At 42.5% G+C, this 231,527-nt stretch overlaps 1 protein-coding gene and 1 long non-coding RNA gene across 8 annotated transcripts; one reads left to right on the forward strand and one right to left on the reverse strand.

Annotated features, from left to right (window-relative positions):
• Positions 1–34,694: 34,694 nt before the first annotated feature.
• On the reverse strand, positions 34,695–213,971 carry mlip (muscular LMNA-interacting protein). 7 transcript variants are annotated; one of them, XM_072251100.1, is made up of 20 exons: positions 213,769–213,971; positions 209,884–210,123; positions 200,343–200,432; positions 188,054–188,131; positions 177,766–178,014; positions 174,967–175,059; positions 141,618–141,668; positions 111,781–111,933; positions 105,731–106,114; positions 97,099–97,167; positions 87,743–87,814; positions 87,566–87,652; positions 87,401–87,460; positions 78,073–78,117; positions 71,599–71,643; positions 70,169–70,297; positions 64,486–64,716; positions 57,291–57,344; positions 53,893–54,051; positions 34,695–37,248 (listed from the first exon to the last, which is right to left on the reverse strand). In XM_072251100.1, the coding sequence occupies exons 1-19, from the start codon at positions 213,907–213,909 to the stop codon at positions 53,902–53,904; spliced, it is 2,421 nt and encodes an 806-aa protein (XP_072107201.1). In that variant the 5' UTR covers positions 213,910–213,971; the 3' UTR covers positions 34,695–37,248; positions 53,893–53,901. The 7 variants fall into 7 exon arrangements, with proteins under 7 accessions (XP_072107201.1, XP_072107195.1, XP_072107196.1 ...); XM_072251094.1 differs by lacking the exons at positions 174,967–175,059; positions 177,766–178,014; positions 188,054–188,131; ... (1 more) ...; positions 209,884–210,123; positions 213,769–213,971 and adding exons at positions 100,633–102,345; positions 154,049–154,213; XM_072251095.1 differs by lacking the exons at positions 174,967–175,059; positions 177,766–178,014; positions 188,054–188,131; ... (1 more) ...; positions 209,884–210,123; positions 213,769–213,971 and adding exons at positions 100,633–102,345; positions 153,842–153,915.
• On the forward strand, positions 175,239–214,022 carry LOC140193925 (uncharacterized). Its single transcript, XR_011884999.1, has 3 exons — positions 175,239–175,412; positions 177,747–177,981; positions 213,810–214,022. It is a non-coding gene; the product is annotated as an uncharacterized lncRNA (long non-coding RNA).
• Positions 214,023–231,527: the final 17,505 nt, after the last annotated feature.

Below are 231,527 nucleotides of genomic sequence, written 5' to 3' on the forward strand. Positions count from 1 at the left end.
ATTATTCTGAATAGTCTGAAATTTTAATACTGTAGCAAATGACCCTGGGAATTTAACAAAGGAAAAATGGAATATGAATCAATTGACAGACATAAAAACATGCTGTAAGTCTTTCTAGATCTATAAAAAGAAAAGGGTTATCAAAAATTGCTATGAGACCCTCGTGGGATGAGGGAAGAATAATCATGCTAAAGAAATGATGGAGGTATTAAACAAATATAACGTCAGAGTCATACAGCACACCATAACACATAGGAGCAGAATTGGGCCATTCGGCCCATCAAGTCTGCCCTGCCATTCCATCATTGCTGATTTACTATCCTTCTTGTCCCCATCCTCCTATCTTCTCCCTGCAACCATTGATACCCTTAATATACTCTGAACAGCTTTTAGGAACAGCTTTTCCCCTCTGTCATCAGATTTCTGAATGGACAATGAATGCTAACAGTAGTTTTTCTCTCTTTTTACACTGCTTAATTTTAGATATATTTACTGCTACTGCAAAACAACAAATTTGATGACATATGTGTAACACTCAGGCTCCCCCAGCTCGCCTTCGTCTAGGGGAATCTGCCTTCGGCCCTGCCAAACTGGGTAATCACATTTGTGTGGATGCTGTGTAATGTACCCCCAGTTACAACCCACAACACAAAATATCAGACAGTATACTATATACAATTAAATGATAGACTTTATGACTCTTAATCTGAATATAGAGTTAGTAATGAAAATAAACAAAAAAAAGGGCCCAAATCAAAGTCGAAGTTCCAGTTCGAGCTCACTCAGTAGTCATCCTTTCACTATCGATCTCCTCCAAACATCGCCGACCTTCGGACCCTCAGATCCCAGAACACTCCTCCGGTATTCTACCAGCTTTCTCCACTCGCGTCTTCCCTCCTCATCTCTCCTCAACAAAAGACCGTGAAAACCCAGCTCCCAGACACACAAGAAAGAACAACATGTCGTTATTGGCTAACAGCTGCATACCAACCCTGTTATCTTCTAGCCATAACCCAAACATTTCTGCTACAGAGAAACTGTTACATCAGCAGTGAACGTTACAGAGAAGCCATTACATTATCATTAGCAGTGAAACATTACAAAGAAGCCATTACATATGTTAGTGGCAATAAAAATGTTTCTGATTCAGAAAAGTGAACCATACCTAATTTACTTGACAACAACACAACATAAAATAGTTCACAATGATCAGAACTGAAGAAACCTATAAATAAGGTTCTGAACTCTGCCGCACAGGAGAACTGACCTCTTCAATAATGAGGTTACAAACAGTGTTACCAAGAATGAAGGCAGCACAGGTTTGAATTTTAAATTAAAAATTCAATTGGGACAAGAAAATCCAATGAGAAATAAAAGAGAAGGATAATTATTTAGTTTATGATTGTTTTTGGCAATACAGCACATTATAAAACTCCGCACAAGGTGGCTTTGTGTCTATGTAGCAATGTGCAATATTAACTTCGTGAGTTTAATATCAAATAAGCTTTTGGATTAAGGTTACATAAGAGTATTGGACTAATCCCTTGATTAAAGTCAAAATTTCAAGTAAACAAAACCAGTCTTCAAATGAAGTGCAAATAAAATTGAATAATGTAGAGGCAAAACCATGCAACAACCTCTTGAGCTAATATTTTTCCTTGTAGTTAATGGGGAGGCACTATAATATCTTCACACTTAAAACATTAATAATGCTCCATATTGAAAAACGGCAAACATATTTTCACTAAATTCTTCAAAACTAGTTATATTTACATTCAGGAATTTACTGTGTAAGATTGCAACATGTTCACAATTGTACTTGCAACTGGTCACTAACACTATTCAGCATCTGTAAAGTTTTTTGTGTCCAACGTACATTCATAACAAATTAAATATTACCCAGTTGGGGAATTGTACTGGACATTGCTGTGGCCAAATTTGAAGTATTGTGTTCAGTTCTGGTTACCTACCTATGGAAGTACATCAACAAGATAGAAAGGGGTGTACCATCAGGCACAAGGTAGATCCTACTTTTATAAGAAATGACACCCCAGTACAATAACATGAACTCTTGACTATAATCAACCTCATTATGATCTTGCATCTAAATGCCTACATGCATTGCACTTTCTATATAGCTGTTACGCTTTATTCTGTATTCTATTATTGTTTTACCTTGTCCCACCTCAGTGCACTGTGCAATGATTTAATCTGTATAAACAATATGCAAATCAAGCTTTTCACGGTATGACAATAATGAACCAATAACAATTCCTGATTGTACTTCCTAACATTCCTGTATTTTCCTGCACTTCCTTACAATGTGAGATCTTTCTTTACAGCCAAATTCCTATTGGTCTCCTGATATTCCAGCTTTCATGCTTGTCTCTCTGCTAATTCTCATCTAAAAGGACATTTTGTCCTTCACTCAATTCCGTTTGCAACTTCTCTGCCATTTCTTGAAGATCACTTCTGGCTCTAACCATGATTTGACTTTAAGAGTGAAAACTTTCAGTCCCTCTGTGTATTTTCTGTAACTTCTAAAAAGGAGAAAGATTGAAAATCTGGTCGAATAGTGCCACAAAAATATCCTCTCACTCTACATCAGCAAAACCAAAGAGTTGATCATTGATGAAAGGAAGAAGTTGTAAGTCCATGACTGGTTGCATCATGGCCTGGTGTGGAAATGCCAATGTCGAGGAATGTAAAATTCTACAGTGATGATCCAGGCACAGTCTATCACAGGTAAAGCTCTCCCCACCATGGAGCATACCTACAAGGAATGCTACCACAAGAAAGCAACATCTATCATCCAGAATTAGAATCAGGTTTAATATCACTGGTATATGTCGTGAAATTTGTTGTTTTGCAACAATAGTAGATTGCAATACATAATAAAAAACTATAAACTACAGTAAGGACTATACAGAATATAAAAAATTAAATTAAATAGCAAACATGAGAGGAAAAAATCGTAAGGTAGTAAGACTTTAAAAATCTCTGCTTCTTTCTCAATAAAAGAACCAAGCAGTTCTCCTCCACCACCACCCTCCTCCATCTGGCAGAACTGGTTCTCATCCTCAACAATTTTTCCTTCAGCTCCTCCCACTTTTTCCAGACTTGAGAAGTAGTGATGGGCACCCACTACCACAGCTGCGAAGATTCCTGAAGCACCCAGTGACGCTGTGATCTCTGTCTCGGGGCCAACATCAGACTGTCTTTCAAGAGGTTGAATTCTCACAAGGCAACAAGTCCCGATGGTGTATCTGGTAAGGATCTGTAAACCTGTGCAAACCAACTGACCGTTGTGTTCAAAGACATTTTCAATCTCTCATTGCTATAGTTGAAACTTCCTACCTGCTTCAAAAGGGCAACAATCGTACCAGTGCCCAAGAAGAACAAGTTGAGCTGCCTTAAGGACTATTGTCCAGTAGCATTCACATCTACAGTGATGAAGTGCTTTGAGTGGTTGCTGATGGATAGGATTTACTCCTGTCTCAACAAGGACCTGGGCCAACTTTAATTTGCCTATCACCACAAAAGGTCTATGGCAGATATGATCTTGTTGGCTCTTCATGCAGCCTTGGATCATTTGGACAATACAAATATCTATGTTAGGATGTTGTTTATTGAATGCAGCTCAGCATTTAACACAATCATTCCTACTGTCCTGACCAAAACGCTTCAAAACTGGGCCTCTGTACCTCCCTCTGCAACTAGATTCTCAACTACCTAAGCAGAAGACCACAATCTGTGCGGATCAGAAATAACATCTCCACCTCGCTAACAATCAACATTGGCACACCACAGGAATGTGTGCTTAGCCCACAGCTCTACTCTGTCTACACCCATGACTGTGTAGCTAGGCACAGCTGAAATCCCATCTATAAATTTGCTGATGACACAACTGCTGTTGGCAGAATTTCAGCTGGTGATGAGAGGGTGTACAGGAGCAAGATATATCAGCTAGTTGAGTGGTGTCACAACAACAACCTTGCACTTAACGTCGGCAAAACCAAAGACCTAATTGTGGACTTCACAAAGAGTAAGACAAGGGAACACACAACAGTCCCCATAGAGGGATCAGAAGTGGAAAGAGTGAGAAATTTCAAGTTGCTGGGTATCAATATCTCTGAGGATCTATTCTGGCCCAACATATTAATGCAGGCATGACAATATCCAGATTTCATTCAGAGTTTGAGTAAATTTGGTATGTCACCAAAGGCATTCACAACTTTCTACGAATATAGTGTAGAGAGCATTCTAACTGCATCACTGCTGGGTATGGGGCACAGGACTGAAATAAGTTGCAAAGAATTATAAACCTAGTCAGCTTCATCATGGGCACTAGCTTCTGCAGTATCCAGGATATCTTCAAGAAGCAATGCCTCAAAAGGTGACGTTCATCATTCAGGACCCCCATCACCCAGGACATGCCCTGCTCTCATTGCTACCCTCAGGAAGGAGGTACAGGAGACTGAAGGCACACAGTCATCGATTCCAGAACAGTCATCCGATTTCTGAATGGACATTAAGCCCATGAACACTACTTCACTAATCTTTTTATTTTTAGTTTTGCACTAATTTAATTTAACTGTTTAATATATACATACTCACTGTAATTCATGTTTTTCTATTATCTATTGCATTGTACTGCTGCTGCAAAGACAACAAATTCATCACATATGCCAGTGATATTAAACCTGATTCTGATTCTGATTCAAATGATGAGAGTTGCACAAGACTGGCTAGCCTTGAGATTTACAAGATGAAAAATAATAATAGACAAGCAACATGGCTTATGTCAAAAGTGAATGGCAAAATAACTAAAATGGAGTTGGACACTGGTTTGGTTGTTTCGGTCATTCTACAAAATGAATTTGAACAGCATTTCAAAGATACTGAACTGAAGGCTACAGATATCCAGCTAAGAACTTATACGAGAAAAAAGATAACTCCTGTTGGAATGACATTCATAACAGTGAAATATGATAACTAACAAGCCACATTGTGCTTGTATGTGGTAAAAACAGGAGGGTCAGCATTGTGAGGCTACAATTAACTGAGACAACTACAAATTGTTTGAAGATCCATCCCCAATTTTCATACCACATCCCCTGCAATGAAGCCATCTGAAAGCAAATTATGATAGATACTGGATGATGCCACATCTGTTTCCATGCTGATCACCAAGAACTGTTCCCTAACAGAGGGTAAACAGGTGTTGGTGCCAACCTCTGTGCCTCTGGACAAAAAGCATATCGGGCCAAGGAAGAACCATGCTGTTCAGAGGAATTGTGAAGGTGATGAAAGCAGTGGTCCGTCTACAACAGTTTTTGTAGGCAACACATCTGAGAAAGCTTCCGATATGCTTATCAGGCAGTTACTTGAGAAATGTGGTTTGGTTTTAAGCTGGAAGAGAGTTATAGAGCTTCAGGAAAGTTGCAAGCATTTGGCTTTTGTGGGTATAAAGAACCAGAATCTACTCTGTGTGCATGAACTTCAAATGGGACTCAAAAATCTGTTTATAGAAGTAGATGCAAAAACCAAAGCCCAGCTGGATGAATGAAACACCAAAAAGAAAACAGTCAATAGAGATTTGAAAACAGGGGATTTATCAGATGATGTTGTGGATGAGGAAACCAAGAAGGGAGAGCAGATCGTAAAGGGAGCTGTCGGGACACTGGAGCAGGGACCCAATCGCAGACCAAGTACTGTGCACACTGTGATATTTATTGAGTAACAAATCCAGAGGTGCAAACAAAGTCAGCATCAAAGTTCAGGCAGAGATAAAAACATCCAGAGAAATCCAAATCAGGAAAACTTACTGGCACAATTTGGCAACTAACAGGTGAAAACACAGGACTGAAATACACTGAGCAATAAACAGAGAGGCAGATGATAGGTGGAGCACAATGAGACACAGGTGGCAGCAAAACAGGTACTATTGTAATGGGAAACAGATGAGGGCAGAGTAGTCAGTGATACAGGGGCTGGAGTAGAGCAGGGGTGGGGACAGGAGCATAGCTGGGGGAAACACACAAAGAGTCAGAGTTCAGCTGGAGGTACTGACAGGAGCAATAGAAGAACTAATAAGAAAATACTCCAGTGAACTAAATACACCTTCCCAAGTTCAAGATGTACAAACAAAAAAAAGAAGAAAAAGGAAGAAAAGAAGTGTTTAAAACTGTCAGAACCACTTTCTGCAGTCTCAGATTCAGCTCCTACAACCACCACGAAGAAGGCCCCAGAACCTGAGATCGTTTCACAGCCACAACTTTCACCTGCCAAGCGGAGTGATCCTCCTTGTTAGGAAAATCATTATACCATAAGAGTAAGAAATCCTCCACAGTGGTTAAATCTTTAGAACTGAATAGGACAATTTAAATTTTACTATGCTGTGGATGTTAGTATAATATATAGTAGTTGTATTACATAGTAAACTGTGTATATAGTTGAGGTGAATTCTATATTGAGTTGGTTTATAGCTAAGCAGGGAGATGTTTTGTGTGTTTACTATTTCAGTAGTATTTAAGTAATATTGTAAACGTAGTATTTGAGCAAGCATTCTTGTTCTTTAAATAATTCTGTACAGTTATATGTATAAATATGTGAATTGCATACATTATCACACTACCACATAATACGTGTGCATCTCACTTAAAGTAAGCATAAAGTTAGGCTCACACTTTGGACTCCCGTGTCCTCCTTTGAATTAGTTTGATGTTTTGAACTTAGAAAACCTAACAAAAAGCATCCTAACAAGCTGCATCGCTGTATGGTACAGAAACTGCACTGCAGTGAACCGGAACAGCCCAATGCAACACTGGTGCCAGCCTACCCACCAGCAGGGATATATATACAGAAAGGGGCCAGTTACATCATGAAGGATCCCACCCACTCTGTTCCTAGACTGTCTGTCTCACTCCCATCAGAGAGGACAGTATTTAGCATCCATGCCAGGACCACCAGACTCAAAAACATTTACTTTCACTAAGCAGTAAGTCTGATCAACACCTCCATCCACTAACTCCACCACTACTCTATTATTTCCCATCAGTCACCTTGTGTACAGTCTTACATCACTTTATTGGCATACCATCAATCTATGAATATAAGCTCTCTTACGTATTTATATTCATTGTGCTTTTTAAATACTATTACTGTGCTCTTTACCTTTTTTGTTTTTTTTGTGCTGCACCGGGTCCAGAGTATTAATTATTTTGCTCTCCTTATACTTGTGTACTGAAAGTGACATTAAACAATCTTGAATCTTGTAAGATCAGGGTTCAATTCCCACCGCTGTCTGTAAGGAGCTTGTATGTTCTCCCTTGTATGTGACCACGTGGGTTTCTCTGGGTGCTCCAGTTTTCTCCCACATTCAAAAGAAGTACAGATTGGGGTTAGTAAGCTATGGACATCTCCTTCGGCCTGCTCTCTGCACATTTATTTGGCCCTTCTGGCCCTTTGAGCCACACTGTCCAGCAACCCCCGACAACTCCAGTTTAACCACAACCTAATCAATGGACAATTTACAATGACCTATGAACCTACCCGGTACATCTTTGGACTGTGCGAGGAAACCAGAGAACCCAGAGAAAATCCACGCATTGCAAAGGGAGGACATGCATTGGCTCCCTACAGAGGATGCTGAGATTGGACTCTGAACTCCAACACCCTGAGTTGTAATACCATCACACTAACTGCTACACTACTGTGGCACCCTATTCTCAATGCAAATGATGCACTTGCATGCACTCACTGTATGCTTCAATATGTATGTGACAAATAAAGCTGATATCTTTGAAGCTCTGCACTTAAGAAGTATAAAACTGAGAAGGAGATAGAGGGAGAAGGGGAGACAAAAGGAAAGGGAGAGAGACAGATGGACAGGGAGAGCAGTAGACAGATGGAAGGAGAGGAGAAGGTGCGGAAAAGGGGGAGGGAGAAAGGGAGAGGAAAAAGTGGGAGAAGAGTGGAAATGGGAAAGCAGTCAGACAGGATAATTCTTTAGGCATGGAAGATATATACAGATCCTGAATAAATGTAGACCCTTTTGTGAACACTAGTGTTATACAGTAGATGGCCTGTTAAACCCTGTCTATCGTAAGAGCTTGCTTAAAGTGATTTTGCTGTAATATTGCAGACTTGTCTTTGATTCAATGAAATCAGATATTAACCAGGATGTACATCAAACCCTGAACTAAGTGTAATTCTATTGGTTACTCAAGTCAGTGAGTCCATAGGTTGTGTAATAAAGATAATAATAATAAAGATTAGCTTTATTTGTCATATGTACATTAAAACATACAATGAACTGTGTCATTTGCATCAACAATCAACACAATCCAATCTCTGAAGGGAGAGTATCCCATATGGGGAAAGAAAGCTATCGGAAGATAAAGAGAAGATTCAGGGTCCACTTTATTTGAACATGTACAAGGTACTCCACTGACAAATGATTTCTCCCATTTGTGACTGTGTTATGTGGATAGATTTTCTGTCTTCATCTGAAATGCGTTGATTGAATTTTCTGTGAAGTCTCATTAAACAAGTGCATTGGTGAGAAAATAAGGCTATTTAACATGATTCAAGAACTTCACTTGAAACATCAGCTTAACACACTAAAGGCACTAAAACCACTTTGGCTTTTGGCTTTTCACATGTACATCGGAACATCAAAATATACAGCAAAATGCATCATTTGCATCAAAAACCAACAGAGTCGAAAGATGTACAGGGGCAGGCTGCAAGGGTCGCCATGCTTCTGCTGCCAACATAGCATGCTCACAACTCTCTGCCCTAATCGTACATCTCTCAAATGTGAGCAGAAACTGTAGCACCCAGAGGAAAACTATATCCATACAAACTCCTTACAGACAGTGGCAGAAGTTGAACTCTGACCTTACAGCTGGCGTTATAGTAGCGTCATGCTAGTGGGTACTGTACCGTACCACCCATCAATGGGTCCACATTTACTCTGTACTTATTACTGAATGACAAATGAATTATCTGGCTTCTTGGCAATAATCCAATACCTGTCAAGAGAAGGCTCCACGTTCCACTTAGCTATTTTTCAAACATTTTATTGTTGCAAATCTCAGTGGAGAATTTGATTCAGAAATGGAGACTTTCATCCTGTGCAAAAGCCAAAAGCCAAAAACCAAGGTGGTTTTAGTGCCTTTACTGTGTTAAGTTGATGTTTCAAGTGAAGTGCTTATGAATCATGTTAAATAGCCTTATTTTCTCACCAATGCACTTGTTTAATAAGACTTCACAGAAAATTCAATCAATGCATTTCAGATGAAGACAGAAAATCTATCCACATAACACAGTCACAAATGGGAGAAATCATTTGTCAGTAGAGTACCTTGTACAATTCCTAATAATTATCATCTTAACAGAGTGACAAATGGGAAAAATCATTTGTCAGCGGGAGTATCTCATATAATTCCAATAATTGCCTTCAGGCTTAAAAAATTATGACCTTTCTCATCAGAGACGTGGGAACTGTTAACTCTGAACCACTTGATTCAAACGTAGTGAAAGTATATCGATGGACTTTAAGTCCATCAAGTCCATTGGTCTAAGACAAATGGTGCAAGTGATGCAGCTAGTGGAGATGCTGCTTCACATCTCCAGTAATCTAGATTCAAACCTGATCCTGGGTACCATCCATGTTCTCCCGAGAAGCTTCCACCCACTTCTCAAAGCATGCGGGTTGGTAGACTAACTGGCCACTGTTAATTGCCACTTCTGTGTTGTGGTGAGCTGTCCAATCGGAACCAGGTTTATTATCACTGACTTGTGCTCACCCTCAAGGACTCTGCAACACATGGCCTCAGAGTTATTTATTTATTTATTGTTTGTGTTTTTATTATTTACTTGCACAATTTGTCGTCTTTTGCACATTAGTTTTGCACCTCCTCAGTGGTGGGGAAGGATGGAGTTTGCCTCTTTCGATCTTGCATACTGGAGACCCGGAGCAGGCAGTAATGCAAGCAATCAGAATGCTCTCCACAATGCACCTATAGAAATATGGGGACAGCTGATGGGAAAGTAGGGAGAATTAAATAGGATTAGTTCAGGATTAGTGCCAATGGGTGTTTGAAAGCTGATGCACTGTTTGCTGAAGGGCCAGATTCTGTGCCATATGACTCTACAACTCTGAGGCAAACAAATTATTCTGATGAAAGGCCATCAGTCTGAAACATTAACCCTTTCTCTTTCCGCAGATGATTTTCTCTTTCCTTGACCTGCCAACTACCACCAGTTAAATTCCCAGCATCTGCATTATTTGTAATTTACAAACTTAAACTATTCTTGTGGGATCTATTGTGTACTACTGCTTGCAAGGTGATTGAACATATTTGATGGCCATTGCATATTAACAGCAGTTATCCTTATACTGTAGAACATAGATCATAAAACATAGAACAGTAGAACAGTACAGAACAGTGCAGGCCTTTCATCCTATGATGTTGTGCTGACCCTTTAATTTACTCCAATGCCAATCTAATCCTTCCCTCCCACATACCCTCAAGTTTTATCCTGCTATTGAACAGCTTATTGAAATGCTTGGCCTCACAATCTACCTTGTTATAACCTTACATCTTATCAAAAAAGGAACCAGTGCTTTCCCAGTGTATATGATGAATAAACTCTCGTCAGGCTTCCAGCCGGGTACAGGAATAGGGGATTATGTCTGAGCATTTCTAGTTCGATGGCATTTATACCCCTGTAGTTCATAAGACCATAAGAGATAGGAGCAGAAGTAGGCCATTCCGCCTATTGAGTTTGCTCCGCCATTCAATCATGGGCTGAGCCAATTCTTCCAGTCATCCCCACCCACCTGCTTTCACCCCATACCCTTTGATGCCCTGGCTAATCAAGAACCTATCTATCTCTGCCTTAAATACACCCAATAACCTGGCCTCCACAGCCACTTGTGGCACAAATTCCACAGATTTACCACCCTCTGACTAAAGTAATTTCTCTGCATCTCAGTTCTAAAAGGACGTCCTTCAATCCTGAAATCATGCCCTCTTGTTCTAGAATCCCCTACCATGGAAAATAACTTTGCTATATCTAATCTGTTCAGGTCTTTTAACATTCTGAATGTTTCTATGAGATCCCCCCTCATTCTCCTGAACTCCAGGGAATACAGCCCAAGAGCTGCCAGATGTTCCTCATACAGTAACCCTTTCATTCCTGGATTCATTCTCATGAATCTTCTCTGAACCCTCTCCAATGTCAGTATATCCTTTCTGAAATAAGGAGCCCAAAACTGCATACAATACTCCAAGTGTGGTCTCACGAGTGCCTAATAGAGCCTCAACATCACATCCCTGCCTTACATTCTATACCTCTAGAAATGAATGCCAACATTACATTCGCCTTCTTCACAACCAGCTCAACCTAGAGGTTAACCTTTAGGATATCTTGCACAAGGACCCCCAAGTCCCTTTGCACCTCTGCATTTTGAATTCTCACCCCATCTTAGTCTGCCCATTTATTTCTTCCACCAAAGTGCATGACCATACACTTTCCAACATTGTATTTCATTTGCCATTTCTTTGCCCGTTCCCCTAAGCTATCAAAGTCTCTCTGCGGGCTCTCTGTTTCCTCAACACTAATCGCTCCTCCACCTATCTTTGCATCATTGGCAAATTTAGCCACAAATCCATTAACTGTAGTCCAAATCATTGACATACATCGTAAAAAGCAGCAGTCCCAACACTGACCCCTGTGGAACTCCACTGGTAACCAGCAGCCAATCAGAATAGGATCCCTTTATTCCCATTCTCTGTTTTCTGCCGAGCGGCCAATGCTCCACCCACGCTAGTAACCGCCTTGTAATTCCATGGGCTCTTATCTTGCTGAGCAGCCCCATGTGCAATACCTTGTCAAAGGCCTTCTAAAAATCCAAGTACACCACGTCTACTACATCTTGTTTGTCTACCCTGCTTGTAACTTCCTCAAAGAATTGCAGCAGGTTTGTCAGGCAGGAGTTTCCTTTCAGGAAACCATCCTGACTTTGGCCTATCTTGTCATGTGCTCTAGGTAATCCATAATCTCATACCTAACAATCAATTCCAACAACTTCCCAACCACTAAAGTCAGGCTAACAGGTCTATAGTTTCCTTTCTGCTGCCTCCCACCCTTCATAAATAGCAAAGTAACATTTGTAATTTTCCAGTCATCTGGTACAATGCCAGGATCTATCGATTCTTGAAGGATCATTGTTAATGCCTCCGCAATCTCTCCAGCTACTTCCTTCAGAATCCAAGGGTATATACCATCAGGTCCAGGAGATTTATCCACCCTCTGACCATTATACTTCCTGAGCACCTTCTCAATTGTAATTTTCACTGCACAAACTTCACTTCCCTGACACTCTTGAATGTCCGGCATACTGCAGGTGTCTTCCACTGTGAAGACTGATGCAAAATATGCATTCAGTTCCTCTGCTATCTCTGTATCTCTCATTACAATATCTCCAGCGTCATTTTGTTTTGGTCCTATATCTACCCTCTTTTACCTTTTATATACTTTAAAAAAAGCTTTTAGAATCTTCTTTGATATTAGCCATCAGCTTCCTCTCATAATTCATCAATACTTTGCTCCTGATTGGTTATTCCTCATCCAATTAGGTTTTACTCTCCCACCGTGTTTACAATCGAATTCCAGTTCTTAAATAGAGTGAAACTTTCGTCTTTATTAAAATTCTTTTTCTCTAGTTTCATTTCAATAGCTTCTTTTAGCAGGCTGTCCCGAAAGTCATTGGCATACCATAGAAGTTTTATGTTGAATGCAATGTTCTGCTACCGCTGATTTCTCCAGGTAACCCAAACGGATACACCTCCTGTGCTCCTTATTGTGAGTTTCCACTGTGTATCCCATCTGGCCGATATATGCAGCTCCATGTTCACAAGGAATGCTGTAAATCCAGCTGACCTGAGTCCCAGATCATCTTCGACCTGCATAAGTTGTGACTTGAGCTTTCTTATAGGTTTGTGGATGGTATTAATCTGGTATTTCTTCAGGATCCTGGTGACTCTTCTAGAAACCAAGAAGATATAGGGAAAACTGGCAGAAGCAATGGGTACCTCCTCGTTGTTAGGTTTCCTGGTTTTTCCATTGGCCCTTTTAAGGGCCCGATTGATTACCTTCACCTTATAGCCATTCTGTTGGAATGTCATGCGTAATCATCTTATTTTCTTGGGAAGACTCTCTGGGTCCAAAGTAGTTTTTAGAAGGTTAATTGAAGTAGAAAGAACCACTCTTTGTTGGGAGGTGTGATGGTGGCTGTTATTGTTGAGGGATAAGGCCGTGTGATTGGGTTTCCAATAGATGATATATCCAAGGCTACTGTCTGGTTCCATCATATTAGAATGTCCAGGGACAGGAGGCAACCATTCTTGTCCATCTCTATCATAAATTGAATGTTTGGATGTTTACTGTTCAGGTGGTCATGGAACTGTCAGAAGTGGGCTGAGAAGTGGCAGATGGAGTTCAACCCGGAGAAGTGTGAGGTGGTACACTTTGGAAGGACAAACTCCAAGGCAGAGTACAAAGTTAATGGCAGGATACTTGGTAGTGTGGAGGAGCAGAGGGATCTCGGGGTACATGTCCACAGATTCCTGAAAGTTGCCTCACAGGTGGATAGGGTAGTTAAGAAAGATTATGGGGTGTTAGCTTTCATAAGTCGAGGGATAGAGTTTAAGAGTCGCGATGTAATGATGCAGCTCTATAAAACTCTGGTTAGGCCACACTTGGAGTACTGTGTCCAGTTCTGGTCACCTCACTATAGGAAGGATGTGGAAGCATTGGAAAGGGTACAGAGGAGATTTACCAGGATGCTGCCTGGTTTAGAAAGTATGCATTTTGATCAGAGATTAAGGGAGCTAGGGCTTTACTCTTTGGAGAGAAGGAGGATGAGAGGAGACATGATAGAGGTGTACAAGATAATAAGAGGAATAGATAGAGTGGATAGCCAGCGCCTCTTCCCCAGGGCACCACTGCTCAATACAAGAGGACATGGCTTTAAGGTAAGGGGTGGGAAGTTCAAGGGGGATATTAGAGGAAGGTTTTTCACTCAGAGAGTGGTTGGTGCGTGGAACGCACTGCCTGAGTCAGTGGTGGAGGCAGATACACTAGTGAAGTTTAAGAGACTACTAGACAGGTATATCGAGGGCTCTAAGGTGGGGGCTTATATGGGAGGCAGGGTTTGAGGATCGGCACAACATTGTGGGCCGAAGGGCCTGTACTGTGCTGTACTATTCTATGTTCTATGCTCTATGTGCCTGGAATCCATGAGACCACACGACAAAGGTGTCATTGACATATCTGAAGGAACATTTGGGGTGTAAGGTGGATGAACTCAGAGCCCTCTCTTCAAAGTCCTTGATGTAAAAATTAGTAATAGCCAGTTACAAGGATGATACCGTGGCCACTCCGTCCGTTTGTTCATAGTAGTTCCCCTTATAGAGGGAGTACATCAATGTAAGGGGATGTTCAGAGAGACTAATGGTACCCTTATCCAACTTGACCACAGGAGGACCAAGCTGTCCTTAATGGTAACTCTCGTGAGCAGGGACACCACGTTGAAACTGACCATTATGTCCTGAGTTCAGCTGGATGTTGGTTATCATTTTAACAAAGCCGAGATATGATGTCCACAGCCCCCAATATAGTTTATACTTTATACTTCATTGTCGCCAAACAATAAAGGGAAATATCATGGCCGTTAAATACTCAGCAAGGTAGTAAGTCAAAGAATCTATCCCACTGATTCTAACCCATCTTGTGTATCTTAGGGAGCCTGTAAACTCTTGATGGTACTGGTGCCTGAATCTGAAGTGTCTTGCATATGTCTGCTGGCAGTCTGGATTTCTTCAGTAAAGTGGAGGTCATCCTCGCAATCGAATCCTTGGGATCCCACTATAGGCAGGATCATACAGAATCTGTTGTACTTTCTTGTGATATTCCTTCAAGAACATCAGGACCATTATATTTTCTTTGTCCACTGGTAAGATCCCGATGGCTGGATTTCGCAGTAATGTTTGGTTTGGGGAAAATGGCCCTTTTGAGGGCCATGCAGACTTCTATCCTTACCTCTTCCACAGCATCCAGCGGGAGCTTTTAAATTGCTTGCTCCACTCTGCCAATGTAGTCGTGATAAGGTACAACTCTGGAGACTGGAGCAAAGTTTAGCCCCTTGCGATGACTGATCCAGTCATTTCATCAATGCTTTTGCCCGGTCTGATTGATGACATCCTTTCCTGGTCCAATGGTGCACTTTGTTTGGAAAGTTTGTTGTATTTCCTGACCTGCCTTATGGTGTTCCTTTGTGAAACTAGTTCACCTTGGGCAGTGGTGGGCCTGTCGATGTAGTCCCAATCACTAGGAGACAAGAGGGCTGAAAATTCCAGGTGAAGAGACACTTGTCTGTTGGTGTTGATGTCCAGAGAGGATCTAATGTAATGGATACCCTCCCTAATGAACATACATCCAAACATTCAATTTTGACAGAGATGGAGAGGAATATTTGCCTTCCATTCCGGACATTCTAAAATTATAGAAACCAAACGATAGTGTTGTGGATATTGTAGAGGATTGTCAAAGATTACAGAGAGATATTGATAAGATGCAGAAGTGGGATGAGAAGTGGCAGACGGAGTACAACCCGGAGAAGTGTGAGGTGGTACACTTTGGAAGGACAAACTCCAAGGCAGAGTACAAAGTAAATGGCAGGATACTTGGTAGTGTGAAAGTTGCCTCACAGGTAGATAGGGTAGTTAAGAAAGCTTATGGGGTATTAGCTTTCATAAGTCGAGGGATAGAGTTTAAGAGTTGCGAGGTAATGATGCAGCTCTATAAAACTCTGGTTTGGCCACATTTGGAGAACTGTGTCCAGTTCTGGTCTCCTCACTATAGGAAGGATGTGGAAGCATTGGAAAGGGTACAGAGGAGATTTACCAGGATGCTGGCTGGTTTAGAGAGTATGCATTATGATCAGAGATTAAGGGAGCTAGGGCTTTACTCCTCAGAGATAAGGGGGATGAGATGAGACATGATAGAGATGTACAAGATATTAAGAGGAATAGATAGAGTGGACAGCTGACATTTTTTCCCCAGGACACCACTGCTCAATACAAGAGGACATGGCTTTAAGGTAAAGGGTGGGAAGTTCAAGGGGGATAGTAGAGCAGGGTTTTTTACTCAGAGAGTGGTTGGTGTGTGGAATGCACTGTCTGAGTCAGTGGTGGAGGCAGGTACACTAGTGAAGTTTAAGAGACTACTAGACAGGTATATGGAGGAATTTAAGGTGGTGGGGTTATATGGGAGGCCGGGTTATAAGAGTCGGCACAACATTGTGGGCCAAAGGGCCTGTACTGTGCTGTACTATTCTATGTTCTATGTTCAGGTAGCCTTGGACATGGTGTCACAAAACTACAGTGCCACACCAGGTCGCCTTAAACCAACCCACCAGGATTTGGAGTATTCGGCGGTCTAACATGATGACATCGTTATGTAAAAATTTTTAGCATACTTTCATGTTTAGGTTTTGGAGCTCAATAAAATGTGTTATAGGTTTCATTAAACATAAAACACTTGACTTTGTTTTATTTGCAAAAATCTACACAACTATTAGATGTGCCATGGTCTTATAACATGACAGGATAGGTTTGAAAAGCAGAATGGTGTATTCCTGCACTAATTTATATTCCTGTCTGCACTGCTGTTGGCAGAATCTCATCGTACTCAGTGTCAGCAAATCAAAATAATTGACTGTGGACTTCAGACAGGGGAAGTTGAGAGAAACATACTAGTCCTCATTGATGGGTTGGGGTGAACAATGGAAAATTCCTGGCTGTCAGCATCGCAGAGCATCTATCCTGGCCCTACACACAGATGCAGTCAGAAAGGAGGAATGCCAGCAGCTATATTTCATTCGCAGTTTGAGGTGATTCAGTATGTTGCCAAAGACCCTTACAGATTTCTAAGTATAAATGATGAAAAGCATTCTGGCTGGTTGCCTCACCACCTGGTATGGAGCCTTCAATGCATCAGTTGGCAAGAGGCTGCAGAGGCTTGTAGACTCAACCAGCTCCATCACGAGCACAACCCTTCTCACTATCGAGGACATCTTCAAGAGACAGTAACTCAAGAAGAGGCATCCATCACTAAGGACCCTCACCATCTAGTACATGACTGCTTCTCGCTCCTACCCTCTGGGAGGAGATACAGGAGCCAAACTGTGTCTTTTACTCCACCATCAGGTTCCTGAACAGCCCTTGAAAACTACCTCAGTATTCCTCTTTTTCACTTTTATCTTATCACTTGTCATAACTTTTATGTCTTGCACTGTACTGCTGCTGCAAAGCTGCAAAATTCAAAACATATCAAAGTTCAAAGTAAATGTATCATCAAAGTATATATATATGCCACCATATACAACACTGAGATTCATTTTCTAGCAGGCATACTCAATAAATTCATAATAGAAAAATAACCATATAGAATAATAACCATATAGAATAATAAATTCATCATAGAATAATAACCATAATAGAATTAATGAAAGACTGCACCAACTTGAACATTTAACCAGTGTGCAAAAGACAGCAAACTGTGCAAAAAATAATAATAATAATAAATAAATAAGCAATAAATATTGAGAACATGAGATGAAGAGTCCTTAGAAGTGACTCCACAGGTTGTGGGAACATTTCAGTGATGGGACAAGTGAAGTTGAGTGAAGTTCAAGAACCCCTTGGTTCAAGAACCTGATCGTTAAGGGGTAGTAACTGGTCCTGAACCCAGTGGTGTGAGTTCTGAGGCTCCTATACCTTATTCCTGATGGCAGCAAAGAGAAGAAAGCGTGGCCTAGGTGACTGGTGTCCCTGATGGTCAATGCTGCTTTCCTGCGAAAGTGCTCTGTTCAGATATGCTCAATGATGGGGAAGGCTTTACCCATGATCGATTGGGCTGAATCCACTTCTTTTTGCAGGATCTTCCATTCAAGGGCATTGGTGTTTAAATACCAAGCTCTGATTCAGCCACTCAATATACTCTTCAACACACACATATAGAAATTTGTCACATTTTTTGATATCTTAACAGATCTTTGCAAACTGCTAAGTAGAAGTGCTGCCATGGTTCCTTTGTAATTGCACTTGTGTGCTGGGACCAGGGCAGGTCCTCTGAAATGATAACACTGAGGAATTTAAAGTTGCTGACCCTCTCCACCTTCGGTTCTCCGATGAGGACTGTCTCATGGTTTCCTCCTCCTAAAGTCAATAATCAGTTCCTTGGTCTCGCTGACATTGAGTAAAAGGTTGTTGCTGTGGCACCACTCAGGCAGATTTTCAATTTCCCTCATATATGCTCATTCATCACCACCTTTGATTCAGCCTATGATGTAGTGTCATCAGCAAACTTGAATATCATATTGAAGTTGTGCTTAGTCGCACAATCATAAGTGTAAAATGAGTAGAACAAGGGGCTAAGCACACTGCCTTGTGATGCTCCTGCGTTGATGGAGACCAGGTTGCCAACCTGAATTGACTGGGGTCTGCAAATGAGGAAATCGAGGATCCAGGGAGGTACTGAGGCCTTGAAGCTTATTGAATAATTTTGAGGAGATGATGGCATTGAATGCTGATCAGTACTTTATAAAGAGCAGCCTGATGTATGTATCTTTGCTGTTGAAATTTTCCAGGGTTGAGTGAAGAGCCAAAGAGATGGCAAAGCTGTGGACCTGTTGTGCTGGTAGACAAATTGTAGTGGATCCAAGTCACTTCTCAGGCAGGAGTTAACATATTTCATCATCAACCTCTCAAAACACTTCATCACTGTGGATGTAAGTGCTGCTGGACGATATTCATTGACCCAGATTACCACATTCTTCTGAGGCACTGGTATAAGTGAAGCCTCTGACTGCCAAAGGGTGAGGTTAAATATCTCAGTGAACACTCCAGCCAGTCGATCAGCACAGGTTTTTAATATTTGGCCAGGTATCCTGTCTGGACTGGATGCTTTTCACGGGTTCACCCTCCTGAAGACTGTTTGCATGTCAACCTCAGAGACTGAAATCACAAGATCGTCAGAAGCTGTGGAAGTTTGTGATGATTTGACAGTCTATGTGAACATAGGAGGCACTGTGCTCATCTGGAAGGGAAGCTCCATTGTCACCTATGTCGCTTGATTTGACCTTATAAGAGGTGATAGTATTCAAGCCCTGGCACAACTGTCAAGCATCCTTCATTGATTCAAGTTTAGTTTGGAATTGCCACTTCGCCCATGAGATGACTTTCCGGAGATTGCAATCTCTTGTAACTTTCTTGGTCACCAGACTTGGATGTCTCTGATCTGGCCCTCAGCAGATTGAAGATCTCATGGTTCATCCAGGGTTCTGGTTGGGGAAGACTCTGAATGATTTGTGGGAGCACACTCATCAACAACTGTTTAATAAAGTCTACGAGAACTACTGTGTATTCATTTAGATCCACAGATGACAGATTAAAAGCAAGCAGTCCAGTAGTCACTCCTCTGCCTCCCCTGACCACCTCTTTATTGTCCTTACATCTGGAGATTTGCTCTTTAGCTTCCGCCTGTATGCAAGCAGAAGGGTAGTCAAGTGGTCAGATTTCCCAAAATGCAGTCTGGGCATGGAATGGTAGACATTCCTTATCTTAGTGTAACAGTAGTCTAGTGTGTTGGGACCTTTGGTGCTACAGTTAGATGCTAATGGTAATTGGGCAGGGATTTCTTCAAACAAGCCTGATTGAAATCCTCGAATATGATTTGAAATGCATCGGGATGGACTGATATTTGTAGATGGCATCAGTCAGTATTTCAAGTGCTTGATTATAGTCAGCCAATAGTGTCATGTAAACTGTGGTTAGGATCATGGATGAGAACCTCCTAGGTAAACAAAACAGACAGCATTTTATCATTAGGTGTTCAAGGTTGGGGGAATGCGAGTTCAACAAAATCACCACATCAGAGCACCACCGAGAGTTCATCACGAAGCACAGATCTCACCTTTTGCCTTATGTGTGTGATAATAAATCTGATTGTTATTCTGATTACCTCTGGGTTTGGCAGATTGAGGAGCCTATCTGCTTCAAGCAGGCTTCAATTATACTAGTGCCTCAGAAGAACGTGGTATCCTGCCTCAATTACTATCGTCCAGTAGCTCTTACTGTGATGATGTGCTTTGAGAAGTTGATGATAAAACACATCAACTTCTGCCTAAGAAGTGACTTAGATCTGCTCCCATTTGCCTAGTGTCACAACAGGTCCACAGAAGATGCCATTTCATTGGCTCTTCACTCAATCCTGGAACATCTGGACAGCAAAGATGCATTCATTAGGATGGTCTTCATCAACTACACCTCAGCAATCAACATTATCATAAAAACTAATCGCTAAGCTGCAAGATTTTGACCTCAATATCTCCTTGTGCAATTGGATCTTCAATTTCCTCACTTGCAGACTCAAGTCAGTCCATACTGGCAAAAATAGCTCCTCCACAATCTCCATCAGCACTGGTACACCAAAAGGTTGTGCACTTTGCCCCTGCTCTATTCGCTTTACACTTATGACTGTGTGGCTAAGTACAGCTCCAATGCCATATTCAATTGGTTCACGAAATGCCTGTTCTGGGTTTAAGAATTGTCAGGACTGGCCGGGTGGGTTAGCGGTTTGCCAGGGCCAGTTTGAGGAAATTCAATAAAGCATGGGTAACTGGCGGGAGTAATACTGTCATTGGCTGAATCAAAGGTGTTGATGAATCAGCATGTAGGAGGGATATTGAAAATATGGCTGATTGGTGCCACAACAGCAACCTCTCTCTCAATGTCAGCAAGACCAAGATTGGATTATTGACTTCAGGAAGAGGAAACCATAGGTCCATTGGTCATTCCTCACTGGGGCATCAGAGGTGGAGAGGGCCAGAAACTTCAAATTCCTCAGTGTTATCATTTCAGAGGATCTGTCCTGGGTCCAGCATGTAAGTTCCATTATGAAGAAAGCATAACAGCAACTTAAAAGTTTACATAGATTCCGAATGACATCTAAAACTTCTGTAGATGTATGGTGAAGAGTATATTGTTTACATCACACACTGGTATGAAAACTGCAATGCCTATGAACAAAAAAGCCTACAAGCTGCAGTGTATACAGCCCAATCCATCACGAACAAAGCTCTCCCCACCGCTGAGTGCATCTACATGGAACATTGTCGCAGGAAAGCAGCAACCATCGTCAAGGACCCCTACTATCCAGGTCATGCTCTCTTCTCACTGCTGCCATCTGGAAGAAGGTACAAGAGCTTCAGGACCCCCACCACCAGATTCAGGAGCAGTTATTACCCCTCAACCATCAGGCACTTGAACCAAAGTTTCACTTAACATCCTTTGTTCCATTGCTGAACTGTTCCCACTGTGGACACACTTTCAAGGACTTTGCAACTTATTTTCTCGATATTTATCTCTTATTTATTTATTATTATTATTATTATTTTGGGTTTTTTTCTCATTTTGTATTTGCAGTTTGTTGTCTTTAGCACATTGGATTTCTGTCTGTCCTTTTGGGGCATCTTTCATTGATTCTATTGGAGTCTCTTTTATTTCCTGTGAATGCCTATAAGGAAATGAATCTTGGGGTTGTATATGGTGACATATATGTGCTTTGATAGTAAATTTACTTTGAACATTGAACTTTGATTCCCATCCCTCTTCTCTATTACCCAACAAAGATTTCAGTCATTGGGATCTAACAGCTGAAATCCAGTGACACCCACCATCTCATGACACTGTATCCATTCCATATTTGGACATCATCTCCAATACTTTGGTTTGGCAAGCTATTGCTTCCACTCACACCTCACAACCCCCATCCCCAGTGTTCCCTCCTTTGTCAGTATGCTTTGTTATGCCAGGCAAGTGCAGCCTCCTGCTATCTTGTTATGCTTTATCACATCAGAGATACCGTACAGACATAAACAAGACTGAAAATAGCATGCAGCGATTAGTCACAGCACCAACATAGATCTGAAAGAAACAAATGAGGGACAATTACATTTTTAAAAAAAGGCCAATAGCTCTCAAATTAGGTTTGGCCAATTTTGTGAAGCAGATAGTTTTTCGGTTTCTGTAACCAAAAAACTATGTTGCATAACTTCAATGATGCAGCATGCTTTACCGCCATTTAAAAGAGAATAATGGATTATTTTGCATCCAATTCCTCACTGGTGCCTAGAATTATTTGGCTTTGTTTCAAGGTTTCCACTGTGATTTTCATATTGTTTACCTCGAGTGCTGTACTAATCTCATTTCCAGGCAAACTTTCCACAGCCTGATTAACAAATGCAAAGCAAAACAAATCCCTGTCTGCTTGATCAAAAGCACCTGTGGATATATTATGCAGCAGTCCAGAAAGCAAAGAAGAAGTCTTAATGAAGAGAGCAGCAGGAGATATAGTTTGCTGTGTACACTTAGTGGCCACTTTATTAGGAACACGTGCACACTTGCTTATTAATTTATTTATTTGTTGAGACTCAGCCTGGAATAGGCTCTTCTGGGCCTTCAAGCTGCACCACCCAGCAATCCCGCGATTTAATCGGAGCTTAATCACAGGACAATTTTCAATGACCAATTAACCTACCAACCAATGCAAATATTCAATCAGCCAATCATGTGGAAGCAACTCAATGCATAAAAGCATGCAGACATGGTCAAGAGGTTCAGTTTATGCGACTTCTGCTCAGTTGAAGAGGGAGGAGTGATGGTTGGTGGCACTGGCTGTGAATGGTGTGGGGATGTTGGGAAATAGTGTAGGTTCAGGTAGGGGGGAGGATCTGGAAAATGAACCGCAAATGGAGGGTTCAGGTGAGGGTGGGTTGGCAGGAGGAGGTTGGAAGGAAGTTGAATCCAGATCTGGAAAACGGAAAAAGAAACATAATATTGGAATGATTTCAAGTGATGGAGAGGAAGGGGTGGATATTTTGGAAAAAAAAGAAGACTTCAAGGTATTGTTTAAATCTAAACTGGAACAACTGTCCTCCGTCAATCTCATTAAATTAACTACAGAGCTAAAAGTGGCCAAAGGGAGCATAGATTGTGCTTGTACTTTAAGAGGAGGGAAAGTGTTAATTGTGTGTCAGGATAAAAAACAGTGTGAGAAGGCATTACAATTGAAGACTACATGGCAAAAAGATAGTACCTATTTTACTTAATGAAATTAGAGTTGTTAAGGGTGTTATGTCAGGTGCTCCAGTGGAGATTTCGATAGAAGAGGTTAAATCTCATTTATTGGGACCCAAGTTTAAGGAGATAAAGAGATTGCAAGTAGTCAGAAATGGGGAAATGATTGATAGTTTATCTATATTGATATGTTTTGGAGGACTGAAGCTCCCTGATAAAGTTAGCATGGGGTATGTTAGTTATAATATTCGAGCTTATAATCCATCCACGCTTAGATGTTACAAATGTCAGAGGTTTAGGAATGTTGCGGCAGTATGTCATGGGGAAACTAAGATGTAGTAAGTGTGGTGGGGAACATAAATATGAAGATTGTGAAGGCATAAAGTTTAATTGTTGTAATTGCAGAGGAGAACATAATGCAGCTTATAGAGGATGTGAAGTGCTTAAGAAGGCAGCTGAAGTTCAAAGTTTAAAGTACAGTTAGGTGTGTCTTATGCAGAGGCTGTGCAAAACGTTAAACCAAACATTGATAAAGTATTCCCAGTCAGAGAACAGACTGTGAAGTTAGAGGCTAATTGTCAGCATCATACTTCTCTTACTAAAGATACTTCACTAGGTAGTATTGTTTAAATGAAGTTTGTGATGTTCATAATGGATGTAGTGAATTGTACTGCTCAAACTTCCAGTCGTACTGAGAAAATTAAGATTACTGTGAAAACTACTGAAAAGAATCTGGGTGTAACAGGTTGTTACGTGGGAAGCTGTAAGTGAAGTTCCAGTGGCTGGGATATCTGTAATTCACTCTCCTTGTGAAGGTACATAATGGGCATAAGAATATCACAGTGAAATGCAAGAAGCCTGATTTCTAATAGTCAATACTTTAAGAAGTTGTTTTCTGATTTATCAAATCCACCTGATGTTGTATGTATTCAGGAAACCTGGCTGTTACCACATTTAAGTTTTTTTTGCAGGATTATATTGTAATTAGGTTGGATAGATTAGTTGGTAGAGTGGGTGGTGTTGCAAGTTTTATAAGGAAGGGGATAGGACATAAAGTTGTGGATGTAAATGAAGTATAAGAGACACTTGTAGTACAAGTATTTGATTCAACGGATAGGGGTATTAAAGTGGTAATTTTTTTCAAATCCTTGTGGAAAGCTCTCGATTGATTTGCTGGAAAGCATATGTAGCTCTAGCTCACTAAGAACATAAAACATATGGAATAGTACAGCACAGTACAGGCCCTTTGCCCCACAGTGTTGTGCCAACCCTTAAACCTTGCCTCCCATATAAACCCCCTCCTTAAATTCCTCCATATACCTGTCTAGTAGTCTCTTAAATTTCACTAGTGTAGCTGCCTCCACCACTGACTCAGGCAGTGCATTCCACGCACCAACCACTCTCTGAGTGAAAAACCTTCCTCTAATATCCCCCTTGAACTTCCCACCCCTTACCTTAAAGCCATGTCCTCTTGTATTGAGCAGTGGTGCCCTGGGGAAGAGGCGCTGGCTGTCCACTCTATCTATTCCTCTTAATATCTTGCGAGGGCTACTGAGGTGACTTTAAACTAGAATGGTTGGGGGGGTGGGAATCAAATTAAAGAGACTAGGAGAGAGGAAGTTAGTTAACAACAGGGGGATGGGAACAAGTGCAGAGAGACAGAGGGGTGTAAAATGAGGGTAGAAGCAAAAAGTAGTAAGGTGAAAAGTAAAAGTGACAGGCCGGCAAATCCAGGGCAAAAATCAAAAAGGGCCACTTTTCAACATAATTGTATAAGGGCTAAGAGTGTTGTAAAAGCGAGCCTGAAGGCTTTGTGTGTCAATGCAAGGGGCATTTGTAACAAGGTGGATGAATTGAATGTGCAGATAGTTATTAATGAATATGATATAGTTGGGATCACAGAGACAGGGCTTCAGGGTGACCAGGGATGGGAGCTCAACATTCAGGAATATTCAATATTCAGGAGGGATAGACATGAAAGAAAAGGAGGTGGGGTGGCGTTGCTGGTTAGAGAGGAGATTAACACAATAGGAAGGAAGGACATTAGCCGGGAGGATGTGGAATCGATATGGATAGAGCTGCATAAAACTAAGGGGCAGAAAACGCTGGTGGGAGTTGTGTACAGGCCACTTAACAGTAGTAGTGAGGTTGGAGATGGTATTAAACAGGAAATTAGAAATGTGTGCAATAAAGGAACAGCAGTTATAATGGGTGTCTTCAATCTACTTATAGATTGGGTGAACCAAATTGGTAAGGGTGCTGAGGAAGAGGATTTTTGGAATGTATGCGGGATGGTTTTTTGAACCAACATGTCGAGGAACCAACTAGAGAGCAGGCTATTCTAGACTAGGTATTGAGCAATGAGGAAGGGTTAATTAGCAATCTTGTCGTGAGAAGCCCCTTGGGTAAGAGTGACCATAATATGGTGGAATTCTTTATTAAGATGGAGAGTGACATAGTTAATTCAGAAACAAAGGTTCTGAACTTAAAGAAGGGTAACTTTGAAGGTATGAGACGTGAATTAGCTAAGATAGACTGGCAAATGACACTTAAAAGGTTGACGGTGGATATGCAATGGCAAGCATTTAAAGATCGCATAGATGAACTACAACAATAGCTCATCCCAGTTTGGCAAAAGAATAAATCAAGGAAGGTAGTTCACACATGGCTGACAAGGGAAATTAGGGATAGTATCAATTCCAGAGAAGAAGCATACAAATTAGCCAGAAAAAGTGGCTCACCTGAGGACTGGGAGAAATTCAGAGTCCAGCAGAGGAGGACAAAGGGCTTAACTAGGAAAGGGGAAAAAGATTATGAGAGAAAACTGACAGGGAACATAAAAAGTGACTGTAAAAGCTTTTATAGATATGTGAAAAGAAAAAGATTGGTTAAGACAAATGTAGGTCCCCTTCAGACAGAAACAGGTGAATTAATTATGGGGAGCAAGGACATGGCAGAGCAATTGAATAACTACTTCGGTTCTGTCTTCACTAAGGAGGATATAAATAATCTTCCAGAAATAGTAGGGGACAGAGGGTCCAGTGAGATGGAGAAACTGAGGGAAATACATGTTAGTAGGGAAGTGGTGTTAGGTAAATTGAAGGGATTAAAGGCAGATAAATCCCCAAGGCCAGATGGTCTGCATCCCAGAGTGCTTAAGGAAGTAGCCCAAGAAATAGTGGATGCATTAGTGATAATTTTTCAAAACTCTTTAGATTCTGGACTAGTTGCTGAGGATTGGAGGGTGGCTAATGTAACCCCACTTTTTAAAAAAGGAGGAAGAGAGAAACCGGGGAATTATAGACTGGTTAGCCTGACATCGGTGGTGGGGAAAATGCTAGAGTCAGTTATCAAAGATGTGATAACAGCACATTTGGAAAGCAGTGAAATCATCGGACAAAGTCAGCATGGATTTGTGAAAGGAAAATCATGTCTGACGAATCTCATAGAATTTTTTGAGGATGTAACTAGTAGAGTGGATAGGGGAGAACCAGTGGATGTGGTATATCTGGATTTTCAAAAGGCTTTTGACAAGGTCCCACACAGGAGATTAGTGTGCAAACTTAAAGCACATGGTATTGGGGGTAAGGTATTGATATGGATAGAGAATTGGTTGGCAGAAAGGAAGCAAAAAGTGGGAATAAACGGGACCTTTTCAGAATGGCAGGCAGTGACTAGTGGGGTACCGCAAGGCTCAGTGCTGGGACCCCAGTTGTTTACAATATATATTAATGACTTAGATGAGGGAATTAAGTGCAGCATCTCCAAGTTTGCAGATGACACGAAGCTGGGCGGCAGTGTTAGCTGTGAGGAGTATGCTAAGAGGATGCAGGGTGACTTGGATAGGTTAGTTGAGCGGGCAAGTTCATGGCAGATGCAATTTAATATGGATAAATGTGACGGTATCCACTTTGGTGGCAAAAACAGGAAAACAGATTATTATCTGAATGGTGACCGATTAGGAAAAGGGGAGGTGAAATGAGACCTGGGTGTTATTATACACCAGTCACTGAAAGTGGGCATGCAGGTACAGCAGGCGGTGAAAAAGGCAAATGGTATGCTGGCATTCATAGCAAGAGGATTCGAGTACAGGAGCAGGGAGGTACTACTGCAGTTGTACAAGGCCTTGGTGAGACCACACCTGGAGTATTTGGTCCCCTAATCTGAGGAAAGACATCCTTGCCATAGAGGGAGTACAAAGAAGATTCACCAGATTGATTCCTGGGATGGCAGGACTTTGATATGATGAAAGACTGGATCAACTAGGCTTATACTCATTGGAATTTAGAAGATTGAGGGGGGATCTTATTGAAACATATAAAATCCTAAAGGGATTGGACAGGCTAGATGCAGGAAGATTGTTCCCGATGATGGGGAAGTCCAGAACGAGGGGTCACAGTTTGAGGATAAAGGGGAAGCCTTTTAGGACCAAGATTAGGAAAAACTTCTTCACACAGAGAGTGGTGAATCTGTGGAATTCTCTGCCACAGGAAACAGTTGAGGCCAGTTCATTAGCTATATTTAAGAGGGTGTTAGATATGGCCCTTGTGGCTAAAGGGATCGGGGGGGTATGGGGGGAAGGCTGGTACAGGGTTCTGAGTTGGATGATCAGCCATGATCATACTGAATGGTGGTGCAGGCTCGAAGGGCCGAATGGCCTACTCCTGCACCTATTTTCTATATTTCTGTGTTTCTATACCTCTATCATACCTCTATCATCCTCTTCTCTAAACCAGACAACATCCTGGTAAATCTCCCCTGTACCCTTTCCAATGCTTCCACATCCTTCTTATAGTGAGGCAACCAGAACTGGACACAGTACTCCAAGTGTGGCCTAACCAGAGTTTTATAGAGCTGCATCATTACATCGTGACTCTTAAACTCTATCCCTCGACTTATGAAAGCTAACACCCCATAAGCTTTCTTAACTACCCTATCTACCTGTGAGGCAACTTTCAGGGATCTGTGGACGTGTAACCCCAGATCCCTCTGCTCCTCCACACTACCAAGCATCCTAAGGGTTGTATGGTGTGGGGATTTTAATGCATATAGTTCACTGTGGGGTTGTTTGTTTGCAGAATGATGGTAATGGTTTGATTGTAGAAGAATTTTTAGATATTTCACATCTTGTATATCTTAATGATGGGAGAGGCATAAGATTTAATGTTCATAATGCTTCTGGCTTATGGGTTGGCTTCATCTTCAAATTTAAAATGTTTGGATGTGATACAAGCACAGGCTTTAATACTGTGTCGTGATGCAGTAAGACCATCTCCTGTTTCAACTTTACTGATTGAAATGGGACAATTACCATTACAGTTGTGGAGGATGAAGTTGTTGTTAACATACTGGGTTAACTTGAGGGGGCAGAGACCTAATCACCCTGTTAGAAGTGTGTTGGAAGACTGTTGGGAACATCATAAGAAGAGTGTTTTTAGGTTTGGGTGACTGGTTTCTCATCACACTATGAATGTGGGTTTGCTGGTTTAAGTAATTTGTTCCATGGTAGCTTTTTCGACAACCCCACCATGGTTTTTTCCAGTGGCTTTAGCTGGTGCATGATTTAATGAAGTCCAAAGATCCTGATATGCCCGAGAGTCTGTTGTTCATCAGTATGTTAAGAAGAATTATTATGATATGTTAACATGTTTACTGATGGATTAAAAGATAATTCAACAGGAAATGCCGGTGTGGCTGTTTTGTGCCTGAATTACAGGTAACAATAAAGAAACGTCTTACTAACTATTTATCAGTGTATACTGCAGAACTGATTGCCATCATTTTGGGCTCACAGTGGTTGGAGCAAATCTGCCCTTGCAAAGTTATTATTTGTTCAGATTCTTTTTCGGTTTTGACTAGTCTTAAAACAGGTCAATCTAGCAATAGGCTTGATTTACTGCTGGAAGCCCTTCAAACTTTATTTCATATTCAAGGTATTGGTCCTCTTCTTATGGGTTCCTGCACATAGAGGTGTTGAGGGGAATGAGTGGGTCGATTACTTGGCCAAAAAAGGCTGTTAAGTGGATATAGACCTTCCACTTAACAAATCAGAAGCTAAGCAGTTGATACAGCTAAGAATTGGCAGATAATTACCAAGACCTGTGAATAATAGGCATAAGGGAAGACACCTTTACAGAATAAAACTCTTGGATTGATGGGAGAAGGGGGTAAGACAAGAAGGGAGGGAATTATATTGACTCAACTTAGAATTGGACATACTATGCTTAATTATTCCTTGTATCTTGTTGGAAAACATCACTCTGGGGTGTGTAGGTGTTGTGATTGTGAAGAGGTTGAACAATTCTTTTACAATGCGAAGCACACAAGGTTGAACGAAAGCAAACGCAGACTGCAATACCAGCTTTAGGGGTTGACAGTTTTCATTGAAAAACTTTAGGTTATAAAAGTGACTTTAATTTAATTCATAATATTGTCTTTCATTATTTAAAATCTTAAGGGCTTTTTCAGTTTAAATTTAGTTTTCAGTTGATAAAAAACTAGTAGGGGTTTTATTTCCCAACTCTCTACACCATACTCCAGTTCAATTGATGGTGGTATTGCACCTTAAATTGAACTGCCAACCATCATTAAAAGTCAGAAGAGGAAGAAGGTGTTCAGTTTTTGTTCAGACCAAATATCAGAATGAAAAAGAAATGAGATCTAAATGACTTTAACAGTGGTATGATTGTTTGTGGACAGGCAGGATGGCTTGAGTATCTCAGAAACTGCTGAACTCCTGGGATTTTCACACAAGAGTCTCTAGCATTTAGAGAGAATGGTGCAAAAACAAAAAGGCATCAGTGAGAAGTAGTTCTGTGGGCATAAATGCCTTGTTAATGAGAGAGGTCAGAGGAGAATGGCCAGACTGGTTCAAGCTGACAGGAAGGTGACAGTAACTCAAATAACCACACGTTCCAACAGTGGAGTACAGAAGAACATCTCTGAAGACCGAATGCACAACTTGCTGAACCTTGAAGTGGATGTGCTACAGCAGCAGAGAACAATGAGCATGCCCTCAGTGGTGATTTTATTAGGTACAGGAGGTATCTAATAAAGTGGCCACTGAGTGTATGTACTGTATATGATTGAATTTTATTGGTTTGCTTGCATATAATGTCTGCCGGCCTGAGTCCATGCCCACTGGAGGCTTGAGGACTGTCCTGGTGTTAAAGGACTGTGTATGCGAATAAGTGGGAGGGAGGAACGGGACTTGCTTTTGCTGTTTGGTATGCAGCCTGCAGTTTGAGGAGATTTAGTATGTCACTAAATACTCTTACAGGTTCCTACAGATATATGGTGGAGAGCATTCTGACTGGTTGCATCACAGCCTGCTGTGGAGGGTCCAATGCACAGGATCACAGAGGATTGTAGACTCAGCCATGTCCATCATGGGCACAACCTTCTCCACCATCTGGGACATCAGTGAGACACCATCTTTAACGACTCTCACCATCTATAACATGCCCTCTTCTCATTACTACCATCGAGGAGGACGTACAGGAGTCTGAAGACAGTCACTCAACATTTTAAAACTGCTTTTTCCCCTCTGCCATCAGATTTCTGAAAAGCATTTGAACTTAATGTTATTCTTTTTGTTTGCACTCTATGTTGATTTTTGTTATTTATAGTAATTTTATGCCTTTACTCCTCGTTGCTCTGCTTATTCCCTCTGCTTCAAGAGTCTGATGGTGATGGGGTATAACTTTTCCTGAACCTGGTGGTCTCTTGTATCCTCTTCCTGATGGCACCAACAAGAAGAGAGCATAGCCTGAATGGTGGGGGTCTTTATGATGGATGCTGTTGCGACAGCAGTCTGTGTAGATGTGCTCAATGGTGGGAAGAGCTTTACCTGTGATGGACTGGAATAAATCAGATTTTGATGCTAAAGCTTTTGAACACTTTTCATATGTAATTTGAATTTATGTAGAAAAGTTCTTTCATTTGATTTATTTAATTTTAATTTATTGTATTGCATTTAAATTAGGTGATGCAATTACTGAGAAATTCAACTATTGTCAGTAGCACTGAACACGTTATGTAATTAAGAGTCATAGAGTGACCTAGGACGAAACAGCTCCTTCCGTCCATTATTTCCATGATGCCACCAAGAATCAATATATACTGATTTCATTTGCCAGCACTTGCTCATAACCTTTATGCCCTGATGATACAAGTATTCATCAAGATACCTTTCAAATGCTGTGAGAGTACCCTCCTACACTATCTGCTCAAGCAGTGTACCCCAAATTGCAACAACCCTCTGGCTGAAAAGCAATCCTCACATTCCATCTAACCCTCTTACTCCTCACCTTCAATCCATTCCTTCTGTTTTAAGGCATCACCCTTACACAGAACATAGACCATTAGAGTCACAATACTTGCCCTTCAGCCCATAATGCTATGGCGACCTTTTAACTTACTCTAAGATCAATCTTGCCCTTCCTTCAAAATAACCCTTCACTTTTTCTTTCATCCACGTGCCTATCTAATAGTCTCTTAAATGTCCCTAATGTATCTGTCTCTACTAACACGACGGGCAGCACATTCCATGCACCCACCACCCTGTGTCAGGCACCTCTCTCTGATAACCTCCTGTACTTCCTGCCAAACACCTTAAAATTATGCTCCCCTCAAATAAGCCGCTACCAGAAAAAGTCTCCGGCTGTCCATTCGATCGATGCACCTTATCATCTTGTACACCTCTATCAAGTCGTCTCTCTTCCTCCATACTCCAAAAACAATAGCCCTGCCTTGCTCAGCCTTTCCTCATAAGACATGCTCTCTACTCCAGGCAGCATCCCAATAAATCTCCTCTGCGTCTGCTCTAAAGCTTCCACATCCTTCCTATAATGAAGCAACCAGAACAGAACACAATATTTCAAATGCTGTCTAAGTTTTATAGAGGAAGAGTTAAGGGGAAAGTTTCTCAGTATTCTTCCTACTGATGTCCATCTTGATTTTGAACACCTCTGTCAGGTCACCCACCCCACCCGCCGCCTCTTCTGCTCTAAGGAAAACCAGTCGAATCTGTCCAGACACTTTGTTAATGAAGTGATCTATCTATCAATCTACTGATAAGGCTCTTCTGCAGCCTCTCCAGTGCAATCACATACTTCCTACATTGTGTCTATGCATTGTATCCTCCAAAATTCATTCCACTGTGGAATTTCAGGGGCAAAGTAAAAAGAATGACAGAAACTATACAGTCTCTTTATAACACTTTTGTATAGGATAAATTTCATAGTAATTGTATGGTAGTGTAGCGATTAGTGTAACATTATTACAATGCCACAACCTGTGTCCAACTCTGCCACTGTACATAAGCAGTTTTGTGCATTCATCCTGTGACCATGTAGGTTTCCTCCGGGTGTCCGGTTTCCTCCACATTCTTCCAATATACATATTAGGGTTAACAAGCTGTGGACATGCTATAGAGGGCTGTGGAAAGGAAGATTAGATTATTCTTGGAGTAGGTTAAAGGGTTGGCACAATATTGTGGGCCGAAGGGCCTGTGCAGTGTATTATTGTTTTCTTCTCTTTCCCATTCTCACTCTTCTTTTACACATTGGTTTTTGTCAGACTTTGTTTATATATAGTTTTCCATAAATTCTGTTGTATTATTTTCCTGTAAATGCCCACAAGAAAATGAATCTCATGGTAACAGATGGTGACATTAATATACTTTGAAAATAAATTTATTTTGACTTGACTTCCTCTATGTTCTATCTCAGTGGCAACTTTATTAGATTCTCATGTTCCTAATAGTGGACACTGATTGTACATATGTTCACGGCCTTCCTCTGCTGTCGCCCATCCACTTCAAGGTTCAACATGTTGTGCATTCAGAGATGCTCTCCTGCACCTCACTGTTGCAACATATGATTATTTGTGTTACTGTTGCCTTCCTCTCAGTTTGAACCAGTCTGACTATTTTCCTCTAACTTCTCTCATTAACAAAGCATTTTTTTCCCTCACAGAACTGCTGCTCACAGGATTTTCTTTTGTTTTATTTTTGCACTATCATGAAAAGCCCAGGAGATCAGCAGTTTCTGAGATACTCAAACCATCCCATCTAGCACCAAAAATCACTTCATGGTCAAAGTCACTTAGATTACATTTCTTTCCCATTGTAATGTTTAGGCTGAACAACTGAACTTCTTGACCATGTCCACATGTTTTCATGCATTGAGTTGCTGCCACATGATTGACTGATTAGATTTTGCATTAATGAGCAGGTGCACCTAATAAAGTGGCCACTGAGGCTACATTTTATGTTCTATGTTGGTGCCGGAAACATGGTGACATCTGCAACTGCATCAAGCACATCCTTGGACTGTGTTGGCCATTGACACAAACGACACATTTCACTGTATGTTTCAATATACTGCACATGTGATAGATGAAGCTAATCTAATCAGCCCATGTTTTAAGGATCTACATTGATAAAGCAGTAACACAAAGGCATAAAAAAATTCAAAACTCTTAACCCCATTTTCAAATGTTGTGAGTAATATTCAGCTTTATTTTCTTCAAAAGCATTAAAAATTCATACAGAAAATAAGATGTAACATTTATTGAAAATTATCTGCAGATACCTATACTGGAAATAGGTTGAGAGTCATAGTTTCTAGCTTAGCCTCAGGTCAGACAGCACAACATCAAAAGCAAATACACGGTGGAACATGTGACACAAATATATTGGATGGCCAAATAATTTCCCATTTACTGTACCTGATCTCCCCAGGAAATCAGCAGATGTAGAAAGTGACAACAATCAGCGCTAATCTCTTGATACTGATCCTGGGAATGAAAGGGTAAATGTATGACGAGTGTTTGATAGCTCTGGCCCTGTACTCACTGGAGTTTAACACATTGAGGGCAGATTTCATTGAAACCTATGGAGGAGATGATGCTTCCAATAGAGGGAGAGTCTGGGACCAGAGGACACATGCTCAGAATACAATGCTGTCCCTTTAGGACAGAGATGAGGAGATATTTCTTCAGTCAGAGTGTAGTTCATTGTCACAGACATTTGTGGAGACTAAGTCATTGAGTATACTTAAATTGAAATTTGATAGGTTCTTGATTAATAAATTCAAAGGTGATGGGGAGAAGTCAGAAGAATGGGGTTGAAATGGATAATAAATCAGTCATGATTGAATGTCCGAGCAGACTGGATTCTGCTTCTATGTCTTATGTTCTTAAGGGCTTCATACGGAAATTGTACAACTGATTACTTTTGACCAACAGCACTGAATGTTTACATTCTAAATGCCATTAGAGAGCTAATTTAAAAGGTTTTAGATTTACAAAGTAAACATTGTTATCATCACCTGATTTTTGTGGCTGAAATGATGGTATTTCATAAACTATTAGAATGCTTTAATACATATTTACAAAAAGCCCTTTTAGATATCATTCGGCTGAAACTTGGTAGTGGAAAATGAGTTGCAGCAAGTTATTGGTCTGCTCCTGAGGGAGGAGAAAAAATTAGTGGTTAGTCACTGATAGCAAAACCAGCAATTCATTAAAGATCTCTCAAAGCTATCAGCATGATGCTTATTCAACTTCATAGATACACCCCAACCTGCTGATTTCCTCCAACATTTTTGTGTGTGTTACTCTAGATTTCCAGTATCTGCAGAATTTTTCATGTTTACGAAGAAAGCCAACCCATCAGCCTCTCCTCTCTGCACTATAATTGTCTTACACTGTCTTAGTTCCACATACTGTACATTCTTCCACAGCTGCTTTTCTTGCTGATGTACAGTGTCTTGAAGATTGAGATATGATGTACTGACATTGCAGAAGGTTCATATTAATGATCCCAGGAATGAAGAGGTTGACATATAAAGAGCATTTGATGGCTCTGGGCCAGTACTTTCTGGATTATAAGAGAATGTGGGGGAATGTCATTGACCTTCCCCATCTCATGAGGAGGGAAATACTGGCTTTGGAGGTGGTGCAGAGGTGGTTCACCAGGTTGATTCCAGAGATGAGGGGGTTAGACTATAAGAGATTGAGTTGCCTGGGACTGTACTCGCTAGAATTCAGCAGAATGAGAGGAGAATTTATAGAAACATATAGAATTACGAAAGAGCTAGTTAAGATAGAGGCATGAAAGTTGTTTCCACTGGTAAGTGAGACTAGTAATAGGGGAGATAGCCTCAAGATTCGGGGGAGTAGATTTAGGATGGAGATGAGGAGGAACTGCTTTTCCCAGAGGATGGTGAATCTGTGGAATTCTCTGCCCAATGAAGCAGTGGAGGTCACCTCAGTAAATATATTTAAGACAAGGTTGGACAGATGTTTGCATAGTTGGGGAACTATGGGCTATGGGTAAAAGGCAGGTATATGGAGATGAGCCCACGGCCAGATTAGCCATGATCTTATTGAATGGCAGAGCAGGCTTGACGGGCCATATGGCCTACACCTGCTCTTATTATTTTGTGTTCTTATAAACCTATTGAATATTGAAAGGCCTAGATAGAGTTGGTGTGGGGAGATTATTTCCTATAGAGGGGGAGTCTAGGACCAGAGGGCACAGACTCTGAATAGAAGGATATCCCTTTAGAACAGATATGATGAGGAATTTCTTTAGCCGGAGGGTGCCGAATCTGTGGAATTTGTTACCAGAGATGACTGTGGGAGCTTGAGCATACTTAAAGTGGATACAATAGGTTCTTGATATGTAAAGGCGTCAAAGGCACTGTTCCCTCTAAACTGCATGGGTTCTCAGCCGCACAGCAAAAGGAATGTTCCTGCACACATAGCCTTTTTTTGCCACGCAGATGGCATTGTTCACAGTAGAATAAGTTTACGAAATGTAAAAGATTTTCTTTGTTGTACTGTATTTCATTATAACCTCCAATGAATAAATCAAAACTACGTGATTTTTCAATTTACATCCTAAATATTCATAGTATGAATATTACAAAAAAAAACATTTAAAGTGTGACCCAGTTTTCAGACTGTGTAGAAATTTCCTGCTCAGAGCAAGGTTAGTCCGCATAGCTGTGGGAAAAAAAAGTTAGAGGGACTGTTGGAAAGGTTATGGGGTGAAGGTTGGGGAAAAGTGTTGAGAAGGAAAATAAATCAATCATGATCAAAGAATCTCCAGTGAATACAGGGCCAGCACCACGATGGCATAGTGGTTAGCAGGATTTTATTACAGATCAGGGCATCAGAGTTCAGAATTCAATTCCAGTATCCACTGTGAGAAAGTTTGTATGTTCTTCCTGTGAACGCAGGGTTTCCTTTGGGTACTCTGGTTTTTTCCCACAGTGCAAAGACATACTAGTTAGTAGGTTCATTGGTGATTGTATATTGTCCTGTAATTAGGCTAAAGCTATGTCCACACTAGACCGGACATATCCGTAACCGAAGCTTTTTGTCTTTGTTTTGACCCTCCGTCCACACTGAAACGGTATTTTCCTCCTCCGAAAACGGAGCTTTTCTAAAACACTCTCCAGAGTGTTTAAATCTGAAAATGCCAGTTGGGCGGTGTAGTATGTACGGGGTAACCGGCTAATTTTAAAAACACTGTCATGACATGCCGGAACAAATGGTGGCGGCAGTGCGGCATTTCATTGTTTTCTTGAACGCAACTTCCAACACCACAACAATATCTGACAATAGATGTGTAACAGCCTAATGTAACATTGTATGGAAACACAAGATAACAGTGATGCAGACATGTTTTATACATTTAACAAGGTGCTTTATTAACTTATTGCTTGTGCAAACATTCAATAGATGTAATGGTCACTTTTGTCCAGTAACTCGTTTTATTGCACATGTTAAATCACATGTTAAATACAGCATAATAATACACAAAGACATGGCAAAAGCAGAGTCAAACAAATGAGGTAACAGCAATTTTCACTTTTGCCCAGTAACAAGCCTTATTGCATTTGGTTGTAGCTGTCGTCCCTTTCACCGATGAAGAGACTGGCTGTAGGAAATGTTTCCGGACAAATGCGCACCAAGTCTTCCGTTTGGCAATTTTCTTTTAAGTTTTTCTAGTCTGTAACTAGACAAATGCACACCAAGTATACCATTTCCTCTTCACTTGTTTTCTGTGTGTCCTGCGTATGCCCAGTAGGAGGAAATTTGCCCAAATACCCATTTTAATGTAGATGGAGGTATGTTCAAAACATGCTGGTGTGGACGCCTATCGTTTTTACACGAAACCAGCGTTTTCAAAATTATCTGCTCTAGTGTGGGCATAGCCTGAGTATGTAGGTTGCTGAGCAGTGTAGCTCATTGGGCTGGAAAGGCCTGTTTCGTGCTGTATCTCTAAATAAATTAAATAAATAAACCATCAAGTGCTCCTTACTCGATAATCCTTTCATTCCTAGATCTTTCTCATGAACCTCCTCTTGACCCTCCCCAATGCCAGTACTTCCTTTCTTAGATAAACTGCTCAGTTTGGAGTTGAAATATATGGAGATCGGAAGGTTAATTAGCAGCTGTATATTGACCCTGGTGTAAATTGGTGGCAGAAGAACCTGGGGGGGGGGGGGGATGGATGTGGAGACTGTTGTGGTTATTAGGGATGCAAGTGGAAAACAGGATTAGTTTTGTTTACTGAAGGCCTGTTTCAGTACGGTATGACTATGTAACAAGGATAGATCTGTAACAGCCTGTAAATGGAAAGACACATTCCTACATTCCATTCACACATTCAGACAATAGGACAGGCATGCAGTAAACCTGACCTATGTCGGCCTTGTCACTTATATTTATGCATTGTTATTTCACTAGTAATAATTGCAGATTTTCCAGCAGGAGAACAGAATTTCAAATTAAAACCATTGACATACACTGGCTGAAAATGACAAAACTGTTCTTCAAGGATCTTTCAACAAACTGGGTTTGAAATCTCTTGCAGAGAGTGGGGATGAGCGAGTGGTCTTGCATAAGAAGAAGGAATTTTTCCACCATAGGAGAAAATTAATTAGATTAGATTAGATTATGAGAACACTCAGTCCTTTTTTTATTGTCATTTAGAAATGCATACATGCATTAAGAAATGATACAATGTTTCTCCAGAGTGATATCACAGAAAATTAATTATGGATGCATCACGGCTTGGCACAGCAACTGCTCCGCTCGTAACCTCAAGAAACTGCAGACAATTGTGGACACAGCTCTGCAATCACGGAAACAGCCTCTCCTCCATGAACTCCGTCCACACTAGAAAATTTACAGATGCTGGAAATCCAATGCAACACACACAAAACAGTGATGAAGAGTCTCAATCCGAAATGTGGACTGTTTGCTCTTTTCCATAGAGGGTGCCCGGCCAGCTGAGTTCCTCCATCATTTTGAGTGCATTGCTGCATCTACATTTCTTATCTCCTCAGTAAATCAAAGACCCCACGCACCTTGGACATTCCCCCTTCCCCCACTCTCCCATCAGGTAGAAGGTACAAAAGCCTGAAAGCACATATCAGTAGGCTCAAGGACAGTTTCTATCCATATTATAATAATATTGAATGATTCCCTAGTTTGTTAAAATGGACTCCTTTCCTTACAATCCACCTTGTTATGACCTTGCACCGTATTTTTTACCTGCACTGCATTTTCTCTATAACTGTAATACTTTTTCTTCGGCAGCTGAACGGGGCACGACTGCGCAAGTGCGTGTAGTGGGACCGTGAGGCAGCAGGAGTATTTAAAAGAGAGCAGATTAACAGAGCGGGCGACGTTGTAGCGGGCGACAGAGTAGAGGGAGACAGAGTAGGAAGGCTTTGGCTGCTGAGGCTTTGGTGAGCAGAGGCTGAGGAAGAGCTTCACTCCAAGTGAGCTAAGGCCAGGTAAGTTCCTTTAATAAATCTAATTACCTTAGGAGTAGGTAATGGAGGCAGCAGTTAGGGCAGTTGAGTGCTCCGTTTGCAGGATGTGGGAAGTCAGGGCAAGCACAATCGTCCCTGATGACTACACCTGTGAAAGGTGCATCCAGCTGCAGCTCCTGACAAACCGAGTTAGGGAACTGGAGCTGGAGATGAACTTCGGATCATTCGGGAGGCAGAGGCAGAAATAGGGGGGAGTTACAGGGAGATAGTCACCCCTAAGAATCAGGAGACAGGTAGCTGGGTGACTGTCAGAAGAGGGAAGGGGAATAGACAGAATGAGCAGAGCACCCCGGTGGCCGTTCCCACCAATAATAAGTACGTCGTTTTGGATACTGTTGATGGGGACGACCTACCAGGGACAAGTTGTAGTGGTTGCGTATCTGGCACCGAGATGGGACCCTCAACTCAGAAGGGAAGGAGGGAAAAGAAGAGAGCAGTAGTGATAGGGGATTCGATAGTTAGGGGGACAGGTAAGAGGTTCTGTGGAAGAGTTCGAGAATCCCGAATGGTCTGTTGCCTCCCTGGTGCCAAGGTCCGTGATATCTCGGATCGAGTTCTCAGTATTCTCAAGGGGGGGGGGTGTGAGCAGCCAGATGTCGTGGTCCATGTAGGGACCAAGGATGTGGGTAGGAAGAGTGAGGAGGTCCTGAAAGGTGAGTTTAGGGAGTTAGGCGCCAAGTTAAAGGACAGGACCTCCAGGATAGAAATCTCAGGATTGCTACCAGTGCCACATGCAGGCGGGTTTAGAAATAGTAAGATAGCGCAGATCAACACATGGCTGAAGACATGGTGCAGGAGGGAGGGCTTCAGACTTACAGATAATTGGGCAGTTTTCCAGGGAATGTGGGACCTGTTCTGGCAGGATGGTCTACATCTGAACTGGAGGAGGACAAATATTCTTGCAGGTAGGTTTGCTTGAGAGGCTCCGGTGGATTTAAACTAGATACGAGGGGGGAGGGGAACCAGCGTGTAAGAACAGATGTAGGGAAGAAGGAAGAAAAAGAAAATAGTAAAGTTGTTTGCACCGTTAGTGATAAACAGAAGGTAAGAGGTGGAAAATATCTAAAATGCATTTATTTTAATGCTAGGAGCATTGTAAGAAAGGTGGATGAGCTTAAAGCATGGATTGATACCTGGAAGTATGATGTGGTAGCTATTAGTGAAACATGGTTAGAGGACTGGTATGATTGGCAACTAAATATTCCTGGATTTAATTGCTTCAGGTGTGATAGAATGGGAGGGACAAGAGGGGGAGGTGTTGCATTGCTTGTCAGAGAAAATATTACAGCAGTGCTCTGTCAGAATAGATTAGAGGGCTCATCTAGGGAGGCTATTTGGGTGGAATTGAGGAATGAGAAAGGTGTAGTAACTCTTATGGGGGTGTATTATAGACCACCAAATGGGGAGCGAGAATTGGAGGAGCAAATTTGTAAGGAGATTGCAGATATTTGTAGTAAGCACAAAATTGTGATTGTGGGAGATTTTAATTTTGCACACATAGACTGGGAAGCCCATACTGTAAAAGGGTTGGATGGTTTGGAGTTTGTAAAATGTGTGCAGGATAGTTTTTTGCAGCAAAACATAAAGGTACTAACTAGAGAAGGAGCAGTGTTGGATCTCCAGTTAGGGAATGAGATAGGCCAGGTGACACACATAAAAATTGCTGCCTGGCCTGCTGTGTTGACCAGCAACTTTTATGTGTGTTGCTTGAAATTCCAGCATCTGCAGATTTCCTCGTGTTTAGGTCAGGTGACGGAGGTTTGTGTTGGGGAGCATTTTGGTCCAGTGATCACAATGCTATTAGTTTCAATATAATTATGGAAAAGGGTAGGTCTGGACCCAGGGTTGAGATTTTTGATTGGAGAAAGGCTAACTTTGAGGAGATGTGAAAGGATTTAGAAGCAGTGGATTGGGACAACTTGTTTTATGGGAAAGATGTACTAGAGAAATGGAGGTCATTTAAGGGTGAAATTTTGAGGGTACAGAATCTTTGTTCCTGTAAGGTTGAAAGGAAAGGTTAAAAGTTTGAGAGAGCCATGGATTTCAAGGGATATTGGAAACTTGGTTCAGAAAAAGATATCTACAATAAATACAGGCAGCTTGGAGTAAATGAGGTGCTCGGGGAATATAAGGAATGTAAAAAGAATCTTAAGAAAGAAATTAGAAAAGCTAAAAGAAGATATGAGACTGCTTTGGCAAGTAAGGTGAAAATAAATCCAAAGGGTGTCTACAGTTATATTAATAGCAAAAGAACAGTGAGGGATAAAATTGGTCCCTTAGAGAATCAGAGTGGACGGCTATGTGCGGAGCCAAAAGAGATGGGGGAGATTCTTAACAATTTCTTTTCTTTGGTATCCACTAAGGAGAAGGATATTGAATTGTGTAAGGTAAGGGAAACAAGTAGAGAAGTTATGGAAACTATGATGACTAAAGAAGAGGAAGTACTGGCACTTTTAAGGAATATCAAAGTGGATAAGTCTCCAGGTCCTGACAGGATATTCCCTCGGACCTTGAGGGAAGTTAGTGTGGAAATAGCAGGGGCTCTGACAGAAATATTTCAAATGTCATTAGAAACGGGGATGGTGCTAAAGGATTGGTGTATTGCTCAAGTTGTTCCATTGTTTAAAAAGGGTTCTAAGAGTAAACCTAGCAATTATCTGCCTGAGAGTTTGACGTCAGTGGTGGCTAAATTGATGGAAAGTATTCTTTGAGATGTTATATATAATTATCTGAATAGACAGGGTCCGATTATGTACAATCAACATGGATTTGTGCGTGGAAGGTCACGTTTGACAAATCTTATTGAATTTTTTGAAGAGGTTATTAGGAAAGTTGATGAGGGTAAAGCGGTGGATGTTGTCTATATGGACTTTAGTAAGGCCTTTGACAAGGTTCCACGCGGAAGGTTAGTTAGGAGGGTTCATTCCTTAGGTATTAATATTGAAGTAGTAAAATGGATTCAGCAGTGGCTGGATGGGAGATGCCAGAGAGTAGTGGTGGATAACTGTTTGTCAGATTGGAGGACAGTGTGTAGCAGTGTGCCTCAGGGATCTGTACTGGGTCCAGTGCTATTTGTCATATATATTAATGATCTGGATGATGGGGTGGTAAATTGGATTAGTAAGTATGCAGATGATACTAAGATAGGTGGAGTTGTGGATAATGAAGTAGGTTTTCGAAGCTTGCAGAGAGATTTAGGCCAGTTAGAAGAGTGGGCTGAAAGATGGCAGATGGAGTTTAATGCTGATAAATGTGAGGTGCTACGTTTTGGTAGGACTAATCAAAATAGGACATACATGGTAAATTGTAGGGCATTGAAGAATGCTGTAGAACAGGGGGATCTAGGAATAATGGTGCATAGCTCCTTGAAGGTGGAATCTCATGTGGATGGGGTGGTGAAAAAAGCTTTTGGTATGCTGGCCTTTGTAAATCAGAGCATTGAGTATAGGAGTTGGGATGTAATGTTGAAATTGTACAAGGCATTGGTAAGGCCAAATTTGGAGTATTGTGTACAGTTTTGGTCACTGAATTATTGGAAAGATGTCAGCAAAATTGAGAGAGTACAGAGAAGATTTACTAGAATGTTACCTGGGTTTCATCACCTAAGTTACAGAGAAAGGTTGAGCAAGTTGGGTCTTTATTCTTTGGAGCGTAGAAGGTTGAGGGGGGACTTGATGTATTTAAAATTATGAGGGGGATAAATAGAGTTGACGTGGATAGCCTTTTTCCATTGAGAGTGGGGGAGATTCAAACAAGAGGACATGAGTTGAAAGTTAAAGGGCAAAAGTTTAGGGGTAACTTGAGGGGGAATTTCTTTATTCAGAGAGTGGTAGCTGTATGGAATGAGCTTCCAGCAGAAATGGTTGAGGCAGGTTCGATGTTGTCATTTAAAGTTAAATTAGATAGCTACATGGACAGGAAAGGAATGGAGGGTTATGAGCTGAGTACAGGTCGGTGGGACTTGGTGAGAGTAAGAGTTCGGCACGGACTAGAAGGGCTGAGATGGCCTGTTTCCGTGCGGTAATGGTTATCTGGTTACTTTATTCTTTACTGTTATTGATTTACCTTGTTCTAGCTCAATGCACCATGTAATGATTTAATCTGTATGAACAGTATGCAAGACAGGCTTTTCACTGTATCACAGCACATGTGACAATAATAAACCAATTCCAACTCCAATTTATTGATTATTATATTTAAACTTAAGCTAGGAGTACACAGACAGAACTTACCCCACCATTGTAATCTAACTAATTATTTCATAGGCTGTTGTTCCAGTGATCCAGAAGAGAGCCTGAGTCAGCCAGAGTACTGGCCATGACATTCTCCATACTACTCCATTGCCAGATGGGAGGAAACACCAAACTGGCATGTATGAGCCTATGCAAAGTGCGGGCAGCTAACATTCTCTTCCCTTCCTGGTAAGAATCATAGAGAGAAACACATGGAAACAGGCCCTTCGGCCCAACTGACCATGGTGCCCACCAAACTTGTCTCACTTACCTGCATCTGGCCCATATACTTCTGAGCCAGGAGTTCCCAAGCTGGGGTCCACAGACCCCTTGGTCAGTGGTAGGATCCATGATATAAAAATGTTTGGGAACCTCTGCTTTAAACCTTCCTGTGCATGTATTTATCCAAGTACCTTTTCACTCTTCTTGCCCCAATCCCTTTTTTGGCAGTCTCATCCATATAGGCACTACCCTGTATGTGAAGACGTTGCTGTCAGCGGTCTTTAAAATCTTTCACCTCTCACTTTAAACCTGTACCCTCTAGTTTCCCTTTCCCTTGAAAAAATACATTGTGTATTCTCTTTATTTATATCCCTCTGTAAGGCCACCCCTCAGTCTCTTTCACTCAGAGGAAAATGTCATGGGTCAAATATTTAAGGGAAACATGAGGGGGAGCTTCTTCGCTCAGAGAGTAGTGAGAGTGTGGAATAAGTTGCCAGAGAAATTACGTTTGTGGGTTTGATTGCAACATTTAAGAGAAGTTTGGATAATTACATGGATGGGAGGCGTATGGAAGGCTGTAGTCCAGGTGCAGGTCGATGGGACAAGGCAGAATAATAGTCTGGCATGGACTAGATGGGATGAAAATGCTGTAGTGCTCTATGACTTTCAGAATCTAAATCTTCTCTGCACTCTTTCCAGTTTAATGTTATCTTTCGCATAACACCAAAACTCTACATGATATTCTAGGTGCAATCTCACCAATGTCTTGTACAATCTTAATGAAATGGACAGCAGTTTAGGAAAATTAGAATGATTTTTCTACTTGGAATTCGTAGGTCAAGTGTGTGCTGACATGGTGCTTCATTACTGAAGAAAAATTGTGGTGCTAAAAATATGTTGATGTGTTGCTAATGTCATCAGTGATGTGGCACTGATTGACATAACCTTACATCGACGGGGGGGGGGGGTACAATGCTTTCATGGGATAAGATGGTTACCATCCATTACCATATACCCCCTACCATTTTGATGAACATGAGGAGACAGTGGGATATCTGGTTACAGATGATATTCCATTGAAGATACTGTAATTTGTTTACAGTAATGCTGCCAAGATCCATTTCCCTCTTTCATGTGACTCACCCATAAGCAGTTAATTCATGGAAAATATCTGAGACTCAGGCCTAATGTATGTGATTCTGCAAGACCACTGGAGGCTGGAGGCCCAGAAGCAGCCTGTCCTGGGGTTGGAGTTGGTGGGGGGGGGGGGGTGTTTGTTTTTGTGTGTGTGTGTGTGTGTGTGGGGGGGGGGGGGGCAAAAGAGCTTGTATTGCTGTGTGGAGCATTGTAGACGTGCTATGTTGATGCTAGAATGTGTAGCTGTCCCCAGCGCAGCCCTAGATTGTGTTGGTTGTTAATGGATATGATGCATTTTACTCTATGTTTCAATGCACACATGATAGATAAATCAGAATCCAAATCTGAACCTAAAGCAGTCAGAATCAAGCACCACAAACACAACAGGTTCTGCAGATGCCGGAAATCCAGAGCAACACACACAAAATGCTGGAGGAACTCAGCAGGTCAGGCAGCATCAATGGAGAGGAGTAAACAGTCGCCAGTTTGGGCCAAGACCCTTCATCAAGACCCAGGTCTGTCTCCATATGCAGTTTAACTACTTAAAACACAATTGTCTTATCTTCCTAATCTTCAAACATTGTGCATAGTTGCTGCTCTATCAGCAATTATCAATTTATCACAGCAGAGGTGAGAGGTGACTTAATAGAGGTGTACAAGATAATATGAGACATAGATCAAGTGGACAGCCAGAGACTTTTCCCCAGAGTGGAAATGGCTAATATGAGGGTCATATTTTCAAGGTGACTGGTGGAAAGTATAGTGGAGATGCCAGAGGTATACACAGACGGTGATGATGAGTAAGTGATGAGCGTTTGGTACACGTTGCCAGTGGCGATGGTAGAGGCAGATATATTAGGGATATTTAAGAAATGCTTAGATAGATGCATGGATGATTGACAAATAGAGGTCTATGTAGGAGGTAAGAGTTAGATGATCTTAGAGTAGGTTAAAGGGTCAGCACAACATCTATGCCATAGGGCCTGTATTGTGCTGTACTGTTCTGTGTCCTATGTTCTATCTCTTTTACACATGTAAAAGTCTGCAACAATACCACAGAGTGGTATCTGGGTAAATTCTCTCATCTAACAGAGACACAAGAGACTGAAGATGCTGGAATCTGGAGCAAAAGATGAGCCACTGGAATAACAAAGCAAATCAGGCATGATCTATTGAGGGAAGCACGCAGTAAATGTGTTAGGTCAAAATCCTTCATTCAGTGCTGCTAACCAGCAGGGCCAGCAAACTTATCAAAAGTGTATATTCAAGAAACAAAGCAGCACAAATGAATGTGACTAAAGGTACAAAGGCTGCAGAATCCTCAACAGTGCAAACTTCCTTGTGTAGCGTTAGTGTGTAGAATAGTTGTTTATCAGTCTTTATTTATGCATAATTTTTCATAAATTCTGTTGTATTTATTTATTTTAAAGTCTATGCCGGCAAGAAAATAAATCCCAAGGTAGTAAATGGCAACATAAACATACTTCAATAGTAAATTCACCTTGACTCTCCTGGTTTCACCTATCACCTACCACCTTGTACTTCCTCCCCTCCCCCCACCTTCTTTTCCCATCCTGATGAAGGGTCTCAGCACAAAATGTCGACTGTACTCTTTTGTCTTGCCTGCTAAGTTCTCCAGCATTTTGTGTGTGTTGCTTGACTTTGACCTTGCTTGTTTATATGTTTACATAATCACCTCATTTTTTCTGCAGTAGGTGTCATGCCGCTTGAATGCCACCTGGCTATTTTATAGGTTAATTGCTATCACTGGAACCTGAGTATGAGCCAACCATAACTTCCTTCTCTTTTCTACTACTAGACATATCTTTACCCCTCCCCTCCACTTTCCATAGGGATCACTCCCTCTGCGATTCCCTTGTCCATTTATCCCACCCCACTAATCTTCCTTCTGGCAAGCAGCCCAAGTGTTACACCTGCCCATTCACCACCTCCCTCACCTCCATCAGGGCCCCTAACAGTCCTTCCAGGTGAGGCAACACTTCAACTGCAAACCTGCTGGGGTCGTCTGTTGAGTCTGGTGCTCCCAGTATAGCCGCCTCTACATTGGTGAAACCCATCGTAAATTGGGGTCCTTTGCTCCATCCACCAAAAGCAGAACTTCCCAAAGGCTAATCATTTAAATTCTAATCTCCATTCCCACTCCGACATGTCAGTCCATGGCTTCCTCTTGTGCCAAATTGAGGCCACCCTCAGGATGGAGGAGGACCACCTTATATTTCATCTGGGTAGCCTCCAACCTGATGGTATGAATATCGATTTCTCCCAGTAATTTTTTCCCTTCCCCCCTTCCCTCTTCTTCTATTCCCAACTCTAGCCTTTTACCTCTTCTCACCCGCCGATCACTTTCCTCTGGGTCCCCTCCTCCTTCCACTACTCCTATAGTCTACTCTCCTCTCCTAGCAGACTCCTTTTTCTCCAGTCCTTTACTGCTCCCACCCACTCGGCTTCCCCATCGCCTGCCAGCATGTCCTCTTTCCACTCCAGCCACCTTTTATTTTGGCATCTTCCCCCTTCCATTTCAGTCCTGATGAAGGGCCTTGGCCCAAAACACCAACTATCTATTCAATTCCAGAGATGCTGCCTGACCCGTTGAGTTCCTCCAACATTTTGTGTGTGTTGCTTTTTCCTCTTTGTCTTCCTTTCTTTCTTCGTTCTTTGTACTTGCAACACTCAGTAAAACAGGCATAACCACCAGGTTTTACACTTCACTCCTGGCTTCCTAAGAACCTCTGGATCAATATCACCAGATCCAACTCTCGCTCACAGAAAACATTTCCAAGACTCTGCCAATGTTCTGCAATATAGTAGATTGACTACATATTTAGTCAACCGGAATGGTCTCTGTCACATAAATGTTGTGGTAATAGGAAATAGTGACTAAATCTCAATTAATTCTCAAAGTGTGAGAGATACCTTTGCTGAGTTTATAGAGCACTGTCCATTATAGCACAGTACAGGCCCTTCAGCCCACAATGTTGTGCTCACTTTTTAACCTACTCTGAGGTCAATCTAGCCCTTTCTTCCTCCATAGACCTCGAATTTTCTATTATCTATGTGCCTATTCTTAAATACCCCAGGCAAAGCTTTCCGTGTAATCACCACTCCCTGTGTAAAAAACTTATCTCTGACATCCCGGCTAAACTTTCCTCCAATCACATTAAAGTTACGCCTCTGGTATTAGTCATCTCCACCCTGGGAAAGAGTCTCTGACTATCCCCTTGATCTATGCTTCTTATCATCTTGTACACCTCTATGAAGTGACTTCTCATCCTCCTTCTCTCCAAAGAGAAAAGCCCTAGTTCACTCAACCTGTCCTCATAAGATATTCTCTCCAATCCAGGTAGCATCGTGGTAAATCTCCTCTGTACTGTCTCTAAAGCTTCCACACCCTTCCTATAACGAGTCAAACAAAATATTCCAAGTGTGGTCTATGACCAGGGTTTTGTAGAGCTGCAACCTTTTTGTCCTTCAAGTCCATGCTATCTGTTGTTGGAACTCCAAATTCTTCACCTTTTTCATGCCTATAATCTCTGCATATTCTCTAAAATACAGAAATTATGTGTGTAATCTTATTTTTGTTGTTCTGTTTTAAGTTAACTTTGAAAGACCTCATCCCACGCTGAAAGAATGAAGAAATAAATACCTTTGATGTGAGTAAACATTTCGGTAGAACATGAGCGTGGCCTTATTATCAGCACAGATCACTAGATGTGAGTCATAATGCTATTCCTAACAGCTGGTGTCTCTGACACCATTGAGTGTTTTGTGATGATAACGTTATTATCAGCTTCAAATCCTTTGTATGAAAGGCTGAAAATCACGGTTGAATTCCATTGCTACAGATACCTGCCTCCCCCACTCCCTCTACTCCTCTGAGGCCCACCTTTACCTTGTTGGGCTAACTTTACAATTACTTCTCATTGAATGTGTGGCCAATATACACTCAGTGCCACTTAATTATGTACACCTATAAAGCTGCTGTTTATTGCAATATGTAATCTGCCAATCATGGGGTAACAGCTCAATGTATGAAAGCATGCCAACCTGGTCAGTTATTGTTCAGACAAACATTAGAATGGAGAAGAAATGTGATCTAAGTGACTTTAACTGTGGAAGGATTGTTGGTGCCAGACAGGGTGGCTTGAGTATCTCAGAAACTGCTGAGCTCCTGAGAATTTCTGTCAGTATCTCCAGTTGAACTCTGTTTATTTGTGTGTTTTCCCCCTAGCTGTCAGTCTGTGGTTCTGTATTGCCATGTGCTCCTGTCCCCACTCCTGCTCTACTCAGGCCCCTGTATTACTGAGTACTCCGTCACTCATTGTTTCTCATTATTACCAGTATTTCTGCCACCTGTGTCTCATTGTGCTCCACCTATCATCTGCCTGTCTGTTTATTGTTCAGTGTATTTCAGTCCTGTGTTTTCACCTGTTTGTTACCAAATTGTTCTAGTGAGTTTTCCTGAGCCTTTCCAGCATTTGTACCTGAACTCTGTCCATCTGAATATTGACTCTGCCTGTTTCCCAATGGTTTTTGTATTTAGAAACCATAGAAAAACTACAGCACAGAATCAGGCCTTTTAGCCCTTCTTGGCTGTGCCGAACCATTTTCTCCCTAGTCCCACTGACCTGCACATGGACCATATCCCTCCATACACCTCCCATTCATGTATCTGTCCAATTTATTCTTAAATGTTAAAAAAGAACCCATATTTACCACCGCGTCTGGCAGCTCATTCCACACTCCCACCACTCTCTGTGTGAATAAGCCCCCCCCCCACAATGTTCCCTTTAAACTTTTCCCCCCTCACCCTTAACCCATGTCCTCTGGTTTTTTTCTCCCCTTGCCTCAGTGGAAAAAGCCTGCTTGCATTCACTCTATCTATACCCATCATAATTTTATATACCTCTATCAAATCTCCCCTCATTCTTCTACGCTCCAGGGAATAAAGTCCTAAACTATTCAACCTTTCTCAGTAACTGAGTTTCTCAAGTCCTGGCAACATCCTTGTAAACCTTCTCTGCACTCTTTCAACCTCATTTATATCCTTCCTGTAATTTGGTGACCAAAACTGAACACAATACTCCAAATTCGGCCTCACCAATGCCTTATACAACCTCATCATAACATTCCACCTCTTATACTCAATACTTCGATTAATAAAGGCCAAAGTACCAAAAGCTCTCTTTACAACCCTATCTACTTGTGATGCCACGTTTACGGAATTTTGTATCTGTATTCCCAGATCCCTCTGTTCTACTGCACTCCTCAGTGCCCTACCATTTACCCTGTATGTTCTATCTTGGTTTGTCCTTCCAACGTGCAATACCTCACACTTGTCTGTATTAAACTCCATTTGCCATTTTTCAGCCCATTTTTCCAGCTGGTCCAAGTCCCTCTGCAGGCTCTGAAAACCTTCCTCACTGTCCACTACACCTCCAATCTTTGTATCATCAGCAAATTTGCTGATCCAATTTACCACATTATCATCCAGATCATTGATATAGATGACAAATAACAATGGACTCAGCACTGATCCCTGTGGCACACCACTAGTCACAGGCCTCCACTCGGAGAAGCAATTCTCTACCACCACTCTTTGGCTCCTTCCATTGAGCCACTGTCTAATCCAATTTACCACCTCTCCACGTATACCTAGCGACTGAATTTTCCTAACTAACCTAATTTTCCTAAATCATTTCTCTGGATGTTTTGATCTCTGCCTGAACTTTGACGTCAACTTTGTTTGCACCTCGGGATTTGTTACTTGATTAATATTACTGTGTGCACAGTACTGAGTCTGCAATTGGATCCCTGCTCCAGTGTCCTGACAGTTTCACACATAACAGTCTCTAGAATTTACAGAGAAACAAAAAAAAATCAAATGAGCAGTTGTTCTGTGGCCCTTGTTAATGAGAGAGATCAGAGAGAATAGGCAGACTGGTTCAAGTTGACAGGAAGGTAACAGTAACTCAGATAATCATGTGTTACATCAGTGGAGTGCAGAAGAGCATCTCTGACACACAACACATCGAATCTTAAAGTGATGGACTACAGAAACAAAGACCACAAACATTTTATTAGGTACAGGAGGTATGTAGTAAAGTGGCCATTGAGTGTATATGAAGTGAACATTATCATCACAAAACGCTCAATATATTTTCACTTTTATAAATCAGTCTCAGTTGAATTGTTTCTTTACCCTTAACTGTATTATGTCCTGATCCTATATATCTATGAATCATAGTGAAGTTCACAATGGAAAATTATGTTAAATGTGCACAAGGGGGAACAATTTTAAGGTGATTGGAGGAACGTATAGGGGGATGTCAGAAGTCAGAATTTCACACAGTGGTGGGTGTATGTAATGCATTGCCAAGGATGGTGGTAGATGCATATATGTGTTACGGACATTTAGGAGACTTGTATAGGCTCATGGTTGGAAGAAAAATGGAGGGCTACGTGGGAGGAAAAGGTGTTATTTTGTTATTTTTTGCACAACAGGCCCTCTTGGCCCAACAAGCTTCACTGCCTATTTAACCATAGTGGCCCATCTATTTAACCCTAGTCTAATCACAGGACATAAGAGTATAAGGACAATTTACAATGACCACTTAACCTACGTCTTTGGACTATGGGCAGAAATCAGAGCAGCCGAAGGAAACCCAGGAGCTCATGGAAAGGAAGTACAAACTTCTTACATTCAGCATCAGAATTGAACTCTGAACTCCAACACCCTGAGCAGTAATAGTCATGTCAACTGCTATGCTACTGTGACACCCCCACCTTCCCTGCGACTAAAAACTAACTTGCATCTTTCATGCTCCCAATTCTGATGAAGGTTCATAAACCTTCCACAGATATTTTCTGACCTCCAGGCATTTCCCATTTCTGATTATAGGCAGGTCATTGTCCTGGTGCCCAGGCCGAACAATGTACTCCTTCTCTGAATTAAGAGTTGTGTTCCATTCGTTGTCTGATGAAAATCAGATGTCCAAGACACCCCACTATAGGAAACATCTTCAACACTTTCACTCTGTCTAAGCCTTCCAATACTTGATGGGTTTCAATGAGATCCCCCCCCCCACTCTTCTAACCTCCAGGGCGTAGAGGCCCAGAGCCATTAAACACTCCTATGTTAACCATCTCATTCCTGGGATCATTCTCATGAACCTCCTCTGGACTTTCTCCAATGCTTCAAGTTAACCTTTTGGAAAAGCCAAGGAATCCTGCAGAAGAACTCCAAGTCTCTTTGCATGTCTAATATTTCTGTCAGAGGGTTAAGTGATGCATGCAGCTTATTTTATTTATTTACTCATTCATTTTTTAGAAATACAGTGCAGAACAGGCCCCTCTGGCGCATTGAACTGCACTGCCCGGCAACCCATCAATTTAACACTAATCACAGGACAATTTACAATGACCATTTAACCTCCTAACTGTCTTTGGACTGTGGCAGGAAACTCGAGCACCCGGAGGAAACCCATGCAGTCACAGGGAGAACATACAAACTTCTTATAGTTGGCACAAGATTTGAACTCTGAACTCTGATGCCCATGCTGTAATAGCACTGCACTAACTGCTACATTACCATGGTGACTTCTTACATGTGGACATGGGTGAGATTTGATCATCTAGCTCCCTCTAGCAGAAAAAGGGATCTATTTTTTCCCTTCAAGGCTGAAAAATAGGTCCAATTTATCGACTTTACACTCCCTATCCATGGATTCATCAAAGATTCATCAAAAGCTGAAGGCATTTCTTTGACATGAACTCATTAGAGTTTTCACCCTTTCACTCTGAGGGAATATGTGAAGTTGGAAAAGGATAACATTATCCCTGCTGACAGAACTTTAAGGGTAGAGCAAGATACTTTGAGAGAAAGAAGGTTAATTGCAGAGCAGCTGAAGACCCTTGACACTGCAAAGTTTCCAAGCAGCAGACACACAGGCTGTTCTGCGGTACACTCAGCCAATTAACATGAAAACTCTGTGACAGATTCTGTTGAAGTCTCAGGTCAGTCTAAAACACAAAAGGGCCTAGACAATTTCACTTCTGAACAGAACACTAGAGGCCACCATACTTTGAGCAGATTGTCTATTATCTTACAATGGAAAAGTCGAATAAGAACCTTCCACAGACCCTAGTCAAGTAGTCATACAGAAATAGGCCATTCAGCCCACCATATTAATGCTGACTATTGTGCCTACCTAGATGTATTTCATTTGCCCGCATTAGGACTGCGCCTTTTGCACTTTACCTATTGAAATGACCATTGAAATGCCTCTTAATGTGCCTCCACCACTACTTTCGGCAGCCCACTCTACATATCTATCTCACTCCATGTGAAAACCATTCCGTTCAGAACCCTCATAACTTTCCTCTCTCTCTCACCTTTTGTATTAGACACCCTTACTATTTGGGGGAAAAAAAATCTGACCATCTAGCCTATCATGAAAACATTTGTAGATCAGCAAATATGAAATATGAAATTCCTTTGACATATGTGTTAATCATACAAACATGAGAAAATTTGCAGATGCTGGAAATCCAAGCAACACGCACAAAATACTAATTATCAACACACACAAAATGCTGGAGGAACTCAGCAGGCCAGACAGCATCAATGGAAAAGAGTTAACAGTTGACGTTTTGAGATGAGACCTTGAACTGATGAAGGGTCTCAGCCTGAAATATTAACTATTTACTCTTTTCCATAGTTGCTGCCTGGCCTGCTGAGTTCCTCCAGCATTTTGTGTGTGTTAATCATTAGTATACTCCAGTAAAGGGTGGCATGGTAGCGCAGTGCTTTGCATCATGCTTTACCGCACCAGCAACACAGGGTCAATTTCCACAGATGTCTGTAAAGAGTTAGTACATTCTTCCTGTGACTGCTTTGGTTTGTTCCTACAGTCCAAAGACATACAGGTTAGGTTGAGCAGGTTGTGGACATGCTATGTGGTGCTGAAAGCATGGTGACACGTGGGCTTCCACCAGCATATCCACGGACTGTGTTGGTTGTTGACACAAGGATGCATTTCACTGTATGTCCTGTTGGAAGAACCAGAAGTTCTTTTTTTTCCCTCAGCCAACATTCCTTTCAAATGATCAAGGGTACAAGTTCACCTTATAGCTTGCCATGTCACTGCACAGGTTTGCCCAACTGTTTGGCTGTCAGGCATAGCACAGAGGAAGTACAAATCTCACCTTTGATTCTCATTTGACAGCTCGCTGTTTTCCCTCTTCCAAGATCTCCTGGGCTCCCTGGCCACGTCCACCGTAATCCATCATCAATTTCCCAGACCCTATCTCAGTGCCAGGCCTCTGAAGCAGACCCTTATTTGGTTTCTCTGTTGCATTTGGAAGCTACAGCAATCACAATCAAAAGAAAACAATTACTTTTCCAGCAGAATACATTAATTCAAAATGAGTGAGAGTGAAAGAAGCTGTAGACTCTGCCAGTGATATCGAGGCTTGCTTTCTTTTCTTTCTTTCCTGCCAGCTTCAAGGATCAACTCCCACCACCAGATTGTAAGTTGGCCCGAAGAGCGAATGAAAGAAGCTATCAGATATTGAAAGGCCTGGATAGAGTGGGAGTGGAGAGGATGTTTCCTATGGTGGGGGAGTCTAGGACCAGAGTCACCGTCTCTGAATACAAGGTTACCCCTTTAGAACAGAGGTGAGGAGGCATTTCTTTAGTCAGAGGGTGGTGAATCTGTGGGATTCCTTGCTACAGATGGCCTTGGAGGCCTAGTCATTGGATGTATTTAAGATGATAGGTTCCTGATTAGTAAGGACGTCAAAGGTTACAGCGAGCAGGCAGGAGAATAGGGTTGAGAGGCATAATAAATTAACCATGATGGAGTGGCTGAGCAGACTTAATAGGTAAAATGGCCTAATTCAATCATCTTAAAATGTTGCCACAGTACTAGTTATAATAACTTCTGTTCAACAGGAAGTGCTAATCTTTCAAATGTTGCAGAGTGTATTTCAAAACAATCAAGCTATCGTTCTCCTCTCTGTTCTGTCATTAATAGGCATCTAATTTTGTGAGAATGGTTATTTGATTATGAAAGGTCTGTTTGCATCACAGCCAATATGTGGAAGTTATCCGGGTGAAAATTTGAAATTCTATGTTTATTGCCTGTTCTAGGATATTGACAATTTGATGAGTCCAGAGATAAAGGGCAAGTCCAGGCCTGAAACTGGAGGTTGGAGACGTGATAGGCGTGAACCTTAGAGTCCGGTCCCAACAACTGTAGGCCCGGAGCTGGCCTGTCCTTGGGTTGGAGGCCTCTGTCTGTGAAGGGGTGGGAGGGGCTTTTTTTCCTGCTGTTGTTGCTACTTGTGTTGTTCTATATTGTGTGTTGCATTGCTCTGCCAAGCATTGTGAGTAGGCTATGTTGGCATTAGAATGTATGGCGACACTTGCAGACTGTCCCCCAGCACATCCTTAGGTGTGTTGGCTGCTAATGTAAATGACACATATTTCACTGTATGTTTCTGAATCTGAATATCTTTCCACTTACAATACAATTAATGATTAGAAAGGAAATTGTGTTTAAAATTCCAACAGTGTTCAGAAAACAAATTGCTTTTTAAATTCCACTCTAATTTATTTGAATATCACCAAATTTAAATCCACCATGGACCAGCTGCAATCAGTGTTACAGTGCATGAAGACTGAAGAAAATTTTTTCATTAAAGATAGTCCTTGATGTATTTAACAGTGGCTTAGTCGCCTTTCATTTGAGAGAATCAAATCTAATTCACCACCTGTAATGCAAGGTTTCAATCACCAAAAGTGATATTAAAATCTACACAGAATAATTTACCAGTTTCAAGTAGTCATTTTCTTTTAAAATCAAAAGTAAAAACTTTTCAAACTCTGGAAGTTTAAATTTCAGAGCCTTCTCAAAGGTAGAGTTAGCAATATATATAGGCATCTGTTAGTCTCATGAGACCATGGATTTGCGTCTTGGAAGGTTTCAGGGCACAGGAATGGGCAAGGTTGTATGGAAGACCAGCAGTTGTCCATGCTGCAAGTCTCCCCTCTCCTCGCCACCAATATTGTCCAAGGGAAGGGCATTAGGACCCATACAGCTTGGCACCGGTGTTGTCGCAGAGCAATATGCGGTTAAGTGCCTTGCTCAAGGACATAACACGTTGCCTCAGCCAAGGCTCGAACCAGCGACCTTCAGATCACTAGACGAACGCCTTAACCACACTTGGCCACACGCCAACACTAAATTCTCATGGAAATGATTTCTGTAGCGACCATGCTCAATTTGCAGATAATCCTGGCTTCTAGTTGAATAATTTTGTAACCTAATACAAATCGCACAGAAATCTGACTCTGCACTATGCATAATTAACAGTTAAAGTTGCATTAAAAAGGTACAGAAACTCCCGTCTAGTTTCTCAAAAACCCATCTTAAATCCTTCATAGGAAAGGTGAAGCCACATTTGGGATACTTTGTACATTTTTGGTCACTCTGTTACGAGAAAGATGTTAGTAAACTAAAAACCGTGTAGATTTACCAGGATATACACTAAAGATTCTGCAGATGTTGGAAATCCAGAGTAACACGCATAAAGTGCTGAAGGAACTCAGCAAGTTAGGCAGCATCTATGGAGAGGAATAAAGAGATAAACATCGGCTCTGTATTCCTATCTAGAGATCTACCAAAATGTTGCCTGAACTTGGGGCCTGAATTCTAAGGAGATGTTTCGTAGTCCAGGATTTTATTCCCTGGACATTGAGGATTGAGAGGTTGCCTGATAGAGGTTTATTTGATCATGAGGGGCATAGACAGGGTGTACACACATTGTCATTTTCCCGGGGAGGGGGTGCTAAAAACAAAAGGCACAAGTTTAAGATCAGAGCGGATTAAACAAATTCAACCATTTTCTAGATTCTCAAGTTCCAACAACACCTATGTAAATGCTCTAGACTCTTTCAAAATTATTGATATCTTTCCTGTAGGTAGGTGTCCAAAAATGCATACATAACTCCAAATAAATCCTCACCAATGCCTTATAGACCTTTGACATAACATCCCAACTCCTGTACTCAGTGCCCTGATTTTAAATGGCCAATGTGCCAAAAACGACCTCATCTCCCTTTGATACCACTATCAAGGAATTATGGATTATACATTTTTTTAAAACTACAAATGGTCGTAGAAAATGTAAATGGAGTAACTTACAGCAGTCTGCTCATAATAGTCTCTACTGAAGATTTTTGAACCCTAGAACAACAGGTCCAGGGTACAAGTTAATTGACTGAGCAGGAACAGGCTTCTTCACATAAGGTATTTGGAATGAGCTGTCAGAAACAGTGACTGAAGAGAGAAGATTGGCACATTTAAAAACCACCTGGATAAATGCATGGATAGGAGAGGTTTAGAGGGCCAAACACAGGCAGATGAGACCAGCTCGTTGGGCACAGTTGGCTGCAGGGGTTGGTCTTAAGGGCCTGCTTGTATCCTGTGTGACTCAAAACCCTCAAAAGTAACCTGAAGATTTGAGAGTTAACTGAAAGCATTTCCAGAATGTCAAATAAAGTACAATTAATTTCTGTTCATACAGATTAGACACTTTACCTCAGTGCTGCCTAGAGCTTCATTCTCATGAATTGTTGTTATTGAGTGCCGCGGCTTCACCACATAAAAAGAGACAAAAACAGGGAAAGTTTTGAATACATTTTTCACTGATGACACTGTAGGGCACAGTAAAACTTTGTATATATTTACAAGGCAGTGCTGTGATTTTTTAAAATTACAGTTCATTCCTTTAAGGTTTTAGATCAACAAAACACTGGGGAGATTTCAAAGTAGGTGAGCAATGTTAAAACAGAAAGTAGAAGACATTAGTGAATAAGATTTCTACTAGCAGTCAACTGAATATTTCATTATTCTGTATAATATATCACCTGTGTTGCATAGTTTTAGCAAATTACTTTAAGCAGTGCATATGCTGTCTGCTTTGAAGGGCTGAGATGTGGGATTGTTAATATATCCACACTAGTTAAGCAACTTGTCAAAACAGTATCACATCATCACACAGTTCCCACTACAAATATGTACATACATAGAATGACATCAAAGCTGCACAGTTATTAAAATACTAACTTGTACCCTGGACCTGCTGTTCTAGGATACAAAAAAAACGATAAGCCACCACAAGAGCATGCTATTACAGCTCAGGGTGTCGTAGTTTCATCACCTCCTGTCTGTGATGAGTTTCTGTGTTCCTCCCTGTGAATGTATGGATTTCCTCAGGGTGCTCCAGTTTTCTCCCACATTCAAAAGACGTAATGGTTAGTAGGTTAATTGTTCTTTGTAAATTGTCCTGTGATTAGGCGAGTGCTAACTAGGTGGGTTTCTGAGCAACACGGCTTGTTGGGCCAGAAGGACCTGTTCTGTGATGTATTTCTTAATAAATAAAAAATAAATTTAAAACTCTTCAGTCAAGAGAGTGTTCTATGTTAAGAGCGGACTAATTTACCCTGGAATCCTTTTCTTCTACCACTTGTAGTGTTTCTTAATGCACAGTCCATAGTTCCTTGATAATGGCATCACAGGTAGATAGGGTCATAGAGAGATTTTGGCACATTGGCCATCGGAAATCTAAGTACTGAGTACACGGATTGGGATGCAATGTTGAAGTTGTATAAGGTGTTGGTGAGTGCCAATTTGCAGTACTGTGTGCAGTTCTGGTCACCTACATACAGGAAAGATATCAATAAGTCACGGAGTCATAGAGAAGTATATCACAGAAACAGGCCCTTTGGACCATCTAATCCAGGCTGAAACCATTTAAACTGCCTACTCCCATCAACCTGCACTGGGACCATAGCCCTCCATACTCCTATCCAAACTTTTCTTAAACATTGAAACCGAGCTCACATGCACCACTTCAGCTGGTAGCCCATTCCACACTCTCACGGCCCTTGAGGTGAAAAAGTTGCCCCTCTGGTTCCCCCTGAAATTTTTACCTTTCACCCTTAACCCATGACCTCTAGTTCCAGTCCCGCCCAATCTCAGTGGAAAAAGTCTACTTCCATAATCCCATCTATACTCCTCATAATTTTGAATACCTCTATCAAATCTCCTCTCAGTCTTCTACATTCTAAGGAATACAGTCCTAACCTGTTCAATCTTTCCTTATAACTCAGGTCCTCCAGACCCAGCAATATCCTTGTACATTTTCTCTGTACTCTTTCAACCTTGTTTACATCTTTCCTGTGGGTAGGTGACCAAAGCTGCACAGAATACTCCAAATTAGGCCTCAACAACAGCTTATAGAACTTCAACATAACATCCCATCTCCTGTACTCAGCACTTTGATTTATGAAAACCAAGGTGCCAAAAGCTTTCTTTACAAACCTTATAATGCCACTTTTAATGAATTATGGACCTGTATTCCCAGATCGCTTTGTTTTACCACACTCCTCAGTGCCCTACCGTTCACTGTGCAAGACCTACCCTAGTTGATCCTACTGTCATGCAAAACCCCGTATTTGTCTGCATTCAATTCCATCTGCTATTTTTCAGCCCATTCTTCCAGCTGACGCAGATCCTTCTGCCAGCCATGATGACCTTCCTTACTGTGCACAGCACCCCCAATCTCGGTGTCATCCACAACAAAGAGGCTGGCACACCACTAGCCATAGGCCTCCAGTCAGAGAGGCAATCATCTATTGACATCCTCTGGCTTCTCCCACAAAACCAACGTCTAATCCAATTTACCACCTCATCTTGAATGCCAAGCGACCGAACCTTGTTGACCAGCCTCCCATGTGGAACCTTGTCAAATGCCTTGCTAAAGTTCATGTTGCCACTTTCCACTGCCTTGCTTTCATCCACTTTCCTGGTAACTTCCTGAAAGAATTCTACAATATTGGTTAGACATACCTACCGTGCATGAAGCCATGCTGCTGGAGTAACTCAGCAGGTCAGGGAGTATCTGTGGAGGAGAATAAATAGTTGCTGTTTCAGGCCAAGACCCTGCATCTGGACTGCAGCTTATGAGGAGACAATGGTGCCTAACAGTGACTCCTTTGCCTGCATCTTTGGAAACAGTTCTATTTCCATCTTCAATGTCTCTATTTTCCCCTTTCAGGGTTCTTTTGAAGACCCTGACCTGGAGTTAGATGCTGACTTCGGTTCTTTGCGGGAATGGGACCCGCTCTCAGGGTTTCACAATTGGCCATTATTCAATATGCCAAGGATGCGGCCTAAGAGATTAGCTCGCCTTCAGAGTTCCGGGATCTCGTGGCTCTGGAGACAGGAGGACTGAAGGTCGGTGTCTCTGAGGGAATCCGGGATGTTACGGGAGGTGGAAGATCAAAAGCAGCCAGCTGGCTGCTGGCTGTGTGCCCAGAGACCCGAGTTCTTTGGGCACAGAGCTTGGAAAAAGCAACACAATGGACCTTTAACATTGTAAACCAGCAAGTTGTTTGTCATGTCTCACCTCTCGCTGTGAAATGTAGACATCTCTTTCTCCCTTATTAGGGAGGGAGAGAGAGCCTGTGGTATGTCAAATACCGGGTGAACGAGTAGTCCTTTGGGGAACTGTAAGTCTGTGTCTTTGCTGTTACTTTACTGCATGCTTGAGTGGGGGGGGGGGGGTGTCGATGCTGTTTTTGGTGGGGGTGGGGGATTTCTGCTTTGTTGCTTACACCTGGGAGCGGGGAGCTGAGAGGTCTGTGAGGTTTTAACATTTAACCGTCATTCATTCTTTGGGGCACTCCTCTATTTTTGTGGATGTTTGCAAAGAAAAAGTATTTCAGGATGTATATTGTATACATTTCTCTGACATTAAATGTACTTTTGAACCCTTTGACGGAAGCGAGCAGAAGCCGGGCCGTACTGCACTGCAGCCGCAATACAACAAATTTCACATCATGTAAGATATCACAATAAAACTGATTCTGATTCTGAACTGGAACTATACATAACGGATGCAAGTGTTAGTCCTCGGATGCCCAGTGCCCAGGAAGATGATCAGGAACAGCTTAATTTCTGCCCTTCTCTTTATCAAGGTGGATGGGGTTCTGTTGGAGTCTGTGATCTACAGCTGCACTGTTTAGTGATGGTTCCCATTCCTAAAGCTCACTGACCAGCCATTTTTCGATATCCCAAAATGTGGCCTAAAGATGTGCATCTTTGGAGTGAGGCCCTGTGGACAGGCCAAATTCATGCTGGTGTTGCCAGCTGAGGCGTCATGGGAGAAATGGAACATCATGAACAGTGGATCAACTGTCATAAGCCTCTGTAGTCAGGTGATATCTTGGTGGTGGGGTCCCGTTTGGGTAGCCTCCAACCTGATGGCATGAACATTGATTTCTCAAACTTCTGGTAATGCCCCCCCACCTCCCCGTCATGATTTCCCATCCCCTTTTCCCTCTCTCACATTATCTCCTTGGCCGCCCATTGCTTTCCTCTTGTGCTCCTCCCCCTTTTTCTTTCTTCCATGGCCTTCTGTCTCACCAACTTCCCAGCTCTTTGCTTCATCCCTCCCCCTCCAGGTTTCACCTATCACCTGGTGTTTCTCTCTCCCCTCCCCCTACACCCTCCACCTTTTAAATCTACTCCTCAGTTTTTTTTCTCTGGTCCTGCCAGTGTTTAGGTCAGAAACGTCAACTATAGTTTTTTCATAGATGCTGCCTGGCCTGCTGAGCTCCTCCAGCATTTTGAGAGTGTTGCTCAGATTTCCAGCATCTGCAGATTTTCCCTTGTTTGAGATTAGATCCCCTCTATTCTGTGGCTGTGTCCTCTGGTCTTAGACTCCCCCACCAAAGAAAACATCCTCTGCACATCCACCCTATCAAGACCTTTCAACGTTCACTAGGTTTCGTTGAGGTCACCCTTCATTCTTCTGAGTTCCAGTGAGTACAGGCCCAGAGCCATCAAACACTCTTCATGTGACAAGCCTTTTAATCCTGGAATAACTTTCATGAACCTCCTTTGAACACTCTCCAATGTCAGCACATCCTTTCTTAGATATTGGCCTAAAAACTGCTCACAGTACTCCAGTGAGGCCTCACCAGTGCTTTATAAAGTCTCAGAATTATATCCATGCTTTTCTATTCTGGTCCTCTTGAAGTGACTGCTAACATCACATTTGCCTTCCTCACCAACGACTGAACCTGCCATTTAAACTTTAGGAGTTCTGCACAAGGACTTTGAACCTCAGATTTTTGAATTTTCTCCCCATTTAGGAAATAGTCTATCCTTTTATTTCTTCTACCAAAGTGCATGATCATACATTTCTCGACACTGTAATCCATTCACCATTTCTTTGCCCATTCTTCTAATCTGTCTAATTCCTTCTGTAGCAACTCTACTTCCTCAAAACTACCTGCCCCTCTACCTATCTTCATATTGGCCACAAACTTTGCCACGGAGCCATCAATTCTGCCATCCAAGTTATTGACATATAACATAAAAAGAAGTGGTCACAACACAATCACAAACACAAACCTTTACTACCACTCTTCATCTCCTGTTTTATCCATGCTAGTATCTTTCCTATAAGACCATTGGCTCTTAACTTGTTAAACAATCTCATGTGCATCACCTTGTCAAAGGCTTTCTGAAAATCCAAGTACACAACTGCTTGTTATTTCTTCAAAGAATTCCAACAGATTTGTCAGGCAATCTTCTCCCTTGAGGAAACCATGCTGACATCGGTCTATTTTATCATGTGCCTCCAAGTACCCCAAAACCACATCTTTAACAATCAACTGCTGAGGTCAGATTAACTGGCTTATAATTTCCTTTCAACCTCTCTTCCTTCTTGAAGTGTGGAGTGAAATTTGCAATTTTCCATTCCTCTGGAACCATGCAGAAATAATTGACTCTTAAAATATCATTCGTGATCTTTCTGATTACTGATTACTAATGTCTCCACAATCTCTTCAGCCATTTCTTTCAGAACCCTGGGGTGTATATCGTCTGATCCAGGTGACATATCTACCTTCAGACCTTTCCAACTTCCTAAGAACTTTCTTTCTGCTATTGGCAATTTCATACCCTTCTGAACCTCTGACACTCTCGAACCTCCAGCATTCCTGTTGGTGTCTGCCATAGTGAAGACTGATGCAAAATACTTATTCAGTTCATCCACCATTTTCTTGTCCCCCATTACTACCTCCCTAGCATCATTTTCCAGCAGTGCAATATCCTCTCTCACCACTCTTTTCCACTTTATGTTGGCTTTAACTTCTCTTGTTAGCCATGGTTGTGTCATCTTTCCTTTAGAATACTTCTTCCAATTAATAAGTTAGTAAATAGGTTAGTAGGTAGTGGGCATGCTGTGTTGGTACCACAAGCATGGTGACACTTGCAGGCTGCTGCTCTCCACGTCTTCCAACCGCATTGGTTGTTGACGCAAACAATACATTTCACTGTATGTTTCGATGTTTTGATGTGCATGTGCTTGTATGGTCCTCTTTTTCCCTCTGACAACCCAAAGACAACTCAACTGATTAATTGGTTTCAGTAACTTAACCCTTAATGTGGGGTAATGGCAAGAAGAAGAGTAGGGAAGTTGATGAGCAAATCTGAAAGAGAACTTGCAGAGAAATTTGAAGAGGGTGAGTGGAATCAATGGGATTGCTCTCATGGGTAGACAGTACAGAATCAATGAGCCGAATGGCCTATCCTGGGCTTGTTATTAGCATGGAATAAGATAAGAATAATGCATTCCATCCCATCTCCAAATATTTGGCTTTCACCAAGCTGTAAGTAACCCTTTATTAAAATAAGCAAGACAGCTGAACCGGCAAATTTGGTCTCTTGGCTAAACTCAGCGCAAAGAATTGTTTACCATGGTTTGTCCACTGAATGGGAAAGAAAGTCTTTGGCTGATACAGTCTGACAGTGGTGAATTGAGTTCCTGCTTCATTGTGGTGACAGTTCAAGCCTTCCAAATTAAGATAGAGCCATAGAGTCATAGAGCACGACAGTACAGAAACAGGCCCTTCAGCCCATCCAATCCATGCTGAACACTTATATTGCCTAGTCCCATCAACCTACACTTAGGTCATAGTCCTCCACACCCTTCCCATCCACGTAGATACCCAAACGTCTCGTAAATGTTGAAATCAAACCTACATCCACAACTTCCTCAATCACAATACGCTGAGGGAAGAGGTTCCCCCTCAGATTGCCCCTAAATATTTCACCTTTCACCCTTAACCTATGATCTCTAGTTCTATTCTCACCCAACCTCAGTGGAAGAAGTCTGCATGCATTCACCCTATCTATACCTTTTGTAATTTTGGATACGTCTCTATGATCTCCTCTCATTCTCCTGCGCTCCAGAGAATAAAGTCCGAACCTATTCAATCTATCCTTGTAACTCAGGTCCTCAAGTCCCAGCAACATCCTTGTAGATTTTCTCTGCACTCTTTCGAGCTTATTGCTACCTTTTGTGCAGATAGGTAACCAGAACTGACAACAATATTCCAATTTCAGACTCACCTGTGTCTTATACAGTATTCTCCTGCGTTTTCAACACAAATTGTTTCATCAATATTGACACAAAGAGGGAAACTTCCTTGTTATTTTTCAGTTGCCTCAATGCTGTAATTCAGTGACCAGTTATGAAGAAAGAAGTATCCTATATCAACATGCAATTACCAAAGAACAAGGAAATTGAAATCTATCAACGAACACAATTGCAAGTATTTGAGATGTGTTAAACCCCACCTTAATCATAACCATGCATCAAAATCGAGAGAAAACAACACATCATAGCTTAAGAAAGAATTATTGATCAGCATCTCACCTTTATATAGAGAGAATGAAGACTGCGGGAAAGGTTAGAGGTCATGTAGTAATTACATGGGGCAATGGGAGAGAAGCGAATGTGTGATCCAGAGGTTAGACAAGTGACAGGTGAGAGAGACAGTGGTACGGATTGGGGCATGTCCTGGGAGCACGGCATGGTCTGGTACATTTCATAGCACACACTGGGATGCGGGACAGACGCTAGGATGGCAGATAGTGGGAAGAGGCACTGTTGAAGAAAAGCAGAGAGTAAAATAGATGGGTTAACATTACAAACAAAAAAAATTGCTGAGTTACATTCTGGAGGTGAAATTTCTACAGGAGGTAACTTTACCAAATGAAAAACAATGTGAAAATATTTTTAAATCAATTTTATTAGTTATTAACTGGAATACATTCAATGGCCACTGTACAGCTGCTCGTTAATGTAAATATCTAACCCACCAATCGTGTGGCAACAACTTAACGTAGAAGCATGCAGTCATGGTCAGGATATTCAGTTGTTGTTCAGACAAACATCAGAACAGGGAAGAAATGTGGTTTTGACCATGGAACGATTGTTAGTCCCAGACGTTGTAGCTTGAGTATCTCGGAAACTGATCTCCTGGGAAGTCAGAAGGGAATGGCCAGACCTGTTCAAACTGACAGGAAGGCAACAGTAACTTAAACAACCACGTGTTATAATAGTGAGTTGCAGAAAAGTATCTCTTCCGATTCGTCTGGGGATATAAGATGGAGTGGGTCAGAACGACCGTCATGCACAAGTCCCTGGACAACGGGGGCAAGAACATCCCCAATGTTGCCCTCACCCTGATGGCCAGCTTTGTGTGTGGCTGCATCAGGTTGTGTGTAGAACCCAGGTATGTGGGCACCAAGTACCACTATGTGCCCAGGTTCTACCTGTCGCCCTGGCCCCACTCCCGCGCAACACCTCAGTCAGCTGGTCGTTGCCGCCATACATGTCCTTCGTAGAAAAGTTCTTCCAGGAGAACGCCTTTGACCACAGGGCCATCAGGCAGTGGTCGGCACGTAATGTCCTGCAGGCACTGCAGGAGAAGAACGTGATGGACACAGTGGGGTGGTTCCCTGAGCAAACCGTCCAGTTCATCTGGCAAAATGCCTCATCGCCAGATCTCACCAACAGGCACCAAGACCTCGCCTGGCTGGCGGTGAGAGGGGCCCTCCCAGTCAGAGCCCTCCTGTACGCCCGGAACGTCGTCTCCGCACCCCACTGCCCACAGGAGGACTGCAGTGAGGAGGAGTCTGTGACCCACCTCTTTGCACACTGTCAGTTCGCAGAGAGGGTGCAGAGGAAGATGGACAGGCTAGTGTCACGTTTCATCCCCAGCAGCTGTGTAACAGAGGACTCTCTGATCTACGGGCTGTTCCCGGGGATGCACATGGAGACCAACATCCGGTGCTGCTGGCAGATCATCAACTCGGTGAAAGATGCTCTTTGGTCGGCCCGAAACTTGATGATCTACCAGCAGATGGAGATGTCCGTGGGAGAATGCTGCCGACTGGCACATTCTCGGCTGCAGGAATACGTGCTGAGGGACGCACTGAAACTCGGTGCAGCCACTGCAAGGGCCCGGTGGGGAAGGACCACAGTATAGGTTTCTTCACCCGCGGGAGTGGGAGGGGTCGGGTGGCGGGGAGTATACCCCTCAACAATAATATGGTAAGGTGAACAACTGGAGTGCCACGTGGGTGGCCATAAGTATGGATATGTACAGACCATAATGGAAATGTATGTAAGGGATGGAAAGTTATTGAATGGTTTATTGTATATAATTTTATTTTTGAATAAAGTATATTTTGAAAAAAAAATCTCTGAATGCACAACACATTGTACATTGAAGTGGATAGATTACAGTGGTAGAAGACGGGTACGGGAGGTAACGAATGAAGTGGCCACTGAGTGTATGTTCTGTGCTTATTCGTCCATTTACAATGCTGATAGAGTTGAGAGTTAGTCAGACATCAAATTGGGAAGAAATGTGATCCGTGACTTTAACCATGGACTGATTGTTGGGTGGCTGAGTATCTCAGAAAGTACTGAACTTCTAGGATTTTCACCTAGAACAGTCTCTAGAGTTTACAGAGAATGGTGCAAAAATCAAAAAAACATCCAGAGAGCGAAAGCACCTTGTTAATGAAAGAGTTCAGAGGAGAATGGCTAGACTAGTTCAAGTTGAAAGGAAGATGGCAATAATTCAAATAACTATGTGTTACTACAGTAGTGAGCAGAAGAGCACCTCTCAACACACAACACATCAAACTCTGAAGTGGAAGACCATATCAGGTTTTACTCCTGTACCTAATAAAGTGGCCACTGAGTGTATTTTTATGAAGAAAATGATGATGCAGTATAAAGACTGTCAATATAGGTGTCAATAGGCCTCCAAATGTAATTCAGAAAACAAATTGGAATGATAAACTTGAACCAGTGCACATAAGGACAAGAGATTCCACAGATGCTGGAAAACTAGAGCAACACACACAAAATGCAGGTGGAACTCAGCAGGTCAGGTAGTATCTATGGAGAGGACTAAACAGCCAACATTTCAGGACAAGACCCTTCATCAGGACAGGAAAGGAAAGGGGGCAGAAGCCAGAACAAGAAGTGCAAGGATTACAAGCTGACAGGTGATAGGTGAGACCTGGTGAGGGAGAAGGTGGGTGCGTGGGGGTGGAGGGAATGAAAAGAGAAGCTGGGAGGAGATAGGTGGAAAAGGTAAAGGGCTGAAGAAGAAGGAATCTGACAGGAGTCGAGTGTGGACCATGGGAGAAAGGGAAGGAGGAGAGGCACCATGGGCAGGTGAGGAGAAGAAAAGGAGTAAGAGGAGAACCAGAGTGGGGAATAGAAAAGGAGGAGTGAGAAGTTAGCAAAATCACTGTTCATATCGTCAGGTTGGAAGTACACAAGGATATTGAGTGGAACACACAGTACTGTCCTTCATTAGAGTTCCAAATTGACCACCTTTAAAACTATAGAGGCATGCAAAGAAGTTCAAATCTGACTACTTTGGAAGAGCATAATAAAGAGAAGTATGTTACACTGGTACCCTTTTAGCACTGCCAACAAAATACGGATCTGCATAGCACACAGAAAGAGTGAAACGTGGTGCTGTTAATGGAGTCACTACTTCAGAGCAGCAGAAATCTGGGTCCACCGATGCTGTCTGTGTCCCTGTGAACACATCTTTCCTCTCACTGCTGGGTGGCACAGGAGCACAGCAGTTAGCATAACGCTTTACAGTGCTAGTGACTGAGGTTCAGCTCCCACCGCCGTCTGTAAGGAGTTTGTACATACTCCCCACGACTGTGTGGTTTCCTCTGGGCTGCTCTTAAAGGAGATCTTAAAATCTTAAGGTTAAATCTGAAGATCTTAAGAAATTTTTAAAAATTGAACAGAAGAGTAAAATCATTAATATTCACCAGCTTGCCAGCTTATCAACCATGGGCATGTTGATCACTTTGGCAAGCCAATCAGAGCACTTACATCACTAGTGCTCATCCAATGGGAGTGTAGCATATAGAGCCATTTTGCTTAACAATCTTCATTCCTGGTAATTGTTGGATTAGACTGTATAAATGTAATTTTTTTGTCATTTTAACTTTTATTACCTGCTTGTATTTTATATAACTACTGTACCTATATACATGTGACTGTTTAGTATGTTTCCAAGTGGTCACAGTGTGAATATGTAATTGTTCAGTGTGTCCCCCTAGTGGTTGCATTTGTATGATTCTGGAAGATTTTCTGGTGTTCCATTATTTGAATAGAGGGTATCTGATTGGTTTACTCTTAACTACAAATTTGAATGGAATGTTTATTATCTGTGGTAGAAAAGAGCTGAGTAAGTAGGCTCGTCACCTTTACTCATTTTTAGTCTTTTCATAGAATTTTTTTTTTTAACCAGGGTATTCTCAAAGAGTTTGAACCTTTACAGAAGAGTCTACCATGGACATTGAATAAAAATTACCAGGGTAGAACATAGAATGGTATTGCACAGTACAGGTGTTCTGCCAACCTTTTAACCTGTTCCATGGTCCAACTTACACTTCCCTCCAACACAGCTATAACCCACCAGTTTTCTTACATCCATGTGCCTTTCTAAGAGTCTCTTAAATGTCCCTATTGTATCAGCCTCAACCACGCCCCCCCCCCCCCCAGGCAGTGCGTTCCAGGAACCCAGTACATCCTCATGAAATCTTCCTGCACTCACCTTAAAAGAACGTCCTCTGGTATTGGCCACTGCCACCCTGGGGGAAAAGAAAACACTGGCCGTCCACGCTATCTATGCCTCTTATAATCTTATACTCCTCTATCAAATCACCTCTCATCCAATTTGCTCCAAAGAGAAAAGCTCTAGCTCACTCAACCTTTCTTCCTAAAACATCAAGACCCAAGATTCAAGGTTGCTTATTGTCATTGTTCTGTACGCGAGTGTAAAGGAGAACAAAATGATTGATACTCCAATCTGATACAGCATTAAAGAAAAACAATAAAAAATCAAAAAACTACACAATAAATATGTGCTCTCTGATACAGATTCTTCATAAAACATATTCTCTATTCCATGTTCCTAAGCTGTGGGGGCCAATTCTTTACATATATTTAAGGCAGAGGTTGATAGGTTCTTGATTGCTTAGGGCATGATGGGATACTAGGAGAAGGCAAGAGAATGGGGCTGAGAGGAAAATTGGATCAGCCATAATGAAAAGGTGGAGCAGACTCAATGGGCCAAATGGCCTAATTCTGCTCCTATGTCTTATGGTCTTATGATATTATGGTAACTTCATGAAGGATCCCACCCACCCTTCTCATGGACTGTTTTTTCCATACCCACCAGGGAGGAAAGCTACGTACCATTCACGCCAAGATCATCAGACTCAAAAACAGATACTTTCCCCAGCAGTAAAACCTCCACCTACTAACTCATCTCTCCTCACCCCAACTACATTACTTTATCATTTCCTGTCAGTCACCTTATGTACAGACACTCCTGTCTCTAGCATCAGTATATGGGCATACAATCAATCTCAGTATGTAACCTATCTTATGCATTTATACTTATTATGTTTTTTTTGTGCTGCATCGGATCTGGAGTAACAAATATTTTGTTCTCCTTTACACTTGTATACTGAGAATGACATTAAACAATCTTGAACGTTCTATTTTTCGATCGCAGCACTTCTTTAAATCCGTCTTCAATTACATTGGGTTGAACTATAGATTTGAAGAACAATCCTTTCAATGTTTTTGCCATTCTGGTTTTGTATTGAGGTTTGAAATCACCAACAACATACAGTTAATGCAATAAATCTGAAGATGTAAGTTGGCTGTATGTCATTTCTGAGATGATGACAATTTAATGGCAAGAATTTTCAAAGAAACGGGCAATGATACAACACTCATGACTGAGAACAAAATTGTTACTGTTGAGTGAATAACAGCTTCAACCATATAATCCATACTTTAACCACCCGGCTCCAATAAGGTTAGATTAGTCTAATGCAGAATTTTGGATTCAAGGAGGCTCCATGTGAAAGCAGTAGAAAAGCAGGGAAACTACATGAATATTGTATACCTTCAAAAACCAATTCAGAAAAAATTACAATTAATCATGATTCAGGTTATCAAGTGACAATCTTAGCTTTTATAGGCTACCTACCTCTTTGATTTCGCTATTATTGGTTTCATTGGTGTGTTGTCTGAAAGGATTGGAACAGATGCCATCCACCTCGAGCATCGCAGGTCCCTTCTGTAGAGCAGTGATTGGACGAATCACACCAGGTCTGGTCTAGGTTAAAAGATCAGTACAACACCAGTGTACAGTTGCTTTGAAAAGAGTAATTGAAACTGGTAATAATTATGAGAACAAACTCTAAGATCTCACTTTTGATTTATTAAAGCATTTTCAATTCTACTTTAACAGAAACATTAACTTTCACTTGAGGAGGAAAAACACCAATTATATGTAAATTTTGTACCAAGATCATTCAGATAAAGCCTACGATGAATACAGGAGCCTCAGGTCCCACACCTTCATGTTCAGGAACAGTTCAGCCGTCATCTCCTGAACCAGAGTAAATAAATACACTCACCTCAACACTGAACTGATTTCACAACCTACAGACTCTCTTTCAAGGGCTCTACAACTCATGTTCTCAATAGAAACCAAATTTCCCTCAGGATTAATAAAGTATATCTATCTATCTATCTATCTAGAATTGATTATTCATTGAGTTATTAGTATAATTATTTAATTTTTCTTTTTGTATTTGCACAATTTGGTGTCTTTTTCACACTGGCTGTTTGTCTGTCTTTGTTGGTGTCTAGTTTTTCATTGATGCAATTGTGTTTCTTTGTATCTGCTGTGAAAGCCCATAAGAAAATGAATTTCAGGATGGTATGTATGTATTTTGATAAATTTAGTTTCAACTTTGAATATGCAGGTCAGAAATTTTAGGACATAAGTCAACAGCTAGAACTTTTTTTTTTGTCTTTGATTCCAACATCAGCAGTGTTACTTGTTTTTCAAAATGCTGGGTTGGAGGACCATACGTGGGTGGCGGGGGGGGGCGGGGAGGAAGGAATGGTGCCTTGTTTTGCTGTTGTTGTTTTGTTACTTGTTCTGTACTGTGTTGTTCTGCCGAGCATTGTGGACTATGTCGGTGCCAGAATGTGTGGTGACACTTACAGGCTCTCCCTAGCACCCCGTGGGTGTGTTGATTGATTGTTAATGCATGTTTTCATGTACATGTGTGATGCACTATCAATTACTCCAAAAGACTGGAAGTAGAGTAAATACTGAAAGGCTTTTATTAACAGTAAATGGACACACGTCCATGCTGTATGTCTGCCCTGGACTGAGGGAGGAGCAGTGACACAATCGCCTTTATTCAGGGGGCTGTGGGAGGAGCCACAGGAGCAGTCAGCAGAGGGGCGTGTCCAGACAGGTAAATAAATGAATCTGAACCTGTATGCAATACACATTCTGAGCGGCTGCTGCTGCTTATGATGCCAAAAAACTCTTTAACAGAGACTTAAAGGCCATAGTAAACTTAAATTTGCAGCTGTGGCTGCTATAGAAACACTTACAGGTTGATTCTCTGTGGTCTCAGGAGATGGTAGATGGAGATTAGCCTGAATGAGAAACACCAAAATATACAATGAAGCCATACCTACTTATAGAACACTCTGCACAGAATAAATAAGAGATTGAATGAAACTAATAACTTGAATAAAAAAAAACCTTGTATTGTAACTAAAATTGCTGGGGGTGGGAACCAAACTGAAGTGACTGAGGAAAGGGAGGTTGGCTCACAAATACAGAAAGCTTGGAGACAGTGCCAAAGGGAGGATAGGCAGGTGATAGAGAAGGGATGAGCTCAGTCTGATGGTTTGAGATGTGTCTATTTTAATGCAGGGAGTATCATAAATAAAGCGAATGAGCTTAGAGCATTGTTCAGCACTTGGAGCTATGATGTTTGGACATTACAGAGACTTGGATGGTGCAGGGGCAGGAATGGCTACTTCAAGTGCCAGGCTTTAGATGTTTCAGAAAGGATAGGGAGGGAGGCAAAAGAGGTGGGAGCATGGCACTGTTGATCAGAGATAGTGTCACGGCTGCAGAAAAGGAGGAAGTCATGGAGGAGTTGTCTACAGAGTCTCTGTGGTTGGAAGTTAGGAATAGGAAGGGGTGTTTATTATAGGCACCCAATAGTAACAGGGACATCGAGGAGCAGATAGGGAGACAGATTCTGGAAAGGAGTAATAATAACAAGGTTGTCGTGGTGGAGGATTTTAATTTCCCAAATATTGATTGGCATCTCCCTGGAGTGAGGGGTTTAGATGGGTTAGAGTTTGTTAGGTGTGTTCAGGAAGGTTCCTTGACACAATATGTAGATAAGCCTACAAGAGGAGAGGCTGTACTTGATCTGGTATTGGGAAATGAACCTGGTCAGGTGTCAGGACTCTCAGTGGGAGAGCGTCTTGGAGATAGTGATCACAATTCTATCTCCTTTGGAGAAGGATAGCAAAAGAAAAGTTAGGGAAACATTTAATTGGAGTAAGGTGAAATATGAGGCTAGCAGGCTGGAACTTGGAAGCATAAATTGGAAACAAATGTTCTCAGGGAAATATACGGAAGGAATCTGGCAAATGTTCAGGGGGTATTTGTGTAGGGTTCTGAGTGGGTACTTTCCAATGAGACATGAAAAGGATTGTAGGGTAAAAGATCTATGGTGCACAAAGGCTGTTGTAAATCTAGTCAAGAAGAAAAGAAAAGCTTTCAAAAGGTTAAAAAAACTAGGTAATGACAGGAATCTAGAAGATTGTAAGGCTAGCAGGAAGGGGCTTAAGAATGAAATTAATAGCGCCAGAAGGGGCCATGAAAGGGCATTGGTGAACAGGATTAAGGAAAGCCCCAAGGCATCGTACAAGTATGTGAAGAGCAAGAGGATAAGACATTAGAGAAAAGGACCAGTCAAGTGTGACAGTGGAAATGTGTGTATGGAACCGGGGGAAATAGCAGAGGTACTTGATGAATACTTTGCTTCAGTATTCATTACAGAAAATTACTTCAAAAGTAAATCAGAGTTGCAATATAGACCTGGGTGTGCACCAGGAGATGAGCTGAAGCTGATCTGCCTAAGTAGGAACTTGGTACAGCTTTTACATTCTCAGTTCATGAGATTACCAGCGAAATTAAATTTTGATATTAGAATGGTAGCTACAGGAAAATTTAATTAAGTAACAGACTATGTTGTGATTACATAACAAAATGATTATCGACAGGTCTAACAGCAAATAGAATTTTCTATTACAACGATGGGTGCATACCTAGTGAAGTTCCTGAAACTTGGGTGTCATCGCTGCTGCATTCCACTTCTCTACTTAGGTCTGTGCTTCCCTGTTACCACATTGGCACAATCCACATCTCTATGTACTAGTTATTGGCCCTCACTTTTTCTTCCCTTACAACACAATTGGTATTAGTTTATTGTTGTCATATTCCACCTATGATGCCATCTGTACATTTGCTGATGATACAACCATTGTTAGTAGAATCTCAGGTGGTGATGAGAGGGCGTACAGGAGTGAGATATGCCAACTAGTGGAATGGTGTCACAGCAACAACCTTGCACCAAAGGTCAGTAAGACAAAAGAGCTGATTGTGGACTTCAGGAAGGTTAAAACGAAGGAACACATACCAATCCTCATAGAGGGATCAGAAGTGGAGAGAGTGAGCAGTTTCAAGTTCCTGAGTGTCAAGATCTCTGAGGACCTAACCTGGTCCCAACATATCGATGCAGCTACATTGAAGGCAAGACAGTGCCTGTACTTCATCAGGAGTTTGAAGAGATTTGGTATGTCAACAAAAACACTCAAAAACTTCTATAGATGTACTGTGGAGAGCATTCCGACAGGCTGCATCACTGTCTGGTATGGGGGTGAGGGCTACTGCACAGGACCGTAAGAAGCTGCAAAGGGTTGTAAATGTAGTCGGCTCCATCTTGGGTACTAGCCTACAAAATACCCAGGAGATCTTCAAGGAGCGGTGTCTCAGAAAGGCAGCATCCATTATTAAGGACCTCCAGCACCTAGGGCAAGCCCTTTTCTCACTATTACCATCAGGTAGGGGGTACAGAAGCATGAAGGCACACACTCAGCAATTCAGGATCAGCTTCTTCCCCTCTGCCATCCGATTTCTAAATGGACATTGAACCTGCGAACACTCCCTCACTTTTTAATATATATTATTTCTGTTTTTTGCATGATTTTTAATCTATTCAATATACGTATACTGCTAAGCTAACAAATTTCACGACACATGCCGGTGATAATAAACCTGATTCTGATTCTGTCTCAACATTCAGTGAAAAGCTTGTCTTGCGTATTATTCATACAGATCAATTCAGTTCAGTGCCTTGAGGTAGTACAAAATAAAACTATAACAGAATGTAGACTAAATGTAGCAGCTACAGAGAAAGTACAGTCTTTTTTGCAGTCTTATAGTTTTTTACATCCTATGTTTTCCACCCAATCTTTCCTTTTTTTTGTGTGCATGGAGGAGGAATTTGGCGGTTGATAATCTCGCTCCCATTCTTTTTATTCTTGGTTTTGTGGCTTTCAGGAGAAGAAGAATATCAGAGTTGTAGACTTGATAATAAATGAACCTTTGAACCTTTGAACTATGGGCAGAAAAGACAGAACATGGAGGAAACCCACATATGCATGGGAATGATCATGCAAACTCCTTACAGATGGTGCTGGAATTGAACTCCAAATTCCACTGCCCCAAGATATAACAGTGTTGTACTAATTGCTCCACCACCATGGCGTTTTTGTTTATTATTGTCACATGTACCAAATACAATGAAAATTTGGTCTTGCAAACTGTTTAAACATATCAAATCATACAGGTAGAACAAGGTAAAATGAGAGTCTATCTTATCATACAAGGGCACTACACATTCTACCTGTGACTGTGTTGGTTTCCTTGAGGTGCTCCACATCCCAAAGATGTGCGGGTTTGCAGATTAATTGGCTGCCGTTAATTGCCCCATGTATGTAAGTGAGAGATAGAATCTATGTGTGCATGAGAGGGGGGAGGTATATTTATAAGGCCATAAGACAGAGGAGCCATTTGGTTCATTGAGTCTGTTCCGCCATTCCTTCTTTACCCTCCTCAACCCCAGTCCCTGGACTTCTCCCTGTAACCTTTCATGCCGTGTCCAGTCAAGAACCTATCAAGCTCAAACTTTCTGAGCACCTTCTCCCTTTTAATAGTAACTGCACTCATTTCTCTTCCCTCATACACTTCAACTTCTGGCACACTGCTAGTGTCTTCCACAGTGAACACTGATACAAAATACTTATTTAGTTCATCTGCTCTCCCCTTGTCCCCCATTACTATTTCTCCAGCCTCATTTTCTAGCAGTCCTATATTCACTCTTATCTCTCTTTTACTGTTTACATACTTGAAAAATCTTTTACTATCTACTTTGATATTGTTTGCTAGCTTGCTTTCATATTTCATCTCTTCTCTTCTAATGATCCTTTCAGTTGCTCTCTGTAGGTTTTTAAAAGCTTCCCAAACCTCTACCTTCCCGCTAATTTTTACTTTATTATATGCGCCCTCTTTTGTTTTGACATTAACTTAGATTGCCCTTGTCAGCCATGGTTATACTATTTTGCCTTCCTCATTTTTTCCCAGAAACTCACAGCATTGTTGCTTTGCTGTCATCGCCGCCAGCATCTCCTTCCAATTTACTTTGACCAACTCCTCTCTCGTACCACTGTAATTTCCATTACACCAGCGGTCTCCAACCACCGGGCTGCAAAGCATGTGCTACCAGGCCGCGAGGAACCAATATGTTTTGGCGATATGAGTCAGCTGCACCTTTCCACATTCCATGTCACGCCCACTGTTGAGCTTGAACGCATGCGAGGTCATTACCCGAGCGTCATCCACGTCAGCGTGGAAAGGAGATCAACTCCATGAGCTTGCAAATGACGGTGGGCTGAAAAGTATGTTTGACATAACATCTCTGCCGGCATTCAGGATCAAAGTCAAGGCTAAATATCCTGAGATAGTCACGAAAGCACTGAAAACGTTGCTTCCATTTCCAACATATCTCTGCAATGAATGCAACAAAAACTAAATTGTGGAATAGACTGGACATAAGGAACCCCCTTCGAGTATCGCTGTCTCCCATCACCCCTCGCTAGAACCGTCTTGTTGCAGGAAAACAAGCCCAGGGCTCTCACTGATTCAGCGATATTGGTCTGTTGCAATGATTTTATATGTTCATACGGGGAAAATATGTGCTGTGTGTTTAATATCCAAACGTTACTTAAAATGTTATGATGCTATTGACTTATAAGTGACTTATACAGTAATTGACATCACTATATTCATGCGAGGAAAATATGCGCTGTGTGTTTAATATTAAATTCGTTAGATAATCCCTTTTAGAAACGAAATTGAGTGTATTAGCCACTTATCACCTATATTCCGGTCATGATTAACAGCCGCCCCCTCCCCCACCACCGAACAGAATCACCAAAAATGATTTGTAGAAAAAAAATTGGCACGTACACACATGCGCACTGGTGCCCACGCAAGGCTTCATGGTCATTGTAGTCTTTCTTGGGGTAAACACAACGTATTTGACTGCTACTCTTGTCCGTTGGCAACCCTCCCCCCGCCCCCAGTCAGCCAGTTCTCAAGAATATTGTCAATAATAAACCGGTCCGCAGTGCAAAAGAGGTTGGGGACCCCTGCTTTACATCACTGAATTACTGCTATGTTAGACTTTACTTTCTCCCTATCAAATTTCATGTTGAACTCAATCTTATCGTAATCACTATCTCCTTGGGGTTCTTTTACCTTAAGCTCCCTCATCACCTCTGGTTCATGATATGACACCCAATCCAGGATTGCTAATCCCCTAGTAGGCTCAACAACAAACTCCTCTAAAAAGCCATCTCATAGGCATTCATCAAACTCACTCTCTTGAGATCCATTACCATCCTGATTTTCCAAATCAACCTGCGTGTTGAAATCTCCTATGACTATCATAACATTGCCCTTCTGACATGTCTTTTCTAGTTCCTGTTGTAATCTATGGTCTACATCCCAGTTACTATTGGGGGGCCTGTATATAACTGCCATCAGGGTCCTTTTACCCTTGCCATTTCTTAACTCAGCCCACAAGGGTTCAACATCTGATCCTATGTCACATCCTTCTACTGATTTGATGCCATTCTTTATCAACAGAGTCATGTCATCCCCTTTGCCTACCTTCCTATCCCTCCAATACAATGTGTAACCTTGGACATTCAGCTCCCAACTACAACCGTCCTTCAGACATGATTCAGTGATGGCCACAACATCATACCTGACAATCTGTAATATTGCAACAAGATCATCCACCTTATTTCTTATACTTCGTGCACTAAGGCATAACACTGAGTACTGTACTTGAGGAGAATGTGAGAAGAAGTAGTATTTGGAGATGCATTAGGCTCAGGGTATCAAAGTTCAGAGTTCATTTCCAGCATCCTCTAGAATAAGCTTTACATCCTTCCTATGAGCACTTAGGCTTCCTGCAGGTGCTCCCATTTCCTTTCACAGTCCTAAGATATACCAATTAGTAGTTAATTGTTCATTGTAAATTGTCCTGTGCTTAGGCTAGGGTTAAATAGGTGGGTTGCTGGGCAGTGTCACTCTTTGGGCTGGAAGGGCCTGTTCTGCATTGTACCTCCAAATTAATTAATTAATTAAACGAGATTGGTGCCTTGGAAGAATGAAGATCCTGAATGACTTGCTTTAGTGGTCATCACACTGAGTTGACCACTTTCTGTACAAACACATTTGCATGCAAGTATTTAAAAAAAAGACAACCTTCCCACGCAGGCACTGGCATGGTTGTTTTTTTGTTGGTTCAGTACATTTGAAATGAAATAAGCACGACCCATTTAAAGCGTGGCACCTTCACCTTTCCTCCATACAAGTCACAAAATGTGTCTGCTCACAACGTACACCCCATACAAAAAAGAACTCACATATTTGGTTTCTCTTCCAGCTGACTTCGGTATGGGACTGATAGACTGGAAATGAAAAAATATTCAAGAATTACCTCACGGCTGAAATGGATAGTAAGGTACACACAAGAGATTCTACAGATGCTGAAAATCTTGATCAACGCACACAAAATGCTGGAGGAACTCAGCAAGTCAGGCAGCATCTATGGAGGGGAATAAATAGACAACATCCTGATGAAGGGCCTCAGCCCAGAACATCGACTGGTTATTCATTTCCATAGATGCTGCCTGACTTGTTGAGTTCCCTCAGCATTTTGTGTGTTATTCAAAATCAGAACTAGTTTTCTTCACTAATCCTTTTCTCCTCTCTACGCCCATGACAGTGTGATTAGGCACAGCTCAAACACCATTGATAAGTTTGCCAAATACACAATTGTTATAGGCAGAATCTCCAATGGTTACAAGAACGTGGACTAGAGTGAGACGGTTCAGCTGGTTGAGTGGTATCGCAACAATAACCTTGCACTCAATGTGGATTTCAGAAAGGGGAAGTCGAGGGAACATACACCAGTTCTCATCAGGGAATCAGCAGTGGAAAGGATGAGCAGTTCCAGGGTGCTAGCATCTCTGAAGATCTATCTTGGGTCCAACATATTGGTGCAATTATGAAGAAGGCATGTCAGTGGCTATACTGAGGTGATCTGGTATGTCACCAAAGACTCAGATTTCTACAGGTGTAACGTGGAGAGCATTGTAAATGGTTGCATCACTGACTGGTATGGAAGGGCCACTATACGGGATCGGAAAAAGCTGCAGAGGGCTTCAAGCTCAGTCAGCTCCATCATGGGTACCAGCCCCTTCAGCATTGAGGACATCTTCAAAAGGCGATGCCTCAAAAAGGCAGCATCCATTGTTAAGGATCCCCCTCACCCAGGACATGCCCTGTCATGACCTTGGCCCATCTGTAGAGTATTCTGAGGGCTCGGAGTTTTTAGTTGGTATGTTTCTTTTGTATTCTCTGCATTTTATTTATTTGAGTTATCAGTATTGTTGTGCTTCAGGTTTTTTATCTGTTACTGTTAGGTCTTCTCTAATTTACACTTGAAATTGTCCTTGGATACTTCCAAATAATTCTCCAAGACTTTGCAGGTGTCCAATTAAGTATCCTTGGGTGTATGTCTCTTACTAAAATGGTTAGAGGTAGATAGATAGGTAGATACTTTATTGATCACAAAGGAAATCATAGTGTCACAGTAGCATTACAAGAGCACAAATATAAATCTTGGAAACAAAGTAGAAAGAATAAAAAATAAGCTACCACTAACGGTCTAACAGGAGGGGCGGGGCAGTTATCACTTCCCTAGCTACAGATTGACTCATTACAGAGTTTAACAGCCGAGGGTCAGAATGACCTCATATAGCGCTCTTTGGAGCAGCACAATTGTCTTACTCTTATTACAAAGTGCTTCTCTGTTCAGCAAGGTGGCATGCAGATTGTGAGAAACATTGTCCAGGATTGCCAGGTGTTTCCATCGGGTCCTTTGTTCTACCACAGCTTCCAGTGTGTCCAGTTTGACTCCTTTCTAATCAGTTTATCGAGCCTGTTGCCATCACCTGTGTTGATGCCATTGCCCCAGCACACAACCGCATAGAAGATTGTGCTGGCTACAACAGACTGGTAGAACATGTGAAGAAAAGGCCTGCATACTCCAAAGGACCTCAGTCTCCTCAGGAAGTAGAGACAACTCTGGTCCTTCTTGTACACAGTCTCTGTGTTGGCGCTCCATTCAAGTCTGTCATCCAGGTGCACCCCAGGTACTTGTAGGTCCTTACCACATCCAAGTCCTCACCATCAATAGTAACAGGGAGAAGTGTAGGCTTAGTCTTCCTAAAGTCCATCACCATCTCATTTGTCTTACTAATGTTGAGCAGCAGATGATTCAGTTTGCACCATTTGTCAAAGCCCTCTATTCACCCTCCCATTCTCCATTTTATACACCCAACTACTGCTGAGTCATCAGAGAATTTTTGCAGATGACATAACTCAGTGTTGTATCTAAAGTTCGAGGTATTCAGGACAAACAGGAAGACAGCCAATACAGTCCCCTGTGAGGCCCCAATGCTGCTTATAGCCATGTCTGACACACAGCTCTGAAGCCACACAAACTGTGGTCTGTCACTCAGGTAGTCCATTATCCAGGAGACAATGGAAGTACAAACTTGCTTTGAATGGAGCTTTTCCCCCAGCAATGAGGGCTGTATGGTATTGAAGGCACTTGAGAAATCAAAAAACATGATCCTCACAGTGCTGTCCTGCTGATCTAAATGGGAGTAGGCTCTGTTCAGCAGATAGGTGGCAGCAACATCAACTCCAATGTGCTCCTGGTAGGCAAACTGTGGGGGACCAGAGGTCAGAGGTGAGCCAGGACCAGCCTCTCTGGAGTCTTCATGATGTACGAGTACAAGTTATTTGTAACTTGTTACAATTCTGGGATTTTGTCGGCTAAGTATGAATTCTTTTATGCTCTGTTTTGTCGGTGCACAAATAAATATCTATTCAATCAAAGCACGCGCACGAGAGAAGGTTTTAACAGTGGTATTCACACTGCAATGAGAGAGACAGAACAATATGCATGCATAGACAACAGATCAAAACTTGGTGCTAATAAGAGGATCATTACTCTAAAAGAAATAGACACATACATTACACTTCCTGCCCCTTTAGATTAATGCAACATAAAACTGCATATGTAACAAAAAATTCAATTTCCCATTCACAAACCATATTCCAAATAAACATGCTTTCACAATAACAGTCCGTAACTAACTTCACAGTTCTAAAGGTTCAGTCTTTTGAGTGGCACTCTTTTTCTTTCGGGATAGCGCCTCTGGGCCTGTGGAGTGGCAAGAGGTTTGGCAAGTGTCTTGTCAATGATAACATCCTCATCACGCCTCTGGACCTGTAAAGTGGCATCAGGTTTGGTAGGTATCTTGTCTAAGACAATGTTTTCAGTTTCCAGTGCCATGTTGCTGTCGGTGACATCATCACCGAGAGGCAAGTCCAGTGACTGTAATGCGTCCATCTTGTTGGATGCAATTGATTCAGGTGTGTTCTTTCAGTTGAGTATCCAGTATCTGGTCCACATGACATCTCCATGTCTGATCTCCAACATCCAACATCCATCAACAGGCCAGTTAGTGTAGCTATCCTACCGGGTGTCCGCTTGTTTTCTCGGTAATCTTCCTGTCCAATCTCCAATCTCCTTGCTGCTTCACCTGGCAAATGACTGAACTATTTATTCTGTACTTCCCTCCGGAGGTCTGGTTTCAGGAGGTCTATGCGAGATCTCAGATTCCTGCTCATGAACAGCATTGCAGGTGTTTGGTTTGACATTGCAGGAACAGAGTTCTGATACACAAAAAGGAAGTTGTCCACCTTCTGCTGTAGAGAAATGCCCTCCTTGTCCATCACTTTAATGGACTTATTGAAGGTTTGGATAAAACTTTCAACTCTTAAACAAAGTAAATCTCATTCAGTAACTTATCAAAGTCTTCGCAAAAATAATCAGTTCTTGCAGAAAATCAAATTTGGATTCTTCTAATGAAAATAAACTTACACATCCAACTGTATAAAATCCTCTGCGCCATTACACATTTCATTCCCGCGCTGGTTCTTCATCTTGGGTGGCTTGCCATCTTGTTTCTTGGTTCATTGGAATGAAATAGTTTATCAACCACAGAAAGCCAGTTCACAAACTTGTACAGAAACTTGACCAAATCCCTTGGTATGATTTTGCAGAACTAATTCCAAACTACACGGTAGGGATTTTAGACACTGGTCTCTGCTGAAATTGGCTCATTATAGCTGCTGCATGCTGTAGCTGTAGCTTCAATAAGTCTTTTATCGCTGCTGTCTCTCCTCCAGGGGTTTGACCCTGAGGGTTTCAAGTTAGTAGGGTAAAGATACTCACTACTAATTCCACTCTTAACAGTTCATGTCTTCAGCTTCTAATCATTGCTGCATTTCTCTCTTTGTCTGTCCTGTGTCCAGTCACACCTCTCCCTCGCATAACGTTTTTCTCAAGTTCTTTTTTTTATATATAAAATTGGTAACCCTCATTTTCATCCCTCCGCAGGTGGAGCTTTCTAACATTACAACTTTGGGTTTAATTAACCTGGGTTACACGTTTGTTGCTGGGTGGTGAGGAGCTGGCTTGAAATGGCTGATATTATTTTTCTTCATAAACAGTTGGAATTCTTCTGACGTACATTGTGGTCTGTGTCACTCCCAATTTATTCAGGTAACCTTTTCTGGTGAAGATAGACCTCAGAGCAGAGACAGTCTTTGCTGAGCTGGTTGATTTCATTGGTATAGCATCCAACCACTTTGAATGAGCATCCACAGCATTCAGAAACATGGAGTCCATGAATGGCCCAACAAAGTCAATGTGTACTCTTTGCCATGGTGATGATGGCCACTCCCACGGGCGTATCAGTATCCATGGGATGCATTTTGAACCTTTTGGCATCCGGAACAGCTTTTGTTCAAGTTTTCAATCTGTTTTTCTATTCCAGGCCACCACACACAGCTCCAGGCGAGACTCTTCATCTTGACTGTACCCAGGTGTCCTTCATGCCGATTTTCTAACACTCTGGTGCGCAGTTTTGAGGGAATCACAACATAAGATTCACACATCAGCGTTCTTTGACATACCGGCAGTTGGTCTCGTCTCACTGAGAACTCTGGAAACATAGGGTTACCATGAGCATGGTGATTTCATAGACTTTTGATAAAGTCAGTTCATTCCTTGTTTCACTTTGTATTTCAGAACTTGCTACCAGCAACTGGTCCACCAATGCAGTGTGGAACACTCCGCTTTGGTCACAGAACCAAGAACTTTCTTCTTCAGTTGCCAGTAGTGAAAGATGTGACAATCCATCAGTGTTGCTGTGTTGTTTGGTACCCTTGAACTCTATGTCATAAGAATGGGCCCCAAGGAATAGTGCCCAACATTGTAACCGGGTAGCAGTCATCACCGGAATTCCCTTCCTGGGATTGAAAATGGACACAACGGGCTGGTGATCTGTCACTAGTGTAAACTTTTGTCCGTAGAGGTAGTGGGGGAACTTCTTTATTCCACATGGAAGACTAAGGGCTTCTCAGTCGATCTTTGAGTTGTTGCATTCTATGCTTGTCAGTGATCTTGAAGCAAATGTAATCAGGCATTCAGATCGATCCTTCATAATGTGTGACAAAACGGCTCCAATGCCATAAGGGGACGCATCGCACGCCAGTCTGATGGGCATGGATGGGTTATAATGGGTAAGCAGTTCATTGGACATTAATATCTCTTTGTTTCCTTGAATGCTTTTCCACATCTTTCTGACCATTCCCACTTTGCTCCTGTATGTAACAGTGCATTCAATGGATACAGCACTGTAGCATGGCCCAATCACTCCCTTCAGCCTTGGAGAGAATTCCAGATGCCTCCAAGCTCTGAAGTTTAGCATTCTCTTTAGGATGTAGTGCATAAGGCACTGGACACACTTCATGGTATCTTGGTTTTGCTGTTTCTTCCAGTTCAATTCTAGCCTCGTACCTTCGAGTTTACCAGTCCTCCTCTCAAACACCTTCTTATTAGTATTAAGTAGCTATGCCAGTAGTATTAAGTAGCTCTGATGAGCGTGCTACCATTTGGGCTGCCACTGCCTGTTGATGTCATGCTGAGAGCTTTGACTGGGTGCCAGTCTAATTGGATTTTTAAACACAAAATACTCTGCAGATGCTGGGGTCAGTTATGGAGTCCTGACGAAGGGTTCCGGCCCGAAATGTCGACCGATCTTTTCCACTGATGCTGCCTGACCTGCTGAGTTCCTCCAGCGTGTTGTGAGTGTTGCTAGTTGGATTTTTCTCAGCCATTCACATCCAAAAAGTGCTGGCCCTCCACTTTTCAATACACAAGTGATTTTTTCTTTGCACTAACAGTCATTTGCATCATGGGAGGATTTGCCACGTCAATAACATCTTTGGCTTTTTGCACCATTCAGGGACATTTTGTGAATTTCACATTCTAACCTCCTTTTCAGTAGTTCAGCTGCATCCTTTGCTGCAGTCTCTAATAATATTACAATGGTCAGTGCCCATTCTAAGTTTAGGTCTCTTTCAGATAATAGCTTTTTTGAGTGCTTTGACTATGTATGCCACATACAAGCCTGTCCCTTAATGCATCAGAAAGTCACAGTACCGTGAAAGTCTGTGCAGTTTTGCAATGTATTCAGAAATGCTTTCATCTTTTGACTAGTTCCTTTTGTAAAATCTAAATCTCTCAGCTATTACCAGCAGTTTAGGACTCAAGTGACTTTGTAAAATTGTATCAATTTCATCTTTTGTCTTGCTTGCTGGCTTTTCAGGGGTTGCTAGGTTATGCGAGAGACTGTGCATTCTTGGGACCATTAAGCTAAGAAGTGTAGGGGCTTTCTTTTGCTCCTCCATGTTGTTCACGTTACAATGCAGTCCCACCCTCTCAATATATTACTCCTAGCCTTTATTAGCACTATCAAATTTATCAACTTTCCCAAGTGAAGCCATCGGCACGTTATTTTCATTTTAAATTCAGCGTGTCTTTCATTATTACTCACGCGTTCCTTTGTTAGTGTCTGTGACAGCTTTTTTATGCTGTTTAACTCTCACTGTCTTGTCCCATAACTGTCAGTGTAGTTGGTGATATTTTCTGATATTCAGGTTTGTACTCGTCACCAATTTGTTATGTCTATGCAAACAACTACATATCAATTAAATAAAAGCACGCACGTGGGAGATGGCTTTAACTTCTGTATTCACAGTGCAATGAGAGAGAGAGAGAGAGAGAGAATAATGTGCATGCATAGACAACAGCACATGCACAGACAACAGATCTATACATAATGCGAAGGAGATGGGGGAGCCATTGCTCTAAAAGAAACAGATCCATACATTATACCTTGGAGAGTATTTAAAGGGGCAGTGCTCATCCATAGAAACCATAGAAAAACTACAGCACAGAAACAGGCCTTTTGGCCCTTCTTGGCTGTGCCGAACCATTTTCTGCCTAGTCCTACTGACCTGCACACGGACCATATCCCTCCATACACCTCCCATCCAAGTATCTGTCCAATTTATTCTTAAGTGTTAAAAAAGAACCCGCATTTACCTCCTCGTCTGGCAGCTCATTCCAAACTCCCACCACTCTCTGTGTGAAGAAGCCCCCCCCCAACAATATTCCCTTTAAACTTTTCCCCCCCCACCCTTAACCCATGTCCTCTGTTTTTTTTTCTCCCCCAGCCTCAGTGGAAAAAGCCTGCTTGCATTCACTCTATCTATACCCATCATAATTTTATATACCTCTATCAAATCTCCCCTCATTCTTCTACACTCCAGGGAATAAAGTTCTAACCTATTCAACCTTCCTCTGTACCTGAGTTTCTCAAGTCCCGGCAACATCCTTGTAAACCTTCTCTGCACTCTTTCAACCTTATTAATATCCTTCCTGTAATTTGGTGACAAAAACTGAACACAATACTCCAGATTCGGCCTCACCAATGCCTTATACAACCTCATCATAACATTCCACCTCTTATACTCAATACTTTGATTGATAAAGGCCAATGTACCAAAAGCTCTCTTTACGACCCTATCTACCTGTGACACCACTTTTAGGGAATTTTGTATCTGTATTCCCAGATCCCTCTGTTCTACTGCACTCCTCAGTGCCTTACCATTTACCCTGTATGTTCTATCCTGGTTTGTCCCTCAGAGACTCGATTGTCCTGATCCATGCTTCGTGAAGTTCTAGCCGAGTTGTTCTGAGTTATCTCAGACCTTGTAAGTTCTACAGTTTTGTCTTGACTCTTTTGTGAATAAAGCTCCTAGTTTTGTTTTACCCTTCTGAGTCTCTGTGAGATCCTGCACTTGGGTCCGAAGATGTAACGAGACAAAACCCTCTTCTCATTGCTACAATCGGGGAGGAGATACAGGACTCTGAGGACACATGCGAAAAATTCAAAGTTGAAGTTCAAAGTAGATCTACTATCAAAATATCTATACTGTATAGAACCTTGAGGTTAGTCTTCTTGCAGGAAGCCACAAAATGAAGAAACACAATAGAGCTCATAGAAAATAACCCATGCAACAATGTCTGTTAAGCACCCAATGTGCGAATCAAAAACAAATGGTGCAAACAATTATAAAAAGTAAATAAATAACACACAGAACATGAACTGCAGAGTTCACAAAAGTAAATCTGCAGCCACAGAGCCAGTTTAATGAGTGAAAACAGTCCAGGAGCCTGATTTGTTGGCTGAAAACTCAACATGTTAGGAACAGCTTCTTCCCCCCAACCATCAGATTTCTGAATGAACAATGAACCAACCCACGAACACTATCTCACTATTTTTTGCTCTCTTTCTGAATTTACTAATAGATTAGATTATGAGGACACTCAGTCCTCATTTGTTGTCATTTAGAAATGCATGCATTAAAAAAGTGATACACTGTTCTTCCAGAGTGATATCACAAAAAAAAACAGGACAAACCAAAGATTAACACTGACAAAACCACATAATTATAACATATAGTTACAGCAGTGCAAAGCAATACCATAATTTGATAAAGAGCAGACCATGGGCATGGTAAAAAAATTCTCAAAGTCCAGTCGACTCCCGGTAGTCCTGATAGCAGGCGGCAAAAGGGAGAAACTCTCCCTGTCATAAACCTCCAGGCGTCGACAACTGCCGATGCATTAGAAGCACCCGACCATAGCCGACTCTGAGTCCGTCCGAAAACTCTAAGCCTCTGACCAGCCCCTCCGATACAGCCTCTCTGAGCACCATCCTCTGCTGAGCGCTTCGACCCCATCCCAGCCGCCGAGCAACAAGCAAAGCCGAGAACTTGGGGCCTTCTCCTCTGGAAATTCTGGATCACACAGTAGCAGCGGCAGCGAAGCAGGCATTTCAGAAGTTTCTCCAGATGTTCCTCCGTGCTCTCACGTCTGTCTCCATCAAATCAGAATTGTGCACGGTCCCCTACTTGACAGATAACAGATATTCACCGGAGTGGCCGCTGCGCGCTGCGTCGTGCTGCCAACTTCTCCTTCTCCATCTTAAGTGTGATTTTATTAAGTGCAAATAAGTGATTTTATGATTATACTGCACTGCCTCTGCTAAACAACAAATCTTATGATATACGTATGCCAGTGATATTAAACATAGTTCTGATTCTGATTGTAATTTTCTGTAAATAATGTTTCAGTACAAAGCGACAGGTCAGCAGTTTTTCCTAAGTTCTGTATATCATGCAATATCACTCACGTACTTTGTGGGCTTCAGAATCCAGCAGTTTCGCCGGGGATCTGAGACTGGAACTTGTGCAGCGCTGGAATGGAGTGAAATGGAAGGATACAGTTAAACAATCATGCACATTTGATGAGGAGAGGACATGAGAAAACAAAATAGATGTTTGATCAATTCGTTATCTTACTGATGGCAATGGATCCTCCAGTACTTGCTCAATAGTGGCATACAGTTCCTCGGACTGCTGCCTGAGACTTCCAGGCTCATAAAGGAACTGTGCAAGGATAATCAATGTTAGACACAGTGACCATAAAAGCATTAAAGATAAAGCAAGTACTGTTGATTAACAGTCCATAAATCATACCTGTGAATGTATTTCCTTTGATGTGCTTTGTGTTGTAGTTTCTCCCAAGTCACTGACTGCTTCGTCGATGGCCTATAAAGATTCATGATTGTTATTCTTCAGTATAAAGGAGAACAAAATGATTGCTACTCCAGATCCGATGGAGCATAAAAAATGCAATAAGCATAATTAACACAATAATAATAATTAATAAATAACATAATAATAATTATGTTATAATACATATAATAATAATTAATAAATAACATGATTGAAGTTTCCTATGATTATGAAGAGATTGCCTAGATTCTTGTTTTGTAGAGGTCTGATGATACCATAAAGCACTCCCAGTGAGTTCCAGTATTGAAAGGAAAAGTAACATCTTCATCAATAACACTCAAAACAGCCAGTGAACATGAAAGTCTATGCTGATAAAAATAATGTTGTATTTCAGTTGTTTCTTCAGTGGTGAATCTGCAGAATTCATTGCCACAGGCCAAGTCACTGGGTATATTTAAGGTGCAGGTTGATAGGTTCATGATTAGTAAGGGTGTCAAAGGTTATAGTGAAAAGGCAGGAGAATGGTTTTGAGAGGGATATTGATTAAATGTGGAGCAGACTCAAGGGGCCGAATGGCCTAATTCTGCTCCTATGCTCTCAACCTCTCACCCACACAATGGGCACAATTTACAATCTCTCTATTTCCCTCCACAGACGCCGCCTGACCCACTGAGTTCCTCCAATGTTTTATGCATAGCTCGAGATTCCAGCACCTGCAGTCTCTTGTGTATCTATCTCAAAAAATCTTCACTGGTATTGGTGTTGGGTTGTTATTGTCACACATTCTGAAATACAGTGGAAAGCTTTTGTCTGCATGCTCTTCACTTTTGTGGACAATTCATGCACTAAGTAGAACCAGTTCAAAGGTTTGGGGCATAGATAGAGTGAACACACGTAGTCTTTTTCCCAAGCATTAGGGAATCTAGAGGACATAAGTTTAAGATGAGAGAGAAGAGGTTTATTTTTATTTTATTTTATTTATAAACAGCGTAGTACAGGCCCTTCCAGCCCACTGAGCCGCACCACCCAGCAACACACCTATTTAACACCCGCCCAATTACAGGACAATTTACAATGACCAATTAGCCTTCTAAGCAGTATGTCTTTGGACTTTAGGAGGAAACCGGAGCACACGGTCACAGGAGAACATACAAACTCCCTACAGATGGTGCAGAATTGAACTTTGAAGTCCAGAATTCCCCAAGCTGTAATAATGTTGTGCTAACCCCTAGAGTACCATATCATCCCAAGTAATAGGAATAGGAACTTGAGGGGCAACATTTTTACACAAGGTGTGGTATGTACATGGAATGAGCTGGTAAAGGAAGCGGTTAAGAGAGGTACATTAGCAACTTTTAAAAGTTAGTTGGAACTGTGCATGAACAGGAAATGTCTAGCTTATGGGCCAGACCGGAAAATGGGACCAGCTTAGATAGGCATCTGATGAAGAGTCTTGACCTGTAATCTTGACAGTTTATTCCTTTCCATAGATACTGACTGACCTGCTGAGTTCCTCCAGCATTTTGAGCGTGTGATTATGGATTTCTAGCATCTGCAGAATCTCTTGCATTTATATTCAGCATCTTGGTTAGTATGAATTGGTTGTAAAAAAAAGGGTTGGTTTCTGTGCTGTATCACTCTATAACATTGTTAACACGTGTGAATAAGAGAAGCTTCCCCACAGCAGATTTGATGTTGTTTTGGAAGAAGCCACTCAGTGGCAATAAACGTTTTAAAAAATCTCTTCTGGTACATCGACCTTATGTGCTTGCTTCACAAGCTCAGTGCAAGTGAGCCTACTAAATATCTATCTATCACAACGAACTGCATCATGTGCTTTCCAAATACGGTGGATTCCGATTAACTGGGACACATCCAGACCAGTTAATGCTGCTGCCCCATTTAGCCCATGTTTCATGGAAATAGTTAAAAAAAAGTATAAAGAAGATAAACTACCATTTAATTGAGTAACAAATTGTGTATCTAAATGAAATACAGAACAATTTTGAAACAATCAATACTAGTACAGTACTAGTTCCGAATTGTTATTGATGGAGTAATTCATTTGGCATACCGGTATGTTGTCACTTTCTTTTGATTAAATGTAAATCAACAAAATCAGCGCAGACACCTGGGGCAGATAATGGACTGCCTTTACAGAATGCTCTCAATGATTGCATCCTCCAAATACTCATTTTCATTGCAACATTCAAGATGATTATCAATATCTTCAAATCCTTCATAGTTCCTAACTTGCTGAAATAGTGAAATTGTTTCATTTTCACACCTGACCATTTCTGACATCACCAAGCCTGAATGCTTGAAACCACAGTGAGCAAAGCAGCTCCGAATTATCATAATTATTTGTGTTTTATATTTATAATTAATTTAGATCACTTTGTAGAGATCTGTTTTCACTTTGACACAAGAGAGTCTTTTTCTGCTGATCAGTGTAAAAAAAAAGCCAAATTAAATCCACTGTGATTCAATGTTGTAAAACAATAGAACAGGAAAACTTTCGGGGGGGAGGGGGTTGAATACATTTTATGGGCACTGTTTAGTAGACACAGGGTGGTGATTGAAGGGGCCAGTAGCTGAAGGTCTGTGATGAGTGGTGTTCCACAGGGATCTGTAACTGGGACCTCTGCTGTTCAAGATGCATACAAATGATCTGGATGAAAATGTAGATGTATGGGTTAGTAACTTTGCAGATGATACAGAAGGGTCTCAGCTCAAAACGCCAACTGCTTGTTCATTTCCGTGGATGTTGCCTGACCTGCTGAGTTCCTCCAGCATTTTGTGTGTGTTGCCAGAGATTGGTGGTATTGTGGGTAGTGCAGAAGACTGGCAAAGAATACAATGGGATATGTATCAAGTAGTGGGTAGTTACTCCATATGTCACTACTACAGGACATGACGACCCTTCCTTACACAAGTCCCAGGCTCAGCTGGCTCCGGCTGACTGTACCCGGTATGGGCCCCCATCCAGGGTTACGGATCCCACTGCCTTGTGGATATCTTTGAGAGAAGAGAAGGCTAAGGAGTAAACCCTACACAAATCCGGAGTGGAGCCCCTAAGGTGGTTAGATGATGTATCACGTCACCTCCCGGCAGCTCCTGCAGTCAAGCTGATGCCAAATGTACTGCTTCACATTCCTTTGGACCACGTCCACGAGGCCGAGAGGGAGATCTTGATGTCTGGGCAGCCCAGGATCTCCACATTCTTCGCCCAGGTCTGCGCCCCGGATGGGCGCATCCATTGTCTACTTAGAAAGACAGAGCCATGAGAAAAGATATCAGTTGCAGATAAAGGTGGAGAAATGCCAGATGGAGTTTAACCCAGACAAATAAATGTGAAGTGGTGTACCTAGGTAGGTCAAATGTAAAGAGACAGTACACCATTAAGGGCTTTAAAAGTGATGCTGAGCAGAGGGACCTTGGGGTCCAAATTCATGGCTCCATGAACGCGGCTACACAGGTTGATAGGATGGTGAAGAAGGCTTATGGCATGATTGCCTTTACTAGTCGAGGCACTGAGTTCAAAAGTCAGGAAGTTATATTGTGGCTTTATAAAGCTCTAGCTGGATCCATCTGGAGTATTGCATACATTTCTAGTCACCCCATTACAGGAAAGATGTGGAGTCTTTGGAGAGGATGCAGGATGCTGCCTGGGTGAGAGGATGTGTACTATAATGAGAGGCTGGACAAACTTGGGTTGTCTTCTCTGCAGCGCCAAAGGCTGAGGGGAGATCTGATAGAGCTTTATAAGGTTATGAGAGGCATAGACGCAGTTGACAGACAGTATTTTTTCCCTGAGGTTGAAATGTTTAATACCATAGGATATGTTTTTAAGGTGAGAGGGGATACACTTAAAGGAGGTGTGAGGGCAACTCTTTTTCCACAGAGTGTGGAGGGTGCCCAGGTCATAACAGAGGCAGATACATCAGGGAATTTTAAGAGAAGTTTAGATAGACACATGAATGTGAAGGAAATGGGAGAATATGGATATTGCATAGGCAGAGAGATTGGCTTAGTTAGCTATTTGGTTAATTTAATTGATTCTGCATTAGATTGTGGGCCAAAGGTCTTGTTCTGGTTCTATGCTGTTCTATGTTCCATGTTCTGTATTCCACTTCATAGCAAAAATGAAAACAATATTGACAAATATAGGAAACCAGAGGTCCATGAGCTACTTCTCATCAGGGGATCAGAGGAGGAGAGTGTCATCAACATTAAATTCCACAGTGTTGTCATTTCGTGTCATTACATTCCACAATGCTTACAAAGCTCTCCTTCACCCAGCTTTTGGAAAACCAGATCACTCTTCAATCCTGCTTTTGCTGACGTACAGGCAGAAGCTGAAACAAGAGGCGGCCATGGTTAAAACTGTCCACTGTTGGTCCTACTAATCGGCCTCCATGCTGCAGGATTGCTTCAATGACATCGACTGGAATGTCTTCCATGATGAGGATGTCTCCGAGTTCACGGATGGAGTCAAGTGCATCGACCGATGTTGTCCCCCAGAAGTCAGTCAGGGTCTTCTCGAAACAGAAACACCGGACCAATAGTTCCGTGCGAGCAGCACTTACTACGCGACACAGAGCTGACACTGCCGGCAATCAGCAGGAGTTCAAGAAAGGTAGCTATCTAGGTTGTGAAACAACAATACAGGGACAAGATTGAGTCAAGATTCACAATGAATAGCACACGTAACTCCTGGCGAGGGTTGCAGACCATTGCAGACTTCAAAGCCAAACGTAGTGGTGCCTCCAGCACCGTGGCCTCTGTCCCAGATGAGCTCAATTGCCTTTACGCTCAGTTCGATGTCACTAACTCTGAGCCTCCAAGGAAAGCCACCACTGCAACCTGCAACCTGGTCATCTCTGGGGATGAGGTACACAGATGTTTCCAATGGGAGGACAGTCACAAGACTGCAAGACAGGATGACATCCCAGGGCGAGTACTCAGACAACTGGCAGGTGTGTTGACAGACTTTTTAATCTCTCCCTCTCCCAGTGTAGAGTGCCCTCCTGCTTCAAAACATCCACCATTGTCCCTGTACCAAAAAAGACCAAGGCAACATGCCTGAAAGACTGGGGTCCTGTCACACTCACCTCAATAATAAGCCAATACTTTGAGAGGGTGGTCAAGGATTACATCTGCAGCATGCGACCACCCAAAATGGAACCCCTACAATTTGCCTACCCACACAACCGATTGACAGACGATGCAATAGCCACAGCTCTACATACCGCCCTTACACATCTGGAGAAGAAGGATGCTTATGTGAGAATGCTGTTCTTGGATTACAGTTCAGCATTCAACACCATAGTTCCATTGAGGTTCGACAGGAAGCTCAGAGACCTTGGCCTTGACCCTGCCTTGTGTAGCTAGATCCTGGACTTACTGTCAGATCGCCGGCAGGTGGTAAAAGTGGGCTCTCTCACCTCCACTCCTCTGACTCAACACGGGAGCCCCTCAGGTCTATGTACTAAGTCCCCTCCTTTACTCCATGTATACCCATGACTGTGTCACCACCCACAGCTCTATTCTGCTAATTAAATTTGCTGATGATACTACATTGTTTGGCTTAATCTCAAACAATAACGAGGTGGCCTACAGGGAAGTCATCTCCCTGACACAGTGAAGTCAAGAAAAAAATCTCTCCCTCAATGTTGCAAAAACAAAGGAGCTGGTTGTGGGCTACAGGAGGAATGGAGACGGACTAACCCCTATTGACATCAATGGATCTGGGGCTGAGAGGGTTAACAGCTTCAAGTTCCTCGGCATCCATATCACTGAGGACCTAACGTGGTCTGTACATAACAGCTCCTCTTTCACCTCAGACAGTTGAGGAAGTTTGGTATGGGCTCCCAAATCCTAAGAGCTTTCTGCAGGGCCACTATTGAGAGTGTCCTGACTAGCTGCATCTCAATTAATCGCAGGATTCTGCAGAGAGTAGTGTGGACAGCCCAGCACATGTGTCGTTGTGAATTTCCCATGATTCAGGACATTTACAAAGACAGGTGTGAAGAAAGGGCCCGTAGGATCACTGGGGACCCGAGTCACCCCAACCACAATCTATTCCAATTGCTACCCTCCGGTAAACAGTACTGCAGCATAAAAGCCAGGACCAACAGACTCCAGTACAGCTTCTTCCACCAGGCCATCAGACTGATTAACTCATGCTGATTTGAGTGTATTTCTATGTTACATTGACTGTTCTATTTATTATAATTTATTATAAATTACTATGATTGCACATTGCACATTTAGACAGAGATGTAATGTAGATTTTTATGCGTCATGTATGTGAAGGATGTAAGAAATAAAGTCAATTCAATTAATTATGCATGTCCTGGGGTCAGCACTTAAATGCATTTAGGAAGAAAGTATGTCAGCGCCTCTAAAGTATGTCAGACTCAGCTTCTAACTTCAATAGACTAATTTCTATAGATATATGATGGAGAGTATATTGACTGGTTGCATCACAGCCTGGTATGCAAACCTCAATGTCTTTGAATGGAAAATCCTGTAAAAGGTAATGGATAAGGCCTGATCTATCACAGGTAAAGCTCTCCCCATCACTGAGCATTTCTACAGAGATCATTGTTGCAGGAAAGCAGCATCCATCATCAGGTACCCCCACCAACCAGGTCATGCTCTCTTCTTGCTGCTACCATCAGGAAGAAGGTACAAAAGCCTTAGGACTCACTCCATCAGATTCAGGAGCATTTCTTACCCCTCGGCCATCAGGCTCCTGAACCAGAGGGGATAACTTCACTCAACTTCACTTGTCCCATCACTGAACTCTTCCCACAACCTATGGACTCCCTTTCAAGGACCCTTCATCTTATGTTCTCCATATTTACTGCTTGTTTATTTATTTATTATTATTACTTCTGTTTTCCTTTCTCTCTTCTTGTATTTGCAGAGTTTGTTATCTTTTGCTCATTGGTTGTCTGTCCTTTTGGTGTGGTCTTTCATTGACTTTATTTTGGTTATTGGATTTATTGAATATGCTCACTAGAAAATGTATGGAAGGGTTGTATATGGTAGCATATATATATTTTAATAATAAATTTACTTTGAACTTTGAGAAAATGAAGTATATTGAAAAGGTCAAAGAATAGTACAAAATGAATGGTAAAAGACATCTCAACACAAGTTGACTTAATTAAGTATTCATCCCCCTATGTTCAGCTCAAGAATATTTCTCCCTGGAAACTACTGGCAGCAAATGGCAACCAACAATGGAATAAGCTGGTAACACTCAATTTAAGACAACTGTATATTTGAATGAGCTTCTGTAATACTAATAAACTCTCTTTTCTCTCTCTCTCTCTCTCTCTCTCTCTCACACACTCTCCCTTCCTCTCTCTCCCCCACTTCCTCTTCCTCCTTCCCTCTTTCCCTCTCTCCCTCTCACTTGTCAATTTTGTGTGTTTTTGATGCCATTTGAAACAGCACGATGGAAAAACACATAGGAAAAGTGTGGTTACTCTATCAAGTGATTTTTGTGCATTTTCTGACTGATGAACGAAACTGCCTTAAGGATGCCTGTACGTGTACATTATCCAGGGACAGACCTTCGTAACTCCAGAGGGAGTGTCGAGGAGAGCCATTATACTGCTACCTGGAGTGGAGGACTTTAGACTCGGGGAGAGATCAGATAAGCTAGGCTTGTTTTCTCTGGAGCATAAAAGACTGAGGAGTGGCCTGTTAAAGAATATAAAGATAGCACTGTGGCATAATGGGCAGCTAGCATAACGCTTTACTGTGCCAGCAATTAGTGTTCAGTTCCCGCTGAGATCTGAAAGGAGTTTGTACACTCTCCCTGTGACTACGTGTGTGTTTCCACTGGGAGCTTCAGTTTCCTCCCACATGTACAGCTTAGGGTTAGTATATTGTGGCCATGTTATCCAGACGCCAGGAGCATTGGGATAATTGTGGGCTACCCCCAGCACAACCTCAAACTGCACTGGTCGCTGAGGCAAGCAATGAATTTTTCTATATGTTTTGATGTACATGTGACAAGTAAACCAAATCTTTAATTATGAGAAGCATAGACAGGGTAGACAATCAAAATCTTTGCTAGGGATATCAAAAATAAGAAGGCATATGTTTAAGCTGAGAGGAAGGAGTTTGGAAGGAAATCTGGCAGATGAGCATTTTACACAGAGAGGGGTTGATATCTGGGACGTGGTGGAATTAGACACAATTAATAAGTTTGAGACATTTAGACAGACGGTTAAATAGACAAAGTACAGGTGGATATGGACCTGATGCCTTTCTCTGTGGACTGGAGGAGGAGGAGCCTTAATTGGGTGTAAATGTGATAGGAGGCATAGATCAAGAGGACAGTCAGCACATTTTTCCCATTGTGGAAATGGCTAATGCCATAATTTTAAAGTGATTGGAGGAAAGTATAGGGGGGATGTCAGAGGTAAGGTTTTTTAGCACGGGAAGTGGTGAGTGTGTAGAACCCCCTGCCATGGATGGTGGTAGAGGCAGGTAAATTAGATCTTAGATAAGCACATGGATGATAGAAAAATGGAGGCTATGTAAGAGGGGAGAGTTAAAAGATTAAAAGGTCAGCACCACATTGTGGGCTGAAGGGGCTGTACTGTGCTGTAATGTTCTATGTAAGGATTAGGACCTGATGCAAGAGAGAAGAGCTGGAGTAGGAACCAGTGGGGAAGGGGAGTGCCACAGTAGCACGATTCTATTACAGCTCGAGGCGTTCCGGAGTTCAGCCTTCAATCCCAGCGCCATTTGTAATGGAGTTTGTACGTTCTCCCCATTAATGTGTGAGTTTCCTCCAGGTGCTCCAGTTTCCTCCCACAGTCCACACTACCGGTTAGTAGGTTAACTGATCATTGGAGATTGTCCCTAGGTTAGGGTTGAACAGGTGTGTTGCTGGGTGGTGCAGCCCATTGAGCCGGAAGGGCCTGTTCCGTGCTGCATCTCTAAATAAGTAAAAAGAATAAAATGGTGAAAGTGACCAAGATACACACTCTCTCTTAAAACTTCAGCTACGTGATTCAAGTTGTGACGAAACTAAAAGACAACTGAGTAATACATTTAGATTCGGTGTCTCAGATGGATCCAACTGAACAGATAAAACCAAGAGGATATTCAGCTTAGCACAATTATTCATTCGCTAATGGTATTGTTCACTTTGACACTGGCTTAGTCATTTACTGAATGACTGAAAGGTTCACCCTTTGTTATCATCAGCAGCCATCATCAATTTGATTTACTATCTATGCTTATAGCTTGTACTACAAAAGAGCGGTTTTTCAACTGGCTCTGACCTTCTGATCCAGTAGTAGTGTGTTGGTCGGTATTGCTGCAAAAGCCTTGTAACTTGACTTGATCTTGTACTGTAAAAGGCAAGAAGAAAAGGATGAAAAGATGAAGTGGGCAGGGAAAGCAAGAGATACAGAAAAGAAAAACAGCAAAAAAGGAATTACTGCAGAACAGAGATGATCATTGGTTTTAATAGATTATAGCACTAGATTCGAATGAAGTGCTGAGTACAGACAGGGTTAATGCAAGCAGGCTTTTTCCACTGGGGTTGGGTAAACTAGAGGTCATGAGTTAAGGGTGAAAGGGGAACCTGAGAGGGATCTTCTTCACTCAGAAGGTGGTGAGAGTGTGGTACAAGTTGCCAGTGGAAGTAGTGGATTGTACGATAGGTACAATTTCAACATTTAAGAGACGTTTGATAAGTACATGGATGGAAAGGGTAGGGATGGCTATGATCCAGCTGCAGCTCAATGGTATTAGACAAAATAACATTTCAGCATGGACTCAATGGGCTAATGGGCCTGTTACTGTCCTGTACTGTCTATGACTCTATGACAGGGGTCAAAAATGTGGTAAGCCTCAAATTCATTAACAGTAATCTTTGGTTTCATTCATGGTTGAGGAATGGATGGCAGTGAATCAAAGAGTCTGCACTGCAAATTTATTTTACCATTACCTTCAATGACAAACCTTTTTAAATGTCACATGAAATGAAGCAAGGGACTTTTCATTGAAATTTCCAAGAAAAGCATTAATATAGGAACCTCATTCATGTACTGAAAGGTGACAAGTCCAACGTAGATAATCTATAGCCCGTCTGTAAAAGGAAGAGGTTGGACATGAAACACCAACAGACACTCCAAAGACCTTATCCTTGAGAGGGGAAGGATCTTTGAAGACTGGTTGCACCTGGGGACAACTTAGCCAGGATAGAGGACTCTGGTGAGTTGCTGTCGATGGCCTGTGCCCAGTAGAGGTGAGGGACATAAGTAAGTTTATACTGAAGAATAACAATAAACAATGTTGAAATGACTGAGACTGATCTTATGTTCATAATTAATTTGCAACCATCCCCAATGTCGGATTTTCTTTCAGGAGAAATCACCCTGTTTAACATGGGTAAAGATCCTAAAGTTTTTGCTCTCTCAGCTCTGTGAACGGACCTAGTTTCCCAGACAACTAAATGTCTGCTGCAAATTACTCCAACCTTCTTCGACTCACAGTCAGCAAAAGCTCTGTTATAGAAAACACAAAGCTTTTTTCAATTAAATTGTTTCAGTTATTTACAAGTCTTCTTTGGATCAAAACCTAAACTTTACTTCACCATTTTGTTTTTGATCTTATCTCCCTAGCTCTCACATTACCATATCTTGTTTCCTGTGCATGATCATTTATTTCTCCAAGTTTCCCCCTCCACCTTGCTCTTTTTTCCCATTCCTCATTATAATTCCCTCTTACCCTTTCTCTTCTCCTCACCTACCCATTACTTCCCACGGGTGCCTCTTCTCCCATGGCCCTCCCTCCTCTCCTGGCAGATTCCTTCTACTTCAGCCCTTTACCTTTTCCACCTCTCACCCCCCAGCTTCTCACTGCATTCCCAACCTCCTAGCTTCCCCCTATCCAGTTTCACCTAGCACCCACCAGCTTGTCCTCCTTCCCCCTCCCCACATTCTTATCCCTTTCCTTTCCAATCCTCATAAAGGATCTCAGCCTGATACATCAACTGTCTATTTATAGATGTTGCCTGACCTGCTGAGTTCCTCTAACATTTTCTCTGGATTTCCAGCATCTGCAGAAACTCTTGTGTTTATGGCACAATACAGAAACCACCTGCTATATTGTTTCCTGCTGTATTATTGAAAAGGGAGTTTCCAATCTCTTTATTTTTGCACAGTACTTTTTTCACAGAAAAACTCATAGAGTTTCTGGCCCAATTTGCCCATGCTGACTGTGTTGCCTAGCTACCTAGTCGTATTTCCCCTCTTTTGGCCCATAGGCATCTAACTCTCTCCTATCCATATACTTATCCAGATGGCTTTTAAATGTTGCTAACGTACCCACCTCGACCATTGTTTCTGGCAGCTTATTCCAAATGCTGTACACACCACCCTTTGTGTGAAGAAGCTGCCCCCGATGTCCCTTTTTAAATCTCTCACCTCTGACCTTAAACGTCCAACCATTTGTTTTTAGCCTCCCCTCCCTGGGAAAAAGACTACATGGATACACTGTGTCTATGCCACTCATGATCTTATGTACAGTCCCTCTATCAGGTCACCCTGCAATCTCCTACATTCTAGGGAGTAAAGACCTACACAACCACAACATTGCAATGATTTTTTTGAGGCACAGGGAAGAGCTTAGCTTTCTGAGTTTCACTGTCAGGGCGTTTGGCATGCTGGCCTTCATCAGTCAGATCACTCAGCATGGGAGTTAGGAAGTTAGGAAGTTATGTTGGCGTAATATAAGATATTGATGAGGCCACACCTGGAGTATTGTGTACAGCTTTAGTCACTCTGTTATAGGAAAGATGCTCTTCAGCTATAAAGAGTGTAGAAAAGATTTTCCAGGATGTTGCCTGTATTTAGGGTCCTGAGTTATAAGGAAAGGTTGTGTAGACTATGTGTTTACTCCCTGGAATGTAGGAGATTGCATGGTCAGTCGGAGATTGATCATGAGTGGCATAGACACATGGAGGTGTGTAAGATCATGAATGGCACAGACACATAGTCAAAGTCTGCATTCTTTCTGGCTGAATAGCATCTTTCCTATAAGAGGTGACCAAACCTGTATACAGTACTCCAGGAGTGGCTCATCAGTGTCTTACATAACATCAACACAACGCGTTAACTCCCATGCTGACTGATGAAGGCCAGTGTGCTTCACGCCCTGTCTACCTGTGACGTTCAGAAAGCTAAGCTCTTCCCTATGCCTCAGAAAATCAATGCAGTGTGAAATGGTTCCTTGCTGGTTAATTAAAACATTTGAAGCACAATCAAAAGTAGTTTCAGGTGCTATTAGTGGTCAAATTGTGGGTTTTCTCCAGGTCCTCCAGTTTTCTCCCACGATCGAAAGACATACCACGGAGGCTAATTGGTCACTGTAGATTGTTCCGTGATGAGGTTAATCGGGTTTACTGGGGGTTTCTCGGGCGGCATGGCTCAAAGGGCCCGAAGGGCCTCCTACTAAATAAATAAACAAAGCACTATTCACACTGGATCTTGAAACCATAGCAATACAGTATTTAAATGCTGCCTTACAACAGATGAACACCAAACAATCCCAAATCATTAAAATCCTGAATTTAACACCAATAATCAAGACATCACAAGTGTCAAATATAAAACTCAGTGGGGTTTCCATTTCTAAGAATTAGTTAAAAAGGAAACGTAGTTATTTAGTTTGAATTAAATCAGAACAAGACAAATTTATATAATATTTCATGCAGATAAGTCGAATGCAGGCAAGGCAGAAAAGGTCACTCAAAGAGAACAGTTTTCTTCATTATTTGTAACATGCAAAAGAAAGAGAGATGCAAGTACCTGTTGTTCGGGTTTCTTAGTCTCGGTGGGACGGGACAGAAATTGTGTTGGAGAAAATGTGCCCGATCTGGGAGTGGGTGATGATGGTGGAGGGGGTTTTACAGGATCAGGCAGCGGTGTGTGAGTGCTGGGGTTAGAGAAATGTCCTGCAGATTGAGCTGAAGGATTAACAGTGCCATTGAATTTAGCAAGAGGAGAAGGCTGGCGAGAAAGCTGCTGTGGAATAGGGGGTTTCGGTGAGCAAGAGTAATGCAAGGCAGTGGAATAGGAGCCAGGCTTCAACGGAGACAAATGAGGAGAGGTCTGGTTTCGTGTGGGTGAACTTCTAGAAGGATTAATATTTGAAGGAGTGGGCTTATTGGAAACAGAAGAGGAGGAAGAGAACAAATTCACCAGAGTAGATGAAGAAGATGAGGGTGGAGAAGGTGACGTAGACTGTTCTAAGGTGGGGAGAGTATTGAAGGAGCTGGTAGAAACAGAAACTGAAGAGCTTGTTGTACTCAGTGAAAGACGGTCAAACTTTCCAGGGCAGTAATTCAAGTTTGAGATTCGAGAGGTGGGAGGAGTCCTGAGAGACCTCCTAGAGGGCAGAGGGCATTCCTGTTCCTGTCGAATGGGAGGTCGGGGTGACAAAGAAGGTACTGGGCCAGGAGAAAGAACTCTATGGATTGGGGATGGAGAGTGGGGTGAAATAGGGGGCTTTGAGTCATGACACAATGAGGATAGCATGGGAGTCGAGTTGGCTGACTTCAAGGGACCAGCTTTGTGCTTTGCAGAAGGGCGAGGTGATGGGGTCTGAGCTCTCTCTCTTGAACTATTTCGAGACCTTTTAGATAAAGGCATAGAAGAGGAATGAAAGGAAGATGCTGCCAGCGTTGGGAACAGCGGAGAGGCAGGGGACCTTGGCAAGACCGAAGAAACATCTTCGGCCTTTCTGGAGGAGACCTGGAAGGAAGCCCCTGGCATCGGAGAAAATGTCCTGGCTCTTTGACAGGGAGGAGATGCATGTGAAGTTTGAGAAGTTGGAGATTTGACGGAAGATCCAGAGCCAATGGTGTGGACAGATGTGTTGGAGGAAACTATTGTCGATTGCCCTGAGGATTCTGATGATACTGGAGTTAGCTTTCCAGATCTTAAAATTGAAGTTAGCAATGACAACTGGGTTGGAGGAGAGGACACCTCACTGGATTTTGCAGAATTCGCGTGCAGACAAGAAGAGTCAGCCATTCTGGAACAGTGACAAGATGGCAACGGAGAGATGGGAGTAAGGAAATTCTGGCTGGAAGAACAAGGTGAATGTTGAACACATGTTGAGGAATCCACAGTGGACCTTGAAGAGGGCAGGGATGAAGATGACCAGACTGGAGATGAATGCAAATCACTGCAGCTCATAAAGTCTGGTAGGGATAGAGGGTAGGGAAGAGAAGCCGCTTTAGAGATCGTAACAGAGGGGTTGAAATGGGAGAGGGACTTGGTATGAAGTGCTGAAGGTAAAGAGCTAGAAGATAAAAGGGAATTCTCAGTGGTGGACAAGAAACTGGACCGGGACAAACTAGAAGATTTCTTTTCTGTGTTTTGATTGGAAACAAAATGAAGTGCAGATTTATTCAATGCAGGTGGAAGGCAAGCGTGTCTCTTGTCAGTGGGAGTGCTATCTCCATTCTGAATTGTGGACGTTAGTAGATGGATACCGGCACTATGAGGAGAACAAGACTGTAAAGAGTGAGAAAAGGAAAGAAAATAAGTTACAGAAGCAATAATGATAAAAAAAAAGTACGCATATAAGGCCATAAGATATAGGAGCAGAATTAGGCCAATTGAGTCTGCTCTGCCATTCCATCATGGCTGATTTATTATCCCCCTCAATCCTAATCTCCTGCCTTTTCCCCATAACCTTTGATGCCATGACTAATCAAGAACCTATTAATCACCGCTGTAAATATACTCAATAACCTTGTCTCCACAGCCGTCTGTGGCAAGGAATTCCACAGATTCACCACCAACTGGCTAAAGAAATTCCTCCTCATCTCTGTTCTAAATGGATATCCCTCTATTCTGAGGCTGTGCCACTGGTCCTGGACTCACCCACTGTAGGAAACATCCTCACCCTAACCATCTGTGTAGGCCTTTCAATATTCAATAGGCTTCTATGAGATCCAGTGAGCTCAAACTTCAGCAAGTACAGGCCCAGGGCCAACAAACATTCCTCTTACGTCATTCTCAGGATCATTTCCGTGTACCTTCTCTGGACCCTCTCCAATGCCAGCGCATCTTTTGCTTAGATAAGGGGCCCAAAACTGTTCACAATACTCCATGTGCAGTCAGACCAATGCCTTATAAACCCTCAGCATCTCATCCTCGCTCTTGTATTCTAATCCTCTCGAAATGAATAATAACTTTGCATTTGCTTTCCTTACCACTCACTCAAACTGCGAGTTACCCTTTAGGGACTCTTGCACAAGAACTCCAAAGTTCCCTTGCATCTCTGATTTTTTTTTTCTCCGCATTAGAAAATAATCCACACTTTTATTCCTTCTACAAAGCGCATGACCATACACTTCCCTACACTGCATTCCATCTGTCACCTCTTTCCCCATTCTCCCAATCTGTCCAAGTCCTTCTGCAGACTCCATGCCTCCTCAATTCTACCAGCCACTCCTCCTGTCGTTATATTGTGTGCAAACCTGGCCACAAAGCCATCAATCCCATCATCCAAATGGTGACAAGAAGTGGTCCCAATACTGAGCCCTATATAATCTATATAACCAAATACATTTCCACTCAGTGATCTCTTTTCAAAATGCCAGCTTTCTTTTCATAAGCCCATAAGCCAGGAACAGAATTAGGCCATTCGGTCCATTAAGTCTCCTTCACCATTCCATCATGGCTGATTTTTTAAATCGCTCTCAACCCCATTTACCTGCCTTCTCCCATAACCCTTGATATCTTTATTAATTAAGAACCTATCAAACTCCACTTTAGATAGACCCAATGTCTTGGCCTCCACTGCCATCTATGGTAATGAATTCCACAGATAGGCCATCTTCTGGCTAAAGGTATTCCTCTTCATCACTGTTCTAAAAGGAATATCCTATTCTGAGGCTCTGTCCTCTCGTCCTCGATTCTTCCACAATTGGAAACATCATTTTCACGTCCACTCTATCTCAGCCTTTCAATATTGGATAAGTTTCAATGAGATCACCCCATCATTCTTCTAACCTCCAGTGGGTACAGGCTCAGAGGTATTAAATGTTCCTCACACATTAACCCTTTCATTCCTGGAGTCATTCTCATAAGCCTCCTCTGGACCCTTGCCAATGCCAGCACATCATTTCTTAGATAAGGGGCCCAAAGCTGCTCGCCATATTCCAAGTTTGGTCTGACCAATTTCCCTAACTGCCTCTTACTTACAATTCTCTGCAAGTTCAAAACAGGGCTCGTTAATGCTGTGTGCATTTCCTAAGCAAGCTCAATTACTGCACTGTTTGAAGGTGATTAATGGTGCATTGATCCACCATTTCCAGTTAAACTCCTCCAACACTGCATTCCAAAGACAAATTCTGCACACCAGGGGTGCCAGATTACTTGTGCTTGGAGGTCTTTTCACAGGCATGAATAAAAAATTAGCATGAAATTGTTGGCAGAATTTCTAAGGGTAAGCAGTGGAAAGAGTGAGCAGTTTCGTGTTCCTGGATGTCAACATCACTGAAGATCTATCCTGGTCACAGCATATCGATGCAGTTACGAAGAGGGTATGACAGCGGCTATATTTCATCAGGAGTCTGAGGAGATTTGAATGTCACCAAAGACATGAGCAACATTCTACAAATGTACTGTGGAGAGCATTCTAGCTGGTCGCCTCACCATCTGGTATGGAGTGACCCACTGCGCAGGATCGGAAAAGGGTGCAGAGGATTGTAAACTCAGCCAAAAGAATCATGGCCTCCCTACCACTGAATACATTTTCAAAAGGAGGTGTCTCAAGGTGGCATCCATCATTAAAGACTCCCGCCACCCAGGACATGCCCTGTTCTCATTGTTGCTATCAGAGATGGGCTACAGGAGCCGGACTCAACATTTTAGGAACAGCTTCTTTCCCCCTGCCATCAGATATCTGATCAGACGATGAACCCATGAACACAGTCTCACTACTCTTGCTCTCTTTTTGCACTACTTACTTAATGTGAGCTTTATATGTTTTTTCATATTTCTTATTATAATTTATAATATATTTTCTTAATTGCACTGTGCTTCTGCCACAAAACAACACATTTCACAGCATATGATGATAAATCTGATTTTGATGATGTATCTACCGGTTCATGAAGGGTGTTGGACACGCATTGACATCAAACAATTTCCAAAACCAAATTAGATATAACTTGCAACCAGTGCCACAAGAGATCATACAAGCCCCATGAGAAATCAAATCACTCAGCAATTTTCGTCTCACTAGTTTTCACTGATACACCATAGCAAGTAACCTAACGAATGCATCATGGCTTGGAACGGCAACTGCTCTGCCCATGACCATAAGAAACGGCAGAGAGCTGTGGACACAGCCCAGCACCATGGAAACCTACCACCCCTCCATGGACTCTGTCTACACTTCTCACTACATTGGTAAAGCAGCCAACATAATCAAAGACCCCATCCACCTCAGATATTCGCTCTTCTTCCCTCTTCAACAAGCAGAGATACAAGAACCTGAAAGTACATACAACCAGGCCCAAGGACAGCTTCTACCCTGTTACTATAAGACTATTGAATGGATCTCTTGTACAATAAGTCTACTTTATTATTGCCTTGCACCTTATTGTTGACGTTTCAGCCTGGAGCCTTCTTCAGGACTGAAGGGTTTCGGCCTGAAACGTCAACAGTTTATTCCCATCTATTGATTCTACCTGACCTGCTGATTTCCTCCATCATTTTGTGTGTGTTACTCTAGATTTCCAGCATCTGCTGAATCTCTTGTGTCAATAAAAGGTTTCCTGTTGATTCACCAGTTTGGATGCCATTCTAGAATGAAGCAACCCAACACCAGATTCTCTTGAAAAGATTTGCACAGACCGAGAGAATAAAAGAACATTTTACTTGCCTGAAAGAGTGATTCTTGCTCATCACCATCCAGCTTCTGCTCAGCATCTCGTAAGAAAGGGACCTTTGTTTTATCTTCAACAACATTTGGATGAACAAAACTGCCTTTGTCATCAGCGAAAGGATTCGGAGTCAAACTTGACAAAGGCACTGCCGTGGCTGAGAGGTCTACTCCATCTCCTTGAGAGAAACAGTCACTGTCACTTCCATCTGAGTCTGTTAGTAAGACAAACTCGGCCTTGAAAATCCCCTGGATCTGTGAAGCCTCTTCAGCAGGCCCAAACTTTCCTTCATTATTCAACCAGCTTCGGTTTGACGCTCCTTCTACAATGCCATCTTCCACCCTAAAACTTCCAGACTGTTCTTCTTCAGCAATATACAAGGGCTGCAAGGAAGGTTTTCAAAAGGTCAGTTACCATCAACAATTAATTATACAATTAGGGCACCATGGTGGGGTAGCGGTTAGCGCGACGCTGTTACAGCTCAGTGTGTTCTGGAGTTTTGAGGTCTGTCTATATTGAGTTTGTACATTCGCCCCATGGCCACGTGGGGTTTCCTCCAATGCTTCTGTTATTAGGATACTTAGAGAAGGAGAGTGGGAGTATTATTAAATCCGATGGGTGAGACAGCATAAACACAAGAGAATCTGCAGGTGCTGGAAATCCAGAGCAACACACATAAGATGCTAGAGGAATTCAGCAAGTCAGGAAGCAACTACAGAGAGGAATAAACAGCCAATGTTTCAGGTCAAGACCCTTCATCTGTACTGGAAACGAAGGGGGAAGATTCCAGAATAAGAAGATTGAGGGAGGGGAAGGAGGACAAGCTAGAGGGAAGGGGATGAAGTTGGAAGCTGTGAGGAGGTTAATGGAAAAGGCAAAGGCTGAAGAAGAAGCAATCTGATAGGAGCCGAGTGGACCATAGGAGAAAGAGAAGGAGGAGGGGTGCCAGGGGTGGTGATAGGCAGGTAAGGATATGAGGTGAGAGGCTAGAGTAGGGAATTGAAAAAGAGGGAAGGGAGGGGAAAAATAACCTCCTATCCAATCAGTGCCAAATGTCAATGCATGGTCACACATACCCACACTGGACCCCTCCTGTACCTCCCCTTTGATGGTAGTAATGACCAGAGGCCATGTCCTGGTTGTTGAGGGTGCTTAGTGATGGACATAGTCACTTGAAGGTGTCCTCAAAGGCGGGGAGTGTTGTACCCTTGAGGCTGAGTCTACAGACTCCTGCAGACTTGTAGGCAGAGGTGAAACAGACAACCTCCCAGCTGTTTGTATTAACAAGATGTCTTGAAAATTGTTTCCTAACAGATGATATCCGGATGGAATTGGAAATGTAGTCTTTCAGGAGAATGGCCACAAGGTGAAAATATCCTAGTTTAAATGTCTTTAATCGAAGTGTCATTATTCAAGATGTCATTTCCAGTACACAAGTGTAAAGGAGAACAAAATAATTGTTACTCCAGATCTGATGTAGCCAAAAACTGTAATAAAATAAAGAAGACAATAATAAAAATGGGATAAATATAAATGCATGATAGCTTATATACATAGACTGATCATATATCCATAAAGTAACACTGGGCAGCACATAAGGTGATTGACGGGAAGTGATAAAGCAGTGGTGGTGGGGGCTGTGGAGAGATGAGTTAGCAGGTGAAGGTGTTGATCAGCCTTACTGCTTTAAAAGTAACTGTTTTTGAGTCTGGCAGTCCTGGAATGGAGGCTATGTAACTCCTCCCTGATGCGAGTGGAACAAACAGTCCATGAGCAGGGTGGGTGGGATCCTTCATGATGTTACTGGCCCTTCCCTGGCACCTTTCTGTGTATTACAGTATGTCTTTGATGGTGGGCAGGATAGTTCCAGTGATGGATCATCAGAGTGATGGATAGTGTGCCAGCCCTGGGAATAGTTAGGCCGATATTCCAGTGTGTGGACATATGTTATATTTAGCTGTTATAGTTTGGAAATGGAATCTGACTCACTTACACTTACAGCTGATCACATGAATGGACCATTTTTAAACAGGAATGGCTTCCAAGAAGTGAAGGGTTTGCAGACTTTCTTTTGAAGAGATTAGCTTTGTTTGTTACATGTACATCAAAACATCGAAACATGGTAAAATGGATCATTTGTGTCAATAACCAACACAGTCAGGGGATTGTGCTAGAGACAGCCTGTATATGTCACTATGCTACTGGTGCCAACAAAGCATGCCCACAACTCACTAACCCTAATCTTAATCCTAACATCTTTCAAAAGTGGTGCACCCAGAGGAAACCCATGCAGTCATGGGAAGAACTCCTTCGAAACATCTTCTCAAGACAATGTCTCAGAAATGCTCCATCCATCATCAAGGATTCCATCACCCAGGACGTATCCTCTCCTCACTGCTTCCATCGAGGAGGCGATACAGGAGACTTAAGACATACACTTTGCATTTCAGCAAAAACTTCTTCCTCTCCGCCATCAGATTTCTGAATGGACAATGAACCCATGTATACTACTTCGCTCAACACACATCAAAGTTGCTGGTGAACGCAGCAGGCCAGGCAGCATCTCTAGGAAGAGGTACAGTTGACGTTTCAGGCCAAGACCCTTGGTCAGGTCTCAGCCTGAGACATCGACTGTACCTCTTCCTAGAGATGCTGCCTGGTCTGCTGCGTTCACCAGCAACTTTGATGTGTGTTGCTTGAATTTCCAGCATCTGCAGAATTCCTGTTGTATACTACTTCGCTATTGGTTTCTTTTTTAGCTCCCTTTTAGCATGTATTTAATTCAATTATATGTATGTGTGTGTGGAGTGTGTGGAGAGTGTGTGGAGAGTGTGTGGAGAGTGTGTGGAGAGCGCGGAGTGTGTGTGGAGTGTGTGGAGTGTGTGGAGTGTGTGGAGTGTGTGGAGAGTGTGGAGAGTGTGGAGTGTGTGGAGAGTGTGGAGAGTGCGGAGAGTGCGGAGAGTGCGGAGAGTGCGGAGAGTGTGGAGTGTGTGGAGTGTGTGGAGTGTGTGGAGTGTGTGTGGAGTGTGGAGTGTGTGGAGTGTGTGGAGAGTGTGGAGTGTGTGTGGAGGGTGTGGAGAGTGTGGAGTGTGTGGAGGGTGTGGAGGGTGTGGAGAGTGTGGAGAGTGTGGAGTGTGTGGAGTGTGTGGAGTGTGTGGAGAGCGTGGAGAGCGTGGAGTGTGTGGAGTGTGTGGAGTGTGTGTGGAGTGTGGAGTGTGTGGAGTGTGTGGAGAGTGTGGAGAGTGTGGAGAGTGTGGAGTGTGTGGAGAGTGTGTGTGTGATATGTAATTTGTTTCACAACATATGTTGCTGATATTAAACCTGACCCTCTGATTCTAATTCTGTGGAATCAAACCCAATCAGTGATTGTTGGCACTGTAAAGTGAGGGGCTAATCACTATACTATCCCACTGCCCCAAATTTATTTAGAGATGCAGTGAGGAACAGGCCCTTCTTGTGCACCTATTTAACAGTGTCCTAATCACAGGATAATTTACAATGACCAACTGGTACACCTTTAGACAACCCGGAGGAACCTCATGCACTCATAGGAAAAATGTACAAACTTGTTACAGACAGCTCCCGAATCGAACTCTGATCTCTGACACCCCAAGTTGTAATAGCTTCGCGCTAACTGCTACCCCACAGATTTTGAGAACTCTTCCTGGCAAAAGGTCACTTTGGCAGCTTGTTGAAGATAATTCAAAGGTCAAAATTCAAAGTAAATTTATCATCAAAGTACATATAAGTCACCATATACAACTCCAAGATTCATTTTCTAGCGGGCATATACAATAAATCCAAGAAACACACCAGAGAATCAGTGAAAGGCTGCACACAACAGGATGGACAAACAAACAATTTGCAAAAAACAAACTTGTTGAAGTAAAGAGTAAAAAGCAACTCTTGTAAGCGCCAACAAGCACAATCTGAAAGAAAGTTAAAACACGTAATTACCTTGGGAACTGCAGTCACTTGACTTCAAGCCTTAGGAGTTTGAGAAGATTCAGCATGACATCTAAAACTTTGACAAACTTCTATAGATATTGATGGAGAGTTTATTTACTAGCTGCTTCACAGCCTGGTAAAGAAGCACCAATATTTTTGAATTGAAAATCCTACAGAAAGTGGTGGATACAGCCCAGTCCATCACTGAGCATATCTACACAAAGTGTTGTCACAGGAAAGCAGCATCCATCATCAGAGACCCACACCAACCAGGTCATGCTCGCTACTCGCTGTTGCCAGAAGGTACAGGAGCCTCAGGACCCATACCACCAGACTCAGGAACAGTTATTACCCCTTAACCATCAGGCTCTTGCATCAAAAGGAATAACTTGACTCAACTTCACTTGCCCATCAATGAAATGTTCCCACAACCTATGGAATATCATGGACTCTTCATCTCATGTCCTTGATATTTATTGTTTATTTAATTATTATTATTATTTCTTCCTTTTTGCACTTGCACAATTTGTCTTTTGTACACTGGTTGAATTCTCAAGTTGGTATGGTCTTTCACTGATCCTATTATGGTTATTTTTCAATGATGGATTTATTGAGTATGCCCGCAAGAAAATGAATCTCAGGGTCGCATATGGTGACATATATAGGTCCATCTAATGTTAGAGAAATGTATACAATATACATCCTAAAATTCTTTTTCTTCACAGACATCCACAAAGACAGAGGAGTGCCCCAAAGAATACATAACAGTTAAACGTTAAAATCCCAGACCCCCCCCCAGCTCCCCCCTCCCATGCACAAGCAGCAGCAAGGCAACAACCCCCCTCCCCCACCAGCAAAAATGGATTGGCACCCTCCACAGAGCACTCAAACATGCAGCAGGCAACAATAAAGGTACAGGCTTGCAGTACCCCAAAGATTATTCATTCACCCGGTAATTGGACAGACCACAAGGCTCTCTCTCTCCCTAAAAAGGGAAAAAGAGGTGTCCCCTCTTGTGTACATTGATAATAAAATTGGTTTGAATTTTGAATTATATTCATATTAAATGGGTATTTCGAGAGAAAAGAGAGTACAAATGCTAGATTCTGGATGTTGAAGGAACTCAGATGCCATGGAGGGAAATGGACAAGTGACATTTTAGGTGCAGTTCAAGTGAAGGATCTCGACCCAAAACGTCAACTGTCCATTTTCCTTCTACAGATGCTGCTCAGGCACTATCTTGTATTTTTGCTCATGTGGATACTTAATGGTCACTAATCTTCCCATCATCGAGGACATCTTCAAATGTTGATACTTCAAGAAGACGACATCCATCATGACGGGCCCTCACTGCCCGGGACATGCCCTCTTCTCATTGCTACCATCAGCAAGGAGGTACAGGAGCCTGAAAACACACACTCAGTGTTTTAGGAACAGCTTCTTCCCCTCCGCCATCAGATTTATGAATGGCCCATGAAAGCATGAACACAACTTCCTATTTGCTCTCATTTTGTACTAAAGTACGTACTTTTTTTAAACATATTTCTTATTGTAACTGATAGTAATATTTTCAATGCATTGCATTGTACTGCTGCAGCAAATCAACAAATTTCAGGACATGTATTTTTTATTTTTATTATTTAGAGATGCAGTGCAGAACAGGCCCTTCCGGCACAGTGAGCCACACCGCCGAGCAACAAACCTATTTAACGCTAGTCTAATCACAAGGCAATTTACAATGACCAATTAACTGGTACATCTTTGGACTGTGAGAGGAAACCAGAGCAGCCAGAGGAAACCCATGCACACACAGGAAGAACTTACAAGAGCTCTTCCAGAGGAAGGCGGAATTGAACTCCAGGCTCCAATACCCTGAGCTGTAATAGCGTCACACATACCGCTGGGTGCCTCAGTCATGGTAAACCTGATTCTGATTCTAATTTTTTCTGTGTTGGTAGGAGATTCTTAAAACAGATGTACTGGTGATGTGCTGAGCTTTCTTTTTCTAGTGACAACTAAAAGTCTTCCTCTTAAAAATGATCTAATGAGCAAATCTTTAGTGTGAAAAAAAACACAGCAGTGTTGAAAATGATGGTATTACCTCATTCAAGATGGAGGAACTGGCCACTGAGCTTTGCAGTTTACCAGGCTGATGCGAGAATCTGGTATCCATCACCTGAATGTGAGCAGGAAGCCTTCGAACAGTTGGCACAAATGTGAAGGCCAAAGGCTTGGCTGTTTCATTAATACGAACCTATATAATCAATAAATTTAAATACATTGGAAATTAAGTTAGGTCATGTTTTAATCTCAGAATTATTGGTGTTAGGGATCATTCTGGGCTTATGAATATATGGACAGTATAATTATGGATAAAGTTCAAAGTAAATGTGTTATCAAAGTACATACACGTCACCACATACTACCCTGAGGTTCATTTTCTTGTGGACATTCACAGTGGATACAAAGAAACACAATTAAATCAATGATAAAACATACACAACAAAGAATGACAAACAACCATTCTGTAAAAGATAACATACTATGCAAATACAAGAAAGAAAGAAAAAGCAAAATAATAAATAAATAAATATATAGATAGATAGATAGATAGGTAGGTAGGTAGATAGATAGATAGATAGATAGATAGATAGATACCAAGAACATGAGTTGAAGAGGGATTGAAAGAGAATCCATTTGCTGTGTGATCACTGTTGGGGTGAGTGAAGTTATCTACACTGTTTCAGGAGGCTGATGGTTGAGGGATAGTAACTGTTCCTGAACCAGGTGGTGTGGGACCTGAAGCTCCTGCACCTTGGTCCTGAAGGCAGCAGTGAGAAGAGAGCATGACATGAGTGGTGGGTGTTCTTAATGATCGACGCTGCTTTCTTGTGACAGTGCTCCATGTAGATGTGCTCAATAGTGAGGAGGGCTACACCCATGAGGGACTGGACAGTAACCACTAAAATGATACCAACCTTCAGGAAATAATACTTGTACACAAAGTTATATTTTGTGTTATGTGCTGTGGGTCATATATGTATATGTACACCGTGGTCTGGAGGAACGTGGTGTCATTTGATTTTATATATAGTATCTGAAGTCATATAACAATAAACCTGAACCTGAACTTCTCAGATTCCCTGTGGCTTAGTTTTAGTCAGTCATGACAGTTGGTGCCAAACACAAAGGCAATAATAGTAAAAATCTGAAGGTTTATTACTGCCACGTGTACTGAGGTACAGTGAAAAACTTTGTTTTGCATGCTATCCAGACAGATCATTTGATCACATTTGCACATTGATGTAGAACAGGGCATAACAATAACAGAATGCAGAATAAAATACTCCATTAAGACAAAGTTCAGTGCAAGTAGACAATAGGGTATAAGGTCATAACAGAGCAGATTCTGAGGTCAAACATCCATTGTATTGTGCTAGGGAACCATTCAATAATCTTACAACAGTAGGATAGGAGCTGTCCCTGAGCCTGGTGGTACAAGCTTTTGGTTTTTTGTATCCTTCTGCCCGATAGGAGGGAGAAGAGAAAATGTCTGCCGTGAGGCAGCAAGAGACAATGGGTCGAGCAGCATCTGTGGAGGGAAAGTACACAGATGTTGAACCACTGCATCAGGACTGAGTGTGGAGAGGGGAGATAGCTGGTATAAATAAGGGAGAGTGGGTGGTGAAACAAAGTCCAAGGTGAATGTAGGACTGAGGAAGGAGTGTAAGATGATAGGCAGGTTGAGGAGGAGGGAAGGGCTGAAGTTGGGAGATAATGGCAGAGAGAAGAGAAAGAGAAAGATGGAGACAGAGACAGAGACAGAGACAAAGAGAGACAGACAGACAGAGAAAGAGAATGACAGGCAGATAAAAACAGAGGAAGGAACAACATAGAGGCAGTTAGAGACACAGAGAAAGAAATACAAAGAGAAACACAGAGAAAAAGAGAAAGAAGCACAGAGAGAGGGAGATAGAGCAAGAAAGAAAGGAGAATGGATGAGAAAGAGTTCTCTACCCACCAAAAAACAAATCAGTACAACATGTGGTAAAAAGAAAGCTATTTCTACTTGCTTGCGTTCAACATAATATTGATTCATTGCCAAACCAATCTTTGGACCGATGAACCATGCTTTATCAGTGGGAAGTCCTTACTTGCTTTTAAATGTTACATTTCAAGAAGCTTACCAATTTTTCCTTTTCTGAATAGACAATTCCAACAATCAGGAAACATTAACAAGGAATATTAAATACTGCAGCCTTTGCCTTGGCCACTACTAATTCTTTCATCAAGGACAGATGTTTGCATTCATTGTAGGGTCCTTCTCCTCAGCCAATAGCAATGCTATTCTTAAATGATTTTTTAAATAAGGATAAAGTTTAGCTTTAGTTTTCACATGTGCATTGAAATATAGATAGGTATATAGATAAATAGTTAGATAATTTATTGATCCCAAAGGAAATGATAGTGTCACAGTAGCATTACAAGTGCAATTTTGCCCACTACTGTAGTCACTGCACTCGATGGAATCCCAAGGACCAGAAGGATGGTGAAAATGTTCTTTAACAGTGAGATGTGTCATTTGTGTCAAACTAATTCAGAGAGGTTGTACTGAACAGCCTGCAAGTGTCACCATGCTTATGTTGCCAACATAACATGCCCACAACTTACTAACCCTAATGCATATGGCTTTGGAATACTGTATGGGAGAAAACCAGAGCACCCAGAGGAAACCCATATGATCAGAAAGAGAAAGAGCAAACTCATTACAGACTGCAATGGGAATTGAACCCTAATCTTACAGCTGGCACTGTAAAGTGATGCACTGCCATGCCGACTTGCAATTGACTTAACTCACTGGCACCAATTCTGTTATAGACTCAGAACTTCCAGAGAAGGTGTTAAGCTTAAACTGACTTATTTCATTCAACAGGATGAATTACGACATAAAAGGTGCACAAAATTGAAATCAGTGAATACAGGACTGAAGGAATTATATTTGAATGCTTGCAGTACATGGAATAAGGTTGCAGCACAGTTGCAGATCACCAGGTATGATGTTGTAGATATCACTGAATCATAGCTGAAAGGAGATTATAGCTAGGAGCTAAATGTCCACAGATACACATTGTATTCAAAGGACAGGCAGGAAGGGAAAGAGGACAGAGTTGCTCTGTTGGTAAAAAATGAAATCAAATTATTAGAAAGAGGTGACATAGGGTCGCAGGGTGGTGAATCATTGTGGGTAGAGCTAAGGAACTCCGAGGGTAAAACAACCTTTATGGGAGTTGTCTACAGACCACCAAACAGTAGTAAGAATGTGATCTACAAATTTCAAAGAGAAAGAGAAAATGCATGCCAAAAGGGCAATGTTACAATAGTCAAGGCGGATTTCAATATGCAGGTAGATTGAGAAAATGAGATTCGTGTTGGATTCCACGGGGGGAGTTTCTAGAGTGTTTACAAAATGGCCTTTTAGAGCAGCTTGTGGTTCAGCTCACTGGGGGATCAGCTATTCTGGATTGGGTGTTGTGTAATGAACCAGAATTGACTAGAAAGCTTAAGATAAAAGAACCAAAAGGGGAAAGTGATCATCACATGACCAAATTCACACTGAAATTTGAGAATGAGGAGCTAAAGTCAGATGCTTCAGTATTACAGTGGAGTAAAGGGAGTTACAGAGACATGAGAGAGGAGTTGGCCAGAATTGATTGAAAAGAACACTGGTAGGGATGATGACAGTGGCTGGCATTTCTGGAAGGAATTCAGATGGCACAGAATATATACAACCCAAAGAGGAAGAAGTGTTCTAAAAGAAAGATGACACAACCGCAGATAACAAGTTAAAGCCATCATAAAAGCCAACAGAAGGCAACAAAAAATGTCATTAAGAAGTTAAAGATGGAATATAGAAAATAGGTGCAGGAGTAGGCCATTCGGCCCTTCGAGCCTGCACCGCCATTTATTATGATCATGGCTGATCATTCAACTCAGAACCCTGCACCAGCCTTCCCTCCATACCCCCTGATCCCCGTAGCCACAAGGGCCATATCTAACTCGCTCTTACATATAGCCAATGAACTGGCCTCAACTGTTTCCTGTGGCAGAGAATTCCACAGATTCACCACTCTCTGTGTGAAGAAGTTTTTCCTAATCTCGGTCCTAAAAGGCTTCCCCTTTATCCTCAAACTGTGACCTCTCGTTCTGGACTTCCCCAACATCGGGAACAATCTTCCTGCATCTAGCCTGTCCAATCCCTTTAGGATTTTATACATTTCAATCAGATCCCCCCTCAAATCTTCTAAATTCCAACGAGTACAAGCCCAGTTCATCCAGTCTTTCTTCATATAGTGAATATGAAAGTGTACTTATATTCCATCTTTAATAATATTAAAGAGGATACCAAAGTTTCTTCAGATACATAAAGGGTAAAAGAGAGGTGAGAGTGGATATTGGACTGCTGGACAACGATGCTGGAGAGGTAGTTATGGGGGACAACAAAATGGAAGACAAACTAAGTAAGTATTTTGCATCAGTCTCCTCTGTGGAAGGCACTAGCTGTATGGTGGACGTTCCAGGTGTCAAGGGTCATGAAGTGTGTGCAGTTACCATAAATAGAGAGAAGTTCTTGGGAAACTGAAAGCTCTGATAATAGACTAGTCATCTGGAGCAGATGGTGTACACCCCATGGTTCTGAAAAAGGTGGCTGAAGAGATGATGGAGGCATCAGTATTGATCTTTCTAGAATCATTAGATTCTGGAATGGTTCCAGAATAACAAATGTCACTCCACTCTTCAAGAAGAGAGAGAGGCAGAAGAAAGGAAATTGTAGGCCAATTAGTCTAACCTCAGTGGATGGGAAGATGTTGGAGTCAATTATTAAGGATGAATGCCTAGGGTACTTCGAGACACATGATAAAATAGGCCATAATCAGCACGGTTTCCTCAAGGGAAAATCTTGCCTGATGAATCTGTTGGAATTCTTTGGAAAAATAACAATCAAGATAGACAAAGGAGAATCGGTTGATGTTGTATGCTTGGATTTTCAGAAGGCCTTTGACAAGATGCTACACATGAAGCTGCTTAGAAAGCCACAAGCCCATGGTATTACAGGAAAGATCCAAGTATGAATAAAGCAATGTCTGATTGGTGGGAGACTAAGAGTGGGAATAAAGGGAGATTTTTCTGGTTGGCTGCCAGTGACTAGTGGTTTTCCACAAGGGTCTGTGTCGGGACCAATTCTTTTTACGTGATAGGTCACTGATTTGGGTGATGGAATTGATAGCTTCATTTCAAAGTCTGCAGATGATATGAAGCTAGATGGAGGGGCAGGTAGTTTTGATGAAATTGTGTAGTTACAGGTGGACTTAGACAGATCAGGAGAATGGGCAAAGAAATGGCAGATGGAATACAGGTTTGGAAGTGTATGGTCATACACTTTGGTAGAAGAAATGAAAGAGTTGACCATTTTCTAAAGTTAGCATTTATTTCAAGAGGACTAGAATATAAATGCAAAGCTATAATGTTGAGTCTTTATAATGCACTGGTGAAGCCTCACTTGGAGTATTGTGAGCAGTTCTGGGACCCTTATCTTGGAAAGGACATGCTGAACCTGGAGATGGTTCACAAAAATGATTCCAGGATTGTATGGATTGTCATATGAATTGTGTTTGATGGCTCTGGGCCGGTATTCACTGGAATTCAGAAGAATGAGGGGTGACCTCATTGAAACTAATGGAATGGTGAAAGACCTTGATAGAGTGGATGTGATGTTTCTATGGTGAGATTGTCCAAGACCAGAGGACGCAGCCTCAGAATAGAGGGGCATCCTTTTAGAGTGGAGATGAGGAGGAATTTCTTTAGCCCAAGAGTGCTGAATCTGTGGAATTCATTGCCACAGGCAGCTGTGGAGGCCAAGTATTTATGTATATTTAAGGCAGAGGTAAATACATTCTTCATTGATCAGGGCATGAAGGGGTATGGGGAGAAGACAGGAGATTGGGACTGAGAGGAATATATGGATCAGCCATGATGAAATTGCGGAGCAGACTCGGTGGGCCAATGGCCCAATTCTGCTCCTATATCTTATGGCTGTATAGTCTTCATTCTGACCAAAAGATGAAAGGAATTGCACTTATGCACATATCTGAAGCCAGTCAGGAGAACAGATGCCAATCCTTACTGAAGAGTCAGTGGTAGAAAGGGTGAGCCAGTTCTAATTCCTGGCTGTCAACATCTCAGAGGATCTCCCCTGGGCCCCTCCACAAGATTCAGGAACAATCACTTCTCCTCAACCATTCAGTTCTTGAAATGACTGCCACAATCCTCATCACCAACCTGCCCTCTGTGACCGCTTTACACCAAAATTGATTTATATTCTAATTGTGTTCTTTCATGTAAAAATGTGTTTAATATATGTTTTTCTTGTGAACGCTGCTTATTTGATGCTATGTGCCTGTGATACTGCTACAAGTAAGGTTTTCATTGCACCTGTAAGGTGTCTGGTTGCTTCATTCTCCTGAAGTATCTCCATAAGCGTATAAGACCATAAGCCATAGAAGCAGAAATAAGTCATTTGGCCCATCAAAAACACAAAATAATCTGCAGATGCTGGGGTCAAAGCAACGCTCACAACACACTGGAGGAAATCAGCAGGTCAGGCAGCATCCGTGGAAAAATCTTTCTTCATCAATCTCCATCAAATCTTTCTGCCATTCCATCACGGCTGATTAATGATCCCACTCAACCCCATCTCCTGCCTTCCAACTATAACATATGACACCCTGAACCCTGACTAATCAAGAACCTTTCAACCTCCACCTTAAATATACCCAATGACCTGGCCTCTACAGCCGCCTGTTTCAATGAATTCCACAGACTTACCACCCTCTGGGGAACTTCTCTTCACCTCTGTTCTAAAGCGATGTCCTTCTACTCTGAGGGTACAATCTCTGGTCCTAGACTCTCCCACTATAGGAACTCCCCTCCTCGTACCCATTCTATCTAGGCTATTTATAATTCTATATGATTCAATGAGGTCCCCCCCCCCCCGCCCCCATTCTTCTAAATTTCATTGAGAACAGAGCCAAAACCATCAAAGACTCCTGATACATTAACCCTTTCATTTCAGGGATCATTCTCATAAACCTCCTCTGGACCCACTGCAATGCCAGCACATCCTTTCTTAGATAAGGGGCCCAAAACTGCTCACAATACTCTAGTTGCAGACTGACCAACGTCTTATGTCTTGCTGTTTCCTCTGCTGCTTTTCTAAGTTTGGGCTCACGCAGGGACTTCTTAATTCATGCCATGGAAATGGTCTCTTTGCTTAACACTGGAAATCTTCTGTTCAAACCTCCATCATACAAAGTTAAAGCAACAGGCTCAATTACTTCTCAGTGTTCCTGGCAGCATGGGCTTATCTGACAGTGAAAAGCGCATCAGTATGCTGCATCACTTGTCTTTTTAAAATAATCTCTGGCATTGTCAGAGGAAGATTTTTCTTTCTATCAGCTGCAAGAACCGCTCCCACATAACAATAACACTGAGATAAATATTTTTCCTGACCAAGTTCACCCTCAATGCCAGGTGACTTCATTGGTGTATAGATGCAGAGTGGTGAGTATCTGAACTTATTGCATCACAGTCTGATGTGGAAACTCAAAGTACTCTGCAGATGCTGGGGTCAAAGCAACACTCACAACACGCTGGAGGATCTCAGCAGGTCAGGCGGCATCCGTGGAAATGATCAGTCAACGTTTCAGGCAGGAACGCTTCGTCGGGACTGAAGAGGGAAGGGGCAGAGGCCCTATAAAGAAGGTGGGGGGAGGGTGGGAAGGAGAAGGCTGGTAGGCTCCAGGTGAAAAACCAGTAAGGGGAAAGATAAAGGGGTGGGGGAGTGGAAGCAGGAGGTGATAGGCAGGAAAGGTGATGAAAGAATATGAGAAAATGGGTAGTAGAAGGAGGCGGAACCATGAGGGAGGTGATAGGCAGCTAGGGGAGGAGGAAGAGTGAAATAGGGATAGGGGAAGGGAGGGGGAGGGAATTACCAGAAGTTGGAGAATTCTATGTTCATACCAAGGCCCCTCCTCCACTGCCACGATGAGGCTAAACTCAGGTTGGAGGAGCAACACCTCATATACTGTCTAGGTAGTCTCCAGCCCCTTGGTATGAACATTGGTTAGTTGAGTTATTGTCGCCCTCCCGTCAGCTTGAACAAGTCTGACCATTCTCCTCTGACTTCTCTCATTAAGGAAGTGTTTTTGCCCACAGAACTGCCGCTCACTGAATGTTTTTTTTTGTTTTTCACACCACTCTCAGTAAGCTCTAAAGAATGTTTTGTGTGAAAATCTCAGGAGATCAGCAGGTTCCCGGATACTCAAACCAGCCTGCATGGTACCAACAATCATTCCAGAGTCAAAGTCATTTAGATCATATTTGCATTAACGAGCAGGTGTGAAGGTGTACCAAATAATGTAGCCACTGGGTGTACATGTATTTTGATAATAAATTGACGCTGACTTTAGTCCGTTCCCACTTTATCATTCCCACTTCACTCCTTCAAAAGGTTCCTGCTGCTCTCCTAAGTCATAGAACATACCACAGGAACAAGCCATTTGACCCAGAATTTTGTGCCAAACCAGCTGAAAAACATGTTAAAAACACCCAAACATTAAACCCTCCTACCTACACTATGTCCATAACCTCCATCCTCCTTACATCCATGTGCCTATGAAAATAACTCTTAAAATCCTCTAATATATTTGCCTCTTCCACCATACCCGGCAGCGCATTCTAGTCATCCCTGAATCGAGTGAAAATCTTACCCTTCACACCCTCCCTTGAACCGACTTCCACTCACCTTCGATGCATGCCACTCTGGTATTAGACATTTCAACCCTGTGAAACAGATACTCTGTCCACTCTATTAATCCTTCTCATAACTTGTACAGCTCTATCAGATCTCCCCTCAGTCTCTGACACTCCAGAGAAAACAACTCAAGTTTATCCGGTCTCTTATGATAGCACATGCCCTCTAAACCAGGCAGCATCCTAATAAACCTCTACTCTACTCTCTCAACATCTTTCCTGTAGTGGAGCAACCATAATTGTACACAATATTCCAGGTGTGGCCTAACCAAAATTTTATGAAGTTGCAACATAACCTCCTGACATTTGAACTCAATGCCTCGACTAATAAAAGCCAGCATCCTAGCCTTCTTAACCATCTCATTGACCTGTGTAGCCACTTTCAAGGAGCTATGAACTTGGATCCCAAGATCTCTCTACTCAGCAACACTGTTAAGGACTTTGCATTTGCCATACCGAGGTGTATCACCTCACATTAATCTGGGTTAAACTCCATCTACTATCTCTCAACCCATATCTGCAACTGGTCTGTATTGTGCTGCATTCTTTGCCAGTCTTCTACACTATCCACAACTCCACCAATCTTGGTATCACCTGCAAATTTACTAACCCACAATTCTACCTTTTCATCCAGGTCATACATCACAAACAGCAGGGGTCCCAGCACATATTGCTGTGGAACTCCACTAATTACAGACCTCCAGCTCAAATAAGTTCCTTCAACTACTATCCTCTGTACACCCATTCTGAATCAAAAGTCAAATCACCATGGACACCATGCATCTTAATCTTCTGGATCAGCCTCCCATGGGGGACTTTGTCAAATAGCTTAATAAAATCCATGTAAACAACATCCACTGCCCTACCCTCATCAATCTCTCATGTCACCTTGTCAAAAACTCAGTCAAATTGGTAAGACATGACCTGCCATGCTGCACTCACAACACGCTGGAGGAACTCAGCAGGTCGGGCAGCATCCGTGGAAAAGATCAGTCGACGTTTCGGGCCGGAACCCTTCGTCAGGACGAAGCCATGCTGGCTCTCCTAATAATGCCATGGGTTTCCAAATTCTCATATATCCCAGCCCTAACAACATTCTCCACAACTTCCCTCCAACTGATGTGAAACTCAACAGTCTAGTTCCCAGGATTATCCCTTGTTCCCTTCTTAAATACAGATACAACTTTAGCCACTCGCCTGTCCTCCAGGACTTCCCCTATGGCTAGATGAGACACCAAGGTACTGGTCAAGGCCCCAGCATTCTCATCTCTTGCCTCCTTCAATAACCTGGGATAAATCCCATCAGGGCCCTTGGGATTCATCTACCTTAATACTCCAACACTTCCTCCTCCTTGACCTTTAAATGCCCTAACATATTTATGCACTCAGCACTGATCTCCTGGTCCTCCATATCCTTTCTCTTGGTAAGTACTGCAGCAAAGTACTCATTAAGCACCTCAGTCACATTCTGTACTCACAGCAACAGAAAACTTTGAACTTGCACTCAGTCGCCATGGGAGGTACCTAACAAAGTGGCCACTGAATGTAGTTACCCAGAGAAAGTTGATTAAGTAAAGCAAGCCAGCTCAGATTAAAGAACAAATCATACATAACTAATCTGATGAAGTTTTGATGAATTAATAGAGAATGCCGATGAAGGTATTACAGTGGGAGTGGTGTACAGAAACACGTGAAGCCTGTACCACCAGGCTCCAGGACGGCTACTATCCCTCTGTTTTAAGATGACTGTACATTATTGTCTGCCTGTACTGCATTTCTCTTTAACTCTAACCTTAATTCTGCATTCTTTTTTGTTTTAATTTGTACCACTTCAACACACTATTGTACTGAATTGATCTGTGTGGAAGGTATGCAAAACAAGTTTGTCCACTGTACCTTGGTACATGTGACAATAATAAATCATCACTACTCCCATCCGGCAGGAGGTGTAGAAGCCTTAGGTCCCACACTGTCAGGTTCAGGAACAGTCACTACCTTACAAGCATCAGGCTCCTGAACCAGTGGGGATAACTTCACTCACCTCATCACTGAACTGATTCCACAACCTACTTGCAAGGACTGTACAGCTCCATATTATTTTTTTACTTGCTTTTATTATTTGAAAATTTGTCTTCTTTTGCCCATCGTTTGCTTGTCAGTTTTTGCTGTTTATAGTTTCTCATAAATTTTATTGTTTTCCTGTGAATGCCTGCAAGAAAATGAATTTCAAGCTGGTATATGGTGACAAATATGTACTTTGATAATAAATTTTCTTTGAAGTCTGAAGCCAATTTACGATATATATGATAAGATAGAGACATAGACTGAAGATACTGGAATCTAGAGCAATAAACAGGTAAAAATAAAGGGGAAGAGAATCATGGAAAAATATTTTTACACCACGTCAAGTTGTAATCTGGAATGCACTGTACCCAAAAGTGATGGAAGAAGGGTCCATTGTGTTATTCAAACTGGAGTTGGATAAATATATGGTGACAAAAGGGTTGCAAGGCTGTAGGGATAGGGTCAGTGGGTGAAGCTCTGGTAGAAGCCAGCATGGACATTATAGGCTGAATGGCCTTTATGCTGTAACATTCCCTAATTCTCTGACACAAGAGATTCTGCAAATGTTGGAAATCCAGAGCAACACAGAAAAAATGCTGGAGGAACTCAGTAGGTCAGGCAGCATCTATGGAAAGGAATAAACAGTCGACATATCAGGTCAAGGCCGTTCATCAGGGCTCCTCCAGCATTTTGTGAGTGATATCCTAATTCTTTGATTCTACAATTCATTATCTTTTACTGTAGTTACCAGAATACTTCCAAATGTGGACTTAACTAGTGATACTATGCAGGAACATCATTGTATGGATAATCGGTAATGAGGAATCACTTACTGATTTATGATTTGAACAATCAGTCTTTCATTGCTCATTGTAAATGTGACTCAGAAATGCACTGCTCAAGACACATCAACAGAACTCAGACCACGGAACACAAATCCATAAACTAGCGATTACACAGTCATAGATTCATAGAACACGACAGCACAGAAATAGGCCCTTCAGCCCATGTCGAACTGTTATTCTGTCCAGTCACATCAACTCGCAGCTAGACCATAGCCCTCCAAACCCCTCCATACTTATCTAAATTTCTCCTAAATGTTGAAATAGGATTCACATCCACCACTTCCTCTTCCAGCAAGTTTTGCACTGGCACCACCCGCTGAGTGAAGGCGTTTCCCCTAGATTCACCTTAAACATTTCACCTTTCAGCCTTAACCTATGAGCTCCGGTTTTAGTTTCACTCAACCTCAATGGAAAAAGCTTGTTTGCATTAACCCTATCTACAACCCTCATAATTTTGTATATCTCTATCAGAACTCTCCTCATTCTCCTAAGCTCCAGCAAATAAAGTCCTAACCTATTCAGCCTTCCTCTATAACTCAGATCCTCAAGTCCCAGCAACATTCTCTCTACATTCTTTCAATCTTATTGATACCTTTCTTGGAGGTAAGTGACCAGAATGCACACAATACTCTGAATTTAATCTCATGAATATCTAATACAATTTCCAAATAACATCCTAACTCCTGTACTCAATACTTTAATTTATGAGGGCTAATGTGCCAGAAGCTCTCTTTATGACCCTATCTGTAATTATAATGCAAGTTACATTAGATCCATAATTTATACAAACTCACCTGCTGTGGGTCTTGGGTACCTGGAGCTAACCTAACAATACACTCTTCATTCCTCAGTTCAGTGGAAGAAACATGAGTGTTTGTGTGATCACACTGACAGTGCAAGGAATGATCATTTGAGTGCCAGGAATAGTGAGGCTGTATCAGAGAAATGTGCTGACAAATTTCTATTTATGTAAATTACTAAGTGGGCCTTAAGCAAGCCCTTAGGAATTTCTAGCCTTCAAATGTCATCATGAAGGGACAAGTACCAACGACTTGAAACCAGCTGCCAGTTGCACTGATTGTGTGAGAAAATATTGTGCTTTTAACATGTGGTTTCACATGTGGTTTCAGTATAGTGGTCGGTATGAAGTTAATGTCACACTGAGGCGTAGTCCTGATAAACGATCCCAATCAAGAACGTCTGGACTGGATCCTTTGAAGTTAGAACATAGAACAGTAAACCACAGGAATAGGCCCTTCGGCCCACAATATTGTGCCCATCCAATTAACTTAGTAATCAAATGGTCAAGCCTCTAGCTACACAACCTCCATATCTTTCCATTTCCCTCACATTCATGAGCCTGTCTAAAGTCTCTTTAAAGTCTCTAATGTATATTAGGTTCAAAAACGAGGTAACGATAGACATCTTGAAGATTATAAGGCTAGCAGGAAGGAGCTTAAGAATGAAATTAGGACGGCAGAGAAGACAAAATTAAGGAAAACCCCAAGGCATTCCACAAGTATGTGAAGAGCAAGAGGATAAGTCGTGAGAGAATAGGATCTATCAAGTGTGACAGTGGAAAAGTGTGTATGGAACCAGAGGAGACAGCAGAGGTTCTTAATGAATACTTTGTTTCAGTATTCATTACGGAAAAGGATCTTGGTGATTGTAGGGATGACTTACAACAGACTGAATAGCTTAAGCACATAGGAAGAGAATGTGCTGAAGCTTTTGGAAAGCATCAAGTTGGATAAGTCACTGGGACAGGACGAGATGTTCCCCAGGATACCATGGAAGGTGAGGGAGGAGATTGCTGAGCCTCTGGTGATGATCCTTGCATCATCAGTGGGAACGGGAGAGGTTCCCGAGGAGTGGAGGGTCCCTTATGTTGTTCCCTTATTCAAGAAAGGGAGTAGAGATGGCCCAGGAAATTACAGACCTGCAAACATGAGGAAATCTGCAGATGTTGGAATTTCAAGCAACATACATAAAAGTTGCTGGTGAACACAGCAGGCCAGGCAGCATCTCTAGGAAGAGGTACAGTCGACGTTTCAGGCCGAGACCCTTCGTCAGGACTAACTGAAAGAAGAGCTAGTAAGAGATTTGAAAGTGGGAGATGAAGGGGAGATCCAAAATGATAGGAGAAGACAGGAGGGGGAGGGATGGAGCCAAGAGCTGGACAGGTGATTGGCAAAAGGGATATGAGAGGATCATGGGACAGGAGACCTAGGGAGAAAGAAAGGGGGAGGGGAGAAACCCAGAGGATGGGCAAGGGGTATAGTGAGAGGGACAGAGGGAGAAAAAGGAGAGAGAGAGAGAGAAAGAATGTGTGTATATAAATAAATAATGGATGGGGTACGAGGGGGAGGTGGGGCATTAGCAGAAGTTAGAGAAGTCAATGTTCATGCCATCAGGTTGGAGGCTACCCAGACGGAATATAAGGTGTTGTTCCTCTCACCTGAGTGTGGCTTCATCTTGACAGTAGAGGAGACCATGGATAGACATATCAGAATGGGAATGGGACGTGGAATTAAAATGTGTGGCCACTGGGAGATCCCGCTTTCTCTGGCGGACAGAGCGTAGGTGTTCAGCAAAACGATCTCCCAGTCTGTGTCTTTTTCTCTGGCGGACAGAGCGTACTCACTACCATTCAGGGCCCCAGACAGTCCTTCCAGGTGAGGCAACTCTTCACCTGTGAGTCGGCTAGGGTGATATACTGCGTCCGGTGCTCCCGATATGGCCTTCTATATATTGGCGAGACCCAACGCAGACTGGGAGATCGTTTCGCTGAACACCTACACTCTGTCCTGTCTCTCCTCACACATTTCTCAGCCTTACATTCGAACCTTGGCCCTTCTCTTCAGCTTTCCACATTCCCGCCCATCAGTGGCCTCTCCCAGACACACTCTCAGAAATTAATTCACTGGAAAGGGAAAAGATTTCAGGCTTTCAAGTTCAGCAATAGGAGAATAATTGAGGAATTCGTTCAGAATTTTTGCAGAGGCAAGTTCAAATGACAAAACCATAAGAAATAAAACATAGGAGCAGAACTAGGCTATTTGGCCCATTGGTTCTGCTCCACCATTTCATCATGGGTGATTTATTTTCCCTCTCAGCACCACTCTCCTACCTTCGCGCCATAACACTTGATGCCCTTACCAATCAAGAACCTATCAACCTCCTCTTTAAATATACCCAATGAATCTATTGTGCGACTTCATCAAAGGCATACTATGTATATTATCAAAATATGTACCAGGGTTGATTGATAAGTTCATGGCCTAAGATAGGAGGAGTCTATTTTAGAAAACCTAGCACATTTATTTTTCCTACATTTACACACTTAGTCCAACGGTCGTGGAGCATATGGATCCCTTCTTTGTAGAAGTCGGCATCTTGGACCTCCAGAAGTGGTCCACTGCAGGGGTGATTAATAAGTTTGTGGCCTAAGGTAGAAGGATATGAGTTATTAACTTCAAACTTTCTGCATTTTCACTCAAAGAGTTGAACTGCACGTGTATGCAATGAGAGCTGTATAACTCATCTTCTTCGACCTTAGGCCACGAACTTATCAATCACCCCTGCTGTGGACCACTTCTACAAAGAAGGGATCCGTATGCTTCACGACCGCTGGACTAAATGTGCACATGTAGGAGGAGACTATGTTGAAAAATAAATGTGCTAGGTTTTCTAAAATTGACACCTTTTACCTTAGGCCATGAACTTATCAATCACCCCTCATATATGTCACCTTGAGATGAATTTTTCTTGCAGTCATTTACAGGAAAATAAATACAATGGAATTTATGAAAAGCCATAGATAAACAAAAACTGACAAACAGCCAATGTGCAAAAGAAGACAAATTGTGCAAAAATAATATATAATACTGAGGATATGAGTTGTAGAGTCCTTGAAAGAGAATGTTTGTAGTGGAATTAGTTCAGTGTTGAGTGAGTGATATCATCCACACCAGTTCAGGACCCTGATGGTTGTTTGGTAATAACTGTTCCTGTATCTGGTGGCATGAGACGAAAGGCTCCTGTACTACCTTCTCGATGATAGTAGCGAGAAGAGAACATATCCGTCTGGTAGTCAGATTCAGGTAGCACAGTGGTTAGCCTAACGTCTTTCAGCACCAGTAACAAGGTCCATGGTTCATTTCCCGTCACTGTCTGCAGGGAGTTTATACATTGTCCCCGTGACCAAGTGGGTTTCCTCCACATTCCCCAGCTTCCTCACACGTTCCGAAGTATGGGTTACGGTCAGTGAGCTGTGTGCATGTAATGTTGGCACCAGAAGTGCAGCAACACTTATGGATTGTCCCTAGCACAATCCTCACTGATATGATTTAACACAAAATGGCCAATTTCACTGCATGTTTTGATGTACATGTGACAAGTAAAGCTAATCATTATTTTTTAATCTTTCAGTCAGGAGAGGTATTTTTACAGGAGTCACAAGTCGCCTGCTTCAGAACCACTTCGTAAATATTTCTTTCTTTTTTTTAAACCAGATGAAATAAATTAAATGTAGCGATCATACAGATGTTAGTGTCAATCTTATCATGACCTCAGGCCCAGTTAAGCTGTTTACAGATACGAGTTATTAATAGGAGTTTGGTAGACCTATAAATAATCACCAAAGTGAAAATAGGCTGACTATGTACGAACAAATAAAGTGAGTAAAGTGAGTTCCCAACCCTTTTCACGCCCTGGAGCCTTACCATAAACCAAGGGCTCCGTGGACCAAGGCTAAGAACCCTTGGTTGGGAACACACTACATTACTTACATTCAAATTGTTATTTTATTTTGAGATACAACATGGTAACAAGCCTTTCTGGACCAATGAGCTCACACAATTACACCCATGTGTCCAATTAACCTCCTAACCCAAATGACTTTGGAATGTGGGGGGTAACCAGAGCACCCGAAGGAAACCAAGCCAGTCGTGGGGTGTACAAACTCCTTATCGACAGCTGGCACTGTAAAGGGTATACTAACTGCTGCACTGTTCCATGTTCTCTGCAGGCAGCTGCTGATACTGACCCAGTTAAAGACAAAATGTAATAGATTCAGGAGTCCCATGAAAGTTGATAGCAGTGGAATTCATCCCGGGTCATTGACGCCGTAATAGTGTCGTGCTAACGGCTATGCTACCAATCCTTCTTTGAATAGAATAAACAAGATGTTTATTTGAAATCAGTCGTTTATTGATGAAGTCACACTACTTTTAATTTCAGCACCTATTTTTAGTTTCTTGGGTGGAGTCCGGTCGAGGAAAGTCATATATAGTATCATTAGGCCCCAAGAGTGGGGATCTCCTTCAACATCATTTGTTGAATAGGGAGGCAAAGGAGTAGTGGACACAGCCCGGTCTATCACAGACACTGCTCTCCCTACTATTGAAGGTGTCCACATGACATCAAAGGTCTTCATCATCTCGGTCCTTCCATCTTCTCACCGTCAGGGAGGAGGTCAGAAACCTGAAGTCCCACCCCACCAGGTTCAGGAACAGCTACTTCCTTGAATCAACCTGCACAAGCCTAACCCTGCCTTTGTAACAAGGCACTACAGATAATCTCTTGAACTTCCATAGACTTGGCTTGAATTGTTTTTTTTTTTGCATTAATGTCTAGCTTTGCAGCCCTTTTTTCACTGTCTGATATACTTTATGTACCCTGTGCCTGTGGTGCTGCTGTAAGCAAGTTTTTCCTTGTGCTAACCTCACCAGACTTGTGCAGATGACAACAAACACAACTGTGAAGATCGTGGAATGATGGTAAAGTTCAGAAAATTGAATGGGGAGGTCATGACTGTAATGATCCCTCACTGAATGCCCCAGTCTGTCCTCTGGTTTCCTTATCTTAAAACATAGAAACATAGAAAATAGGTACAGGAGTAGGCCATTCAGCCCTTCGAGCCTGCACCGCCATTTATTATGATCATGGCTGATCATCCAACTCAGAACCCCGCCCCAGCCTTCCCTCCATACCCCCTGACCCCCATAGCCACAAGGGCCATATCTAACTCCCTCTTAAATATAGCCAATGAACTGGCCTCAACTGTTTCCTGTGGCAGAGAATTCCACAGATTCACCACTCTCTGTGTGAAGAAGTTTTTCCTAATCTCGGTCCTAAAAGGCTTCCCCTCTATCCTCAAACTGTGGCCCCTCGTTCTGGACTTCCCCAACATCCAGAACAATCTTCCTGCATCTAGCCTGTCCAATCCCTTTAGGATCTTATACGTTTCAATCAGATCCCCCCTCAATCTTCTAAATTCCAACGAGTACAAGCCCAGTTCATCCAGTCTTTCTTCATATGAAAGTCCTGCCATCCCAGGAATCAATCTGGTGAACCTTCTTTGTACTCCCTCTATGGCAAGGATGTCTTTCCTCAGATTAGGGGACCAAAACTGCACACAATACTCCAGGTGTGGTCTCACCAAGGCCTTGTACAACTGCAGTAGTACCTCCCTGCTCCTGTACTTGAATCCTCTCGCTATAAATGCCAGCATACCATTCGCCTTTTTCACCGCCTGCTGTACCTGCATGCCCACTTTCAATGACTGGTGTATAATGACACCCAGGTCTCGTTGCACCTCCCCTTTTCCTAATCGTCTACCATTCAGATAATAAGATAATAAACATAGAGCAGTACTGCACAGTATTCTGTGCTAACCTTTAAAAAGCTCCATGATCAATCTAACCTTTCCCTCCCTCGTAGCCCTCCATTTTTCTATCACCCACGCTCCAATCTAAGAGTGTTAAATGTCCCTTATGTGCAACTCTCTACCATCACAGGCCTCACTTGGCGTACTGTGAGCAGTTTTGTGCCCCTTATCTTACAAAGAAACTGGAGAGATTTCAAAGGAGGATCACGAAAATGATTCCAGGATTAAACAGCTTGTTATTTGAAGAGCATTTGATGGCTCTGTGCCTGTATTCACTGGAATTCAGAAGAATGAGGGGTGACCTGATTAAAACCTATCGAATGGTGAAAGGCCTTGATAGAGTGAATGTGGAAAGGATGTTTCCTATAGCGGGATTGTCTAAGACCAAAGGACACAGCCTCAGAATAGAGGGGCGTCCTTTTAGAGCAATGATGAGGAATAATTTCTTTAGCCAGAATCTGGTGAATTTATTGCAACAGGCAGCTGTGGAGGCCAAGCCTTTATGTATTTAAGGCAGGGGTTGATAGATTCTTGATTGGTCGGGACATGAAGGGATATGAGGGTGGTGAGGGAGGGTGAAGACAGGAGGTTGAGGCTGAGAGGAAATATGGATCAACCATGTTGAAATGGAGGAGCAGACTTGATAGGCCAAATGGCCTAATTCTGTTTCTGTATTTTATGATCTTATGGTTTTATATGACCTCTGACAATGCATCCAGGCACCTACGACTCTCTGTGTAAAACCCTTACTTCTACAGTCTCTCCTAAATCTTCCTCCACTCACCTTAAAGGGAGGTCCTCAGATACTGGCCATTGCTGCTCTGGGTAGGAGATGGCAACTTGGTCTACATCTCCTATAATCTTATACATAAAACATAGAATATTACAGCACAGTACAGCCTATCTAGAGCTGCAACATTATGTCACTGCTCTTGAACTAGTGAAGCCCAACACACTAACCACCTTCTTAACCACCCTATCAACTTGTGCAGCAACTTTGAGTGGTCTATGGACTTGGAACCCAAAATCCCACTGCTCCCCCATATCCTTAATTATCCTGTCATTAACTCTGCATTCTGCCTTTGAGTTCGACTTTCCAAAGTGAATCCCTTTGCACGTTTCCAGATTGAATGCTATAGGCCACTTCTCAACCCAGCTTTTTATGCTATCAGTGTTCTGCTGTAACCTTTGAAAACCTCCGTTCACAACACCACCAACCTTCTGCTGTCCGAGAATGAAGGGATTGGATCTACTCCCATCAGTCTGTCACACTATCCAATAAATGTTAGATTAGTCTAACATCATATATATCTGGTAAGTGACAGAGCCTTGGTTACTTTTGAAAGAAGAGCAAGAACAATGAAGAGGAAGGAAGCAGTAATGTATCCTGCAAGCCGAAGGCACATATTGGAGAGGGTGATAACTTCAATATTAACAGCAAGAGTGAAGAACTAACATTGCAGAGACTGTCGTTCATTTAGTCTCTGTGTTGGTTGAAATATTTCAGATTCTTAAGGAACAAATAATTCACATTTCTGTAGCAACTTAAATGACACTGGGATATCTAAATTGTTAAGTGGGTTTATTATTGTCATGTGTATCGAGATACAATGAAAATCTTTGTTTTGCATGCCATGCATACTGATCATTTCATCACGTTTGATACATGGGGTAGTAGAAGGGAAAACTAACAATGTACGGTATAAATTAGTAAATAGTTTATTATCGCAAGATGTGCTGAGGTACATTGGAAAACTTGTTTTGTATGTCACCTATTTCATCACCTCAGTATGTTGTGGTAGTACAAGGAAAAGCAATAACAATATATACATTTGTAAATTGCTTTCTTTTGTCACGTACTGAGGTACAGTGATAAAGATTGCTCTGCATACCATCCATACAGATCATTTCATCACATCAGTACAGATGAAAAGCAACAACAGAATGCAGAATAAAGTGTTCCTGTCACAGAGAATGGAATATTCGAGCAGACAAATAAGGTGCAAGGCCATGACAAGGTAGACTGTGAGGTCAGGAGTCCATCATATTGTACTATGGAACTGCTCGGCAGTCTTATAACAGTGGGGTAGAAGCTATCATCAATTCTGGTTGTATGTGCTTTCAGGCTTTTGTATCTTCTGTCTGATGTGAGGGGGGAGCGAAAACAGACTGTCTGGGGTAGGTGGTGTTTTTAATCATGTTGGCTCAAAGTGTTCTCATGGCCAAAGAACTACCAAAAAGCTATCACAGCTAGAAAATAACACACACCTTCATACTGAGTTCTGAGACAGATACGGCCACACCTCACTGTAATCATAACCAGAGATAGTTAGGGCAATACCTAGCCATCTTATCATTAATAGATCACAGATCTCTCAGTGGCTGAGCATCTGGGAGACAGTGACCACTGCTCCCTGGCCTTTAGCATTATCATGGAAAAGAATAGAATCAGAGAGGACAGGAAAATTTTTAATTGGGGCAGGGCAAATTATGAGGCTATAAGGCTAGAACTTGCGGGTGTGAATTGGGATGATATTTTTGCAGGGAAGTGTACTATGGACATGTGGTCGATGTTTAGAGATCTCTAGCAGGATGTTAGGGATAAATTTGTCCCGGTGAGGAAGATAAAGAATGGTAGGGTGAAGGAACCATGGGTGACAAGTGAGGTGGAAAATCTAGTCAGGTGGAAGAAGGCAGCATACATGAGGTTTAGGAAGCAAGGATCAGATGGGTCTATTGAGGGATATAGGGAAGCAAGGAGCTTAAGAAGGGGCTGAGAAGAGCAAGAAGGGGGCATGACAAGGCCTTGGCGAGGAGGGTAAAGGAAAACCCCAAGGCATTCTTCAATTATGTGAAGATAAAAAGGATGACAGGAGTGAAGGTAGGACCAATTAGAGATAAAGGTGGGAAGATGTGCCTGGAGGCTGTGGAAGTGAGCGAGGTCCTCAATAAATACTTCTCTTCGGTATTCACCAATGAGAGGGAACTTGATGATGGTGAGGACAATATGAGTGAGGTTGATGTTCTGGAGCATGTTGATATTAAGGGAGAGGAGGTGTTGGAGTTGTTAAAATACATTAGGACGGATAAGTCCCCGGGGCCTGACGGAATATTCCCCAGGCTGCTCCACGAGGCAAGGGAAGAGATTGCTGAGCCTCTGGCTAGGATCTTTATGTCCTTGTTGTCCACGGGAATGGTACCAGAGGGCTGAAGGGAGGCAAATGTTTTCCCCTTGTTCAAAAAAGATAGTAGTGATAGTCCGGGTAATTATAGACCAGTGAGCCTTACGTCTGTGGTGGGAAAGCTGTTGGACAAGATTCTTAGATATAGGATCTCTGGGCATTTAGAGTATCATGGTCTGATCAGGGACAGTCAGCATGGCTTTGTGAAGGGCAGATCGTGTCTAACAAACCTGATAGAGTTCTTTGAGGAGGTGACCAGGCATATAGATGAGGGTAGTGCAGTGGATGTGATCTATATGGATTTTAGTAAGGCATTTGACAAGGTTCCACACGGTAGGCTTATTCAGAAAGTTAGAAGGCATGGGATCCAGGGAAGTTTGGCCAGGTGGATTCAGAATTGGCTTGCCTACAGAAGGCAGAGGGTTGTAGTGGAGGGAGTACATTCAGATTGGAGGATTGTGACTAGTGGTGTCCCACAAGGATCTGTTCTGGGACCTCTACTTTTCGTGATTTTTATTAACGACCTGGATGTAGGGGTAGAAGGGTGGATTGGCAAGTTTGCAGATGACACAAAGGTTGGTGGTATTGTAGATAGTGTAGAGGATTGTCAAAGATTGCAGAGAGACATTGATAGGATACAGAAGTGGGCTGAGAAGTGGCAGATGGAGTTCAACCCGGAGAAGTGTGAGGTGGTACACTTTGGAAGGACAAACTTCAAGGCAGAGTACAAAGTAAATGGCAGGATACTTGGTAGTGTGGAGGAGCAGAGGGATCTGGGGGTACATGTCCACAGATCCCTGAAAGTTGCCTCATAGGTGGATAGGGTAGTTAAGAAAGCTTATGGGGTGTTAGCTTTTATAAGTCGAGGGATAGAGTTTAAGAGTCGCGATGTAATGACGCAGCTCTATAAAACTCTGGTTAGGCCACACTTGGAGTACTGTGTCCAGTTCTGGTTGCCTCACTATGGGAAGGATGTGGAAGCACTGGAAAGGATACAGAGGAGATTTACCAGAATGCTGCCTGGTTTAGAGAGTATACATTATGATCAGAGATTTAGGGCTTTACCCTTTGGAGAGAAGGAGGATGAAAGGAGACATGTCAGAGGTGTACAAGATAATAAGAGGAATGGATAGAGTGGATAGCCAGCGCTTCTTCCCCAGGGCACCACTGCTCAATACAAGAGGACATGGCTTTAAAGTAAGGGGAAGGAAATTCAAGGGGGATATTAGAAGAAGGTTTTTTTACTCAGAGAGTGGTTGGTGTGTGGAATGCACTGCCTGAGTCAGTGGTGGAGGCAGATACACTAGTGAAGTTTAAGAGACTACTGGACAGGTATATGGAGGAATTTAAGTTGGGGGCTTATATGGGAGGCAGGGTTTGAGGGTCGGCAAAACATTGTGGGCTGAAGGGTCTGTACTGTGCTATACTATTCTATGTTCTATGTATAATTCGCTCTCTTCTTAGTTCAAGTTGCCTTTGGCACGCAGTCACAGAGTATACATGCCATGAAAATTACCTTGTTACAACTGGAACACAGTACGTCACAAACATGACAAACATAATTCACATAATTTTCAACTTTCTTCCTCATAGCTCAATAATAAAGCAGCCCATGGCAGGATTTAAACAATATTGAGACTTGCACCTCCTCACCAGATCTCACCTATCACCTGCCAGCTTGTATTTCTCCCCCTCCCTCCACCTTCTTATTCTGTCTTCTAAAAAATTAAGATTAAAAATTCACTTTGTTTGTCACATGTACACTGAAGTATCGAAACTTACAGTGAAATGCGTCACTGCATCATATCAAATCAGTGTGGACTGTGCTGGGCAGTCCACAGAGTCACCATGCTTCCAGTATCAATATAGCCTGCCCACAGCCCACGACTCTAATCTGTACTTACTTTGGAATGTGGGAGCTTTTCCAGTCCCAATTAAAGGTTAGCTTTATTTGTCACATGTACATCAAAACGTACAGTGAAATACGTCAATTACGGCAATGTCCAAACACAGTCCGAGGATGTGTTGGGGGCAGTAAGTGTCGCAATGCTTCCACTACAGTCACAGCATGCTCAAGCTTATTGACCCTAACCCATACCTGCTTGGAATGAAGGAGAAGACCGGAGCTCCTGAAGGGAACCCACGTGGTCACGGGGAGAATGTACAAACCAGGTGGGAACAGAACCCGGTTTGCTAGTGCTCTGAAGTGTTACACCAGATGCTACGCCAAATTGTTTGTTGTTCCAGGTCAACCTTTCAGATTGATGACAGTTCATCACACAAGAGAAAGAAGAGCTAGGTCAACCTTTCAGTTGCAGAGAAAAGGAGTGAGACAGGAGACAAGGATTTTGCACCTTGGCTCTTGAGGAACCATGTTTCATTTGGCTGTATACATGTGTATGGTTGAATGACTATTAAACTTCAACTTGAACTTGAGACATGAAGTGATCAAAAGAATATCATGGTAATGTGAGGGGGGCTCAGTATAAGCTGAATGATGGTTGAAGGTTGAAAGAGGTACAGGTTAACTGAGGGTGTGTTCTCGAGCAGGTGTAGGTGGGTAAAGAATGAAATCCCAACTTGAAGGAAAAGCTGCAGAGAAAAATGTGAATGTAAACCTTGACACAGACACAAGATCCAGAACAGGATTAAATCCAGGGTTAAAGGCAAACTGAACAGGAATAAGGAATCTTGGTTCTCAAGGGATATTGCAACTCTGATAAAGAAGAGAGAGTTGTATGACATGTATAGGAAACAGGGAGTAAATAAGGTGCTTGAGGAGTATAAAAAGTGCAAGAAAATACTTAAGAAAGAAATCAGGAGGGCTAAAAGAAGACATGAGGTTGCCTTGGCAGTCAAAGTGAAGGATAATCCAAAGAGCTTTTACAGGCATATTAAGAGCAAAAAGATTGTAAAGGATAAAATTGGCCCTCTTGAAGATCAGAGTGGTCGCCTGGTGCAGAACCAAAAGAAATGGGGGAGATCTTAAATGAGTGTTTTGCGTCTGTATGTACTAAGGAAACTGGCATGAAGTCTATGGAATTAAGGGAAACAAGTAGTGAGATCATGGAAACTGTACAGATTGAAAAGGAGGAGGTGCTTGCTATCTTGAGGCAAATTAAAGTGGATAAATCCACAGGACCTGACAGGGTATTCCCTCGGACCTTGACGGAGACTAGTGTTGAAATTGCAGGGGCCCTGGCAGATATATTTAAAATGTTGGTGACTACAGGTGAGGTGCCGAAGGATTAGAGAATGGCTCATGTTGTTCCGTTGTTTAAAAAAGGATCGAAAAGTAATCCGGGAAATTATAGGCCGGTAAGTTTGACGTTGGTAGTGGATAAATTATTGGAGGAAGCACTAAGATACAGAATCTACAAGCATTTGGATAGACAGGGACTTATTAGGGAGAGCCAACATGGCTTTGTGCGTGGTAGGTCATGTTTGACCAATCTATTGGAGTTTTTCGAGGAGGTTACCAGGAAAGTGGATGAAGGGAAGGCAGTGGATGTTGTCCACATGGACTTTGACAAGGTCCCACATGGGAGGTTAGTTAGGAAAATTCAGTCGCTAGGTATACGTGGAGAGGTGGTAAATTGGATTAGACATTGGCTCAATGGAAGAAGCCAAAGAGTAGTAGTAGAGGATTGCTTCTCAGAGTGGAGGCCTGTGACTAGTGATGTGCCATAGGGATCAGTGCTGGGTCCATTGTTATTTGTCATCTATATCAATGATCTGGATGATAATGTGGTAAATTGGATCAGCAAATTTGCTGATGATAGATTGGAGGTGTAGTGGACAGTGAGGAAGGTTTTCAAAGCTTTCAGAGGGATTTGAACCAGCTGGAAAAATGGGCTGAAAAATGGCAGATGGAGTTTAATACAGACAAGTATGAGGTATTGCACTTTGGAAGGACAAACCAGGGTAGAACATACAGGGTAAATGGTAAGGCACCGAGCAGTGCAGTAGAACAGAGGGATTTGGGAATACAGATACAAAATTCCCTAAAAGTGGCGTCACAGGTAGATAGGGTCATAAAGAGAGCTTTTGGTACATTGGCCTTTATTAATCAAAGTGTTGAGTATAAGATCTGGAATGTTATGGTGAGGTTGTATAAGGCATTGGTGAGGCCGAATCTGGAGTATTGTGTTCAGTTTTGGTCACCAAATTACAGGAAGGATATTAATAAGGTTGAAAGAGTGCAGAGAAGGTTTACAAGGATGTTGCCGGGACTTGAGAAACTCAGCTACAGAGAAAGGTTGAATAGGTTAGGACTTTATTCCCTGGAGTGTAGAAGAATGAGGGGAGATTTGATAGAGGTATATAAAATTATGATGGGTATAGATAGAGTGAATGCGAGCAGGCTTTTTCCACTGAGACAAGGGGAGAAAAAAACCAGAGGACATGGGTTAAGGGTGAAGGGGGAAAAGTTTAAAGGGAACATTGGGGGGGGCTTCTTCACACACAGAGTGGTGGGAGTGTGGAATGAGCTGCCAGACGAGGTGGTAAATGCGGGTTCTTTTTTAACATTTAAGAATAAATTGGACAGATACATGGATGGGAGGTGTATGGAGGGATATGGTCCGTGTGCAGGTCAGTGGGACTAGACAGAAAATGGTTCGGCACAGCCAAGAAGGGCCAAAAGGCCTGTTTCTGTGCTGTAGTTTTTCCATGGTTTCTATGGTTTCTAACAAGAAGTTAACTTACATAAATAACACACACAAAATGCTGGAGCTTCTTAGCAAGTGAGGCAGCATCTAAGGAGGGGAGGTTTTGGGTAGAAACCCTTTAGTGCACTTACTTCGGTCTTGTCCCGAACCACCAACTGTTCATTCCCCTCCACAAATGCTGCCCGACCTACTGAGTTACATTGCTGAGCTGCTTTGTTTATGTAGATTTTATCAATTCTATTACATTTCTCTATTTTCGTGCAAATTCCTCAAAGAAGATGAATTTCTTGATAGTATCTAGACTCTTTGGGAAGGAAGTGTCTGTTGCCCTGCTGTATCTCTAAATGAATAAATAAAATCTGCTGGAGGAACTCCGTGTGACCAGCAGCATCTGTTACGGGGAAGGAATTGTCAACATTTCTGGTCGAAACCCTGCACCAGGACTGAAGGTGGGGAAGGGAGATGGCCAGTATAAAGAGGAGAAGGCAGTTGGCAAATTGATTAATTATGGTGAAAAACTCAGTTTTGCACTGTAGATCTTTCCAAGCACAAGTACAAGGGAGTGGGACAAATAGCAGAATGCAGCATACAGTGAACCTGTTACAGAGAAAGTGCAGTGCAGGTAAACAGTAAGGTGCAAGGACCACAACAAGATAGATTGAGAGATCAGAAGTTCATCTTTAGCAATTAAATAGTCAGGAAGGAAGTGGCATGCAAATGCTTGGTCAGAAAGGTGAAAATTAAGAAAGTTTCCAAAAGGTGAAATGGCAGCAAGATCAAGATCCGAATCAACATGTTGTATTCTGAAAAAAAAATGCATAATTTATATTTATGGCTTTCTTGTGAAAGCTGCTTATCTGCTGCTTTGTGCCTGCTGTGATGTGGGGTGCCAGAGTGGCATTGCAGTTAGCACAATGCTATTAAAGCTTGAGGAGACGGCATCGCCTATCAGCAAGATGCTACATTCCTTCCTGTATGTCTGAGAGCTCCAGTTTCCTCCCAGTCCAAAGATGTACTGGCCCAGTAGGTCATTGTAAATGGTCCTGCAATTACACCTGGGTTAATCAGTGGGCTTCTGGGAGGACCAGAAGGGCCTGTTCCACAGTGTATCTCTAAATAAATAAATACAGAATAAATAAAAATTAAGCTTTTCATTGGCCTTGTGCAAACATGTACTTGCGACAATACACCATTCAACTTTGACTTCCACAAGATGAAGAAGAAACTGTTCACTCTTCAATACTTCCACTCTAGAACCATATTCATACATAGAACATAGAAGAGTACAGCACAGTACAGGCCCTTTGGCCCATGACGTGGCACTAACCTTTTAACCCACTCTGAGAACCATCTAACCCTTCCCTCCTATACATACCCTCCATTGTTCTATCATTCCTGTGTCTATCCAAGAGTTTTTTAAATGCCTCTAATGTATCTGCCTCTACCACTACCCCTGGCAAGGCATTCCACACACACACACCACTCCATGTTAAAAATATACTACCTCTGACATCCCCTTATACTTTCCTCCAATCACCTTGAAATTATGCTCCTTCATATTAGCCACTTCCACCCTGGGAAAAAGTCACTGGCTATCCATTCGACTATGCTTCTTATCACTTTGTATTTTATTGTCAAATGTACAAGTACAGACACAGGTAACACTCTGTACCATGTTCGGTCATGGAGCTATGGTGCACAGGTGATACAATAATATAATAAGACCATAAAACATAGGAGCAGAATTAGGCCATTCAAGTCTGCTTTGCCATTGAATCATGGCTGATTTATTATCCCTCTAAACCCGATTCTCATGCCTTCTTCTCGTAACCTTTGACACCCTGACTAATCAAGAACCTATCAACCTCCATTTTAAATATACCCAATGACTTGGCTTCCACAGATAACTGTGGCAATGAATTCCACAGATTTACCATCCGCTGGCTAAAGATATTCCTCCTCATCTCTGTTCTAAAGGGATGTCTTTGTATCTGAGGCTGTGCCCTCAGGTCCTAGACTCCCCTGCGATAGGAAACATCCTCTCCATGTCCACTCTATCTTTCAATATGTGATAAGTTTCAATGAGATCCTCCCTCATTCTTCTGGAGTCCAGTGAGTACAGGCCCAGAGCCATTACCTGTGTCCGTACTTGTGCATGTGACAATAAACTCGATTTTGGATACTTTGATGTTTGCTGAAGTTTCTTTCCTGTGTTTACTCAGACTTAGGGTACACACTCAACTGATGTTTGTAATAATCAAGACTACAACATTCAAAAACTTAGAGAAGCTCTTAAAAAAGGCAAAGAGGAAATGCTCCAAAATCTGTTTTATTTCATCAACTATCATTTGAAGAGGTTTAGCGAAAAAGCCGGGTAAAATGGTCTAAAAAGGATGAATTACACCTTAATTTAGCAGCATTATGGTGAGATGCAGTAATCGACATTCAGTGGTTACTGAATTAGATACACCTGTACACCCGCTTGTTAATGCAAATACCTAATCCACCAATCATGTGGAAGCAACTTAATACATAAAAGCATGCAGACATGGTCAAGAGGTTCAGTTGCTGTTCAGACCAGACATCCAAATGGGGAAGAAATGTGATCTAAGTGACTTTGACTGTGGAATGAATGATTGTTGGTGCCAAGTGGAGTGGTTTGAGTATCTCAGAAACTGCTGATCCTCTGGGATTTTTGCGGACAAGAGTCTAGAGGTTACAGCAAAAAAATTAAACAAACATCCAGTGAGCAGCGGTTCTGTGAGCTAAAACGCCTTGTTAGTGAGAGAGGTCAGAGGAGAATGGCCAGACTGGTTCGAACTGACGGGAAGGTGACAGTAACTCAAATAACCACGTGTTACAACAGTGGTGTGTAGAAGGGCATCTCTGAATGCACAGCAGTTTGAACCTTGATAATTTTAAGGTGATTGGAGGAAAGTATAAGGGGGATGTCAGAGGGAGTTTTTTTTTTAAACAGAATGGTGTGTGTGTGGAATGCCTTGCCAGGGTGGTGGTAGAGGCAGATACATTAGGGGCATTTAAAAAACTCTTGGATAGCAGAAGACCACAAACATACATTGAGTGGTACAGGGGGTACATATTTAATAAAATGGCCATGTTGTAGAAATCTCTTGCAAAGATGAATTTATTTGCAGCCACTTTCTAATATAATCCATCTGGAACATGATAAGCTGACAAAGCAACATTAATAGTATTTATGGAACAGCTGAACTGTCCATATCAGTGACAGAAAACTCTGTTCAACATTACCAAAACCCAAGTTTCCAAGTAGTAGTCTACTTTTAAAAAGAGAATGTCAGTTGACGTAGAATTATTTCAATTAGTTTTTATTTAGAGGGACAGCACAGTAACAGGCCCCTCCGGTCTAACAAGCCTGCAGCGCCAAATTATACACGTGACCAATTAACCTACTAACCCGTACATCTTTGGAAGCAGGGAAGAAAGCAGAGCACCCTGAGGAAACCCATGCATTTATGGGGAAAACATGCAATCTCCTTACAGGCAGCAGTGAGAACTGAACCCAGGCTGCTGGTGCTCTAATAGTTTCATGCTAACCACTACGTGTCTGTGCCATCCTTATTAACCACCCAAATTACATTCATTGTATTAACACTTACCATCGACTTCATCACAGAACACTGGCCTTTCTTCTCTTTAAGTAAAGGATTCTGTAAAGTGACAAACAAACAATGTTCAATGGAGTCACTATGTTTGTAATTACCACTCACCAGTTGATATTACCCTGTGGGAGGTTTAACTGCATTGAATTTCACTAAGGCTGCCAGGTATCATGTTTCACAGAAGAGCTATAGAGTCATGGAGCACTACAGCACAGAAAACAGGCCCCTCAGCCCATCTAGTCCATACAGAACTATTATCTGCCTAGTCCCATTGAGCTGCACCTTGACCATAGTCCTCTATACATCTCCCATCCCTGTTCTTATCCAAACATATCCAATTTCAGAGTTCAAAGTGAATTCATTATCAAAGAACATATATGTCACCATATACCACCCTGTGGTTAATTTCCTTGTGGGCTTTCACAGTTGATACAAAAAAACACAATAAAATCAATGAAAAATCTACACAAATATGGACAAAAAATACAACCGATGTGCAAAAGATGACAAATTGTGCAAAGACAAAAGGAAAAACAAATATTAAATAAATAAATCAATGAATGATATTGAGACATGATTCGTAGAGTCCTTGCAAATGAGTTCATAGGTCGTGGATGCAGTTCAGCATTGAGGTGAGTGAAGTTATCCATTCTGGTTCATCAGCCTGGTGGTTGAAGAATAATAATAACTGTTCCTGACCCTGGTAGTGTAGGGCCTTGTATCTCATTCCTGATGGCAGAAAGAAGAAGAGAACATGTCTGGATTGTGGTGGTCTTTGATGATGGATGCTGGAATCTTAAATTTAGAAATCGACCCCGAATCCATCACTTCTGCTGGCAGCCTGTCAGCACCCTCTGAGTGAAGAAGTTCCTCCTCATGTTCCCCTTAAACATTTCACCTTTCACCCTTAACCCATGGTCTCCAGTTGTAGTCTCACCCAACCTCAGGGGAAAAAGCTGGCTTGCATTTGTCCTATCTATACCCCTCATGGTTTTGTATACCTCTGTCAAATCTCCCCTCTTTCCCCTAAACTACAGGGAATAAAATCCTAATCCATTCAAACTTTCCCTATAATTCAGTCCCTCAAGACCCAGCAACATCCAGGTGGAAGTTTACCAAGGATGAGGCTCAGAATCTCAACTGCCCAGCTCGGCAGCAGGACCTGTGATATTTCTGCCAGACACTATCATGTCCCTGGGCAAGCACATCACACAGATACATTTTTCCAGTCAGGACAGTGAAGACAGAAACGGGGAGGCTGCACTGTAGATGCAAAAGATGCCGGTGAGGCTGCATTTGGAATACTGTGTTCAGTTTAGTCACTTTGCTATGGAAAAGATCCCAAAACACTGGAAAGAGTGCCGAGATAATTTTATGAGGATGTTGCCAGGATTCGAGGGCTGGGTTATAAGGCCGGGGTACATTATTCCTTGGAATCTTGGAGATATTCCAGGATCAGAAGAAGCTGCAGAGGGTTAAAAACTCAGCCTGCTCCATCATGGGCATAGCCTCCCCACCATCAACGATACTTTCAAAAAGCGATGCCACAAAAAGGTGGCATCAACCATATAGGATCCCCGCCACCCAGGAGCTTGAACTGTGGCCATACATTCGACAGGAGAGTGAAAGGAAGAGACAGCTTCACACGTGTCCACAACTGAAGATTAAAAAAGCAGCGCTTCACAGCAGTTTTCGGAATTTAAATTATGGCCAATCAGTAAGGGCGAATAAAAATAAGGCAGGGGCAAGCAGACTGACCATTCTCAGAGTGGCCATTGTGTGAGTGGGCCAGTGTTAGAGTGGAAAGGTCTTAATGTTGAGTCATCAGGCTTGGGTGAGGTAAAAACATAGAAACTTAGAAAACCTAAATCACAATACAGGCCCTTCGGCCCACAAAGCTGCGCTGAACATGTCCTTACCTTAGAAATTACCTAGGGTTACCCATAGTCCTCTATTTTTCTAAGCTCCATGTACCTGTCCAGGACTCTCTTAAAAGACCTTGTTGTATCCTTCTCCACCACCATCACTGGCAGCCCATTCCATGCACTCACCACTCTCTGCATAAAAAAATTACCCCTGATGTCTCCACTGTATCTTCTTCTAAGCACCTTAAAACTGTACCCTCTCATGCTAGCCATTTCAGCCCTGGGAAAAAGCCTCTGACTATCCACATGAGCAATGCCTCTCATCATCTTATACACCTCTATCAGGTCACCTCTTATCCTCCATTGCTCCAAGGAGAAAAGGCCGAGTTCACTCAACCTATTCTCATAAGGCATGCTCCTCAATCCAGGCAACATCCTTGTAAATCTCCTATGCACCTTTTCTATAGTTTTCACAGCCTTCCTGTAGTGAGGTGACCAGATCTGAGGACAGTACTCCAAGTGGGGTCTGACCAGGGTCCTATATAGCTGCAACATTACCTCTTGGCTCCTAAACTCAATCCCAAGATTGATGAAGGCCAATGCACTGTATGCTTTCTTAACCACAGAGTCAACCTGTACAGCAGCTTTGAGTGTCCAAGATCCCTCTGATCCTTCACACTTCCAAGATTCTTACCATCAATACTATATTCTGCCATGATATTTGACTTACCAAAATGAACCAGCTCACACTAATCTGGGTTGAACTCCATCTGCCACTTCTCCGCCCAGTTTTGCATCCTATCAATGTCCTGCTGTAAACTCTGACAGCCCTCCACAGTATCCACTACAACCCCAACCTACCCAACCTTTGTGTCATCAGCAAATTTACTAACCCATCCCTCCACTTCCTCATCCATGTCATTTATAAAAATCACAAAAGAGTAAGGGTCTCAGAAAAGATCCCTGAGGCACATCGCTGGTCACCAACCTCCATGCAGAATATGACCCATCTACAACCACTCTTTGCCTTCTGTGGGCAAGGCAGTTCTGGTCCACAAAGCAAGGTCCCCTTGGATCCCATTCCTCCTTACTTTCTCAATAAGCCTTGCATGGGGTAAGTATCTAATAAGTTTCTTCTTCTTCTTCTTTATTCTTCATTCCTCATCTGCTAAGGCATAGTTAGAGCAGAGAGAATGACTCAATGAGCAATGTTATGTTCTTTATGCAAGGTGTTGGAATTCTGGGAGACCTACAACCTCCCGGGTAACCACATCTGCACCAGGTGCATCAGGCTGCAGCTCTTCAGAAAACATGTTCAGGAACTGGAACTGCAGCTCAATGAACTTCCGCTCATATGGGGAAATGAGGAAATAATAGTTAGGAGCTAATGATAAGGAGGTAGCCACTCCAAGGTTGCGGAAGTCAAGTAACTGGGTGACTGCTAGGGGAAGGAAGGGGAAAGACCAGCCAGTATAGAGTACCCTGTGGCCATTCCCCTCAATAATAAGTACACCACTTTGGATACTTAGATACTGTAGAGAGGGATGACCTACCAGAGGTGCAGTGACCAGGTCTCTGGTGCTGAATTTGGAACTGTGGCTCAGAAGAGAAGAGAGGTGAAGAGGACTGCAGAAGTGAAGGAGATTCCACAGCCCACAGTCAGAGGAATAGAGACGAGATACTGTGGATGTGAAAGAGACACCCAGCTGGAGTGTTGCTTCCCAGGTGCCAGGGTCAGGGACATCTCGGATCAGGTCCATAGCATTCTTAAGGATGAGCAGCGAGAAATCTTGGTACACATTGGCACCAATGACATAGGTCAGAAATGGTGGGGAGTTCCTGAGGAGAGATTTTAGGGGACAAGGTAGAAAGCTGATAAGTAAGACCTCCAGGGTAGTTGTCTCTGGATTGCTGTCTGTGCCACTTGCCAGTGAGGGTAAGAAGTAATGACGAATCTCATAGAATTTTTTGAGGATGTAACTAGTAGAGTGGATAGGGGAGAACCAGTGGATGTGGTATATTTGGATTTTCAAAAGGCTTTTGACAAGGTCCCACACAGGAGATTAGTGTGCAAACTTAAAGCAAACGGTATTGGGGTATGATGTGGATAGAGAATTGGTTTGCAGACAGGACGCAAAGAGTGAGAATAAACGGGACCTTTTCAGAATGGCAGGCAGTGACTAGTGGGGTACCGCAAGGCTCAGTGCTGGGACCCCAGTTGTTTACAATATATATTAATGACTTGGATGAGGGAATTAAGTGCAGCATCTCCAAATTTGCAGATGACACGAAGCTGGGCGGCAGTGTTAGCTGTGAGGAGGATGCTAAGGGGATGCAGGGTGACCTGGATAGGTTAGGTGAGGTGGGCAAATTCATGGCAGATGCAATTTAATGTGGATAAATGTGAGGTTATCCACTTTGGTGGCAAGAATAGGAAAATAGATTATTATCTGAATGGTGGCCGATTAGGAAAAGGGGAGGTGCAATGAGACCTGTGTGTCATTATACACCAGTCATTGAAAGTGGGCATGCAGGTACAGCAGGCAGTGAAAAAGGCAAATGGTATGCTGGCATTCATAGCAAGAGGATTCGAGTACAGGAGCAGGGAGGTACTACTGCAGTTGTACAAGGCCTTGGTGAGACCACACCTGGAGTATTGTGTGCAGTTTTGGTCACCTAATCTGAGGAAAGGCATTCTTGCCATAGAGGGAGTACAAAGAAGGTTCACCAGATTAATTCCTGGGATGGCAGGACTTTCATATGATGAAAGACTGGATCGACTAGGCTTATACTCGCTGGAATTTAGAAGATTGAGGGGGGATCTTATTGAAACGTATAAAATTCTAAAGGGTTTGGACAGGCTAGGTGCAGGGAGATTGTTCTGGATGTTGGGGAAGTCCAAAACGAGGGGTCACAGTTTAAGGATAAAGGGGAAGCCTTTTAGGACCGAGATGAGGAAAAACTTCTTCACACAGAGAGTGGTGAATCTGTAGAATTCTCTGCCACAGGAAACAGTTGAGGCCAGTTCATTGGCTATATTTAAGAGGGAGTTAGATATGGCCCTTGTGGCTAAGGGATCAGGGGGTATGGAGAGAAGGCAGGTACAGGGTTCTGAGTTGCATGATCAGCCATGATCATACTGAATGGCGGTGCAGGCTCGAAGGGCCAAGTGACCTACTCCTGCACCTATTTTCTATGTTTCTATATTTCTAAGCATTTGACAGATAGATACATGGCTGAGAAAATGGTGCAGAGGGTAGGGGTTCAGATTTCTGAATCAATAAGATCTCTTCTGGGGAAGGTATGACATGTACAAAAGGGATGGATTTCACCTGAACCCGAGGGGACCAAAATGTCGACTGCACTCTTTTCCACAGATGCTGCCTGGCCTGCTGAGTTCCTCCAGCATTTTGTGTATGGACCAATATCCTTGCAGGTAGGTTTTCTCATGCTGTTTCAGAGGGTTTAAACTGATTTGGCTGGGGGATGCGACCAGAGTGATAGCGCGGTGGGTGGGACATTTGATTTACAAACAGAGACAGTGTGTACTGAGACTGCTAGCAAGGAGAGGCAGATGATGAGGCAAAATTGCAGTCAACAGGATAAATTACAATGTAAAATAGGGACAAACTCAAAAAGGGTGATGAATACAGGACTAAAGATGTTATGTTTGAATGTTTGCATTGTATGGAATAAGGTGAATGAACTTAGGGTGATTAAGTTGAATGGCACAGTTACAGATTGGCATGTATGAAGTTGATGGCATCACTGAGTCATGACTGACAAAAGATTATAACTGGGAGCTTAACTTTCAAGGATACACATTGTATCGAAAGGACAAGGCAGGTAAGTAGAAAGGGTGGGGTAGCTCTGGAGGTAAAAATGAAGTAACAGGATTGGAAGGTGTAGAGCTAAGATACTGCAAGAGTAAAAAGACCCTGATGAGAGTTATATACAGGCCTCTGAACTGTAGCAAAGATGTGGGCCACAAATCACAACAGGCATGTCAAAAGAGCAATGTTACAATAGGCATGGGGGATTTCAATATGCAGATAGATTGGGAAAACCAGGTGAGTACTGGATCCCAAGAGAAAGAATTTATAGACTGCCTATAAAATGGCTCTTTACGGCAGCTCATAGTTGAGTCCAGACTGACTAATCTGGATTAGGTGTGCAATGAACTGGAATTGATTAGAGAGTTTAAGGTAAAGAACCTCAAGTTGTGATTGATCATAAGGTGATCGAATTCACACTGCAATTTGAAAGGGATAAGCTAAAGTCAGATTTGTCAATATAACAGTGGAGTAAAGGGAATTACAAAGGCATAAGAGAAGAGCTAGCCATTGTTGACTGGAAGAGGTCACAGGAGTCTATGTTGGGACCAATTTTTTAATGTTATAATGTTATCTGTCAGTGATTTGGATGATGGAATTGATGGCTTTGTGGCCAAGTGTGCGGACAATATGAAGATAGATGGAAGAGCAGGTAGTGTTGAAGAATTAGAGATGCTGAAGAAAGACAAAGACAGATTAGGAGAATGGACAAAGAAGTGGCAGATGGAATAAAGTGTTGGAAAGTGTATGGCCATGCACTTTAGTAGAAGAAATAAAAGCATAGACTATTTTCTAAATAAAGAGAGAAAAATAAAAATCCAAAGTGCAAAAGGACTTAAAGATTAATTTGCCGGTTGAGTCAGAAGGCAAATGCAATGTTAGCATTCATTTCAAGAGGTCTAGAATATAAAAGCAAGGATGTAATGTTCAGGCTTTATAAAGCAGTGATAAGTCCTCATTTGGGGTATTGTGAGCAGTTTTGGGTCCCTTATCTAAGAAAGGATGTGCTGACATTGGAGTGCGTTCAGAGGAGTTTCACGGGAATTATTTCAGGAGTAATAGGGCTATCCTATGTGGACCGATTGATGGCTCTGGGCCTGTGTTCACTGGAATTCAGAAAAATGGGTGGGGGGGGGCACTTCTCATTGAAACCTATCAAATGTCGAAAGATTTCAATAAAATGGATGTGGGAAGGATATTTTCTATGGCAAGGGAGCTTAGGACCAGAGGGCACAGCCTTAGAATAGAAGAATGTCCATTTAGAAAGGAGATGAGGAAGAATTTTTTATCCAGAGAGTGGTGGATTTGTGAATGCATTGCCACAGACAGTGTGTAGGCCAAGTCATTGGATATATTTAAGGCAGAGATTGATAGATTCTTGATTAGTCAGGGCGTGAATGGTTACAGGGAGAAGGCAGGAGATTGTGGCTGTGAGGGAAATGGATCAGCCATGATAGAATGGTGGAGTAGATTAAATGGGCCAAATGGCCTACTCTGTTAAAGCGACAACTTCCACTGGATATCTGTCGTGACTCTTCTCTTCTCCTTTGTCCTCCTCCTTCCCTTTCTCCTGTGGTCCACTCTCCTCTCCTATCAGATTCCTTCTTCTTCAGCCACCTATTCCTTCCCAGCTTCTCAGTTCATCCCTCCTTCTCCACACACTCAGCTGGACTCTCCCATCATTTGCCAGCTTCCCCACCCCTCAATTTCCTATTCTGGCTTGTGCCCCTTCTTTTTCAGTACTGATGCAACGCCTCTGTCTGAAATGTTAACTGTTTATTTTTCTTGAGTATTGAAACCTATCAAATTTTGAAAGCCCTAGATAGTGGGGATGTGAAGAAGATATTTCCTATTGTGAATGAGTCCAGGACCAGTGGGCACAGCCACAGAATAGAGGGATGTCCATTTGGAGCAAAGCTGGGGGGGACTTTCTTTAGCCAAAGTGTGGTAAATCTGTGAAATTCATTGCCACAAACAGCTGTAGAGGCCATGTCATTGAGAATATTTAATGTGGAGGATGATAGGTTCCTGATTAGTCAGGGCCAAAGGTTACAGGGAGAAGGCAGGAGAATGGGGTTGAGAGGGATAATAAATCAACCTCGGAGGAGCAGACTTGATGGGCCGAATGGCCTGATTCTGTTCCTATGGCTTTGGTTTATAGTCCATAGATGCTGCCTGACTTGCTGAATCCCCCCAGCATTGTGTGTGTGGTGCTCAAGATTTCCAGCATCTATAAAATCTCTTGTGTTTACCACTCTTCTCTGAATTGCCTTCAGAAATTGACAACTCATGATACCCCCACACTATTTCATTTATTTATTTACTTCAGGATACATTGCAGAATAGGTCAGTCAAGCTGTGCCACCCAGCAACCCCCAATTTAACCTTAGCCTAAAATGGGTCAATTTACAATGACCAATTAACTTATTAACTGATTAAGTCTTTGCACTGTGGGAGGAAACCAAAGCACTCGGAGAAAATCCACACATTCCATGTACAAACTCCTTATGTAGAATGCTGTGATTGAGCTCTGATCTCCAATGCCCTGAGCTGTAATAAGGTCGCACTAACCACTAGAGTACTGTGGTGCCAATATTCAAGTTTCTATCTTAATGAAACGTGAAACAGATTGAGTAGGACTTCCTTAAAATCTTTCACTTTCCCCTGAAGCCAGAGATATTGGCTGCACATCGTTTTACAGGAGGGTGCTGTGATCTCTTTGACTGGTAGCAAACTTCAGCTGGAAATTTCCCCTCTCGCCATCCAGATTCAACAGTCAGCATTCCATAGTGTAACAGCTGACCATCAACAGAAACGTCTGGTCATGATAAAACCCATTAAACTGCTAAGTTTGAGGAGATTTAGAATGCCACCAAAGGCTCTTACAAATTTCCGTAGGTGTATGATGAACAGCATTATGACTGATTAATCACAGTCTGGTATGAAGGCTCCAAAGCACAGGGTCACAAGAGATTGCATAGGGTCGTAGACACAGCGAGCATCATCACGGGCACAACCCTGCCCACCACTGAAGATATGGTGAAGATGCCCACCACATCTTCAAAAGGCAGCACCTCAAGAAGGTGACATCTATCATTAAGGACCGTTACTATTCAGAAAACATCCTCTTCTCATTGTTACCATCAGGGCGGTGGTGCAGGAGCCTAAGGACCCACACTCAATAATTCAGGAAGTGCTTCCCACACTCCTCCATCAGAGGCAATTCCTGCTATTGCAAACACCAAACATCCATCCAGGCCATGCTCCCTTCCCACTGCTGCCATCAGGAAGGAGATACGGAAGCCTCAGGACCCACAGCACCAGGTTCAGGAACAGTTATTACTCCTCAACCATCAGGCTCTTGAACGGGATAACTTCAAGAGGAGATAACTTCACTCAACTTCATTCAATCCAAAACTGAACTTTTCCCACCCCCATGGACTCACTTTCAAGGACTCTTCATCTCATGTTCTCACTATTTATTGATTTTTTTCTTCATTTTGTATTTGCACAGTTTGCTGTCTTTTGTACATTGGTTGTCTGTTTTGTTGAGTGCAGCTTTTCATTGATTCTATTGTGTTTCTTTGTATTTACTTCAATGCCCACAAGAAAGTAAATCTCAGGGTTGTACATGGTGACATATATGTACTTCAATAATAAATTTACCTTGAACTTTGATCTTTGAACAATCTGCATGATCCAGCTGGTAGAGCTGTTATCTCATAGTGACTTCGACTCAGTCCTGACCTCAAGTGCCATCTGACTGGTTTTGCCTGCTTTCTGTTTCACTGCATGGGTTCCCTGGGATACTCTGGTTTCCTCCCACATCCCAAAGACATTGAAGAGAAATTTGATAGGGACATGGATGGGAGGGATATGAAGGACTATGGTCTAGCTGCAAGTCGATGGGACTAGGCAAATTAATAGTTCAGCACGACTGGATGGGCCTGAGGGCCTGCTTGTCTGCTGTAGTGTTCTCTGACTCTATGAGTCCATGCAGATTGGCAAGTTAATTAGTCATTGTAAATTATATTTAATACATAGCTGAGGGGTAGAATATAACCATAAGATCACAAGATATATGCAGGAGCAGAATTATGTTATTTAGTCCATTGAGCCTGCTCCACCATTTGAACCTGGCTGATTTAATTTCCTTCTCAACCCCAATTACCTGCCTTCTTCCCATAAACGTTAATGCCTTTACTAATCAAGAACCAATGAACATCTACTTGTATATGCCCAATGACTTGGCTTCCACAGCTGTTTGTGGCAATGAATTTCACAGATTCACCACCCTCTGACTAAAGAAATTCCTTCACATCACTGTTTAATGGGAAATCCTTCTATTCTGAGACTGTGCCCTCTGGTCCTCAACTCCCTCACTACAAGAAACATCCTCTCCATGTCCACTCTATCTAGGCCTTTCAACATTCGAAAGATTTCAATAATATCCCTGCTTATTCTTCTAAATTCCAGGGAGTACAGGCCCAGAGTCTTCAAACTCTCCTCATTCATTAACCCTTCCATTCCCAGGGTCTTTCTAGTGAACCTCCTCTGGACTCTCTCCAATGCCAACACATCTTTTCTAAAATAAAGGGCCCAAAATTGTTAAACAATACTCCAAGTGTGGTCTGACCAATGCCGAAAAAAACCTCAGCATGACATCCTTGCTCTTCTCTTCCAGTCCGCTCCAAAATGAATGCGAGCAATGCATTTGTCTTCTGGCAGGAAAGTATGGACAATGAGATGGGATCAGTGTGGGATTACTGCAAGAGTGTATTTGAAGGTCTGGACAGTGTCAGTAGCCGGAAAGGCCCGTTTCCATGATGTATGACTCCATGACAAACAAAGGTTAAACTCCATGAGGAAATATCAAAAACCTAGTTTGCTTTTAAGACCCATGATTGGTCATGAATTTTGAAAGGGGCCACTTAATAGCTAACAGAAGGGCACCATAGCTAGTGAGATGCTATTACAGCTCAGGATGTTGGAGCTGGAAGTTCGATTCCGTCGTTATCTATAAGAAGTTTGTACATTCTCCCAGTGAACACGTGAGTTTCCTCCAGGTGCTCAGTTTGGTCCCACATTCCAAAGATATACCAGTTAATAGGTTAATTGGTCATTGTAAATTGTCCTGCGATTAAGCTAGGGTTAAATAGGTGGGTTGCTGGACAGTGACTTTTTGGGCCAAAAGAGTCTGTTCTGTATCTCTAAATAAAGGTAAATAAATAATACGAGAAAGTGAACAAAAACAATCTCAGCGGTGATTTGAGTTAAACTGTACATTAAATATAAGACAATGTCCCAAGGCACTTCCTATGAACTGCCTAGGTTAATGCTGTTCCATTAATGACAGCCCTATTTATTGTCAGTATGTCAGCTTCCATTGACTCATTCGCTACCGAGTCCCCAGAACCGCCCATTCTGTTCATATACCAGCTTCCAGCATTAACTTGTACAGTCAGTGGCCACTTTGTTAGGGACACATGTACACCTGCTCATTAGCGCAAATATCTAATCAGCCAATCATGTGACACTCTAGAGTTAACAGAGAATGGTGCAAAAAACCAATTGCACCATTTGGTTTATTTTCTGGGACACCGAAACAGTTACTTAGAAACCAAATTCCAGTGAGCAGTTATCAGTGGGCGAAATTGCCTTGTTAATGAGAGAAGTCAGAGGAGAAAGGCCAGACTCTTTCAAGTCGACAGAAAGGCGACAGTAGCTCAAATGATCACATATTACAACAGTGGTGTGCAGAAAAGCATCTCTGAACGTACAACTTGTCGAACCTTGAAGCAGCAGAACACCACAACGTTCCCTCAGGGGTCATTTTGTTAGGTACAAGAGGTACTTAATAAAGTGGCCACTGAGTGTATAAATGGAAATGCCGAAGAGTCAGGCAGAGAAAATCCCAAACTTCCTCTTCAGACAAGCTCCCAAACAAACATGGGATGGGGTGATGGGAGTGGGGGGTGGGGCGGTAGGCAGAAAAGGCAGCTACTGTCGCAGTTAAAATGCTGCATTGCACGTCTCAGCTTCCATTTGCAGACTGTTGCAGCTAGATAAATTCAGATGCATCAGCCTAACCTCCCTAGCTTCCAAAAACCTTCATTTGAGCAGAATACAGAAAACAAATTATGCAGTTCTTGGCCCGTCTGGCACACAGTTTCAAAGAATTAAGTAACAGTTTAGCAAAATTCCATGACTACCAGACTTCCTAAAATAGATCATCTACTTCTATTGTAGTTTCTAAGTTCTGAAGCATTCATGTTCTAACATGCAAAGCCCATGGGACACCAGATTAATTCTATCAATTCTATAACATTCAATCACTTACCTGAAAGAGAAAAAGTTCATCTACACAGATGGAGACTCATACAGAGCACAGGGAACCAACCCAATCAAACTATCACTGTCAAAATGGCAGCAGACAATCTACGAAGCTATTAAAGCTATTTCCCTATCTTAATTTAATTAAATTATTTAAAGGGCGTATTAAATTATGTAGAGTTATTTTTACCTTTCAAAATGATAGAAGTCCACATAAAAACACAGAACAAAAATCAAATGATCTTCAAGGGCACTGTGCAATGATGAATGATATTTAAGAGGACATAACAGCATTACTCAAAGCAAGTTCTTTTTTAATTTAGCAACAGCTGCACTTACACCCAACACGGTCTTACAAATAGAACATGACTAATGGAGATGTGCTTTATTTTCTTACCATCAGCGTTTCCAAAATGTCTAAGGTCTCGTTCTCCTGTTTGTTTATGTTCTGGGACACCAAAACAGTTACTGTGCTCTGGTCCAGGCAGATGTGTTATTTTTTGAAAAAGGACATCCACTTATTGGAATTCACGGCACCGTGTAAGCTCTTGAGCAGAAGTTTCAGGCAGCTGGACTGATAACAGTCGTGTGGTCTGACTTTCTATTTATATGTACAACTAACTTGTAAGACAGATAGATGGAGACATCAAGCTATTGTGAAGGGAACCATTCTGGTTTTTAGCTCACAACTTCATTGTCTTGCTCACATCCAGAGAGTATTCCTACCAGCTGTAAATCCCACTGGGATCATAGAATCATAGAGTTACAGAGTCATAGATTCATAGAGTACTACAACACAGGAACAGGCCTTTCAGCCCATCTAATCCTTGCCGAGCTGTTATTCTGCCTAGTCCTATTAACCCTCACTTGGACCATAGCCCTCCATACCCCTCTTACCACGTCCCTATCCAAACTTCTCTTAAACATTGACTGGTTCTGTTTTCTATCTGTCAAAAACATTTTTAAGTTAATTAGATGAGCTGAACCTGCTGTTCATCTACTTGACACACATTCTGGCTCAGATCTCATGGGTCCTATCCATGGTTTGAATAATAACTTCTAAAAAGTTTCAAACTTCTAGAGTTGACTGCCAACAGTTACTAAACCGGTAAGTTCTTTGCTTGTCAGCAACTCTGCTTTCTACAGGCTACATTAAAAGCTGGAGACCTTTGCCCCCTCTGCAGCTATTTCAATCCCTTTTTCGAGACAGGGTACATAAAAGAAATTGAAGTATTTATCTTTTGTTAGTGCGAATGACATCCTAACTCATGCCTAATATGACACCTCATTCTTCACTATTTCCTTGCTCGCTGATCAACGTTGTCTCTCAGGTAAACAATGCCATAATTATAAAATAAAATTATTCTCCTGTTTACAAATCGCTGTTCTACTGGCATCTGTCAAATCTCCTTTGGCTGCACAACCCACTGGTGTATGTACACTTGTTGATTCTAGTCTCATCTGAGTACCTAATGCTTCTTGCTGCACCACTGGAAGTCAAACTTGGTTTCAAGCTCAAAGTATCTCTTCTAAAAACAATCCATCATTATTCTGGTGGTTTCTCCCGAGTTACCCCATTCAGACTGATCATTTCCTTGAACACCTCAATCCATTCCATTCTTACCCACCTCGGCTCCAAGAAGAACACCATCAGCTTGAAATATCAAACACTTAGCTAAAGTTTCTCATACCTGGAATCATTCCTGTGGGTCTTTTCATGATCCCCTGGGTCGTTTCAGTGTTATCACCAGAATTGGATGTGATACTCCAGTTGTGGACAAACCAGTACCTCAGGACAGCATCCCATGCGCCATCAACCTACAGGACATGTCACTCAGGAACTTGGACTATATTATTGTTTTGTGAATGTATGTTTTTCTGCTATTGTAATTATATTGTTCAATTTGCTGTTTGTAACTGTTTTGCAGCTCGGCCCAGGAGAAATACTGTTTCTTTTGTTCCTGCATTTATGCGCACAGTTGAATGACAACCAAACTTGAACTTGAGTTTGAGCTTGAATTTAGACTCAGATTCAGATTCAGATTAATTTATTTATCAGATGTGCAACTAAACATGCAGTGAAATGCATCATTTGAGTTAACAACCATCACGATGTAAGTGTCACCACACATTCCAGCACTTGTGTAGCATGTCCACTATGTTCCGCAGAACAGCACAAGCAGCAACTACAACACAACAACAGCCAATAAGTCCCTTTCCCTCCTCCCAAGCCCACGCACAATCAGTCCTCAAAATCCAGGACAGGCTGCCTCTGGTCCTCCAGCCTGCAGTGGACTCATGGACTCGCAAATATTGGGCCTTCGACTTCCCGCAGACTCGCAGGCCCAGAGTTTCAGCCATCGGGCCTCAACTTCTGGACTTGTTGATTTCAGTTTTTGACCATGAGGTTTCAGTCTTCGGTATCAACCCCAGGACTCGCTGATGATGGGACCCCGAACTCCAGACTCTCCAACTTGCCAACTTAGAAATTCATTGGCCCTCATGCCTCCTGCCTGCATGGACCGCCATGCTTGGGACCCACAGACTTTGGAGACCATTTGTCCTCACTGCTCTTTGTCCACAGTGCTTGCTGGTCTGACATCCATCGACAGGAATCCTTCATCATGCCTTCAAGTCACTAATCTTCAAACACAGAGCATTCTTTCTCCTCTATGCCTCTGCTTCAAAAACAAACATTTAACAAATTAATAGATAACTGATTTTAACAAGATTGAAGCAAAATTGAAGTGGATGGCAGGGTGGCTGATATGGCAGTGGAATGCTCCTCCTGTAGGATGTGGGAATTCATGGAACCTGATAGTCTCCCTGATGACTACATCTGCAGGAAGTTCACCCAACTCCAGCTCATGAAAGGCCACATTGAGGAGCTGGAGCTGGAGCTGGATGAACTTAGGATCATCCGGGAGGCAGAGCAAGAGATAGATACAACTTTTGACCAGGTGGTTATACCCAGAGTGCAGGATTCCAGGACTAGATGGGTAAACACCGAGAGAGGTAAAGGGAGAAGGAAGTCAGTGCAGGGTGACCCAGTGGCCGTTCCCCTCAGCAACAGGTAGACCCCTTTGGATTCTGCTGTGGGGATTGACCTATCTGGGCAAGGCAGCAGCAGCCAGACCAATAGCACTGTGGTCGGCTCTGAGCCTCAGAAGAGTAGGGTGAAGTCAGGTGGAGCAATAGTCATTGGGGACTTGACAGTTAGGGAGACAGATAGGAGACTCTGTGGCAGCAAAAGAGACACCAGGATAGTGTATTGCCTTCCGGGTGCTAGGGTCCAGCATGTCTTTGAGCGGTTGCAGAATATTCTTCAAGAGGAGGGTGAGCAGCCTGAGGTTGTGGTACATGTTGCTACCAATGACAAAGGCAGGAGAGGGGTAGAGGTCCTGCACAGTAAGTTTAGGGAGTTAGGAAGGAGGCTGAAGAGCAGGACCTCCAAGGTGGTAATCTCCAGATTACTTCCAGTGCCACGAGCTAGGGATGTTCAGAACAGGAAGATACCGCAGATTAATGAGTGGCTGAGGAGATGTTGCAGGGGTTTCAAGTTCTTCGATCATGGGAACCTTTTCTGGTGAATGGGTGGCCTGTACAAACGGGACGTGTTGCACCTGAACTGGAGGGGAGCCAATATCCTGAGAGGGGAGTTTGCTAATGCTATTGGGAAAGGATAAATTAGATTTGCAGTGGTTGGGAACCGAAGTGAAGAGGCAGAGGATGTGGCAGTTGGTGCACAAGTAGTGACAGCTTGTAGGGAGTTTATGAGGGAGGATAGGCAAATAATGGAGCAAAGAAGCACTCAGCCAGATGGTTTGAGATGTGTCTATTTTAATGCAAGGAGTGTCACGAGCAAACTGGATGAACTTAGAGCGTGGATCAATACATGGAAACATGATGTTGTGGCCATTACAGAGATTTGGATGACTCAGGGGCAGGAATGGCTGCTGAGTGTGCCAGGTTTTAGATGTTTCAAAAAGGACAGGGAGGACCACAAAAGAGATGGGGGGTGTGGCACTGCTAATCAGGAATAGTTATCATGGCTGCAGAAAAGGAGGAAGTCATGGGGAGATTGTCTACTGAGTCATTGTGGGTGGAAGTCAGAAACAGGAGGGGGTCAATAACTCTACTGGGTGTTTTTTATAGACCCTCCAATAGTAACAGAGACATTGAGGAGCAGATGGGGGGGCAGATTCTGGAACAGTGCAATAATAATAAAATTGTTGTGATGGGTGATTTTAACTTTCCTAATATTGACTGGCATCTCCTTAGAGCAAGGGGTTTAGATGGGGTAGAGTTCGTTAGGTGTTTTCAGGAAGGTTTTCTGATGCAATATATAGAAAAGCCAAGTAGAGGAGAGGTTGTACTTGATCTGGTATTGGGAAATCAACCTGGTCATGTGTCAGATCTTTCGATGGGAGAGCATTTGGAGGTAGTGATCACAACTCTATCTCCATTTACCATAGTGCTGGAGAGAGGTAGGAGCAGACAATTTGGGAAAATGTTTAATTGGAGTAAGGGGAAATGTGATGCTATTAAGCAGGAACTGGGGAACATAAATTGGGAGCAGATATTCTCAGGGAAATGCACAGCAGAAATGCAGCAATGTTCAGGGAACATTTATATGGCCTTCTACATAGCATGTTCCATTGAGGCAGGGAAAGGACAGCAGGGTAAAAGAACCAAGGTGTATAAGAATATAAAAATTTAGTTAAGAAGAAGAGAAAAGCTTATGAAAGGTTCAAGAACCTAGGTACCATTAGAGCTCTAGAAAATTACAAGGGTGCCAGGCAGGAGCTCAAGAAAGAATTTGGGAGAGCAGAAGGAGCCAAGAAATGGCCTTGGTGAGCAGGATAAAGGAAAACCCCAAGGCATTCTACAAGTATGTGAAGAGCAAGAGGATGAGCTATATGAGAATAGGACCAATCAGTAGTGAGAGTGGAAACATGTGCATGGAACCAGAGGAGGTAATAGAGATACTTAATAAATATTTTGCTCCAGTATTCACCATTGAAAAGGACCTTGGCAATTGTGGGAATGACTTAAGACAGACTGAAATGCTTGAGTGTATAGACATTAAGAAAGAGAATGGGCAGGAACTTCTGAAAGGTATTAAGTTAGATAAGTCACTGGGATCGGACGAGATATAGCCCAGGCTATTGTGGGAAGCAAGGGAGGAGATTGATGAGCCTCTGGTGATGATCTTTGCATCATCATTAGGGACGGGAGAAGTACCAGAGGACTGGAAGGTTGCAAATGTTGTTCCCTTTTTCAAGAAAGGGAGTAGAGATAACCCAGGAAATTATAGTCCAGTGAATCTCACTTCAGTGGTGGGCAAATTGTTGGAGAAGATCCTAAGAGGCAGAATTTATGAGCATTTGGAGAGACATAATCTGGTTAGGGATAGTCAGCACGGCTTTGTCAAGGGCAGGTCATGCCTTACGAACCTGATTGAGTTCTTTGAGGATGTGACAAAACACATTAATGAAGATACAGCAGTGGATGTTGTGTATATGGATTTCAGTAAGGCACTTGATAAGGTTCCCCATTCAAGGCTCATTCTTGCTTTGTGGATCCAGAATCCACAGAAAGCAAAGGATGGTTCATATTCTACATGGAGGACTGTGACCAGTGGTGTTCTGGAACCCCTCCTCTTTGGGATTTTTATAAGTGACCAGGATGAGGAAGTAAAAGGCTGAGTTAGTAAGTTTGCTGATGATACAAAGGTTGGGAGTGATGTGGATAGTCTGGAGGGTTGTCAGAGGTTACAATGGGACATTGATAGGATGCAGAACTGGGCTGAGAAGTAGCAGATGGAGTTCAACCCAGATAAGTGTGAAGTGGTTCATTTCCATCGGTCAAATTTAAAGACAAAATATGATATTAATGGTCAGACATTTGGCAGTGTGGAGGATCAGCAAGATCTTGGGGTTCATGTCCCTAGGACACTCAAAGCTGCTGTGTAGGTTGACAGTGTTGCCTGGGCTTCACTGACTACTGATTCACTGTGTAGGCTCTTAATACAGAGTACAGGGGTAGAAGGTGATTATTCTGACTGGAAGTCCGTGACTAGTGGAATCAGAATCAAAGTTAAAGTTCAAAATAAATTTATCATCATCCTTCTTGGATGAAAATGTAGATGGATGGATTAGCAAGTTTGCGGATTGACGGAGTTGTGGACAGTGTAATGGATTATTAACAAATGCAGCAAGATATAGGTCATCTACGGGTATGGGCAGAGAAGAGGCAGGTAGAGTTTAACAAGACAATTGTGAGGTGGTGCACTTTGGGAAAACAAGTGAAAGAAGAAAGTATGCTCTTAATGGTAGATCACTTAATAGCATTGACGAACAGAGAGATTTTGGAGTCTAGGTCCATGGTTCACTGTAAGTGGATAAGGTTATAAAAAGGTGTATAGTGTGTCTCCCATCATTGCTAAGTGTATTGAGTTTAAGAGTAAGGAATTCATGCTGCAACTATGTAAAACTTCAGTCAGATTGCACTTAGACTACTGTATGCAGTTCTGGTCACCACATTACAAGAAGGATGTTGAGGCTTTGTAAAGGGTATGGAACGGGTTCACCAGGATGCCGCCTGGACGACAGACCATGAACTATCAAGGAAAGTTGACCAAAACTGGTTGTTCCCCATAGGGCATCAGTGGCTCTGCACAGACCTTATGGAGATGTTTCAAATTATGAGATGCATAGAGAGGTAGACGGTCAGAAAATTTTCCCCAAAGTAGAAATATCAATTGCCAGAAGGCAATATTCGCTAGAGCTCAAGAGAATGAGGACTAGGCAGAAGGTCAAGTCAGCACCACCAGATAAGATGTGCTGTAGTGTTCTATGACTCGATGCTTTTAAGATTAAAGGTGGGAGGATGGAACTTAAACATGACAAGAAGGGAAAGATTTTTACACAGAGAGTGGTAGAATCACGGAACAGGATACTGGGGCTAGTAGTGGAAGCAGTTTGGTTGAAGTTAAAAGGTTTTTACATAGACACATGATTATGATGGGAATAAAGCGATATGAATGAAATACAGGAAGTAGATATTCGGCATAAATTGGCATCAAGATGACATGTGAGCACTTTATTAGGTACCCCTGTACACTACTCGTTAATACAAATATATAATCAGCCAATCATGTGGCAGCAACTCAATGCATAAAAGCATATCAAGAGGTTCAGTTATTATTCAGACCAAACATCAGAATAGGAAAGAAATGACTTTGACAATGGAATGATTGTTGGTGCCAGACAGGGTGGTTTGAGTATCTCAGAAAATGCTGGACCCCTGGGTTTTCATACACAATGATTTCTAGAGTTTAAAGAGAATGGTGCATAAAACAAAACAAAATCCAATGAGTGTGTGCAGTTCTACAGGGTAAAAAAATCCTTGTTAATGAGGGATGTTAAAGGAGAAAGGCCAGACTGGTTCAAGCTGACAGAAAGGCAACAGTAACTCAAACAACCACACGTTACAACAGAAGGAGATCACTGAATGCACAACAGGTCAAACCTTGAAGTGGACGGACTACAGCAGAGAATGCCACAAACATAGACTCAGTGGCCACTTTATTAGGCACAGGCCACTGAGTGCATGTTCTGTGTTTATTTATCCAGTGTCAATGCTAGGTGAGTTGAGAGTCAGAGTCAAATAGGTGACAGGTGAAGCGGAGGATGAGGGTCAGACAGGGGCTGAAGGGCGATATGCAGGAACACAAAGTCTGCACATGGTTTTTGATGAACTGTGTTTAACTACATGCATGACTTGTAGGGGTGACCTTATTTATAAAATCACGAGGGGCGTAGATACGGTGGGTGGTAATAGTTTTTCCCCAGGGATCAAATCTAGGGGGTAAGTGTTTAGGGTGAGAAGGGAAATATTTAAAAAGGGACCTGAGTGGCTACATTTTCTGCCAGAGGAAGTTCCTGAGGCAGGTACAATAGTATCATTTAAGAAGCTCTTGGATAGGTACACAGAGGGGCAGGGCTTAGAGAGATGTGGGCCACATAAAGGAAATTAGTTTAGATGGGTGAGCACCTTGGTTGGCCTGGACGTGGGCTGAAGGACCCGTATCCATGCTGTGTTGATCTATGAATCAGTCTGGGGTGAAAATTAAAGAATATCATTTTCATAACACACACAAACTACTGGAGGAACTCAGCAGGTCTGGCAGCATCTATGGAAATGAATGAACAGTCAACCTTTCAGGCTGAGACCCTTCATCAGGAATGGAAAGGAAGGGGAAAGATGCCAGGTAGGAAGGTGAAGCATCTTCCCCCTTTCTTTCCAATCCTGATGAAGCGCTGCTTGACCTGCAGAGTTCCTTTAGTATACTGTGTATGGTACTCTGGATTTCCAGCATCTGCAGAATCCCTTCTAATTATTATTTTCATAAGCCATCCATGACCAGAGGCTTCAGATAATTGTGTTACGTAGTGGACGGATAACATTACCTTAATTGAACAACACAATTTGGCTTTCATCCTCACATTTTCTTGATTACTTACCGCTGGATGAAATCAAATGCTTCCTTATGATGAAATCCCACAATGAAGCCATGTCACAGATCCTTATCACAGCTGAAGCCTTCAGTAGTTACATCTGTCAGCACAGGCTCTGGACATACTGCAGGGGAAGGAGAGAAGGCTAACAGGGAGCATGCAGTACTGCAGCCAGGAACGAATAATTTTAACCTACCAATTAAAGACTCTTGCTTCCTATATATCAAATGAAAAATCCTGTTCAATCTAGGACAGTCTATTTGAGGCAAGGCACAGAACTGAGATAATTTTTCCCATTAGTCACCCTATCCTTTCAACTACCCTGAGAAGCAATAATGAACTGAGAATGTGAAGAGACTGAGAATGTAGAATTGGTGTAGCAACAGCACTAGAATATAGAACTGGTGTGTCAACACTACTGGTGGTGTACCACAGGGATTGGTGCTGATTCTGTTGTTGTTTATCATCTATATCAACGATCTGGATGATAATGTGGTAAGCTGGAACAATAAGTTTGCAGATGATAAGAAGATTGGGAGTGTAGTGGACTGCGAGGAGGACTATTAAAGCTTGCAGAGGTTTCTGGGACCAGCTGGGAAAATGGGCTGAAAAATGACAGATAGAATTTAATGCAGGCAAGTGCAAGGCGTTGCACTTTGGGAGGACCAACCAGGGTAGAGCTTACGCAGTGAACAGTAGGGCACTGAGGTGTGTGGTAGAACAGAGGGGTCTGGGTACACAGATCCATAATTCCTTGAAATGTAGATAAAGTCATAAAGAAAGTTTTTAGCACACTGGCTAAAATGTATTGAGAACAGGATTTGGGATGTTATGTTGAAATAGTACAATATGTTGGTGAGGCCTAATTTGGAGTATTGTCTGCAGTTTTGGTCACCTACCTACAGGAGAGATGTAATTAAGATTGAAAGAGTGCAGAGAAACTTTAAAAGAATGGTGCCAGGACTTGAGGACCTGAGTTATAGGCAAAGGGTGAGTAGGTTAGTGCTTTATTCCCTGGAACATAGAAGATTGAGAGGAGATTTGATGGAGGTATACAAAATTATGAGGGTTATAGATGGTGTAAATGCAAGCAGGCTTTTTCCACTGAGGTTGGGTGAGAGTACAAATAGGGGTCATGGCCTACACGTGAAAGGTGAAATGTTTAAGAGGAATATGAGAGGGACCTTCATTCAGGGGGTGGTGAGAGTGGAACAAGCTGCCAGCGCAAGTGGTGGAAGCAGGGTCAATTTCAACATTTAAGAGGTTTGGATAGGTACATGGATGAGAGGGGTATGGAGGGCAGGTGCAGGTCGATGAGACTAGGCAGACTAATGGTTCAGCACAGACAGAAGGACTAAAGGGCCTGTTTCTGTGATTTAGTATTATGGGAGTCTATGGCTCTGTGAAGGCCATTGATAAGGTAAACACAAGCAGGCTTTTTCCACTGAGGTTAGGTGAGACTGGAACTAGAGGTCACGGGCTGAGGGTGAAAGGTGAAATGTTTAAGGGGAAACTGAAGGGGAACATATTCATTGCAAGGGTGGCGAGAGTGTCGTGCGACCTGCCAGTGGGAGTGTTGGATGCAGGTTTGATTTAAGCACTTCAGAGAAGTTTGGATAAGTACATGTATTGGAGGGGTGTGGAGGGCTATGGTCCAGGTGCAGGTCAACTTGACTAAGCAGAATAATGGTTTAGCATGGACTAGATGGGCTGAAGGGCCTGTTTCTGTGCAGTATTGCTCTAGTTCTATAGTTAATTTATGATTTTCTTGTTTTTCTTTAGTCACCACTCAACAAAAACGAATAAAGACATTTATGTCATTACCTTCCGTGTCTCAAACAGTCTACCTCATTATGATCTTGCACTTTATTGTTTACCCACACTGTACTTTCTCTGTAGCCGTTACACTTTATTCTGTATTTTGTTATTGTCCACCTTCCCTTTCACCTGGTCTCATCTATAACTTGCCAGCTTGCACAGCTTCCCCTTCCCCTACCTTCTTATTCTTGCTTCTTCCCCTTTCCTTTGCAGTCCTGATGAAGGGTCTCGGCTCAAAACATTGACTACTTCTCTCCCTAGATGCTGCCTGACCTGCTGAGTTCCTCCAGCATTTTATGGAGGTTACTCTGGATTTCCAGCATCTGCAGAAGCTCTTGTGTTAATAACACAGCAGTCAGTTTGACCACAGGAAGGTGGTGAAATGCAATGGGATAATAACTTGTTGGAGCAGTGGAAACCCATCTCAGGAGTGGGATTAGATCAGCAGAGAACAGCAATGCAACGATATATCAGGCACTAAGTGCGATGGTTGGCTGATTCAACATTTCCACTGCCCCCAATATGTTTTGATAGTGCTGACTGAGAGGGAAATATTGGTTGGGTCACATAACATATAACATACATAAAATGCTGGAGGAACTCAGCAGGTCAGGCAGCGTCTAGGGAGAAAAATAAACAGTCACTGGATCCACCTATCACCTGTCCCTGCTCCACCTTTTTATCTGGCTCTCTGCCCGCTTTCTTTCCAGTCCTAATGAACATTGACTCTCCATTTCCCTCCACAGATACTGCCTGACTTGCTAAGTTCCTCCAAGATTCTGTGTGTGTTCTGGATCTTTATTTATCTATTTGTTTATTTATTTATTTAGCGATGCAGCACAGATCAGGCTGTTTTAGCCCAATGGACCACACCTCCCAGCAAACCCTGGCCTAATCTCGGGACAATTTACAACGACCATTTAAAATTCTAACCAGTACATCTTCGGACTGTGGAAGGAAACCAGAGCACCTGGAGGAAATCCATGTGCTCATGTACGAACTCCGACGGCATCGGAATTGAACTCTGAACTCTGACGCCCCAAGCTGTAATAGCGGTGCACTGACCACGACGGCGCCTTCGTCTCTTCATTCAGCATAAAAGAATGAAGTTGCCAGAAGAACTCAGCAGATCAAGCCACATCTGTGGAGGCAGAGGGACAGCTGACATTTCGCATCGGGACTCTGCGGAAACGATCTGAAGCATCAACCATCACTCTGCCACCACAGATGCTGACAGGCCTGCTGAGTTTCTCCAGTGGTTTGCTTTATAACTCCATATTCCGGCATCTGCAGTCTCTTGTGTTTCCCTTCCTCCACCTCTCATTTCTAAATTCTTTCTCATTGTCCTCCTGTTCTATCCCCAGCAGGGAATGAATAGAGTTTTAATTACAAACTACTCAACATATATGGCACAAGGCCCCTTAAGCCTCTTGTTAAATTTAATCTCCTTTTTGACAACTTCAGGTTATCATCTTAAAGCTTAAAGATTAGCTTCATTTGTCACATGCATATTGAAACATTGAAACGGATAGTGAAATGTATCGATGACCCAAAACCACCAAGGACGTGCTGGGGGTTGCCCACAAGTGTTGCCACACTTCCAGCGGCAACATAGCAAGCCACAATTTACTAATCCTAACTTGTACGTCTTTGAACAGTGGGAGGAAACACATGCAGTCACGCGAAGAACATACAAATTCATCACAGACAGCGGCCGCCACTGCACCCTGATCAGTGATCTCTGGTGCTGTAATAGCGTAAGGATAACCACTACATTACTGGGCTGTACTCTTATGGTTGATATGGGTAATACACTGCCAGTGGAAGCACTGGAATCAGGTACAATTATACATTTAAGTCCATAAGACCAAAAGACATAGGAGTAGAATTAGGCCATTTGGCCCATTGAGTCTGCTTCACCATTCCATCATGGCTGATTTACCTTCAACCCAATTCTCCTGCCTTCTCCCGATAACCTTTGATGCCCCGACTAATCAAAAATTTATCAACCTCCGCTTTAAATATACCCAATGACTTGTCCTGCACAGTTGGCTGAGGCAATGAATTCCACAGATTCACCATCCTCTGGCTAAAGAAATTTCTCCTCATCTCTGTTCTAAAGGAACATCCTTCAGCTCAGAGGTTATGCCCTCTGGTCCTAGACTCCCCCACTATAGAAAACATCCTGTGCACATCCACTCCATCAAGGCCTTTCAATATTCGGTAGATTTCAATGAGATCCCCCCCCCCCGCAATTCTTCTAAACTCCAACAAGTACAGGCCCGGAACCATCAAATGTTCCTCATATGTTAACCCTTTCATTCCTTCTTGAAATGACTGCCTTCCTTACCACCGACTCAACCTGCAATTTAAAACACATTTCAACAGGCAGCATTTGAACCTGCAATCTTACAGCTGGCACTGGAAGGTGTTAGACTAATTGTTACACTATCGCGATGCCTAGTTGGTTTTAATTCCAGATACTGATTTAGCAAGGTATACCTATTTAAACTAAATACTTTAGTTTCGGAGTCTTTAGTCCTGGACCATTTTTGCCTTGTTATTGCTGGGTCAGCTCTGCAGGCATGTCATGTATTGTATGGACTGTATACAGAAGTATTTAAAATGAAAAAAAAACTCACATAGAAGGCAGACTTACATGTTTTAGATGGCTACATTTTATTGAAAGAAAAAAAATCAGTTCTAGTGAAATATTAAAAGGATAAAAATATCCCAGACTGAAAGAAATGAAATATTGGTCACAATTCTCATTGTACTTTTATTTTATTGAGTATCCCTTATTTATCTGGGATGCTTTGATATTCATACTTTTTTTGCCTGCTTCTCTATTCTTAACTTACCCCCTTGGTCAGTTAGCATTTACGATGGGGCAGCTGGTTAGGGGATGGGTTGAAAGGAGATGGGAAAGCATTAGCTCACCTGATGTGTAGATAGCACAGCGTTCAGCAGAGCAGCAGCCATGTGTAAGAACCCAAACACAGTTACACTGTGGAAGAGGTAAAAGGCTGAAAAAAGAAGAAATCTAATAGGAGAGGATAGCGGACGTGGGTGAAAGGGGAGGAGGAGTGGAATAGCTGGCTTTTTCCTTTCCAGCCCTGATGAAGGGTCATGGCCCAAAACGTTGACTGTTTATTCCCCTCCAAAAGCGCTGCCTGATTTGCTGAGTTCATCCAGCAGTTTTTCTTTAACCACTGCATAAGCTTGAATGTAATTTGTTAGGAACTGTTGGGTTAGGATGTTTAATTGTCACTAGCTTTTCAGTTTAACAATTAATTGCCTACTTGTATTTCATATAACCATCAATATACAAGTAACTGGTTAGTATATTTCCTAGTCGTCACCATATGTGCAATATATGCAATTGTTCAGTGTGTCTGCTAGTGGTTACATTTGTGTGATTTTGGAAGCTTCTCCTGGTATTGGATTACTTGAATCGGGGCTCTGACTAATTAACACTTAACTACACATTTGAATGCAATGTTTCTGATCTATGGTATAGAAAGAGCTGACTACATTGCCCCGCCGTCTTTACTTCTTCTCTCGCTTCACCTACTAGAGTTCTGTTGCTGTCCATTTTCAATTCTCTTTGTTCCATTAGCACTTAATAAAATGATTGTGAAGCAACAATGTTTGTGTCTCTTTCTTGACTTCTGAATGAATCTTGGATAAACATCAGAATCCAACAGAATCTTTCCAATCCACACTTCAAGGTTCAAAACAAGAAAGCGTATTTCGAGACTGGAGGTTAATGGATTTATCACCTTAAAGTACATGAGGCACTTTAGTGACATACTGTATATTTTGTGTAAACATTGCTCAGTGCTTATTGCTTGTTCATTGTGGGATAGATCCTTTAATTTGCTAGTTATATTGAAACATCTTGACCTACAGAAAAATTGTCCCAATATTAAACTAACACAAGTGCTGTAAACAATCCTCTTCCAAATCACTCTTAAATAATGGTCTGCAGAATAAGTAAGGCCATTTTTTTTCTTTAATGAAAAATGGTGAATCTCTGCAGGAAATAATTCTTCATTAGAAGGACCTTCCTATGGTGGATAAAATGCACTATTTAAATAGTCCGAATAGTCAATAGCTTCTGGGCTTTTGGACCGTTCTGGACAACATTCATCCTTCTCTAATGTCAACTGCTCCAGTTCCTCATCGGAAGTCGAAGGACGAGTCAGAACAATTCGAGGGAGCTTGGCCACACATGAAGGATCAAGAGAGGAAGAGATGAAACGAGAGGTACAGGTGTCAAGGTAAAAATATTGAAATACACACAAGGAGGGAAAACAAATATTGAAATTAAGAATAGTGTACAAAATCAGGTTATTCCCAATACCAAAAACATACTCAATTAAAAGACCTACAATCACTGGCTACTTTATTAGGTACACCTGTGTACATACCCTCTAAACCGCCACGGATGGTCCCACGCCCAGCTGTAAAAGGACGGTGGTTGGGCATGGGATAACACCTTTGGACATCTTGAAAGACAGGCACAGGATAGAGGACTCTGGTGAGCTGCTGTCATTAGCTTACGCTCCAGTAGGAGTAACAGGCTTAAGTAAGTAACGTAAGTACACCTGCTCGTTAATGCAAATATCTAATCAGCCAATTATGTGACAGCAGCTCAATGCATAAAAGCATTCTGACATTGTCAAGAGGTTCAGTTGTTGTTCAGACCAACCAACAGAATGGGAAAGAAATGTGATCCAAGTGTCTTTGACTATGGAATGATTGTTGATGCCAGATGGGAAGGTTTGAGCATCTCAAAAACTGTCGATCTACTGGGATTTTCACGCACAGTGTGCTCTAGAGTTTACAGGGAATGGTGCAAAAAGCAGAAAAAAATCCAGTGATCAGCAGTTCTGTGAGTGAAAACATCTTGTTAAAAACAGAGGTCAGAAGAGAATGGCCAGACTGGTTCAAACTGACAGGAAGGTGATAATAACTCAGTTACGATGGTGGTGTGCAGAACAGCATCTCTGAATGCACAACACATCAAACCTTGAAATGGATGCACTACACCAGCTGACCAGGAACAATCACTTAGAGGCTACTTTGTTAGGTATAGGAGGCATTTTTTTTTTTGTTCTTCAAAAAATTCTCTGCAAGCTCTAGAGACTGTTGTGCATGAAAATTCCAGGAGATCAGCAGCTTCTGAGATATTGAAATCATCCCATCTGGTACCAATAATCATCCAACAGTCAAAGTCACTGAGATCACATTTCTTCCCCACTCTGATGTTTAGTCTGAACAACTGAACCTCTTGAACATGTCTGTATGCTTTTATGTATTGCTGCTACATTATTGGCTGAATAGAAAAGAGCATTAACAAATAATAAACATGCCTAATAAAGTGGCCACTGAATGCATTTTTCAGTAAGAGATAGTGTGCACCACTCTCTGTGTATAAGAGCACATTGAACTGAAATGCCGAACTCATATATTTTCAATTTCTGTTTTAACATTTTACATGGTCACATTCCTTTCATAACCCAATTGATTATTGCATAATCTGTGGAGAAATTCAATCTTAGGGGAAGATGTAATGATGATTTAAAATAGCTAACCTCTCTACTCCCCCACCATACACACCCCTTCCATTTCAATCAAATTTTACAAATTGCCACTTAATACAATGTTTATCAAGATTCACTTTATTTGTCACACGTATATCGAAACATCAAACCATAGAGTGAAATGCATCATTCACAGTACATCAATGACCAACACCGCATTGAGTTGCAGCCAGCAAGTGTCGCAATGCTTCCAGTGCCAACATCGCATGCCCACAACTTACTGTCACTAACCCAAGTAGTATGTCTTTCGAACATGAGAGGAAACCAGAGCACCCTAAGAAAGCCACATGGTCAAAGGAGAATGTACAAACTCATTACAGACAGTGACAGGAATTGAACCCCAATCTGATAGCTGGCATGATCGCACGAATGAGCCAATCTCTAAACTCCCAACAGACAGCCACTTTCAATTCATTCAATTTTGACAAATTGGTCATACTTCACTGTTTGCACATTTCATGGAGTTAAATTAATTTGTGATCATCTACCTTATAAAAACAGGTAGAATTCTGCTCGGTGATTATGTGAAAAGCATAAAGGAGTCATGGTACTGGCTTGTTTGCATCAATTGGAAGAATAGCACTGAAATATGGAGGTATTTATTCTACCATTTTGGAATTATAAAACAGTTCTCTAGTTGAATACATTTACGATACTTTTAAAGGTGCATTTATTGTCAAAGTATACAACTCTGAAATTCTTCTTCTTCAGATAGCCACGAAACCAAGAAAGAAAATGTAGCAACAAATGGGTGAACCCAAACGCAGGACACTAGCACAGAGATAGAGGTAGGATGCAGACGAGGGAGGGAGCGTTGCTGGAGTTGAACGGCAAACAGGAGGAAAGGCAGGTGGCAGGCAATACTTCTCTTGACACAGAGAGACAGAGTTACACAGGCAAACCTCGGTACTGAAGTAAAACTTAAAATACACAATCCTAAGTGGCCAGGAACGTGAATTACTGCACTGGCTGAAACAATGATCTGGCGAAGAGTGGATGCAAAGCCAGGGTTTTTATGCTGCAGGCTTAGATGAGAATCAGGTGTCGCAATCAAGGAGCCCAGGAGAACACGGGGAAAAGGGAATTGAGAGATGTCACAAGGGGGGTCGTTGGGAGCAAGGGTGGACACAAATGCAAGACACATCTTGTGAGGTTAACTTAATTGAGTTTATTGTTCGATACCAGGAGAGCAAAGCAGAAGCAGGAATAGCATACTGGGCAAGGACTCAGGCCTACGACTAGGCTGGGATTAAGGGTCTGGGCTTGAACTCAGAACTACGGACCACCAGGGCCAGGACTTGACTAGAGACTCGGATGCCGCCGGGGCCAGGACTTGACTAGAGACTTGGATGCTGCCAGGGCCAAGACGTGGTACTTGGATGCCACCAGGGCCAGGACTTGACTAGAGACTTGGATGCTGCCAGGGCCAAGACGTGGAACTTGGATGCTGCCAGGGCCAGGACTTGACTAGAGACTTGGATGCCGCCAGGGCCAGGACGTGGTACTTGGAGCCGCCAGGGCCAGGACATGGTACTTGGAGCCGCCGGGTAGTGGCGATCTCTAGACTCAGCCCGGGAACAATAGACAGCAGCTCTTGATTCCCTCCGGCGGGTTAACTGACGGACCCACCTCGGCAAGGAAACTTTGCAGGCTCACTTTGGCAAGGTAACTTGACAGGGTTGCTCCGGTGAGGAAAGCCGACTTACTGGCACTCACTTCGGGGAGAGACTAGGCTTGCTCTGGCCAGATGACATTGGCTCACAGTACCTTTGGTGACTTTGCAAATGCTCTCGCGCCAAACGGCTGAAAACCGGAGACTATAAACTGCCGGTTCAGCCGAGAGTAAATTGCCTCCAATCACCAAGCCCGAGGGACATGGGAAAACCGGGAACCAAAGGGAAACAGGGAGTCAACAGTCTGGATCATAACATAAACAAAGTAAATTTAAAGCGACCCTGATCCAGACCATGACAGGAGAGAATGATGGCACAATCATCAATCCCCAAATTCCTCTGCCCCACACAAAAATGGAACAGACACATTGACCCAACCCCCCTCCAAGTACCACTCCCTTGCACACAGGGGAGGAAGATCAAGCAAGAATACAAAAAAAACGATAAGACTGTAAAAAAGTGCACAGTCCAAGGCCACATCCAAAACGCAAAAAACCTGGGCACATTCTCCATCTCCATAGCAGAACAATCTCACCAGTGACAAAAAGGCAGTCTCCCCTCTCGAGGCAGAATGATCTCGCCGGCTATAAAAAGGCTGTCTTCTCTCTCCAGCAGCAGAGCAATCCCCAAGCGATAAAAAGGCAGGCAGCCAACGTTTCAATCTCCCTCGTCACTTTAATCAGCGAAGAATGGAAGCTTTAATCAGCAAAATGGAGTTGAACATCGGCTTGTGGCCTTCTCAGCACAAGCTTCCTGACACTGCCTCTGCCTCCCGGAAACCCCTCGGAGACTGTAAAGCCCTGGAACAGCTGAACAATCTCCAAACTGCAAACCATGGGTTCCAACGGTTCCAGAATCACATTCAAGATGAAAAACAAATGTAAAAGACATCAAAAAAAAGTGAAATATATGGTTCCGTGATCTATCCACAAGATGTTGACCGAAGGAATGTTGTACACAGACGTAGTCTTTTCCGGAATATGGCACATATGACATGGATGTCGGACTGCCCAGATCAGTGAGTCCTGGAATCAGATGTCCAAGTGAGCAGGAGGCACAAGGTCTGGTCAGTCAGCATGTCCAGAGCTTGAGGACAGGAATTCAGGTTCCCATGATCAGCTAGTTTGGAGGTTGATAGCGAAGAAGGTCATTCGGAAGTCCAGAAGTCAAAACCAAAGCCTGGAGACTGGAGGCCAAGAGGACTGTCTGTATGTGGATGGGTGGGAGGGAGGAAAGAGCTTTGTTTTGCTGTTGTTTTCTTGTGTTCAAACATTGTGGGTGTGCTTTGTTGGCGCTGGAATGTGTGGCAACACTTGCAGTCTTCTCCCCCACCCCCGCACATCCCTAGTGCCTGTTGGTTGTTGGCACATCTCACTATATGTTTCAATGTACATGTGATAAATAAATCTAAATCTGAATTGTCCTGACTCTGAGTAAACAATATCAATGCAATAAACAAATCTGAGCCCTGATGAAGGGTCTCAGCCCAAAACGACCGATGTTTATTCCTCTCCAAAGATGCTGCCTGACCTGTTGAGTTCCTCCAGCATTCTGTGTGTCACTCCAGCATCTGCAGAATCTCTTGTGTTTATGACTCTGAATTAGTTCAATTCTGAACTCTCTCAGATGGCACCACCACATGCACCGTGCACACTACGTACATTTAGTTCCTTGCTGTGCAGTATAAACTATATTCCATGTGCTGTCTGTGCCTACATGCCTACAACTGAGGTTTACATGGGAGCTGTTCCTCACCTCCATCTCGCACATGACAATAAACAAAACGTGACCTGGGTGCACCAGATGAGCAGGTAAATCCAACCTTGAATTGAACCCATGGCCTTTGTGCTTACAGACCTGACTCCAGAGATGAGCTCTGTCATGGGAGCTCCTAAATCAAGGGTTCCCAACCTTTTTTATACCATGGACCAATACCATTAAGCAAGGGGTTTGTGGATCCTAGTTTGGGAACCCGTGTCTTCCTTCTCCAGCAGTACATTGTTTTAGTTTGGATTATAGCATTTTTCCTGCAGTGTAGCTGTGGGGAAATTATGCCATAAAACCATCAAGCTGTTTGCAAAGCACAGATTTACAATGTATTCATAGATAGCCCACAGGGAGCCATAAGACCATGAGACATTGGAGCAGATTAAACCATTGAGCCTATCAATTTTGCTCTGCCATTCGATCACAACTGATTTATTATGCCTCTCAACCCCTTTCTCCTGCCTTCACTCCACAATCTTACCCTGACCAAGAAGCTATCAACTTCCATTTTAAATATGCCCAATGACTTGGCCGCCACAGCCGTCTGCAGTAATGAATCCCATAGATTCGCTACCATCTGGCTAAAGAAATTCCTCCTCCTCTCTGTTCTAAAGGGATGTCCTTGTATTCTGAGTCTGTGCTCGCTGGTCCTAGACTCTCCCAGTATTGGAAAAATTCTCTCCATAGCCACTCTATCGAGGCAATTCATTACTCAATAGGTTTCAATGAGATTCTTCTAAACTCCAGCAAGTACAGCCTCAGATCCATCAAACACTCTCATACGTTAACCTTTTCATTTCCAGGATTATTCTCATAAGCCTCGTCTGAAATCTCTCCAATGCCAGCTCATGCTTTCTAGGCCCCATATTTTCTAGATATGGGAATTAAAGCTGCTCAGAATACTCCAAATGTGGTCTGACCAAAGTCCTATAAACTTCAGCATTACATCCTTGTTTTTGTATTCTATTCCTCTCAATATGAATGCTAACATTGCATTTGCCTTCCTTACCACTGACTCAACCTGCAAGTTAACCCCTAGGGAATCCTGCATGAGGACTCCCAAGTTTCTTTGCACTTCTGATTTTAGAATTTACACCCTATTTAGAAAATAGTCTATTCCTTTATTCCTTCCACCAAAGTACATGACCATGCACTTCCCTACACTCTATTCCATCTGCCTCTTCATTGCCCATTCTCCTAAACTGTCCAAGTCCTTCTGCAGACTCCCTGCTTCCTCGACAACTCCTGCTCCTCCACCTATTTTTGTATCATCCACAAACTTGGCTACAAAGTCAATAATTCTGTTATCCAAATCTTTGACGTATAATGTCAAATTGAGCGGACCCAACAACATCCCCTGTGGAACATCTCAAGCCATCAGCAGCCAACCATAAAAGGACCTTTTTATTCCCATACTTTGCCTCCTGCCAATCAGCCAATCTTCTATCTTCCAGCGTATTTCCTGTAATACCACGGGGTCTTATCATCGTGATTATGCTTGTGCGTATGGGGAAGACTGCGTGTGTGTGACTGATATCGGATGTCTACTGCAGAAAGGGATCAGCGCGCCACCTGTTTCGGCGGGTCAGCCGTTTGGCGCTGTTGTCGAGGTTGTCAAGACACGCGGACTTCTGAAGCTCGTAAATCTGTCAATTTTGAGCCCCGTTTGTTCTCTAATACTATTTTACACTTGAACGAAATGCGGGTGTTGCGCTGAAGAGAATTATACCCGCGCCTAGTCACTTGTCTGTTGCGTTTTACTGTTTACGTTCTGTGTCGAGATCTCATAGCATCAGGAAAGTACCATTGCACTGTAACAAGTCGAACAAGGTGGAGCACTGATATTATAGATTAGGTCGATGAAACGGTGCTGCTGTTCCAACCCTCCTTCTACATTTCCAAAAAGTAAAACTCACAGCTACTCACTGGCATGGAATAGTTCACGGCACGGAATGAGTCGCGCTTTTGCGACGTCCTGTCAGCCGAGTTAACGCTGCGATTCATTGAGGTCACAGATCCCTAATGAAAGAGCATAAGGAGGGTGGGTTGAGCTGTTGTTTATACATGTAGACACCCCCGCCCCCCCCCCCCGCAGTCTATCAGTTCAGTGATATTATACTGAACGGGGAGCGAACAAAGTAATACACACACACACACACACACACACACACACACACACACACACACAATGCTGGAGGAGCTCAGCAGATAGATCCTTCATCAGGACCGAAACTTCGACTGTTCATTCCTTTCCGTGGATGCAGCCAGCCCTGCTGAGCACCTCCAGCAACTTGTATGTGTTACTCTGGATTTTCAGCATCTCCAGAGTTTTTTGTGGTTATGAACAGCATCTCTCCCTAAGTTTCTGAACGGTCGGTGAACTCATGAATTAATCTATTTTTTCGCTATCTATCTATCTATCTTTCTATCTATCTAGCTATCTATCTATTTTTTTTATGTTTTGCACTGTGCTGTTGCCGCAGAACGGATTTCCAGATTAGATTAAAGAGAAAGATAGTTTTATTTGCTACATGTACATTTTAACACACAGTGAGATGCGCCGTTTGCTTCAAATCAAATCAGCGGACACTGTGCTGAGCAGCCCGTTAGTGTCACTATGTTCCGGCGCCAACATAGCATGCTCACAATTCACTAACCCTAAACCGTACGTTTTTTGGAACGTGGGAGGAAACCGGAGCAACCGGGGAACTGGAGAGGAAAGGGGGAACCTCCTGCGTTTATAATTTCACATCACTTGCAAGCGAGAATAAACCTGATTTTAACCTTGGTGATTGGACTTTGCATTACTCACAGCACCATCTAGTGGGCTTGACAAAGGAAACAATCATTTCTCTCAACGTAATTATCACAGAAAGTAACTTATCGCCACAGATTTAGGATCAACAATCAAGAATCAACTTCATTCACCATATACATTTACACGTATTAGGGATTTGCTGTGATGTGTTTGTGAGACCCAACATGCAACAGAAAACAACATTCAACAATTATAAGAATAAAAGACGGCAACAATAAAACTGATAATCAGGCTTCTGATTGTTTGGAGATCTCTAGAAGTCCGGCTTTCCATCGCTCTTGAGTCGGGGAAGTGAGCCCGTGTTCCAGAGTGTGCGTGGGTGGTAAAGTCGGAATCCGGGGTTCCCGCTGTGGGACGGACCTACAGCGGAGCCGGGATTGGTGTCTGGAAACCCAGCAGTCAGGATCATGGTGAATTGACTCATTTTCAAGGACTCTTCATCTCGTGCTTTTGTATTTAGACCATAAGACCGGATGGACAAAGATGGGTGGAGGAGCGGGTGGTGTTGAGGAAACAGAGAGCCTGCAGAGAGACTTAGATTGTTTAGGGGAATGAGCAAAGAAGTGGCAAATGAAATACAATGTTGGAAAGTGTATGGTCATGCACTTTGGTGGAAGAAATAAACAGGCAGACTATTGTTTAGGTGGGCAGAGAATTCAAAATGCAGAGACGCAAAGGGACTTAGGAGTCCTCGTGCAAAATACACAAAAGGTTAACCTGCAGGTTGAGTCAGTTGTGAAGAAGGCAACTGCAATGTTGGCATTCATTTCTAGAGGTATAGAATATAAGAGTAGGAATGTGATGTTGAGGCTCTATAAGGCATTCGTGAGTGCAGTTTTGGGCTCCTTATTTCAGAAAGGATATACTGGCATTGGAGGGGGATCAGAGAATATTCCCGAGAATGATTCCAGGAATGAAAGATTTCCCGTATGAGAAACGTCTGATAACTCTTGGGCTGTATTCTCTGGAATTCAGGAGAATGAGAGGGGATCTCATAGAAACATTCAGAATGTTAAAAGGCCTGAACAGATTAGATATGGCAAGGTTATTTCCCATGGTAGGGGATTCTAGAACAAGAGGGCACGACTTCAGGATTGAAGAACGTCCTTTTAGAACTGAGATGTGGAGAAATTACTTTAGCCAGGGCATCAAAGGGTTGAAGCAGGGGAGTGAGGATGACTGGAAGAATTGGATCAGCCCATAATTGAATGGTGGAGCAGACTCGATGGGCCGAATGGCCTACTTCTGTTCCTCTATCTTATGGTCTCTTGATATTTATTGTTTGTTTATTTATTATTATTATTTCTTTTTGTATTTTCACCATTTGTTGTCTTTTGCACGTTGGTTGTTTGTCCTTCCTGTTGGGTGTGATGTTTCATTGATCCTATTGTGTTTCTTGTATTTACTGTAAAGGCCCACAAGAAAATGAATCTCAGGGTTGTATATGGTGGCATACATGTCCTTCGATATGTTCTTCATGTGTGAAGATATTATTCTGCAAGGTTCAGAAGCATAGATTGTAATAGTTACTGGTGCTCAATTAACACGGTGGCATAGCAGTTAACATAACACTTACAGCATCAGCAATCGAAGTTCAGTTCCCATCACCACCTGTACGGAGTTTATACATTCTCCCCACGCCCAATGGAGTTTCCTCCAGGTGCTCTGGTTTCCTCCCACATTCCAAGGATATACATGTTAGTAAGGGTCATGACGGCACTTGTGGGCAGCTCCCGGCACATCCTCAGACTGTGTTGGTCGTTAGTGCAAACATGATATTTCACTCTATGTTTTGATGTAAATGTTACAAGTGAAGTTAATTTTATAGGACGATTCAGTTGGAGAGTGGAGAAGAAACCAGATGTTGAAATTAATCTTCTTATTACAGATGAATGAGATTGACTTACCAAGTTACGTCCATTACATGTCCTCCTTTCGGGGAAGACATCCTCTGGTGTCAGTGCCTCGGCGTTGGGCCATTCATTCCACTCAGGTGGCGAGGTGTATGTGTCACTACTCCTCAAGGTGGGGACCTCGGTGGTGTCAGTGGTCACAGCCCTGTTCCTCAGAATCAGGATCTTAATCACAGTGCCAGAACTTCTCAGGGCACGCACCGCTTCATGGTGAGTAACATTTTGTAAGCTTATTCCATTGACCTGAAACAGTAAAAATTTTGTTGTCAGAGGAACACAAGAAAGTAAGAGCAGGGGTAAGCCATTTGGTCCCTCAAGCCCACCCGACATTCAATTTGATCATGACTGATCTGCCTCAGACCTCGTTTCCTCCTCCAGGTGAGGCAGCACTTCACCCGCTAGTCTGTAGGGGTCATCTACTGTATCTGGTGCTCCTGGTGAGGTCTCCTCTACGTAATAGATAGGTAGATAAGTAAATAGATAGATAGATAGATAGAGTGATATATACGTAATGCCCTGGTTGAGATTTCTACTGCCGTGCTGTGAGCTATTTTTTATTTTAGCATTTTTTGCAAAAGCATTGTACTCTGTTAGTAGAAGTGTTTTGGCTTTGGCTAGAGATAAGGAACCATGTTGTCCAACCAATCAGGTTTGTCTTGTACATGTAACTTTCCGCCCAGTGGAAGATTTGGGAGAGCCGGGCGGGATCAGTTTTCCTAAGGACAGTAGTCTAGTTTTGGGTCTTTTGGTGGGAGCTGCAGAGCAAGGCAGAAGGGAAGATGCGGCAGAATGCTGTTTGAAGGAGAGACCCTGCTGTAAGAAATGCTTTGTGCAGACGAATGGTTCCAAGGAGGAAGTGCCAATGCTCCTGAGTTAGCCAGATTGTTCGAGATGGTCTTTGAGGGAAGTTAGAACTGTGGCTGGTGTCCTTCATGCAGAATGTGGGTTCAGCATGTGAGTAAAGCGATATGCCTGACTAGACCAGAAATGAGCTCCAACGTTTACGTGCACATTGGACTGGTTTAACTGTAATGGGCCCTTTTATTTTTATTTTTCTTTTCCTGTTAACTGTTTGAAAAATTGATAAATATACTTTCTTTATAATTTTATGCTGGTGTACAATCTGGTATTTCTTGGTGACTGATAATTGCATGTGAACAGTACATACACAGCATTTGACACAATCAATGTTCCTTAATCGGAACGTCCCAATGTTTTTGTTTGGTTGAACCTGAGAACATATCAATCCCAGACATATATTGTTTACAAAAGGTGGCATTCTCACCACTGAGTCACGTGGCTGTTAGCAGAGTTAGCTAACAAGCCAAGTTTGTATACAAGCCCAGGTGAGTGGGTTACACGTAGATAGATTGGGAGATAGATAGAGAGTGAGATAGATAAATAGATAGACAGACAGACAGACAGATTATCCACACTGCTACATGACAGTTATTTACTTTATACTTTATACTTTATTGTCGCCAAACAATTGATACTAGAACGAACAATCATCACAGTGATATTTGATTCTGTGCTTCCCGCTCCCTGGATTACAAATATTAAATAATTAAAATGTTTAAAATAGTAAAAAAACAGTAAATATTAAAAATTAAAATTATAAATCATAAATAGAAAATAGAAAAATGGAAAGTAAGGTAGTGCAAAAATAACCAAGAGGCAGGTCCGGATATTTGGAGGGTACAGCCCAGATACAGGTCAGGATCTGTTCAGCAGTCTTATCACAATTGGAAAGAAGCTGTTCCCAAATCTGGCCGTACGAGTCTTCAAGCTCCTGAGCCTTCTCCCAGAGGGAAGAGGGATGAAAAGTGTGTTGGCTGAGTGGGTCGTGTCCTTGATTATCCTGACAGCACTGCTCCGACAGTGTGCGGTGTAAAGTGAGTCCAAGGACGGAAGATTGGTTTGTGTGATGTGCTGGGCTGTGTTCACGATCTTCTGCAGCTTCTTTCGGTCTTGGACAGGACAACTTCCATACCAGGTTGTGATGCACCCTAGAAGAATGCTTTCTACGGTGCATCTATAAAAATTAGTGAGGGTTATAGGGGACAGGGCAAATTTCTTTAGTTTTCTCAGGAAGTAAAGGCGCTGGTGGGCCTTCTTGGCAGTGCACTCTGCTTGGTTGGACCAAGTCAGGTCATCTGTGATATTGACTCCAAGGAACTTAAAGCTTTTGACCTATTCCACTTGTGCACCACCGATGTAAATTGGGTCATGCGGTCTGCTACTCCTTCTGCAGTCAACAACCAATTCCTTTGTCTTGCTGACGTTGAGGGATAGGTTATTGTCTTCGCACCATGCTACCAGGTTTGGAGGATATTAGCATGACTACCGATACTGGAAGTTCAAGGGTGTTTCTCCAACATATTGAACAATGACAAAGTTAGGGTGTTGCTTCAACTTACACCTAGAACACAAGGCATACCACTTAGGTGAGATGTCAGCTGTCTGTCAATAATATTAGGTATTCTGCAGAGTGCTGAGAAAGTTATGTACTTGTGCAGAGAGGGAAGTTAAGATTAAGAATAGGTTTATTTGTTGATTAGTAAGGGCATCAAAGGATATACAGAGAATGCAGGAGAATGCACTTGAGAAGATAATAACTCAGCCATGATGGAATAGTGGAGCAGATTTGATGACCTAATTGTGCTCCTATGTCTTATGGTATTATGGTCTTAGAAACAATGCCAAGACTATAAAAATTATAATTTATATAAATCCCTGGTTACACCACACTTGCAATATTGTGTTCATTTCTGGTTGCCTCATTGTAGGAAGGATATGGAAGCTTTACCTGGATGCTGATTGGATTGGAGAGCATGTCTAATGGGGAAAGGTTGAGCAAGCTAGGGCTTTTCTTCTTTGGAGCAATGGAGGATGAGAGGTGACTTGGTAGAGGTGCACAAGACAATAAGTGGCTTTGTTTAAGAGGTCAACCACAGACTTTTTTCCAGGGTGAAAATAGCTGGTACAAGGGGAAATAATTTTAAGGTGATTGGAGGAAACTATAGGGGCAATGTCCCTATAGGTAACTTCTTTACACAGGGAGTGCTGGGTGCTTGGAACATCCTGCCAAGAGTGGTGATAGAGGCAAATACGTAAAGGGGCATTGAAGAATCTCTTAGATAGGCACACAGATGACAGAAAAATAAAGGGTTATGTTGGAGGGAAAGGGTAGATTAATCTTGGAGTAGCTTAAAATGTTGGCACGACATTGTAGGCCGAAGGGCCTGTACTGTGTTGTACTGTTCTATATTCTACGTTCTGAATGCATAATCCCATGGACTCTCTTTCAAGAATTCTATGACTCATGTTCCTAATATTATTTATTAGCTATTTATTAATTTTGACTTTTGCACATTGGTTATTGTTGTCTGTCCTGATGGGGGTGATCTTTCATTGATTCTATTTGTGTGTCTTGTATTTACTGCAAATGCCCACAAGAGAATTAATCTCTGGGTTGTATATAGTGACATACATACACACACACTTTGAAAAGCATTCATAATGATTAGTCAATTTTCCTATTTTTCCGTACAATAAATCGACCTGTAAAACCTTGAAGGCTGTAGGAAGCATTGAGTATGTGGCAACCTGTGAGTTTAGCAAGTTTAGTGAGTTTTATACCTGACACTAACCATTCTTTTCACATGAGCTTTACTGAAAAATGAGGAAACGCTCCCTGTACGTGTGTTAACATGCCCTGCTGGTAAGATTTTTCTTCTTCTTCAGCCCATCACCCCTACCGCGGCACAGGCTACTAACAGCAGCTGGCAGGGGTCCTCTGTCCTGGGCCAGTCATTCAGTTTGTCTCCAGTTATAGCCCATTTTCTTGGTGTATCCTTCCTCTCCCACGGATGAGAAGCTCATGTTAGCATTTCTGTAGCAACCCACCGAGATAACCCTAGCCTAAGGACAATTTACAATGACAAGTTAGCCTACTAATCAGATCATCTTTGGACTGTGGGAGGAAAGCCACACGCACACAAGAAGGATGTACAAACTTCTTACATACAGTGTCAGAATTGAACTCTGAACTCTGATTCCCTCAGCTGTAATAGCATCATGCTAACCCCTACACAATTGTGGCGCCCCTGTGATAAATGGTATTTTGAGTGAGAACAGGTAAACTGAAGGTTGGGTGCTTTTTTTCTTGATGTTGATCTGAACCTCATCTCTCATTTTCTGACATTCTTTTCCATGAATATATCAAGTTCCCTCTTGAATTCATAGATATTACTCGCTTGCAGTGTTAATTTTAAGACTCCCTTGCTTCTGGCTTGGCTCCTGTCCCACCTCTTGCAACCCATCAGTACCAGCACAGAGAGCGAGCTGGGGCCCACCATAGATCAGCCATGATCATATCGAGTTTTAAGGAGATTTGATATGTCACCAAAGACACTAGCAAATTTCTACAGATGTACCATGGAGAGCATTTGGAAAGGGTGCATCACCATCTGGTATGGAGCACCAGGATCAGAAACAGCTGCAGAGGGTTGAAAACTCATCACAGCTCCATCACAGGGACAAGCCTCCCCACCATTGAGGACATCTTCAAAAGCTGATGCCTCAAGAAGGCAGCGTCCATCATGAAGGACCCCCATCACTCAGGACATGCCCTCTTCTCATTGCCACCGTCAAGGAGGAGGTACAGGAGCCTGAAGACACACACTCAGCATTTTAGGAACAGTTTCTTCCCCACTGCCATCAGGTTTCTGAACCTATGAACACTACCTCAGTATTTTTGCTCTCTTTTTGCCCTACTTTTTTTATATTTCTTATTGTAAGATCGTAACTTGTATGCATCGCACTGCACTGCTGCCACAAGACAACAAATTTCATGACAAGTGTCAGTAATAATAAACCCAGCCACAAGTGTAGCAGGCACAAAATATTGGAGGAACTCTGAAGGTCATGCAGCTTCTGTGGAGGTTTGGGCTGAGATGTCGGTGTGTCGGTCAGTCAGTCACAGAGTTATACAAACATGCTCATTGGCTCATCTAGTCCTGATGAACATGATTCTGATCTCTGATTGAATGGTGGAGCAGGCTCAAAGGTTTGAGTGACCGAATCTTGTCGTTATACCCGTATCAACATCGTCAACATAATTCACCACCTGGGAAATGTTATTGGAGCCGTTCCAATAAGAATGCTTCCCATTTCCATCAACAAGACAAGCTCACTCAGTGGAATGGAAGACCAAATTTTCCGAACTAACAGTCAACTAATTAATATCTTAGATAGGCACAAGGATAAAAGAAAAATTGGTGGGCTATGTGGAAGGGAAGTGTTAGATAGATCTTAGAGTAGTTAAAGGTCATCACAACTTCATGGGCAGAAGATGTGTTCACAGGTTCAATATCCATTTAGAAATTGGATGGCAGAGGAGGAGAAGCTGTTTCTGAATCGCTGAGTGTGTGCCTTCAGGCTTCTGTACCTCCTTCCTGATGGTAAGAGTGAGAAGGTTGCATGTCTTGGGTGGTGAAGGTCCTTAATGATGGAAGCTGCTTTTCGTAGGCAGTGCTCCTTGAAGATGTCTTGGATACTATGGAGGATATACCCAGGATGGAGCTGACTAACTTTATAACTCTCTGCAGCTTACTTTGATCCTGTGCAGTAGACCCACCCACCCCCCCCGCCATACCAGACTGTGTTGCAGACAGTCAGAATGCTCTCCACAGTACATCTGTAGTTTTCAAGTGTTTTATGTGACAAGTAAAATCTCCTCAAACTCCTGATGAAATATAATGGCTGCCTTGCTTTCTTTATAGCTCAGAATCAGAATCAGGTTTATTATCACTGGCATGTGACGTGAAATTTGTTAACTTAGCAGCAGCAGTTCAATGCAATACATAATATAGAAGAAGAAAATAAAATAAAATAATAAATAAGTAAAGCAATTACTGTATACGTATATTGAATAGTTAAAAACTCATGCAAAAATAGAAATCATATATATTTGAAAAGTGAGATACAGTTCACGGGTTCAATGTCTATTTAGAAATCAGTTGGCAGAGGAGAAGAAGCTGTTCCTGAATCACTAAGTGTGTGCCTTCAGGCTTCTATACCTCCTATCTGAGTACTGGAGGTCCTTAATAATACATTGCTTTTCACAGACACCGCTCCTCGAAGATGTCCTGGGTACTTTGGAGGCTAGTGCTTAAGATGGAGCTGACTAAATTTACAACCCTCTGCAGCTTCTTTTGGTCCTGTGCAGTGGCAACACCCCCCCCCCCACTCCCCACCCCTCATACTAGACAGTGATGCAGCCTGTCAGAATGCTCGCCACGGTACATCTCTCGAAGTGTTTGAGTGTATTTGTTGACACACCAGATCTCCTCAAACTCCTAATGGAGAATAGCTGCTGTCTTGTCTTCTTTATAACTGCATCGATATGTTAGCACCAGATTAGGTCCTCCGAGATCTTGACACGCAGGAACTTGAAACTGCTCACTCTCTCCACTTCTGATCCCCCTATGAGGATCGGTATGTGTTTCTTTGTCTTACCCTTCCTGAAGTTCACAATCAGCTCTTTCACCTTACTGACATCTTACCCATTCTGAAGAAACATGAGATAAAGAGTCCTTGAAAGTAAGTACATTTCAGTGATGGGGCGAGTGAAGGTGAGTTAAGTTATCTCCTCCAGTTCAAGAGCCTGATGATTGAGAGGTAATAACTGTTCCTGAACCTGGTGGTGTGGGTTCTGAGGCTCCTGTTTCTTCTTCCTGATGGGAGCAGTGAGAAGAGGGCATGGGCTGGATGGTGGGGGTCCTTGATGATGAAGACTGCTTTTCTGTGACAGCGCTCCATGTAGATGTGTTCTTGGTGGGGAGGGCTTTACCCATGATGGACCAAGCCATATCCACTACTTTTGTAGGCTTTTCCATACAAGGACGTTCGTATTTTCATACTGGGCCACGATACAAGTCGAAGTGCGATAACCTGAGTATAAAATGTGGCCAATTAATTTTATTTACGTATGTATACAGTGGATTCCATTTAATTAGGCCCTTAGTTAATCGGAGAAGCTATTTATTTGGGACAACTCTTAAAAACAAAAAAAAATGGGAAAAATAGCCACGGTTCCCTTCATTTATTTGGGACACTAGGCCAGTTATGTAATTGGGGAAGGAGACTGTTGCCAAACAGTTTCTAACTAGCATCAGTTGCATGCATGGCTGTAAGACACTACACCGTGCTTAGAACAATCAGTTTTTAAATTGTTGTTTGTGTTTGTGTTCAAAAAGCAGTGATTTTTCTCACTGATAGTGAGAAGAATGCAGTTTGCTGACTGTGGTTTCAAAAATTCAGGATTGAAGATGCTAGATAGAGATGGCTGGAAGTGAAAATAAAATGATTTCACTGCTTCAACAATTATCTTGAATGTTACAATGAAAATGAAGATTTGGAGGCTGCAATTTTCTGAAGAATTGTATGAGGGCAGTTCATTATCTACACTAGGTGTCTGCGCTGATGAATTATGAATTCCTCCATTGATAACTATTAGGAACTAATACACAGTTTTATAGTACTGTTCAGGTATTGAGAATGTTCTAATTAGTTCAGTATTTCATTCAAGTACATACATTATTACTCAGTTGAACAGTTGTCTTTTTTATCCCTTTGAACTATTTCCATGAAACTTTGGCTAACTGGGGCAGCAGCTTAATTGAGCGAAAATTTACTGGTCCTGATGTGTCACAATTAATCGGAATCCACTGTAACTCTATTTTTAGATATTTCTTTATTATTGTTGAATGTTGTTTTTTTTTGCCGCACCTCGCACCCTGACCTATGCACCACAGTAAATCCCTAATACACATAAATATATATGGAGAATTAAGTTGATCCTTGGTCATTGGATGGACAAGGGTCCTATTTAAAAAATGGAAACTTTGATAGTATCCCAGCAAATGGCTAGACCTTAAGGCAGATTACTTGGTAATTGGTTTACTGTTGTCTCATCTGTATCGTCATTATGTGCTTTTGCCATATGACGTGGGAAATCATGGTCTTCCATCTGTCCATGACCATGATTGTTCTTGGCAAATTTTTCTAAAGAAGTGGTTTGCAAATGCCTTCTTCTGGGCAGTGTCTTTACAAGAAGGGTGACCCCAGCTGTGATCAATTCTCTTCAGAGACTGTCTGCCTGGCATCAGTGGTCACATAACCAGGACTTAACCAGCTGCTCGTACAACCATCCACCACCTGTTCCCATGACCTTGATAGAAGGGCTAAGCAGGTGCTACACCTCGGCCTAGGGTGACCCACAGAAGGGATGGAGTGCTTTACACCTCCTTTGGTAGAGATGTATCCCTACCCTGTCACCCAGTTGTTGTCCTATGTACTGAGATACAATGAAAAACTTTATATTTCATACCACCCATTCCAACATGCAGGTACACTGAGGTAATACAAAGGGGAAAAGATATAAAGAGTGCAGAATAAAGTTTTACAATTCCAGTAAAAATATGGTGCAGGTGGACAATAAGGTGCAGGGTCATGATGAGTTAGACTGGGAGACCAAGAGTCCTTCTTTGTCAGACCAGAGGTTCATTTAATAATCTTATAACAGTGGGATAGAGGCTGCCCCTTATCCTGGTGATACAAGCTTTCATGAAAGGGTGGGGGAGGAGAAGAGAGAATTTCCGATGTAGGAAAGTCTTTGATTATTTTGGCGACTTTCCCAAGGTAGCAGTAAGTGTAGACAGACACTGTTTTTTGTGATGGACTGGGCTGTGTCCAAACTCTCTGTAATTTCTGGAGCTCCTGGGCAAAGCAGTTGCTATACTAAGCAATGATGCATCCGGACATGATGCTTTCTATGGTACATCTCTGGTGAGGGTCATTGGGAACATGCTAATAAAGATAAATATCAAAGCATGCAGTGAAATACGTCATTTGCATCAAATCAAATCAGTGAGGATTGTGGTGGACAGCCTGCAAGTAACACTACACTTCTGGCACCAACATAGCATGCCCACAACTCACTGACTCTGGTGCACTTTGGTGTATCTGGTCTTTGTCATATCGTTGTTCCAGGAGTGTGCTATATACAAATTTTACTGGTGTTTGCCTGTGATTATCAGTCGAAAGGTTTTAACTGTCCTACAGTGATCACTGTTATGAAGTAACTTATATAATAGCAGCCTTCTTTTATTTCGTTACATCTGTGAAATTATCATGACCTTATTGAACAAGGGTCCATTTTGTGGATATCTCTCAAGATTTACCACTAACGGAATAGGAACAATAATAACAGATATAGGACATTTACAGAAAGGGGCTGGTAAAAGGCCAGCAATATCATGAAGGATCCTACCCACCCTGCTCATGGACTGTCTCACTCACATCAGGGAGGAGGCTACATAGCATCCATGCCAGGACCACCAGACTCAAAAGCAGTTATTTTCCCCAAATTATAAGGCTGATCAACATCTCCACTCACTAACCCACCCCTCCACCACTACTTTATCATTTCCTGTTAGAATCACCTTATTAGAATTAGAATTTTATTTCTTACATCCATCTCACAACATGAGGGAGTAAAAATCTTTATGTTGCATCTCCATCGCCAATAAGGAAGGGAAATATGGGAGGACATTGCCCAAACACTAAGATTGTATACACAATTCTTTTTCTATCCATGTATGTACAGTCAGATACAATGTACTGTCAGATATGCAATCAGATCAATGTGTTTTAATTAATCTGACAGCCTGGTGAAAGAAGCTGTCCTGCAGCCTGTTGGTCCTGGCCTTGATACAGTGGTACCATTTGCCAGGCGGGCGGAAACAGCTGCTACAGTTTGTGGTTGGGGTGGCTGGAGTCCCTGATGATCCTCCAGGCCCTTTGTACGCACCTGCTCCTGTAACTGTCCTGAATAGAGGAAAGTTCACGTCCACAGATGAACTGGGCTGTCTGCACCACTCTCTGCTGTGCCCTGCGATTGAGGGAAGTACAGTTCCCACACCAGGAGGTGACACAGTGAGTCAGGATGCTTTCAATGGTGTCCCTGTAGAAAGTCCTGTACAGACACTGCTGTGCCTAGCATCACTTTATGTATGTACTATCAATCTATGTATACTAGCTATCTTATGTATTTACAGTATATTTATTATATTTTTTATTATTGTGACCTCTACCTTATTGTGTATGTTTGTGGCTGCATTTTTTAGCAATTATTTTGTTCTCCTTTACTTGTGTATTAGAAATAACATTAAACAAAATTGAATGTTGAATCTTGAAAAGAGTTGCACAAACATACCTCCAACACCATGTCTCCAACTCGTAAACCAGCGAGATCAGCAGCACCACCCTTCGAAACTTTTGAAATGAAGATTCCCTGGTGCAGACAATACCATTCATCAATATGTTACTTTAACCGCTGCAATTCAGAAGAATGAGAGGGGAACTTATAGAAACATATAACATTATGAAAGGGATAGATAAAATAGAAGCAGCAAAGTTGTTTCCACTAGTATGTGAGACTAGAATTAGGGTCATAGCTTCATGGATCAGGAGAATAGATTTAGGATGGCAATAAGGAGGAACTACTTTTCCCAGAGAGTGGTGAATCTGTGAAATTCTCTGCCTAGGGAAGCAGTAGAGACTATCTCATTAAATATATTTAAGATACACTTCAATTGTTTTTACACCGCTGAGGAATTAGGGTAATCGGGAAGAAGCACGTGGGTGGAGCTGAGTCCATGGCTAGATCAGTTGTGATATTATTGAATGGAAGAGCAGGCTCAATGGGCCAAAAGGCTGACTCCTGATCCTAATGCCTATCTTCTTATAGGTTTTGTCTTGAAATCAGAAGAAGTTAGATAACCCTCTGAATAATACCATAACTGCATGTTTGAAGAAAACTGAGTGAATCCAGAGAAAACTTATAAGAACGTTGCTGGGACTCGAGGACCTGAGTTATAGGGAGAGGTTGAATAAATTAGGACTTTTCTCCCTAGAGCGTAAAAGAATGAGAGAAAACTTGATAAAGGTATACAAAATCATGAGGGTTATACATAGGGTTAATGCAAATAATCTTTTTCCACTGAGGTTGGATGAGACTAGAACTGGAGGTCCTAGGTTAAGGGTGAAAGGTGAAATATTTAAGAGGAACTTGAGGTGGAACTTTTTCCACTCAGGATGGTGACAAGCTGTCAGAGGAAGTAATGGACGCAGGTTCGAATTCGACATTTAAGAGAAGTTTGGGTAAGTACATGGATTGGAGGCTATGGAGAGTAACAGTCCAGGCACAGGTCAATGGGACTTGGCAGAGTAACAGTTTGGCACAGACTAGATGGGCCAAACATCTTGCTTCTGTGCTGTAGTGTTCTATGACTCTATAACTGTGTACTTTGTACATCATTAGGCAATGAAAACCAGGGCTGTTTTTTCTCATCTACTGGCTTCTTTCTCCTAAGACAAGGAAAGTTTCCAGATTTTTTAGATTTTGTAACAGATCTTCAGAAGCAATTCCCATGAGAAGCATTTTACAACTGTATCTAACACACAAACAGACCGTTTGGACCAACTCATCAATGCCAGCCACTATCACATATGCTTCCAATACTACCCCGGGTAGCCAGTTCCAAGCACCCACCCTCAGGCCCTCCGTTGGTCAGGGTCGACCATGGACATTGTATCCTAGCTGTCATATGCAAGCTGGGGCAGAACGAAATGCAGATCAATCCATTGCCCCTGCAGCAGACTCACCTTCTCCATACAACTGATGAATCCAAAAGAAGACCATAAGATATTGGAGCAGAATTAGGGCATTTGGCCCATCAAGTCTGTTCTGCCATTTCATCATGGCTGATCCAAACTTCCTCTCAGCCTCAGTCTCCTGCCTTCTCCCCTTATTCCTCCTCATCTCTGTTCTAAAAGGATATCCTTCTATCCTGAGGCTGTGTCCTCTGATCTCAGAGGAAACATCCTCTCCACATCTACTCTATCAAGGCCTTTCACCCTTCAATCTGATTTCTATTGAATATAGACTCAGAGCCATCAAACGCTCTCCATATGACAAGCCATTCTATCCTGGAATTATTTTTGTGAACCTCCTTTGAACCCTCTCCCACCATAGGAAACATCCTCTCCACATCCATTCTATCAAGACCTTTCACCATTCAATAGCTTTCAATGAGGTCGCTCCTCATTCTTCTGAATTCCTGTGAATACAGGCCCAGAGCCATCAAACACTCTTCATATGACAAGTCATTCAAACCCAGAATCATTTTTGTGAGCCTCCGTTAAACCCTCTCCATTTTCAACACATCCTTTCTAAGTTAAGGAGCCCAAAACTGCTCACAATACTCCAAGTGAGGCATTACCAGTGCTTTTTAAAGGCTTAACATTACATCCTTGCTTTTATATTCTAGTCCTCTTGAAATGAATGCTAACATTGCATTTGCCTTCCTCACCACAGACTCAACCTGGAAATTAACCTTTCGGGAATCCTACACAAGGACCCCAAGCCCCTTTGCACCTCAGTTTTCTGGATTTTCTCTCCATTTAGAAAATTGTCAACCCTTTTATTGCTTCCACCAAAGTGCATGACCATACACTTCATTGTATTCCATCTTCCATTTCTTTGCCTATTCTCCTAATCTAAATTCTTCTGTGGCCTCTCTACTTCTTCAAAACTACCTGCCCCTCCACCGACCTTCATTTCAGCTGCAAACTTTGCAACAAAACCATCAATTTCATCATCCAAATCATTGACATATAATGCAAAAAGAACCAGTCCCAACACAGACCCCTATGGAACACCATTAGTCACCGGCAGCCAGACAGAAAAGTCTCCCTTTAGATTAGATTAGATTAGATTAGACTAGATCAGATTTGATTAGATTAGATTCAACTTTATTGTCATTGTGCCGAGTACAGATACAAAGCCAATGAAATACAATGAAATACAATGAAAGCCAATGAAATGCATCCGACCAGAAATGCAAAGAATAGTGTTATTTACAAAATAACTGCGAATAAAAAGTAAGTGCTACAGCATACAAATATAAAAGATCTGAGACAGTACAATATGGGTGCAATACTGCTTAGCGCTGTGATGTGAGTTTCAGCAGGGTCACAGCCTCAGGGAAGAAGCTGTTCCTGTGCCTGCTGGTGCGGGAGCGGAGGCTCCTGTAACACCTACCAGATGGGAGGAGAGTAAAAAGTCCATGGTTAGGGTGAGATGCATCCTTGATAATGCTTTTCATCCTGCCCAGGCAGCATTTATGGTAGACGTTCTCAATGGTGGGCAATTGGGTGCCGATAATCCGCTGGCAGTTTTCACCACACGCTGGAGTGCTTTGCGGTCCGATATGGAACAGTTGCCATACCACACTGAGATGCAGTTGGTGAGTATGCTCTCAATGGTACAGCGGTAAAAGTCAGTCAGTATCCTGGGACAGAGGTGAGCTTTCTTGATGCTCTGCAGGAAATAAAGGCGCTGTTGCGCCTTTTTGATCGGGATGGAGGAGTTCAGAGATCAGGTGAGATCCTTGGAAATGTGGACACCAAGGAATTTGAAGCTTGATACACGCTCCTCTACAGCTCCGTTGATGTAGATGGGGACATGAGTGTCGCTCCTAGCATGCCTGAAGTCCACAATGATCTCCTTGGTCTTCTGGGTGTTAAGGGCCAGGATGTTGTTGGCACACCACGCGGTCAGGTGCTGGACCTCATCCCTGTAGGCCGTCTCATCATCCCTTCTGACCAGGCCAACCACCATTGTGTCATCTGCGAACTTGATTATGGAGTTAGAACCATGTACAAGAACTCAGTCTTAGGTGAAAAGGAAGTACAGAAGAGGGCTCAGCACACAGACTTGAGGCACACCGGTGTTCAGGGTGAGAGTGGAGGAAGAGAGGTTGTCTAACTTAACTGATTGGGGTCTGTTAGTCAGAAAGTCCAAGGTCCAATTGCAGAGGGATAAGTTGATACCAAGCTGGCGAAGTTTGGCGATCAGCTTGGAGGGGATCACAATAGAGTTAGGGCTGTCCAGGTGGGCCAGGGCAGAGTGAAGTGCCGTGGAGATGGCGTACTCTGTTGACCTGTTGGTGCGATAGGCAAATTGATGGGGGTCCAGGGTAGTGGACAGACAGGATTTCAGATGTGACAGAACCAGTCTCCCAAAGCACTCCCACTCTTTGACTCTTGCCAATCAGCCACTGCTTTAATACATCTTTCCTGTAATACCATGAGCTCGTAGCTTGTCAAGCAACCTCGTCAAAGACCTCCTGAAAATCCAAGTACACAACATCATCTGATTCTCCATTGTTGTGTTATTTCTTCAAATAATTCCAGCAGATTTGTCAGACAAGATTTTCCCTTGAGGACACCATGCTGACAACAGCCTATTTTATCATGTGTCTCCAAGTATCCTTAATATTAAACTTCAATATCTTCCCAACCACTGAGGTCAGACTAACTGACCTATGGCATAGACCGGTATGGTTTGGCACCAGTGGATTCTCAGGAGTTGCCAGTCAGCATTGAACTCAAAGTAGGGCTGCCTTAGGGACTCCAGCTCTGGATTTTTCCTCGGAGTTTACTCACAAAGTCTTCCCCATGAGTGGGTGTAGCCACAAGACAGCAGAGTTTTAAGATCAGTTTTCCTCCTCCTAGATGTCCTGCTAGCCACAGCTGATGAGCCCCATCTGCACAGAGCAACTGACTGATTTTAGGGCATCAGTAACCCACCTTTGCCCCTTATCCTGTCAACAGAATAGTAACTAAGCCACACATGAAGGCCAGGAGCTGGACTTGATTGTCATAAGCTATTTGAGACACATGCCATTGGGAGTATTTAATATGTAGTGGGAGCTCATCCTCACTAACCCTCCCTTGGCATTGAAAACCTTAAGGCACCCACCTCCCTTTTGTAAAAAAAACTTGCCCCTTACATCTCCTTTAACCTTCCTCCCTCACCTTAAATATGTGTCATCTAGAACCTGACATTTCTACTCTATTTATGCCTCTTATAATCTTTAAACTTCTGTCTTGATCTTCCACTGCTACATATGTAGAAAGCAACCCAAGTTTAACACCTTTTCATTATAGCTCATGCCCTCTAATCTAGGAAGCCTCCTGGTAAACCTCTCGAACATACTTTCCAAAGCCTCCACATTCTTGCTGTAAATTGCCTCTAATCATCAAATTGGTATGAAAATCTGGCTAAGGAACGCCCTGTAACCTCAAGGACAGAATAGCTACCAATGAGCAAAGTTCAAGTTTGCCTCTGTGTTTATTCAAATAAAAAATTATCATCACTTTTTCTAACAGTATCTGGGCATGAACAAGTCACGTGGCTATTTTATCCAGAGATGAACATCACCAGTCCAAAGCTCACCTGAATGGAGTGACATTAATCACAGTAATTGATTACAATATTTGGATTGTCACCAAACACTCTGACAAACAGATGCACTGTGAAACTATCGTGACTGGTTGCAATTTGAATGCTCAGGAATGTAAGAAGCTGCAGAGAGGAGTGGACTCTGCCCAATACATCCCTCCCCACCATTGGGAGTGTCAACAGGAGGTTTTGCCTCAAGAAGACAACATCCACCATCAGAGATCCCCGCCATCCAGGCCAAGTCATCTTCTCGCAGCCTACCATTGAACAGCACATTACAGGAAAGGTGTGATTCAGCTACAGAGAGTGCAGGAAAGATTCAAAAGGATCTGGAGGGCTTGACTTATCAGGAGAGACTGGATAGGCTGGACCTGTTTTCTCTGGTGTGAAGGAGGCTGAGGAAGACGTGATAGAGGGATATGAAATATGGGCAGTAGGGTAGTACAGTGGTTAGCACAACCGGTTATAGCACCTGCAATTGGGGTTCAATTCCTGCTACTGCCTGTAAGGAGTTTGTACATTCTCCCCGAGACCCTGTGGGTTTCCACTGGGTGATCCAGTTTCCTCCCACATTCCAAAAATGTATGGGCTAGAGTTAGTAAGTTGAAGGCAAGCTATCTTAGCGCTGGAAGCATGGTGACACTTGTGGGCTGCCCTCTACACATCCTCAGATTATGTTGGTCATTGATACAAACTGATTTTACTGATTGTTTCAACGTACATGTGATAAATAAAACTAATCTTTATCTCTATTGTTACATAAAATTATGAGAGGCATTGGTAGGATAGATAGCTGGTGTCCGTTTCTAAAGTCTAAAAGATTACTATCTGGAATGAGCTGGGAGAGGAAGTGATGGAGACAGGAACAATAACAATTAAGAAGTATCTGATCAGATGCTTCAATTAGGGAGGCTTAGACAGATATGGAATTAATGCAGGCAAGTGTGTGATGGTCAGCATACGTAGATGTTGTAGGCTGAAAGGACTGTTTCTATGCTATGATTCTATGGGACACTCACATTTTAATCTGATAATCTCACCATTAAAAGCTTTGTGAGGCTTTATTTCCAACACACAGGCTGAACCTGAATTTACATGTGACCTCTTGGATATAGACTAGTCGAATGGCACCATCAAATTTCTCCAACTGGAAAGGTGCGGGGAGGGAGAAGACACTTTAAAATGGAGCAATAAACACAAAATGCTGGGGGTACTCAGCGGGTCAGGCAGCATCTACAGCAAGGAATAAAGAATCGGCATTTCAGGCCAACACTTTATTTCTTTCCACAGATGCTGCCTGACCTCCTGTGTTCCTCCAGCATTTGTATGTGTTACTTTGGATTTCCAGCAGCTGCAGAATCTCTTGGGTTTATACTAGTGACTAGTGGTGTTCCTCAGGGACCGCTGCTTTTCACATTGTCAGTGATTTGGATAATGGAATTGATCGCTTTGTGGTAAAGTTTGCGGATGATACAAAGGTAGGTGGAGGGGTAGGGAGTGCTGAGGAAGCAATGAGATTGCAACAGGAGTCTGTGGTAAAGAAGGCAAATGCAATGTTGGCATTTATTTCGAGAGGAGTAGAATATATCAAGGAGATAATGCTGAGCCTTTATAAGACACTAGTCAGGCCCCACTTGAAGTATTGTCAATATCTCAGAAAAGATGTGCTGTCTTTGGAGAGACTCCAGAGAAGGTTCATGAGGATGATTCTGGGAATAAAGAGGTTAACATATGAGGAGCGTTTGGTGTTTGGATGATAATTCCAGCCTCTACTGACTGGAATTTAGAAGAGTGCGGGAGGATCTCATTGAAACCTTGCAAATTTTTTTTTTAGCGTGTCGCACCAGACAGTCAGCTATTCTTGTCTGGCACGTGGTGTCAGGATTGGTCTCCTTTTTTTCGGATTAACCGGGTCACAATATGAACGTTCCTGACTCGACCCTTTTTTTTTTACGAGGCCGAGTGGCTAGCTCAATGCTCAACCCGGCACAGATGGAAAGCGTGCTCAGGGGTGGCCCAACTTGGATTCGAACTCGGGAGCCTTCATTTCGGGAGTCCAGCGCTGATGCCATTGCGCCACCAGCCGGCTTCCAAATGTTGAAAGGATTAGATAGGGTAGATGTGGAGAGGATGTTTCCTATGGTGGGGGCATCCAGATCTGGACAGCATGGTCTCAAAATTGAGGGGTGACCTTTCAGAACAGAGGTAAGGAGGAATTTTTTTAGCCAGAGAGTAGTGAATCTGTGGAATGCTCTGCCACAGACTGCTGTAAAGGCCAAGTCCATGCATATATTTAAGAGAAAAGTTGATTGTTTCCTGATCAGTCGGGCCATCAAAGGATATGGTGAGAAGGAAGTGTATGAGATTGAGTGAGATGCGAGATCAGCCATTGATAGAATGACAGAGAAGACTCGATGGGCTGAATGGCCTAATTCTGCTCCTATGTCTTATGGTCTTTAAAATGGAGATTTGTTGGCAGAAATCAAACACTAACATGGATGATGATTTGAACTCCAGAGGGCAGCACTGATCAGGAGTACATAGCTTCAGATATCAATAATTCCCATTGTATACAACTCAACAGAGTTGCCGCCTACGCAGCCATACACACTTAGCAGTGGACCACATAACACCACACCCAAAGAAAATTATCGGTGCTAGTTAATAATTCTACAAATTAAGTTGCAGTATTAAAAATATACCATAAAATTTGTAATTAGTAATACAGGATGTTTTTGAGTAACCAGCTACATGTCACACACAGATGGCATGAACATCAATTTCTCTAACTTCTCTAATTTCTGCCCACTCCAACCTTTCTCTCTTTTTCCATTCCTCATTCTGGCTCCCCTCTCACCCCTTCTCTTCTCCTCACCTTCCTATCACCTCCCACTTCCCTTTCTCCCATGGTGCACCCTCCTGTCAGATTCCTCCTCCTTCAGCACTACCTTTCCCTCCGATCAACTCCGGAATTCTGGCTTCATCCCACCCACCTTCTCCTCACCTACCAACTTGTACTCCTTCCACTCCCCCTACCTTCTTATTCTAGCTTCTGCCTCTTCCCTTTCCATTCCTGATGAGGGGTCTCGGCCTAAAATATCAACTCTTTATTCCTCTCCATAGATGCTGCCTGACCTGCTGAGTTCCTCCGGTAATTTGTGTGTGCTGTTTATGGAAGATTACATACTTCTAGTGCTAAGAATATTATCCAAAACCTTCTTTCAGTATGAAGCATTTAGATAAAGGAAAAGCCTGTTAAATAAGAATAAAACAATTGGCCAGGTAAATTCTAAGTATGACAAATTAATGATTGGAATAAATTGTGTAAAAAAAAATGATTAATGGGCAAAATAATGAAACATTACCAGCCACTAACAAGAGATCAGTTCTGGGTTTCTACAAAGTGAGAAATACCCAGGTGTTATTACTATGAATTAGGACACCTGAGTTTCAACAGGAGGTCCGTGTGATAAAATAGTACAGCGCATGTACAGTCACATGCCTAACAGAAGCAGATGTGTGCATGTGTAAAGAAGAAAGCTTTGCTGAGGCTCTCTAAGGCATTCATCAGACCACACCTGGAGTATTCTGAGTACTTTTCTCAGAAAGGATGTGCTGGCTTTGGAGAGGGTCCAGAGGACTTTCATCAGAATGATTCTGGGAATGAAAGGGTGTATGAGTGTTTGATTCCTCTGGGTCTGTATTCACTGGAGTTTAAAAGAACAAGACAGAATCTCATTGTAATTTATCAAATATTGGAAGACCTAGATAGGACATGGACTGGGGGAGTTCAGGACTGGAGGGCACAGCCTCAGAATAGAAGGATATCCTATTAGAACAGAGATGAGGAGGAATTTCTTCAGCCAGGAGGTGGAGATTCTGTGGAATTTGTTGCTACAGACGGCCGTAGGGGCCGACATTCAGTATATTGATTAGTAAGGGCATCAAAGGTTACATGGAGAAGGTAGGAGAATACGATTGATAGCTTAATAAATCAGCCGTGATAGAATAGTGGAGCAGATTTGATGGACCTAATTGTGCTCCTATGTCTTATGATCTAAGAAATAACACTACGATTATAAAAATGATAACTTATACAAATCAACACACATAAAAGTTGTTGGTGAATGCAGCAGGCCAGGCAGCATCTCTAGGAAGAGGTACAGTCGACATTTTGGGCCGAGACCCTTCATCAGGACTAACTGAAAGAAGAGCTAGTAAGAGATTTGAAAGTGGGAGGGGGAGGGGCAGATCCAAAATGATAGGGGAAGACAGGAGGGGGAGGGATGAAGCCAAGAGCTGGACAGGTGATTGGCAAAAGGGATATGAGAGGATCATGGGACAGGAGGCCCAGGGAGAAAGAAAAGGGGGAGGGGGGGGGGAAAAGCCCAGAGGATGGGCAAGGGGTATAGTGAGAGGGACAGAGGGAGAAAAAGGAGAGAGAGAGAGAGAGAGAGAGAGAGAGAAAGAATGTGTGTATATAAATAATGGATGGGGTACGAGGAGGAGGTGGGGCATTACCGGAAGTTTGAGAACTCAATGTTCATGCCATCAAGTTGGAGGCTACCCAGACGGTACATAAATTTATATAAATCCCTGATTACATCACACTTGTAATATTATGTTCAGTTATGATCATCTCATTACAGGACTGATGTGGAAGTTTCACGAGGACACTGACAGGATTAGAGAACATGATTAAGGAGGAAAGGTTGAGCAAGCTAGGCTTTTTCCTGTTCGAGCAAAGGAGGATGAGAGGTGACTTGGTAGAGGTGTACAAGATGATTAGAAGCATAGTTCCAGAGGATACCTTTTACTTTATACTTCATTGTCGTCAAACAATTGATACTAGAACGTACAATCATCAAGGCGATATTTGATTCTGCGCTTCTCACTCCCTGGAGTACAAATCGCTAGTAAATATTAAAAATTTAAATTATAAATCATAAATAGAAAATAGAAAATGGAAAGTAAGGTAGTGCAAAAAAACCAAGAGGCAGGTCTGGATATTTGGAGGGTACGGCCCAGATCCGGGTCATGATCCGTTCAGCAGTCTTATCACAGTTGGAAAGAAGCTGTTCCCAAATCTGGCCATACGAGTCTTCAAGTTCCTGAGCCTTCTCCCAGAGGGAAGAGGGACGAAAAGTGTGTTGGCTGGATGGGTCGTGTCCTTGATTATCCTGGCAGCACTGCTCCGACAGCGTGCGGCGTAAAGTGAGTCCAAGGACAGTAGATTGGTTTGTGTGATGTGCTGTGCCGTGTTCACGATCTTCTGCAGCTTCCTCCGGTCTTGGACAGGACAACTTCCATACCAGGTTGTGATGCACCCTAGAAGAATGCTTTCTACGGTGCATCTATAAAAATTAGTGAGGGTTTTAGGGGACAGGCCAAATTTCTTTAGTTTTCTCAGGAAGTAAAGGATAGCAGTAGCTTTCTCCAAGGGCAGAAATAGCTAATACAAAGGGGTATAATTTTAAAGCTATTGGAGGAGAATATAGGAGGGATATCAAAATTAAGTTCTTTGCAATGCGAGTGGTGGATGCATGAGATACCTTGCCAAGGGTGGTGATAGAGGCAGATATATTAGGGGCACTCAAGAATTTCTTAGATAGGCACATGGATAATAGAAAAATAGAGGATTATATAGGAAGGTTAGGTCAATCTTGGAGTAGCTTGAAAGGTTGGCACAATATCGTAGGCCGAAGGGCCTGTACTGTGCTGTGCTGTGCTATACTAAGGCATTTTGAGACCTATTTTATATCTAGTTCCCCACTGCAGTTATTTGAGAACAGAGTCATTGTCGAGTTGGAAGGCACACAAAGGCTTTAAGATAGGAATATAAGACCACAAGACACAGGAGCAGAATTAGGTCATTTGGCCCATCCAGTCTGCTCCGCTATTCCGTCACAATGTCTGTACCGACCATGATGTCAAATTAAAGTTATTCCATTGACCTGCACATGATCCATATTCCTCCATTCCCTGCCTGCTCATGTGACCGGTAAATGTCCCTAGGTATCTGCTTCCACCACCACCTCGTTCCAGGCACCCAACAATCTCTATCTAAAAACACCTACCCCCATATCTCCGTTAAACTTCTCCATCCCATCACCTTAAAGCTATGCCCTCAAGTATTTGACTTTTAAATGAAGATAATGTGATGGATGTGGGTTTGATTTCAAAATCTGAGAAACTTTTGGATAGGGCAAATGTAAGCAGGCTTTTTCACCAAGGTTGGATGAGACTAGAATTAGAGGTCATAGGTTAAGAGTGGACAGTGAAATATTTAAGAGAAGCTGAAGGGGAACTCCTTTACTCAGAGGATGGTGCGAGGGTGGAACAAACTGCTAGCGGAAGTGGTGGATGCGGGTTTCATTGCAAAATTTAAGAGAAATTTAGATAAGTACATGGATGGGGGAGGTCTGGAGAGCTAAGGCACAGGTACAGGTCATTGGGAGTAGGCAGAATAATAGATCATCATAGACTAGATGGGCCTAAAGGCCTGTTTCTGTGCTGTAGTGCTCCATGAAAATTATCTCATTATGTTTCTGGAAGAGCAGATTCAAGTTCTAACAAACCCAACACCTCATTGAGCAAGGAGGGATATGAACACAATAAATACAAAACTTTAGTCAGACTGCACTATAGAAAGGATGTGGAGAGGGTGCAGAAGAGGTTTACCAATATGTTGTCTGGACTGCAGAATATGAGCTATAACAAAATTTTGGACAAATTGAGGTTGTTCTCCTTGGAGTGTCAGGCTGCAGGCAGACCCAACAGAGGTTTGTAAAATTCTGACAGCCACAGATAGGGTAGATGGTCAGAATCTTTTCCCAGGGCAGGAATGTCAAACATCAGAGGACAGGGCGGGGGGAGAGTTAAAAGGTCATATAAGGGACATTTTTTATACACAGAGAGTGGGATGTACCAGGAATAGATTACTAGGGGTAGTAGTGGACACTGGCAGTTTGGTGGAATTTAAGAGTGTTTTAGATAGTTACATGAGTACGTAGGGAATGAAGGGATATGGATGATACACAAGAGGAGGACATTTAGATCGGCACACCATCATGGGCTAATGACCAGTCCATGGCTGTACTGCACTATGCTCAATGTTAAATAAACTATACTAAGAATGTATGTTTTCAAATAATTCCATGTAATATCAATTCATATTTGACAAAGAAAAACTTACTTCATCATTGATTTTATATGGAGTCGATCCTTTTCCACCGGCTATGCTAAGTCCAAGACTTCCCATTGGATTGCACACTGTAATACTGACCTTCAACACAAATCAGAAACAGTTCTGTTTTAGGCAAGGTACTGGTGTGAGATGTTTCTTCATAGCTGTTGACTGGTTGCACCATGCTCTGGTATGGAAACTCCAATGCACAGGAGCACAAAAGGCTACAGAGAGTGGTGGGACTCAGGCAGTTCCATCACCGGTACTGCTTTCTCAACCATAGAGAACATCTACAAGAGGTGATGTCTGAGGAAGGCAATGTCCACCGTCAGGGCCACTCACCTTCCAGGCCATGTCCTCTTATCAAAGCTGCCATCAGGCAGGAGGTACAGGAGCCTGAAGATCCAACCTCAAGGTTCAGAAACAGGTTCTTCCCCATTGCCATCACGTTCTTGAACAGACATGAAAAACACTGCATCAGACTATATTTTTTTCTCTTTCTCTCTCCTCAATTTTGCACTAATGTAATTGTCATGGTGTAAATTATGCAATGTGTCAAAAAGATTGCTGTTAAGTTTATTAAAGATTTAAAGATTAGCTTTATTTGTCACATGTACATTAAAACATTGAAACATACAGTGAAATCCATTGTTGTGTTAACAACCAACACAGTCCAAGGATTGTGCTGGGGGCAGCCCACAAGTGTCGCTATAATTCAGGCACCAACATGGCATCTCCAAAATGACTAATACTAACCCATATGTCTTTGGAACGTGGGAGGAAACTAAAGCACATGAAAGACACTTACATGGTGCTGGAGAGACCATACAAACTCTTTAGAGACAGTAGCGGGAATTGAACCCCAGTCACTAGCACTGTAATAGCATTATGCTATCTGCTACATTACTGTACTGCCCTATTATCTGGCACATCACTGTTCATGTGCCCTTGCTGTATTCATAGACAATTGCTATAATTCCCATAGTCGTAACTCTTCAAATGTTTTCAAATTATCTTGGAAGATCCCAAAAGAGGTGCGTTATGATTGGTTGCATTTCTTTAGAATTTTAAACTTTAACCAGGTGAAACTATTATTGTATTAGTAAATGAATTCACTGAAATTTAGTTAACAGATTCAGTTCAGCCAGTTGAGTGACCAGTAAGCTCAGCATCAGTGAACAAGGAATTCATTGAGGACTTCAGGAAAGGAAATTCAAGGGAACACACAACCGTCCTCATCGAAGGATCAACTGTTGAAAAAATAAGCAGTTTTAAGTTCCTGGGTGTCAAATCTCTGGATCTTTCCTGGTCCCAATACGTTAGACATTAAGACCATAAGACATCAGAACAGAATTAGGTCATTCAGCCATCGAGTCTGCTCCACCATTTCAACATGGCTGAGCCATATCCTTCACAAACCCCTTCTCCTGCCTCCTCCTGTATCAATTCATGCTTTGACTAATGAAGAGACTATCAAGGTGCACCTAAATACACTCCATGACTTGGCCTCCTGCACTGCCTGTGGCAATGAATTCCACAGATTCACCACCCTCTGGCTGAAGAAAATTCTCCTCATTTCCCTTTATTCCGAGGCTGTGCCCTCTGGTCCTAGACTGCCTCACTATGGGAAACATCCTCTCCACATCCACTCTATCAAGGCCTTTCAACATTTGATAGCTTTCAATGAGATACCTCCACCCCCCCCCCGCCCCCACCATTCTTCTAATTTCCAGCAAATACAGGCCCAGAGCCATCAAATGCTCCTCAAATAATAACCTTTTCATTCCTGGAACCATTCTCATGACCCTCCTGTGAACCCTCTCCAATGTCAGAAAACCTTTCTTAGATAAGGAGCCCAAAAACTGTTCACAATACTCCAAGTGAGGCCTCACCAGTGCCTTATACTATAAAGTCTCAGCATTACATCCTTGCTTTTATATACTAGTGCTCTTGAAATGGATGCTAATATCGCATTTGCCTTCCTCACCACCAACTCAACCTGAAAATGAACCTTTAGGGAATCCTGCACAAGGAGTCCCAAGTCCCTTTGCACCTCATATTTTTTAAATTTTCTCCCATTAAGAATATAGTCTACATTTTTATTCCTTCTAGCAACGTGCATGCCCATACATTTCCTGACACTGTACTACATCTGCCACTTCATTGCCCATTCTCCTAATCTTTCTAAGTCCTTCTGCAACCTCCTTGCTTTCTCAGCACGATCTGCCCCTACACTTATCTTCGTATCATCCGCAGACTTGGCCACAAATCCATCATTTCCGTCATCCGAGTTACTGACATACTACTTAAAAAGAAGTGGTCCCAACACCACTAGTCACCGGCAGCAAATCAGAAAAAGCTCCCTTTATTCCCATTCTTTGCCTCTTGACAATCAGCCAAAGCTTTATCCATGCTATTATCTTGTAATACCATGGGCTCTTATCTTGCTGAGCAGCCTCATGTGCAGTACTTTGTCAAAGGCCTTCAGAAAATCCAAGTAGACAACATTCACCATCTATCCAACTTATTATTTCCTCAAAGATTTCCAACAAATTCCAACAAACATAGTTTCCTTAAGGAAACTTTAGCCTATTGATGGAATTACAAAGAACAGTGGTTATATTTCATTTGTTGTTTGAGGAGACGTGATATGTCTCGCAGATTTCAGTAGATGTACCATGGAGAGCATCCTAACTGGTTGCATCACCCTCTGGAATGGAGGGGCCACAGCACAGGATCAGAAAAAGCTGCAGAAGGTTGGAAACTCAGCAGCTCCATCAAAGGGCACTAGCCTCCCCAGCATCAAGGACACCTTTAAAAGGCAATAACTCAAAAAGGCAGCATCCATCATTAAGGGCCTTCATCATCGATGACATGCCATCTTCTCATTGCTACCATCAAGGAGGAGGTACAGGAGCCTGAAGACACACACTCAGTGTTTCAGGAACAGCTCCTTTCCCTCTGCTATTAGATTTCTAAAGGGACGATAAAACCATAAACACTACCTCATTTTTTTTGCTCTCCTTTTGCACTACTTACACATTTAATTCATTCTTATACTGTATATATCTTTCTTATTGTAATTTATGTATTTTTAAAAATTTTTGATGCACAGCTGCCATAAAACAACAAATTTCACCACATATGCCAATGATATTAAACATGATTCCAATCTTGATTCTGGATCCTAAGTGGTTCCTTTTGTTGGTAAGGATATTTTAACATTATTTACTTCCAAATTTATATACCTTGACCCAACCGGTATACTCAGTGCCCTGGCTGTTGAAAGCCAGTGTGCAAAACACCATTACGTAACCCCGTCTACCCATGACACCATCTTCATGGAACAAGGCACCTGGATTCCAAGCTCCCTCTTTTACACAACACTCTCCAGGGCCCTGCCATTCACTGTACAGGTCCTACCTTGGTTGACTTCCCAAAACCCAACACCTTGCACTTATCCGAATTAAACTCCATTTGTCAATCTGTGGCCCACTTACTCAGTTGATTAAGATATCTCTGTAATTTTTGATAACTTTCTTCACTCTCCATGATTCCACCTATTTTAGTATCATCTGCAAACTTACTAAACATACCTTGTAGATTCTCATCATACAGTAAATGATCAACAACAATGGACCTGACAGTGACCCCTGAGGTACACCAGTAGTCACAGGCCTCTAGCCCAAAAAAAAAGACAAGCTTCGGCTTCCCAGCGTCAAGCCAATTATGTATCCAGTTCGCTAAGTTTCCCTGGATCTCATGCAATCTAACCTAGGCAATAAATGTTGGCCCCTATCTGTGATATCCACCCCTTCAAAAATGAAAGTTCAAAGGTCAGGATTGGCTCAAAGTCTCTGGCACTATGAGATAACAGCCCTGCCTGCTGTATCATGGTGATATGCAGATTGCTCAAAGGTCAAAGTTCAAAGTAAATTTATTATCAAAATACATGTACGTCATCATAAACAACTCTGAGATTCACTTTCTTGCAGACATTCAGAGTAGAGTAGAGAAATACAACAGAACCAATGAAAAACCAGACACAAAGAATGACAAGCAATCAATGTGCAAAGGAAGACAAAATGTTCGACATAAATAAACAAATAATACTGAGAACATGATCTGTAGAACCATTTAAACTGACTACTCCCATCAACCTGCACCCAGACCATAACCTTCCATACCCCTACCATCCATGTACCGATTCAAACTTCTCTTAAATGTTGAAATTGAGTTTGCATGCACCACTTGTGCTTGCAGCTTGTTCCACACTCTCACAACCTCTGAGTGAAGAAGTTTCCCCTCATGTTTCCCTTAAACTTTTCACCTTTCATCCTTAAACCATGACCTCTAGTTGTAATCCCATCCAACCTCAGTGGAAAAAGCCTGCTTGCATTGTCTATACCCCTCATAATTTTGTATTCTTCAATAAAATCTCTCCTCAATCATCTACACTCCAAGGAGTAATGCCCTAACCTATTCAATCTTTCCTTATAACTCAGGTCCCACAGTCCTGGCTACGTCCTTGTAAATTTTATCTTTATTCTTTCAAACTTTTTCACATCTTTCCTGCAGGTAGGTGACCAAAACTGCATACAATACTCCATTTTAGGCCTCACCAACATCTTATACAACTTCAACATAAAATTCAATCTCCTGCATTCAATACTTCTATTTATGAAGGCCAATGTGCCAAAAGCTTTCTTTATGTCTCTATCTACCTGTGATACCACTTTCAATGAATTACAGACCTGTATTCATAGATCCCTTTGTTCTATAACAGTCCTCACTGACCTAGCGTTCACCTACCCAATTTGGACCTACTACAGTGCATCAGCTCACACTCGTCTGCATTAAATTCCATCTGCCATTTTTCCAGCTGGTCCAGATCCCACGGTGATCTCTGATAGTCCTCCTCACTGTCCACACAATGTCCAATCTTGGTGTCATTCGCAAATTTGCTGATCCAGTTAATCACACCATCATCTATATCGTTGATATAGATGACAAACAACAAAAGACCCGACACTAATCCAAGCAGCACTTCACTGGTCACAGGCTCCAGTCAGAGAGGCAACCATCTACTACCACTCTCTGGCTTCTCCAACAAAGCTAATGTCTAATTCAATTTACTACCTCATCTTGAATTCCGAGCAACTTAAGCTTCTTGACCAATCTCCCATACGGAACCTTGTAAAATTCCTTGCTCAAGTCCATGTAGGCAGCATCCATTGCCTTGCCTTTATCAACTTTCAAGGTAACTTTGTTGACAAATTTTATAATATTGGTTAGACATGAAACAAAATACATAAAACCATGCTGACTATTCTTAATCAGTCCATGTCTATCCAAATACTTATATATCCGGTCCCTTAGAATACCTTCTAACAACTTTCCCACAAATAATGTCAGGCTCACAGGCCTATAATTTACTGCGCAAACACGAGGAAATCTGCAGATGCTGGAATTTCAAGCAACACACATAAAAGTTGCTGGTGAACGCAGCAGGCCAGGCAGCATCTATAGGAAGAGATAAAGTCGAAGTTTTGGGCTGAGACCCTTCGTCAGGACTAACTGAAAGAAGAGCTAATAAGAGATTTGAAAGTGAGAGGGGGAGGGGGAGATCCAAATTGATAGGAGAAGACAGGAGGGGGAGGGATGGAGCCAAGAGCTGGACAGTTGATTGGCAAAAGGGATATGAGAGGATCATGGGACAGGAGGCCTAGGGAGAAAGAAAAGGGGGAGGGTGGAAGCCCAGAGGATGGGCAAGGGGTATAGTGAGAGGGACAGAGGGAGAAAAAGGAGAGAGGGAAAAAGAAAGAGTATATAAATAAATAAATAATGGATGGGGTAAGAGGGGGAGGTGGGGCATTAGCGGAAGTTTGAGAAGTCAATGTCCATGCCATCAGGTTGGAGACTACCCAGACGGAATATATGGTGTTGTTCCTCCAACCTGAGTGTGGCTTCATCTTTACAGTAGAGGAGGCAGTGGATAGACATGTCAGAATGGGAATGGGATGTGGAATTAAAATGTGTGGCCACTGAGAGATCCTGCTTTCTCTGGTGGACAGAGTGTAGGTGTTCAGTGAAACGATCTCCCAGTCTGCGTCGGGTCTCGCCAATAAATAGAAGGCCTCATCAGGAGCACCAGACGCAGTATATCACCCCAGCCAACTCACAGGTGAAGTGTCGCCTCACCTGGAAGGACTGTCTGGGGCCCTGAGTGGTAGTGAGGGAGGAAGTGTAAGGGCATGTGTAGCACTTGTTCCGCTTACAAGGATAAGTGCCAGGAGGGAGATTGGTGGGGTGGGATGGGAGGAACGAATGGACAAGGGAGTCACGTAGGGAGCGATCCCTGCGGAAAGCGGGGAGGGCGGAGGGAAAGATGTGCTTAGTGGTGGGATCCCATTGGAGGTGGCGGAAGTTACGGAGAATTATATGTTGGATCCGGAGGCTGTTGGGGTGGTAGGTGAGGACAAGGGGAACCCCATTCTTAGTGAGGTGGTGGGAGAATGACGTGAGAGCAGATGTGCGTGAAATGGGGGAGATGCGTTTGAGAGCAGAGTTGGTGGTGGAGGAAGGGAAGCCCCTTTCTTTAAAAAAGGAGGACATCTCCTTCGAGGAAGTCCTTACTCTTAATAATTTCTCCTTTGGCTCCTCCCACTTCCTCCAAACTAAAGGTGTAGCCATGGGTACCCATATAGGTCCCAGCAATGCCTGCCTTTTTGTTGGCTTTGTGGAGCAATCTATGTTCCAAATCTATTCTAGTATCTGTCCCCCACTTTCCCTTCACTACATCGACGACTGCATTGGCGCTGCTTCCTGCACGCATGCTGAGCTCATTGACTTCATTAACTTTGCCTCCAACTTTCACCCTGCCCTCAAGTTTACCTGGTCCATTTCCGACACCTCCCTCCCCTTTCTAGATCTTTCTGTCTCTATCTCTGGCGACAGCTTATGTACTGATGTCTACTATAAGCTTACTGACTCTCAGAGCTATCTGGACTGTTCCTCTTCTCACCCTGTCTCTTGCAAAAATGCCATCCCCTTCTCGCAATTCCTCCGTCTCCGCCGCATCTGATCTCAGGATGAGGCTTTTCATTCCAGGACGAAGGAGATGTCCTTCTTTTTTAAAGAAAGGGTCTTCCCTTCCTCCAGCATCAACTCTGCTCTCAAACGCATCTCCCAAATTTCACGCACATCCCCATCCTTCCGCCACCCCACTAAGAATAGGGTCCCCCTTGTTCTCACCTACCACCCCACCAGCCTCTGGGTCCGACATATAATTCTCCATAACTTCCGCCACCTCCAACGCGATCCCACCACTAAGCACATCTTTCCCTCCCCACCCCAGCTTTCCGCAGGGATCGCTCCCTATGCGACTCCCTTGTCCATTCATCCCCCCCATTCCTCCCCACCGATCTCCCTCCTGGCACTTATCTTTGTAAGCGAAACAAGTGCTACACATGCCCTTACACTTCCTCCCTCACTACCATTCAGGGCCCCAGACAGTCCTTCCAGGTGAGACGACACTTCACCTGTGAGTCGGCTGGGGTGATATACTGCGTCCGGTGCTCCTGATGCGGCCTTCTATTTATTGGCGAGACCCAACGCAGACTGGGAGATTGTTTCGCTGAATACCTACACTCTGTCCGCCAGAGAAAGCAGGATCTCCCAGTGGCCACACGTGTTAATTCCACGTCCCATTCCCATTCTGTTATGTCTATCCACGGCCTCCTCTACTGTAAAGATGAAGCCACACTCAGGTTGGAAGAACAACACTTTATATTCCGTCTGGGTAGCCTCCAACCTGATGGCATGAACATTGACTTCTCAAACTTCCGCTAATGCCCCACCTCCCCTTGTACCCCATCCATTATTTATTTATTTATATACACATTCTTTGTCTCTCTCTCTCCCTTTTCTCCCCCTGTCCCTCTCACTATACCCCTTGCCCATCCTCTGGGTTTTCCCCCCTCCCCCTTTTCTTTCTCCCTTGGCCTCCTGTCCCATGATCATCTCATATCCCTTTTGCCAATCAACTGTCCAGCTCTTGGCTCCATCCATTCCCCTCCTGTCTTCTCCTATCATTTTGGATCTCCCCCTCCCCCTCACTTTCAAATCTCTTACTAGCTCTTCTTTCAGTTAGTCCTGACGAAGGGTCTCGGCCCCAAACGTCGACTGTATCTCTTCCTAGAGATGCTGCCTGGCTGGCTGCGTTCACCAGCAAACTTATTGTATGTTGCTACAAATTCCTGGTTTATTTTTAGTGCTTTTCTTGAACAGCAAAATAACATTGGCAATCCTCCAATCCTCTGGTACCTCACCTGTTGCTAAGGATGATTGAAATATTTTTGCTAGGGCCCCTGCACTACACTTGCCTCCCACAGGGTCAGAGGGAACATCTTGTCAAACCCTGGGGATTTAGCCACTCTAGTTTGGCTCAAGACTGCAAACACCATCTCCTCTGTAATCTGTATAAGGCCACAAAGTCAGTACTGCTTTGCCTCATTTCTATAGACTCTGTGTCCATCTCCTGAGTAAATACAGATGCAAAAAATTCACAAGTTTTTCCCATATCCTTTGAAAGTGAGTCGATAGATTATGCAATGAGTTTAATGTTGGAGTGAGTGAAGTTAACCATATCGGTTCAGAAAACTGACAGTTGAAAAGTCCTGAAAAAGGTGATGTGGGACCTAAGATACCTGCACCTCCTTCCCAATGGCAGCAATGAGAAGGGAGCATGGCCCTCTCAGAAGATAAATGATTAAAAGAAGGACATTATCAGAGGTTTAGCAAAAAAAGGGGTCATCATTGTCAAGACAAGATTCAAGTTTGTAGGTAATGATATTTCCTGTATTGGGTGAGTCCAGGACCAGAGGACACAAACTTAGAATAAAAGGACATCTCTTTTGAGCAGAGATGAGGAGAAATTTCTTTCACTAGAGGTGGTAAATTTGTTGATTTCATTGCCACAGACAGCTGTGGAGGCCAAACCACTGGGTATATTTAAAGCAGAGGTTCATCATCAAAGATTCTCGCCATCCTCAAAGATCCTCACCACCCAGGCCATGCTCTTTTCTCACTGTTGCCATCTGGTAGAGGTACAGGTGCCTCAGGACTCACACTACCAGGCTCAAGAACAGTTACTACCGCTCAACCATCGGGCTCTTGAACAAAAAGGGATAACTACACTCATTTAAGGTCTCTTTTATCTTGTTATTCCATGCTCATTATTTATTGCTATTTCTTTATTATCTGCAGTTATTATCTACAGCTCCTAGTGGTAACAGTTTATAGATCCTGTTTACAGTTACTGTTCTGTAGATTTGCTAAGTATGTGGTGACATGTATATAATCTGATAATAAATTTTACTTTGAAACTTGAACTAATAAGGGCATCAAAATTTATGGGGAGAAGGCAGGAGAATGGGATTGAGAGGGAAAATAAATCAGCAATGATTGATTGGTGGAGCAAACTCAATGGCCTAATTCTGCTCCTACGTCTTATGGTCTAACTTATCCATGGAGCTCTTAAAGTCATTACCTTAGTCCAAGTTCCTTTTAATCCAGTGGATATATAAAGTGTTGCCCAGCCTCCATTTGGACACTTATTCTCTTCCCAAGTACCATTGGATGAGTACAAGACCTCCTGCCTGCTGTTGCCTAAAGTACACATCAGCTTGCCTTGCTTCCGATTATGAGGCTGGGAGGATCTTGAATGATTGCTCTGATGAATATCTTCTTCTGTTTCAAATACGCTTACAGGAAATTTAGGTACAGGTTCCTAAGATTTTAAAGAGTGAATTACAACTTTAAAAATAAATGTAAATGGTAACAATAAAACAAGTTTCAGAATGTACTTGCAGAAGGAGATAACTACACTCAAAAACCACTTTATGAGGTACACTGTTTTCTCAAAATTATTTATTATTATTTTATTTTTTTATACTATTTGCAGTTTTTCTTCTTTACAGATGTTTATCCTTGTGTGTAAATTTTCATTGATTCTATTGTATTTCTTTTTGTATCTACTGTGAGTGCCTGCAAGAAAATGATTTTCAGGGGTAGTATATGGTGATTTATATGTACTTGGAAAATAAGTTTACTTTGAATTTTGAACTTTGTACTTTTAGGCTTCATTGGGCATTGGTCAGACCACATCTGGTGTATTGTGAGCAATTTTGGGCCCCGTGTCTAAGAAAAGACATGTTGACATTGGAGAGGCACAAAAGGAGGTTTACGAGAATGATCCTGGGAATGAAACAGTTAACATATGAGGAGCGTCTGATACTCTGGGCCAGTAATCAATGGAGTTTAGAAGAATGATGGGTGTTCTCATAGAAACCTATTGTATATTGAAAGACCTAGATAGAGTGGACATGGAGAGGGTGTTTCCCATTGTGGGAGAATCTAGGATGAGAGGGCACAGCCTCAGAATACAAGGATGTCCCTTTAGAACAGAGATGAGGAGGAATTTCTTTCGCCAGAGGGAGGTAAATCTGTGTCATTCGTTGCCACAGGCGGCTGTGGAAGCAAAGTCATTGTGTATACTTAAAGTGGAGGCTGACATGCGCAATACCAGGTAATGAAATTTGCACCATTATGTTGCACTTGTGGTTAGTTTGTGGTTAGTTTATGAGTTATTTCCATACATCCAATTCCTGTGAATTCTCCCATTAAAAAGGGCCAGGCCAGCACAAGTCTTAATCCTCTGGGCGAATGTGTGTCTCTCTCTCTCTCTCTCTCTCTCTCTCTCTCTCTCTCGCTCTCTCTCTCTCGTTATCCATCCCTCTGGTTATCCATCCCATAGGATGATGATGGTTAGTGGGGTTTGATATGTGCATCCTGGAGTGGCTGTACGGGCCGATCCTTGACAGGCATTGCTTGCCACATACTTGGCAGGTGGGGTCTAGACGGACAGCAGGGACAGAAGCTCCGTTGTGGCACTTCCTGTGCCTTTCCTCTGTTGCCTCATTGAGCTTGTTCTCAGCAGCATCCACACCTTTTCTGATGGCGTCCTTCCACTGTGAGCGATCTTGAGCCAGATCCTCCCATGTTGTTGGGGCAATGTCAGCTTTCTTGACGGTCCTGTGCAGAACATCCTTTGTACCGTAGTCGCTGGCCTCCTCGTTTTTGGGTACCTCTGGACAGTTGGCCGTTCAAGATGTCCTTGGGCAGTCTTCCGTCAGGCATTCTGACAACATGTCCTGCCCAGCGCAGTTGGGCTGACATCACCAAGATCGAATGCCTCTGCTGACATCACGGGGTTGTGTTTCTTGTTATTCTACTGATAATCACCCAGAATGAATCTGAAAATAGCTGTCTTTTTTCAGGGTGAACAGAAACTGAACTATTTATTGGCAGCCCAGAATTAAAGTGAGGATAAACTTCTTTCAGTAGACAATGCATTTTTAACTCTGACTTGATGACGTGCCGGTAAAGCAGTGAAATGGAACAGGCAGTGTCTGTAGCCTCTGCAGGTCATCTGAAAAACTGTCTCATCAAACCTGTTCTTTTGCTCTTCCACAGACACCATGCAGACCTTTAATTGTTCGATATTCAGAATCAGAATCAGGTCTGATCCAGATGCCTGGATTGGAGAGTGTCTCTTGTGATGTAAGGTTGAGCGAGCTCAGGCTTTTCACTTTGGAGCAAAGAAGGGTGACAAGTGCCTTGATAGAGCTGTACAAGATGACACATAGATAGACTTGACAGCCAGAGGCTTTTCTCCCAGAGCGGAAATGGCTAATACGAGAGTGCATAATTATAGGGTGATTGGACAAAAGTATAGAGGCGAAGTCAGAGGTAGTTTGCCAGGTAGTAGAGGCAGATACATTAGAGACATTTAAAAAAACTCTTAGGTAGGCAGGTGGATGAGAGGAAATGGAGGGCTGTGTGGGAGGGAAGGATTAGATTGATCTTAGAGTAGATTGGCACAACATTAAGGGTTGAAGGGCCTGTACTATGCTTTATTGTTCTATGTTACAAACATTCTGCCTTCACAATGTCCATTTCCATCCATTTGTGTACATTCCTGTACAGTACCTGTCTAACAGCTTCTTAAACACCTCTATTGCATTTTCCTCCACCACCGTCCCTGCTCGGGCATTCCAGGCACCCAACACCCTCTGACTAAAAGAACTTGTTCTGCCAATCCCCTTGAACTTACCCCTTCTCACATGCCCTCTGGTGTTAGACATTTCAGCACTCGGAAAAATACTGGCTGTCAACGTATCTTTGGCTCTTGTGATTTTATAAACTTCAATCAGTTCTCCCCTCAGCCTCCAGCACTCCAGAGAAAATAATCCAAGCTTGTCGAACCTCTCATTATAGCACATCCCTCTAAACTAGACTGCATCCTGACAAACCTCTTCCGCACCTTTCCAAAGCCTCAACATCCTTCCTATAATGCGGTAACCAGAAGTGAATGCAACCAGAAGTTGAAACTGGGTGCTGCTGCTGTAAAGCATTGCGTTAACCGCTCTGCTACAGACCAGGTAAAGATGCTTTCTGATCTGCTGAATCCCTCCAGCAGTTTGCGTTTTTTTTTTCTGCAGATTCCAGAGACTGCAGTCTCTTGTGTCTGCAAAATTCCAATGAACTGGATCAGAACGGTAAACATCTACCACGTTCCGCACTGAAAGAAAGTAGCTGAGGTGTGGCAAAACACAAGTTAAAGAGATGGGTGTGATAACAATCTTATTAGGGTCAAAGCTTATGTGTACCAGAGTTTTAAGTGTCATTTTCAGATGTGAACTAGCCTGGTTCACTGGTTCATTGTGGTGAGACCAACGGTGGAGAAGCAGCATGGCCTTGGTTGTTGTGTGGACCAGGCCTTCATGCAGTGCGGTCACCTGTTGCAGCTGCCCAGGGAAGGAGATGCCTGAGGCAGTGTGGGAGAGAGCTGGAGTCCATGCTGGATTGGGGGCTGGCCCCTCCCATCAGTGCTGCCCTCCAGTGTTCACATGGTGGAAGACAAGCTGGATTGCGCTCATCTGAGGCTGACCCAGCTCGAGATGAAGTACTGCTGCGTGCTTGTTCTTGCAGAAACATGGCTCCACAACATCCCATGCACCTTCAATCTACAGGCCTTAGCACTCAGAAACGTGTGCTAATATTATTTTTTGTGACTGTTCATTTTTCTGCGATAGTAGCTGTACACTCTACGTGCATTGTGTGCTGTGTGTGACTGCTGGCATTCTGTTTTGCATCTTGGCCCCAAAGGAATGCTGTTTCAGTTGGCTCTATTCATGTGTATGATTGAATGACAATTAAACTTGAACTTGAATTTGAAATCAGGTGATGCCTGATTGTGGTTGCAGATTAGCTAATCATTAATGTACAGTGCAAAAGCAGTGACCTTGTGATTTCCCACACAGTACTGAATCGCTCAATAAATATTTCTAATTACTATGCAAACATTCCTTACTTCCTCATAGTGATTCTCCATTTCTTCTGCTTCCTTTTCAGGGCTGGCTCTGTGACTAATCGACCTATCATGATTAGGAGAAGGTTTGAACTCTTGGCTGCTGGAAAGCAGTTGCTGCTTGGACCGGGCCGCACAGAACATGCGATTTAAATTCCAATCTGGAGCGGCTGAGTTTGTCCGAGATTTAGAATGGCTTTGTAAGGAATCCTACAGGGGAAGAAACAAAGATTGGACTTGATGTGAAGAAAAATAAAGTTACCTCAAAATAAAATTAAAATAAAAACAACCAGTCTGATGCATCACATCACATGGCTCATGTGTCTGTGCAGCCAGGGTTTCGGTTTACATGTTATTTGTTGGCAGGCTGTTCTCATTTTCACTTGTTACTCATCAATCTCAAAACCAGTCATACAAGAAAGCTTAAAAGAAAGCCAATTGTTCACAATACCATTCTGACATTAAACACTGTTTAGCTATTGGAAAATTCAAAATTGCTGTCAATTGCTGCAGAAATGAAAAACGAATATTAACACCAACATGGCTTCAGCGAGGTCTGATTTCACAATCTTTTACGTGGGAAAGGAGATCCGTTTAATCTCACAGGAGACATTTATTATGGTGATAATGTAGAGGAATATACTGTTAATAATATTTCATCGATTGGATTCCTTTATAGAGGAGCATATAAACACTTCTGATCAATAATTACTTCAGAGAAATACATAGCACTTCTGGCCAATATTCACTTCAGAATATGAAGATGATAACAGGCATAGATCGAGTGAAAAGCCAGAGTCTTTTTCCCAGGACAGAAATGGCTATTACAAAAGAGCACAACTTTAAGGTGATTGGAGGAAAGTATAGGGGGATGTTAGAGGTAGATTTTTACACAGAGTATGGTGGGTTTGTGGAACATACTGGGTGGGGGAGTGTTAGAGACGGATATATTAGGAGCATTTTAAGAGTCTCAGATAGCACATAGATGATAGAAAAATGGAGGGCTCTGTGGGAGGGAAGCATTACATTGATCTTACTGTAGGTCAAAGTGTCAGCAGAACATCGTGGACTGAAGGGCCTGTATTGTGCTGTAATGTTCTGTGTTCTATATTCTAATGTTAATAGAGGGACATATAGACATTTCTAACCAATATTCACTTTAGAATGGTCACCTTTGTGAACACAAGGGTATGTTTTGATGTACATGTGATATATAAACCTGAATCTGAATTACTGCTCAGTGCAAGTTAGTGGCAAAAAAAGTACAAACTTTGTACTTTGAATATGAGGGGAAACTGTGGGGTTAGGTGGGTACAGGGGTAACTGGAATGATGGGATTGCTTCTCTCGGATCTAGCATGGACAAATGGCTCATGTTGTAATTAAGTAACGTGGCCAATTACATTTTTTAATGTTTTTTATTTTTTATTTAGTACAAACAAACAAACAAAAACAAAAAAAATATAGCACATCCACAAAAACCACAACCATAACAAAATCAAATTAAATATTGAGCAGCAAAAGGGAGAAAAATATAAAGGCAAAAGTAAACCTACACAGCAGAGGTGCACCACACCAAAAATCCTCTGTCCTCACCCTGTAAGAAAGTCCAATACAGGGCCCCATATCCTTTCAAAGATGTCCCCTCTGTCCTCATTACATAGTCTCAGTCTCTCCAAATGTAAAGTCTTTGCCAGTTCTCTCAGCCACAGATCATATGTAGGCACAGAGTCCATTTTCCACATTTGCAGGATTAACTTCTTAGCAATCACCATTCCAAACAATACAGCCATTTTTTCATACATATTGGCTGAAGATAGGGAGCTTGTTGCTCCAAGGATGGTTATGAGCTGGTCTGGTTCCCATGCTTCCCAAAAGCCTCAGAGAAACAGTGAAAAATATTTTTCCAGTATGCATAAAGCTTACAACATGACCAGAATGAATGTGACAAACTGGTGAAACATCAAGGTAGAAACTGTGCAACTTTTCTTGTCTCTTGTAGCACAAGAGATTCTGCAGATACCATGGATAAAATGCTGGAGGAACTCAGCAGGTCAGGCAGCCCTTTACCACTTTCACCTACCTCCTCCCTCCTTGAAGAAATAACAAACAGTACTGACAAAGGAGAATCGCGTGATATTGTGTACATGGATTTTCAGAAGGCCTTTGACAAGATGCCACAGGAGGCAGCGTAACAAACTAAGAGCCAATGGTATTATAGGAAAGATTATTGCATGAATAAAGCAGTGGCTGATTGGCAGAAGGGAAAGAGTGGGAATAAAGGGAGCCTTTTCTAACTGGCTGCCAGTGATTAGTTGTGTTCCACAGGGGTCTGTGTTGGGACCGATTCTTTTACATTATATGTCAATAGCTTGGATGATGAAATCGAAGGCTTTGTTGCAAAGTTTGCAGATGATATGAAGCTAGGTGGAGGGTCGGGTAGTTTTGAGAAAGTAGAGAGCCTGCAGGGGGACTTAGATTAGGAGAACGGACAAAGAAGTGTCAGATGGAATATAGTGTTGGGAAGTGTATGGTAATGCACTTTGGGAGAATAAATGAAGGGGTTGACTACTGTATTTTCTAAATGGAGAGAAAATACAAAAGAAAACTAAGGTGCAAAGGGACTTGGGAGTACCTGGGCAGGATTCCCCAAAGTTAATTTGCATGTTGAGTCTGTGGTGAGGAAGGCAAATGCAATGTTAGCATACATTTCAGGAGGACTAGAATATAAAGGCAAGGATGTAATCTTGAGACTTTATAAAGCACTGGTAAGGCCTCACTTGGAGTATTGTCAGCAGATTTTGGGTCCTTTATCTCAGAAAGGATGTGCTGAAACTGGAGAGGTTCACAAAAATAATTCCAGGATAGAATGGCTTGTCATATGGAGAGTGTTTGATGGCTCTGAGCCTGTGTTCACTAGAAATCAGACGGAGAGGTGAAAGACCTTGATAGAGCAGATGTGGAGAGGATGTTTCCTATGGTGGGAGCATCAGAATAGAGGGGCATCCTTTTAGAATGGAGATGAGGAGGAATTTCTTTAGCCAGAGAGTGATGAATCTGTGGAATTCTTCTGCCACAGGCGGCTGTGGAGGCCAAGTTGTTATGTATATTTAAAGCACAGGTTGATACTGTAGATTCTTGATCAGTCAGGTCATGAAGGAATATGAGGAGAAGACGGGATATTGGGGCTGAAAGGAAAATTGGATCAGTCATGATGAAATGGCGGAGCAGACTCGATGGGCCAAATGGCCTCATTCTGCTTTTATACCTCATTGTCTTATGGTCTTAATACATAAGGTGCAATTGATGCCTCTAGTTGGAGTTCAGAAGGATGAGCATAGGATCGCCTTACAATGTTTGCATTACACAGTAGATATCAGACAGTGATGCAATCTAATGGTATAATAGATGTGGAAATCATAAAACTTAACTTAATGTGTATAAGATGATGAGAGGCACTGATCGTGTGGATAGTTGGAGGCTCTTTCCCAGGGCTGAAATGGCTAGCACGAGAGGACACAGTTTTAAGGTGCTTGGAAGTAGGTACAGAGGAGGTGTCAGGGGTAAGTTTTTTTATGCAGAGAAAAGTGAGTGCATGGAATGGGCTGCCGGTGACAGTGGTGGAGGCAGATATGGTAGGGTTATTTAAGAGACTCCTAGACAGGTATATGGAGCTCAGAAAAATAGAGGGCTATGGGTAATCCTAGGTAATTTCCTCAGGTAAGGACATGTTTGGCACAGCTTTGTGGGCCAAAGGGCCTGTATTGTGCTGTAGGTTTTCTATGTTTCTATGTTAACTGCAGATACTGGAAATCTGAAATACGTTTGTAAAAACGGAATAGGCTCGAAACACTCAGCAGGTCAGGCAGCACTTGTGGGGAAAGAAATTGAGGTCAAGGCACTTCTTCAGTTCTAACAAAGAGTCTTCAACCTGAAACATTAACATAGAAACATAGAAAACCTACAGCACAATACAAGCCCTTCACCCCACAAAGCTGTGCCGAACATGCCCTTACCTTAGAAGTTACTAGGGTTACCCATAGCCCTCTATTTTTCTGAACTCAATGTACCTATCCAAAAGTCTCTTAAAAGACTCTATCGTATCCACCTCCACCACTGTCGCCGGCAGCCCATTCCACACACTCACCACTCTCTGCGTAAAAAAACTTATCCCTGACATCTCATCTGTACCTAACTGTTCCTCTGTCAACTGTTTCAGATTGCTAGAACTGAAACATTGAAAAGAAAAATGGAGGGCTGTGTGGGAGAAAAGGGCTAGGCTGATCATAGAGTAGGTCAAAAGGTTGTCACACTTTTTGAGCTGAAGGACCTGTACTATGGTGTACCGTTTTATATTCTGTGCATGTTTACAGTGTCTTTCATCTGGTATAGGGTGAAGACAATTTGTTAGAACTGATGAAGGGTCTCGATGTCAAAGGTAACTGGCTTTCACTCTTCACAGATGCTGAACGGCCTGCTGAGTGTTTCCAGCATTTTCTGTTCTCATTCATAAAGGGAGTGGGCCTACATGTTGAAGGGCCTGACCTGGAGAACATTACTCCCAGAATCATTGCATTGTTCCACAGAGCAGGTTAGGTACAAAATATGTCAAAATCCCACAAACAACGATGAGGTAATTGACTGACTAATGTGCCCTGATCACTTTGGCATGTAGGAAGGTAAATTGAATGTTGTAAGAAGACTTGAATAGACAAGTAAACATGATTTACCAGAATTGTACATGGCCCTGGTGAAAATGTATCTGAAATATTGTTTATGGGTCTGTTTTCTCGACCACTTGAGGAGGTGGGTTGAAGGGTCTTAATACATCAGCCTTGGCTCTAAGCCAACTTGTGATCAAAGTACCAAATGGCACTGTGGAAGTGTGCCAGTGCAATCCTATTACAGTTTGGGGTCCTCCAGAGTTCAGAGTCCAGTTCTGTTACCCTCTGTAAGGAGACTGTACAATCTCCCCATGACCGCGTGGGTGTCCTCCGGGTGCTCCAGTTTCCTCCCAAAGTCCAAAGGTGTACCGATTAGTAGGTTAATTGGTCTTTGTAAATTGCCCTGTGATTATGCTACTGTTAAGTAGGTGAGTTGCTGCGCGGTACGACTCATTGGGCCGGACAGGACTGTTCCCCACTGTATCTCTAAATAAAATAAATAAATTCCACCTTGTGATTAATTTTCTTTTAGGGATTTACAGGGAAAAAAAGAAATACAATAGAATTTATGAAAGACAATAGACAAATAGGCACATGGATGTAAGAAAATGGTAGACTATGTGGGGAGCGAAGTGTTAGGTTGATTTTGGAAAAGTATCTGCTTTTATTTGTCACACGTACAGTAAAACATGTAGTGAAATGTGTCATTTATGTCGTATCAAATCAGCGAGGATTGTGATGAGCAGCGTGCAAGTGTCACCATGCTTCTGGCGTCAACATGGCATGTCCACAACCCTCAGCCTGCTGCCCCAGCACACAACAGCAAACATGATCGCACTGGCCACCACAGACTTGTAGAACATCCGCAGCATCGTCCGGCAGATGTTAAAGGACCTCAGTCTCTTCAGGAAATAGAGATGACTCTGACTCTTCTTGTAGACAGCCTCAGTGTTCTTTGATCAGTCCAGTTTATTGTCAATTCGTATCCCCAGGTATTTTGTAATCCTCCACCATGTCCACACTGACCCCCTGGATGGAAACAGGGGTCACCGGTACCTTAGCCCTCCTCAGGTCTACCACCAGCTCCTTAGTCTTTTTTCACATTAAGCTGCAGATAATTCTGCTCACACCATGTGGCAAAGTTTCCTACCATAGCCCTGTACTCAGCCTCATCTCCCTTGCTGATGCATCCAACTATGGCAGAGTCATCCAAAAACTTCTGAAGATGGCAAGACTCTGTGCAGTAGTTGAAGTCCGAGGTGTAAATGGTGAAGAGAAAGGGAGACAAGACAGTCCCCTGTGGAGCCCCAGTGCTGCTGATCACTCTGTCGGACACACAGTGTTGTAAGCACACGTACTGTGGTCTGCCAGTCAGGTAATCAAGAATCCATGATACCAGGAAAGCATCCACCTGCATCGCTGTCAGCTTCTCCCCCAGCAGAGCAGGGCGGATGGTGTTGAACGCACTGGAGAAGTCAAAAAACATGACCCTCACAGTGCTCGCTGGCTTGTCCAGGTGGGTGTAGACACGGTTCAGCAGGTAGACGATGGCATCAACTCCTAGTCGGGGCTGGTAGGCGAACTGGAGGGGATCTAAGTGTGGCCTGACCATAGGCCGGAACAGCTCCAGAACAAGTCTCTCCAGGGTCTTCATGATGTGGAAGGTCAATGCCACTGGTCTGTAGTCATTGAGGCCGCTGGGGCGCGGCGTCTTCGGCACAGGGACGAGGCAGGACGTCTTCCACAGTACAGGAACCCTCTGGAGCCTCAGGTCAGCAAAACATTATGGGCTGAAAGGCCTGCAGTATGCTGTACTGTCCTATGTTCTATATGCCAGCTCATAGCCTATGGCCTACCAGACAGCAGTGATTCCTGCCAACGCTAATGCTTCTAAGGTCTGGACTACCTACAACACAGGAAGAAAACATCAATTCTACCTCTGCAAAATTCTCCAGATCTACTGGCAAAATCACTGTCCTCTCTGGGTTCAACATCCTCTGCATTGAGGCCTTAATTACAGCTTCATTGATCCTGTGTTGTATTCTGTAAAGTCAAATCAAGGTGGGACTTGCACTGAAGAATATTATAGAACAAAGAAGCCTAGTTGAAGCCCCTCCGTTGATTGGAGTTGACCACGGATGTTGTGTCTCAGCTGTCTACATGATACACAAGCCAGTATGCAAGCCAGGGCAGTATGATATGGAGAGCAAGCTGCTGCTCATGCAGCAGGCTGCCCCTCTCCACGCAGCTAACAAATCCAAAGGAACGGCATAGACTGGTACAGTTTGGCACCAGCTGCATCGCAGGAGTTGCCAGTCAGCGTTGAACTAAACAAAGGACTGCCTTAGAGAGTCCAGCTCCAGATATTTCCTCAGAGTTTACTCCTAAAGCCTTTTCTATGAGTAGGCATTCAGGGCAGTGGAGGTTTGCAATCAGAGTTTTCCTTCTCCTAGATGAGCTGCCACCTACGGCTGACAAGCCCCATCTACCTGAAGCAACTGGTTTTAAGGTGCCAGTAACCTGTATTTACCCCTTTTCCTGTCAGTAGAAAAGGTTCCGCTGGGCTTAGTGGCCACACGTGGAGGCCAGGAGCTGGACTGGGTCATCAGAGGCTATTTGAGAGGCACACCATCAGGAGTTTTTAACAAGTAGTAAGAACTTAACCCCATTACCTCAGTCCCCAGCTATGACAACCTGATGGAACCGGGGCCTAGTACATGTCACAAACAAAGCTAATCTATTACAATGGAAATCAGTGTGGATGCATCTGATTCTATATTAAGGAAGCATGTTTTTAAAGTTATCCACCTGCGGCACTGTCTGTGTGGAGTCTGCATGTTCACCCCGTGTCTCCCCCGAGTGCTTTGTCTTCCTCCAACATCCCAAAAGTGTGCAGGTTGGTGGGTTAATCGGCCACTGTAATTTGTGAGTGAGTTGTAGAATCTTGGAGGTGGTGACGAGAATGTGTGGAAGATAAAATGGAAACAGTATAGAACTAGCATAGATGGTCAATGGTCAGCATGCCCTCAATGGGCCAAATGGCCCTTTTCTGCACTGCATCTGTGGCAGGGATAAAGTGATATTGATTGAATTCTCTTGCAACTTATCTATCGTCGCACCATTGAGGCTTGTTCGCTTTACACTGTAAAAACTTATTTCTGCTTCATTCCTTATTCTGCATATGAAAACACTATCCAAATGCTCTCAATGCCCTCTCACTATGCTCCCCCTCCTGTCTTCACCCACCTCCCCTTCTGCTCTCTTCTTCCCTCCACCTCCCTCCGCACTCTCTGACCCTTTCCTGTTCCCACCTTCCTCCCCACCCCCACCAATCCATCCCCTCTTCACCTTCACTCCCACCTCCATCCTCCCCTGGTAGGGAGGGCTGTGCCTGTGATATAGCTGGCTCAGTCTACAACCCTCTGCAGCCTCTTCTGATCACATCCCTGCTATAGCATGGCAATAGGAACTGCCATGGCTCAAAGGCAGCTCCTTCACCACTGTTGGAACAAAGCACCAGACTACACAGTGTTTTCTCATAGCACAAGCCCTCCAGCCGTGATAATATCTCTGTGTTATCATGTTTCAGACTAGACTTCAGGGAGTGGTCATGAATCATGTTAGATTTCTATTGAAACCTCAACTCTTCATTAAACTTGTCCTAACAACTCATGTTCTAAATATTATTTTTATTTTATGTTATTTGCATAACTTCCTTTATTTGTAAGTAAACAAGCTGATAATTTAATAGTTAAACATTCTCTGAGGATCTGGATGCAATTTAGAAAACATTTTGATTTATTGAGATTTTCCCTTTCTAGTCCCTTTTATTCTAATTTTTTTAACCCTCCATGACTGACTTAGTTTTTAAAGAATGGGACAGGTTGGGTATTAAATGTTTTTGAGATCTGTTTGTTGGAGGAAATCTTTTTTCATTTGAGCAATTGTCAGCTAAATATAGTCTACCCAAAACTCACTTTTTTAGATATCTACAAATTACAGACTTTCTAAAATCTCAATTATGTACATTTCCTATAAGCTCAGATAAGAACTTAGTAGATGTAATTTTTAATTTGACATCCTTTTATAATGCTTCAATATCTAATATTTATGGTATGTTACTGGAGACAAGGAATGCTCCTTTAGACAAAATTAAGAATCTCTGGTAACAAAACTTACAGACATCAATATCTGAGGAAGCTTGGAATGAAATTTTTTAACTGGATAACACATCATCACTTTGTGCTCGCCTTTCCTTCATACAATTTAAGGTGGTACATAGAATCCATATGACTAAAGATAAGCTATCTCATTTTTGTTCGGATATATCTCCCTACTCTGACAGATGCAATAATGGAGAAGCTTCATTAATTCATATGTTTTGGACTTGTCCATGTCTTGAAAAATATTCGAAGGAAGCTTTTCAAACTTTTTCTTTACTTTTCAAAGTCAATTTTAAGTCTAATCCTCTGATGGCCCTATTTGGTATTGTTGCTGAACAAGATATCAAGTTGAAGACATCAGATTTGCATAATTTGTCTTCTTTTGCACGTTAGTTGTTTGTCAGTCTTTGTTTATGACTACACTCAGTGGCCACTTTATTTGGTACTTTCTGTATCTAATAAGATGACCCTCAGTGTACAGTATGTTCATGGTCTTCTGCTGCTGTAGCCCATCTACTTCATGGTTTGACATGATGTGCATTCAGAGATGCTCTCTGCACATGACTGTTGTAATGCATGCTTTTTTAAACTTACTGTTGGCTTCCTGTCAACTTCAATCAATCTGGCCTTTCTCCTCTGACCTCCTCATTAACAAAGCTTTCTCGCCCACAGAACTGGCGTTCAATGGATTTTTTTTGTTTGTTTTTTTGCACCATTCTCTTTAAACTCTAGAGACAGCTGTGCATGTAAACCCCAGGTCAGCAGTTTATGAGATACTCAAGCACCCCATCTGGCACCAATGGTCAAAGTCACTTAGATAACATATTGCCTATTCTGATTTTTGAGCTGCTTGACGATGTCTGAAAGCTTTTATGCATTGAGTTGCTGCCATGTGATTAGCTGCTTAGATATTTGCATTAACAAGCAATTTTACAAGTGTACCTAGTAAAGTGGCCACTGAGTGTCATTCTTCACAAATTCTATTGTATTTCTTTATTCTCCTGTAAATGCCTGCAAGAAAATGAATCTCAAGGTAGTAAATAATGATGTATACATACTTTTATAATAAATTTAGCTTGACTGACTTTGGCTGTGACTGACTGTTGGAGGTAAATAATTCAAAGGATCTGCCTACCACCTACAATCAGCTCACTATGTGAATACCATTGTACCTGCCTCAACCACTTGCTCCTTCTGTAAATCTTATCCCTGTGGAATAACAGATGAAGGACATATTAAATCATTCAGTTCATAGTAATCAATGTTCCTAAAAGCCAGAAGAATCACAAGTAACCATACATCAAGGGAGAGGTTGACCAGTCTGGATCTTCATTCCTTAGAGGGTAGAAGAGTGAGGGGTAACGTCACTCAGGGAGTTTTACAAAATCATGAGTGGCATTGAAAAGGTGGAGGAGGTTAAGTCTTTTCCCCAAGGTAGAGAGATCCAAAATAGGGGTCATCAGGTTAGGGTGAGAGAGGAAAGATTCAAAAGGGCATGAGGGGTTACTTTTTCACACAGAGGTTAGTGAGTGCAAGGAATGAGGAAGTGATTGAGGTAGGTACAATAGTATTTTTTAAGAAGGACTTGGACAGATACACATTCATGTGGGGTTAGAGGGATATGGGCCAAATGCAGGAAATTGGGACTAGCTGGGTGGGCACAGTGGTTGGCATGGACTTGATGGACTGAAGGGCCTGTATCTGTGGTATATTGCTCTATGACTCTACATAGAGTGGGCTGGCTGGTGGCGTAGTGGCATCAGTGCCGAACTTCGGAGCAAAGGCTCCCGAGTTCGAATCCAGCCAGCTCCCTTGCATGCTTTCCATTTGTGCTGGGTTGAGTGTTGAGCTAGCAACTCGCCCTCATAAAAACAAGAAAGCCCGCTAAAAAATACGCCATCATGACGGCGTCCCGATTACTCCACTCAGAATTAAGGGCTTTCTTCTTTCTTCTTCTCTACAACTAAACAGTTTTCTACTGATCGGAATGTGTGGATGAGTGTGTGCCTACAAAAATTTACTGTACATTCCCAAACCAAAAGCTGTGGATGAACCAGGAGGTCTGTAGTCTGCTAAGGGCTAGCTCTGTGGCATTTAAGTCTGGCAATCCAGGGCTGTATAAGATAGCCAGATATGACTTGCAGAGGGCTATTTCAGGAGCCAAGAAATAATTCTGTGAGAGGTTAGAGGTGACATCAGATGCATATCAATTCTGGCAGTGATGCTTCACACCCAGACAAGCTCAATGCATTTTATGCTCACTTTGAAAGGGAGAATACAACTACAGCTACGAGGATCCCTGCAGCATCCGATGATCTGTGTGATCCCTGTCTTGGAGGCCAACATCAGGTTGCCTTTCAAGAAGGTGATCCTTGCAAGGAAGCAGGGCCCAACAGACTACCTTGGTAAGGCTCTGAAAACCTGTGCCAACCAAATGACAGGAGTATTCCAAGACATTTTCAATCTTTCACTGCTACAGCTCAAAATTCCCACTAGTTTCAAAAGGGCAACAATTATACCAGTGCCCAAGAAGAGCGGTGTGAGTTGCCTCAACACGCAGCCTTTGATCACCTGGACAATGCAAATACCTATGTCAGGATGCTGTTTATTGACTGTTTAACACCATCATTCCTATGGTCCTGATCGAAAAGCTACAGAACCTGGGCTTCTGTACCTTTCTCAGTGACTGGATCCTCAACTTCCTAACTAGAAGACCACAATCTGTGCACATTGGAAATTACATCTCCACCTCGCTGACATTTAACACTGGTGCTCCACAGGGATGTGTGCTTAGCCAGCTGCTCTACTCTCTCTACATTCAGGACTGTGTGGCTAGGCATAGCTCAAACAGCACCTATAAATTTGCTGATGATACAAGCTTTGTTGGCAGAATTTCAGATGGTGACAAAAGGGCCATACCAGATATACGAGATATACCAGTTAGTTGAGTGGTGCTGCAGCAACAAGCTTGCACTCAGTGTCAGCAAGACCACAGAGCTGATTGTGGTCTTCAGAAAAGGTAAGATGAGGAAACACACACCAATCCTCATAGAGGGATCAGAAGTGGAGAGAGTGAGCAATTTTAGGTTCCTGGGTGTCAAAATCTCTGAGGACCTAACTTGGACCCAACATATCGATGCAGCTAAAGAAGGCAAGACAGCGGCTACACTTCATTAGAAGTTTGAGGAGATTTGGTTTGTCAACTAAAACACTCAAAAACTTCTACAAATGTACCATGGAGAGCATTCTGACTGGCCACATCACTATCTTCTATGAGGGACTACTGCACAAGCTTGAAATAAGTTGCAGAAACTTATAAAATTAGTCAGCTCTATCACGGGTACCAGCCTCTGTAGTAACCAAGGCATCTTCAAGGAGGAAGGCAGTGTTCATCATTAAGGATCTCCTCCACCCAAGACATCCCCTCTTCATACTGTTACCACCAGGATAGGGGTATAGGAGCCTGAAGGAACACACTCAGCAATTCAAGAACAGCTTCTTCCCTTCTGTCATATAATTTCTAAATGGACATTGAACCCATGAACACTACCTCACAACGTTTTTTATTTCTGTTATTTTGCACTACTTATTTTAACAGAACTATTATATATATATATATATTTAATGTAACTCAGTTTCTGCTGGTGATATTGAATCTGATTCTAATTAATGTTAATGCTTCAGCTCCATAGAACTCTGGTTAAACCACACTTGGAGTATTGTGTTGAGTTCTGGTCATCTCGTTATGGGAAGAATGTGGAATTCTTAGAGATTTAGCAAGATGCTGTCCAGAGCATGTCTTACGAGGAAGGTTTGACTGAGTTGGTGCTTTTCTCTTAGAAGTGAAGTAGGATGAGACTTGATGATAGGAGGCACAGATAGAGTGGACAGGCAGTGCTTTTTTCCTAGGGCAGAAATGGTTAATACAAGAGGGATTATTTTAAGCTGTTTGGAGGAAGGAATAGGCAAGTGTAGGTTTTCAAAGGTAGAATTTTTTACATAGAGAGATGGTGGTAGAAGTGGATGCAGAATCAGATTTAATATCATTGCCATACTTCATGGCATTTGTTTTGTGGCAGCAGTGTTTTGCAGTACATAATAATAAACTATAAATTACAATAAGTATATATATGTAAAAAAAAATTAAGTGAGTAATACAAAAAGAGAGGTAGTGTTCATGGGGTCATAGTCCATTCAGAAATCTGACAGCGAAGGGGAAGAAGCCGTTCCTGAAATGTTGAGAGTCTGTCTTCAAGCTCCTATAACACCTTGATGGTAGCAATGAGCAGAGGGTATGTCCTGGATGATGGGAGCCCTTAATGATGGATGCCGCATTCTTAAAGCATTGCCTTTTGAAGGCGTCCTCGATGTTGGAGAGGCTGGTGGAGTTGGCTGAGTTTACAATTTTTTGTAGTGGCCCCCCCAACTGCAGCGATGCCACCAGTAGAATGCTCTCCATGTTACATCTGTAGAAATTTGGAGAGCCTTTGGTGACATATCAAGTCTCTTGGTACTCCTAATGAAATATAGCTGCTGTCGTTGTGCCTTCTTTGTAATTGCATCAACTTGTTGGGCCCAGGATAGATCTTCAGAAATGTTGACACACAGGAACTTGAAACTGCTCACCTTTTCCTCTGCTGATCCCTTGAAGAGGACTGGTGTATGGTCCCTTGACTCCCTCTTCCTAAAATCCCCAATCAATTCCTTTGACTTACAGATGATGTCTGCATTAGGGATATTTAAGAGGCTCTTAGATAGGTACATGGATAATAGAAAAATGGAGGGCAATGTGGGAGGGAAGGGTTAGATTGATCTTCGAGTAGGTTAAAAGGTCGGCACAACATTGTGGGCCAAAGGGCCTGTAGCGTGCTGTGCTGTGTGTTCTATGTTGTAATGTCATCCTGTTGTAGTTCTTGTGAGAGTTTTTGATTTTGGTTTTGATCCCTGTTCGAACTAGTCATACCAGTTACAGGCTGCCCTTCAGCTGAATTACAATCTTTGCATAATTCTCTGATTTAAAGGCAAACAATCCTCTATCGAAACTGTTGGAGGGCCTCTCCTTTCTGTTTTGACTGTTTGCTGCTGTTGATGTTTGGTGCAGCAAGAAGTATATAACTTCAACTACGTTGTATTTTAGAAAACTTCTTTTCAAATCTTTATGATCACTATAAAAGCAAAGACACTGGTGGGCACATTAGTGAGATTTAAACACCATCTGGTGTAAATGGATAAGAAAGATTCAGAGGGCTATGGACCAAACACAGACAGATAGGACTAACTTGCTAGGCAACGCAGTTAGCATGGGTGAGGGGCTGTTTCTGTGCTGTGGGATTCTGTGCTAAAACTAAATATCTGGACTCATCGAGGAAAAGGCGGCGATGGTCAAAATCCTGCTAAATGGGATAGTATAGATAGCGGATGGTCAGGATGGACACAGTGGGCCAAATAGCCTCTTTCCAGGTCATGTGATTCTATGATCATGCCCTTGCAACAAAACAGCACCCGAGCTGTGCCTAATATCTGAATAAATAAGAACTTGCATTATACCTCAGAACAGTTTTCAGTGTGCAGTGCAGTTAGTGGTGTAACGTGGGAAACACCCTGTGGAATGTTCTCACAGACAGCAGTCTGAAAATGATCACATTAACAGTGGCCGAGACACTGGAGATAATATCCTTGATCTCCTTCAAAACAGCGCCACAGGATCCTTCACGCAGGTGGGGCCCCAGCACTTCTGCCCTGAGTTGGAAGTTCAAAATACAAAAGTATGTATACCATATACAACTTCGAGATTCATCTTCTTGCAGTCAACCACGAACAAAGAAACACAACAGTCCAGTCTTTTGGAATCTGTTCTCTTAAAGCTACAGGATCTAGTCCCACTCTGGATGCAGAAGTGAGAGTGGTACTAGTCAGGGCCACATAGTCAACTTCACTCACCATAACGGAATCTACCACCTACAGGCTCATTTTCCAGGACTCTCTATGAGTAATGTTCTCAGTATTATTTCAATTTGAGCAGTTTGGCTTCTTTAGCACATTGGTTGTTTATAAGTCTTCATTTATGTGCAGTTTTTTCAGGAAGTAGCATCCATTATCTAGAACCACCACCATCCAGCTGTGCTCTCTTCTTGCTGCTACCACTGGGCAGGAGGTACAGGAGCCTTTTGTCCCACAACAGCAGGTTCAGTAACAGTTATTACACTACAGCCATCTGGCTCCTGAACTGTTGTGGATAACTTCATTCACCTCAACTCGGAAATGATTCCACAGCCTATTGACTCACCTTCAAGTGCTCTATATGACTCGTTCTCAATATTATTTTTGTTTGCATAGTCTGTCTTCTTTTGCACATTTGTTATCAGTCTTTGTCTGTTCATGTAGCTAAAGGTGTTAGGTGTCTCTTCTATCGATGCCTTTTATCATCTTTACACCTCTATCACATCATTTTCCATCCTCCTTTGCTCAAACTTTTCTCATCAGACCTGCTCTCTAAGCCAGGCAGCATCCTGGGAAATCGACACTGCACCTTCTCCAAAGCTTCCACTTCCTCCCTATAACGATGTTTTGAGGACAAGGATCTTATCTGCCATTTGGGAAGGTGCACTGGGGCCCTGAAGACAATAATGAACTTCACCTTCAACATCTGCCTTCACTGCAAGGCAACTCCTGAGCCAGTTGGAAGAATTTGATGTCCAAGAAATCATAATGAACTCTGATCTTCAGAGGGCAGTGTGACCTTACAGAAGATCTCTGTTGTATGGACATTGAATGCAAGGCCACCATCCCATGTGATTCAGGAAATGACTCATGGATGGGTTAGAGGTGAATGCAAGTGCCACCTGCACGATGCAGCTCCGATACTGAGGTCAGAGAGGTTCCATAATTCTGCAGTAAAGCCAGCATGTTTTGTTTGTTTGTTTATTTAAAGATACAGCACAGTAGTAGACCCTTCCAGCCCAATGAGCCCACCCATATGACAAATTAACCTATTAACTGTACATTTTTGGAATGTGGGAGGAAACCCACACGGTCACGGGGAGAACATACAAAATCCATACAGACTATTGAACCCAGGTTACTGGCGCTACACTATCGTGCAGACCCATAAAATGCGATTGACCTCATAATCTACCTCATCATGGCTTTGCACCTTATTGTCTGCACTGCACTTACTCTGTAACATTTTAATCTGGTTCAGTACATGGACAGGAGGGGTATGAAGGGCTACGATCCAGGTGCTTGTCAATGGGCCAAAGCAGAATTGAACTTGGGTCCAGAGCACTGCAATAGCGTCAAGCCAACTGCTAGCCTAATAAATTACTTCAGTGGTTTCAGTATTTCTTGCCGCAAACCTGCACTCTATGTCTAACAAGATGCCCAATGCCCCACTTGGAGGAGATAGAGTTTACAGAGTAACCATCAAGATACCAACAGAGGTTACGAATCTGGACATGAACCACCCTGGAAGCATTCAATTAGGACCAACTCCCTGGCGCTTCTGAGTCCATCTTTAGCTGTTGTGCAGTAGCACATCCACAGGCTGAAGAGAAGTGTGCTTAGTGAGGCTGGACTAAAGTTACCTTGGGAATTCAGAAGCAATTGAAAGACTTTTAATTAGATATTCCCTTCCCTCTATGAAAAGAGCTGAAATTTGAATGCCCTTCCACACCTGGCCAATGAGAGGAAGGATGTAATGCTGAGGCTTTATAAGGCATTGGTCAGACAAACTCGTATTGTGAGCAGTTTTGGGCCCCTTATCTGAGGAAGGATGTGCTGGCAATGGAGCAGGTTGAGAGGAGATTCACAAGAATGAAAGACTTAACGTATGAAGAGCATTTGATGGCTCTGGGCCTGTACTGTGGGAGTTTAGAAGAGTGAGATGGGGGGGATCTTACTAAAACCTGTTGAATATTAGAAGGCCTAGAGATAGAGTGGCCGTGGAGAAGATGTTTCCAATAGTGGGAGAATCTAGGACCAGATGACACAGACTCACCATGACTGCATGTGTTTCCTCTGGATATTCTGGCTTCCTTCCAAAGACAGACGGGTTAGTAGGTTAACTGGTCGCATGGTGTAATTGGTCAGTGTGGGCTCGTTGGGTCAGAAGGGCCTGTTACCATACTTACTTACAAATCTCAAAGTAAATAAATAAATGTTACAGTTGAATCTGCATACATACACTGGGATTTAGCAAATTAATAAAAATTATTTCATGCTCATTGCATAAGCTCAGAACGAGAAGCTTACAAGACAGTTGCCGATTTGCAGACATCCCCAGCAGGCTAAGTGGCCACGTGGTTGTAACTGGATGGTGTGGACCTGTTGGGCCAGAAAGGCCGGTTACCGTGCTGTCTCTTTAAAGAAGAACCCCTGCTTGCAACATACTTGCACCAAAATGTTTCATTAATTTTGCTCAAACAAGATGAATCCTGGCACTTAAAATACGTTTACAGTAAGTTCAAAGACATTTATTTGCAAGGAACTTTTCATTAGAATTGGGAGTGTTGTTCAAATACTTGAGACCTGGTAATTGTGGGTGGAGGTACTATTTATTTGCTATTTGTAAATTTTTATTATTATTTGTTAATTTATTTGTTGCAATATTACTTTGTGTGTTGTGTGTGAATTGTATGTACTGTGTTGTACATCATGATCTGGGGTAATGTTGCTTTGTTCGGTGGGTAGGTTGAATTGCGATAAACTTGAACTTGACAGCAACTTGTTCATGCATTGCCCTGAATGATATGCATCTTAGATTGCAAGAACATGCTGTGAAGTTTGCAAAACTCCAGCAAGGGAATAACAGGACTTCATAAATGGAGACACAAGAGACTGCAGATGCTAGGATATGGAGCAACGAACAAGATACTGGAGGAACTCAGCAGTTCAGGCAGAATCTGAGGAGGGAAATGGAGATGACATTTCAGGGCAAG

The sequence above is a fragment of the Mobula birostris genome, chromosome 2 (genome assembly GCF_030028105.1).
Source record: "Mobula birostris isolate sMobBir1 chromosome 2, sMobBir1.hap1, whole genome shotgun sequence".
Taxonomy (NCBI): domain Eukaryota; kingdom Metazoa; phylum Chordata; class Chondrichthyes; order Myliobatiformes; family Myliobatidae; genus Mobula; species Mobula birostris.

Coding starts and splice junctions, on each gene's coding strand:
- mlip (XM_072251094.1), bottom strand. Junction 102,346..105,730: donor AGCAAGAATCACTCTTTCAG/GCAAGTAAAATG, acceptor CACTCTTTACAG/TCTTGTTCTCCTCATAGTGC. Junction 64,717..70,168: donor ATAATAGCGAAATCAAAGAG/GTAGGTAGCCTA, acceptor TTTCTTCAACAG/TGCCTCTTCCCACTATCTGC.